The following is a 217,152-nucleotide window of genomic DNA, read 5'->3' on the forward strand; positions in this document are numbered from 1 at the left end:
CCATGCCCAAATCTTGTTTTAGAAGTTGTTGAAATCTGCAAAATTGTCATCTATAATGGGATTTCCAGCTTTGGAAAAAAAAATACCCCACCTTCAGCATTCCTGTCCTGTTCCTACGTCCTCTTCACCTGTTAGCTGTCAGGCCTGCAGTGTCACACCAGTCCTCTCTCCCACCTTTCAGGAGGCAAATGCCATTGGCTTTCACAACAGAAACACCTCCAGAAAATACACCATAAGCATCCAGAATGAAAATGATAAGTCAGTAGAAATGTTTGACGATAAACAGGTAGCATCTCCAGACCAGACGGAAAGAACGCTCTGGACTTTGGCAGCGCTTAGATATCTTAAGCCAGTAAAGTATTATTCAGTGGTACGTAAAATTGTGAGCCTTTCTAAAATACTTCTGTCAACTGTAACTGCTTGGACACACCTCTGTTAATCAATCCTGAAACAGCATTCTGCTTTGACTTTAGAGTCTGTGGTTTCATCTGCATTTCAAGTTGTTCACATTCTTATTTCATTATCTGCTCCTCAGCCATTAGAGTTTCTGGCGAACCGGGGTAGTCTGAAGCTCTGACTGCAGACACTGTCTGACTGCAGGCATTTACTAGACCATAAATGAACGAAAATTCTTGCTCTGGACCATTGGTGGGCATCTTCCTAAGCAAAAAGGGATGCAACCAGGTGTGGATAACAGGGGAGCTAAGCCAGCTATACCCCTTGCATCATGAGGTGCAGGCCCACATTACAGACCCTGGTGTAACTACGTAGCCATGGACCTGCAGCCGCAGTTTTCATGTTCACAGCACGGCTGGGCCCAGCTCTTCAGCAGCAACATGTCCGCAGTGCCTGGGCTCACCAAGGGAGAGGAGGTTGCCTGCTCTGCCCTATTACAAGGCTCATTGTTGCCCCTAGGAGCCATAAAGCTACAGACAAACTCACTGATGACTGTGGGTAGGTACACTTCACTGCGTTGACACCGTAGAAAAGGAGCCTACAAAAAAGAGTGAGTTTCCCTCAGCTCCACTCCAGCCAATAATTCCCATAAGCCAGCTACCCTCTTGTGCTGGGACTGCTCCTTTTCCTGGTAAAACAAGAATAATATTTTTAAATATACCAAAGCGCTATTTTAAAAAAATGAATTAAGGTTGTGAAACACTATGACTCACCAAAGATGCAAGGGACAAGAGGGAGAAATCTAAGACACATGGCTCTGGTGGGGTGGGAAAGGGAGTGGTCCTGACTTCTGCTGGATCAGGCTGAATTCGGACTGATAGCACATCTGGGATCAGACCCCGCGTACCTTCAGCTTCGCTTCCCTTCTCCCAAATTTTCTTAAGACGAAAGGGCAGAAAAGGAACCTGCCCCATCATTCAGGCAGTCAGTCACGTGATGGTCTTCACAGGGGAAAACCTTGGTCTCATTACCCGTGCCAGGATAATACCCATAAGCGCATTTTAGGATAAGCACAAGTGGCAAAGCCACTGAGAAAATACACCATGTCAGCCACAACTACCAACAAACCACTGCTTATGACAAAGCAAGGTGCTCTTTGGTCTGTAGGACTAAACCCTAAGACTTTCAAAACTCATTTTGGGTAGGAAAAAAACCCCAAACCCATCAACGTTGTGTATGAGAAGCACAGCAAGTACAGAGAAAGCAAACAGCAACTGAAGTGGTCCTGGACCAGCCCTGTGGGTCTCAACCATCTGAAACCTTTGCCTGTGTCCATGATTAGTGTTTACTAAATTCTTATGCCCTGGCACCAATAAGAGACTTCAGCGCAAGCAGACTGCAGAGCCACTAGGATTTTTAATGACCAATAAATTATCTGCTGCTTTGGAAAAGCCAGTTATCGTATTTAATTTGACAGCCCCATGCAGGGTGAATTCCATAGACACAAAACAAATGTCAGGCCTCGAGACTAACACACATTTCCCCAGATGCAAAATAGACACTCACCAGTTGCTTTCTTAGGAGGATGGAAAAAGCTAATCCTTCTAAATTATGTAAACCAAACAGAGAGTGAAGGCTTAAAGCCTCAGCATTTACTTTTAACAAGTAAAGCATAAACCACACTACTGCTTTCACATCTGCCTTCTAATTTTTTTTTGCCTTTGAATGATATGTAGTACAACTATTTTAAGACCTGCTCCTGAGTGCCTGCAGCTGGCACAGCTTGGAGGGAATAGTAGGTGCTCATTTGTCCTCAGGACTGCCACGTTGCCCCCTAAACACTTATCGTGCTCTTGTAGAAAGACTTGGATCATGGAAGATCTTTTCCAATCCAACTTTTACTTAATTTTGCTTCGAGAAAGACAGTGAGGGGACAGCTTTTTCTTTTACTCGTCTTGTATCTCATTCAGATCTGGGTTGGAACAGAAACAGAGGAGGAATGTCCACTGAATTCTAAGTGCTTTCCAGCTCTGGTTCACATCTGTTACTAATGTATCTTCACATTAGTGGATAGTTTAATAAACAAGGAAATAAGAGTTGTCCTGTGAATTTGGTCCTATCATTTCAGAACTTGATCCCTGGCTCTGACACTAGCCTCTTGGAGGGACTGATGTAGTTACACGGTTCGTTTTCCCCATTTGCAAATTGAAAAAACAATGCTTTCCTTTGCCATAAGCCATGTTGGGTTGTAGGCAGGAAGAGCGCCGTGGAAAAAGTCGGTGCTACTGGAAAGCGGTCTGATGAGGCAGCAACCTTACTGTCGCTTTGCCGTTGTGCTTGTCAGGACAGGGAGAGGCCATCTGGCCCTGTACAGAGTTATACAGGGCGGTACTGGTGAGCAGCACTAAGCAAATAAGAGGGAGGGAAAGAGACTACTTGAGATGTTAAATTAAACTGCGGAGCAGACTTGGCCGGGCCCGCTAGCAAGCACTTAGTCAAAATTTATGCATGTGAACAACAGCCATTGTCCCACATAATTAAAGGCTGCGTTACCGTCAAACACGCCGAATTACAGGGCTGCGCTCGCTCCTCTCGGAGACCACGCCGGGCACCGGGTTACGCTTGCAGGACCCTACAGCGAGGGGACGGCGCCACCTCGCCCACCCGCCGGAGCCAGCGGAGCGCAGCGGGACCGCGCCCGGCATCCCCCGCACCGCCGCGCCGCGCCGCGCCGCGCCGGAGCGGGCGTGCTGCGCCCGGCGGCCCGCAGGGGGCGCCGCAGCGCCGCGCGGCGGCGGCGGCGGCGGCGGCGGCGGGCGCTGCGGGAGCCGCCGCCGGGCGGGCGGCCTCTCCGCATTGTGCGGCCGCGCCGCTGCCGCCGGCGGGAGCGCGGGCGCGCCCGGGGCCGGGCCGGGCCGGGCCGCGCCTCCCTCGCTGAGCGCCGCGGCGCAGCCCGGGCACCGCCGAGCGCGGCCCCTCCGCGCTGCTCGCCGCGCGCAAGGAGGTGAGCGCCGGGCGGGCGGTGCGGCGCGGTGCGCGCCCGCGGGGCTTCTCCGCGGGCGCGGGGAAAAGGGAGGAGCGGGGGTGGGGGTGGGGGGGCGTGGGGAGGAGCGTGAGTGGGAAGATGCGGCGCGGGGGGCACGGTGCCCGCTGCGCGCGGGGCCGCGGGCGCGGAGCCGGGTGTGCCGGGGAGCAGCGGTGCCGCAGCCGCGGGAGCCGCCGTGCGCCGGACGGGCGGCACCTGCCGGGACCCGGCCGGGGAGCAGAGCCCACCCGAAGTTACGGGGCAGGCGGTGATGAATCAATATCTACATAGAAATGTAAAATATAGCTGCCGGCGAGCGGCGGGCGGGCGGGGGTGCGGAGCGCCCGGCGGCGGGGAGCGGTGCCGGCGCGGGGCAGCGCGGTCGTGCCGCAGGCGGCGGCAAGGGCTCGCCGCTGACCGGGCGCGCAGCCCCAGCGGCACTGGGTTAGGTACCGGCAGGCGACCGGGAGCTTTCGTGGGAGGGGAATACCGGTGTCCCCCTCCCACCCACCTCGCTAGGTGATACAGCTCCTGAAGCACTTTGCGTTTCTAACTGTTCGTGCAAAGCGAGCGTGGTCTGGTATTTGCTCTTAGGCAAAATGAATCAGGAGCATAAGGACGTCAGAGATGAATTGGGACCCTTCTCTATGTGAGGTGTCTTTACTCTTTCTTTTTACAAGCTTTTTTTATAGGCAAAAGCCTCAGGCTTTTATTGCAAGAAACATGTTTGAAATGCATTTTGCTGTAGAGCGGGTAATATTAACATAGAGAGCTTCCTACGTCACTGTTAGAATTTATGGCTAAAGTGGACACTTCAGCACAACAGCAAACCTTCATAACAGGTTGTGTTCACAAATAAAGTTCTCCCCTGTTTTAAAGGGAGACTGAATTTTTGATATTTTAGTCAGGGCTGAGGATCATCGTCATCGTCACAGTTGCCATTTTTTCGCCCAAGATCTTAAAGCATTCTACAATGACAGGTACTGTTATATTTTTTACTGTCCAGGTTAGAGAAATCAAGGAGATGAAGTGTCAGGTGACTTGCTCAAGGTCATGCAGCAAAGCTGTGAATATAGATAATTCCCATGTGGCCTGTTAAAAGTGTATTACCAGAAATTCTGGCATCCTTGTTCTAACCCCATGCTTTGCCGAATGTTTATGTATGAGCTGAGGAAGCTTAAACAAGGAGCACTAGAGAACAACTGGGTATAGATTTGTTTAGCAGAATGGGCAAGGTACAAGTGCTTAGAGGTTTTTAGGCAACTGCAGCTGGGTAATTGAAACCTTTCTGGAACTGGAGGGCTTGAGGAAAGATCAGCTATCTGCAGGCACTATTGGTGAGTGCTCATGGCTTTTAAAATACATTCTACAAAAACTAATTCATTGGAGTTGAGGCAAATACAGTAAATACAAGCAATTGGCAGCTGAAAGAGAAAGAAAGAATAAGGAACCCTGTGAGACAGGTACTTTGGGTTGTTAAGTACGTTTTGCAACATTACAGTGCCAGCGTGAAACAAACAGCGAGAGCTAGAAAGCTGAAGGTAGATTTTGCACAAACAATGCCAAATGTGTCAGTGGTGTTACTGCAATGTTTAAAGCGGGCATGTAGCATCAATTATCATGACTATTTAAAAAAGAAGAAAGGGGGGGTTGAGGGAGAGTCTGGCTCCTTACAGCTCCATCCTCGTGGTGTTCTTCCCCAGGCTCTGCACTGACGTCACAATGACACGGTGAAGCCAAAGACAGGAGCTGGGAACGGTTCTTCTGCTTCACTTTTGATAATCGAGTGAATTTGTCGCCACTCTGTTCCTTCCAGCATGGCTAAGAGCACAGAAGTGAAGCTGGCGATCTTTGGTCGAGCTGGCGTGGGCAAGTCAGGTATGTTTGTTGTCTGATTTTTTTATTCTGCTTGTCATCAGGTAACTTTTTGTTCCCTCTGTGCAGACAAACTTTGTACAAAAAGACAGCTGTGACCTTATTCTTGTCAGGGGGGTCAGGATCAGGCCAGGAGTTCTCTCTTCCTTGCTTTCCACACTGTTTTCTCCAGGTTCTCCAGAATAAAAGTACTTTTATCACTTTAAAAAAAAAACAACAAAACAACCAACAACAAAACAAACTTCTCACCCCAACTTAATCCCACTTCTCATGAAGTGAGTGGCAAGATTCCTCTTTTCCGTTGGAACAGAATTAGTAATGTTTAATTTGTCTCTTCATAGCTTGTGCTAGATGAAGGTATTTATAGTATGCTCCCTATCCCCTAAGATGAGATCCTCTGTTAAATATTGGATGACTTCTGTGATAGCTGTAATTCTGGTTGATTTCAGTGGGAAATTTTAGACTCAGCAACTCAAATAATTTTTATTCTCAGTGCTCTCTTGGATTTACATATTTAGCAGGAAACCAAGAAAATATGATGTGTAAAGTTTGCATTTGGAGAGCTCTTTTGAGAAATAAACATAGTCTAGTGAGTTCATATGGTAGAAACACAAGGGGGAGGCATAAATGTTAAAAATCCATTTCTACAGACAGCCTTTCCTTCGGTGAGACAAGGAGCGTAACACGAGGGTTGCAAGCTCTCTCGGGTAGTTCGGTGGTGTTGCATTAACTTGACAGCTCCAGGACCACTCTAAGATGTCCTTGCACCACAGGGATGAGGAAATAAGGAGAGTGAGTCTAATCATGCTCCTGTGACAGTTTGGGAATTGTAAGATACTGTTTATTTTAGAGAAATCTGCACAAGAGAAGCCAGGAGGTAGGACGTACTAGTAAGAGCATTAGGCTAGACTCTCAGCTGCTGTCAACCAGCTCCAGTTCCCCAAAGTAACTTTTGTATTAGAAGTGCCAAGGTTCTGGCCCGTAAATGTATTATAGTTTCATTAACTTCAGAACGGGTTGTTTATAAAAGCACATTTACCCAGAAGGTATTTTACCAGAACACTGTCAGTGAAGTAGCTCTGTCAGCCTTCAGGAAAAAAGGCGTATGTGAGGCAGAGGTTGTTAGAGATTATACCACTTACACAAAGACAATGCAGATTAAATTCTACCTTTTTGAATAAAATACCTGAGGGAATGCTGATAATATACTGGGATAAGTTTAAACTGTTCCTTCTCCCCTGCTGCGCTCACCCCACCCCTCTTTTGTATTTGTATTTCACTGTCCTGTCCAAGTTTTGCGAGTAACTTCAGTGGTTCTCCTTCTGGTTTGTCTTACATTCAGTTGATAGTTTCTGTGGTTGCCCAGTCTTTTGGCTGGGTTCAAAATAACGCAAGAGGATGTTGAAGTATTTGCAGGAAAACACAAACACTAAGAGACTCCCCTCGCCCTGATATTCCTAATCATTTGAGAGCTTATATTTAAAAAATACAAAACTACCAGTTAAGTGCCGAGTTAAAATGCCTCACTAGCATAGGATCAACAAGAGCCTTTTTTACCTTTTTGTAGACTTCACTATACTAGGATTTTATGGTAAAAATGTTTTCCTGTAGTCCTGGAACTGGGTGGGAGATCATTTTTAATGAAAAGCCAATAAAAACATCCTAGTCCTTCAGAGTCCTCCTCCTCTCTCTTCTTTTTTTTGCCTTTGAGATGCAAGGAAATATTACATAAAATATGACTAAGGTCCCCTCTTTTTGACTGTGACCACATATGTGAATCTGTGTGGAAGCAAACGCGCAAATAAGTGGGCAGCACAACAGGGTGAATTTAAGGGGATGGAGAGACTGCAGAGTGCTATCAGCTACCTCGAGAGAGCAGCAACTGTGCCTCCCAGAATCTCCAGCTTGCTTATGAAAACCCCTCTTGTACGTTCCCATAAAAGGATCCAGTTTCAACAGCTTGGCCAACTCCAGAGAAATAAGTGTGTGTATGTGTGTGTGGGGGGGTGTCTGAAAATACCTACTTGCCTGTAGCCAACAGTAGCAACAGTGGGAGCTGTGGACGTGCTGTTACACCTTTGCTAAAAGCAGAGCTGGACACAAACTAGTTTCCAGATAGCTGGGGTTGGCGGATAAGTACGCTGCTAGATTAGTGTTGATATTGTCTTTTTTTAGTATAGCCATGTAATTCCCTATCCCTGTGACCAGTTTGTAATACGTTGTTGAGACAGGGTCCTGTGGCCATAGGTTACTAGAGTAGGCTTGGCCAGACAGCTGAAAGATAAGCCAGACTCTAGAAGCAAGAATGCAAGGCAAAATGCTGGAGCACACTAGATATGTGCAAAGAAAAGGAGACGCTGGGTGATAAATAAGGCCACTGTAATTGCCAGAAAGTCATGCCAAAATATGGTTGCTGGCTTGCTTTCTTGGCTCATCTTCATTTGCAGAGGAAGAGCCAGGCATTAGGTTCTTAATCTGTAAGTGGCTTCACCACCTGACAGCATCTGTGAAGTTACAGACACATATTGTAATATCCTGGAGAGACTCCTCTTCCAGTTCCTCACCAGGACTTTGGATCAGTGAGTCAAAGCAGCTTTGAAGAAAGAAGTGTTGTGCTTCAGGACACGTGGAGAATTAAAGGTGTCCCTCATGCACCGTGAAAGTCAATAGAACTGTTACCATTACTGAGAGCTGAGGAACATCCTAATCTCGTCATTAATGCTAGACATCTGTTTAATGGGGTGCAAGATTGCTTGTTCTACTAAGCAGTCCCTTCCAACTAATCCAAGACTCTCCCAAACATGAGGTGGGAAACCAGAACATTGTTCACAAGTCAGAATAGTGGTAGCATCTCAAAAAAGAGTTAAAGCCAGGGAAAACAAAACTTTTCTCCACTTTCTTGCTCCTTATCAAGTTTCCATTGTTCAAAGGTTTAAAAACCAGAGGGGAATAGCAAGTCCGAGTGTCAGCTTTTTACTGTTCTCCTTCCTTGCCTTGTCTCCTCCTGCCTGCTGGAGAAGGCCAGCAGAATTGCTAATCAACTCGCCTGTCCTGTTTTGGTTTTTACTTAATGTAAACCTAAATCTTTCGAATAGAAAAGAAGGAGCAAACCACTCAGAAAGGGGCACGTAAGAGTGCTCTAGTAAGGCACTTATTTCAGAATTACACTGTGTAGTAAATCACTGGTCAGCTCATCTGGGCAAGCTCATCAGGAACGAGCATCCCAACCTGCTCTTGTACAGTGGACTGGATGCTCCTCCATTCACCCAGTTCTTATTGTATAAAAGTTGCATAAACATTGCTTTAAACTAGCTGAAAAAAACCAGATGAGGAGCTCAGCGTGAGCCAAGGAGCACTTTGCTGCTGCTTCACTCGGGAAGAAGAGGAGACGCTCTGTGGGTGGGAAGGGACATTGCTAAGCCCTGCTATAGATAACAGGGCTGCACCTCCTAATTTGGGCTAGAGTCAAGCGGCACTGAGGGGGAGAGAAGGCTTTTAAACTCTTTTTATGTCCAAGAGGAGCTTGGAGGGAGCGGAGAATTGAAGTTGAAGTGAATTACTTAAACATTGCTGTTTAAATTTTAATTCTGCCGAATCCTACAGCTTCATTCCTATGGTAACAAAAGTTAGAATTTCCTAAATAATTCCTTTTAAAAATACAGTAGTAACAATTAATAAAGACTTAAAGGCCTTGTTCTTCCATGTCATCACAAGGTACAGTATGTGCCCAGAAAGCTAAAGAAGAGTGAAAATGTATGAACCAGGAGGAGAAAAGAAGGGCATGTACTGGATAGGACTGCATGGCTGATGCTTTTCCAACTCATAATTCAGTTGACTATGAATGCTCAAAATACCTCTGCTTAGGAGCCTTTATATTTTGGCCAAAAAAGAGAGAATGTCCAGCTGCAGCATGTGCTATCCAACTTGCCTTTTTGCTGTGTATGTGCCAGGCTGAATACTCCAAGTTTCTGTGTTAGCGTGTATGGTGCGCCCAGCCACGGGCAGATGCAGTTCTCGCCTGTCTGGTTGGGCCGTGCGGCTGCAGCTGTAGTATGTGACATGGAACCGTGTGTGGTTTCTACTGGTGCTTAAGCGACAGGAAGATACTAAAGCTCCCACAGGCTCCCCCCAGTAAATATGCGTCTGCTTCTAAGCAGCTATGCAAATCATTTTCTTATACAATCAGGTACATGAGACACAGGGCTGTTACCACCTTTTGATCCAGCAATAGCTCAGATGCTTGTGTTCGGGCAAAAGGGTGATCGATAGTGGCATCAGTAAATATCATCCTGCAAAGAGCATGTCCCATCTCAGAAATGAAGATGTCACCAACTTCAGTCATTTTAGTGTCACAGTTGGGAAAGTCCTGAGTAGATGTAGAATTGTATCTGTTGGCTTACGCTATTTTCCCTGTCTAACCCAGGATGGGGGAACATACTTGGGAGAAAGATATCTGGATTTGAAAGTTCCTACAGAACAAATTCAAGCAACAGCCAAGCCAGAGAGGCCTACAACAAATCTGTGTTTTGTTTTCATTATTCGGGGATATGTCTGAAATACACTACCAGGGATCACTTCCCAATTGCAAGGTCTGGGCATGTGGGGAATAGAACTGAATTCAGCGCCACCCACCCCCCTCCCTCCCCTTCAAAAAAACATACGGGTTACTGGGAAGGAAGCCCATTTCAAAGTGATTTTCTACTTCACAAATCCCTGCTCATATGCTTTCCCCCACTAGTTTCATTTCAGGGACTTTTGGGGAGGAAACATGAGTTATTAAGGAGTGATTCGTCATCAAGCTCACAGGTCTGCTAGTAAGGCAGGGAAAGCTACCACAAAAGCTTCAAAGTCCATGCTATACCAACTGATGTATCTAGGGAGGATTACTGTAATAAGGTGCCTCTGAAATCCAGAAATGTGGGTGGAAGGATACTGTGGATTTTCTGTTGGTTTTTTTGTTGTTGTTGTTTGGTTGGTTTTTTTACACTCGTGGAGTAGATCAATTGCCTTTTTTTTTTCCTTTGTTCTTAAAAATGGCAATGACAACCAGATGCTTAAGCGATTATTCAGTGATCAAGTTTAACACCCACTATATTAATTGTCCCCTAATATTTCGCTGGTAAAGTACTCATTAAACAATCCCACTTTTTACATCCCCTGGTTTTACACTTTTCAACCAGGTACAGGTTCACTGAAGGTACTGTGCATGTATGTGTATATGTACTAGTAGAAATGTAACAGTAATTAGGTCACTCGGTTAGGTTTTGTGATGATTTCTGCCCCAGCAAGCATGCAAATATGTCCCCCTGGAGCAGGTAACATTGCAAGCAACCAGTTGCATTAACATGACCTTTCCACACTCCTGTCCAGTGGATGATGCTGATGCCTATACAGAGGGTGAGCCCTGGGTTCATGGATCCATGATATAAGTCGCTGTCACCCATGAATATGTGGCCCTGAGAGTCCTTGCCATGGCGGCAAGGAGAGGGGCTGCTGTTGCAGTGGCCTCAACATGTGCAGTTTTGGGTCCAGGCAGGGTGTACATTAACCAAGTGCAGGGCCCTACTGAGATCAGCACCCTCAGCGTGCTGCTTGGAAAAGCCCCACTGGCCTTACCACACAGATACAAGCTTTAGTCAGCAGCTGTGTGACAACCAGTCTTCCTTGGACTTTCTCAAAACTGCATTTGTTGATTCTTGTTATGCTAAAACTGAAGAGAGGGAACACCAAGAACTTGGGCTAGACACACAAGCGTTTACTCTTTGTGGCAAGATGGTCTACTTGTATCTGTTGTTACCTCCTCCCTTTCCTCTGCTTATTTGCTTGTCCATGGTTCACTATTGCCTTGCCCTTGGTGTAGAAAGTATTCATGCTCTGCTCAACATTTGATCTTCCTTCTGGCTAACCATGAAATAATAAAACGCAGAATTTCTCTAACCAAACGCCAACATTGTTCATTCAAGCATAGCTGCCTTCCCTGTTCCATCTCATTTAACTACATCTGACATCGTCTCTACCTGCATCCCCTCTGAGCAGCTGGTGGCAGCTGTTAGAGCTAAGACTAGTCCTGCTGTTCTTTGTTTCTGTTTAGGTTGTGCTAAATATAGCCTGCTGTTTGATTACCAGGGAAGGAATGTCAAGTTTCAAGATTTATGTGTGCAGCACAGATTTTTCTCTAGGCCTGCGCCCAGTCACCCCCTGCAGCTCATGCCTCGATAAGATAGCCATCCTGCCCACTTCTGTCTCCTGTAGTCATTGCAAAAGACAACCGAAAAGCTTCCTGGTGGAGTTCCAGGAATCCTTCGCCAGCTTACCACGAAGCCTTGCAGTGTTTTGGTCAGTCTGCTGTTCCCCACCAGGTCACTGAATGCACTGGTATCTCTCAGGCTGCTGACCCTAATGGGTCCTTTCAGAAATGCCGAGATTTTTATTCTTCCACAAAATTCTTCTTTACCTCCCTGGTATCTGGAGTCCCTGCCTACCCCTTGCCTTGCATATACTTTTTTGCTTCGTTTCTTCTCAGCTGTCACCCTTCCCTTTCCCCTTGCCAGTTTAGTACATGTTTCCTAAAGTCTGCCTATGGTGGAATCACTTCTGCTTTGTACTTTACATGAAAACTTTGTATTTACAGTTGCCTTCTCAGCCTCGTCACTTAGTGCTTCCTCCCATCTCTGTTTCTCATCTCCAGCTCCTTTTTTACTCTTTGCCCACACTGTCAGCGCATCATTAAAGGCTCAGTGCACAAGTTCCAGATGAGCTGACCTGGCGGCAGTGATGTGATGTGCCAAAGAACAGCCACTCTGAAGTGGTTCCTACTGTCCCGGAAACCATTCCCTGGCTTGGACTTTGAGGATGCTCCAAGCATTGACTGCTCCAGACAGTCATTGTGTGAAGCCAGCTTCGCACAGGTTAAAAAGGGAAGCAGTGTATATCTTTGCATAGCTAGCCTTGGTCATAGAAGTGGGTAAATTCACCTATTTTGGCTTTGTAGCAGAGCAGGAGAAACAAGTTATGCCTGTATTTCCCAAGCAAACTTACTTTTTCTGCATTTATCTTTGTGCCACCCTTACGCCTTTTACATTTACAGCACCCAAAAATAAATATGTAAGTATATGAAAAACTAACACCGCCTTAAAGTAGGAGGATCAACGAAATGCTTTAGGCTTCAGCTGAGCTGTGGTTACAGGGCTGTCATTAGCTGCTGTTGACTGAAGGTGTTTGTAGCCTCTCACCTCACACCTGGCAGGCACTCCCAACACTGTGGTGAGCAGGAGAGTGGAAGAATTGCTATAAGATAGCAGTGGGCAAGGAAACTACGGCATCCTCATCCATTGCTGCTTTTATTCCAAGTCTGTGTTTGCTCAGCATTACTGACAGTCTTTTATTATACCCGCTGCTGCAGAGGCAGAGTTACAACTTTGGGAGAAGGCACCCCTCGACTTTCCTTCCCTTTCCACACATAGTTTGCGGGGCACTGCCGGGAGCTCTCCCCATTGCCACTGTACTGGTTATGGGATTCCCACCTCACCAGCTCTCGACCTGGCCTGCTGTTTGAACTAGTATTTCTTTCCGTTCACTTCAGATTAAACCAGCTCCCTCGATTTCATTGACTCCTACCTCTTCCTGGAGTCAGAAAAATAACAGAAGGGAGGTGCATCTGTTTCTATTGCCTTTTCATAATTCTGAATGGGAAAAGTACTTTTTATGATTGTTTCCCACCAGGTAGAGCATTCACGCTGCTGGAGTTAGTCTGCAGCTGTTACAGTTTCTAATGGATTTGCCATGTAGGTGTTGGGAAACGCCATATATTATGGTAGTGACGCCGTAGATAACTCATATTCTGTGCATACAGTATGAAAAGATGAATGGCAAGAGAAGCATGAAGCCCTGGGGAAGGAAGTAGTAGATATATTAAACATATGTGCAGCTTTAAAATGCCATAGAAATTGGCTGGACTCTCCAGCTGCCTTTCCAGAAATGTTAGACAGTAGTCTGCGCACAGGAAAAATGAGAAAATATGTTGAAAACATCAAGCCTGGTTTTGAAAGCACATGAAGCTCCTGACATTCACAGGTTGTTTTGCTGCTGCTGCTCAGGGGTCAGCAGAAAGGAAGCTGCAGACAAGCAAAAGCAGAGGCCTGGGGCAGCGATGCATTACCGTGTGGGAACTGTTTAGATAAGTGGCTTGAAAAGTTTTCAAGCTGGAAGGATGCAACTGGAGAGTGTACAGGATATACTCTCCCAGGGAGGGAATTTCTTTAGCACTTGAACAGCACTCAAGCTTTCCAAAGAGCTGTGGGAACAAGGGCCACCACCATGACCCTCCTGCAAGGCACGCCACTATGACTATCCTCAAGTGGCCAATATGGAAATTGAGGTGAAGGAAGGAGGAGCCTGATAGTCTCAAGTCACCAAGGGAACTGTGGCTTGGGCATTGCCAAAGCTTCTTTCCATGATTTCTCCTCAGGGCCAGGGCTGCCAAGATCCAGCCTGCAGATGGCTCCCAGGCAGGCAGTAGTTACCCAGCGTCTGAGCCCCAACCCCTATAGGCACTGCGGGATCCTTATGACCCTTTATGACTCATCCACTGCCATTAATTATTGACAGCAAAATAAAGCATTGAAATAACATTTATTTTCATTAAAAACATATTTGGCAATCCTATCTTTCACTACTTACCCAGTAGGACTTAATTTCATTTTGACTCACAGGACCACAAGCATAAAAGGAGCTTGTCTTTACCTTCTTTCTCCCTTTCAGGTGGCTATATTTGCCATCCAACTCTTAGTATAACCATAATATAATCTATCATAGATTTGCACAACCCTACTCTAGAGGGCTGCTTTTGTCAGTGCCTTATCTCTGTGCCTGCCATGGGAAACAAAAATCCCACTCCCCACAGCGGCGGAAGCCAGTTATACAGAGCTGTTGACCATGATCTTTTCCTGACCTACCCAGCAATTGACCTGTGCCCTTGAGGAGCTTTACAAGTGAGAACTTCAACTCTGACATTCAGATCAGGAAAGTGCAAGAAAGAATGTAGAAGCCAAAAAATCAGAGTGGGCTATTTATTTCTTCACTGAAATAGGGCTGCAGAATAAATAGAAATGTATTGGAGAGTCACCACAGAAGAATGCAGTATTAGACCCATGGGGAGCAGAAAAAAAACACAAACAAAAAAACCCCCAAACCCCACACTCTGCAAAACGTGGGGCATGGGAGTATGAGTGCCAAAACAAACACCTTGTGTTAACCAACTTCAGTGGCAGAATCTGTGACGCCAAGCACTACTGCTTAACCCAACTGGATGCTTGTGGTTACATATGCTGGAGCTGGTTCTGCTCCAGGCTGAATTCCAACATGAAATAATTTAATAGTGATCCACAGCATGAGTTTGTCCCACAAGTCCATGTCTGTTAGATCTATTGCCAGGCACAGTTTCAGGAAATTTATCTCCAATTAAGAAAACTTGACCTTTATCTACAGGGAGCACAGTAAGGTCATGAGATTACCAAAGAGTAGAGAGGAATATCAGTGTCCTTATTTATGTATGTATTTAGAAAGGTCTCCTGCAGTAACATGTGGTCTTGTACCTGTTCTGGCAGTGGGTGCCTGCTTACCCTAGCTGAGGATCTGGCCAAACAAGCTTCTTTACAAAGCCAGGAGTGTGAAGTGGGCTGCCCACCTCCCACCGCTGTGCTGTGCACACAATCACCTTTCCTCTTACTGCAAGAGGGAGCTGAGAAATTTGCCTTGTTTCCTGACAACAGTCAGCAAACTCACTAAAGCAGGAGGACTGAGAGCTCTTGTAATTCACATCCTAGCAAGTGCAACTGCAAATGTGGCCCTTATATCCACTCCTTCCGTTTATTTATGTTTACCTTGCTGATCAAATGACAAGAACAGGGAGCACAGCAATTTTCCCATAAAGATGTACAATCCTGAAAGAACACAACCTGCCTCTGAAGAGCAGCAGGCAGAAAGGTTGAAGGCAGCAAGAGACAACTTTATCCAGGGGACAGCTTAGTGTATTTTAATTATCAAATATTCATATACTGTGTCCTACTGATGACTTTGTGACTAAAGAAATAGGCTTGGGCATAGGGCTGTGAATAACCCAGCTAGAGGCTAGTGAACATAGGCTGGCCATAGATGGAACACAATCCAAACTGAGCAGAAAGAAACCCATGCTTTTGAGATTTGATAAGTGAAAAATTTAAATCAAAATTCTCCCCATTAAGTGTCAATGGAGGAAGGATTCATTAATGAGCTGTATTGGTAAGACATGAAAAGTAAATAACGCAAAAGTAAGTGACCAAAAAGCAATCCAGGCTCATTTTTTGCTTGAAAGGAAGTGACTGACCAGACTGGATGGTTCAGACCCATTGGAAGGGAGAGGCAGACCTGTCCTGGAAGCACCAGCTGACCACCCTTCTCCTTGTATAACAGATACTGTCTCAATGAAATAAAAGCAAGCACTGGCTGAGGCAAGAAATCAAGATCTTGCCTTTAATTAATCTTCAGTGCCCCATGGTAATATCAAATAAGTACATCTCATGCAAGAATACTCTTTCATTAGTGTTCAGTGTAATTAAACCAGTCTATTTCTCACCACCCCCCACCATGCATCCTCAATATCACTTTGGTAATTTCTTGGGGATTTTTGTTTGCAGTTTCTGACCTGGCATCTGAAACAACCAAGCCTGTCCCATGAAAAAAAACTACCTGTATTTTAAACATACTCGGTATGACTGTTTTCTTCATTAATTTTCTATTTAGGATCTAGCGTGAAAGAGGCACCTGAGCTTTGACTCAGCACCACTATGGTAGAAACCAGTAGAAATTCACGTAGTGCTTAGTGTATGTTGTGAGGAGTTTGGCAGCCTGTACTATAAGAAATACTTGTATAGTTTGGACAAGTCTTATGTATAGCTCTGCAGACTTCTAGGGCTCCAAGGAAAAGATCATGCACTATTTCCATTCTTTCCTGCTTGAAAAGGCAGACACATTGAATTCTAAGCTAAGAAAGGAGCTTTGCCTGTTCTGTTTTCCTAGTCCCCCTCTGCAGAATAAACCACCAAATTATATAGAAATTTCATTCTCCTGTTTTATTTTCATGCCAAAACCTCAGTAAAGTTGCCTATTTCCTAAGCAGTTATAGCACCTATGATGTATATTGATCTGTAAAATCATGGGCAGTTACTGATCTGCATGGTACAATAAGCATCAGCTCTGGCACAGGCTAGCTTGGCATCCCTTTGAAGATGAGGCAAGAGACAGATGTTGGAAAATGCAGAATGACCCTAGAGCAACTTAAGTTTTAGCGCCTTAGAGGTATGAAAAGTATCATAATTTGCCTGCAGGAGATCTCTAGACCCAGCTGAACAAAGCTTCAGTATCATTAGGACTAATTTCATGTTCAGTATCATACATCTCACCTCACATTAGGTCTGTACCTAAAAGACTTTTTAATCACCTAAAATAATTTTGCCTGGCTCATTTTGTAGCATTTCTTCAATTGCCAAACATTTACTGAACGATACTTTCTAGTAAGCTGTGAAAATTTTAATACCGTCAAGTCTGAGGAACTTTGTTGCACATCAGAGTGCTGCAAGTATTACTTTTTGTTCCCAGTGCTGCAGCGTGGACAGGGACTGGCTGCAAATAGAAGCAGGGAACTCAACAGAAAAGAATGACCTTCACAGCCAAGTTAAAACAGTACATTGCCACCTTAGATCCTACCTCTGATTTCTGTACAGGAGGCAGCTGACATTCATGTTCAAAAAGGCAGGGAAAATACAGTGATCAACAGCAGGAGTTGGAACACGGCTTAGGGAAACATGTTCATGGTTAAAACACCTTGAAGCTTGATTGTGCACTGTCATTTTCTGTTCATTCCCATTAATATCGTTGCTCTTGGTGAAGGTTAAAATGTTTCTGTGTTTTGTGGATAACAAGACATAGCGGATGGAAAAAAGTCTTTAATTTCAGGCGTGGGCAGACTGACATCATGTGTTAAAAGTACTAAATCATTGTGCAATTCCAGGACTTCTCTGTTCACTTTAATAGGTGACTCTTAAGAAGTCAGGGCTCTAAACTCCTGTGACATTCTAAAGATGTATTTCATATGACATTTCAGAACACTTTGAACCTGCTGATTGCAAAAGTGCTCTCAGATCCCAAACTATTCTGCTCAGGAAAAAAGTTTCCAGGGCAGTCACGAACATAGGATGCTCGGTGTGCCTCCCAGAGTACTAAACCAGTGGGAGTAGTTTTGCACATGGGTCTTTTTTGTAAGGCATAATCCAGTTACACCTCTACAGTTTCTGAAGAGTCTTAGGGATGGTCTTAATAATGTTGCTCTTGTATTTGGAGAACAAAATGAATGTTTAGTTTTTGGCTTTTTAGTCTGAATATTGCCCTCTAGAAAAACTTATCTGCCTGAAGCTTAGAGCACAGAGTGACAATCTCTAGTTCCCTGTTGGATTGCAGGCTTTCTGAGGAACAAGGCCAGTATCCCAGTAAAAGTGGTGGCACAAGACCCAATAGATCCAAGTTTGATTCCTGGAAGCAAAGTGCCTGGGCTGCTGGCTTTCAGCTATTCTAAAAAAAAACAAAACAAACCCCAGACCCCACACTCAAAAAATCCCCCACGAAAACGGGCTAGAAGTGCATGAATGCATGGAGCCACTAGGTCACTATGGGAATGAGGACTGTCTCGTGTATAATGCCTAATGACTGTTCTGTCTTCAGTGTATCCCTGTACCCCTCACATGAGGGATAGCCATTACTGAAAAAGCCTTATGGGTTGGAACACCTTTTAGCACAGCACAGTAGTGTGCCGTGAAGGCAATGATACTAATGTGTGAGCTCCTCATATCACTCAAGGACTTTGGTGAAGTACTGGGATGCGTTCACAGAATTTTGTTACCTCAGCACATCATAGCCACTGCTTCCAAAAAAAATCGTACTATCCTGAAGCTTTCTGGTGCACAGATGAAGTAAACCAAGTGTTATTTACCACCTTACTGTAGGAGGACTTATGCCATCTATATCTCCAGAAGCCAAGTCACAGCAGCTCCCTCAACTCACACATTTGAAAGAGAACATTGTTGCCTAAATATCGTCACACAGGTAGTGCATTTGCCACCATACTTCAATATTAAATGATCCTGGAGAAACTGAATGGCAGTAACGTGAGATATATGTGTGGACTATCTCTACTCTTAGGGAGTCAGTGCAGGGTTCTCTAGCAGTAGTCTCAGCAGTGCAGACCTTGTCCAATTTTAGTAACTCATGAACCTCCTAGGATTTTATTACTCAGTAAATAATTTCCCCAGTGACAAGCATTTTATGTCCTTCACTGCAAGGGGGTCAGAGTAGATGACTGCGGTGACCCTTCCTGACTTGAAAAATATGATCTTGTTGACCATGAGTATATTAAATTAAGAATTTTTCCCTGGTGCTTAGTAGCCTTTTTTTTTTTTTTCCCTTGAGCTAAATCACTTCTATAGTCATGATCCTCTCTTCTCGGCCACTTGAACTTTCCTTTCTCTTAGTAGAGTTTGCATTCTATATATCTGATTATTCCTACATGCTGTCTAACCACATGGAGCCCCATCTTCATTTTATAAGACAAATTATTTTCATAATACAGTTATGAAATCTCTTTATAGTATTTAAGAAAAAAACAAATTTATGTAACTTTCTGTTAAATAAAAGAAATACATATAACTTTATGGCACTAAATTGAAAGCATTAGCTAAGTCAATGTTTGGACTGTGCTACAGGGGTGTTAATGAGAACTTGCAAATTTCATGCATTTGAACTCATTAAAATGAACAGCACAGTTTGTGCAGCAGTGGCTTATTTGCAAGACTAGGGATTAACAGGAGCATGTGGAATAGCAGAATACAGATGCAATTTCTTCTGTAAATTCACATGAAGATCAGAACAAAAATACAGAGCTTTCTGCTGACTCTTGCTAACATGAATATTTTTACTTCTGACCAGGGTGTAAGATTTGAAAACACACTGGCAAAGAAACTAAGAGCTTGCACAGAGGAGATCCTGCACATCTCAGGGGGGAAATCTAGAAGCAGACAGTTTTAGAAAGAAAATCTAAGTTAACACTCTTGGAAGATGAAAAAGCAAAGTCACAGAAAGGTGAGCTTTAGTTACAACTCTTCAAAACTAGATGGAAATTTCACTGGATTATTTGCAAAGCTGAAGAACATTAGTTATGGGAAATTAAAGATTATTAGTTAAATTAATTCAAGACTCCACCAAATGCTAGACTAAATAACCTCATACAGTGCCCTGAACAAATGCTGTGGCCCTCACAGACGGAAGGAGGTTGATATATAGGTAATATTTGATTTCAAACAATCTGAATTGCAGCTTGTTGATGCCACTACTTCTGCACTGTTTTCTTGTCCTTAGAGGTGATAATCTGCTAGAGAGGTCTCAGTTTAAAGGAGGTTCTCCTTATTCAGAGACAGCTCTGGGAGATTTGAAAAGTGGACGTTTCAAAACACTCACTGAGGGAAGGGTGAGAAAGTAGATGTTTTGGGATTTTTTTTTTAATCTCTCGATCAAGAGCAGGTTTCCTCAGCCTTAGCCCCTCCAGGGACTTGAACAGAACTGATCAAGGAGAATCTGCAGTGATTTACAGTGAGACTTTTCTTTCCCCCCTCCAGAAAAATACTGGTTTCGGTCTCTTTTGAATTGCCATCATTACTTAGTTTCCATAGCAATATTTCCACAATTAAGAAGTATTGACAGACATCTGGAGATCAATCCAAAGACTGTGGAAATCAATAGAAAAGCATGTGTTTACTCCTGTGGGCTTTGGAGCAGGTCTGTGGAGAGCAGGGTCCGTCATTCCATGGACCGTGCCCACTGTCCCCCTGTGGCACTTCCCAGGGAGGAAAGCAGGAGTCTGGGGTGTCCCCACACCCAGTGCTAGCAGACTCTCTCAGAAAGTAGTATAATGAATTGAAAGACAAAGTACCATTTAAAAGCAAGCATTGTAAGGGCAAAACTATAGACCCCAGGAGAAGTGTGGTGTGCTATTTCCTCAATCATAGGTGCTGCATTGTTTTGCATTCAGAATTTGGAGCACTTCCTACAAATTCTCTAAAAGCTCGTCATCTGAAAAAGTTATAGTTCAGACTTCTTTTCCATCCCTGCCTTGCAACAGCAATAGACTGCAAGTAGCGCAACACTAACGTACCCTTGCAGTAGCACATATTTCACATACTAAGGACAGGCACTGGGCAAAGACATGAAGTAACTGATACCAAGGTGGTAGCTGTGCCTGGAGTCCAACCCAGACCTCTCCAGTTCAGTCTAGACCCTGACTTCTTGGACCAAGGACTCTCTTCCTGCTGTTTGCGTGGTTTAAACTGCCACTATCAGCATGTTAGATTTTTCAGTCGCACAAATACAGACTTACCACAACCTGCTGGCTTCATCTCCTAGATACAAGCACCTAGCAGAGTGCTTCTTATCACAGGACAGCAAGGACATGCCCACAGTTGCAGTATTTTTCTGTTCAACGCGATGTGGTACTTCTAGATGAGCCTGGCCCAGACTGCTCAGAGCAGTGAGAAAAGAGGTGGTTTGTTGAGAGCTTTGGCACTTAAAATAATGGGGAGACAATGCTAGTTACTAGCGCACAAAGCATCAGGGTCACAGGTTCAATAAGAGGAACTATTTAGCTGTGCTGCCTCAAAATGCTGAGTTGTGTAAGTGAAGTCAGCGCGGCTCCTGCATTTCTTTCTCTGACAAGGGTGAGCGTCATCTGTCAGGCTAAACCTCAGTTTTCAGTCTGACAGGTGGAGCTGGAAGCAACACTATTTAACATAGCCTTAAATAGTAGTAGGGTAGTACCAGGGCCCCTCTAAGTTTCTTAGGATATTGCTTAGATTTAACTATTCAGGCTGGATATTTCCATGCCTGGAGTCTGCTTTGGGCTGCTTTTTTTCTGGAATATGTCTGCAGAAGTAATACAGTCATTTCTAAGAACAAGGTCAGGAAAAAAAATAGGTTGTGTCTGTGTTAAAAAATATTCTTGCAGCCACTTTATATAGGTATTCTAGTATCATCAGTCCCCAAAGCAGGAACTCAAAATATGACAGAAGGGGGTTAGCATGTCAGCAAGGGTATGCTTTTGCTATGCTTGTGAAAGTATACTTACATTTGGTAGTGAGCCAATGCCTCTGAAAGTCCTGAGTTGTGTTTCATGTGTTGGAGCTGGGAGTTAAATTTTCGTCACGAGTTTATCCTTATGGAAAACATTCCAGCTCTGGATACAGGACTATCTTTCTTTTCAAGGAGCCGTGTAAGGAAAAAAGTGGGCACGCTGGCATTATTGCATTTTCCTTTTTGCTGGCACAGAGGCACTCTGAAAAAGTAGTGAAGCACATGGGAGACAAAAGTCCCAAGAAACAAAAAGCAAACAGCAATTTAGGATTAAGATTGCCTTTCCATATCTGAAACAGATTTGTCTCAGGAAGCAGTTCTGGAAGCTAAAAATGTAGCTCCCAGCCTCAGAGATCAGTGGCAAAATTTCAGTTGCTTTACCTCATCTGGCATCCAAGTGTCTGCATGTCAGTGTGAGCCTTTCTCTCTTCCATGCTTGGGCTTCAATGGAGCTTTTTACACTCTATCTTTTTTACATCCAGTGCAACTAGAAATAAAGAATGAATCAGCCTCACCCACTTAAAGATGCTTCCCTACTGGGCAGGGTCACAAGACGTCACCAAGGGAGATCTCCGTCCTGCTACTCCCTGTGTCGTAGTTACGCTATGGATAAGTGGAGGTCTCCTGTCTCAAGGGCCATCAGGCCAGCCAGCACCTCTCACCAGCACAAAAAATAAACGAAAGCACAGGGCTGAGGTTTACCTCACTGGTTCAGGAGGAAATTTAAGTTAAATACAATAAGTATAAACACATAGGGAGATGGATATACATGCACGCACACAAATATATATCTCTCCAAGTATCTTTTGGCAGCTGGGCTTTGTGGCCTCATATTCACTGTCTTTCAAATAGCCCAGGCAGAGCCTAAAATCCTGCAAAACAAGTTCCAGTTTTCAAACAGCACAAGGGCTATACGGGCTATTTATGAATTTAAGAAACTGAAGCGCTACTAAAAGAAAATCCTGCCTTCACAAGACCTCTTCTCAAACATAGGCCACTAAGGGGACATCAGGATGTAATTTATTTTTCTATTTTGTCTAATGTCCTAGATACAAGCCATTCCAGAACAGTTATTTTTTTCATCCATTTCAATTGAGAGATCAGTTCCTTGTGGCCTCTGAGTGGTTTGTTTTTTGTTTTTTTTTGGGGGGGGGGAAAGAGACTTTTTAGTGCAGGGCTGGAATGCAATGTTCAAGTGAGGCAAGCGAGCAGCTTGGGAGGCAGTTTTAATACCCTGAGTACATACCATGCAGCAGCAGGCCCAGACACCGTTGTCGGTGCATTAAATTAATTCTAGGTGTTCATCTTACTTCTAGGTGTTTGTCTTAGCTAAATGCCTGTAAGACCCTTAAAAATGACAGTAATCCAAATGCGTTCTCCAAGATTTAGCACTCGCACAGTGGCGAGGAAGCTTTTGTTTAGCCTGAGATTCCAGTTTAGGCTGCCTCAAGTGATGAGTGCAGGGCACTTCGTGCATTGGCATTTACATCAGCTCAGCAGCACACTGATATTTAGCTTTGGTGGAATTTTATAGCCTGCTTCACTGCAGCAAGAGCGGCAGTGTGATGAATCTTTTAAATAAATCTCATCTGATGGATTTGCTTGCACCTTATTTAGACTAGGGGTGAAAAATATCCCACCCTTAAAGCTCAACACATTTACCACCAACATAGACACCATTTAACACCATTAGTGCAGTTTTGACTAGGAAATTTCTATTAAAAAATACATGTACTGTGTGGGGACACATCACAGATGAGCATTAAGTGCATGCAGTGAACAACTCAACACTGAAATGAGCTTATATTCAGTATTAACTAGCTTAAGTCAGAGCCTTACTACACAACTAGATAGATCATCTCTTCTGCTGCGTGTTTTCACCCAAATGCAACAAGTGAATGAAATGAGTGTTCTGGGGTTCATCTGCTGCTGAAACAAACTGTGCGGAAAGTAATTCATTTAAGGGCAACTTCAATTTCATGTTCACCCAGAAAGTGAGTTTAACCCAATTTCTTTTTAAAGCAACTTCCTCTCCCCTTCCCCCAGCTCCCCCCACTCTCTGCTTTGGTGCTGCAATACCAAAGGAAGCTGTTTGAATGGTATTTTTCGCCTTGTCTGAAATTACCATGAAGAAAATCTGTTGTCCCAGTGAGAATAAGGCCAATTTTGCAGACTCTTGAAAATTAAATAATTTTTGGACAAAAACGTAAAATTCTGGGAGTTTATCCAGATTTAGACTTTTGTTTGTGCATTACTCAGGGAAAACCAGAAAAAAGGCATGGGTTGGTATGTAGCTCTTGATCCCATATGCCATATCATCTTAATTAAACTGTACCTTTGTTTGCTTAAGCCCTTAAGTATGTGGAACTGAAAACTTAGCTAAGATCTATTTATAGGGTAGCGTCACTGGTCTATTCAAGTGTTAAGTTAATCGTTCTGACTGCTGCCTAGTATATCTGCTAGGTGAAACAAAACTCCCCTCCAGCATTTGTCCCTGTATGTAGGAGCTTAAGGGTCTGAAATTCCCTGTTTCTTGCCTAGGCTTTCTACACATTGTTACAAAGGAGGTTTTTGATGGATTTCCACTGCCTCCTCCTTACCACCTCTTTTGTTTCTGTTCCTTCCAAGATGTCTCTTGCTGAAGGACAGCTGAAAGGGAGTCTTACAGCTCTGCTGCCTTTCTTGGGGACACGTACTTCCAGACTGGATGCCTTTGTGTCAGCCTTTTCCTGCTCAAAACTTTGCTTTGCGCAAAGCTTTCTGAAAGCTGTATTGATTCAGTGTTTCCACCGTGGCTTGCAGGGGCACGAAACCAGTATTTATATTAACCTGAGGCATATTAATTTTGCATCTATAATGAGTGATAAAAGTCTGATCTTTAGCAAAGATACAGGAGCTGTCTGCAGATCCAGAATGTCACATTATTTCTCTATTTCTTTGTGGAAGTTTTCCCTCAACATATTTCTGTATTTTTGTATAAGAAAAGATACAGGTGATTTTGAGAAGAGCTTGAACCTTTTTGAGCAGTGGGCTTAAAATCTATTTAGAAAGGAAAAAAGTTAATTGCTTTACTAGTTTGATACAGAGTATTTAGTAATTTTCTTCCTATGACATAGGAAGAGAGCATCTCCTTGCCTTTTTGCACCTCCTAGAGAATCATAATCTGACTTGCAGTGTCATTCATACAAGTTCGCATGAATGTTCAAAGGCACTCTCAGTGAATTTTAACTGCTAAAGAGAACAGTTTTAATATGAATACCAGTACAAGGATCATGTTTACGTACACATAGCAAATGAATGACAGTTCTAAAGTCCAAGTGTGTCTACAGCAATAGTTAATTAGCAGCCAGAAAAAATACATACGTTTCAATATTTAACCTTGAAGTCAGATTTGTGTAAAGTTCTGAAGTAATGTCACATTAAAGTGTTATCCAGAAATTGTGTCTTGAAATGAACCACAGTGAGCTGTGGTTGACAGCAAGAGACTTTGGTCGTAGTTTTCTAGCGTCTGTTCTTAATTCTGCTGCTATTTATTGTATAACCTTGAGAAAACTTCCATCATTTTGGGGTTCCTTGCTCACCATCCTATGCTGAGATACAAGGAGAAGACTTTATTAATCTCAAAGAAATGCTTAAAGCCCTTGAATAGAAGAAGCTATGCAAGTGCAAAATGTGGATGATAAAGAGAAAATTCCCTGGGGATAGAGTAAGAGAAGGGGAAGGTGGAGGGAAGTTCCTGCACTCCTGTGAGGCATAGTTCTGCAAGTGCTTCTGCAGGATAGGTAGCTCTCAGAAGTCTGGCTAGAGTCAGAGAGATGCTCATTTGTGACTGTATTTGCTTTGCAGCTTTGCAGTCAAGACGGTTAAGAGAGAATGAGAAATTAAGGGAATGTAACAGCAGCTTTACAGTGAGACACTGGAAAAAATGGGACTCCCCAATTAGAAAGAAAAAGGTAGAGGGAAGATAAGATCAAGGTTTACACATCATTAAAATGGTGGGCAAAATGAACACAGAGTTCATAGAATACTACAGTCTGAGGCCACTTGATGAAACTAGTATAAGACTGGCTTAAAACAGATACAAGCAAGTATTTCTTTACAGAATGGGCAGCGAAATTCTGAAACTATGTGCTAGAGTTGTTTTAAAACACAGGCAGCATCAGCAAGTCCAAAAAGGATTACACAAGTTCATGGATAACAGATCTACAAATGGATTTTGAAAGCAGAGGGCATGGATGTGCCCCGTAACATCCTTAATACAACAATTCTCAAGGAGGCGAGCGGACCACAGAAAGCAGCTGGGCTTGCATGCTCTCCCAAAACAGTATCTCCTGTTGCCACTGCCGGAGGCTAAGCACTTGGCTAAGATGGGCTGCTGGTCTGACCCAGGAGGGCATTTCGTATGCTCCTGTGCTACAGGGAGCGAATCACACAGACAGTGCAGTAACTTTACGTGCTGCTGTTTTTCCTATAAGATAACCTTTCCTTATTAGCTCCAGACTTCTAAATATCATCAAATCAGGACTAACCACTTCCCTGAACATATGCTACTATTGCCCACCCCAAAAAAGAAGGTTTCATTTTTTTAAATTCACATTTTCAACTAGCTGCTATTAAGATTCTTTTTATTTGCTTTCTGGTGTGAGGTTTCAGAACACACCTGCTTAACATTTTCAAACTTCTCTGCATAATCAGGGTGAATGAACACACATCTCCATGGGCTTTCAAACAAAGCTGAGATTCTCAGAGTGTCTGCTGCCATCAGTCAGGGCTGCAGTAAAGGTAGCAAATGTCAAAAAAATTACAGTAAAGTCATGAGAGATGGCAATACTTTTGTGACTAAACAAGACTGCAGCTGCCTGTCAGCAATCTAGATTATTTATATGCATTCAGCTTCCACAAATCAAAAAGACTTCTGGAATTCATCTATTTCAAAGGTCTGCATCAAAGAAAAACAACCATTACAAGTGGCACTTGAAGTCCCAGCACAGGTATTAAACAAAATGAATAATGGCACTAAAAGTCTGTTTTCCTGGCAGAGGACCCCTTTCACCACAGTCACAGCAGTATGGGGTGGTTTTTCTTGAGGCTGAACAGATGAATTGTGTCTTAAAGTCTGTCATCTAGAAACTTCTGCAACAGGGGTTCACCACACAAACTGATGTTGGTGAAACAGAGAACAAAACCTGGCCAGTTGCATTTCAGTTTAATGTGATTCTTAAGTTGTTGGCTTGTTTTGTTCTGCTTCTGCCTGGCTCCTTTCTTTTGCAAGAGCACTTTATCTGGAAGGCACAGTTCTGTGCTTGCTGGGCCATATGGTAGTTAGCCATCCATAGGGCTTTCTTTTCACTTGGCAACCTTGGAAGCAGGAATAGACAGCCCTTATAAGAGAGATGATAAACTCACACATGCGTATTCGGAAGTCTAACAAAATTTCAAGCTAGAGCTATTCAAAGTGTTGGAGGTTTTTTGGTTCATTGGGGTCTTTTTTGTGTTGGGGTTTTTTTGTTTGTTTTTTTTAAACAGTCAGCAGATTCCTGGGAGTAATTTCTAAAGCATAAAAACCCTAATCTGACTGTAGCCAAGCAGAGGAAAAGTTAGACCTGTCTCACTAAACAAATACTTTAGCTATACTGCTGCACTTTAAAACTTCCTTATCAAAACCCCTGTAGGACCAGAGCGTTCTTCAGAAGAGCTCTGCCAACGTGAACACGCAGCCTTGATATCATAAGTCCCTCAGTTAAGAGGTCTACATGTTAAGTCACTGAAGTAAGAAGGTGTGCAGCCTACTTGTGCCCAAGCACAGGGTGGCTTATTTTGAGGAGTTGAGCTGTAAGATAAGTTCTTTGCCTATGTCCCTGGGTGCCATAAGGAGCACAGGTAGCCAGGAGGTTATCTGGACGTCCAGTGGGTGCATTGATGCAGTTTCCAAGTTTTATGATGCTTTATGTAGAGCAATCCTAGTTTTAATGTGAGAAGTCCCATATCTACTAATGAGAGCTGCAGACTAGGAAATAAAAGCCTGAGGGCTATCAATAATAGTTCACTGCTTGTGTGGTCTTGGCAAGTCACTTAATCGTTTGCTACCTCACCTTCTCCCAGCCCCTGAAGAATATGGTACCTTTTTATTTCCTGCTTCCTCTTTTGTTATGGTAAGAACCAGCAAGCCCCAGCAGAGATTAGAGGACTCTCTACTGTTTGCTATAAGGCAAACAAAAAAGATGTGCAAATATCAGCTGATGTTTGTGTACTGACGAGTGCCTTGTTTGCAGTGCACCATATGGATGCAAAGTTTTCGTCTGGCATATTCCTACAAGCAGATGCCTGAAGGAGCAACTGCTCATCCGAAGTTTTTACTAGAGGAACCTCCCATTTCATTTACGCCACAACCTCCTCCTCTTTCTCCTCCTTCTCTAACATATGGAAATTAAATGTAGTTATGACTCAGGGGAATGTTTGTCCTTAAAATTAAAGAGCTTTCCCTGAATGCACTTTCTGTGAGGAGTTTTCTTTGTTGCCTTTCTTACAAACCATTTGTATAGTTCGCGTGCTTCTATACATTGTATTTTATATGTCAGCAGAAAGCCATTTGCTTGTACTAATGTTATGGGCCACTGATTTTGGAGACAGGTTTGCTATTTCATTTGGCTTCAAGACCAAATGAAGGCTTAGATATCAGCCCAGCTGAATGGTTTGGTTCTCCCACTTTGTATCTGCAAGGAACTTTGCTTTGCAGGTGCAACACAATGCTCAGTGAGGGTTACACGAATAACTAATCATGGGGCAGGCATTAATTTCACAGCATAGTTTATTAGCTGCTTTGTGGCAACAGCCACATGTTTGCATGTTCTTACCCCGTGGAAGATGCAAGGTAGCCTTAACGGGAGGTGAACTTCCTTCTTTATTTGGGAAAGACTATGCACACAGCAGCTAGTGCAAGGAAAATGGGATGATGTAGTGCCTATACGAATTTGCCTGGCCCTAATTTGTTTGGGTTCCCCATGTCTTATGATGTAGTTGTCATTAAAGAATAGATGTCTTACTCTGAAAGCTAGTGATTTAAATTCAAGTTTCTCATCTGTCACAGATTTCTTGTACAACCTTAGGTCAGTCCCTTCAGCTCTAATGTGATTATTAGAATATATCTTTATTTCAACAAAGCCTGGGGAGGATAAATGCTTTCAGACATTTAAGTAGTTGAATATCACAGCAGTGGGAGGCTCCACATGTGAGCATGTCAGCTTGGGTTATAGTTGTGTAAAAATGGTTTGGAGGAAATAGAAGATATATCAGCATGTACCATATAGAACAGAGGGTATTTAGGGTTGCTGAGGAAATTCATTTACTAGGGAAAAAAGTAGATGAGATTTCTTTTACTGCTATCTACCTCCTTGGCCTCCAGATTAGTTTTTCCTCAATATATTTTAATGTCAAAATAGTTTTCTTGTATTAAAAAAAGAATCTTTCTGCAGTGCTCCCCAAAGAGTTACACTTAGCTTTAAATGCCTCCCCCCTCACCTCATTCTATTTGCCATACACACAGAGCACCTTTGTTTTCACTTTAATTTTTTTTCCTCTATTTTTTTGCCAATTGTTTTGTTGACCACTTCCAGATATCACACAAACCACCAGCAATTCAGAAACCACAGGCTGAGAAACATCATTCTAGAGGCTACTGCAATATCAGAGAAATGTTTGGAGGGAAGAATATGAGAAAAGCTCCTGTTTCCCAGGGGAGACAAAGCCAGCAATCAGAATATTTTTAGCTAAGGAGGTTGTTTCTTCACCTGTACCTTCACCATCTTGTCCAAACATCTCTGGCAGTATCCTCAAAGTCAAGTTTCCTGTCCATTCACCAGGCATCCCATGGGCACCCAACAGAGGTGTTCTCCGTGATGAATCTTGAAGACACTAGGATTCAAGGAGCCTTCAACTCTGGGTGCTCTGCTTGGGGCAACCAGAGTCCACTACTCAGATGCCTTCACTGTGTCCTACAAAACATACCCCAGTGCTCCTGCATTTCCTCCCACCTCACTGTTGAGGCATTTTTTTTTTCCTGAAAACTCACTAGGCACACAAGCCCGTATGTGGCTAGAACATGTTGGTCTGAAGTACCTTCACTGCAGCACATTCAAAGAACATCTAGTCAAACATCACAAGCACAACCAGAAAAAAAATTACTGGGACTTATGCTGCTAGGAAGTCTGTGCAGTTCAGAGCATGGGACTGTGGTGCTTTCAAAGACAACTGTTTCTAGAAGAGAAAGTGCTGTCACTAGGGCCCTGGATGAATAATTCTCACACAGAGTATTTTTGTAGCCTCAGCTGGATATGGCATATCTGTGTTCCCAATTTAAGCATGTTTGTGTTAAAGAGCAGATCAGCATCCATGGATCCCTGTGCAAACAGTCTGGATACTATACAGCCTACTATAGTACAAGTTTTGGTCACTGCTAAATCAGTAATTTGCACTGGGGTTTAGCAAGACAAAACGCCAATAATGGCAGTAACGCCAGTTGATACTGCCTTGGAGCAGAGGGTTGACACGTTTGGTACCCGACCCAGGAATACACCAGGACCCTTCTGAAAAGTGTGAAGCATATTGGCTTCTAACAGAAGTAGAAGAACATTCTGCTCTTTATGTGGCGAGGGGCAGGCTCACACGCTTGCTTTAAAAAGACTGGAGGTTAGAAAATGTTTCATAACGGAATGTAGGAGACTCAGCAAGTTGGTTTAAAGAAAATGTTTTTCCTCTCAGTCCCTTTTAAACTCTCTGCCTATGTTTTTCCCATTGGCACTGAAGCACTCATCTGAAATAGCTCTCCCCTGTAGAAGCTTCTGTCCCAGAGAATGATGTGGTTGAGAGAACATCTTCATGGAATATCCCAGTGGTACTTATTAGCCCTTAGATGTATACCTGATGCCCTTTTCCTATGGCAACCAAGTGGGTTGAGACATTAAGTCTGCCTGTGAGCATCAGGGTGCACTGAGAAATGAGAATGCCTCCTTTCAAGAACCAAGGTTATAGACAGAAATCTAGTCAGAAGTCATTACAGAGCAAGGAGTTAGGCAAAAAGCATCCTTGTTTTTACTGTAAGTGTGAAGATTTACTAGTAACAAATACTATATACACACCCTGCTCCACATAGTTATTTAGTCAGGACAGCTTAAGCCAGATGACATAATTAACTCTGCTGTGCAGGCCAAAGGACCTTCCCCCGGTATTACTGCCTGCATACATAGTGGCTTTGCAGCTATAGGTATGTCAGGGAAGATGTGCAGAATTTGTTCTCCTAATGGACAAAGATGAGCAAGCAAAACTTGGCACAACAAGGCTTCAATGCCTTACACAATTTTTCTTACAGGTTCTGCATCAAGATTTGCAGGGGTGGTTCAAGATAATGAGGCGAAGTTTTCTTTAGCTAGAGCTCAGGACTATGGAATTACACTTCATTATCTCTTCAGGTAATGTCACCAAGACTGTCAAGATTGGCACTAAAATGTGTAGAGACTGAACTCAGTAAGAGAGCCAGTTTCTTAGCTGAACCTGGTGAGAGATAGTACTGTATCAGAAGCAAGGCAAAGCGACACTAATCTTTCAGACCTTCTGACACCAACTTGCATCTTGTACTATTCTTCAGGTCTTCCCTTCTCTAGCATATGTCTGATTGAACCTATATACAGCATACCATGTGTCTTATTGAGACAGGCTTTGTGTCTTTAGGGAATTCATGTGCTGCTAAACTCAAAAGGTTGCCCATATTTTCTGGACAGCACGTGGTGTTTATATGCATGGGTTTTTGGTGGCTGCTGGATCAAAATATAGTACCAGCAGCTAACAGTTACTAGATCACATAGTAGGATACACTGGCATGCAAGGGAAGTAGGATTATCAGATCCTGAAAAAACTTTCCGATTTGTTGTGTATCCCATAGAAACAGCATAACATTTTTCTTGGAGAAGGGCCACTCACAAATGAGTCAAGCCAAAAGTCTTAGAAAAACAACAGAAACCCCACTGACTAGTTCAGGCCCAAATACTAAACCTTCAGTACAGAACATTTTCTACCTAGGAAGGTTTCTCAGTGCTTTCCATTGACTGCAGCCAGGCACCACCTCTGTTTTCATGGCATCAAATCATTCAAATCCCTTTAAAAAGCAGTTTTTCCTAGGATCTGCATGTTGCTTGGGTCAGACAAGCAAAGAAGGCCAGTCTGTAGTAAGCAGGGGCTGCATCTCTTCACCTGGGAGTCCCCTTGCATACTTTCCTTCACTGTCATTGCTCTTCTCAGCCTCCTCTCCAGTTCCTATCTTCAGTCCTTTCCCCAGCTCCCCTATTCCTGGAGTTACCACTGACACCGTAATGAAAGTCACATCAAGCTAGGCACAGGCAATGCAAAGACAGGTAGGACGTGACTGTGTACCTACTGCTGCATATTTCACTTTCTGCTCATCATTTTCTGGTCTCCCTGTTCTCTGCCCTGGTTGGAAACCCCTCTTCTTCCACCCTCACCTCCCGCTTTCTAAGATGGCATTGCTCTGCCTGGCATTTCCCTGCACTGTGTCTAACACACAGAGGAACAGATGGCACAGCCTAGTTAGCCCCAGAGAGGGGGACAGAAAAGCATTGCCTTGGTATGTTAGTGCTGCATCTCAGTTGCCTGGTGAAGTGTAGGCCAAAAGCCTATTTCTTTGCATTGTGGGTCCTAGGAGGAAGCTGCTTATTTAAGTGTGTTTTGCCACACAGCTTTGGCCACATGATGATTTCTGGACAAGTCCTTTCTCAAAGCAAGGAGCCCTATAGGGGAAACACTGTCACAAAGCACTTTGAGTCTGCAGCGGATCCATAGCACATGGAGGCACACCTAATCTCCAGGCTAGGAAATAAAGTGGACTCAAATAGTCTATCCACTGTGCTCTGGAGATGTCCAGAGTTTGCACCCAAGAGCGGACTGGCATCTAAACAGCATGGGCAGGCAGCAAGCTTGCCAGGCCAATGCTCCATCAATAGTGCAGGCACAGCATGGGATGGAACAGCAGAGCACCTGAAATCACGGGCAATGATGCTGATTTGTGGGGCAGAAGCTTAGCTGAACTCCAGTCTTTTCAGGGCTGGGGACTGGATGAAAGTTGTGAGAACCTTTTCAGGCTGGGGTGTTGAGCAAAGAAGTGTTCAAACTTTCTGCTCTGGAGGTGCCCGTTTGACAGGCTTGATGGTATTCAGTGCTGCCCATGGCAGCAGCTTGAGACCCACATGGCTCACATGCTGCCAAGGGTAGGACTGAGGAGGGGAAGGAAGATGTTGCAGGACAAAAGACAACCCCTCCCTGATCTTCCTACCACTGTAGCTCCCATCATGGTAATGTGCTGTGCTCTCCCTGCAAGCAGGGGGTGGTCCTGCACTCAGCCCTTGACAGACCTTATAGGACCCACCTGTAGGAAGGATCAGGCCTATTTCCTATCAGCTGGGCCAAACTAAGTTTAAAAAAAAATCAAGGCAATACAAAAAAAAGAGAAGCTGCTGAGGGCACATGTGCTCATAAACACACACCACAATGAATTAGGATCATTTAGGAAGAATCTCCTAGATCATCCCAAGGGTTATTTGACTACAGTATGCAGAAGTCAGCTCTTACTTGCATTAAACTAAGTTGTATGGCTGGAGCTGAATACAAGTTGTAAATTAGATTCAGGGTTTTCGCATTAAGCAGTGAGGGTGCACCTTGACATAGATTGGATTCTCAGCTTGTGCTCCAAAGCATGTAGAAAACACATTGGGAAACAACTGATAAAGGAGGATATTTGGAGCTTTGGGTATGGATAAAATAAGTTAGGAGCAAAGCTAGATAAATAAGAGAAAATGTCTGGTTTACATGGTGGGAGGAGCCTTTGAAGTGGGATCGCAAAAAGTCTGAATGTCTGAGCCCATGCTGTTCAAACAGGCATTCACATCAGGCTTGTCTACCTTAATATAGAAGGAAGGGTAGAAGTGCTTCCCATCAGGGATCAGATGGGGGGGGGGAGGAGGAGGTCTGGCTGCCAGCCTCAATACATGGCCTCACAGGGCACTTGTACCTGTGAGTTGCTCTTCTTCCATCACCAGGGAAAAAGGCATCTGCTGAATCTAACATTTTTGACTGAATATAGGTACAGTTTGCATATGAGGAAGTAGTCTGTGTATAGTCCTATTACAAAAATGACACTGTCTTCGTAAAAGATATTTTTCAAGAGCAGTTTTTCATTAAATTGAGTTGAAATGGATTCCTTTGCTTCAGTTAGACTAACTCCAGAAGAAGAAACGCTTTTAGCTCAGGAGTTGATCATGAATGTCTAAATTAACAAAGAGCACTTTATTCTCTAGAAGTGTTTCATGTTCACATATTTTGTTCTTAAGGACAAGCAAATCTTTTAACATTTATTGCAAGTTTAAAAACCAAAACATTCAACCCCTGCAACACCACCCACTCCAGCTCCACACCAGAAAAAAAGCCCTCCGAGAAGTCAAAGTCATTGTACTAATAAAAGGAAAACCACAGCAGCTAAAGCACCTGAACTTGCTTAGTCATGTTCTTAAGCAGAGACCACTAATTAAAAACAAGATTGATGATATGGTACTTTTATATCTTATCACATCAGAAAGATAAATGCATACACAACTGTTCACAGAAATGGGCTTGGAGCCTCACCAGCCACAGTTTAGGATTTATTAAAGTCACACTCCTACAAGATAAGACGGGGGATGCAAGTAATCCGGTGTTAGTATTTGAAAGGGATAGACGTGAATTAAAGCTTTAGACTAGATTTTCCATACATAAAGCATCTTATCCCAAGGCTTGTATACCACAGCTTTATGAAAAGCATTAGCAAGAAACTACATTTCTAAGCCTGGAACTACACAAGTAATCCAAAGTCCTCTTAAACCCATCAATAACAGCAGTACCTTGGTTCCTCAAATGGGCAACCAGTGGACATTCACAGCCCTGCCCACTCCCATTTCAAGCTCCTGCACCAAGGAAACAACCCCCTAGCAGAAACCAACAGCAGCAGATTTTGGAGCTCCACAAAAGATCTGTTATTTTCAGCGCACCCTGTTTCCAACTGCACGCAATTACAGAAGTTGACCATAAAGTGATTTTCTTATTTAAATAAGTCATGGTTCGTTTTTGCCTGTGTTTAAAATCTTATGCAAGATGAAGTATTGAAACTGACAAGCTTGAAATGAAATATCAGAACATTCCTTGACCTTGTCATCGCCATTCACTTTTTACTTTTTTGTGCAATGAAAATATTTTTTTTAAAAAATCAGTATATTCCCATGAAACTTGTTGATTTCCATGAATTGGCATTTTCTAGGAGAAAAAAAAATGTTAGCTGGAAATTTTTCAAGCCGCTCTCTACACAAGAAATGCAAGGCAGAAAAATTGCCCCAGCCAGTCTTTGAAATCCCCAAAGGCTTCTCCTTTGCTCCTTTAACTCTGGCCAGAAGATAGAGCCTTCCCTGAGTTCCCTCCTACAGGATTATATAATGGAAAATAGTTCTCACTGCTTCTTTGGTTGCTTTACACTATCATAACTGTATATATGTATTACATTAATGGAATTGATGTAAATAAGGGGAAGACATGAAAATGCCTGTTGTATATCCAGGCATGAAATCATTATTTGCTTCAGGAGAGACACTGTAAAATAATTTTTGTTGCTACAGCAACAGGCACTGCACATAGCAAGATTATATTTTTTTATACATGTATGCAGATAAATATACATATAAAAAAGTCATACTAACACATTTAAAAAGGAAATGGCAAATAAATGAGGTGGTTACAGCAAGCACAGTGTTTGGGAGTATGATAGATGAATACCCAGACAGCAAGGAGTTTGAGTTCCCACAAAACATTGTTGTATTTACTAGCCACATCCTTCTAGTGTAAAAACTCAGACTCTTGGATTTGGCTTTTTTTTATAGTACCACACCCCCAAACAGTTCCCCAAACAGTTCCCAGTTTCTGTGCAGGGCTCTTACATTTGTAGCATGACTCCTTCCCAGGTTTCTGAACCTGCATCCCCATAGTGGTAGTTGCAATGTATATCCATTTCCAGCCAAAGCAGAAGTCCACCCTTTTAGGGGTGAATCAGGCCCCAGACAAGTGCTACAAGGCAGGTTTCCTACCACTTTAGCAGAGCTCCACAGTCCTTACCCTGCCTTGGGCAGGTAGCTTCTTCAGCTAGAGGCACACAACCAGACACTTCATTCCTTGTTCTTACAAACCTTTTTTGTCCCTCATTGAGGAAGCAAAGTGGCCGTAGGATTTATTTAGCTCTCCCAGGGGAAGTTAGAGAAGTGAAAGTTCTAGACAGGGGCCGCAGCACCTCAGCAACCTTGTAGTCCTCTAGGCTCTTTCATCATGCTTCCTACCTCATCTCCAGATATTGAATTACTTTAAGTTTCTTCCTAGGACCTGCACCAAGCTAATTTCTGAGCAGTTTTTCCACTTGCCAGAGAATATACCCTCCAAACTTAGACTAACCTAAGCAGCCCAGGGCTTGCAATTTAAAGGGAGTGCTGCAATCAGCTGACCTCAGTCACCTGGTCCCCTGTTTCCCCTCAGCCACAGACTGCATTTCCCATCAGGACTTTGTCCGGGGCTACTCCCAGCCATCCCTGGTGGAGAGAGTGATGGAGAAACAGCTGCCCTAGGGCCAGCTAGTGCAAGTGACAGGGCTGATGATACAGTGGCAAAGCTTTCAGCACGGGCTCTGCAAGCTCCTTGGCAAGTCTCTCTACTTGGCAGGTTACTCTGGAGTGAAGCTGATGGAGAGAGAAGACACCATGCTATAAGCATGCATCACACTTCACGATCCAAGCCCACTGAAACAGATAGGAAGTAAATACCAGCAAAACTGAGTAGGGAACAATTTGGGAGAGCCTGTTAGCAGTACAGATAGTTTTGATGTGCAACGGTGGACTGTCCAGTTCCAGCTACTGAAAATGAGAATATACCTGAGTGGTCAGCCAGAGCCTGGAGTACATTCCTACATCCTGTGAAAAACAGCATGCCGAGTAGTTACTATGGTGCTGAAATACAGTTTTAAAGCTGGGATTTAATTTCTCACTCTTGATGAGGAAAATTATTTATCTAAACATATATTTTCAAAATTACAAGCGATGATCTATGAGTAAAAGCTGAATTTTCATGATTTACAGCTACATTTGATACTGACCTTGCTAATGACGTGATGTTTTTGTCTGTGTAACCTATGAGTTATCCAGCAAAAACACAATCTTTCAGCCGCTAATAGCTGAAGAAGAATTTATCAGGGAGAATTCATCAAATGGAGCCCTTCAACAGAATGAAGAGGAGTCCTTTCTGCTTGTGCAGAAACTCCATGCAAGTTATCTCAGGACGTGGGCACTATCAGCCTGTTACGCAGTATTTCCAATGGGCTGCAGATTTGAGAAGTAGGTTATATATTGAAAACTTGCCAGTATTCTGCTTCAGTTTTTCATAGATCTTCGTGGTTTCATCTGCCCTATTTTTCATTTTTGCAGATAGACTTAATTGGCTTGCGGCATATAGGTTAGATGATACTACTGCAGCACACATGAAGACAGACCTGCTTGAGAGAGTCTATGCAGAGATGTCATATACCATATGGGCCATGGGTTTAAAAAAAAAAAAAGGAGATCAAGGAAGGAGAAAGAAAAAGAGAAATGGTGGAACATTTCCAAGATGGAGATGAAGTAGTCTTCCCATCACTACTTTGCCTTTGTTTTATTAGATTTGATATTGGGCATACAGCCTTGTACAAAGGGTCAACAAATGGCCTCTGCAATGTTTACATCCTATATCATTACACTAGGAATTGTGGTGAACTGAGGCCTTAAAATGCTCCACTGCATATAAGCAAATTTCACCTTTTGAAATGCCAAGGAAAGAGATGGCTTATAAACATCAGAGAGAGACTTTCTTCGAAACTAAAGAAATAAAACTATTCTCTTGTATCAGAGATTTTACTGTTAAAAAAGAAGTATCTCAAACTGTTTCATATAACTTGGTCAGAAAGGAAGACAAAAAATCTGTTTCAAATGTATTTATCCAAAGTTTCAGAACATCCTAAAAGAGCTTGGAAGCCTTGCAAGAATACACTTTCTGATGAGATTTCTGGGGCTCTTTGCTTCTGCTTAAACTGGAGCATAAAGGGGGAAAAAAAAAAAGCACAACAAAGTTTAAGCAGGGTTTACTGAGCCTGAAATAGGTTTGGCTTGAGATGGGAATATGGTTTTGTTTCATCTGTATCATCATGTTAATTTATACAGTTTATGAGCAACGTTTGTCCCTGCTATATGTCCATTGCGCAGAATACCAGTTAGGTGTATCATGGGTACATTTCCCTGTGTATTTTGTTATTGTATTTTATTGGAGGGTATTTTGTAAACGTTAGCACATTTGACATAGCTTTACATGATTCCTTTATCACTGAGGAAGAAATAAACAATGTTTAGCAAAGCAGATGGTGCAGTCAGGTCTATATTCCTTTAAGAATAAATCACAGTGTACCACAATACATTTCCTGCTACTAGTATTCAGAAGTGAGCTAGGAAAAGAGCCTAGAAACTTATCATCTTTAGCCACTTAGAATAACTTAGAGATTTTTTTTACATAAATGTCATATCTTAGTATAAAGAGGTCATTGCTTCTCCATTATCTATTGAATACCTGTTTAAACAAACACTGTTATCCTTTAAAGCTTGTTTCAGCAGGGCTAGGGACTGGAACCACCAAGCTAGCTTAAAAGTGTAAATCTGATTTAAAACTCTGGAAACATCAAAGCAAAATATATTGTGTTTGAGAAGAGTTCAAATATCTCTTGCTAATTGTCATCTGAAGTTGGAAAGTAAATAATGACTGATACTGGTATAGAAGCTTCGATTCATAGAAATCACTGAACATACGAAACCCATTTCATCAGTTCCATACCTGTAGTTGAGTAAACACAAATCCAGCTGAAGCTGCAGGAAGAATAGAAAATAATAGCAAAACTAAACTTGATCAGAACAACATGGCTAACAACTCTTTTCTCATGAAAAACAAGTATGTTTGTATCAATATTATGTGATCTTGTTAAAAGAGCGATCAAGAACTTTTGTCATTTCCCAGCTTTAAAAAAAAAGTGGTTTTTAGACAGCTGATGGATTTGGCTCAGAAAATGTGTGCTAAAGAGATGAGAGGATTCTGGACGTTAAAAATTCTAAGTTTAATGAAGGAACGAAACCTTAGTTACATGCTCAAATTCCTTTACTAGCAGCAGGAAACTGTGTTGAAGAATGATATTTGGAAGTAACTAGCAAGTCTCAGAGAATCTGTGCATGGAGTAGCCCTGGGCAAAAAGCATATTCCTGTGGGAACAAAGATACAGTAGAAGTCTCTGATTCTAGCCAATTTACTGCGTTCTGTGAGGAGGAAGGGACCAGAGAAATGCATAATTTCAGACAGTGATTTGAATTCCACGGGTTGTTGAATGAATCTTTCCTAAGTAGGGATGCATTAATACTAGAGATGGTGCTAAATGAGTGGACTTGGGTTGCTTAGAATGGTAATTTGTGGATTTATGTGGAATTTGGAATTGCTGTTGCTCAAAAAAAAGGGAAAGAGGATGGTACACAATTAAAAAATCATAGAACTTATCTAGTAGAATCATAGTGTAGAAGATTTTTTTCTGGATGTGCAAGGGCATTGCAATATGATGATTATTATTGAGACAGTATCTTAAATGTGCTTTGTGTTTACTCTTCTAATCTCAGATTAATTTACTGTAGTCCAGTATTTTATACAGTGTAATTCTATCTCTAAGAATTTGGGAGGTGTGACTTTAATTGCCTAAGAAACACAAGTCTAATTGGTATGGGAAAAACAATAAGGGGAGGTACTTCTGGAAAAGTGTGAACTATCAGAAGAAAAGATGTGGAATGAGAAAATATCATGTGAATCCAAATGTCCCATTTTACTGTTGTCTTTGTGATCCTAGTTTCCTAAGGAAACTGCTTTTTTTTTCCTGTCATGCTATCTTGCTCTGTTTTGCCATCTGTCTTTTATTTTAATTATTTGCTGACCAAACTCCATCCAAATTTGACAAATAGATAGTTATCTGAAGCATATTATGTTCCAATAATGCATGTAAAGCCCCAGCTGAAGAAATGGTTCATTGTAAACTCTCCTCTTTAGACATCTGAGCTTAATCTTGGGATCCACATCTGAAAAAAACCCTGGGCTCCATGAGTGTCCCTCCTCCCAGATTTAGTCGCTTCCATAGTTGTAACAGTTCAGTTCTCAGCACACCAGACTGGATTGTGTTAGGTGCTATGCAAACACAGACCAAGAAGAGCACGAGAACAAAGATTATCATGAGAGGACTCACAGAGCAGAAGAATGCCTAGAAAATAGTTCTAGAGTAAAATACATATATCTAGACATACAAACATGGAAAACAAAGCACTGGCCTGGAAAAAAGATAGCTCTGACAGCATCCTGGACTGGACACCCACAAGCCTGTTGTATTTGGGTCCCATGACATTCATTGGGTCCCTGCGTGGTTAATCTTCTGTTAATCCGAGTTGTCTTGTTCCTTCTTCCACACAGCTCAGTCTGTTGACTGTAGGAGAAATGGCACATTGAAGATCTTTACCCATGGCCTCATGGACCAGTTCTGTCCCATCCCTGTCAGATCGCCCACTGTTTTGGCATACGCCTTCCTGGCGCTCCAACCTGGCTCTGCACTCACTCTCCATTTTCATTTGGCATTCATGATGATCACATATACTCTAAGGTTTTGATGTCATGTTACTGTGGATTTGTGTGGTGTAGCTATTCTACTGGCTTTACACAAAATGGCTGCAGATGGACAGGCAGAAGGTTTCACTTTTCCCTAGCGTACAACTAAACGGCTCAAAACCAGCCAGTTTCTCCTTCATCATCATGCCATTCAGTGGGCATTAAAGACCACATCAAAGAGAACTAGAAAGCTACAAATGGGAAGGCAGAAGGAAATACTTATGAATAAGAACGTTTCTGAGCTAAACAAACTTATCAGCCACAAGAATTAGTAGGGCAAGAGGAGCTATTGCTTGCTATTCCCACATTAATTCATTTTGGTAATACAAGGAGTGATGAAGAACTGCACTTAGAGTCCTGCCATAAAAGAGGACTCTAAGTGCAGTTCTTCGTCACTTCTTATATTCCCAAAATGAACCAAAGGGAGAATTAGAAGACTTCATTTGAAATTATTTTCAAGTGCTGAATTCAGCTGCAGCTCAAAAACTGAATTCATGTGCCAAAGCGGATGCCTCTGTTGCAGATGACTGTAGTTAATTATTCATAGTCCACGAACTGCAATGAAAACAGACCTGGAGATGTAAAAGTCATTTTATGCTTGTAAGTCAAATTCACCAGCACTGAGTTAGCAGGTGCAGCCCCACTAATTTGAGAGAAAGAAGTTCTGCCAGGCCACCAGCAAAATTAGATCATTGTTTAGCGTGCAGATGGCAGGAGATTTTGGAAGAAATGGATGTGGTTGGTTTGCTTTTCATAGCAGTTCTAATGTAGTGTGCAGCTATATGCCATGTATTTACTACAACTTTTACTTTACTACAGCTGTTCTTCTATCTGGAAATGAATGCTTCCAGGCCATGGTAACAGATGATATACAGACAGCATGTTTCACTGATTCCCAAAACGCTATAAATGGTAACAGCCTAGGATGCTGAAGTTCTCTGTACCCTGCAAGATGAATGCCATTGCGCAATATCAAGCTCCTGTGAAAACACTATAGTCCTTTCTGCAGGATAAATGAAATATTTAGTCTCTAAATCCCTGTAGGGCACAGCTGGAGTGCAACAGGGATGTGGAGCTCTGCACTCAGTGTGGTTCTGTGTTGGCTCCTGGCATTGGTGCTGCTCACATCCCCAAGGGCCAACGGACCAGGAAGAAACTACTTTTTGTGGCTCGCACTAGCCAGACTAGCCACCATTTTTTAACATGCCCCCTCCATTAAGGACATTGAAGCTGGGGGGAGAGGGACAGGGGATTGTTTGCTCGCTGCTAGCGCAGTTAGGGATGTTATTATTTTGCCAGGAAAATGTTTCCCTTTTGGCACGTTTGCCACTCGTTTCGCTTACTCCTGAAATGCAGCCTTCTTAGGGGAAAAGTGGGGATTCTTTTTCATAGCACAAAGTAGCTATGACTTTTCTGGACAGAAAATGAAGGGCTCCTATAGCCATCCCAGCTTCCAGAGTGGAGGCTGGCAGAATGGAGGTGCCTGAGTGTGCCAGAAATAACACGGCTCCTCTCTCCTGCAAGGGTGGCCATCTGTCCTGCTCTCCCCACGCTGCCTTGGAACCGCACTGTGATCTTTGGCAACCTCCCGCTTTCAGCCTTCTCATTTGCAAAATGGGGGCTTGCAATGTTTCCTCCACCTCCAAGGCCTGCTACAAAGCTCTAAGATGGAAGATGCTAGAGAGGTCTAAAAATACCATGGCTATTAGAATTTGGAGAGTATTTGCATCGGAAAAGCCAGTGAGAAGCATCTGGGATATATCCAAGATCTAACAAGGCGCATTCATTTCCAATTAGACTTTGTCATCTGGGTGGCAATGAATCAATGAGAGGAGACCTTCTATTTCACATGTGCTCTAGAAAGACACTGCATTATCATTTGTAATAAAAGTAAGTGTTGAATAATACTCCAAATAGGAGTCCTTTGTACTTTGGTGCCTCTGGCAATGGTGTTAAGTGCATAAATATTGCAGTTCTGCATTGAAAGGTGATTCTGCTTAATAGAGAATTTAGATGGTTCAAAATTTGTTATTATTCTGACAAGAGACATATTTTAAAATTCTCTATAAAAAGAAAAAGCCATGGGACTAGGACTCTGGAGCAGACATCTTGGCTCTCTTCCCCACAGGCAGTGCAATGCCAAGAGCCCTAAGAAACCCAGCCTTTGTGCTGACTGATCCCAAAGCTTCCTGGGTTGTGAAGGAAAACTGTCAAAAGCAAACCATCTCTTCAAAATGTTTCAATTTTGACAAATAAGCAAATGCTAGTGGAAAAAGAGAAAAAACCCCAACCCTGCTGGAATTTTTCTCAGCAGTGCTAGTAAACATTACAGTGCAATGGCTCCAGCTAAGCAAACAGGAAAGCATACCCCGCTGTCTAACTGTGCAATCTGGCAGTGGCAAAAGAAAGACTAGATTAAAGGTATGTTGGACCACAGCAACCAAGAGAGTTCTGGATCTCTGAGTAACATCATGTAATGAAACACAGAAAGATAGTGCCTCTTTATGAGCTTAACCCTATTTTGCCATGCAGGTAATCAAGGCTGATTTTGTGATGAAGCCGTCCAGAAGAGCATACTGGAACCTGCTCTTGGCCAAAATAAATAAATAATGACTTCAGGAAAAATACACATCTGTTCTCTCTGTTTGATTGGCAAAAACATCACTGGTATTCCAGTGCCTCCCTAATTTACAAAATTAGCCCTTAGGATAATTATGGTTGTCGTCTTTGTAAAGGGCTTTGAGTTTTGCGCAGGTACCGCTCTATACATAAAGTACAAAATAGTATTATTTCAGCACGGTTGCTGGGATACCGTTATATTGCGCATTATGGGAGTACTCATGTTAGTGATATTGCTAGGAGGAGGTGTGAGGGAAACCAGAAATATCTTCCCCACCCACCCTTCTTATTCAGTGCGATGGTAATTACTGTTCCCGCTTTCTAAACTTTTAAACATCCCAGCTGGCTGTGAAGAGGGCAGCTTTCCTGCGGTAGCTGCACAGCCTCCCTCCCTGCAGGACTGTGAACACGAGCTGCGGCCCCTCCGCCATTCTGGAGCCCGTCAGTACAGCTCCTCACATGCTCAGTATTCAGCATGTCCCAAGTCACTTGCTGAATTGGGCCCCGTATGAAGTTAAGCAATGATTTACCTCTCTCTGTGGCTAAAACACCCACGTGTGGCATCCCATCCCGTTCCCTGGGCATTTGGCAAACAGATTGCCGTCTAGGTCCACAGTGATTAAAAGCATTAAGTTTGCTCTGGCCGCCTAACCTGTATTTCTCTGCCTTCCATTTTGTTCTTTGCTTTGGGATTCACGTTTGAAGAGCTATGACTCACCCTACTCAGGCTCCTGCTGCTTGAAATTAAAATAAGAAAGCTCCTCCCTCTGCCCCCCCCCCCCCCCCCCCATTTCCTAATATGTTGCTTTCTGAAGCCATACAACACCTTATAAATGTTTCACCAGAAGGGAGCTGCCAGAGCATTCCCATCTGTCACATTAACACAGCCAGATTGGAAGTATTTTTAAAATGTAAGATATTGTATGGAGGGAGGGAATGAATAAGGAACTGCATAAATGACTGGGAGAAGCAGAGTTAGTGGGAAACTATGAAGTACTGCCACTTTGGGTTTGAGAACCCGGGCCCACCTTGAAACATGCTTCAGCAGCCTTTATAGATGACGAGCAGCCACCACTCTGCCTGCACTGCTGGTGCTTAGCACAGCTGTGAGTTCGGCCCTTGCCATCTGTGGTGGGTTGACTCTGGCTGGACGCCAGGTGCCCACCACAGCCTCTCTGTCACTCCCCTCCTAAGCTGGATGGGGGAGAGAAAATATAACGACAGGCTCACGGATCGAGGTAAGGACAGGGAGATCACTCAGCAGTTACCGTCACGGGCAAAACAGACTTGACTTGGGGAAAAAAAATTCATTTAATTTATTACCAGTCGAATCAGAGTAGGATAATGAGAAATAAAACCGAATCTTAAAAACACCTTCCCTCCACCCCTCCCTTCTTCCCAGGCTTAACTTCACTCCCGATTCCTCTACCTCCTCCCCAACAGCGGCACAGGGGGATGGGGAATGGGGGTTGTGGTCAGTTCATCACACGTTGTCTCTGCCGCTCCTTCCTCCTCAGGGGGGGGACTCCTCACACTTTTCCCCTGCTCCAGTGTGGGTCCCTTCCACGGGGTGCAGTCCTTCAGGAACAGACTGCTCCAGCGTGGGTCCCCCACAGGGTCACAAGTCCTGCCAGCAAACCTGCTCCAGCGTGGGCTCCTCTCTCCACAGGTCCACAGGTCCTGCCAGGAGCCTGCTCTGGCATGGGCTTCCCACAGGGTCACAGCCTCCTTTGGGCATCCACCTGCTCCATTGTGGGGTCCTCCATGGGCTGCAGGTGGATATCTGCTCCACCGTTAACCTCCATGGGCTGCAGGGGGACAGCCTGCCTCACCATGGTCTTCACCATGGGCTGCAGGGGAATCTCTGCTCCGGCACCTGGAGCACCTCCTCCCCCTCCTTCTTCACTGACCTTGGTGTCTGCGGAGTTGTTCCTCTCACATCTTCTCACTCCTCTCTCTCCAGCTGCAACTGCTGCTGCGCAGTAATTTTTTTTCCCTTTCTTAAATATGTTATCCCAGAGGCGCTACCACTCTCGTTGATGGGCTCGGCCTTGGCCAGCAGCGGATCCGACTTGGAGCCAGCTGGCATTGGCTTTATTGGACATAGGGGAAGCTTCTAACAGCTTCTCACAGAAGCAACCCCTGTACGCCCCCCCGCTACCAAACCTTGCCACGCAAACCCTATACACCATCTTGCTCTGGTCCCTTATAAATTGAACTGCCTTTACTAGAAGCGAAAAATACAGCACCTTACAATTGCCAGAGCTTAAATAGGAATGCTTGAAAATTATCTCTGCCTACGTTTTCAAAGAGGGGAAGGATTCTGTGATATCTTAACAATAAGTTTTGTCTCCTATGTCTTACCAAGTATTTGTAACGGGTAACAAATTGTACAGTTTTTCCTTTGAGCCAAACTCCTGCCCCACCAAAATCACTGAGTCTTACCATTGTTTTGGGCATGGCTATGGTGGGATTTCAGCCTTGGGCATGGCTACTCCATGTGAAACAGTAAGTTCAGATCTCACCGAATGAGCACTGAATGTGATCACTCAGGAAAGAGAAGCAGAACAACCAGCTGGGTTGTATGCATGCTCAGCATAATTAACCTTGTCTGTTGGCAAGGCTGGTTGTTTTGGGCTTTGTGGCTATGCCTGTACTGCTACACAAAATAGACCTAAAGACCAGTTCTTAGCCCTGAGACCTGGTGGCACCAAAGAGCTCAGGACTAACTCCATTTGAAGCAGATTTGTCTCAGAGGGAGCTAGTTAGCGCGGTCCAAAACAAAGCCAGGGCAACTGGATGAGTGAGCAGTGTGAATGACTGGGGCTATTGCCAAATCTGGCTTTCTGCCCCTGTGTCATTCAGCATTATAGGCTTGTGCTGTGTACACTTACCAGTTCACTCAGTCCTGCAGGCTTCTTCCACTCTGGGGCTGTCCTGAGCAGGAGCCCTTGGTGGCTGGCATGCACCTTATGGGCTCACGGAGTTGCAATGGGTGAATCTACATCATGGTACAAGGTATTCAAGCTGTAACCAGGGTCAGTAAAAGGTTGTAATTAGTGCAGAAAAAAACCCTTTTTTTTTCCTAGGATTGCTTTGATTCTGAGATGCAAGCACAGATAGTACGTCTTTGTTTTTCTCACTCCTCTCAGTAGGAGGAGGGCAGAAAAAGTGTTATATTGCAGCTTTCCAGGAACTTGCTTAATTCTGTCTCATTCCCTATGTCGCATACAGCAGCTCTGTCATCATGCAGGATGCTTTTCAGCTTGCGTTTTAGCCAGTGCCCACCTCACACACTGCTGACATGCAGTTCTTACTGGAGCTGAACACATATGCTGTTATAAACCAACCATACTGCAGGCCAGTTTGCAAGAACATATGTGGACAGAAATGGATGGCTTGAAAGCCTGAATCCTGATTTCATTTCCACCTGTTATGCAAATGCTCTGTTGCACTGGGGTCTCACTCTATCTGTCAGTTTGTCTTCTGCAAAGTAGTGATAACCTTACAATAGCAATCCAGATTTTCAAAAGAGCTCAGCCTCCCACTCTGACAGCCAGACTTTACAAGGAAATCACCTCCGATTTAGGCACCAAAATGTAATATGTAGAAAAGAAGTTTAGCACACTGGATCCTCAGGTTCTTGCACAATCTGGGCAGCAGGCACTGCTGCGAGGGTTGTTGGGAACTTTGGAAAATTTGCTCCTTCTTTAAGAACCTAAATGAGAACCCAGCTTTTCTGAAAATCTGGCTCCAATTTAGGTGTTGAGCACTCAAAAATTCGAGTCTGAGCTCTCTGGAAAATCTGGCATCTAACGAAGGAGTGCTGTGAGGATAAATTAATGTGAGATCCTGGGGTAACAGTGATGACAGGACTAGTAAACTTTGTAAAGCAGTGAGGAATAGCTTCATGTGTTGAAATTTCAGGGAAAATACCTAGTAGGGAAAAAATGATGACCTACTGTGGGTCTGCCACAACACAAGGAGAACCACAGTAAGTTCTCCCATAGCTGAATTCTGCCACTGGTAGAATGGGTACTGTTGCCAGTGACAGATGTGATACTATTGGCACACAACTTTAGAAGTTTTAAAATATTAAAGTATAGGCTTTTAGTGAAGTGGAGAAACACATAGTAAATCTTTAATCCTGACTTCTTAACCAAGAATCACAAAGAGTATTTGAAAGCTGTTGCTGTGTTGCTGTTAGTTTCACCAGAATATTTGTTGTCAGGTGGACTTAGATTTTCCAGATGACACTAATATCCCTGCAGGAAATGGGAGGGAGATGAAGCAATGTCTTTGAAACTGCTGAGAGACTAGTTTTGTAAAAGAATTATGCAAATATGATAGTTGTGTGTTTTTCTTTTTAACAGTTACTCTATATAAAAGAAGAGAAGTGCATCTAGAGATGCCTGTTGCTTGTTCTGCATGTTCACTGGTGTAACACCTGCTTAGTGAAAAGTGTTTGTGGCTGTGAAGGGTCTTCACTCATCCTCTCAGACACAGGCATATAATCCTGTTTTGGGGGAGGTTTTTCTAATGAGAAATAGGAAGGGTCTTACTTCTAATGTAGTTCTTTCATACCCTGATATTTTCTCAAACACAGCTGAAGAATAAGGCTAGATCTGGCACATCCTCACTGTGTGGAGTAGTCCCATCTTCAGCAGAAGCTGAGAGTGCTGTGGCTGTGGGCTAGCAATATTTATGTCATAGCTTTATGTTCCAAGGACCATCTATCTCTTTATTTTGTAGTTAGCTAAGCAGCCACAATCTAACAAATACATAATTCTAATGAGTTCAGCAGAGCTACTCTATTTCATATCAGCAGAGAGACCGGTCAACTAAATAATCTTTTTGCAGATACACTAGTTATTTGTACACACATATATACATGGACAGCATAGCACTCCAAGGGCAGTGGAAACCAGCAGATTTGGCATTTTGCTTTTTCTTAGCTATCTTGCCTCTTTTCTCAACATTTCTTTTATAAGCTTAAGCTTTCTCTTTTGTCCTTGTGATACTTAACTCTCGTGCCTGCTTCTGCTAATTAAAAAAAAAAAAAAAAAAAGAAAAAAAGAAGTACTGGGAAAATGAAATGATTTCTGGAATGTGTCAGCAACAAGTAGAATCTCTTGGGATCGCCTTTGACATACAGGAACAAAAAGTTTGAGAGAGGAAATTGGTTTCCCCACGGCTGATGGTTTTCCTGGATTGGCTTACCCCACTCCCACAGTGTTGAAGCTATTGAACGCTCAATTAGTATTCCCCAAAGCGTCAAAACAAATTGAACCAACTCCAGAAATTCTTCACTGCAGTTCATGTATCATTTTTCAGGCTTTGGGAAAAGGACCTACTGTTTCACTGTGTGCAGCAGACAAATTCTCCCCTTCTCAACCTTGTGTCATTTTGCTTTTTTTCCTTGGTTCAAGGGCACCTGCAAAAATAAACAGGAATGGCAAGTTAGTGCCTCCAGAATATGTGGAGTACCTCAGCTAACTAGTTTATAAATAGCTACACAGATGGATATAATGACTATAGTATCTTGAAGTATTTTGGGTTGGTTTTGTTTTGCTTTGGACAGTTGCTATATTACACTGTGTGATTCTGACAAAGGTAATGGATTCCCAAAGTTCAGATGGCAGGCTCCATTTTGAGCTACAGGCCAAAAATCATGCTGCCAAGCCCAAGGACTCAAAAATCATGAGCTAGATTTTACCCCAAATAATGGGATTTCTTCACAAGTCGGTGGAACTGGGTTTGTAAATTAAAAAAAAAAAAAGGGTTGCTTGTATTTCATATTTATATTTTTGAGTCTTTGTAATGTGTTTGGCTACATTTTTATCTCATCTTTGTAACCAAGAGTCATAAATTTCTTGCTTAGTAATAAAAATGGAGACTATAGTGTGACTCCAAGAGTCAAAGCTCCAAGAAAAATGCTGATTTTCACTAGAAATTACAAAATGGCAGAAGTTAGAAATTAACTTTTTGGGCGCAAGAGGTTTCCAAGGACGATCCATTCTGGTTCATCCCAGTGCAAATTCCGAGAAAGTTGCATCTCAGCTTGAATCACTCACTAAGGTACTCAAGTGTAATAGTCTCTCCAAGTCTTCTTTGCATTAACTTCATTAGATTTGCTTACTAATGATTCTTGACCCAGTCTTTGCTAGTGGTGATGTCTTCCTTTGTGTTGGCCAGGCATATGTTTGTGGTCAGAAGCAGCAGACAGAAATAAAAATAAGACATAGCTAAGCTGGGTGCTGGACAAGACTGAGTGCATCACTCACCAAGGTGCTCAGAAGAATGAAAAAGCAGAAGTTATTTGCACTTTAAGCCTCAAATCACAGTTGAATTTAAATCTGAAGTAGCAAAGAAATTTCTAACAGCTTGCTATTTTATTCTGAAACAAGTAAGCTTTAGTACTTTGGTGCTTTGCAGTGAGATCAAGGACTGTTTTTCAACGATTGAGACACTTAGCCTTGAGTAAGTCATAAAGAGCAGCTCTTCCCAGTTCAGTCAGAAACTAGTTGTAAGAAAACTGCATGCACAGGGAAGTCTCAAAGAGGACCTGCCTGGAAAATGATTCAGGAAAAGAACTGAACACAGGAGAGGCAGTGGCAGAGACAATGGGTCAATTTGCAGATATCCTTTGTTAGCCCCTCACCTCTGACAGGCACACTGCAGTTTATTAATTGATAATTTTGATGATGGCATGGAGAATATGCTTATGATACTAAGCTGGGATGGACAAGAAGTGTGTCAGAGAACAGAATAAGAATTCAAAATGATGCTGGTGAGTTGGAGAAGTGGTGTAAGATGACCATTCTTTCAAGAAAAAGACCGCTTCTATTTAGAAAAAGGTTCTGGTACGACATAGAGAAGTGGAAAGCATGACACAGAGGCTGAAGAAATTAATGACATGAACACAGCCTGAGGGATGTCTGGCTGGGTATCACTCTATCCAGCAAGGATTTGAGGGTTATAATGAATCAGAAGCTATGACCATGAGTCAACCAGACTGAGGCAAATAGGGAAAATATTATACCGGTATGTTTAAACCAGAGTATCATCTGTAATAATCACTCCAGTCTACTTGGAGCTGCTTAAGACCAAGAGAACAACGAGTAGCATTCTCCAATATTTAAAAAGTAGTTGTGGGTACAACAAAAGCAATGGCCTTAAATTTGCAGTAAGGAGGGTTCAGTTAGACTTTAAGGACAAACATCTAACAGCAAGGATAATGGACCCCTGGAACAGATTGCTGTGGGAGGGTTGAAGAATCACAGAAGGCTTTTACCCACAAGATAAACATCCATCAAGAATAGACATAGTGGAACTTTCAAAGGGCGAATTCGGTGACCTCAGGGCCCTTATTTTCAATGATTTGTTAATAAAGCCTCTATAAAAGAGGAAGAGCTCAATACAATACCATCACCATTTCTTTGACACTCTGGGCAAAAATGAGCAACCAGAGACAGTGCCTCCCTTTTGGTACTTACTGATTCTGATGCTGGCAACAGCAGCCGTTCAGTGCATAAGGCAGATTGCAGCAGAAGCAGTACAAGGGCAGGTGGAAAAGTTAGATGAGGCTGTTGACCCAGGCTGTACGATGTGTTGCAGCTTCAGAGCCACTTGCCATCACAGGGTGTGCAGTAAAGAGGTAATGGTAGCGTCACTGCCCACCACTCACTTGCTCCCAGCATGGATGACAGTGCAGCTTGGGCCATATAAGGCCACATAAACAGAAGGATTCAGAACTCAATTTCTTCGGGCTTTACAGCACACACAAGGATGCAGCTGTCTGGCCCAGCGAATTTATGAAAGCCCCTTCATGCCTCACCTTCCCTTTATTTATCCCTGGATGGCATAGAGGGCTGCTACAGGAAAGTACCTTGTCCATAACATAAGAATTCTAGCAGAATTCTTATTTGACATCTGTGAGAGAAATCTAATGTCCTACCTGCCTCACTTCCTCCTGGAGCCTGTTCTAGAAGCTAAAATGGCTACCTAGAGCTTCAGTCCTTACATACTGCAGACCTTATTCTAACTTGGCTCCTTATAAAATGTTATGCATGGAAGAAAATACTTTAAAAATACACTTGAGCAAGCCAAGAGAAAGAGATAATGAGAGTCAAAAATAGATCACTTTCAGGCACGGAGGGTGTACAACCCCTGAAACTCTATTTTCACTTTAGTTTCCAGCTTTCTGCCTAAGAGTGCGAGAAAGTTCTGGGAGAGTGGGAGAGTGAGTGCTTTGACATGCACACAAAGACTTGTTCGTTGGCAGAAAAAATATTACTGGGTTTGCTACTGTATCAAGAGCTTTACTACCTTGACCTCAGCACATACACAGTGTTTCCCGAAGTAATTCCTGTCTTCTGAAATTTCCCCATCTCTTATTTCCATTTTGAAACTATGTAGTCAATAAATGATAGGCTCCTAAACAGAAAGAGGCATCAAATCAAAGAGGAGGAATGGATGAATTAAGTGGTGGCAAAAAAGGGAAGATTGGGATTAAGGGTTCATAGAAACTTCTTCTATTTGAAATAATGTTCATAGCATTTTCTCAGCATCAAGCTAAGAAACCCAGGACAGACAGATTGGTTGGTCGCCTGTACTGCCTCTTGTGTTTTCATTGCCTTCCTATGGGCTTATTTTCCTGGCATAAAATCTGTTTATTCAGCTAGCAGAGACATAGGTCTAGCAAGCAGAAGACAAAAGAAACTCTGACCATTTGCACAAGGCACGGAAGGAGAGAGTATCTCTATATACCTGTATTTAGGATGTTATTTAGAAGGAGCCCTCCATAGAGCTGTGCCATGGACAAAGGTTGGTTCTTCCTGGCATAGCGGTCTCAGTCCAGCTGCGGGCTGAGCTTGCTAGTCCAGGCCAGGGACATGTTTCAGTATGTACCAAACTGGACATACGTGAACAGCGTCTCTGAAGTCACCTTAATGTAAGCAATAAGGCTGCTTTCTGGAGGGCCAAGTGGCAAGTCTGGGAACAGATGCTCAGTCAAGGGCTGCTCTGTTGGATGGGGAGGTGAAACTCGCCTGTGAAGACAGGCCAGAGCCAGTTTTCGTTTACCCAAAGCTGGATACCACAACCTAGACTCCCAACCAGCTAGACTGTGGGTACTCAAGTTTGTCACTATGTACAGTAATCACACTTCCAACGTATATCCCCTCCATCACAGCTCCCTCCAGATAACCTCCGTTCAGTTTAGCTAAGCAACTAGAAAAAAGGTCATGTAAACCAGAGCATCTGAAATAATCGAGTATGCAGCAGATTATTTGTAATCTCACAGCAATGAAATTAAGTTTCCATAAATGAGTCCCTAACAAGCCTGTATTATTTTATTAAGGCATGACAACAATCTAACTAAATATAAATTAAGTGCAAATTTGGGGACTTTATTTGAAGGGATTACCCAAAATATTCATCATCATTGAATCGCCATCAATTACCATCTCTGTTTTCTCCTAACAGCTGCACTATCATCTGTGCAGAGTTTAAACAATATGCCATTAAGGGTACTGGAACACATGCTTACCTTCAAACCTCTCAGTAGATCCACCACTTCAACCTTAGTGTTGTATGTGTGCTCAAAGATGTTGCTGACTCGCAGCCACAATCCTGAGTAGGCATCCAACACTTCCAGTTGCCATCAACAGCATGAGTTTTCACGTGTGCGTCAGAAGAGAAAACAGCACCAGATTTTTCTCTCCAAGATGCATTTAGCACTGGTGACAGCTGCTGAGCATGCGATGTGCTACCCAGAGCGTACATCCAGCGTGAACGCTTTTGCAGCCAGCTGCCATGTGCAGCCACAGCTAACACGTGTCAGCGAAGGGAGGTCCCTCTTCACAGCTTATTCCCTGCCCTGGAAACCCTGGCCTGCCTCCCACGCCTGGTGTTTTATGCTCACCACAGGGGGTTTTGTCAGTGGCCTGGGTGGAAGAAGTGTGCTGGAGAGGCGGCAAGGGTGGCTGGCTGAGTCAGAGCCTGGGGCTGCAAGAGATTGCTACGGAGGACGGCAGCTAAACTCATCCCGAGGGGGAGGGTTGGAGTGGGATTTCAGCTTGCGCATTGATTGCTGTTGGTTTTGCGGCCAGCTCATGCTGGCGAAGCGTACAAGTTGCCACGGGTCCCTGTGGGCTGTTTTGGCAGCTATGAACCCACGGTACCTGGAGGTGTGTTGCCTGTGCCCTTTTCCTTCTACATCATAGACCATTTGCTGGGGAACTTTCTGGAGCTGTTTAGGTTGAACTCGGGCCTGAGCAGCCTAGACTATAGCTAGCCTAAAAGGGGAAAAAACTTGAAATGCAGATACAAGGAGATTCCAGCCTGTTTCTAATGTCTCCCTGGAACTTACTCTGCAGAAGCCACCAAGAAGCAGCCAGGCAGTGGAGACTCATGTTTTCCACACAGTGTGGAGCTACAGGGATTTAACCTTCTGGTGAAAAGTTTTGTGTCCCATTACCAGTGCCTCAGCTTTTGTACGCTGATGACAGAAGGACTACCTGGTGTTGAGGAATTGCATTCCCACACAAAATTTTGAACCTGAAATCTTAATTTAATTTTATTTTTCCTTTAGGACTTCTTTATTGTTGCAGGACTTTTGGTGTAATTTATGCCCTGTTATTTGACTTTATTACACAAGATGCCAAGATTTATGTTAATAGAGGAAAATGCATTTAAAATGTCTCCTAATATATTTCCCTTGAAATACACGAAGATTACAGCTGCTGCAATAAACTCATAATCTCTGAATGCTAGAATGGAAATGTTTGACATTAACAGGCTGCTTTTAGAAATGAAATATCTGTAGCGAGGACATGGAGAACTTACAACCAACATCTAATTGTGACTGCATTTAACTTTGCCTGCTATTTGAGATTCCGGGGGGGGAAAGTTAACTTTTTACACATACCTCAACACTTCTTGATGTCAACCAGAAACAGAGGCAGCAGAATTCCACAGGAGAGACTGCTCCCATGGCAATTTGGAGTTGACAGGAACCAAGGAGCATGTGAAATCTTGTGAGAAAGTCTGATCCCTCCTATTTTCCAGTCTGAATGATTTCCATGGAAATTGAATGCTAGGGAATGCATACAGAGATTTATATCTCAACTGCAGCACAAACTTTAAAAATCTGGAGTGGTGTGGGACAACTTTGGGAATAGTTGGTTTTGAATTAGCACTGTGTTCCTGACATACCCTGGTTAAATATGTGACTGGGAGACCTTGAAAGTGGACAACCATCCTGCAGCCCTTCCTGCCTATGATTTCATTACTTTCAGAGCATGGAGGCAGGCTTTTCATGTTACTGCGAAGCAGCAAATGAAGAGATGAAAAGAGGTGGTCTCTGACCAGATTCCCTACTCTGCCACAGCAGTTTTGTGCCACTAGGATTTTACTAGTTTATCTCACTGTAAATCTGATGTAGTAGAGCAGAGATTAAATCTGGGTTTAGAAAAGCTGGGCAAGTTTGAAATTAAAGTATTACAGTAGAGCTGTAGTTCATACTACCGTTAGCAATCCTTAGTGCTTAAATAAGACAAAAACCGTTTTTGTACACATGAAACTCCCACTGAACTCTGCTGGCATTGACAGGGCAATGACTAATTGCTCAAAATAAAATATGATTGCCTGTTCTGAATTCCTTTTTCTAAGAATCTAGTTCCTTTTGATATACATAGTGTTATTTAAATCCTCCTTTGAAAAATGAACGTAGGAGTGTGGGTCTAAGCATGACGAAGACCTTAGACCTCCACTTTTGAGTTGGGGAAGCCTTGTCATAACAGTCATTCATCTGCTGGGAAGGTTTTTGTTTATATTCTAGGCATTAATTGCACAATGTATTGCAGAAAAAAATGGTACCTTTCCCTTGTCCTGGAATACCCCACCAGAAGGAAATCAAGCTCAAAGTGGTTATACAACCTGAAGGAGGACCACTGTTTTCCTACTTTTCGAAGGATCACACACAAATACAACGCTGTCTGTGTCAAGAGAAACAAACAACAACAACAACAAAAACCCAAAACCTAATCTACTTTAATAATATCAATAATTTGCTTTTTTTTATATAAAGGAGTCATTTTAGTGTTTAGTTTATGAATATATTCCGTCCCTGCTACACAGATATCAAAATTGAAACATGCCACAGACCAACCCAGTTAAAAGAAAATCATACGTTCTTATCACCTCTTCACTTTTCCATATATTTAGAATAATGACAATAGGCCAACTTCTATTTGAGGCAAGGTCAAAGTAATTTCAAAGAAATCAATAAAATTCATCTGCAGTTATCTATGTAACTGAAAGCAGAATTTGATCCAATAAGTGCTAAATGAGCACTCTTAAAATAGGAAGTAACAGATTCTAGGCACATGTATCATCCGTTCAAATTAGATTTTACCTCTTGAAGCATCTCAGCACAATGAAGAAACAGGCGTGGAAAGTAATTGCTCAGTCAGTGAGGAGTAGAGCATCTCTTCTACTGTTTATATTGTCTTTCCTGTAAGTTTACTTTTGTTCATCAGTAATAAAGTTTTTAGGTTTTTTAATGCAAATTCCTTTTTCTGTTTGCTTTGGGCATTTTGTGTGCCTTATTCTATAAAATCTAGAATGATTCTTTCTATTAAATCTCCCTTTCTAGTCATTATGCATTGTTACCATTATTTTGTTTATGTTATAAAAGACTCAGAACTGGTTCGTTGCTGTATGAAAATATGAAAGAAACCACAGTCCCATCTGTAAAAAGCTTAGGAGAAAAATACTAATATGTTTGAGTTCATCCTATGTCAGGAAACTAAATTTAGCCTTTAATATCTTTTAAAGAGAAACCACAATGTTATGGGAAAAAATTATTTATTTGAGACAAAAAAAGTACTCAATAGAATCTTAGAAGGGGACTTTAGCTGACTTGGTAGGACTTCTGAAAATGTCATGTTTTGCACTTTGAAGGGATAAACTGAAAGACATTTTGCTATTCCAGTAATGCTGGGAATTATAATTCTCTGCTCATGAGCCTAAAAAAGCCCACAGAGTAAAGCATCTATTAGCACAATTTAGCCGGTACAGCTTGAAAGCACAGATCACAATGTTAATCAGCTCAACAAAGCTGCTACGTTATTAACAGTCACCAAAGCCCTTTGTCATAATAGTAATACTAAACAATGAAGATGCAAATAACAAGATACTTGGATGAGTTTTACAATTACACTCTCTTCTTGGGGGCTGTGTTTTATTTTGTTTTTCTTAAAGAAACATGAGATCTGTATATTGAAGTGTTTCATTTGGAAGGTCATTAGATTAAGTGGAATAGAGTCAAAATTAAAAAACCATTATGTTCATACTTGTTCATGTCCTAGTCTTGACTGCAGTGGGAGTTGAGAGCTAATTCTGTTAGGTGAAGCACAGCATGCTGAAAAACTGAAGTTTTACTGTATAATTTTCTTTCATTATATGAACTTGGTTTTATAGAGGAATATTTCATTAAAATTATGGTTAATCAAAAGTCAATTTATAGGTGAAGAATGGTTTTGATGACAAATTTATGACCAGCTAGAGTCCAGAACCATAATGAATTCTTAGGTGGGAAGTAAAGACCTTTCTTTTACTAAACATATTCACTACTGTAGCATCAAATATGTTAAGGCCGTTTTTCTCAGGTGGAGCTTTACAGAATCAGATCCAAAACTTAATTGCACAGTGTCCACCTTCTCCAATCAATGAGGCAGATCTCCAATATATAGAAACTTCATTCATTATCAAGGCTCTGCCTTCCACCCTCCATCCAGTAGATCAAATGTACCAGAGGTCTTGAAAAAATAATACATGATCATGTACCTAAAGGTTGTATAATAGACACAAAGTAATTAAATTAAGATATTGTGGACAACCTGAATGCTAAATACTTGAAGCTTGATTTTTTACAAACTTAGCAAGCATATTAATAACAACAACAAAAAAAATTAGGTGTCTATGATGGCTAGTATTGAAAAATGGATGTCCCATTAATTTTATGCACATAGCATACTTAAAAAATCAGATTATATTTCATGTAAATAAAGCTGTTATATGTAAATGGTGGAGTGGAGATACAGGCACATAGAATTGGAAGAGAGCTTGGTTGGTCAGAGTCTAATCCTTCATGTAATGAGTCCCCTATCAGGTATTTGCTTTCTACATGAATAGTGTATTAAAACAAATTGCCTCGCTCATAAGTTGTTTTCTATTTTATAGGTTAACAAATAAGTATGGTATTTGAAGAAGACATTACACTATAGAAATCAATAGCAGATTGCTTTGATGGAGTGACAATAAAAGAGATTAGGAACATGAAAAACATCAGGAAGTGCCAAAGATGCTTCTTCAGTCAAAGATTATTCCCTGATTTAAGTTAAAAAAGAGGAAGAAGATTGCCTCAACTCTTCCCATGTGTCTGTCATAGCGCTTTTACGGTGTAATAGTGTTAATTAAATCAAGCCTAAGTTTTTTTAGGAGTATTGTCATACCTTGGATACCTGTGTGTTGTCTGATGAACACTGAATCAAGCTGCCTTTGCAGATAAATATTCTCTCTTTGACTCAGTCTTATTGAATACGCAGCAATGTGCTTGTGGATTTTAAGGGGTGCTTTGCTTGGAAAAGAATTGAGGAAAACATGTGAGGATATGGCCGTCATGCATATGTCAGGTATTCACAAAGTGAAGTTAACATAACACATTTTTCTTCACGAGTTTGACAAGTAGATCATCTAAATGTGCTGTGACATTCATCTGTAACTGAATGACTAAAATACCCACTCTAACCTCAATTTACTTTAATTGATTAGCTCTTCTATCTATAATTCAAGAAAATGGCTCTGCTTCCAGAAATGACAACTGAAAACCAGGAGAATGATACCCATGCACCTGACTTTTAGATTGTCTAAGCTGCTCTTCTGATGACCTGTGAGGCAAAGTCATGAACCTGGTATTTCACGGTGGTGCTGGATGATGTGAACTGCAATTAATGCTGTCAGAGGAAGCAGACGGTTCTGTTCATAGACTGCCACTTAGTCATGTAGCTTTTGCAGCTGCACAGTAAATAGCTCTAAAGCACACTTTTGGAGGTTAATTGTCCATCATGATAATTATTCAGACATTACATTATGTATGCAGTCCTTGATGCACCTAAGTATCTGCTTCATGCATACTATCAGCTCTGCACATACGTATTCACACACAGCACCCACAGCCCAGATTCAGATAGGCCAATTTAGTTATAGCTGGAAAACACTCTCCATCCAAAATGCAGTAGTTTGGGAGGGATTTGCAATTGTACCTTTTTTTTTTTCCCCAGATAAAATTGCCGTCCCTGACCTTGATATATTAAACTTCTAGATTCCAGTTTCCAGTTCAGTCTGCTAAATCCTAGCAGAAAGCATAGGTTTAAAAAGGAAAGCATATGTAAAAATGAGGTATTGCTGGCAGTTAATGACAAACTACACTGAACCAAAGTGTTTTAAGTAATTCGATAACAATGTTCCCACTCCTTTACCAAGCTAATACTACATAATGGGATATATCTGTTTCATTTCATGCAGGTAACGATATAAACATATGTATGTGGTTCAGTAAGATGGTTATGAAAATGCAGCACTTCGCCCCAGTGATTGCTGTTGTCTGGCATTTCATTGCTGTGTAGTTTTATTTGTAACATGAGTGCTTCAGGAGATGACCATGGCACTTTGCAGATCCCTTCAGTTAGGAGTGACAGGAGGGCATGCCGATGCAGTGGGAACAGGATGTAGCAGGAAGAGAGTCTGAATGCCTTTAGGGGCTCGAGAGCTCAGACGTGGGTCACAGTACCCTCCCTCCACCAGAAATGGAGGTAGGGTGGCCAAGTTGAAAGAAAGAGTGCAGTAGGGACTTTTTGTTCAATTGAGAATGAAACATCGCATTTCTTTTCTTCAGATTAGTAAAGCCTTATGTTTACACTTTTTACAGAATGACATCAAATCAGCAGTGGAAAAGCTGTTTCCAAAGCAAAATCACTTCGGTTTTTCTGAAACAATTTTCTCCTTTCTTTCGGACCAGACCGCTGGCTGATTTGATAAATGGTTTCGGTCTCCCTAAAGCTGCATTTTCCTTTTGTTATTATTTTGTTTACAGACCTCCTTCCTTTTCTACCTCCTCTCCTGTCCCTGGACTGATATGTAGCATTCTGCTTCCATCCCCTCCATCCCTATCCAGCTGTGGGAAGCTGCTCAGCTCCACTTACTCCCCGTATTCTGCTGAAAACAAAAACTAGCTGAGTGGTTACCAGAGGTGAGAAGAGGCTTCCTGTCCTTCCCCCTCCAACCTGTACACATGTAAATCCTAAGTAGAAATATTTCTTTCCCCTCTGATTAAGGGAGGTTTTTTTCAATACCTGCTGGGTTCCCAGGATGACCAGCAGTCAGATATAGCGCAGCGATACAGCCTGTAGTAACTGCCCCTCAGCTAGAAGCTGCTTCCCTTCAGCGGAGCTGCAAAAGTCTCAGCACATGATACTCCCAGTACATTGCAAACGTGGCTGGCTTACAGCACGAAAAGCAGCAGCTAACCAGCCTGTCTTCACATTTGCAATCATCTGGAGACACATGCACAGTTGATTACCGTGTTCTGACCGACGGGAAAAATACACTAACACAATGGTTTTCAACTGTAGGCCTGCACAGAGCATGAAGATGCATGCCGACTTCTGATGTTCTTCTGAGCCAGGTAGTCAGATGATTTGAGAGGAATGTTAGGGTGGATCTCCAGACACTTCTGGCTGTGCTGAGGGCACATCCATCACGGTCTCATCCTGGCTGCTTACCTCTTGTAAAGAGAAGAGGCGGGCAGAGGGAGTGATAAAGGCGAACAGCCCTGCTGCTAATGGCAGCAGCCACGTCCCAGGACATTCCTCGCCTCAGGCCCCTCTGTAAGGCAAAATGTAATAGCAACATATTAGAAAACTCAATTTTCTGAATCTGTGGGTTCCAACTAAAGTGACGAGGGGAGAAAAGAGAAAGAGTGAAACAAAATATTTGCAGCTGTTTGAATGGGAAATTTCTGTGTCATTCAGACCTCAAAATCAGATTGTGTTCAGGCATCAGCACATGTTGCTACACTGGTTCTTATAAGACACCAGATGTTGATCTGAATTGCTTCACAGAAGCCATTAGCAATCCAGGAGATTTAGGAGGCTGCTGATAAGAGAAGATACAGCAGCTCTGTAAATTGTCTCATTATGCATTGATAAAGGTTGAAGTGGGAGCTTTCATCTACATTTGATCTCTTCCCAAATATGTAGAGTGGTTGAACGTGCCCATTTTTCTGAATAATAAAACTATTGCATTAAACCTTGCAGAAATTAGTAGATTAATTCACCATCCTTCACTGAAGAGGCAGTTGTAGAGATTTTTTTATAAAACTGCATATTTTTTTTTACATCAAAGCTTTGGAGGCTAGTGCTGACATTTGCGTATTGTGGTTTTAATTAAGTATTATTTACAATGCACCTGAAGCTGTTGTCAAAAGTTTTTTTTGTGTATGCTGTATCAGCAAACCTAAGTAATAATTCCATCTGAAGTTGATAAAGTTTAAATGTTAAAGGTATAAATTTAAGTTTAGAGAGTAGTTATAGTTAAGTGTAAATATTTTCCATTTGATTTTTTAATTGCTATGTCCTGTTTAACAGATCCTTTCTAAGTCATGCTGGAGCCTCCCTTGGGAAGCAGTCCCCTTGATGGAACTGCTCTTGGCTCCCTTTGAATGGAAGCAGCATCATGGCAAAATACTTACCATAAGTTAGAACAGAAAGTGATCGGCACGTTTGCATGCCGGGATCTCCGCATTTACAGTTTCACTGAACCTGTCTGAAGCCATTTGAAGGCACTCACTCACTTGTGTAAGGAGCAGAGCTGGAGAACACTGCCAGAATCCTGATACTGTAATGGGGTGGACTGCATGAGCAGCTCCAGCTGTAGCACTGTGCCAACCCCAGCTTAGAGCAGCAGCTGGAGGCGAAGAGGGAAAGAAGGGAAGAAGAAAGCATAGGCAGGGATCGCACAGTGCAGCTGGGGTGCCTGCTTCAGGATTCCCACTGTGTTCCCAGGGTTCCTATTCAGAGTCAAGTCCTCTGCAGTGAGCTTGCCATCACTTAGTAAGAACAACAGAATTTGGATCAGAATATTCTCAAAAGAAGGCTAAAGTATTAAAATCAAGAATAGCCTTTTTCAAGGAAATTACAATTAGCGGACTTACATTTCCTGCCCCTGTGATCAAAGTTTGTAGTCTGCTGAAGTTTTGGGGGTGGAGAGGTGGTGGTGGTGGTTTGTGTTTTTTAAAATTGTGGTGGGTTTAGATATTAGCCAACAGGCTTTTCTAAGTAAGTTTGTTAGCTTGACGGCAGAGGCTAACATTTGCAGCTTGTAATAGCTGAAATGTTCCAGTATGCTCAAGTGATTTAAGTGCTTTGGGGATTTCTACCCTAATTCCTTGAGAGCAAAACTTTAAATGTCACTTATAACAGAAGAAATTACAGCAAATACGCATATGAATAACATCATGTACAGTTAAAGGATAACTAAACTTTGCTAGAGATGGATATAAACCAGAACAATTGGATCTAAACATAAGCAGCCTTTCAGACAAACTGAGATCTGGTTACAATCTTTATAGCTGAAGCATCTCTCTAAATAACCCTGAAAGGAATGTATAACAACTTGCACTGTAATATCTGAGTCACCTTTCAGCCAAGGGGGTAGAGGTGGTGAAGACAGCACTGAAAATTTGGATATTAGGGGTGCCTTAGGAGCTGTGAAATAAATAGCCAGTGTTGGGATAAGTAAGGGAAAAAGTCAATAAAAAGCTCTCTTAAACTTCATGTGTTTGATTCTGAAGATACAAAGCTGTTGAATTGTGGACAAATAAAATGAAGTATTTACATAATGTAAATGGGAAAAGAAAGGGAGCCAAACAGATGAGAATACACACTCATATTTGTATACATAAGGTCAGACTCAAGCTGCAAAGAAATCTGTTCAGAGGACATCCACGCTGTCAAATAACTTATCTGCATGCTTTGCTCCCAGATCTGGTCCTTTGGTCATCTGCACGGGATGGAGGAAAACAACTGTATTCCTCCACACCCCTCCAAGTGTGATTCTGGGAGTAGTTTGCTCTGTGGACTGTTCCTATAGCAGTAGGGATGAAGACCAAAGCATGTTCTCCAGCACCTCCCCAGCACTGTCAAAGACCCCTAAGCACTCTCCTGTTACTCTCCCATGGCACACAATGCTCCTGGGCTATAGAAACACCACTCCCTTTCAAGCTGCCGTATAGCCTACGCGAGATCTCAGGCACCTCTAAGTGAAAAACTGCAGGAAAGAAAACAACTGTCTCTTAGAGCCATGGGGTCTATAGGGGATCAGGGCCAAGTGCTGGGCGGTGTGAAGGCAGCTGGTTGATTCTAAGTGGGGTTAAGCCTGTATGGTGGGAGTGTGACCCACTTAAAAACACTGCTCTGGGCAGTTCCCTGGGCAGATGCTGTTAGCAGGGTACACAGTACCCTCCTTCTGAGAGATGCACCCAAACTGGCTTATGTAAAACTGCTGTTAAAATAAGCAGCTCTTTATATAGGACTAATTGATATCGTGGACCGAGAAGTCCAGAAAGTATCAGTCAGAGTGCTCAAACAAGGAGGTTACAACAGAATTTTATTGAATCAGTTATTTCTACTGATAAACTGCAAGAAGTATGTGGACTTAGTTTCTACGTACTAAAAGGCTTGTTGGGCAGATTGGAAAAAGCTTATGATTACAGATACCAAAGAAGAGGTGGCACGCTGGCTTTTGGACATGGACAGTCAGACTTGTCTAGATTAGAGATTAGATAATTATGTTTACCTATTTTAGTAAGCTATTTCTTATCATGCATAAATGTATGCTGATCAGTAATTAAAATGGCTGTAGTATGAATCTCTGCAGTTTTTCTTTAAACAGGCTTAACTATATTTTGCTGCCCATTCCTTTCGGTCTCTTTTCACAACACTATGCCAAATATAATAAAATGAACTTTTTGGGAGACCAAGTGTGAATATATTCACATCCAGTGATAAACCATTGATTCGGTGGTTACAGCTCACTAGGTGTCATTTCAGAAGCCTTCTGTCTCCATCACTGGTACAGACGTTGGAGAGACAAGCTGCACCTTGTGGCTGTGCACAGAGCAAAGACCACACAGGGGTCTCAAAGATAAGACAATTAATCTGTAATGACAATGTTTATTAACAACAGTAAAATGTGTGATGATCTCACATCAGGGGAAGAAAAGACTCTTAACTGCAATTTTATCCTAATTTGGCTGAGTGTAAGAGAATAAATCAATGTGTAAGAGAATAAATTAATGGGATTTTAGAACAGGCTGATATGCTTTATGTGAGTGTTAGTATGAAAAGAATTGAGAATAACACTGCCAAAAGCAGTAGTTTATCCTGTTGAAATTAGGAAGATTCCAAGACATCTTAGAGGGTATTATTAACAGAGCGTGTTTAAGAAAATAATAATTGGGGCTTGGGAGAAGTCTCAGAAAATACATGACTGTTCATATTTTTAATTCTTTTGCTGGTTTGTTTTTATTTTATGGTGGTTAGTATTGGAAAATGAAAATATTTTACTTCATAATGGAAAATGAATATGCTCCTATTAGGTAAAAGTTCGGACTATTCTGCAAAGTAATTAAAATTGTCAGTGAAAGAAAAGCAACTAAAAACCAACAGGCCTGCATTTTTCATCTGTGCTGTGCAGAAACAAAACAAAAATGTTCCCCAACATTTTGCAAATAAAGGAAAACAATTCTGTGGAAAATTAAATTTTATTTAAAAAAATCTTTTTTAAACTGAAAAGTTATTCTAAAGATCATGCATAGTTGTATGGCGTGTCTGATTTATAGCCCACGCAGGACACCATAAGAAAGCAGGGCCAAATCCAGAGCAAACATGAATCAGTTGTTAGCTTAAATAAAGCATTGGACTAGCTGAGAAACTCATCCTTATTCTGCTATGTTGGTAGTAAAAGCAGCACATCTCATTTCTTTCTGAATTAGCTCTCACTCTTGTAAAGGTTCTACACAACTTCCAAGTCCATTATTATTCTTCGATGAAAGGCTTGTAATAATATATGGCATTAAAAGATAGGGGAGAAACCAATTCTGTAGGTCAGAGTCTGTCATGGCTTGAAAAAAGCACGAAGTCCATCTTCCCTGAATTTGCATGATTTTCCTTAAGAAACGAAGCCAGGGAAGATAGACGAGCCACTGGCTGAAAGGAAGAGTTATTATATAATAATAAATATTGTAGGAGACAGAGAGTCACCTTTTCACTGAACATTTTGTAAGTTTCAAGACATATCACCCCTGCCATGACATTTAGCTGGGGCAGAAGAACCCACTCCCACTCAGTTATCTGGGAAACCTCATTAAGCCAAATTCTGCTCCTTGACAGACTTCCAGCAGCTGTTTAAAGACCATATGGAGCCCTGCATGCATCTCAGAAGGCCGAAAGTTCTGCAAGTGCTTTACCACTAAGTAATAAAGATCTCACAACATCTTGCACTTTGCAAATGGGGAAATGGAGACACAGACAGAGACACTGTGGTCCCCTCCCACGGTGTGGCAGAGGCAAAGATAAAATGTGCCTTAGGTCAGAGGCCACTCTTCCATCTTTAGACTGTGCTACTGCTATTCATAAATGTTTATTCATTTCATATTCCAAATATGGGTGATAGTGAAGGCAGTAGTAACATTAATATAAATATGTTTTTCATTTGCATTTTACTACATACTAGTGATGAAAACTAGGGAAATGCTGTCTTCAATTTAATGGGTGACCTCTCCTGTCTGATATGGAGTCTAAGCAAGTTAACAGAAAAATTTGGTACTACACATACTTTTGCACTGTGGAAGCATCTTCAAGAGTAATGATCACCCTAATGCGGAGAAACCATCTAAGACCTGTGTATCACTGTGAGGACAGAGTATGTTTTAACCTGTACATGCTGTTTGAGTGCTCCCTTCTACACTGGGATTAATTCCTCTGTACAGAACACATTCCTCAGATACAAATTATATCATAATCTGACACAAAATAGAGCTGAAAAATGAATTAACTTGGCTGAAATGAATTAAAAATTGTGATGGATGTTTTCTGAACACTAGTGAACACTGTAGGCCAGATTCTGTCCTCATTCTGTGTAACAAATGTTTGGTAATGGAGCAAAATAAAAGTGAAACGTATCTTCATGCTTACAGGATTTTAAGTAAGAATGAGGTCCACTAAAAAAAAAGTACTTTAATGGGAAACCAGGATGAGGGAAAACACATTATCAAAGTTGGGATACACTAGTGTAAAATTGGAGGAACCTAATGATAAAACAGCTCCATGAAAACAGAAAATACTTTTTTATTGAAATGCATCTCCACTGTATATTTCATTGTGCCCTTGGGAGTAGCTTATGTATATCATCTGCGTAGAAAACAGTGACATTCATCTTTGGAGTATTTTGCTGCTAGCTGGGAAATCAACAAAATGTTTGTAAAGAGGAGCTACTAAATGCATTTCTGATTCCTGGGGGGAAGCATTTCTAGTGGCAGCAGGCATGACTAGCTCTATTTTCTACCTTGTCAGACTTTCAGCTAAAAGTGAACTGAAAAGTTTGTGCTGGGAGCTAACGACTGGTATGTGGGAAAGCAGCAACAAGATTATGCTGCTTTTCATCCTTGGTTCAGATCTATTCCACATGGCTGTTGGTCAAAAGTCTTTTCCCATCCAAATGCATCTGGAGATAAGCCAGGATACTGGAGACTCATTACAGCTTGTAGAGATAGGTTGCTGCCTACATCACATCCATCTAACTGGAATTTGTGCTGTTGATTTGAGCACAGGGAGTGATATGTTCTCTCTGCTTTGCTTGATGCAATCAGGATATTTAAGCAAATGTACCTCAAGTGAGAGCAGCCACACAGAGCAATGGGACTAGGAGTGAGACCATGCCCAGCAGAGCTGTCACCGTGTCCCGGCTTCATCCCTAGGTCCATCATCTGCAGGATAAAGCTTCAGCCCAACGGCAAGCCATTTTCTTCCAGCTTGAAGCCTCACTTGAGTTCTTGAAAAGCTTATGTGGGTGGCGATCCGGCCACCACTCTGATTGTGCTTAAGCCTGGTGTGAAGATAAGAGCATGGTCGTGGCTCTGCAGTGTAGCAGCAACGTGCTGCAAGTTGGGCTGTGTGTGGCACTGCTGTCCCTGGCGTGTCAGGTCCGTGGGAAAACAGATCTACCAGCACCTTCAAGCAGGGAAAAGTCTCTTACTGGTTTGTGAGAGTCAGAAGGGGATGCAGTACACAGTGGTTTTAAATTGTTTGTGTTCACTGTATTATAACAAACTCTGAGGCAATAATTACTTCCCTGAGGTAATATCAACTGCACTAACAGCATGAGAAATTTGATCTGCCCATTTCCTGGTTTTGGCCACAGCTCATGAAATCACAACTATCAAACACAGAGCCTGGATGAAAGGGCCATTCTCCTCTATCTACACAGCTATTTTTGGTTCTTCATGGCTTATAAATAAAATAATCTTTGAGACTGGAATTGCTTAGAAGTTTTTTTTTCAACCAAATGGCAAGTGCCTTTAGAGCACTTGGGGAAATGGTGGAAGTCAAAATGATTTTTGAGTCACAACCGTGTTTTCTGAAGTGTTCAAAAATGAAAATACGTTCCTGAAAAAACAGGTACACATATACTCCGACTTTGATCCTCTCCCTGGAGAAGCATTCATAGCTTCAGTGATTTCCATGGAGTTATGTCAAATTACATGAGCTGGATATTTGCTTCAGGCCATATTGCAATCACAAAGAGCAGCAACATGATAAAGATCTCAACATATTTCTGAAAGGAAGGCAAGTATCACGGATACACTGGTTGCAAAAATGTCATTCATTAATAAAAAGGTCACAAGTGACTGAGAGGGATACAAATGAAATATTTTACCTGTTTGGAGCTTCATTTTGCGGTCCCTTTAATTGTATTTATCAACCACATTTTCCTAATCTTTTCAAAGGTCTGTCTTCCTGCAATTTAAGGTCTGTGTTTGGGAACGTTGGGTTAAAAAGAGCCCTCCCTTTCAGTCTAAGCCTGGGTACACACTGGAAAGGCGAGGACTACTGTTGCAAGATAAGAGGGAACCTGAGATTTGAAAGATGGCTCAAACCAAAGACACTGACTGAAACAGCAGGCTATGTAAAATGCACATATAAGTACAGGTAGCGGCACTGGCGTTATATGAAGTAGCAAGCACTGGTTAGGTAATTACAGATGGCATTTTGAAGCCACGCACACTTACTGTGTGAGCATGTAAAGACTAAAAGCATGAAGTGTGACCTAATCCAGAACACAGTAGCATCCTTGGAAAGAAGCTCCAAAGAAAATTAAGGCAAAAGAGATGTAATCTCATAGCATCAAGCATGAAATGACTGAATATTTGACTTCCTCAATCACTCCTACCTTAGGCAATGAAAACAAGATTATACTCCAGGGTGAAAAGGAAAATTTATGAGAATTATGGAAATCAATCATAGTGTTTTATTTGTCCACAGCGTGCAGGAATTTCTCAGAATCCAGAATAGTCGTGGGTTGGATTTTTTTTTTGTTCCAAACATGAACGAGGAATGTGTACTGAATTAGAGTGGAAACTTTAAGTCTGGTTTTCCAAGATAAAGAGCTGTAGCATAAGCAAGAACACAGTCCTACTTTTAGGGGTCACAAAAACTGTCTAATCCTCTGATTTGTGCAGCAATAGAGGTGAAGATCTCCAATTCTTGCACAACACATAATCCAAAATGGAATTCAATTCTAAATCAATTACAAAACACCGAAGCTTTTATACTGTGTAGCTTTATCCCCTCTTCCACCAAACTGATGTTAGTGAGCAAGTATGAATGGATAGTGCTAGAATCAACTAATGGTAGGGATAACCCCAAAGTATTTGTACAGTTGTTCCTGTTCCCTGTCTGACCTGCTCTGCTTTATGTCAGTGTCTACTTTAAGGGGTAGGAATTGTCTTTCTGTACTGTGGTTTATGTAGTGTCACAAACGTTGATATTGATCTCTTGCAGCAAAGGTTTCTGTTTGATCTCACCAGCATAAGAGCATGTATGTTATTTTCATCAGGGCCTTTCCAGTCACTTGATTCATTAGTTTTGCACAAAGCAGGATTGTAACTGGGCAGTGAGGAGGGGGAAGTTGTATGTGCAGAATAATATTTAGCAATTCCTATATTTCCTGTAAGACAGAGGCTATTTTGAGGTTAGCTTGTTATGTTTGGTCTTCCTTTAAAAAAAAAAAAAAAAAATCTCCCCAAAGCAGAGGGCCATGGCATCTAATTTTCCCTTCCACTGTTTGTAAAATCTTTATTAAATAAACTTAACTTTTACCTTCTCCCTCTTAATGTCTCCACTAATTCTGTGACATGGTAACCTTGTTCTGACTGTAAGTGTCCTTTCTCTCCCAGTCAGAGATAACAAATGTCCTTGACAAAATAGTACATCTTCATTTTTAACAACAGAGTTGCTATCCCACTGGTTGCTTAAAAAGCAAAATTAATGTTTTGTCTGTGGGAGCAATTCAAACCGAGATAAACTGGGTATTAGCCTCTCAGAGATCGTACCAAGCTGACGTTATAACCTTGTTCAGTTGATACATCTGGTGGTATATGAGATTTCCCATAGCAGTATCCAGAGAAATGGTTTAGTTTTGGATCATGCAGTAGGATTATGAATCTGTAACACTACCACTGTTATAGGTGGGTATTCTCCTAAGTGGGCTCTGACTCACTTGTCATTTGCATTCTTGTAAGAAGGAAAATCCTTAGAGATGTAAATCAAAGGTATTAGTAGGAAGCAACTCATATTCATCTGCAGGAAGGAGGAAAAAAATAAAAATCCCAGTGGTCTTGCATTACATCATCTCCCTCATAGGATCAGTTGAGCGTTATTGGGCCATAGTTACTCCCAGGCTGTTCAACATCCTGTGGATGTTAATTTAGGTGTCAAGTCCCATAGAAAATCTCCTGTGGAGGAGATGTTGAGAGAGACTAAGGGTAGAGTTCAGTTTCAGAAACCGAAGTTCAACATGCTTGTGTGTTCATGTTTACGTGGGAATGAAGGGTCTGCACTCTTCATGTCCAGCCAGGGCTCTATGAAGTTGCCTAAACAGAGTCACCTAGTGTGACCTGAGAGAGCCGCAGGAGGCTGGCTGGTGTGAGACAGGACCTCTCAAAGACCCATGCTTTTCTAAATGGCTGCTAGAGCCACATAAGGTACTACAGGGAATTTCTAATGCCACTTCATACCTGCATTCAGCCAACTGAATTGAGCCCTAAGTGTCTCTACTGCTCCTTATTCAGACAGCCAAGCAGCAAGCACAGCTCAGAAAGTAAATGGCACTGCTCACCAAAGAACTGAGCAAACAGCACTGGTTCTCTTAATCAAAACATTTTCCAAGGCATAAATTTCTCTGACAGAAATTAATTGCCTCCCTGCAATTGCCCCAAAGTAGAGCAGAAACAGTGCATCTCTGTGCCCTTCTCTTTTCCTGTCTTCTTACACTTTTAGATCTTCTCTGACACAGACGAGTAACATTTGAAGTTCTTTGTGGGGAGAGTGAGTCCAGCTCAAGGTCTAGAAAACAATTCAATATCCTGGGATGTTGAGCTGTGACAACTAGCCAACTTATTTGCCTCTCAATTCCTGTCCTTGGTTCTCTTTGCCTTTCTCAGATATTCTTTTACAATACATCAGAGGCTGTATTTAAGTAGCAAAGACATTTTTGACATTACTCAGGAGGAACAGCATCATTATTCTAGTGCTTTATAGCTCACAAGTGCTTCAGAACCTACGGGTGTGGTTGTTTACTGTGCAACAGGTCCCTAGTGTCTAATTTCCCAAGTAAATACATGACTCATTCATCCTACAACAGTGTGGGACCATAAATATCAGACGTTTAATCGCTCAACAGAAGGCCATGTTCATGTGTGGAGGATGAATGCAAGTCTCTAGATAGTAAACACTCAGGCCCAAAACAACCCAAGCCTGCAACCAAGAATAAAAAGCTTTGCTGTTTTGTAGAATTTCATGTTACAAGGTAGACCTTGTAGTCAGTAGATCAAGAGTAGTCCCTGCTGAGAATTATGCTATCTAACTTTAATAACTAAGTTTTGTTTTTGTTCCTGTCTTAGTATCCTTTTAAGGCCAAAAATATGTTCATTGTGTCATGAACTGTTTCCAGTCAAAATATGCTTGACAGATTCTAATTAATACATTTAAAGGGACAGTTTTAGTACAGTTTCCCACAGACACTTCTATAGCAATTGTGTTTCAAGGGGGCAATAAAACCACAGGGAGGTTCTGCACTATAATAACACTTGGCTGTTTATCGGGGCTCAAGGTTACTTGGGTGTTACATACTCTTTCCTGGTGGAGGAGAATGAATTTAAGAAGGAAAATACCAAGCATCTTTCAGGTAGGGGGCTGCATCATCCTAGAGAATTTTTAGCAAAACTAATTCAGTGGTCTTAGCCCTAGCAGAGCTAGAAAGAGCTCAAGAACACATAAATGCTCCTTTGCATTCATGTAATTTCCACTTAAACTGTTTGTTGCTGTGGTGCAAGTCAAATACAGCATAGGGATACCATTACAGAAGTACCACTAGGGACTCCAACATTACAGGTACGTTGACAACTGCACTTAAAGCAACATTAAAATCCTGCTAGTTCATGAATTAATGGTAACTTTGGAAACCAAATTCTAACACAATAGCTCTTCAGGGGACAATCTGGAGGAGGAAAAGCATTTTCATTTGGCTTTGACAATCTTACTTGTTTTCTTGGCCCCTTTTTTGCTAACAGCCACTTCAAACCTAGCACTTGCAGAGTACGCTCCCACTCTAGTACAAGTCTCAGGATACATGGCACATTTCAAACTTAATAATCACAGCCACTGATCATTGTTCTTCATAATGTAATTTAGTTCTGCAAACAAGACAATTAAAATGTCAAGCTTCATCAGTTGCATTGATTTTCGAGAGCAGCCTCACACTTGGCTACAGCCTTGACTGGGATGTCTCCCTACAGGCTCTGCTCTTTCCCTGCCCTATTCAGATCCCAGGACCAATCTTCAGAGGAAGAAACTCTCAGACTGAAAGACTTTATTAGTTGCATGTGATCCCTGGTGACATCCAGAGGGTGCAATAGAAATAGGAGTAACTTTCCAGCAAACCCTCAAGCTCTACTGCTCAAGAAAATACAGTTCTCTACTGTAGGAGCTGCCAGTCCTCCACTCCCACTAGTAGCAGCAAGGCAGCTTCTCCCTGTGATGAATTTCCTGCAGTGCAACAACTTTTCAAGCTTCAGTTTCTAACTAGAGTATATAGTTTAATGAGAGCTAAAGCCCATAGCAGCAGAAGTAACAAGCAAGATGGGCAGAGAGTTCATCCTCTTCAAACCTTCCTACATTTGAAGAGAAATTGCCACTTGTGCCTTAGTACTTTGGTTCCAGAGTAAACGTTCAATGGGTACATTAGACAGGTCTAGGGTCTAACATAAAAACTACCATAATAAAATTATACTGCATAATAACTCATGCTCATCATAATTCCTAACTACTGAACTCTAGACTGCTTCAGCTGTACCTTAACCAAAAATTGAGCATTAAAAAATTCAGAGGAGGGCACTACAGAAAATTAGAGTTCACACCAGAATCTACACAGTGTGGGATAAAAATTAAATACAGATGAGAAGTAAGAGAGAACATGTAATTATGAAGGGAAAGGTGAAATCTAGTAACTTCTTCTTGTTTATCTAATGTTACAATGTGAGAACATCACCCTCTGGAAAGATTAATAGCTGGTACATATAGTTTAGAGCAAAATAAGAGGAAATAATACTCCAGACAGCAGCTGTTTAACCTGTGCATTGCACATCCAGAGAAGACCATTGCATCATTTTCATTGTCAAAATGTTGAAACAGTTTATGGTCTTCAATAAATATCTCTAATTATAGGTGGTAGGATGTTGGAGGACTTTGTCAGAGAGTCATGATTTAGACCTTTAGAGGAGCACTGCCAGGCCTGAGGTCTATTTTATCATGGATATAAATGCTGGGCTCACACTACCAGGAATGTCTAATCCATGACTAACCAGAAGGATCTGAGTCCACAGCATAAAAATTAACCCTGAGGTATACATTGGTGAGTAGTCAGGAATGTTAAGCACTAGAAGGCAGTAATCAAGCATGCCAGAATTTACAACATCAAATAAGGTTTACAAGATCAAGACAAGATTTACTCCTAACTTGACTCCTAAAATGATTGGATAGTATATGCATCCTAATCTGGAAAGGTCTTTGAACATACTTCATCTAGAAATAAAAGTGGGCATCTTATGGCAGCACACTTGCATAGAAGAGTAACTGTCTCCGAGTTGAGATGACAGCCACCTTGAACCTAACCAGTTCTTGTATCTCCACCCTCCACTCCCCCCAAATTCTTGTTTGGTTGAAAAATATAAACAGTAGGAGATCTTCATTTTTGGCAACACTTTCTTTTTACGTTCAAGTCAAGCCAATGCTGCTGGACCAAATCTTCAGCTCGTGTAAATCAGCATGATTCCCTTGGTTTCACTGAACTGCAAATGAAGCTCAAACTTATCTCTTAGCTTCGGTCACCCTGTTCTGGTCTGCACAGAGGGTTTGCACTACTGCTTATTGTAGTTCATGCAGGTCACAGTTCACTGACCATTTTCCCTCTACTTAGAGCCAGTGAGACCTCTGACCTGCTGTCCTTAGGGCTTTCACAACCCAGGAAGGAAGTAGCCAGAATGGTCACTCACTCCTTGCCACCTCTTTGTAGACAACTGCAGCATGGAGTGGCGCCCAGAGTGCTCTCGAATTGTGTCACTGTGCTTCTGGGACTCATTACTGAGAGAGAGTTTGGAAGAAAACTACTCCAGTTACCTTTGAATATCTGGTATGATTCTACACTTGAGTTTTTCAGATCCTACACATTATTAAGATGCTCATGTCAGCAATGAGGAATGAGCCAGAGAACCCAACTTCTCAGCATGGGAACCCTCTTGTTGTCTGAGCTCTTTCAGCTCTGTTGCATAAATCTCTAGCAAGATCTTCAGCTTTCCCGTGTAGTCCAGCCACCTGGACTGCAATCATATTAAATGCGTATTTTCTCTGGCATCTTAGAGCGGTGTCCTTTGCAACTCATAGCTTAAAGAACCAAGAGTCAGTTTGGGACTTCATGACCATTTAATTGTATGTGCTCCCTATTCTATGTTATCCATATGGACAAATATGAACAATGCATGTGACTCCAATTTTGCTAAAAAATATATAACTAAATGTATATCAGAAAGATATATGTCAGTAAATTTTAAGGTAAGGTAAAAATATAGAAAAAGATACTTGCAACTTCTAGATAGATCATTGCAGGCACAGAATTATGAACCTACGATTTTTCCCCCAACTGCCCTCTGAATTTTTGGCGTACCCTTGCTGTCATACACCTTGCATTGTTTGTTGCTTTAAGTGAATGCTAATGCTAAAAGAGAGTAATATGATGGCAAATTGAAGGAACATTTAATCTAATCAATGCTTGCTTTGAACTTCTGCAATGCTACGAAAGCTTGTCAAATTACTCTGTTTACATAGTGCAGCTGCTATTCACGAGCCTGCGCATTGTACATTATTTAGTGCTGCATGTAGGTGCCAGCAGAGCTCAGGACTGTGGTTGCACGTGCAGAAACATCTTGATGCTTTGTTGCGACCTATCTCTGCTTGCACAAGTGATATCAGAATCTTAAGAGAACCTTCTGCAAGCAAAGTTCAGTATTTTTCTCCCAGTCTCATTCAAAACCGACAAGAACAGAAGCACATGAAAAAGTGATGGAAAAAGGTAATTGAACTATTTCAAACGTCAAAAGTGCTGAGCAATTTCAGTTTACAGAGAAGCTTCAAGTAACAGAAACAAATAAACAGATTAATTTGGATGAAATCAAGATGATATTCAAAGTAAATCTGAGCGCTGTTTTTCCTCATAGAATACTTAGTGAATGTAATATACTTTATATTTTATGAAAAAAATATAGGCAATAAAGTCTTAACTTTACAGAAAAATTTCAGCCTACACAGGAAAACGTCACATAGTAGCGTTACCTGATGGAGTCCAGAACTGGAGATTTCTTTCTATGTCAACACCGCAGGGTGGATCTCAGCAAGTTATGCTGTATCCATGTACCTTGTGTTTATCATAAAGTGGTAAAATATGTTCTTCTAGTGAATAAGCCATCTTGCAGAACTGTGGGTGAAAACAGAATTATGTAAGAGCTAATACCACATATTTACATTAACTTGCTTATATAGCTGAAAACATCACATGGATAGAAGCTACATGCAAGTGTGTAATTGTGAAGCATTAACTGGAAAACAGAAAACATCAATTGCTTATCAGCGATAAATTGGCAGGACTGGCAAAATATTTTGAAGGCTGTTAGATACATACGCAGGATTTAGGAACCCAAAGTTTAGCTCATATAAAGTCAAGGTAATAGCTGAAGGAAGGTAATACAGGCACTAGGTGAGAAATGTGGAAAAGAGTAATGCCAAAAGTGATCTGGAAGCCGCACTGAATTACAAACAAATCAAAAGTTGTAACGTTATATGATTGTAAAGAACAGCAGCATATGCTTGGGTTTTGTGAATGAAAGTTCCTATCAATGTAGAAAGAATGTAACAAAATCTTAAGTATAAAAGCTGCTTCAGTAACTGAAACATAAATACATCTATGCTAGGCTTTCCTTTGTTAACTTTATGGCATGCTTTAGGCAAAATGGGTATAGTGGAGGAAATGGGAGAATAAGCAACAAAAAAGGACAGAGGCTCAGTGGGTGAATATGTAACCAAAAAAACTTAAGGATATGAATAATCAGGAAGGCAGCAATACTGTGAAAACCTAAAGCTACTCCCTAAGTCATATTCTTGTAAAAATATATTTTTATAAAAAGGACACACCAATAATTTTTATTATTTTTTTTTAGAAGATTCTACAACACCCCTACGTTGTTTGTGGAAACCAAGTAAAAGAATGCAAAGCAAATATGCAAGTAAACTAATAACCAGTGTTTATTCAATTACTGTTTTGTACAAACAAGCAGAGTGTTTTAATATTAGTTTGTAAACATCTCCTTACCCAAACTGCATGTTCAGTTGAACATCATCTACATGCAAGTCAGTTGAAAATAAGCACATACAAAAAACAGGCTAAAATTCCAATGAAAAAGCCCCTAAAAGTGCAATAAGAGGGGGTGGAAAAGTATTAAGAAAAGCAAGGGAAAAATAAAAGTAGTTGTTCAAACTTTTTACTTGATAAACAACATTAGAAAACTGTCAACCACAGAACAACAAAAAAATATCTACTCATCTCGTATAAACTCACTTGTGGATTAGCAAATGGAAGATTTTAAACAAGGCTGTCTGCCAAGAAGAGGAGAAGTGGAAGTCCCAGCTGTAATTGAATAGATTGACTCCTCTTCCTCTGGAAGCAGCAGAGCAAGAGCTCCTCTTTCATGTCTCTCAAAACTTCCCCCTTTGCAGTGAAGACCACCTGGCTCAAGGGAGGCTGAATTAGGAACAGTGGGGGGAACTGGACATTTTTAGGACTTATAGCCTTTTCATTCAGGTGTTTGCATGAGGAGGAAAAGAACCTGTTTGGGGAAAGAAGGAGTGCCCCAGCTGAGGATCTCCCTTCCTTCCTGGCAGGGAACTCAGGGAGGGGAAAAGGGCAGCAATTGCCCTCAGCTGCCTCCCCTCCTCTGCCAAGAGAGAAGTGCTTACAATGCACATTGCTGGGCTCTCTCCTATGAAGGAGGTTAAAACAGAAGAGAATTTGCTCTGCAAATACAGAGGTTATTAGCTTTGATGAATAAACCATACAAACTGTAGATCCTAGTTAGGCTTCCCTCTCAGCAGATCTGCTCCCTTCCTCACTGGGATGATTAGATCATGCATAAAACTGAGGACATGCATCCTTTACTGAAACATCTTCTTCTTCTCAAGCCAGTTTTCAGATTTCTGAGTTTTTCTACCTCAACAGATATTGCTTGAGCAACCATTCAGCTTTCCTGTTAGGATAAGCCAAGGATGAAGAATTTCTAGGATATGATGCAGTCCCTTACATGAGGGCAAATCAGCTGAGTAGTGACTTGTTTTTACAGCTTCCTTTCAGATCCACTTTTCCTTTGCTCTGTCCTCTCTCCTGAAGTGCACACACCCAGAAGCTAGTACAACCCTGCACCATGCCAGCTGCTCAAAACCCGAGGGGAAGGTGCCCTTGAAGGTGCCCTTAACCGTCTGGCTGTGCCCTTGCTGGCTGGGCTGGCCAGCTGCTCTGCTGGGGGATGCTGCAGGGGTGGTTGGTTTGTCCCACAGCTCAATAGGCAGCATCTCATGGGAGGAATCCAGGCTCTTCTTTCCAATCTACCTTGTTTTGGAAATCTTCTGAATGTTATTAGATTCTGTAAGACCTGACCTTTAAAAGTCAGGGGTGCAATTAACCAATATCTGGCCAGCTCCACATCAGCAGCTCACGCTAGCCTAGGAGAGGCAGGAACCAGACAGTTCACTTCTGACTAATGTTATTAAAGAGGAACAGGAGGTGGACCCAGACGCTCTAATTAAACTGCAGCAGGTCTGCTCAGCAGGCTGTTATGATTGAGTGCAAAGCAGAGATATCGTGCAAAGCATGCTAGAATCCCTGGGCTTCATCTAATTACGTGGCATAGCCATTTTTGTGTTGATTTGCTGGCAGTAGCCTGTCATCCAGCTGGTGAAAGAAAGGAAAGGTACCCACAGAAATGGGGATCCTCCACTGCTGATGCTCTGGTCCAGAGGCCTCTATACTAACTCACTTTATCAAAACGAGTGCATAAAAGCATGGCTAGAATGGAAGGAAAGGCAGTGTGGCCAGGAGATTGCCTTCATTATCTGTGCAAGTGACTCTCTGCTCTGCTTTCATTTGTATGTCAGAAATAGCCCTGCATGTAAGAGTGCCCCTGAAGATCAGAGTCATTTGCTCGAGGCTGACTCAGTGTTTCTTTGGTGTAGGTGGAGACCTGGGCTCTAGAGACTCTGGCCAGTGCTAAATAGTCACTCCTCTCTCTCCCTGTCCCATCTACTTTAGATATGGACTTAAATGGCGAAACAGAAATTATGCAGAAAGCTGAATCTTGCGGTTCTGTTGGGCTTTTTTGCTTTTTTCTGGTATGTCATTTGACTTGAATTGTGGGCTGCATTTGTCTGTGTCAGTGTTTGCTGTCCTTTCCACTGGGGATCTACTGACATTTCTTGCTTCTTTCTCTCCCTTCATTCAGCTCACAGTGAATTGCCTCTGGTTCTGTGCAACCCTTTTCTGTTAACACACAGAAAACCTCAGACTTAAGATAAACTACTTTTTATTTGGATCAAATGGGTCAAGCCTGAATTCAGCTTTTATTTAGGCTACCCACTCTGCAGTACAAACACAAGTCAAACCTGGTCAGTTGGTGCTGATTGTTTTGGCCCCTTGTTTCTCTCATCTCTTACTCAGAGAAGCAGGCGAGTTTTCCTAACAGTTCACTGTGGAAGAACCACAGGCTCTCCGTTTACTCACAGAGAGCCTTGGGCTGTCCCCAACCTTCCTACAGTATGCCAAAATGACCCTGCATACTCAAGGAACCCAAATATCCTTAACATTATTGAAAGTTGAATGTATGTGATGGGAAAAAACAGGGAGGATATTCTTAAATGTAAGCATTAGCTTCCTGCAACTCTACCCAAGGGATGGAGACAGGCTCCTCCAGATTGTAATCCAATGCAGGAGCCTAATCTATCAACTAGAAAAAAATCTTGGAGAAATTAGTCTTGTGAGGCTAAAGCCAGCTGTTGCAAATAGATCTCTAACACATCTTAGATCTTAGCCTAAGCCTCCAAGTTTTCTTGTGTTTAGCTGATTGTGCAACTGAGCAACTATACATTTCATGACTGTTAAGTAAGATGGGTGCAAGAGCTTGGGCACCGATTTGTTTAGGCTTAAGAACCTAATCCAAAATCATTTGAAGTTTCCTAATGATTTCTCAGCTAAGCCTCTGAATTGCCCCTTTTACTTTTCTTTCTCTATTTGAGTACTGCTGGTAGAATTTGCAGCTGAAAAATACACTTTGACTTGCAGAAAAACATTGTTAGCGTGATTACCTCTGAGGAAAGAAAAAACTCTAACACTTTTGCACTTGCTCTTGATTTATGTCTGTGGTGTTTCACCTCTACTTTGCTGTCCCGTATACCGTAGTATTGTTCATCCAGTTCCATATTAATGCACAAAGCTTCCAATTATTTTAAAATAGAAGCTATAGGAATAATTAGATATATTGCTGATATAATCTATAACAAAAGTCTAAACTGGCATAGGTGCATTAGTACTTGCAAAGCTAGTAGGGATTGTACCTCTTGGAAATAATGAAAATGACAGAAATTGCAAGTTATAAACAGGGACTGAGGGCCAAAATTTTTAACATAAGTATGTCCCTAGAGCTGCAAATAAGTGCCAGGAAACTTGGTGCTTCTGGAAAATCTGATTAGGTCCCTATTTGCATCTTAAGAGCTTAAATATACTTATGCTTATGGTAAATGAGAACTTTCAACAGAGGATGATGTTGGATCTGGGCCTTTGAAAAACATCTAACCTCACTGAAGTGATTGGGAAATCTTTCAAATGCCTTTTAAAGATTTCCCAATCTTTTAAATTGGGGTCATCCAAAATTTTGACAACCATAGACCAAATGATATTATAGGAATTTGCTCAGATTGGGCTTTTGGAGACAACTATACTTTATGATCTTACAGAGCAGTGGAAAAATCATTTTGCCAGGACTAGGTGGAAAAGACCCGTCGGCCATCAGCTGTGCAGCCATGCACCAAGCTTATGGAGTGACTAGTTACTCATTAACCCCCTTTTTATGATACTTGCTATTTTCCTGATCAAAGGAGGAAAAAATGTATACTTGCTGCAATTCAAGTCCTATTGGAGAGAAGCATAAGAAAGTTTATCTACTACATAATCTTTTCAAATGGAATTAAAGTGAATTTAATTTGGCTTAAATCATAGACTTGTCCTGTGCATGGGTGGATCACAACTTACTTGCCTATATTTGAGAATCAAGACTCATGCAGATACTGAAATCTAAAGACTGGTGAGAAATGTGACTGATGCTATTTGGATGAGTAAGGGGAAAGACAGGGTATGGGAATGTTATTACTAAGAACTAGTTCAAACCATAGTTCGCAGAAAAGTTACCACATTTTTTTGTCTTAAGATCCTTCTAGCGAAAAAATAAAATAAAATTCCTTCCTAAAAGGGCAGGAAAAGAAAGATAGAGTGATCAAGCAGAAGAATGGGGAAACCTGCCATGAAATTTTACCTAAATTTGAAGTATTTCAGGTTTTCTTTCAGAAAATGGGAGGGGGGCATTGGAGAGCCAATAGCCTGAAATAGCAACATTTTCATCAAAAAAGTTCCAGTCAAATCTCTTCCGACAAGGGCAATGATAGTCGTAACGATACTCTTTTTTCTGTACATACTTCCTCTACTTCCCTTATGTAAATTTAACTGCCCTGTCCCTCCCTGCCTTAGGCCTACAATTGTACCAAACCAGCGTTTTTACCATGACCCCTTTGGCACACAACCCTGCGATACCTCTTTGGATTCATTAGTCGCCTGTTGTGGTTTACAGCGCGTCCATCTGCCAGTCGTTAGGCACTCTGGTCACGGCTAGCAGGAAGCTAGCTCAAGTCTGGTGGAGCAAGACCGTAATGAAGCAACAGCTGAGTCTAATCCTAGCTAGCAGTTATTGTCCATGTTTCATTAGCTGTGTGTTTATGGACATTTGTGGGATATTGTTTTCCTCCTCTGTTAGGCTACGTGCTTTCTTTAGTAATTAGTGTAGCTTGAAGAAGGATCTGCTGGAATAAATAGATGAGGCCTTTGGCTTAGTGAGAAGGGCATGAAGAGACAGGTAAGCACTTGGAGTGATGCCTTCGACCAAAATTGGATGCTTGTAAAGTACACACTTCCAAGGGACTAACCCTGCCAACACACTCCACAGCAAGTGCCTAAACCCCCCCAGCAGCTACTGGTGAGCGGCTGCAGTGCTCCCCACTGGCACCATCTAGACAGTTGTGGAAGGCCCAGGCAAGCAGGTGAGCAATTAAAGAATAGGGAGAAAAAGTAGCCAGCCAGTTTTTGAGAAGTTCTCTGCCCAAACAGTCAGAATTTGGCCTAACAATCCTTTTCCCAATGATTTTTGAAGTAGATTTAGTTTAACCAAGTTTCGTAAGAGAAAGACCGGGAGTAAGCCTATCCACATAAGAGCTGTTGAGACATAGCAGTTGTACTTTAGTTTACATGCAAGATGATTTTCCAGGCACAGGCAAGCTTTTCAGAGCCATGAATAGCAAAGGAAACACTTGAAAAACTAGTGAAATGTTTGCAAGAACCCTCACACAGAAAACACTGGAGAGATGAGAAGCTCTCTCTTTAGGAGACTGCTCTACGATGCAGGAATTTAGTCTAAGCCTCCTTGTTTCCGGCTATTGCAGGCACAGGGATTTCAGTCTTAACTTCTTTCTTGTAGGGGTGGGGCTGCTGCTGGTATCAATTTGAGAACTTTACTTATCACACCTAAACAACTCCCTGGGGGCATGAGCTTCAACCTACAGAAAGAAAGGCAAAGCTGTTGATGACTTCAGTGGGTTGTGCCTCAGGCTCCATTCGAGGAAGGAAGAATACAGTACAAAAGTCATCCCAGAAATATATATCTACGTTGAGCAATGGCAGGGCACTTCCCAGCTGTTGAACAATTTAACAGCCCAATCGAAAATAGCCTCCTGATGCATGTTCCTCTAGGAATAACTTCAGTGGCATGTGAGTTTTCTGCCCTTTCATTGTCAGCTTTATTTCCAGGAATGTTTTTCTTTTTTCCAGCCAATGCTTTCTCTCACAGTGGCTTATCTGACAATAGGTTGCAATGAGCCTGCTGCTTCTCTGCTTTCCCAAACACACAGTCCTGGCCTTCTTATCTCCTGTATCAGTGAGTGACATACCTTTAAATGTTGTACTTTATCTAATTAAAATGAGAGTATATCGTATGCCCCTTTTCTAACCAGACCATGCTCATTCCTTTAGAGTAGTGAATTATTCATCTCTTCTTGCCACTCCTTCTGGGGTTTTTTGGGCAAAACCCTGAAGAATGGGAGGGGAGGGAATTTGGAGAACGGGGAGGAATAACAAAGTTCCTTCTCCAGCTCTGACCTCAATAATAGTGGGGAGAGCAGGAATCGCTGCCTGGACTGCTCATCCTGCAGGACAACAGGTAGAGCAGATACAGTAGCTAAGCCTGCCTGGAGCAGGAGCATGACAGAGCAATGCTGCTGGGGGGCAGGAGCTGGATCACTGTGGCTTTTATTGTCCCCCTGGGGCTCCATGTCCCTGGGGCTCCATCACATCTGCCCCAGGTGGACGAGCAGGAGGTGCCACAGCCCTCCCAGGTGCTCTGCCATCTAAACAGCAAGCCCACAGGGCAGGACAATATCTGTAAGTGGAGCTTCAAGACCGTATCTTTTCTTCTATATGAAACCAAAACAATAAAGAGCGGATCAGACTACTTTAAAAATAACCCTTGCTCCTGTAAGAAAGGCAAGCAAAGCTCTCAGCTTTGGCTGAACTCAGCTGGAGCTGAAGAGCTCATCCCACCCTGCAGCAGAGTCATTTGTGAGACCACAAGACTCATCTTTATCTCCTGGGGAGGCTATGTCAGGGTGCATCAGGAAAGTTAAAAATGCCAGCTAAATTTGCCTCCTTTTTTAAAAGCAGTAAGGAACTGATGGTTATAGACTATTCTTGCTGTCTGTAAGCAGCTCATTGAAAATGTAGCTTCTAACAAACAATAAAATAAAATGAATGCTTTCCTTAAAGGTACATCTGTGAAAGCATTGTTTCAGCATCCAAGTAAAAAGTACTGTTTATATTTCCAAAACACTTCTGCTTTGTCAGCGTCAGCTTATCTGCAGTGATAATCCATTTATCCCAGCAGCAATACCATTACACCCAGGTTCCAGATGAAACTGAGGACAGTGCAGAGAAACTAAAGACTAAATTTTTCAAAAGCTGCTTGGGGGCTGAAAGAGGAAGAAATGTCACAAAAGAAATTTCTAGAAATGCCCTAGTGTAAGTGAAATCACCAAATGTAGGGTGTGTGTTCTCCAGCAGCAAAGCCAATTTAAGCATTCCTCACCTTTCCCGCAAGACCACGTTCTGCTCTCAGTTTGGCCACTTCAGCTGTTGGAGGCACCATGCCTTTCTCAGGATTGGTGGAATGATCAGGGTTAACCAAGAAAAAAGAGTCTTGGGGAAAGAGCATCTTTTGAATCAGGATAATTTCATTAATTTCACGTAGAACTCATCCCCACAAACACGTGAATCAGCATGGCTGGGTGGGTGGACTTGGAGAGCTACAGACTGGGCAGTGACAACAAGGGACTTGGTGGGGAGAGGCAGATGGGAGAACATTGGGGAAGGGCATCCTTAGAGACCAACACCATTTAAATGCTATTGGGCATCATGCTGGCTACGGCATCTCTGCCCTGCCAGGCACACTAATAGCTTTGAAAATGTAATCACCCGTTATTCTGGGCAAAGCCAAACAAAAAGCGTGGTGAAGCAAGGAATGTAAACCACGTCTCGGACTGGCTCCCTAGCCACTGCATCAGCCTTCATTATGAGCAATTGGAGGTTTTCTTACTTGTCAAATTGTAGATTCCCAGGGCTGTGTTTCCTCATGGTTCATATGATGTCATTGTGAACGGCTAAGCAAACGCAGATTGCTGCAGTCAGTATATGGCACTCGGCAGGGCAGTAACACGAAAAATAAATTACATTGTTTTATTCAAATGCTGGCAGAGAAAGTGGAATTGTTTATATTCTCTCTGCTCACTCTAAAAAGATCACGGGGTGAAACTGAGGAAGTGTTCTTAAAAAAAGCATTAAAAGAAAAACTCAGTGATGAGAGGTTTATCACACTGGCCTGAGAAAATAATAGAAGCTAATATCATCATAATTGCAAACTTTCTTAGTCCTGAAGGATCTCTGAGCCCCTGACACTGTTATCCACTGCAGTGGCATGTACCTACAAACCCTCAGGATGGAGGAGAGGATCCTAGCAGGGAAAGATGACAGAATACACTTGGAAAACTGTCGTGGGATCTTTAATGTCCCCCTAGAACAAACAGGAACTTGGTGTTTGCAGCATCATGTAAAAGGAATGAAGAAAATCCCATCACTAAGGTCACTTCAAACTGAATAAACCACTGAATGAGATAATGACTGGAAGAGTCCTGAATATATGACTTGTTATCTTTGCTATCTGTGTAATTTCTATGGACAAGAGAATCTCACACAGATAGCACCTCAGATTTTGGGGGTATAACTCATTATTCAGCATGAATAAATGTAGCAGAGCTTCCTCTTAATATAGACTTTTAACTAAGTAGAGCTAATTAGCTGGCTGAGACCAGAAGAACACTCCCTGTAGCTGTTGCACTCTGGGGAGGCAGGGCCAGGTCTCCTGGCGGCTGTGATGAACATCATAAACTAAGTTACGTTAATCCTCCAAGTTTCAGACTTGAGGTAAGTCAGAGGTTTTATACAACATCCATTATCTACTACTGTGTCTTTTATTTTGTTTGAAGACATATGATGTTTATTATCTGAATACCCTTAAGCATTGAAAATGAAAGCAGAAATTTACCATTTAAATTTAGATCATGCTTTCCCCCTGCCACACACATGCATAATTTTAAAGTTTACTCTGAACAGTTCCCAGGATTGTGCGTCCAGATTCCAAGCAGAAGGCTAATAATAACCCCTACATTATTAAAGGCACCAAATGAGTGCTCATAAAACTGTAGTTGCAGCCAGAGATAGGAGATGATAGTTGTTTATCAAGACAATGACTTAGTTTAAATTCATTTAATGCTGTCACTAGTACTGGGAACCAGGCACACCACACTGTAGTATACTGGCTGGACCACTTAGCAGCGTTTATCTTTGCCCATTGTAACATGCTCTGATAGGAAATCATTACTTCCAGGTTCTGGGATGAATTAATCTTCCTACTGACAGCAGTTGTATGGGATGAGCAGTGATGTGAGATCAGGCAGATCACCAGTTAGGCTTCAGATGAAATGAAAAGTTGCTCTCCACCCACACCTGCTCTTCCAGCCTGCTCCACAAAAGAAAAGAGGTGATGCTGCAGGTGATGCTGTTAGATACCATTAGGTGGCTACCAGTCCCATCTCCCTTAGGGTTGCTTTTTCGCCTCTAGAAATGAGCATCTCTACAGCATGTTAGAAAACCTTTATTCAGACTGAGCTTTCTTCTTCAGCAAATCATTTCTCCACTTTGCAACATACTTCTTTGTACTGTGAGAAAGCATGTAGTCCATAACATTTAACTTATGTTTTACTTCAATTGTTGATCACAGCCTTTCTATCATTCATTTTTCTTGTTTTTTAGTATCACAAACCCTACTCTGGAAATGATACCTTTGTCTCTTAGAGAGCTTCTTTGCTCCTGCTGCTGTGTCTCTTAATTCTCCATGTGTAATGGCAAAGCTGTTTACTGTAAAAAAAATTGCTGGTACAAACAAAAGTTCAAGATTCCAGGTGGCAAGCAAGTAACAGGAGCAGATGTCTTAACAACACAGAGAAAAGGAGGAGGGTGGAAAAAAAAAAAAAAAAAACCATAGATAAAACATGAGAGCAGCTGTCAGGACATTTGCCACCACTTTCCATGAGATGCTAGAGGCAGTTGGAAGATTATATGCTATGTTGCTAGTAACTAGTCACACAAGCCTGAAAACCATTGTGGTTTATGTCACTGTCTGATATATCTGTTCTCACGTGCCTTTCTCCATTCATTCTTCTGGGAACTTCTCCAGGTGTCTGGTTCAGGTACTTGGCAATGAGCCCATCAGAAAGAAAACAATTCCTTATCTTCTGCCTTTAAAATTCCAGGTAGCCAAGGAGCTGCAATGCAAAATCAACTAATAGCACAATTTGAAAAGAATGGGTTCCCATAAATATTGTAGTGTGCACTGTATTAAAAAGATGTAACATTTATCAATGCTTATGTCATCAGGCTTATAAAAAAGAGGATCATGAAAAATCCATGAGTCAGTTTTCAATGTATTTTGTTGTTCTAATTCTTCATTTCCCTGTGACAGAGGCACCTTACAGGCATGCATCTATTGACTGATTTGTGTCTCATCAATCAATAGGGCTGATACGAACTTCTAGTGTTCACCTAAGCTCCTTTGTCAAAGAAAGCTGGAAATTGCACAGGATGTATGATCTTTCAAGATTTTCCCATTTATCCTACTCCAGCTGGATTGTAATCTCAATGTAAAGTTTTTCCAGGTTATCTGACATTTCCATGGAGCCAAACCCAGAAAGCCAGGGTGTACATCTAAAAGAAATGAAGTATATCACAGAAAAAGCCAAGGAACAGCTTGTTTTTCATTTGATGCGAGCTGTAGTCTCATCTGATAAAGCATACACGAACTTAAAATAAGACGAGAAAATATTGCAGTCAGGCTGACGACAAGAGAGTGATAGATTGTTCAGACTGACCACACAGAAACAGCCAGTGCTGTGTACCAAAATGAAATAGGGAGCTCTGCGTCCCTTTACATCACTGGGTTTCTGAGGCAAATGAGAGAAGAAGGTACTCGTTATGTCATTTCTAGTTCCCATTTGTGCTCATCTAGACAGACTTAGTGAAACAGTAGCACAGCTAGGCACTTTCACAAAGGTACTTTTTGCCATCATGAAGGTTACAAATACAGGCAGTGATCCAGCATTAATGCCAGTGGCCTTGCTCACAGTATGCTAACTGCCCTCTCATTCAGGCTGACTCACCAGGGCCTGATAAAACCCTATTTTTAAGCATTTAGAGTTACACGAAATCTTCAGCCTAGCAGCAAAAGAGTGTGTTGAGCCTTTCCAGAATGGGTTTCTCAGACCAGGACATATCACGTGAAACAAAATGTCTTTTGCTCCTGGCAAGAACACCAGCTAGCCCCCAAAACTATCAAGCATGAGGCAAATTGGTTCGCTGAGCTCCTTACCAGCAGCCTCCCCCTTAGGCAGGGGTAAGGATTTATGGCCAGGTTGCTGCTGGCAGCCAGGATGCTCTCACAGAACAGCTGGGCCTTGGAGACCAGACCCTACCCTGACCAAGGATTCACACAAAACTGGCTTTTCACTTTGTTGGAAAATTTTTTTCATCTCCTTTGGGCATGAGTCCGCACTCCCTCCCTACTCCTTGGGAAAGGGGTCCATGGCTTTCCCAGGACATGTGGACCTCTAATAAGCAACTTCACTTCTCTCCCCTTTCTTCCAGTTCCTTCTATTCATCTCGCCTTCTGAGCATGGGAAGGGAGAGAGAGCAGGGATCAGAGCAAGAGCTGAAGGAGAGCCTTAAAAAAAAAAGAAAAACACACAAACCAAAACCAGCAACCAAAACAAAACAAAAAAACCCACAACAAAACAAATGCAAAAAAAAAAAAAGCCCAGAATAGCAACAAAAATCCCCACTCCTGCACTGGCCATGGCTTCCTTCTGTGCTCATGCACGTTCCTCCCTTTGCACTAGCAGAGGATGAGGCAGCAGCTCCACACTGTCCTAGGAGCAGCTCAAGGCATCTCCAAAACGGCCGGCCAGCCCTTCCTTTCAGGAGTGCCACTCAAGTAGCTCACATTGCCTGCACCTTGAGCCAGGTTCAGCATCGGCAGAGCAAAATCAACTTTGAACCCTTTCAGTACATACAGATCAGCTGAAACTGAGTAGCTGGTGAATGCTACAGCCAAGAAAATGCATCTTTGCCATCTCCCTGTAACAGTGACGTCTGGTTAAAAAAACACAATTTAATCCCTCACATGTCTCCAGTGCAATACAAAATAACACTGCAGTGAATAAAAGAACAAAATGGAGGCTAGTGAGGTTGGGTTGGTTTGTTTGTTTTAAATCTGCATTTCCTAAATTACGGGTTCTTTGAAAACAAATGGTGAAGTGTTCAGGCATTTCCTTTGAAAGAGAAATCGAAAAAACTAGCTTCCTTCCAAAAAATGGCCTCTCTGTTCAAAATGCATCTTCCAACAAAAATTCATTCATACAAAAACACTTTGACAATGACCAGAAGATCATCCTGCCATCTAAAGTATTATAGAATTCCCTGCTTTATTTCCTTTCTTTCTTTCTCCCTTTTAAAGATGACAAACGAGTTTGACCAAAAGAAGAGAGTAGGATGTTTTCTAAAGTCAACACCGGGAGAAATGTAAGGAAAAAAGAATACAAAAAATTGACAGCCCCCTGAAAATTTTGTCGACTTGCCATTTTCTTAATGAAGTACTGCATTTTTAAAGAAAAAAGTTTTCCACCCCTTCTTTCTTCTGAAAATATTTTCTTTCTTTTTTCAATTTTTTCTCAAATAAATCAACCTTTTTTTATTCTTCACCTTGAGATGAGGGGGTGGGGTTTAAATCAAAGTTTTATACTGAGAATCCTATTCTACTTTACTTTGCCCAGTGTCTTTCAAAACAGCATGCAAATTCAAACCTTACCTGTGTCAGTCATCTAGAAAAGGAACAATTTTTTTGTGTGATTTCATCCGTAAGACTTGCTCTACAGCCCAATCACAAATATACTCTGTCTCAGACACACAAACATCTGGAGGTGTTACCATTAACTATGTTTTGGAAAACCATATGTGTTAGTAATAGCACACCAGAAAGTTTAGTCTTCACAAAGGGGCGACATAACAAGATATACAATGAAGTCAAGAGAGGAGGAATGGTAGAAGTACGGATATTACACACTGCATTCCTAAAATGATCAAAACCATTAGACACACCAGTCTGATCATTCATCTTTTATATGAGAGGAGACCTGTGAAATAAACAACCTTATATTGGAACAATATATTATGGAATGGGATAACGTAATATAAATTAAGCCTCCTGCTTGTATTCCATATGCAGCAACCATTCTAAAAAAATGCCTCCAGCACTGAAGGCAATGGGTGGAACATTACTACAAAAATCCTCCCGTTCAGTGACAATGGGATGAATGACTACTATACTGTGTATTTTGTGAAATTCACAGTAGACTGTTCCAGATGAATATACAGAGAGGTTCTTTTATTGTGAAATTACCACACCAGAAGCAAGACAAGAAACATTTCCTGCTGTTAACATTAGGATGTGGTTATAATCAAAGATTTTGACAAATGACTCCTGTATTTTCCGTATTCAGTACTGAATAAGGAGAGTGGCCTTCGTTCCACTAACACGCCTGTGCCAAGATTGCTTTCTCCCCAGTCTCTGAGTAGTGGCAAATTTTGTCTGTAACCTGGGGGCCAGACATCTCTGCCAGTGAAGGGAGATACTGACAATTCCCTAACATCAGACTCAATTTGTGCGAAAGCTGCAAGCCTACGAAAGCAGGACCAGGCATAGCTAGATGTTGCAGAAGAGCTGGAGCATCCACAAGACCCCATCCATGCCTGGGCATAAGCAGACAGGTAGTACCCCTGAGCCTGGGCAGCCCACACATGGTCTGGTTGGTGAGAAATAGAGCAGAAACGTGCAGGGAGCAGAGCACTGGGTAAACTCATTGATCTCATTTTGCTCCGTTAAATTTACCTTCTAGTTTTCTACAAGCACATTAGGTCTCAACATCAGAAGTGACCACAGCAAACAAACCAAGAGAGGAGAGAAGGCAGACAAATCCTCCTGTTGATGTCTCACCACTCATATCCCCACATCACTGAATTGCCAGAGATACTGTCAAAACTGAGTCAAACCCAAGCCCACAGACGCAAAGCTAGAAGTAATGCCTGCATGTTTACATCCATGATGTACCAGGATCGAAAAGGACTCCGCATTCTAAGTTCATACTTTCCCAAACACACACAGACACCCCCAAAATACCTGCACTTTCAGAAGCAAAGTAAATTCTCATGGTAGTGCGTTTAAAACAAACCATTACTTCATTATTTCCCAAAGCTGGACACAGAGCTGTTTAAGGAGGCAGCACATCACATGCCAGAATCCTGTGGCACCGCCATCCTGCAGGCTGGAGCTTGCCACATGCTCCAAGGGGACTGAAATTCCAATACACGAGGGGCCTCCGAGAGGGTGAATGGGGGATGAACTCTCTAACAAAAATATACATTTTAAAAAAATTAAATACTTCATTTGTGAAAGTGCCTTTTGATCATTATAACTTCTGATTTTAACCATTCTGGTGTCTCCTGCCAAGTATGGTTTACTGATGACACATCATCATGGCACCAGAAATGGACTTGTTGATAAGTTAATTAATGGGACTACTTTCAGGCCATTTTTATAGCTGAAAATTCTCATGGCATAAAAGAGTCATCATACAGTTATTTCACTGTGGAGAACTGTTATTTTTCTTAGGATAACTTTGAACTCTGTAGCTTTTGGGGAAGGGGGATGTTTTTCAAATAAAACCCTGCTTCCATTCTTCCCCCAAAAGCTCAGCTTGAATTAGCTGAAAAGATAACAAATTCATGAAGATACGTATTCAGGCAGATTTTAAATTTAGCCAGAGCATTTATACGTTACTAAATCCAAACAAAGACCTAAAACAAGACGCAAAACACCACAAAAAAAATGTTCCAAAAGAAATGGACTGAGATTTTTAAAGCTGAGTAAGAGACTCAGCCATACAAGTCCCAAAGAAATTGATTATGTGGTTGATACTCTCAGTTTATATGCCAAGTTAATTCCTGATATAACTTCATTGTCTTCAGTGGAGTTACACTGCAAATATATTTGACAGATAGTCATGTTTCTTCTCCAAGAATAACTTCTAAGGCAGAAGGTTTAAACATGAGTGAATGAAAGTCCTGGGCCAAGTTCTACCCTAATTTAAACCCTGTACAAAACAGCTGACTTGGAAATGAGGGTGTAAGGAAAGGCAGAAAGAGACATGAGTCTATTCTTCCTTTGCTGGGACATTACATCAATTCCCTTAGGTAATGGTCATGTCTCCAAAAAACACAGCAGGAATCCAAATTGCAGTTTGTTGGAGATTCTTTCGTTCTAAGCCTGCAAGTTCTTGTATTTCACAAGCAGTAAGTGTTCAGGGAAGAGCCTGGACTAGTCGGTGGAGGACCATGAAATTCACTCCTATTAGGCACTACAGCGATCTCAATCTTGTGTGCTTCAAAATGCATTTTGTCTTCCTTGACGATAAGCACTGGAAATGGTCATTTTAATATGAACATTGGAATTAGTCACCTAATTTAATCAGAAAATAATGTGTTTTAGACATCCTCAACCTCAATGTTATTTTAAATCAAAACCCAGCATTTGGATTTTTGTGTGTGTGTGTGTCTTGGGTTATTTTTGGCTCATTATTAGTATTAGAGTTAAGCATGTCTAAATAAGGCTGACGGGTCAAACAGGGTGCACACACCTTTGCTAAGGCGAGAAAGAAGTAATGCCCATCTCAACTCTTTCTATGCAGCATTGCTAAGGACACGGGGAAGTTTTATTGCTTTGCCTGAAGTGTCATTTATGCCAGCAGCAGAAATCTGAGCGCTACAGCTCTTAAGTGTAGTGAATTCCTAATGTTCTCACTTCTGATTCTTCTACTGGCAGAAGTTATTTTACTAAAAAGTGATGTAATCTGGCAGTAAGTGAGCTCAACATAAACAAAATGGCTCCGCAGTAATACCCCTGCTCTCGGCTGATCGTTGCTAGGGCACGTGGCACAAGCCAGCGAGCTGGTCTCCGGACTGAGAGCCCAAGCACTTGGATGCCCTACCCAGCTCTCCTCTCATTGACTGTTTTCAGTCAAATCAGACAGCAAAGTCACATACATTGTTTTAATACTCAACTGGATGTCAGGGGCCCATCTGCTAAGCATCCGTAATGAGGCAAAATTGAAGACATTCCCATCCAACACAGTTTGCAATAGTTACAAACAGGACAGACACTGGATCAAGAGCATCTCACTTTCCCCATCTGTGAAATGCAGCTGCTAATCTTCAGCCTTGTAAAAACGTGTGGAAGTGAAAAGCTCCATGGGATGGGCTGTGACCATTGCCATGAAGGAGAGCAGGGGTATTTTGAGGGAATCAGCCAGGCCAGAAGCAGGGAGGCTGAGCAGAGCCAGCCCCGCAGGAACAGCAGCTCTGCACGGCCCCGAGTGTGCATGCCCCCAAAACTGGCACAGAGCACATGGCTCTGAAGCTGACACCTCCCCACTCACCTGGGCTTGTGCTGAGGTGGCATTTTCTTCCCTTCACCGGGCCCAAGCAAGCCTTAAGCAAGTACTTTATTACCGACAGTGCTGAGCGAGCAACTCGCTGGGCTTGCTGTGCTCCCCGCTGAGACCTGCCAGCAAGGGAGACTAATTGCCATCTGGCCCTATGCATGGCAGCCGCCTCCCACCCTTCCTTTCTTTTCTTCAGCTCCCTCCTGCATATGTGATTATTTGTTATTTCTGCATACAGGCCTCCCTGCTGGAGGTGAATACAACCTACTTTTGCCCTCCTCACCAGAGCTCACATCTGTGATCTCTAATTCTTCACTTCTGTAGCACTCAAGGCCTGTACCATTTCATCCCGTGTACATAGCTGTACCTCTCTTCTCCCAGGATCGTCTCAGCTGCTGCGGTCCAGTTCTACCCTTCCTTCTTATTGCTTGTCACCTTCTCACCTCCTTTTTTTGGGCTACCTCCAAAATCAGCTCTTCTCCCTCTTTTCCGTTAGAGCTGCTGCTCTCTCTCACCTGTCTCAGACATTAGTGCTTGACAGAGTTTCTTCCAGTTCGCTTCACCACTTTGACCCTCCTCTCCAGCAATTTCCATCTACAAGTACAAGGTTATCATAACTAAGTGGACCATGTTTTAATACGAAAATAGCTGGACAGGTTCCCCTCCTCTCTTCTGCCTTTTCTCTCTCTTCATTAGCTACTCCAGGTCCAGGCACAGGCTCAGGGCAAGGCACTGCAACACAGACAGTACATCACTGCTTCTCCTTCAGAGAGTGGCTGTGAAAGAAGAGAGCATTTTTTAAATCTGTTCTTGAAAAAGAAGATGGTAAGGAGTCTTCTGAAAGCATGTCAGGAGAACTTTTACCCTGCATCACTTCCCCTGTCAAAATGGAAAAAGAAAAAAAAAAGAGCATGCTGTGTATTTTATTAGCAATTAGAGAACCTATTACTAGCAATTGAGAAGAGTCATGACCAAACTTTTGAAAGATCAAGATGCTTAAACTATTCCAGCTGAGGTAAAATATGGGGAATTTAGTTTGGCTTTATAAATCTTAGAGAATCAGTCTAGCTTTGTCACGTAAATAAACCACATAATAGGTTTTCTAGAAGTAGGTAACACAAGTGGACAAATCGTAGAATCATAGAATGGTTTGGGTTGGAAGGGACCATTAATGGTCATCAAATCATCTTAAGCTTGATGACTTGTATCCTAGAAATGCCCCTCTGTCTTTCCACTAACTATAGAGGGAGACTAGATATTTAGCTAAAACTTCCTCATATGGCTAAAATTAGGTTAAATGAATCCTATGTGACTGAAATAAAAAGGATAAATTGGTGGATGAAAAGCTGGATGTGAGCCAGCAATGTGCACTCACAGCCCAGAAAGCCAACCATATCCTGAGCTGCATCAAAAGAAGTGTGGCCAGCAGGTCGAGGGAGGTGATTCTGCCCCTCTACTCTGCTCTGGTGAGACCCCACCTGGAGTACTGTGTCCAGCTCTGGAGTCCTCAGCACAGAAAAGACATGGACCTGTTGGAGCAGGTCCAGAGGAGGGCCACAAAAATGATCAGGGGGATGGAACACCTCTCCTGTGAGGAAAGGCTGAAAGAGTTGAGGTTGTTCAGCCTGGAGGAGAGAAGGCTCCAGGGAGACCTTATTGCAGCCTTTCAATACTTAAAGGGGGCTCATAAGAAAGATGGAGACAGACTTTTTAGTAGGACCTGTTGCGATAGGACAAGGGGTAATGGTTTTAAACTAAAAGAGGGTAGATTTAGGCTAGACATAAGGAAGAAATTTTTTACAATGAGGGTGGTGAAACACTGGAACAGGTTGCCCAGAGAGGTAGTAAATGTCCCATCCCTGGAAACATTCAAGGTCAGGCTGGACGGGGCTCTGAGCAACCTGATCTAGTTGAAGATGTCCCTGCTTATTGCAGGTGAGGTTGGACTAGATGACCTTTAAAGGTCCCTTCCAACCCAAACTATTCTATGATTCTATGAAAAACGTCCTGGTGCAGACATCATCATGGATGGAAAATAAGCTACACAGAGATCTTCTTGTAGTATAATGACATCCACATTAGGACTACGACTTGAAAAATTACTTTGGCTAAGAATTGCCACATTCACTCTGAGGGCCAAGGAGAGCATTTCTGCAAAGGCTAAAAAAAAATTTTAAAAAGGTAGGATTTCCTAAGGAAAATAAAAACTTAAAATAACATCAATTTAAAATTGCTTCTTGTGCAGTGATCTCATTTCCTTAGGCTCAGCTTCTTATTACCCCTCCAAGTGTAAGGCATAGTTAAATCTTCCTGAAAACTAATGTTCTGCTTGTATTTAAAAAATAGGTTCAGATTAAGCAAAGCTTAATTAATTATATTTATATTCTGTAGAGTGTTGCCTTGTCCTACTCTTGGGCACAGAAATCTGGGATGTGGGGCATTCTCATGGCTTTAATTTAGAAAAGGATCAGAACCAGGTTTAGCTGTCACCTTTTACTGTCTGTCTGCAACTGAAAGAAGAACAGAACAGTCCTGTAGGGCTGACAACAAGGAAAACTTTTCCTATAGCTGGAATCACTGCAATCATAGCTAGTGCAGTAATATCTCTAGGTCCATTTTGGAAATGCAGAAAGGATTTTGAGTAGTTGGCAGTGGTGAACGCTTCGTTTACACCACTAGAAATTCAAGGCACTGCTTAGTTTTAAATTAGAACATAGTCAATATCCTGACAAAGCCTTTACAGGTTGTTTTTAAAGGGGGTGGAGGGATAGAAAAAATTAAATATAAGAACATAAGTAGCAAGATCTTAGCCCATAAACTGCAACTGAGAACTAGTTATCCAGTGCTCTAAAATCTAAAGCTTTATATCTACTTCTGCAAATTCATTAATAGCATTTGTTGACCATTGCTTTAAAATATTATAGCTGATTGCTTCAAGTGACAAGGAGGCAAAACATGGACGATAAATTGTTGCAAGGAAGGCATGCCAAAATACAGAAGGAAGCTATTGTGCCAATTATATGTTTACCTTCCAAGGTTTAAAATCTGAAGGGAAAGTTTTCAAGAATTAAATTATTTTGAACACCCCTAGTTTTGAAGCTTCAAAGCATTCTGGTTCGAAAACTGCCAACCCTTTTTCCACTGGTTATGGGAAATCTAAAGCATCCAAAATAGTGTTTTTTCCAAGGGTCATCTGCTCATAGCACTGTAAATGGGGTTGTTGTGGCTTTTTAATGGTAGAAGCTATTGCGGCAAAAAAATAAGTGGGAAAAAAGTTAGAGACTACCGTTGAAAATCTCTTGGTATTCTTTGTCGTGCATTGTTGCATGGGTAAATGATTAATGCTGTAAACAGTTTTTGTTTTCATTTTGTTTCCCCCCTCCAAAAGTGTAAAGTGGGCCACAAACAGTGAAAAGGTCTTGACTGCCCCAATAAGCAAAGCTGAATTCTGCTCTCAGTTCAGGGGAGCTGCTACATGCCCATTCACACAGAAAAGTTTGCTGGGAAAGCTTTAAAAACCAGATGAGTTGGTGGCTTGTGCATCTCACCTGGCCTCTTTTTGTTCCTCCAGCTCTTGTTGTACGCTTCCTGACCAAACGGTTCATCTGGGAGTATGACCCGACACTAGGTAGGTTGCATTTTATTCTATACAGGTGGTATGCTGTATATAATAGCACAGCTGAAGTAATGGAAAGTCATAGAGTTAAAATTCCAAGCCTCAGTCAACCTTTAAATTTGCTGTAAAAAGCTTCTCTATGGTCATTTAAAGATGGAACAAATTATTACCTAAGATGGCAGAATAGAGAAGCAGTAATGCACTCAAATGAAAGCAGAATTAATATATGAGGCACATTTCTGCCCACACAGAAGTCAGTGGGAATTTTGCTATTGAAAGCAAATGCATTAGTATTTCACTCTGAAAATTACTTAGTGTGTGATCAGTTTTCTGCTTTTAGATAACCCAGACATCAGCTGCTAGAGAATAAGATAGCTGCGATACAGATCTCAAAAATTCAAGGGAAAAATAAAGTTGTAGGTGCTTACAGTCAGTCTACCTACCCTTAGGTAGGTTTTTTGTCCTCGCTGTCAAACATACATTGCGTCTTACTTTTTGGATGACCAGATAGGGACACCAGTCATCAAAAGGGCATCCACATGTCTCCTCCACCGCTCCCACTTAGCTGTGTTGGGTCTGGCACTTTTGAGAAGCTGGCACAGATATCTCAAAAAAACCTGTCAAACAGTTGCTCTGAATTAGAAGCCTTGCTTGAAAATTTGGGCCAAGGTCCAATTTCTTAGTATTTCCTAAGTTCGCATATATTTGAATGCTCTGCACCAGGGAAAATCCAGGCCAAGAAGTCTGAGATGAGGCATTCACATCTTAGAAGGTACCTTCAATACCTCAGGACTAAGTGATTTGCACATGAAGTAAGGGGCTGGGAAATTTCTTTTTCTCCTACAATCTGTTGCCATCTTCTTCCTAACCTTTCTTCGCAGGCTCAAATACAGATCGTGCAGTTAAATACCTATTTCTTTGTTAGGGTTCTTTCTCTAAGAGGTCACACTAAAGAAACAGAGAATGCCATAAACTTGCGCAGCAGAAACAAAGATGAAAGTTTAATACACTTCATTGCAAAACGCAGGCAGCCCTTTCAACAAAGCAAAGTATCCAGTATCATACTAAGTATTTTCATCAGGTAAGATGAAGAAATGATAGATATCAGAAATCTTATCTTGGGAAAATAATTCTCAGAACAACCTGAACTCAAATACATTCTTTTATCTGCTAATATCAATATATTCATCAGTGAATTATAAGTCACCTGCCTTGTACTGCACAGTGGGATGTTCAGTATAATGTTTTATTAGTATTATTAGTATTAGTACTTCACATCTCTATCACTAATATATCATTTTAAGAACTTGACAATAGAAGAAGTATATAAAGTGTTTTGTATCAGTATAGTCCAAGTTCATTAATGTCTTACAGGGACAGTGCATGCAAAAGTATCCTTGTTGCCTTGTTTAAGCATACAAACTAAGTTATTAGCAAGCTGCAAGGTTTATCATTTTTTGCCCCATTATGAAGGCCCTATGTCCTTTCTGGTGTACAAGACTTGACATCTGTTTCTGTTTTACAAACGAATACAACTGCAAATTAACCATGCCCTTCAGGAATCTAATCGTCTTCTGTTTGCAACACGGAAAGCTTTCATGCAGACAACAGTCCTATCTCAATAAAACAAAAATTAAATCTTTTCTGAGTTACTGAATTCTACGTTCTCATTCAGTTTAGAGGATAACAGCTTAAATCATGTGTTACAGTTATTGCGAAGCTAAGTGCTTTAAGTTGCTCAGAGGAAAAGGTTTGAGAAATGCAAAAACTAATAAACTATTATCAATGTTATTTCTTAATCACAGTCATCTCTGGTGAAAGCTGCCCACCAGAGACTGGTTTTTAAACTACTGTTTTTTTCAAACTATGGATCACAACAGGATTCAAAGGAGGCTCTGAAATGTTAGGAAAAAAAAAAAAAAATCTCCTGAAATTCTAACCACTATTCAAACCTTCAGAGATCAATCAGAAAGGCACTGTACCTTCAAAAGCTTTGAGAAACAGTGCTTTAAAAAAACTATTTCTGTCTTTATCATGATCATCTTGCAGTGATTTAGTGGCCAATTACCTGTAAACATCACTGAGCTGAATTTATTGAGAAGTTTTAGCTGGATAGATTAATTTCTTCTTAGCAGTCACGGACTGGCAGTTGGGTAGGAAGAGGAATATCTATATATTCCACCAATATAAAAAGTTTAAGTTGTGTCAGTGAGACCCATTTGCCCTACAGGGAGAATAAGTAGCTTTGTCAAGTAATTTTGAAAGGGCAGGAGTAAAACAGATGCAAACTGTCTCGCTACTAAGCAACAGGAGGTTTTGCCAAAAATCACTGGGGCTGTGACAAAAAAGTCATATTTATAGTTTATTTCTTATGACAAGTTTTCAACCACCCATTAGCCCTCTGATGCAGGGAATCCCCAGATAATTCCTATTTTTAGGAAAGCTTTCACCAAGTTGTACAAGGCCTGATGGAAATACAACTTTATCCTCAACTAAGCATCAGGGTAAAAAACCTTGTCCTCTTTTAGTTCAAGGGTGGCACATTTTAACTGGAAAGGAAAAAACACACCTTATAAATATTCTTTACTACTCTAACCTGCCAGAAGAAAATGAAGGACCATATTTTTAGCAGCATCTGGATATACTGTTGTATCTCCAGAAGCCAAATTACAAACCACAAAATAACATTTTCTGGCAGGAGGAGCATCACTGAATCTTGCAAGCTTTGGCACATGGAGCTGCTGCTGAAGTCAGGGCTTTGCAGCTCTGCCACTTTTGTGCATAATGTTAGATCTGTGCAAGCATCAGTAGGACAGCTGCATCTTTGCAAAAGTACATATCACTGTGCTTTTTATTTTACTGTTCTCAGCCAAGGGATAACAACTGCAGCAAAGGTCATTTCTGGGGAGTGTTAACCATCAGCCTTGACTTCTCCATCATTTCTGTTTAACTCGCGAGTCACTGTCACCATCTTGGCATGGTTTTTTTGTTTGTTTGTTTTTTAAAAAGGTGCCTAATCTCTCAGGCTAAGTAAGTGGCTACCTGGCATTATCAAGGTGAATGAGTTTCCACTGTCAATCTTTATTTATAATAAATCACACAACTCTCATGTGTGCAACCGAATTAGAAGGTCCAATGAAATAGCTCTATGTAGAAATGGGCTGGAACTGCACATTTTAAAAAAATACACACAGTTGTTTTCTAAAATATTAAATATATGAATTCAGCATTAAAATTAGTCTTCTTTAGCTCATTAAATGTGTACTGAGAAAGGGGATTGGGTTACCGCTAGATTTCACCAAAATTCATTAATGTTTATATGTTTTTAAATAGAACACAACTGGCAAATTAATAAGCAAGTTCAGTGTGATGTTAGAAGGCCTAAAAACAGTTGGCCTGGTTAGGGCACCACTTACGCCACAGCCTAAAAACGCTTCACAAACGTAAGCAACACATCCGTGGTGGATTTAATACAGAACTGGAAATTTGTGCTATATTTCATTTTGGCTCTATTAAGAGATTCATAGAAGAAGCATGAAAACAAGCATTCCTATGTGCCATTTCAGCAGTGCTTGCCAGGAACGGGGTGGCAGCAGGCTGACAATTTGCCCGCCACCGAGGCGGCTTGGCTCAGGGAGAGTTTGCAGCCTGCAAGCAGCCGTCCTCACAGCAGCGCCGCTGCAGGTAGTCCTCTCGGGGCTCGACCACTTCGCTGCTGCCACAAACCCAGAAGTATATAAATGAGTAACACCTGCCAGCCAGCATAGTCTCAGGGATGGACATACTCTGTGGGGATGAGTTTCACGGTGGAGGTGCAAAGACCTTTATTTGGCCGCCTGCCCTCTGTGGGTAAACTCTTAGTCTGAATGCAGGACCTCCATGGACCTCAGTGACCCAGGCCTTCACACCATGATTTTCAGGGCTGCTGTGAAAAGCTGTTCTCCTCAGTGGCAGTAAATAGGAGTAACAGTCTGGATCTCAGCAATTTCCCCCATGAGCTAGCAGCAGTGCCCAGAATTTAGGCTGCCTTCATCTGACCTCAAAGATGGAGGGATATTGTGGTTTGCTGTCAAACAAGTGATATTTAATTGATTAATTAAAATTGGAGATGCTGAATCAGAGTAAGTCATCAAGAGAACTGGTAAATTTATTTTTTCCTGGGGGGGAAAAAAGGAGGAGGAAGCCCGAATTGCCATCACAGCAGTAGACAGACAGCACTGATGGCCTGCAGAATACTTCATGGGCAACAGCAAATTACCTGCCTCCATAAGCCATGACATGCAGGGAGAATCTCCTGGATCAGATGATGAAAGAAGAATATTCATCATAGCTATAGCTAAGTGAGTGCTTTTTAAAATATGTTTTTCAGTATTTCTCTGAGAACACATTTGTTGTTCTACTATAATCAGGACAACTTGCTTAACTAGAAACAGAGCTGGGATATCCAAGATTTCAAAAAAGGGGATTATGAACAGGGTTGTGTCATTTGTTCTCAATTAGCATTTTTATGTACAGTTGGGAGAATCAGGTACTTTCCAAGGCACAGGGACTTAAAACATCCGTTTTTGCCGTATAGGGAAAAAAACCCCAAACAAATAAAACCCCAAGGAAGTGCAGGAGACAGGTTCCTCAGTCCTTTTCTTGATTCTGTCACTGATTTGTTGCCCACAGTCTCTCTGCCTCTGCTTCTCACCTATAAAATCCTTCATCTCATAGAAGGGTTGTAAATCCTTTAAGTAACTGGTACTCATAGAGTTAAGACTCACATATCAAAGGTGCACCGAAACACCAAGCATTTCTCTAAAGACTGAATTTTAAACAAAAGTCTACTTATAAAATAACAGCAACCAAGGAGATAATATTTTTGTTGACCTTTCTAAAGGTCCCTTGGCTTTCTTGCACTATCCCTAGATGTCTTTCTCTAGCTGTTCACGTATTTCAAACAACTTTTTGCTAATCCTCTGAAAGGAAAACTGTCTATGAGCAGATAGTCAGCAGAACAGTGCATGACAGACTGGCCCGTCTATGAAGGCAAAGAGAGACAGAAAGCATAGGAGTTTATTTAATTTGAATGGGATAGAGAAAAGACTATTCATTACTTTGAAGGAGCAGATGTAACCATAAAGAAACGTGATTCTTAAGAAAAACTATAATTTTGCTAGGACTACTAGATTAATAGTGACATTTTTAAAGAGTATTTCTTCCACCTGTGTCACAATTTCTTTAAGTCACTCACGTTTTTGTTCACTCTTTTTCTACTGGGAGGGGAAAAAACCCGAGTTGGTGTTTCTATAAAGTCCTATCTAATGCAACATACAGACAGCCCATAATACACCATCGAACATGAGTAAAATGTGTAGGTATCAGTAAAGCAGCAAAGACAGGAGATAAGGTGGTACAAATTGCTGTCCCACTAGCTTGATTATGAAAGGCCCATGATAGCACAGTTCTTCTCCAGCATAGCATGAAACAGCCAAAGGACTGCAGAAAGGTACACTAGGTAAACAAGTGCTTGAGGAAGGGAGACAGACACCTCTGTTAGTGCCCTAAATTATCTCACAGCAGAGAACTTCATCTCCTATAGGCCAGCTCAAGACTTACAAATTTTACCGCTGGGGCAAGAACAGCAGAAATCACTTTGCGAAGATGTTGTTTACATTGGCAAGAAGGCTTTTCCCATTGGGAAGCTTGTTGCAAGGAAGATTATTTTTACATTAGAAGGGTAGTTTTGCCTATATAACCACATCTGTAGCTGGGGGTTCTGTTGGCAAAATGGTATCATTCAGGGACCACAAGGGAAGTTTGCAGATACCATACATAATGTAGTTAACTTTACAACACTAGCAAATATTGCTAGCCTGAGTTTCTTTTCTGCACCTGATATATACAGATCTGTACAAAAAACATAAACAACAGAGCAGAGTGGGAATATATCCAAACTAGCTTCCATCAAAATGGTTGATAACCAGAAACAGAAAGCCTAGCAGTGGAAGCCAAGACCTCACTAAGAATAATTTTCTCTAGCAAGAGAAGATACAAGAACTATCTTTCTGGGCTAATTTTGTGCCAATGCAGCCATGAAAAAGAGCTCAGGTCCTCAGGTCCAAATACAGATCTCAAGGACTGTCTTTGCTCTCTGGTTTATTCAGCTAACACATTGTCTGGACAGCTGGAATACCGTCTGAATACAAACTCTTCGTCCCCAGGATTGCTTTCCCTACTGCAGATCACAAGTTTAAGAAACACATGTCTTTGTATATTGTAGATTTCTAGTTTTCTTGACTTGTGGCTCACTCACCAAGTTTGTCGTAACACTCCTGAAACTTTACTGCCTGCCATTACCATAAAAATACTGACTCCCAGCAGCACAGCCGAGAGAGAAACTTCCCAGACAGCAAACAGAACTTTTAAAAAAGGGGACCATACTAAAATAAGTGTTAATAAATCATTAACTGATCGTCACTTCAGCCCTAGGGTGTAAAGGTTGACAGACCAGCAGCCCCAGGAGGAAGGCAGCCTGGGGAAGCCTTCCCTCCCAGCCCTCTCTTCCTCCTGCTGCACAACAGGATACTGTAGTCTACACAGTGCTATAGACCAGATCATTGGCATGCTCGCAATTAAAAATAACCATTTTCCATAGCAAGCAAAAGAGGAGAGAGTTCTGCCACCATCTTGCAGAACTTTGCCTTCTGCATATTTCATCTGAACACTCATGTTGACAACTACAGCTTATCCAAGCACAAGCTAGGAATAACATATGTGGTCCAGTATGGGCTTTCAGCCAAAGTGAGATGTAATGGTAACACACCATTTGGGGCTAGGAGGAATGGCTGCCAACCTGTGTTTCAGGGAGTACCATGACAAATGTGTAGACGCTTAATAAATTGCTGGAAAACAGCCTTATTTTCAAGCCAGACTCTAGCTATTAGTATCCTCAATTTTTATTAACAAAATTACTCATTTCTTCTACCTCAGTGCTTAAGGGATTCAGTCCTCAATAGTCCAGATTGTGCCTTCCTAGGTGTCTTCCTGGGCTTCTATTTTTCCCACTTCAAAACAGTAGAAACATTACTTAACTTGATATACATTTAATACGTTATATCATTTTTACTGTACTCCTCAGCAGTAGGAATTTATACTGAATGTATTAGGGCAATGAGCTGTGAAACTATATCTGATTTCTCTGATGTGTTTGTAGGGAAATGGACTGGTATGGCCTAGAGCACCTTAAACCCCCAACACTGGCTTCTAAAATGCTCAACAAAGACTTGAAATGATGAAATTGTAATTGAGAGCAGCAGAGAAAGATGCTTAAAATAACATGGAAAGCAGTTATCTGAAAATGTGGTTTGTTTTCTTACATATGAGTCTCAAGATGAAGATACTCCTGATGTCAGTAATAAAAATATTGCCTTTTTACGGTAGCTTGATGGACAGCAAAAATCAGAAATGGCAGCAGCTCTTCTTGCTGTAGCTACAGCTGCAAAATATTTTGCCCCTACTTTTCTTGCTCACCATATTCTGAAATGTTCTCCAGATGAGCAGAAGTTTCCAGTGCTTGCTTTTGCACCTTCAGGAGAGCAGGCTTTTGTTTTGCTTGTTTTAGGTGTGAGAAAAGTCTCACTGGTTAGTTTTCATTTATATTGGCAGAAATAAGGTGAAACTCACAGCTTCGCTAACAAAGACTTCTTGACACAATCAAACAAAAAAGTGTAGCAGAATATGGTTTATTTAGACTTAAACTTGTCATGGACATAATTCCTACCAGGAAGTAATACCTCTGCTTATTGTTGGTGGGAAAGTTAAATCAGAAAATTAAAAAAAAACCAGTTAAAACCTTAAAGCTTACTCCCTACTAGTTAGCACTGCTCTGGCTTTGTTGGTTTTGTTTTAGCAATTGTTTTAGCATGACTTAACGAATCCCATTCCCAGGTATCTGTACATGTTTTCTCTGCCTATCTCAGTAAGAGCTGGATGAGGACAGAACCTATAGGAAAGGAAATGTAACACCACTCCCTTCCTCCTCAAAAGAAACGCAGTCTATGCACACAGGAGAAAAATCATATGCAGCAGAAGCCAACAAATAGACATATTTCCCATTATTTTTAGAGGTATCTTCAAGAAAACTGTATTCTAGGATTTCTATTCAGAGGCCAAAATGTTATTTATTGAAAATATCAATGCATCAAGAAAAAAATGCTCTTCTGTAGACTAGTTTTGTATCTCCCACGTGTTCTACCTAAAAAGCAAATTCTGGGGATGCAACATATCCTTTCATACCAGGATGAGAACTTTATAGTCCAGTGGGGCTATGCATGCATTAGCCATCTATTACCTTCCCACTTTATTAAAAATAGGAAAATGTGATAAAAACCAAACTGCTCACTAAGCAGCAGACCTAATGAAGCCTCAGTTCTTCTGAGTTTGTCCTCCATATTTCATACTGCAGTAGCTGTTTCCTTTGCATGTGTCCCTGTGCTCCACGGAGCATCCTTTGTCCCCCGTGAGTCCCCACAGCACCTGAAGCTTCTTCTAAGGTCACCTACTAATAGTCTGTGCCCGTCTGCATGGGCCAGGGACAGCCTCACATCCTGGCTTGTGCAGAGGCACATGCCTGCTGACTGCCCAGAGTACACACTGGCTATTCTGCCCTGTGCCTCCTTAGGGGCATTAATAGGGTCTCTACCCTCCACCCAACCTGGATCTATACAGGACAGAAATATTTGAGAGCTTCGCCTTGGACTGAAAACGACAACTAAAAGCAGCTCAGCAAGCTAAGACACACCCGCTGCCTGCAGTGCCTCCCACATGACTTTTTTGTTCTCAGCTTTAATCTGACTAGTTTGGGAATACCTGCTGTACTGCAGTCACAGCTCTGATTACAGCAAATGTAGCCTTGTAGAAGGCAACCAAAAGAGCCAAAAACAAAGTTAAAAAAGAAACTCCTTTGCACATCACCATATCAATTCCAAAAGCACCATTCACAACGGCAGACTGCATGTGAAGCAGGCTAGAGTCCCTAGAGATGAATTAAATGTCACTGTGAACAAATACCTTCTTCTTTCATACACATTTTGATTTAAATTTTGTAGCTTGATATGAATGTTCGTGTAGTGTGATAGTCGTACATATAAAGCACATCAAAGGTACTGTACAACCTCCTGGATCTTTTCCTTCTGTATTTCCTGACTCTCGGGGTTACACATGCAGAAACACTTACAACATTGAAGAGTCCAAGTCCAGTTATCAGAGTCACAGAGCTGTCAGAGTCACAGAGTTTCCTTTCAGTAACTTTCTCTTTACTACTTTTTCTTCTTTTACACCTGATAATAATGATTGGAATAACAATGCATGGCATATCATTTGATGGTATTATTGATAAATAACCCAGCTATGCTTACTTTTGGGTCTGTAGTATCAGTTAATAGAGAGACATGTGGGGATACACTGCATTAGCATTAGAAATACATTCTAAATGCACAAGGGCAGTACTGTGCTTACTGTAAAACCACTGATGGTTGCAAAATAAAAACCTTCCTGTAAGGTAGATAATGGATGGAGTGAGAAACAGCCAAATGCAAGCAAGAAAAATACATTCAGCTGAGTTTTGAGAAGAGCTGGGGTGGGGGAAGGAAGAAGGCAGGAGAGACTTTCTGAGTCAGGAAGGTACATTCAACTTACAGGGACTTTCTAAAAGGTGAAAAGTTCCTGAACCAGCAAGGAAATGCAGAGAGGGACAGATTTCACAAAGGCAGGCTCTGGAGAACATATCAAACAGCACCACGGTTAGTGATGGAGGTAATTTTTTTTCCCCAATGGGCTGTCAAGGTCACTGTTCTCCAATGTGACAGACAGGTCCCATCCTGATGGATGTCAAAGACTGCAGGAGTCTAAATGAGCAGGGAGTTTATTTAAAAAAAACAAACAAACAACAGGAACCTTTATTATGTAATCAGAAATAATTATGGGAAATCTTAGTCTTTTAAGCATACTGCTGCATTGCCATCTAACAAGACTTTGACCGTAACTTAGAAGTTCATGCCTATATAGCTGAAGCTTTTTGATCTGGAAACTCAGCTGTAATTATTACACAAAAGCTCTTTCTCTAGGTCTCTTGCAGTTCAGATCCAACTGGCTGAAAGCCACCATGAGACCAAAGTTTCTTAGAGCATTTTTATATGTCCTTGTTTTATTAACCTTTCTTGATAAAAATGAACTAAAATTCGGAATGGAAACAGAGTTTGTGTCCCTCTGTACTTAAAAGCAAACAGAAGAGATCAAGCTGTTCCTTAAATTTACATGTAAAATGGTGTATGTCATTGCTCCATCTCAGCTGATTTACCTACTCCTACTACAAGTGTTTTCCTAAAAGCAATAAACCCTTCCGATGCAAATATTTCCTTCCAGAGCTCTGACATACCCCTGATATATATTGCCTGTTCAAAATAAACAAGTAGAGAAAACAGCTTTTTATAGCACTACAGCTTTTTACATCACTGCAAATATAAACCAAGAACTAGCAATTACTTCTCAGATAATAGTTTTTCTCTAGAAAATACAACCTTCTGGAACAGATATATTCAATAGATCGGGATAGTCCTGGACAAATAGGTTTGATTGATAAATGACCAGCTAGGTGTTATAGGCCAAAACTCTATTAAATACGTCACAATGGGCATAGCACAAGGATGTGATGTGGTCAAGCTGTGACTGAATATCATATGCATGGACAGTCTATGGATCATGGGCTTCCAAGTTTTCTCTACATAAGTTTAGTAGGTTTTTTCCCTGCATTTTTAAGAATCATATTGCTTAGAAGAACAGGGAGTTTTGTAACACGCTTATCAACACAGAGAGCCCCAGGGGAGTTTAGTTTATTTTTTCCCCCGAAATCATTATTTCCATAATTATTCAGCAGCTGTGGTAATTTGAAAATTTTATCCAGTTCCTATTAATGAATTATTGTGGCAATATATTATAGACTTAAACCAACTACTACCACTTTCCAACATGTTTCTCAGGCCTTTTGACAGCTGTAAATGTTTCTGGAAGAAACGTAAATTTTTCAAACGATAGGACTGTGAGAACTAGGAGTGCTTTGCACAGCCAGAATGCTGGGAGATTGCAGCTTTATAAGCAAGTGGGACCCTGAAATCTGGCATTGGCTTTCAAAGCCACACTCATCAGCATCTTTGATCTTGTTATTGGGAATATGACTATAAGCATAGCATACTCCCAAACCAACAAGAATGGGTCAGATTTACTTACTTATATTGAAGCAGAGCAAACCACCAAATATGACTATTTCCACAGTGCTAGCAGTGTCAGGCACACCACGGCTCAGTCAGCAGCAGCAGCTCCCTAACTCTGCTTTGAGGCTAGCAGTTTTGACACTGAGTTTATGAAGAGCAAAATACAGCTCTCAGGTTTCTTTTCTATCTATGAGGTTATAGCCATATAGCTATAGATATAATACAAAGGCATCACCTGGTGTAAATGACAATCTGAAGCTCAGAAAGTTGCCTATAGTCATCTTGGGAGCCACAGGTACAGTGTTACACTTTGCTTTTTCTACTTGACCATGATGATGCAAGCATAAGACATTTACAGCCTGGATTCATCTGACCAGTTTTAGACTTCTAAGTGCTTTTGAGGCGTGATTTATCCCAGGAGAGAGATCAGACAAGCTATATTCAGGACCTATTTTACTTCATCAACTCTAACAGGAGTCAAGGTTGCTTAGCTAAGACACAGACACCTCCATTGTCAATGGTTTCAGTTAGGGATCCAGCAGGTATCTCAAGTCATCTAATTTCTCTCTAGCTGCATGTCTCAAGAAAAAGTGTGCCACAGGGAAAATGATGTTAATAAATCCCAAAGCGAGGCAGTGCATTTGTGAAGTACCATGGGATCAATGTGAACAGACTGGAAATCACAACTTCAGGGCTCGTAACTTACAAGACAACCAGATTCTTCAGATGTTTCTGTTCCCCTGAAGGAGAAGCCACGTCTGTGATTACGCCAAAAAATGCTTTAAAGGTCCAGCTGTTTTACACTCCTCGTTAAAATTCACCCAGCTACCACACATTCCAAAGCACAGGAACAGACACACATTTACTAAGATATATTTACACTAATCTGACCCAAATCAGTGCTACTCGTCCAGGATCAAATTCCATCCCAACATGAGCAGCCAAAGTGAGTTAAATTTGCAACATAAAGTGCCGCCAGAGTCCTATTTCGACAACTCAAGTACCATTTAAGAATCACGCTGCTTTTCTGCGGCGAGCACAAGTCTACTCCTTGAGATTTATTCTCCCATTTCACGGGGAAGAGCTGTATGGCCTACTGCACTCTGCCTCCTAAGAAGGACATTTCACAGATATGCTGCAAACACGGTTGGATGAGCACTTTCTCAAGTTGTGTGGACTAATTCTCAACAGCTACTTGTCAAGCAGGGCCAGATGGTTGAAGACATTTAAGTATTGCAAGGCCTAAACAAGTAAGGAGCTAATATCACATTACTCACTCAGAGAGCCAGCTCTTCTTCACAGCACTCTCCCCCAAAGAAACAAAGCATAAGTTCCTAAATGACCTTGGACGTGGAGTGCTGCACAGGGAGTCCCAACCTAGCACTGAACATTTTAGCCACTGAAATAACTTGTTGAAGGTGCATCACTGCAGCTTCCACACCAAACTAGCGCTCCTGCCTTTTCTGCATTCCCCTGGGGGGATTGCTGCAGCTAGGAGGGTGTACAGAAGGGGCAGATAAGACATACCACTGAAATACTTGGATATATCTTTCTCTGCTGTGTAGATATAGCCGCAGGATCACAAAGGTAGGACTCCAGCTCCTTCAACAGCCTTGTAATACTAAACAGAAGGGCTATTTACAGCCTTTAAAAAAACCTAGTCTTCATTGCCTGAAACCCTACAGCAAGATTGCTTGCCATCTGCCTAATTAAATTGACCATTTGTCCCTAGTCGAGGCAGCTGTGCTACTTAAAGCAATTAAGGTGGCACAGGAGGGAAGTGACATTTTTGGTTTGGGAAGAGAGTGTTTGCAGCACTGACAGCATTGAAACATTCATGATTATGAAGAGGTGACATTCTTAAGTACGTAACAAAAAAAGGCATTCACCAAACATGACCCCTTTCAGAAGTTCAAATCAAAGAAATGTGTTTCCTTAAAGATATCCTTCGTTCCTATTGAGGAGATTTACACCAAATAAAAGAATTGTGTCTCTGACAATGCAAAGCATTCATAGTCACTGGCCACATTTTTACAGCATACGCATTTGCCTTTTGATATACGTCATCTGTGAGCTAGCAACAGTAATAAATCTGAATGTTAGCACAGATAATTTTCCAAGTTTTAGGTCAAATGCTATCAAATTTAACTTATCAGCTCATTAAGATAAAACAAGCCCTTTTCTCATTAGCTTTCTGATTAGTTGCCTGGTTCCAGAACCTGGGACACAGTAAATAGGTTTGTTTTTTTCCTGTAGCATAGTGTGAATGCTTAATGCCCACAGGTTATCCTTATAAATCATACACAGGGAAATCACTGCTTGAGCCCTTGCTAAAAGAGGGGAATGTGATGATTTCAGCATGTTTCAAAGAGACATTCCTAAAATAGCTAACTTCTGTAATTTTATCACGGTATAAGGCCTGAGCTTAGTCGTTAGGTTCCCTGATCTGCAACCATACTGGTTTTGATCTTGTGAGACTTCAAGCTACACAGTGACAGGCTGTTGAGCTGGATACTTTGAGAGTAGCAGTATTTGTGTTTCATAGGTGGCAGCCTTCCCTATGAGCAAACATGAAAAGTGGGCTGCAGCCTTGCAGAGCTCTTTGCCGCAGGAAACTCTGTCCTTTTGTTGGGCACAGAGTGCAGCGTCCACAGGCACAGACCTTTGCAGGTATAAGACATGGGAAAGAAAGGGTTGTGCCGTGTGGAGAGAGGTAAAAGACTCACCGTTGTAGAAAGAACTTGAGTGTGCTCCAGAATGGCTGGAAGAGCTCCAACAAATAAAATTTAATGAAGCTGTATGTCACATCTCAGGTCTTGTGCTGGGGTAGCTGTAAGGAAGATACAAAAAAAATATTACCTTCTTTTAATAAGTTTCACAAAATGTGTTCTTATTTTAGAGTCTACGTATCGTCACCAAGCTACCATTGATGATGAAGTGGTTTCCATGGAGATACTAGATACAGCTGGTCAGGTGCGTGGGTACATGTACTATTATCCAATACCTTGGCTTGGATAGACAGCAGGGAAGGGGAGTGCGGTGGTGGCAGCAGTGTGGTGGGTGGCAGGTGTGCTCCACTTCTGGGGACAGAGATTTGCTTCTGAGCAGAGCCCCCCTCCTCCACCACCATCGGCTTGCTGCTGGACGCAGCATGCTGGATCTAGACCCTTCTGCAAGGGACCCTGCTTACAGTTTTTGAACACTGGAAGAACAAACAAGTCAGGGTTTACTCTGGGATTAAAATGATTTTGTTCTCATTCCTTGATTCAAGGCCAACCCAACAACACATTATTATGCACAAAGTCACATTCTATTTCTACAGTCAAATGATGAGGCTTGACAGCCTCAGTCAATGATTCTCACCAAAGTGAAGAGCAGTTTTGTCATAGTCAGGTCTCCCTTCCTTTCAAAACATGGCAGGTGCTCGCGCTGCACAGTCCTATGCGGTTTGTGTGCTGGGTATCATTCAACAGAGACCCTCTTCCAATTGTCTGCTACCAGCCTTTCCACAGGCAGCCCGTGGCACCTTGGTAGAGTAGGTCTCCTATGCTACATGATAGAAAAGGTGATGTGCATAAAGTATAAACTAGAGGAGATGTACATGGCTTTGCAGGCTTTGGAGGACCAACATCTATCTAAAGGCCTGGTTCCTTCTTCATAAATCAAATTCCTAAGGCTGGTATCTGTCTTTCCAAAACAGGAGGATGCTATTCAGAAAGAAGGACATGTGCGATGGGGTGAAGGCTTCGTGCTGGTTTATGACATCACGGACAGAGGCAGCTTTGAGGAAGTGCTGCCACTTAAGAACTTGTTGGATGAAGTTAAAAAACCCAAAAATGTCACCCTGATCCTGGTGGGCAACAAAGCAGACTTGGATCACTCCAGGCAGGTCAGCACAGAGGAAGGTGAAAAGCTGGCCACAGAACTAGCATGTGCTTTTTATGAGTGCTCTGCTTGCACAGGAGAGGGCAACATTATGGAGGCCTTCTATGAGCTCTGTCGTGAGGTACGGCGTCGAAAGATGGTCCAGGGCAAGACTCGGAGACGAAGCTCCACCACCCACGTCAAGCAGGCAATTAATAAGATGCTTACCAAAATCAGCAGCTAAAAAGAGCTGTACTAAGCCAGGGGAGCATTTTAGAGCATATTAGCTTGGAGTAGGGATGAGGCAGGCAGAGCACATTTAATTAAAAATGGTCAAAGCTTTGCAATTAAAAAAAATGTAAAAGACAAACCACACCACTTTTTTGAGTAACATGAGGTCAGACTTTTTTGCTGTTTCCAAATGTATTTAGCCACACTGCTTCTGGCTAACGTGGGGGGGGGGGGGGGGGGAAGGGAAAAAAAGCAAATTCCAAAGGACTAGATGATTGTGGGGATTAGCACTGACAGAGCATCTTCTGCTTCTACAAGGCTGGCTCCAATCCCCTGCAAGTCAGTAGTGCCTAAACATAATTTCCAGCCAGCCAACTGCTCAGTAGCCATTGGAGAGTAAGATTCAGCTCTCAGTCCATCGACAACCACCACAACCAGTGTTCTCAAGGACTGAATACACATAGAGGCTGCTGTCTTGTACCAGAAAGTTCATCTGATACCTTTCACCAGCTCTAAATTGGTGCATTGTGTGCTTTTACTCCAAACTGTCCTTCCTTGTCATTTTTGTCAAATCTATGAATGCTGATGTTCTTAGCAAGGTATGCAAAAAATATAGGAAAGGTCTTTTTCATGGAGTGTTTAGCCAGCAAGACACACATTTCAACAGAGCTGAAATTCAGCTGCTTTTCCAGATCCTCTGAAACTGCAGAATTCATCAAGAAATAATCAGCTAGTCCAGTGGCATTTCAGCATTTCCCCCTCAAAGTGCAGTACTGTACTTGGGGAAATGGGAGTGTATGTATTGGGAAATCAAACTAAAAAAATAACCATATTAGAATTGATTTAGTTATGGGTAGTTTTTAGCTTTTGTTTACATTTTTGTTTTGGTCTTATTTTAATTCAAGTAGTTCCTCTTACTCTATCTTACACCGAAGAAGAACTGAATCCATGGGAAGGCAAGTATTTAAAGTCTAAACCCAAATGTAAATCAGATGTGAATGGTCTCTACCATATCAAAAGGCCATAATTTCCAGCTGTTTAAACTGCCAGATGTTGCTTGAAGCACTCCGCGGTTTAAACCAGCACAGTTTTTTTGACTCTTATCTGGCACATTGAAGTGAAAGTGCATTTCATCAGATTTTTGTGCCCAGGATAAAATGTGTCCAGTTTTTTCTCCTCCCTCCTCCTCCCTCATGCATCTCATTTAAGCCAGCTGTCAAATTTTGCCTCCTGTCTGCCTGGTTTGTTAACTGTATGCTAAGAGATGCAAGAACCAAGACTGAAGATTTTCATTCAGATTGTGCTGGTCTCCCACCAGTTGTGTTGCACACCTTTAGGCAGCGTGGTGTGCAGCTCAGACTGGCATCACGTAGAACCACAGCCAAAGGTTGGGATGACAAATGGGAATATTAGCAGTATTTTCCTTTGAGGAACAGCCCCCTTGTAGCAACTACTTACAACTTTATTCTCCACTGCTTCTTAACTTCATATGGTTATTTGCCTCTGTGAGGAAGTAACACCAAAAGGCTGTCAAATGCAAATTACCACAGATGTAGGAGAGTGAGGATATCTGGTTGGATAGCACTTTGTACAGTTATAGGTAGCCATATAAGTGGTGGAGTAGGCTGGAGAACCAAGTCTGTATATCCCTGTCAACAGAGAAAAGTCCCAAGTCAGGACTTTTTTCAAAAGGATTGGCTTAAAGATACTTTACCAAAGTAAATTTTTTTTAAACATTCTGTTTTACCCAACCAGCGTCAAAGAACATCACATTCAGATGTATATTTTATTTGTGCTGTTGTTTATTTTCTCTATTTCCACTATTCTAGATAGTGAAAACTCATTTCCCTCTTCTGGAATTAATGTCTATATTTTGGTCCTCATATTCAGGTATGTTGCTGTCCATCAGCTAGACACACTGCAATGGAAACTTCACAATGTGCTTCTGGGCAGGGGGTTCTTGCAACAGGTGATATCACTATCTCTGTGACACATCTGTTCCCAAACTATTCGTCATATCTCTAACTTTTGTAAAAAAAAAAGAAAAAGAGAGGTTTTGCCATTTTTAGTCCTATTAGTAATGCAGAATCAATAGGAGTGTAAAAGAAAGAGCTAGTGCCTGTTCACGCACCAGTAGTCATTAGCTGAAGGTCTGAAATTGCAAAGGTGTATGTTAAAACATTAGGAGCCAGAGTGAGCATTTGCAAGTTGAGGCACCAAGTCATTCTGTTATCTTTCAAATCAGTGCTGTTGCACGAATCTGAAGTAAACAAAATCCTTACCTGCAATCCCATGGCAACATAGCTGAGAGGAAAGTCTTTATATCGGTATGCTAAGCAATTGATTTATCCCTCTCTAAGACAACTTCAACAGTTCTTTTCTCTGAAAACCTTTCTTGGGGTTCAGAGTTGAGCTGCATTTAAAATACAAAAAGGTAATATATGAATGACAAGAGAAAATAAATTAATCATATTCATATTAGGAGAGTTGAAAGGAAGGAGAGGCTAAGTTATGGCCCTAATACTTTCCAAAAGAATCCCAGCAAATTATATCTTTTTTTATGATGTCTGTATGGAGAAATCATAAAATCCTGGTGAAAGAAAATGTTCCACTGTGCAAACATGACTTGTTACATAAAGAACCTCTAATAAAAATAGTAACATTCCTTTGCAAAGACTGAATTTGGAAACTGCTGAACATGATAAACACTTGGTCAAAAAGGAGGCTGCTATTTTGTGACCTTTTCTCCCACACAAATACAAATTTCTTTACTTAATTGCTCATTGATTTTTTTTCCTCGGTGTAATGGGCTGCTTGTCAAGCCAGTTATAATATAGTATATTATAATCTGTTGATACATATTACATAGTATTAAATGCAATCTGATTTACTGTTGCTCACAATGTTGCAACATATTATTGGCTATGCTATAAATGTGTCATATTTCTACAATGTGCAAATTGAGCCAAAAAGTGCCCAAGCATTGAAAAGGCCAAATGCAACATGAACCCACATTCGGTAGCCTTTCCGCAGCAGACATCAACAGTTTAAATTCTGTTTCTACTGCTGCTATTTAAATGTACATATATGACACTAACATTAAATTCCTCTCCTCTGCCCGTTATCATTTCTGTGGAGAGAGGATGGGAAGGACAATAAACAAAAAGGGGGAGGAAAGGTGAAATGGATACTTGTTAGCTACAACAAGTTGATTGTCATTTTTGAAGTTTTTAAATACTTATCTTCAATTGATGAAGAGTTAGTCATGCCCACGCTGCAAGACCTGGATCAGGAACCAAGACTTCCCTAGAACTTTGAGAATCTTCATATCTGGAGGTTCGGTGCAACCATGGATGGAAGTGAGGATCAGCCACTGGGTTTGCACCTGGATCCAGACAAGTTGTCCCCAAACCTGGGGATAGTTGCATCTGGCAGTTTGCTACAAGGCTAGTTGATTTTTATATATATAATGATCTGTATGCATTTTTACATTAAAAATATGAAAGCTTGTGCTTGTAGATAATATATAAGAAAAAAATAAAAATAAAAATTAAAAAATAGTGCTCTCTGTACTGAACTCTTACGCATTGATCTTCCGTTAGTCGTCTCCGAAGCGTTGTCTTCCAGCTTTTAAGGGGCCAGTTCCAGAAGTCCTGATTCAGTTTTTATTTAATCTTTATCAAAGGAAAACAAACAGTGAATTTTGCCTGAATAAGCACTTCAGCATTTGGATCAGTTTATTTGAACTTATTTGGCTGCTAGGCCTGGAATCGAGAGGTCAGGCAGCATCTACAGTGAAGCACAGATTTGAAAGTCCTTGCTAACTATTTCAAGGCTGATCAAAAAAGCTACGGTCCCAGGGTTATTAAATGACCTCAGTGAAACCCACCACCCTCTCTGTCCTGCCAACTAAATAACATGGATCTTGATCCCAAGCTTCTCAGGTAAAATCCTGGGCTAAGCGGTTTCGGAGATTTATGCCAGTGATTTGGGCAGAGACAACTTTTTACCTGCTGCCAGCTATGCATATTTTCCAAGGATAATGCGCTGTTGTTCTGAAGAGAAAGTACATTACATGTACCTTATGTAACGTACAGTATATCAACAGTAAACAATCATACATAGTGTGGGTATTAAGCTATAGCAGAGGAAGCTTCATTGCAGAAGAAGGGAACCAGCTATAGTCCACACTTGTTTTCCTCCAAACCTGGACCAACCAAGTAACCCAAAGCATGATCATAAACAGCTGAATGGCAGTGGGGGTATAAGAATGCCACCTCTGGCAGAGCACTGAATGAAATCTGGGTGCAGGATCTATGCTGTGAGGTGAAACCTCCCAAAACTAGGTAAGGCATCCTTCCAGTCACTGTCTGCCTCTGTAGCACTGCAAAGCAGCCTTGAGTTATGTCAAGCTGCACTATAACTTGCTCCAGTCTAAATAATGTCTCCTGCAAAATAAGTAGCTGCAGTCATAAAGGCTATGTATAAACAATGTTTGGGGTTCCTTTTATCTTTCTTTTTAATGGCTCAATCCATTTGCATATCTTAAGAAGAAAAGAAAAAAGATAGAGGCTTTAATTAAAAAAGGCTCCTTAGCATTTTGGTCAATCTGCCTTTATGTTCTTTGAAAAATTAAACATATAATAAAAACAGTGTCATGTTAGAAACTCTAATGTTATGTACTTTATTTCCATTACAGATGCCAGGCACTAGTTACTGCAGGGTTATGAAAATACAGAGCAGCAGCTTGTCGTCCTGTGCTTTGCAAGGTTACTAGGAGGCGATAATGATGGCTTGTGTGAGGCCAGTTCAGTCTGGTTTCTGTAAACACAGTTCTACATGAGGAAAGCTATTACTGCAGCTTGCAGCAGAAAGAGACAGGCTAAGTTCCCAGGGCAGGACTCCACTGACTCCAGCGGGGTTATGCATGGGACGGGTCAAGCCCCTGGTTTACAGCCTTGGTATCCAACACGTGGCGAAAACACTCCAATAGCCAACCTCTCTCATCCACTTGAAGGATCTCTCCTCCATTTTTAGTTTGAAGTAGACTGGTAGGAAACTGGGAGGTAAGTTTACACTACTGTAATCTAATAAATCAGAGAATTTGATTGAGTTTGGTCTTCTGCCTTTTTGGACTGGTCTCTTTCACCTCCACTTGATTGCCCAAAGCAGCATTTGTCTTTTCCCACTGCTATTGTTTTAAAAGAAGTTGGTTGGTTTGGTTTTTTTTTTAATGGCAATTGTCAATATACTCTGATATCCAGGGAAGTTTTATGGGCCAAGAGGCTGTATCACTTCTCGGGGGTCCCTCTTACAGGAATGCAGTATTTACAAATGCCTCTGGATGTAAATTCTTAACACTGAGCACAGCTGCTCTGAAGAGTTGGAAAACATTTTTTTTTAATAAGGGATCATCTCATAATTATAGTACAGACCCCTTTGTCAAGTACCATAGTCCTAAACCAGACTGATACATTCTGTATCACTAGGAGCAGCTACGTCCTACCATGAAATATTAACATGCAGAATAATAAAAATATGAAAACAATTTGTAGACAGACCTCAAATTATACCTCACAGACCAAACCTACACATTTTTTTCATTTTTAGTTTTATTTATGTAGTATCAGGAATTTACAGAACCTCATTTCAAAATCCAGCAAGTTCTAGTTACAAGAATACATCAGTAAAGTAAAAATTAATGGTTTATTATCAAACTACTTTGTCAGTACACATGGTTTAACTCCATCCTGCTTCCTCTAGCCTAGTCAAAGCCGTCATTGCTACCAGGAACACCAAGGAGACACAGAAGGAACTTTTGACAGCAAAAAATTCAAATAAAAGAAACAATAAATAACCCCAAAGGGACATAACCCAAATAAAGGTGGAATTCCCATTTTCCTGAAAAGCAGTTGCAAGATTTAATACATTACCACTGGTACACAGGTGATCTGACCAAAATAAGTAATCGGAGAAAGTTGAATATTTTGAGGTTTTGACTTGGGTTTGTTTCTTCTTGCAAATCTAACTGAAAAGAAATAAAATTATTATTGTGCAACAGACATTAGGGCTGGAATTCGTAATTAATGCCAGGTTTCTGATATCCAGCGTTTAATAAAGTTCCTGGATTGTTCGGTATTTCAGGGTTAGTTTTTAAGTTATGGAAAACAAATATCTCTCAATAACTTTCCTCGGTGTTATCCCAGCTATACTATTCATGATTCATTTTAAACAGAATTAGCTGCACATAAAGGAATATGACATTTTTCTCAGGAATTCAAAAGCATAATTTCCCCTGAAATCTTAACAACTGAAACATGATAAAAGAGTATATCAAGTAATGCCAGCAACATATTGGAGCAAAAAGCTCCCAGACTCTGTGCAAGTCTTCACAGATCAGTGCCACTACAATATTTCCCCAAAAACTTTCAAGTGAGTATGAGATCTCAGGATAGTCACGTCCAAAAGCATGTACCTTTAAAACTTGAACTAAATAAGTAAAGTTTTCTGATGGCAGTAAGAAGTTCATCTCATGGAGAGGGTTCATTGCTGTAGGGAGACATGATCTCTCCCACACACACAGATCTAGCATGCTATATCAACATTTGCAGGCAGATTTCATTTCATTCTCTTGGGGTTGAGCTCCTCATAACTTTTGCAAGTGAAAAGGGCATAATTTTGAACCAAATCTGAAGTCCAAGAAAATCAGTTTTCTACCTAGAAATCTCTTACAGTAGCCATTCCTCAACTACAAAGAGCAGCAGTATAGCAATGAGCAAGGTCTCACAACAACCAGAGAAAACATCAAAATCATCTACCCCAACCTCTTTTTTTCTTTTCAATAAAGGAGGAGACTGGGCATAGAAAAAGTAAATCAGTTGTCTAAAGTCATCACAGTGGCTCGTGAAATGCCAGCAATAGAACACATCCTCTGAGTCACTGATTTCTGCTTTCAAAAATCCAGAAAATTCATTTGAAACTTTCAGTTCTGTTCAGCTTCTGCTTAAAAGAAAAAGAAAAAGAAAAAGGAGAAAAACCTAGTTTAAAAAAAAAAATCCAAACAAGTTTCTTTTTGTTCCTAGAGTTTCTCTGTGCAGAGCTTTCTGTAGTTCTGCAGTTCCTCACAAAAGCCTTTGCTAGAACACTGAACATTGACACTTGGTATCTCCTAAGGACAGATATAATCTCAACCACATTCATGTAAATGTTCAACTCAGTTCAGTACAAATCTGGAATAGAAGTTTATATCTACTTCAATCCAAATTATTTCACTTCTGCACTCTGAAAGCAGGGCATATTTCCCCTCTTTAGAATAGAATTCAATGCCAAAGCCGTGAGTGTTATTAGCAATATTAAATACACATAGTTTTATTATGCCAAAATATATTTAACGGAAATCCATAAACAAAAGAATGATATGTCTCCATGAACTGAAAAGAGCAAAAGAATGTTGGATAAGTTCTATAAATATTAAATTTCTTTTAATAGACCCATGAGTTGCCTTTTGCTTCTTTTCTCTGTTTTTCAGTATTTGAAATAACCGCAATAAATGCAAAAAGTCTGCAACTTCCTTCAGGGGCTTTCTCTGAAGGACAGTATTTCTCTGGTGTGGAGTTAAAACATTCAAAGTTTATAACTCAATAGCAAACATATCAGGAATTACATTAGAAATGACAAGAAGTTATTTTAGAGAGCAAGAAAGGTAGGGAAGAGAGAGATCTTCAGACTTCCTAGAAAAGAAGCTAATTAAAGCTCTCCAAAGGACTCTGACATTTAGACATAGTGATGAGCTGTTATCTGAGGTTTAATCTCAGATTCTTTTGAAATAATTATTACTGCAGGGAGGAAAGAAGAGATGGATGAGATGGTATGTTTTGGTAGCAGGCCACCAGGTCTTCACTTCTGGGCTAGGTTTGTCATCATTCTGAAGCAAAGCGTTAGTTACCAGCCTGGTTTCAGACAATTTTCCCAATGAAATCTAGCACCACTCCGGTTTTTGCAAACTGATGTCAGTAGAAAAAAGAGCTGGAGACTGAAAGGTCACGGTGTTTAATTTACCTTTGTAGCTCTTGAGCATTTCTTGGGATTTTAGAGATGGCTGCAGACAGAAATCCAGAAGATACTGAACACATCCATAACACGATAGGCATGATGTTCTGCCACACTTCGCCCATGTGTTGGCCCAAAGTTTTCGCCACCAACTTCTGGGCTGTTTTAATGTCTTGGTCCTCTTCAACAAAAAACCTGAAAATTGTTGATGCAAAAAGTTAGTGATTTTGGGGTGGGTTTGTTTTTGTTTTTAAATTGAAACAGTTAGAAAACATTTACAAAAAACAATCCCCACCACACTTTAATGTAGATATTACTGTGATGAGCTCAATGAAATTATCTAGATAGCTGCTTAAGACAGCTATTTCTCACAAATAAGTTAAAAAGAAAATATCTCTGGGACAGCCATTCCCACCTTTTTTGTGAGCTCATACACAATTTGGTATACTCTGTAGTTCTCTAGTGTTAACTTCTGATCAGTAGGCCTCTTATTCTCAGACATTCTCGTGGACTCCCATAAACTTTTATTAAAACAAGTTGCTTTAAGATAGTTGCACAGAGCATGTCATGATCTCGCAGATCATGTGAGTAGTCTGAGCTTACTAACCACTGGTCTAGTCAATTTTCCATATTCAAGTATGAGTAAAGGGAACAATAATTATCATGTCAAGGAAAAAAATTAATTTTTTTTTTATATTTATTTTCTGTTTTAAGAGTCTGAGGATTAAGATATTTGTTGTTGAGTTTGGGGTTTTTTTCTTAGTATACTGAAATGACTCCTTTAAGGTAAAGGAGCCTGTGGAGATTTGTTGAATGAGATTCAACTTAACTTGTAGGAAGGCTAAACAAAATACAGAGGTCAGAGCCAACATAATGGACTGACAGCTCATAGTATTCTCTCAGTGACCAGGAGGAAAAAGCAATGTGTAGTTCAGTACCCACGTTCCCAAAACAGTCGCTATATTTCAGATGGAAATGCGTCACGTGCTTTGGGTTCCATCAGTTGTTCCTTCTGCCTGTCTAGCCCAGGTCTCAAGTCAGAAAATAGTGTCTGTATTGTCCAGAGCTCATTTACATCCATTCACACATTTGAATGTCTGTTTCCCATTTAGATGATGGGAGATCCTTAAGGCTCTGTCCCACTCTACACTTACTTGGGGATCCAGCAGGGAAAGTTAGTTGCTGACCTCTCAGTTACCCTCCTCAGATTACATGATCTCACCTTGTGTTAACATGGCTGAGACTGGGCACCCCACGTCACTAGTCACTGAGGAAGGGGTGAAAAAGCACCCTGAGGCTCCCTGAGCCTCCAGAAAGAGATTTCAGACAAATACTCACTGTATATCAAAGAAAAGTCTCTAATGCAAATGCTTTCTGAGAAGCAACACACCACCTCGGTGGGGTTTGCAAGCCTCAGATCTGTATCATCACGGGGCTTTCATGTGGCTTGATGAGACGTGTTCTTGGCCACACCACTCGGCTGACCAACAACTCCAGCTGCAGATGATGTCTCTTAATCTATCATCTGCGCTTCATTTACAGCCACAGTATGCGCTTCAGCTTAGAGGCACAAAGGCTATGCACTTTTCACGCATGATTCTGCATGGATTTAATCCAGTTGCTTCTGTGACCCAGTCTGAACTTTGAACACAAAAAGCACAAAAAGCATGGTGTTTTCAACATGCAATTATTGTAGCTATCAAGTACCAGGAAGGAAATAAGCTGCTTCTAATTACATGAAGTGAATGTGTACCAATGGCAGGCTTCGGTAGTAGTCAGGGAAAGTTTTCAGAAACTCCCAAAGACTGGGGAATGTTTCAGTAAGACTGTTGAGAGGCACTTTCTGAATTGATTTTTCTTTTCAAATACAAAAATATACAGCAGGACAGGACTAGAATACATAGCAATTCACTGCTTAAAGATCTGCACCAAGACTAAGTTCAGTTTTCAGATTGCCTCAGACTTCCCTCTTTTGATCCTGAGCAAACTAGTTAAGACCTGTTTCATAGTTTACTGAAGTTAATAAAAATCATTCCTGGTATGTTTTCAGGAACTTTGGGATCTGAATCTTTACCCTTACACTTCTCACTTCTGTTCCTTTAACTGGATGCAAGGGATAACAATTTATTGACCCCCAATCCCTTTTCATATTGCTATGGTGTATCATGTTAAATATTGATACAACTCTTGGCGTACTGGGAGCCCAAACTCTACATCTTGGAGACAGCCGGCAGTAAGATTAAAAATGAACAGTGATCATCTCGTCTAAAAGCCACAGTGAATCCATATCAGACCAGACATGACCAAGCCTATCTAATTGTCCAACTGTCTTAAAAGAATTGCTGACTTTATTCTATTAGTGAATAAGCACTGATTTGTAAAAGCTGTCACTACAGTTCTTGTGAAACCAGCTTCCTATCAGTCCCATAACAGAGGCATTTCCTTGAGGTCTCGTGTCCTGGATCAAAAAAATACTTAAAAATGAACCTTTTATTGTCACAGGTTTTAACTCTTGTGACCACAGAGGGAGAGAGAAAAAGATGACATAAATATGCATGAAATCACACAATAAAATTGCCAAGGTGATTATTGAGAGTACCTCAAGACTTTTTTAAAGCTTATGTTAGACTGCTGTGTGGATATGGCGATGACTAACATTTACAGGGCACACTAAAATGTGGACATTCAGTTCAGGAAGAGATCTTGTTTCACATCTTGAAAATAAGTCTTAACTTCTGTATGTCATCACTACTTACCAAGCAAAGTGATGGTATCACATAACTTAGGCACACAAGAACTAGCTGATAAAAGCATTTTTAACTAATTTCTTTCTTTTACATGGATAATGTATTCTTTAAAAAAAGTGTAGCATGTTGTAGAACAAGAGAGGAAAAGGAACACCCTTTTCTGGAACATGATGTTAGCTCACTGTCCTCTGAGGGCGGAGTAGATTAGATAACATCCATAAAGTCCCTTCCAACCTAGGCTATCTTGTAATTCTATGAAGAAGTTTAAATATTCGCCTATATAACCCCTCTCACCCAGAGATCCTGCCATGGAAAAGAGGGTGGTAGCCATCTGAAGACACTCTGATGACACCTGGGATTAAAAAAAGGAAATAAAAATCAAGAAAAAGCTTTTATCAAAAAAACAAAGCTCCCTTCCTCTGGACTAAATAAATTGAAAGAGATGAGGGTATTGTTCTTACCAGAATGATTAACCTACATCAAGATGCTTATTCAAAAGCAACTACTATTTTTCTCTGATTTTGTTGATTAAAAAAATTCATGAACATCAACAATACTACAGTTAGATATTGGGGGGTTTTTGACTGGTTTTGGATGCATTAAGTCATCAAAAGCTTTTTGTTACAAATCTTCTCCTAGCTGTTCCTCCCTGTTCAAACACCTGAAGACAGATCCACACTGTAGTCATCTCCATTTTTCACTCTAAACCCCATAGCGGTGTACTCTTTCTGCCTACTTCCATACTCAGTAAAGCATGAACTAAAAAATTACATGCTCAGTCATTCCTTCAGACCAATCACATCCCTTTTAAAAATTCATTTATAAGCTTTCTAATAGGGATAACAACACAAATTGCCAGTACTGACTTCAAAGGCCTTGGCAACTCACACTGAGCTGCTTTTCCCCAAAGTCTGCCGCCATCTTGGGTCCATTAACCTGTCTTGCACTCTTCTAACTAAACTAGTAACACCATTTAAGGCCTGTGTATTTTCTTTCTCTTCCCTTTTGTGTAGGCATCTTCTCCCTTCCAATTCAGTCAAAAAATCACCTTCTTGCCAAGTCAACAACTATTCTTTCCAAGATACTTACCAGAAGAGTTCAAAGTATGTTACTTAAATCAAGTTCTTTGGCACTGAGAGATTTACTTTCTCTTCCATATATTCCGTCCAGTGTTGAGCAAATAGCTAACACCAGACAGGATTAGAGCAGTAATTCTTGGCACACCTCAAATTTTGGCCTCTATGCAGAAAAAAAGTCTAAAAGAAAATCTCCGTGTTGCTTGTTACTTCCCATTTCATCTGGAGAATTTTCCTATGTTGGCAGCATGCACAAATTTGCATCACTGCATTAGGGAAGGGTATTTCCTTATTCTCACTCACAATAACGAGAATTTATCTTAGAAAGGGCTGCAGAAAAGGATAGCTCCATAATTAGCATCTTCTTAGCACTATATGTTGAAAGGAAAAGGATTGACTAGACAGAGAAAACAAATTATATTCTTACTTCTAATGTCAGCTGTTTCTGGTAAATAGGAAAGCCAAAAGCACATAAATGCTGTTGTCTCCAGTCACTAGCTTTGCTGCTTCTCCTCTGACAATTGTTCCTTGTCCATAGGAAGTCAGTTAACCATCCTGAAAAGATCACCCTCTATAATGCTTAACACGATTTCATATTCAAACAAAATTCTTTCGTATTTTGGAAAAAAATACTTAACTGGTGATTAGAGGAGGGCAAGCCAAGTGAATTTTTAAATATAGCATATTGAAACTAAGCTTTGTAGCTTTCTCACTGAGATCACAGTTGCTCCAATGTTCTTTTCCTGTCCTCGGTGGATGTTTGCCCTAAGAAAAATCTTCTCCCAGACACGACGCTGCGCATAGAGAACAGAAGATATACCCAAGAGCTGCTGTCATTTCTCTGTCCTAGTTTGCAGTGCTGGAAGTCATATTGAATTGGATCCACAGGTTTATCAGTCTGAGAAATCATAATAGCGAGAATAGTGGTGGCTTCCCCCGCCATAAGGAATGACTGATGTTTCTTTTTTCAGTTTACATACCTAAAATGATCTAGTACATGAACTACTCCAGTGATAGTTTACAGGGACAGTTTCTCAGAAGAAGGGAATGGATCTCTTTTCAAGTTCATCTAAACCCACTAAGAAATATTAAGAAATGTATCTTAATTGGATTTGAAATGTATCTTAAGGAATTGAAAGACCAGAAGTCTGCTTTGGGCTCCGCTACAAAACTTCTGTCTATGTTGGCATCAGGCTCTGATTGCTCATTTGAAGAGACAGTAATGCTTATCGACCTCATCAGGATTCCTGAGCCTTAATTTATTAGTGGAGTTGACTTGCTTGGTTCAAGTACACCTCAGTCACATCCTCTGACATCTTCTACTATTTATTGGAAATGTACTCTCTACATTGTGGTAAAATCCAGGGAACTTCACCCTAGAAGGCTGAGACTGCATGGTTATCACACACTGAAAAGAGACTGCTCACGTAGGGTCCAGATTATTGGGATGAGGAGACCATAATAGGAGACATTATGGTCTGCTGCTGTGCTTCTCAACCACAGAGCCAGGTCACCAGAGGTGAGGGTAAACGGTAAATGTGTCTGTGTTGTAGTTACCTTGGCAGCTCTTTTTGGTACACAAGGCCTTGAAAATTTTACTAGACAATAAAAGAAAGATAAACAGTCCCCTCCTCTTACTCTTAAAGGTCAACTATTGCTTTCATAACCCCTTGAATCCCACATAAAACTGTATCATGGACATTGTTTCCACCACCCCCATGTATTTAATGTATTATAAATGTGAAAATATAGTGAAATGTTTATATTGCTAATAAAGGGTAACTAACCTTTGGGAAAAAAAATAAGACAAAACCCAATACATTGTGGTGTACAGATTCTGGACGCTCTCCAGGCAGAGCCCTAGAGTCTTTTTCTTCTGTGTGACTTTGGCGAAATCACTTCAGCTCTATGAGCCTGGTTTTTATTTGTAAATGGGGCAAATGACATACGCCCTTATTTGAGATACATATGTGAAATGTGTTTGATGACAGGTTAGAGGTATTGATCAGAGCCACTCAGCAAAGATAAGAACTAGGTCAAAGAGAAATGGTGGATTATAACTGGAAGAGTGACAAATGTTTAGAATTTCAAACTTTGCTCTTAGCTATGAGAAGTCTTGTTTGCCAGATATATTTCCAGACAATTTTAGTTTTATAATACCATTAGAAGAACAACAAAAAAAGAAAAGTAGAATATTCTGAATTTAACATACTCACCCAAAAGGATCTTTAGGAACTTGGAAGTTTTTTTCCAGAACTTTTCTCATAGAGAATTTTACTATGGTTGCATCTTTTAAAATAGCAGAATAGCATGGTCAATGCTTTGATGTATGGTGAAGTAGAATTTACAAGCATTCCTGTCATCTTGAATATTTTCTAAAGGAAGCAGCAGGAAGAATTATGGCTTAAAAAAGAGGCTCACATAATCAACTTTCTCTCTCTTTTGAATTTCAAAACAACAACGAACAGACTCTCTGGGACCAGCATTCTCCTTGGTGTAAGTCCAGTGAGGCCCAGAGTGCTGAACACGCAGAATTTGGCCAGAAACATGTTAATGGTCAATGCATGTTTTGGTGGATTGGTGCAAGTTTCAGCTTTCTACCAATGCAAGGGTTATGTACCAAGCGTGCTCATGTCTATCTGGTAGCAAGGTAGCTAAAGAAACAGTTGATGATGTTTCTGTTCTAATGTCCCTTTGCTGGAATTTTATTATTGTCAGAGAAGGGTTCAAAACTGTGGAAAGTAATTGGAATATAAACAAAGTTTCAAATGTTACAGCTGGAACGTGTATCTCCCATAAGCTGATCCAAAACACTAGGTCTGAACGTCCCTCAAATTTGGATCCTTTTCAGATCTAAATTCTGTAGCAAGATCCAGGTCGAGCAATACTGATATCTGGATTCACATGCCAGCAAACATGTAAGCTAAGCAGAGTTCCAAGTCCAGGTCAGAAAATTTCCATACTCCTAACTTAACCAACCCCTTTCTCCACTAGCTGTTTGAGCAACTCTGAAGATTATTTTGCACCGCTGAAGTAGCACAAAATAGCTCGGAGAGATAAAACGATCATGATGGAGGGACTAGGGTCAACAGGTCAGTTCCCAATTTTAAGGAAAATTCTTTAGAAGGAGAGCAGAAAAGGCAAGCCCTGAAGAAAATAATTGGTCAAGAAAAAGCATTTTTGCTAGATTGTGGGAACAACCTAAAATGGTTTTCCCTTTGGGACCTCAGTTACAGTGGCATTGCTGGCTGCCCTAAAGGACTCCTTTACTGTCTTTGGGTCATGGAGCTGCCTTCTGGGAAACAACTGCTGGAACCAGAGGGGAGAATGAACCACAGGGAGGAAGAAGGCGGCTAAACAGCTTGCTTGCAACCTTTGCAGAGGAAGACAATGCAGTGGAGCTCAGCAGACCATATAAATTCAAATCCTGCTACCTTCAGAGAATAGGATATCAGAGTAGATTAAGAAAACAAATTTCACTGTATATATTATTAGTAAAAAGAGATAATGGAGCACTGCATGGGTGGACTGAATGCAGACAGGATGGAGGAGGGAACAGTCAAGCTTTCTTTGCAGTGCCTAGAAAGGGGAAAAGAAAACTGACACTTCTTGATAAACAGTCTCAGGCCTGAAGATGCCTTTGTTTTTTGACAAAAACTGTTAAACAAAGTAGAGTGGTCTTTTCCCCCTGCAAGATTAATTTTTAAAAAATGCAGAAAAACCCATGCGCATTCCCACATGCCCTTTTGCTGACTGCTTTCAGAGCTGATTCTCAGCAAATAATACATTGGAATAATCTATCTCTGGTATGCACCCAAAGAAGTCAATAAAGCAACCCGAAAGAAGAGAATCTTTCCATTTTATGTAATCTGAAATATGTGAAATAGCCTATTGGAGAAAATGGAAGGAGAGGAAAGATCACCCTTCACTTTAGATAGTTCATTTAGATTCCCTAAACAAATATTTGAATATTTGCCAGTGTAGCTCCTGGATATATTAATAACTTAGAGCAAGTCATAAAATAAAATTAAGGGACACAATAATATTCTGTATAATTTGTTTCTTAAATTATGTTACTTGAGAAAACAAACTTACAGATATATCCACCTACATTTGACTAGTTATGCATTTTGAAGATTCAGAATATTACTTCCAAATTTCGTAGGGTTTTCAAAATGTAAAGTGAAAAAATATATCCACATCTTCCTGAGGCACAGTAAATTGCTGGTGTATTAAAAAGAGTACACTCAGTTTGAAAAAGTTATAAGACGCAAATTTAAAATTGTGATGCAAAGTTTATGGACTCCCAAGCAGACCTTTAAGTGGTCAACTACCTCCAGGAGTTCTTTAACGGACATTGGCAATGCTAATGTGAATTTTGATCCCCTTACCACCCTACCAAGAGAAATACAGTTTCAGAGCCCTCTGTTACTCTCCATGAAACTTGCACTCCTTTCTAATAGGCATACAACTTCAGCAGTAGGGACTTAGATGGGGGAATTCACAGGCCAAGCCACACAAAGGGATCCGCAGGGAACGAGCCCAAACTGCAAACGAATGAGAGATAAATGGCACCCTACTGATCCACACCACAACTAAGACTGGATGCATGAGTGAGGCAACACACTGCAAGGGACTGTTACCAGTTGGACATCTTCCCCAGCGGATGGGAAAGAAACTGGATAATCTACTGCCAGGAGTACTTACATGTGGAGCAAATAAATGCTTAGTATTTAATTCCATTTACCTTTTGTTGCCATTCCTACTATCTTTCCTAAGACCCAACTTTATGACTGTAAACCCTTTCCCCTGGATAGGTTTTCTTGTTTGTAACATAGCTCCTCACACACCTGGGAGTGGAGAATTTCTGCAAGCTAGAGATCTTCAGTGAGATGACATATAGTCAGTCTGAGCATGGTGGCATGCCAGATTAGTTGTTTTCAAAGGCACTATAGACACGTTCAACACAGTTATTTGGTTGGATTTAACCAGCTCACAGAAGGTTGACAATCTGCATCATAATACATATTAATAATAAGAGCAAGGCACCAATATTTCTAGGAATACAGTAAATGTCACAGAACCAGTCACTGTATGATGAGATAGATAAGAGCCCCTATGCACATTTCAAAGGGCAATCAAGAGGATATGGGGGTCACAAAGATAATTTGCTCCACAGCTGGGAACAAGAGCCAGTTATCTCAAGTTGCAACCAACTCTACAAATCAGATTAACTAAGGGCAGCAGAAAAAGTAAGCTGAGATAATTCCAGCTAAGCAGTAGGCCACAACCTAAGCTTGTCATGTCCTCTTGCTTTTTAAAAGAAGAATATGCAAACAGAAGATAAAGCAAATCAAATCAAGGTACAAAATACATCTCTGAAGAACTGCGCTGGTTTAACTGCATTGAAAACTGAGCTGGACTTTATGTACTTAGAGGGCATCAGAAGGAGAAACATTTGCCCTGGCTACAGAGGCAGAAATGGAGAAATGAGAAAAGTGTCCACATCAGACTTGCTTTGCATCAGATTGACTTTGTGAGAGGAATGGGAAGGATTTAATGACAGCAAAAGGCCACTGTGGGTTGTCATCTCACCAGTTTCCAAATGGCAACTGAGGTCAGTGTGTGAATAAGAAAAGCTGGTGAAGAAAGTGGATGAAGCTTCTGTCACTGATGCTCTACTACTTGAGGCAGCGCTCACCTCGTTGAGGGGGAGTTGTAGAGGCTGTTTCCTGGTCTGATCCCAAAAGCGGATGGCTAGTAATTGAGATGAGGAGTGTAGATAACTGGTCGAACTCCAGCCTGTCTTTTTCTCTTGGCAGCCTCAAAAAGGGTAGCTGCCTTGACAGGCTTTTCCTTTTCACATACACAATTCATGCTGCACCTCTGCAATCTACTATATCTCACTCTTTCAACAGGCACATTTTACTCCATGGTTTCTACAGTATGAAGAGCCCAGAAAGCAGTTCTACTAAGAAGACAATCTAATGAGACAGTCAGCAAAGTTCTCTGGAGAGCTGAGAAACAGTGACAAACCCAGTGAAATGAAGGGTTGCCACACATCTACAAAATAAGAAGTCAGGCTCATCAATCTTTTGCTATCAAAACACTCTCTCGTACATACAAATCTCTTCACTTGCTTTTTTGAAGCTGTTTCAGTGAAGCATGATAAATGCTAGAGTGTAGATGAGGATAACAGCAGGGACTAGGTGGTGAATTTAGATGGTGCAAACCACATATATAATTCACAGAGACCCAATGGAACTATCTGATCGGAATTTGGCTGGAGTACAGGCTGCAAATAACTACCCTGAGAGATCAATATTGTGGATATAGCTATGTAACTGCTGTAGCTTTGCTTTCCCCATTCTGCCTTCTTAATATTCAGGGAGGACCTGAATGCCTTGCCATTTTGTAGGCAGTATGGATACAGCCTCTTACAAAATACATATTTCTATTTGTTTTGCTTTGGCTATGGCTTGCCTTCAGCTAACCAAAAACTGTTTCAGCTGGAAGCACATAGTCAGCTGTCGATGTCAGAAAAAAACTCAGTTTAATGTTTATTAAGAAACAGCATCTCTAGCACATTGAGCTGCAGTAACTCTCAGTGTAGAAAGACACACGTTAAACCATCAGCACCACTTTCTTCAGCACCTGGGTGTTCCTTGGAGGTTTTACCATCCAGCTGTGGATTGGACCAGCCCACTTTTACCTTTTAAGCTGTGATGAATTCCCCTGAAATGAGGTCTGGCTTCTGGCCAGTAATGACCTGCAGTTCTACAATTTAACTGCACTCCTCCAGTGTTTGGGGACTAAATTACAAATTTATTATAAAAAGAGATTAAAAAAGAGATAACTACAGGTAAGTCAACTAAGTGGATCCCAGTGCACTCCCATTCAGAAGGCAGACTGTGGGGTTAAAATGTTACAGAACTTAATAACTGAAATACAGAGAAACAAGAGAGCATTGCTGAGTAATAGTGACATTCAAGTGCTTTACATAATGGTTTTACATACATATAAATTTTATACATTCATATATATGAATATATATATACAATTATGAACTTATACACACAGACAGACACACTTAAATAGTTAGAGAGAGAACATCAGGAAAATTTTCCACTCCTCCCCAACAAAAGAAAGGCTAGTCTAATTCAAGCAGATTTTTCACATAGGTCATTTTCATGAAGATTAGAATACCATTGTGTTTGCAGTATCTTTGAATAGTTTTGGAAAAAGGAATTGCTGGGGAGTCAGGTATGCTCTGGCTTGAAAAAAAACCCCCACCAGCATTTTATAAAAGCTCTCCAATGCTGTGTCTATAACTGTATCAAAGAAGAGTTTCACAGCAATTTAAGCCCTTTATTTATTTATTTATAACCTGTGGCTGTTACAACAGATGGAAGAATCATGCAGAGCTAGAAGTAAATGATTGCTATATGTAGCTATGCACAAAGCCAAACTTTGTTAATTTAGTACTAACCTTGCAGCCCAGAGGATATAGAATAACTTCTGTCCCTCTGCGTCCTGACACTGGGTCATTCTCAAGTTGTTAAACTCTATGAGCAAAACACAGAGCCAAATGTTTTCTAGCAGTTCTCTCATGCCTCAACAGCTCAAGTCAAGCTAAAGAAGGAAAATCCTCTGTGGTTTTATGCTTGTGAGGCAAGTACACCTCACACCATCCCCAGGGTGATGCAAAAGGATCCATCTGAGCAGGGATGAGAGAGAACCAGTAGCCACTGCACAGAAGGAGAAAGACTCTGCACGCAGGCAGTAGTCATCCTCGGCCAGAAAGAGCAGAATCCTCTACTCCTCCCCTCAATTCTGCTCCACTGTTCATGTAAGGCAGGTTAAGGGATATGGGGGCAGAGAAATGGGCAAGTGCCCAATTAGAGATCCTGCCTTTGGCACCATATGTCTTCCATGACCTTCAGAACACCTAAATAAATTTTAATGTGAAACAGACATTTAAAGTCATCTTTATTCCCCATGTAACCCTCTGGGCTTTTCTGAAATAACATCTTTAGGAGGAAGAGATAGAAGCTATATAAAACCTACAATTATGTCTTTTTAAGCATAACCTAATGAAATATTGTTGAGCAAATCAACCATGCCTGACTCACCTCCATAGACAGACACCAATTTCCTGCCTCCACAAAACAGGCAGCAGCACTCTCTGTCATTAAATCATTCAAGCAAGAAGCATTTCCACAATTTCTGTTTGGAATCTGTTTCTTGACAGTTACTCTCAATTTTCGTTTTCCTCTGCTTCATCCCATCATGTGAAGGCCCATCTTTCAGGCCACCTCAGTCTCCTCTTCATTGTTGTTCTCAGATATTTTTGTCTTAGTCACTACCTCTGCCAGATGGTTGAGAAGAACAGCACTGATCATAGAGAGCTCCCACTCTCTTTCCCAAACACTGTGGAGAAGACAAGTTTCCTTTTCTAACAAAAGTCCTCTATAATTTCAGCCTGAATATGAGCAGATTTACTTCTCTGCTCCTACAACTGAGGACTCCCTGGAAGGACAAATGCAATCTTTTCTTTCCAAGTCAACATGTAATTACATACAGTCCAGACACAGTCTGTAGCATCTTCACAGTTATTTTTGTCCCAGAAAAGGATTAGGCTGGGTGCAGCACCATAGAATATATTCTAACACAGAGTAGGGTCAGAGCCAAAAAGGACTGAAATAGAAGCCTCTGACTACTCTCAGCCTTAACTCTAGCCCAGAGTCCATGGTACTTTTGCCGCTCCCATGCTTCAGCTGCGTGGGTACCCTAAACTATTGTGCATTACTTTGGTGCTTCCCTGTGAGACAGGAACTACTAACATCTCTCTTTTGGAAATGAGCAACCAAGGCATAGAAAGAGCAAGATCTCTCCATGAAATTGAATGTTAATTCCTTTACCCTTAATGAGCCATAACTAGAGTTAAAGTCCAAGTGCTTCCACCACTGCACTGGAACTAGATACCTAAATAGTTAAGTCTTGTGTTTTCACGGGTACTGCATTCATAAAAATAAAACAAACCAGCCACTCCCCTCTCCCCTCACACTGAAATGATTAACCAAAGAGGAGAACGCTTGTATACAAAGCAAAGTACATTTTGTGCTCTTCTTTGATTTGAGTACAGATTTGAAGCAGTTCAAACTGGGAATAGGGTCTCAAAAGGAAATCCAAAGATTAAGATAAACCCGTAACAAGAGATGGTTAAAAGCAAATTAATAAGTGAGGAACAATACATATGGATTGCTTGAAGTATGGGAACTTCTGTATTTCCTATATTCTCTTTTGCTTAGAAACTTTCCCATCTCCCACTCCTTCAGCTTTTGCAGTATATTTTCAATTTAATCAGTCCTGAAATGTTACATCCTCCCATGTCTTCTAAAATAAGTTTTCAGTTCTTAATATAACTATCGATTTCAAAAACTGGAGCTGGGTTCTGGTACCAAGAACACTAAATCAACCCACTACCAGTCCGGTGTTTACAGCTGGCATGACTGGAAAATCATTGAGTGTGTTTTTAAGTTACACCTTCATTTAAAATGACAGCACTGCAAACTTAAAGTAAACCATGTTTCTTCTACAAAATGGCTGGGGATCTGAACAAAGTTACTGGGGACATTCAGCTGTCGGGAAGATGTCTGCAGATCTGGCAGCAGGAACAAATAACCCAGTCCTGGCAAAGATGGTAAGACCAATAAATGTATGTTATTGGTCATAATTCATGGCTATCTGGTCAAGCAGCAGTTTCACAAAGAAATGACCATATGCTAACCTGGTTGTCAACCATGGGTGGAGGAAGTGCTTCATATCTTATTACTGATGCCAGGCTTTCATTGCTCAGAAACTGCCCAGGTGAAGACAGACCTCTCCACTCATCAGGAGATCTAACTGCACATAGGGTCCTTTGCACACAGAGCTACCAGTTTCAGAAAGATCATGCCTCAGCCTGTACTTCTGCAAGATGCTGCCTTCCCCTTTACACCCCTCACCTTCTGGCTTCTCTTCTCCCTCCCACCCTCTTCCTGCCTCCTGTCCTCCTCACACCCTGACCTCCTCCTCAGGTATCACAGCACTGTTCAAGACAGCAGTTTATTTTGCTGACCAACTTGCTTTCTCAGTTTATCACTTCCTCTGGAGCTGCAGCTCCAAGACTCTCTTTCTCCAGTGGACAGAAAGTGGTCTGTTAGACCGAAGCTTGTTTTTGCAAAAGCAGTATAACTGGTATGTTTATCTCACCAGGGGAAATGCCTCCAAAGTCTGATCTCCATAAAACTTTCAACAGGAATCCTGTGTTACCCTCCTCAACTGAAGCAGCTCTGTGATACCATCAACGGCAGAAATCATCCAAGCAAAATTAAATAGGAGCTGTTTGAGTATACTTTTTCTTATGCAGTAGCATTCAGGCATATAGTCAACAGAAGATGATAAACCTGTAAACTGACAGGCCTGATCGCATCCTAAATAATAAGCTATCTTTACTCCTGGCTCACAGTAGCAGCACTTTCAGAAAAAGATTGTGTGCGGGAGTTTAGAATTTGTTTCATATCAAGTTTGAATTAAAACTCCAGACCCAAGTGTCCTTAGACATTTTGTCCACAGCTTCTTGTTAGTAAGAGCAATAGAGCGAAAGGAGCGTCCTTTCTAATCTGAATATTTGTGCAAAAACCAAGGATGAACTGAAAAGCCACAACAGAGCGTGGTGGTTGGTGGCTTCTGTCACTGCAGAATCCATAAAGTATTCAAGGAATTAAAACCCTTTCAAGCTCTCTTTGCTGCTGCTTGTTGCCACTTAGCAGCAAGAGCTCTGAACTGAGAGTAGGAAAGGTCCAGAGCAGCTTTACAACGTCGTCGATGAAGCACTAGTTTCCCCACACAACAAGCAGCTATTCAGCCTAAGATGTGCTTGGAAATGCGGTTTGAATTCCATAAAATTTGCTTCTATGAGGAGATAACCCATGTAAACTGGACAAAAAATAGGCTGCCTGGTGTGGATCCTGGGAATCCATTCAAATACAAAAGCTGCTGTTGCAGTGGAGGGTCAGTACTTCACCAAGGGTTTTATGCTGATCACTTACCCAAACTTTTCAATAAACGTAGAACATACTAAAACAAAAACCTTGTGCTATCCCATTTATTAGCATTTAATTCTGATTTTCATTTGCTCACATTGCTAGACCCACCATAGCCAAACCTGCCACACCGTTTTAGTTTCTCCAGCATTTTCTGCATAATATATAATGCGAGCCTTCTCACACTCAAAAGTAGTTATTAGCGAGGCCAGGCTGAAGAGGTAAAGTACTCGATCTTGTGCAGAAAAACAAATGCGGTCAGGGGCTTCCAAGAGTTTGTTCTGAGACTTGCCACAATTTTCAATACTATCAGCATAACTACCAGAGAATTGTTCTTTGGATGAGAGATATTGTTACCATTTTTAAAACAAGGCCAAGATCTATCATTTTTTCTTAGAATTTCAAACCAGATGTTTGGCTTATGTCCTTTAATTAAATTAAATGTACAATATAGCCAAGACTACTGTTTCAGTCTATGCAAAACAGGCTGCACAATCAGAAATATAAGAGAGATCACATCTATTGTATTGTCACTGCAGCCTTCAGGGTAGCCCCCCCCAGCTCCTCCAGATAAGAAAGGGATGAGGATCAACACACCTGTCAGTAAGTGCACCTCTGGAATAAAGCTCCCAATCCAAAAGTTCTCTGACTTCAACACTAGTTAAGAAATTTGCAGTTTGACTACCTCTGTAGCATCAGGTCGAGAGCAGTCTAACATACTGAGCTAGCACCAGGGAATCTCTGATTATTGTCCGAGTTACCTGTAATATGATTTGTCACAGAAGGAGCCACCTCTAGGTAGACTAGGATGTGTGAAGCTACTGAATAGAATTAACATCTGAGTCAAAGTGATCTGGAAAAGATTGATTCAAAGTTCACTGAAATCAATGCAGAGAGCCTGAGAAACATAAGCATTCACAGGCTGGTCCTGTTCAAGGCGGAGGAACCTTATGCTCTGAATTTCAGTTATTCTTAATTTCTTAAGCACCTATGGAGCACATGTATTCAAAATGCTTTAGAAACATGAACTTCCAGAAACATTGCCATGAAGGATCAGGCCATTGCTGTCACCCTGCATTAACAATAGTGCATCCTGCAGTTCTAATGGCTGGTCTTGACTTTGTTGGAAGTGAGAAAATGTCAGTTTGCTTTGAACTACATTTTGAAGGTCAGTGGAATATCTATGGCTTCATCTATACACTAATTACCACAAATCACCATGTGTCATCTTAATTCTAAGAACACCTTCAAGGCACATGCTACAAAGATGCAATCCTAATTATTTACTCTGCATGCTTTCTGAAGGGAGTTTATGAGGAGAAAAATGCAATTCAAAAAGCTGGTTGATAAAGAAAGTCATTCCTTCCAATTGCTTGCAAAGAAACAATTATCCTTTGGGTATAGCAGGTGCTAACCAGGGACAGGAATTTGTTTCTCCTATATACACACATACCATCTGCCCAGAGCACAGTGGAACATTTCCATTAATTTCCCCGTAGGATCTTTACTACTATACTGACATTGAAGTCACAGAAAGAATTTTTAATGCATTTCATGCAGAAGTGCTGGAAATAAGGTGTATATTTTCATAGCTTGTCTAACTGAAGCAATATAAAAGGTCACAGCAAGCAGCCAAAGCAATGGCGTTCTGGATGGAGGAAAAAGGAGGAGTTGTGTTAATATGAGATGGAAAGATCATTGCCAGTCTTTGTAAGACTGACCAATTACATAATCAGAGGTGGAAAAACTGTAAAATAGCACTCTATGCAAAATGAACAATCTCTGGCCTAACAAATTGAATTGGCATTTAGAAAAAGTGATTGTTGCTGAGCCACCTCGGTGACATGTAAGTCAGCATCAGCTGTCCCCAGGCTAATCCAAAAATGAAGTTGTGTTTTACCACATCACTACGTAAAAGCCTACAGTTTGTCTGTAAATCTCCATTATGGTTAAGAGATAATGGTATACTTCTTTGTTCTTCATGTGATATGCCACTCACATTTAATTTCAGATTCAGCAACTAAATATGTCAGTGGCTTACAACAGTAGTAACTAAGGTTTTATATACGGTTCATTCTGTGGGTTTCTCCTTTTCCTTCAGAAGCATTGTTTCCTCCACTGCAGCTGCTACCAGGACCCAGCCTAAGCCCTGCAACCAACAATATCGCTTCCGGAACCGGCTCATTTTCCACCAACAGAATAAAAAACCTCAAACAAACAACCACCACCCCACCAAGAATACAGAAGAAATAAATTAATTTTCCAATTCAATTCTGACTCATGCCACACATTTCTCCATGGCAGAAATAAAATACCTGAGCAGTCTGACAATACAAACTACCAAACAGGCTGCAGCTGCCAGACTGAAGTTACAGAGGAGACCAGTTTTTAATATTAGAGGCTTCCGTCATCAAGGAGACAACAGGAGAAATCCAAAGGGTGGAAAGCAAAAAAAGAATACTGGCTCTGGATAGGAGATGCTAAATAAAAACAGTTACCTATTTGGATTCTTTGCATTTACTAGCATCTCTCTAAAATGTACAGATGCTAGCTAGGATACATCAGTCATGATCTGGAGGAAGGGCATGTCTCTGTGGTTCTTGCCTGGCATTGCATGGTTTGTTGCAGTGCACATGCACCAAACTGGATGACATTAATGAAGAATCTGTGCTCTGTCCATCCTTCTCCCTGGTCATCTTCACTAACTTTGTACCTACGTTTACTTCAGTTGCAAGGCAGTAAGGTTGGATACAAGACTAAGCGAAAAATTATCATAGGTTAAAAAAATAACTTAAATTGTGAACGCTAACAGGCAGCAGATAGTTGAGTTTGTATTGGTGGGTATGTGGGTGAATGTCCAAAACTGAACTTTTGAACTCTCCAGCAGAAGCCTGATACTTCCTAGCTGCAACAAGTGCAGGCTGTTGTAAATTTTGAAAATACCTGGACTAAACAAAAGTGGCACATCCCAAATCCTTCAATCAAGAAAGACACATGAGACAGAACCACCAATCAGGAGGCTGACCACACATTGTGCTTCTTCACACACAATATTTAGATTGGGATAATCAGGGATTTATGGTTTCAGGATGAAGAGGAGTCCAAAAAGAAGAGTTCCCAGAGAAACAGTGGTCTTGGAGAGAAGAAGAGGGCCTGGAAAGAGGAAGGTGAAGATCCTGGCTGGAGGAAGATCCTAGAAGTGGTGGAAGATCCGGGAGATCAATGAGCTGTGTGGAGACGAATGCTGGGGGAGGCCCAGGGGAGTTGGCCAGTAGCACCTAAGACTGGCGACTGGAAGCAGCAGCACAGCATGAAGCACCATGACTTTTTGCCCAACCTTCCCGGATCGACAGCAACCTCCCTGTGGGGAAAGGAAGTTGAGACCCAGTGAATGTAACACTGATGTGGGAAGCATGTCAGTGAGCGAGATAATCAAGGAGGGTAAAAGCTTGTTTTTTAAACAAGTTTGTGTTGGGTTGTGGGTTGTTTGGGTTTTTTTAAGTTTTTAAAAGGTAGAAGTTTATTTAAGAACCTTGACAGTTCTTAAATAAACCCCAGTAAAACTCCACTACAGGCTGTCGTTAACTCTCTGTCACCCATGACAGCGATGTTCAATGTTCGCTGTAACGTAAAAGAGATTCATCCATCGCAATGGCTCATTCTGGACACACAGGTCATACCATAGGGCTGCTGGACACAACATCAGCAGCACCCACAGCACTAGAGAGACCTTAACCTCATTTTCTTTCCCTAAGGCTGCTCTGCCATTCTCCAGGAATCTCAGGTTTCCAAAAGCTTTCCTCTCACATCAACTGATCAACTGACATACCACCCCCTGAAGTGGCACTGACCAGAGGAAGGTGAGGGCAGGAAACTGCAGCTATGATATGAGACGAGGTTGCTGCTCCCTCCCCTGGCACTAGAGATTTCCAGGACAGCATATGAGTAGGGGAGAGCTGGAGCTACAGAGCGAGTTTGCCAATGGGGTGAGAATCCAAAATCCTATGCATAACCCCATCTTCTCTGGGGTGAGGAGTAGGAGAAAGCATATCTCTAGCTGGAATTGTGCATGTTGCTAACAGTATGGCAGAGGAATGTTAAGCAGAAAATTTAACCCCTTTTTATCCTTCCCTCCTATTCCTCCGTGAATCTGTAGACAGTAATGATCATTGTCACTGTAATCATAGGGCAAGATGACATGTCAAATGAGTGTGCCACATCTACAAGAGGACAGTAGCAGAAACATGAACAGCTCTAGGGAGGTGGAATTCCTGATCCCCTGCTCCAGTGCTAAGCCACACACTTGGGAAGAGCAGACACGATCCAGAATCTCTCAGATGTGAGTAATTCTTAGACTGCTACAATAAACCCTCTCTCAGCTCAGCCGGAAAAAAAAAAATAGACAAACACCCAAACTACCAAGGCATTTGCAGTGAATCATCTGGTTACTAGTCACTTTTGTATGACATAATTTGCATGGTATTCATATACTGCTTTTTGTTCTCTGATGTTACAAGCCAGCAAACTTCCAACAAGCAAAGCCTTCTGATTTCCACAGAAACCCTGCAGGGAGAAGGCTTGCAGGGCTGTGCTTCAGTTTACTGGTTAGGATGCACAAGCTGGGCCGCAGCTATGCACGCATGAAGGTTACTAGAGTGGAGCATACCAATATCCAGTGCACCAGCACAAGGAGCTTGTGGAATCCCCCATATCCCAAGGAAGGAGCTTCCAAGATCCCTCACTCCATGAGGGACTGTATTAGGCAGTGAGTGAGAAGGTCCTGTTTGCTGGATCAAAATATCACTGTCCACTTTCCCAATCTCAGTGTCTCAACCTCCATGCAGCGTCCATCTACTGTAGGTTGGCCCTTGGCCATAGCTCACAGTCCACAGTTTGACTAGCATCCAAGGCTCATGATCCACAATTTGGCTAGCATCTGAGCCTGCCTAAACTTGCTTTTCAACCTGAAAAAATGTTTTATGCCAAAAATATAAGCATATTGCATTGCCTGACATTCTAATGAAACTTAGCTGCTGCACACACACTATATTTGCTTTGCGTAAGTTAACACGGTGACAACAATAAAGTTGAGTAATAAGAAAGGATGTACCTTGCTGGGAAGCAGATCAGCAAAAAAAACACTTCAAAGCAAATTTCTTTGTGACTGCCAGGTGCTTACTTTCCTATATACCTATTTAAAGAAAATAGCATTTGAATATTGAAAGATTGTGGGTTAATGCGACCTTAGGATTATAGGCAATATACTAAGCTCACAAAATACAAAGTTTTACAGATTCATTATAGTTTCCTTCACTGAAAAGCTATTTAAAAAACACTCTGAGAAATAGGGTTAGATTTTAAATTTAGCACTGTTCTACAACTCTGGCTGCTTGTAAACTGAATTTGAGTATCATAACTAGTTATTTAAGTCCTTAGTCAAAAAGCAAAAAAGTAATTGGGTCAGATGAGTTTCTTAATAATTCAGGACACATTTTTGATATGGATGCCACAAGATCAATTAGTTCATAGTTTTACAGGAGGCGTCGCCAACCAGCATGCTTATAGACAGTCTTATGTTAATGGAGAGAGAACTGTCTTTTTATCGTTTTGTATGCAAGTTTCTTTAGGAAGTTTGCAACAGAGCTAACTGGAACAGTCCAAACCAGAGCCAGGAAGAGAGTCAGTAATCAAGGAGCACTGGGAATCAGAGGGCTGGGGCAAGAACTCTCTGTCTTCTATTTAACAGCATACACATACCCATATCCTAGGACTCTCGTGCTGATGCTTAGGCAGAGAGCACTGAAAATAGGTTGCTTGCCTGTATTTCACTGACCGTTCTTGTGCTAGCAATACCGTAAATAATGTCAATAAAAGTTTCTTTCAATATATGCCCAGGTTGCACTAACAAAAATTTCTGGAAGACAGTAGCTGCCGCTCAGCAGAATGATGAAGCAATATATTAAACTGTCCAGGGCATCTACATCATGTGGGCTGAGGATATTAACAGAATAACCAATTTTGCAGAATGCCTTCAAGTGACAAGCTGCAATTTGACCACCGTTGCAAATAAGACAATTGGCGCTAGGACTTTAACCCCTTCTTCATAGCAGGGAAGGGGAGCGCAGCTACAGCATCCCTCCCACTGGATTAAGAATCTTTCACACTAGGAGTTAAATGTTATGAAACAATACTTGAGTCATTTTACAAGAAAATCTTAAAACCTCTTAAAACCCTGAAGACTTAAAACCAAAACCCAACAACAAAAAAAACCAACAAAAAGGCAAGTTCATGCCAATTTTTCCTTTCCAATAACCGAACCATGACAAACGACTAACCCTGCGCATAATTCCACTTTATGGTGCAGGCACTTATTTGTACTCTTACATGTGATGAGGAAGAAAGAAAGAAAGGACTTTTTCTGCAAAGCAGTCACTTCAGAGCTGCTAGCTTTGCACCATCAGGGTGATAATGGTATTGTTCTGTCCACCTGCAGATATGGGAGATGCTTACTGATTCCCCCCAGTGATTTCTTTAACTCAGCAGCCAAAAACATTAGGGTTCACTCAAGCTTCAAATATAGTCAATGGCAAGAATGCCACTGACTCTCTGGGGAACAAACGAACCATTAAAAAGATATCTATTACAGGTGACATAAATACTATGTTCCTGCTACGTGGAGTTCCTTGGAGATCATCACAAATTAAAGCACCCTTGGAAATGCAGGGCTGTTCAACTGCAATCAACCTAGAATCCATTAAACAAGAAAGGGATTCACCTGCTGGAAAGGTGTAGAAAACCGCTCCTGTGAGCTGTTTACAAGCAGAATCTCTGAACAAGAGATCAACAAATATGCTGATTTACCTGAACTGTGGCACTGATGCTCTTTGATGTCTCTTTCCTCTGAGTATATGAAAGCTCTAGTCTTTTTGTGAAGGTGAAAATAGATGCTTTTGAGACAATTATCTGTAACATATTGGACACAAAATGCTTTCTCACTTTCTGTCCTAAACTGGACTGTTGCCAGCTTATGCATTATTTTCATGTTTTCCTTAAAGAACTGCTGCAGCGGTTTGAGTTAGGAGGATCTCAGCTTTTAATTTTTCTTCATTTTTAACCAAGTACATGTAATTTAGCATTTGTTGTTCTGGAACAAAGGGGAAAATGTGTCATCTATTCAGGCTCAAAAACTAGCTAGAAAAATGTATTCTTCTCCTAAATTAAAATAAAAATAAATCCTGAGTTTTAACCTAGCTTCTGGTGATCACTGAATACTTGGAGGTAATCCTACTGAGTCTATAGCATTTGTTACTGCACTAGCTACTGTTTATCACACTGTGGGTGAGAGAGCATGCAGGAGAAGTTGCATGCAAATACCTATGCCTTTAGTACTTCTTGCCCTCCAAAAGTTTAGGGTATATAGTCATTTTTGGGAGAGAGCCAAGCAGGTAGGAGGTACATATGCTTCATATCTTTAAGTATTAATAAATAGATAGATAGATAGATAAGAAGCTGGGTAGAGGAACAGCGTTTCTGCTATGGCTTATAGCATGTGTTCATTCCCCATCGGAGTATCACAGAGGCACTCTCCTCCTGAAAGGCACCTCTGTGAAACAGACCTTCCTAGATCCAGGCTCTCAAAAATCTTGTTTGATTTATAAATGCAGCACTCAGCTTATTTATAAAACAATCAGTTGCCTACCTATAGCCAAGTATATTTCAAAGTTTGGAAGTCAAAAAAAAAAAAAAAAGTAGTTGAATCTATTCCCCCCTAACACATGCTGTCTGTGCTGTCCTCCCAACTTCCAGATGGTAAGCCATTTCCAAAAACGTATCATTCTTTCTGGATGTCTTTCTAAAATATAACCGAACCAGAAGCTACAAGTTTGATGCAGCTATTAGTGGCTGGATTCTTTGGCTTGAGTTATGCAGAAGATCTGATTAAATTATTATAATGGCCACTTTTGGCCTTAAAACAAAAACAATACAAAACAACACAACATATAACATCTAATTCCCCTTTTCCACTTCCAAAGACCACAAATAGCTTGGGACTAACTTTCTTCTACAGAAAGAAACCTAACAGTATATGCTGTGGGTACACCAACCCATGCCAGTGAAGTAATCTTATTTATTTCATCCCCATAGTGATTGCATAGTATTTCTGGGAAGTGGAGCTCTTGGCTTACAAATCAGGACCCACAAATGTTATTCTTACTGTTACATGAAGCCCTGTGCAACATGTGGTGCTCAGAGCGTGCAGGACTTGATGCTTGCAGACTGGTTTACCTGCTGTACCTGCACCTTCCCTTCTACAGGAGGACGTGAGCCAGTTTGGGCTGCTTTCGGATCTAATACCAAGCGTGACGCAGCTGGGTATTTTGGGATTAGCCCAAGAATACAGAGTCTAAAACTTTGGAAGGGGACACTTGTTGGGAGATGGGCACCTATTTTCTCTTGACAACCCACCTGAGATGAATTATAAAAGGCTGCTAGCTTCACCTGGTTTCCTCCCCATATTTTCTTGGTTTAGGTTTCATTAAGTCTGTTCATAGATTCAGAAAGTCACTCTGCCTGGCGTTATTTAGCATCAACAGCATCATTCATGTGGCAGTTGTGCTATCTAGGGATTAAAATAGAATATAGTGTCTTAATGCACACTATGTGCACGTTGCATCCCAGACAGAAGCATTTTGAGAAACTCTGGAGAGAGAACCAAATATTGCAAAATGTTGTTAAAACCAGCAAGCCAAACTTTACAGAGCAAGTCAAAATTTAGCCCTTGTGTAGTGCAACCAGATTTCTTGACTCAAATGGCCAGATTTCGATTGGGCAGAAATAAATTAAACCCCACTTTCTGGCCCAAAGCTTCCTAAAAACAAAATCTCATCAAGGCATTTGCCTCTTGATAGGACTGAAAAATGCATCCTAGCAATTGTAAAGCTGGGAGAATACCAAACAAACCTCCTGCTCCCTCTGAGTCCAGCTCCACACTTACTCCAGACGCTGCAGTTACTAATCACTGTCAGTTTGATTTCACACTAATATCCCAGTTAATCTTCACGATTTCAGTTGCTGCAGACTCTCGTTACAAATCTCTAGTGTGCGTACAGTGGCTGCAGAGGCATAAGATTAATAAGAGTATAGGATAAAGACATAGGTGGCCATTTATTATAATTTGTTTTGCCATGTGCATAATAAAACACTTCTTGCCAAAAGTAAATGTGCATTGCAGTATGTTTTCTATATCTTGCATCTGATTTTGGTTTTGCTAAATGTTATGATCAAAACCACCCTGCAAGGGCAAATTTATTACTAAAATTTATACCACAGGGTGAATTTCCTTCTTTAAACTGGCTGCTGACTGAAGGAGGTGCAGGGGAAAGTTAGGAGTGGAAATGTTACTTTTTGTAGCACCTTCAGATCCAGCACAATCATTTGACTGACAAACACAGACAATTCTTAGTTCACTTTGGTCCCTGACGCTGAGAAAAAATAAGCTTTGCATAAGTTGTCAGGTTTATTTAGTCAGGAGAATAGATGTACCTTACAAATGTTTATAAAGGAAAAGCTTTTCTTGCCATTCTTCCCTCAGTTTTCTATGCCAGCCCTTTCCTGTTAACTGGATTTCTGAAGTCAAACAAAACTGAGGGAGTATACGCATGCCTTTTACATGCAAAGGTGCTGGTGGATGCTGTGCCTGATGACACCAAAGATGATCAACCCACAACCTTAGGGAGGGGAACGAAGACTTTGTTCTTTGAATCATAGTGAGAGATACCAAGGGACATTCCTTTCTCTCAGAGAAAGAGACAGTCTTGCCCAAGTAGAGTATACAGACCAATGGGAAAATTAAGTGGACAGCAGGTGAGCTTTGTAAAATGAGAAAATGGAATAAAAAAAGGGAGACGTTAACACCATTCATTATATTAGCCAGTCAGTTGCAAAGAAAGGAAAAATTAAAACTTAGATATAATGTCCTTCAAGGTGTCTACATGTTAGCAGTAGCAGATCAAGCTGGCAATTTACATCAAGCAGAGCTGGTTTGCTCAGCTCTGATGTATAGCATTAGTTGTATGTCAGAACATGAAATCATTAAGCCCTCTTTCATCTGAAGTTTCCTAGTTAATTTTAAGTACATACATTAGATTAAGTCTCTGCCTGCAGATAATCTTGTCGGTACAGATCTCTTTGTTGGTTGGATGACCTCTATGAAATATGTTGATAATTTGTTTACTCGACCAGCCCCCTTCCAAATAGTGTTAATATACTCAGACCATCCTAATCCCAAGTATCTGCTTATAATATGTATTATGTTTACTGATGCAGTTGACAACATGGCAACTAGAAAGAGAAGCCATCTACTGTCAAAGAGAGTATAAAAAGTTTAACATTTAGCAAGCTTATTGGTGAGAAATGAGCACATCTCTCTGGTGCTGAGCCTGTTGATGTTAGCAAAGTCCTAGGAATAGCTGAACCTAAGCAGATAAATTCAGGACTGGTCAATCCTTTTTCTCATCTCTTTTATGAAATCCAAGATTAAATGTTTTTAAGGTTTGGTAAGAGGGACTTTGTTATTCTTCCACACACCCCTTTTATTTTCACATGCTTCTCTTATTTCTTGGCTCTGGCTGGGACCAGGAGCAAGGGCAGGATGCTCTCATCTTTCCAGCCTGACTAGAAAAGGGAAATATTAGAAATCTAATGAAAAGCATGTCCCCTGGAGATTTCCAGCCCAGTTTTGCAGATGCAGCTGTAGTTCAGATAATCGACAAGACTTCTCGGTGCTTACTTGAATGGAATTATTTGGTTGCTCTGCAACACTAATTAAAGCATACAAGGGATAAGGATGTTGGTGTGGACTAATGGAACCTCACTACCTACAACCTGTATTTTCAGCTCAGTTTTATGAGGTGCTAGTACTCAACACACTGATGTCCTCAACTCTCACCAGCACCACTCATTTTCTAAATGATCTGACCCCTAGAGAGCAGCACTCAAGTAAGTTTGTTTTGCTTAAAAAGACCCACCATTGAGAGAAATTGCGCTCTCATTTACAATCACAGAAAAGCTGTTCAGCAGGCATTTAGCCTATGCCATCCAGCTTGTGCTTTGCTACAGCTTCCCATTTTCCTGTCCCTTTTACCACCGCCAGCTTGAGCAGCTCGTTGCCTGGCTAGATTGTACAAGATAGGCCAACATACTGGCTGTCTCTGGGAAACGAGGCACTTACCCCTTTGTAGAAGTCTCCAGCTCAAGCAGCTCAGTATCGATTGCACAGTCTATGGCTGCATCGTACAGAGGGCTTCCACTGATGTCAGGACATGCACTAAACACAGCACCAAACGGAGTGGAGAATTTTGCCCTTATTTAGTGAAAAGAGCTTGGACACATGTTGAATTGATGAGCTCAACTGGGTGTATAGCAAATAGCCACATTCATTTGCCAAGCTTTATTTAACACTCTTAAATAGGTTTATTTTGTTAAAGCTAAGCCATTCTAAAGCCTTTTGACTTGGGATCCTGTGTGCAAATGAGCTCTAAGTAGAGGAATGTGTGAAGGGGAAATCCACACAGAGTGTCTGTAAATAGATACTGGTGATTACAGTGTGGTCTGTGATTATTTAAATGGATTCTCTAACACATTCTTGGTGACATAATTAACTATACTTGTTATTCTGTTACACTACAGTAGCTAGCCGTATGGTAGATCACCCATTTTTGGAATTTTTTTTTTAATTATTATTATTTTTAATTTTTTAAATTTTTAAATCTAGTACAGAACATACATTCCATGATAAATTACCCATATATTACCTTAATAAACTGATATTTAGATCGAGCCAACACACAGTAATTTTACTAATTAAATGTCAATATATGCCCAAGAGTGCAGCTCTTCAACATTGTAAATGTCACAAATTAGCAAATAGGCAGAATCATCTACAACTATATTTCTCCAGATTACAAGCCAATTCTGCCATGCATCTCCCGTGACACAACGGGAGAAGAGAGGAGAGTGGAGAGGAGGCAGAGTGGAGAGAGAAAGCAGGTGGTGGGACCCGTCAGCGGAGAGGCAGCAGCTAGGGGAGCCTGTTCCTGCAGCACTCCACGTACACTTTTTTCTCCCCTGTTATTCCCTGTTGGTCATTTGTGTTGCCAACTGCAGCATACAGAGAGGGGAGCCAAAAATTTAAACATGAGTATGCTGTTAGAGGATGTCACCTTTGAGCTCAGCGTAATCAGCCAGTGAGATTGCCTAGCGTTAAAGGTCTCACATAGTGGTCCCTAAATATAGCCACCAATCTTAGTTTTAGTGGGTTTGAATTAATTCTTTTGTCTTGTTGTTTTGAGTGGTTTTGACAGAGCAAGGTCTGTAGCAAAGAGAAAAGCCTTCTCTGTCAGTCCCTCCCTCCCCTGAGGAAGGGTAAGGACTTTCCTAACAGGGTTCGGTAACCTTGTACGCTGGAACCCACCAAAGATTTTGCAAGTAAAACCTGCTATTTCTGTTACACGCTTTGTTGCAGCAGTTCTAGTTCCTCATCTTCTAGAGACGATCTGGACTCCATTCCCTTAGGGCAATTCAGCTACAACAGTTTCTCCAACTTCTCTTTGTACCTCTTAGTCTTAAGCCGCCTGAATCCACTGATGTTAAAGCCCAGCATTTTAACACCCGTTCAAGATGATATATCAGCCCCACAGAAATGAATACATAAAGATGCATTCAGTTGACAACTCTAATCAAGTAAATTGATATAGGGACTTATTGCTTACTCTGTGGTGATATTGGTCAGATTTTCCACTGCCATTACTGCTGAATTTCTGCTGGTTTTTTCTGTCTTCAACATACCTGTAAAACACTGCCTATTGCAATTTTTAAAAAAATAGACTTGCATAAGAATAATTTCAAGAAAATGTAACTTCATACTGTACCTGTAGGCAATTTTCAAGTTTTCCAGTTCTCAGCACTGATTCTGAGGAAAACCTAGCATCTGAAGAGTCATCCAGAAATCACAAACTCCTCTAGGAAAAATTTGCCCTTCAACCATTACAAAGGGCTGTATTTGCAAAACTACTCTGCACTGCCATCTTGTGACACAAAAGTGCTCATCGGGAGTCTGGCTTTGCGGGCTCAAATCCATCACGATAGCAATTGTGAAAAACGACACAGAGGTATTCACTGCGAACACCTGAGATTAAACACTTGTTTGCATATTTTGACGAGACAAGTCTTAAAGCACTGCAAGGAAAGGCTCCATTTCTCAGTGCAGTATCATCTTTAAAAGGTGTCAGTAGTTACAGAAGGGCATGTGGAGTTATCCTGGCTCCTCTTTCTGACATTGCTATTAGCTATTATTAGTTTGCAAAATGAACCTTGGGAAAGTCACCTTTTGATTGTGTCTGTCCCCCAAAAACGTAACTACTCCAATATACATCTCTACAGAAACTTTCCTCAGCTGTTGCCTAATCCTGTAGAAACAGTTCTCCAACCTCAGAGCTTCTGCGCTCTTCCAAAAGCACTTCAGCTGCCTGCTCTGTATCCATCGCATGTCCAAGACACATCAGTATCTATAAAATAGGTTTTCTTCTCCTCATACTCCAGGATCCTGCTGGTCTTTGCAGAGCACACAAAACAGTGAGCTCTGCTCCAGATAGTTTTGAGGAAGAGTCAGAAGTTAATGTTGTCCCTCTTGCCCCATGCACATAGGGAGAATTCATTACCTTCTGTTTAAACTCTTCTCCTTAGCACAATTTATTTGTTATTTGCTGACATAAAGAAGGAGAGAGTGAACATGACTTTTACCCAGTGTTTAGAGAACTTACTTGATACATAGGAGGGTTGTGCTGTAGTTTCACTGAATAATTAACCCAAAATAGTGACACCAGAAGTCTAAGAGAACCACTCCCGCAAGGCAGGAGCTCAATCATTTTTCTCAGATCTAATTCAAGATATAAAAGAGAAATTCACTTCTCTAGCCCTCATGTAGAACCAATTTAACTTCATTCTTTCAAAGAAAGCTATCCAAATCCACCAGAGTGCCCAAAACTAAAAAAACCACAAGTGGCGGAAAAAAAGCACCTAACTTTCCCAAATATCTAGTAACATAACACAGCAACCCCTATCTAGTTCCTTTTATTAAATAGCTAGTGTTCTACTGTTAGAATTTATTCATGTTTTTGTAGGAAGCTAAAACATCTAGTTCTGATTTGTGGGAAGCTTCACACCTAATTCTGGACTACAGATTCTGCTAGACAGCCAGATGACTAAGCAGTGACCATCTCAACGCTTCATCATTTTTGTGACGTTTGCTAACTCCCCCAGCTGTAGAAATGACCTACTAATATTCTCAAACCACATAGGAGTATAATGAAACTCATGTCTTTGCTCTGTCAATAAACAGGCTTTGAAGACTTCAATGAAAGATACTGTTTAAATGCAAGTCACTCTGCAGTGTATGAAATCAAAATTAGATTTTATTAGGAATGATCTTTGGGGGAAAAAATTTTATGAGAGAAATGCTTTTGTGCTTGTCTGAAATAAAATGACTGGAAAATAATTAAGGTTTGGCCTTTGGAAGGCCTTCCTTGGTAGAATCAAACTACAACAATGAGATTTAACATTAAATACATTCTCGGATAAATACTCATTTCCTCGTTATGATCTCTGTAGTTACAGGAAATAAAACTATTATTGATTAAACAGACTCAAATAGTTTAATAGCTTCTCTTCTCAAGAATAAAAATCATCTAACTCTTCCTTTGTCATAATTCTTTGAATGAACGTTAGCCATCTGTGCTCTGGAGAGACAGACATTCATGCCTGTGATTAAAACACCCTTAAAATAAAGTAAAATAAGAACTGCAGGCCTGACACTATAGTTGCTGGAAGTAGAACAATTCTACTGAAAACCTTATACCACATCAAGGCCACTTACTGCAACTCATCAATGCAAACTATTTCTGGTCCAGCCTGACAAACAAGTAGCCAGCTACCTGTTCTCTCACACAGAGAGCCAGAAACTAAAAGTGTAGTTTTTCCAGACAAAACCCCTTAGATTTAAGGCACATAGTTTTCAAGGCACCATGCTTAATATTGCTTTATTACTTAGCTCTACAAATATGCATAACAGAGTACACAATTCAAATGTGTTAAGTGCTTTTGGGGCTACATCGTCCCTTATGTACAACTTACCCTTAAATGTCTGCAGTAGCTTCCCACAGAATTAAATTTCAACTACTTTTGGTACTATTAACAGAAAAAAAAAAAAACAAACAGACCACCCCTTCCTTAATTCCTACAAAATCTCAAGGGGAATCACCCCCCAAAAAAAGTGTTTAGCATTTGATTTTTTGGATGTAAGGGAGAATACTACTCAAAAATTCATCTAAACAGAACTGTTTCTCTTAGCAGAAGCATTTCTTCTTTAGCAGGTGAAAATGTAAAATTTGTGTGTCCTGCTCTGCCAGTTTTATATTTAGATACCTTGAACATAAAACATTACTCAGTCCCTAGATTTATGTTCATCTATGAAGGCCCTGACATTTCTGGCATCTTAAGTTCAACTCATCACGTAAGTTTGATAGTCTTAAGCAAGCAAAACCTCACGTAACAGTGCAGTTGGATAAAGTAACCACAATTTGTGATGTTTCACTGTATGTATGTCAGAACTCTTGAGGGTGGCCAAAACCAGCTTGCCGAGCAGTAAAATATAAATAACCTTTAAATTCTCTTTACTTGTAACAAGAGGGCAAAGACAAAACTATGCAAAATTTATTTGAATTCTTACCATTTTATAACAAAAGAACACTCATCTCACACTCTAGGCAGTGTTGACAATCTTAAAGCTACATGTATAAACAAACAGAGCCACTAACTAGCTTAAGTTCGACTCAATCCAGTAGCAACACCATAAATACAAGAAAACCGATTACGAGTCTTGCAGCCCTGTACTGCCACTTCAACTCAGTTTGCAGCTCTGTGGAATTTCCCTTCCCCTATGGACTTGGAAGAAAATCCAGATTCCTACAGCTGGGTGCTAAAAGGGACCATGCATCTACACAGGAATATAAAGCTGGTCCATCCTTCATCTGAGCCTGTGGAGGCTCACCTGAGTCTCCCGTTATAGAGAAATGATCTCTGACAGATCTGTAGAGATCTCTAACAGATCTTCTGCCAGCTGCTATGACTAATTCCAAAGAAACAGGATTTTTTTTTTTTTTTTTTTTAAATATGAATCTCAGGTGTTCCTGTTGGCTTCTAGTGAGTTTCCCAGCATTCCCTCCTGCTGTATGATACAAAATATTTAAATTAGAAAATGACCATGGATATTTGGTATATTTTGCAACCAACATTTTGCAGAGGTTTAAAAAGAAGCTTCTACCTCTTGACAGTCTAAATAAAACAGGAAAATTTAGGAAAGTTTAAGAATAGTTCCAGTTTGCCAAAGGCTTTCCCATGTCCCTGACATCCTTACTGTCTCGACTGGGTTTGGAAGCATGGTTTTCATCACAGAAGGCCTATGAGTTTGGCTTTTGCTCAGCTTCTCTATTCCATATTAATTTTATGGTCAGATGTTTCCTTTTCCAACAGCCTACGTTGTATTTTCAACTCAGATTTATTTTCAGGACTTGATAATATGCCATCAGAAGTCCTAATTCATCCTTGCTTTCTGCTGGTATTTGTCATCGTCAGAAGACTGCCTTCAGAGCTTTAAAAATGCAAATGCAGAAACAAGTGTAGAGACAGGCCATATCCTGGTGCCATCATCTAAGAGAAAAATGTGTCCTCCAATAACACTGGAATTATAGTAGAAATTCAAAGCAGGTCTTTCTATTTTTATATTTTTCTGAGGAACGTTAAAATACCACATGATGTAGGGAAAAACACTGCACACAACGTAAGTCTGAACGTTAACCAGGTAATTTACTATGCACAATTATTTTTGAGGGTTTTTTAATCAAATACTGCTTTCACTTTTTTTAGGCCTTTGGGATATTTTTGAATTCTGTCTCTTTAAAAGAATTGCAACCATGCCATTCACCTCAGTATGCCTTGGAGCAAATCCTGGTACAGATGGGCTTGTGTCAAACATTAAGCTCAGGAGAACCTGGGACGCAGAACTGAACTTTTGCAGCTAAAGCCCATTTTACAAACTGCGTAAAAGCTTCCAAGCTGATGTCCATCACACTCACAGTAAGGCAAACCCTCTTCCAAAACTCTTAGGGAGAAAAATCATTTGCCTATTGGTTTGGACCAAGTGAAAGGACTTTTTCCTCCTTTTCATTTAAGAAAAATAATAATTAATTACAATGTACAGCCTACTGCTGTGTTCCTTTAAGAACGTTTTGGTTAACTAACCCCTATTGGAAATAATTCTTTCTGTCTATATTCCCTAATGTTTTAATATGAGAAATTTCCCATTATGTGCTTCAATTTATTTTTTTTTTAAACTAATATGTAGCTTCAAGAATTATTCCCTGTTCAGAAGCTTTTCTCCCTGGTGTATCAAAATGTGTATAGATTTTTCAAAGAAATGAGATAGTGAAATAAATTAGATACTTAAATGCTAGTTTCCTGAGTCACAGACATGACCCATGTGTATATACTTCCGGTATGTGCCACTACCTGTTCCAAAAGCTGCCAGGTGCACAGTGCTTGCACATCACCCACAATTTTAAATGTCAGAAAAGTGCAGTATTTCTTAGAAATGATTAGCTAACTGGATACAAAAAAAAAAAGCGTTTGTCCGTGCTTTTTGGTCAGGCTTTCTTGTAACGTACAGGGGTCCTTATTACATCGTGAAAGAGTCCTGTGCTGTACTCAGGGCCTCAGCAAGTACGATGAAGGTGTTGCACAGAGGGCAACATAAGACCCCTCCAGAAGAGTCCAGGGCACCCAGACGGTGAAGGTCTAAGCCTTTAGAGGCAGAAGACAGCCCAAATTCCAGAGCCTGCTTCCTTAAGAGCAAGACCACAGCCAAATGATTTACAGGAGAGTGGGGGTCACAGACCATATATCCCAGCTAGCAGGCATAGAGCTCACCTTTGCCAATGTAACAAACACTGATTTTAGGATCCTGATTTTGATGTTGATTTGGGGTATTTGATTACAGAAAGCTATATCTCACCATTTCAGGTCTGTATCAAGCATCTCTGGCACCTTTAACCTTCAGACGGAGCCAATTTTCTCTCCTCCCACTTTCAAAGAAAACCTGAAGTACTTTCCTTAGGCAAGGGGCAGCATATGTTCAGGCTGCTGATCACACAGCTCCAGCTGTTGACACTTAATATGCAAAGTAATTCTCACAGTAACTACTCATGAGAAACTCTTTCCTGGCACAAAGCTCCTTAGCAAAAGATTGGCACCACGCTGACCTGGTTACGCTTATTATCCTGATGCTAAATGAGAGTGCTTGATAACAAAGTTAAATAGAATAATTGTGTCTCTTACGCACAGCAGCAAGAAGTTATGGATAAAATAACGGGCTCTACAAAATATGTGTTTGCAAGAAAGACTGAATTTCAATATGCCTGCACAAGTTTCCTCTTTAAAGCCAATGTGAATGGGATTAAGATACGAAAGATAAAAGATAGGAAAAGATAACCGTCTAGGCACTCTGTAGCTCTCTCCTTTTAATATGTTAGTTTTAGAAGACTTAAGTTATCACTTTGACATTACTGAAAATTTTAGAGTAAATCCAATACAAACAAATGGCAGTCTACATCGCTCCTATTAAAAATTTGATTCAGTACATTTAAAACAGGCTATTTCTGACAAGATTTCACTAGAAAATGAAAAACAATTGGGAAAAAAAATACTTTTTTTTTCAGAAGCAGAAAATAGGCTTGTTTATCTATACCCACAATTTAGTCTTCTAGAAAACCATGTAAAACTGTAGAAAATGCACACCTTGTCATAATTTTAGCAAACAAAAAAGAAGTGAATCTTCTTTGCAGGCTTTTGTTATCTTTGGTTTTAAACAAAGAAATGGGAATTACAAAAATGAGCAAAGTTTTCATTAGATATCACCAGGCTTAAATTTGAACAATTTTTTAATCAGTTCCCAAATCAGAGACTTACAATTAGCAGTCTCTTATAGGAAACACCCTAGAGATTTCCAACTCAAGATTAAAATAGCAAAAATCAATAAAGATACTATCCATCAGAACACAGTACTCCTAAAAAAATTTTAGCAGGGACCAATAGAAATCCAGCGAGATACATTTATTAACACATCCAAGTAGGCCCATTCTGCTAGATACCTTCAAGAAAAATTGCAAAGATTATTTTCCCCCACACTTTCCAGCCCTGTTCCTCCTCTTCACACTAGAACCAGTCACAATTTTTCAAAATAATTCAAGATCTTGTGTGTTGGGATTCCTTCCCATATTTCATTACCACGTGATTAAAAAACTGGGAGATGCTCTTTCTGGTGTCAGCTTTCTGCCTGAATGCAGAGCAACTTCATTTTACAACAGATAAAATGACAATAATCATCCACCTCCATTCAATAAAGAGTTGAAGGATAAAGAGAGAGTGGGATGCAAACCAAGGTATGCTGATGTAAGACCCTGTCATCCCTACCCTGGCACCCAAATGCTTGGCACTTCCTACTCATAAATGCCTGGAGGGCTGCACATTTTATCCAAAATTTAAGTGGATTGACTTAGAAGTAGGTCTTGGCTACAATAGCTTACTTGAACGAAAACACATTAGAAGGGACTCTCATGAGTCACTTCACTAGCAGCAGGTGATGGGCAGCTGGGGTTGTGACTTCTTCCACAAGCACAGCCAGGTCCTGGAAGAGGCTGTTTGTCCACAGCTGAAGCCCTGAGACAAACAGATGTTGGGCTAGTCTGCAGAAAGCATGTAGGGTCACAAAAGCCATTGGCTTTCTCCTGTGCCACGCTGTTAGACAGTCCACGATGGGCCCCAGCCATACACTGATGAACAAGTCCACAAAGCTGCATGATGCTTATGTTAAATAGCAGCAGAGGGGAACTAGTACTGGATGCTCAGCATGAGTTTAAAAGGTTCTAATAACTATGAGCACAAAATGATGTGCTGCAACAGTGATTTGCCCAAGGTCTGCAGTAAGCCTTCCTGCACACGCTGGCAACTCACAGAAGTGTTGCAGGGACCCCAAATGCAAGGCAACGCAGTGGCATTCTTAGCTTTAGCTGTTAAGGGAGACAGGTCAGATTCAGAGACTGCTCCAGAGAGATCTCCACCTTCCCCTACTCACCTCTGGGTTTCTGATGAGCCCAGCAGACAACAGGACGACGTGCTGAGGCTGTGCCAGACGCCAGGGACGCACACCCGCCTGCAGGTACGCACTGGCTCTCAGCCCCAGGGGAAGGAGCAGGATGCCCTTATGGGCACAACAGGTCTGCTGGCACACAGATAAATTACATTATTAAGCCCACCCCAGGCGCTGCTGTTTTCCCCCCTTTCCTAGCTTTTGAAACATACGGTAGTAGAAGTGATCTGGAGACTGACAGTGCTGTAAGCAATGCAAAACAGGGGTAGAAGATGAGGTGCAAGGTGCAACAGAGTGGGGTAACAGCAGCAGCCAAATGAGCCATGCAAACATGGCCCCCCTGCACTGCAGTCAAGGTAAGGTGGAGTCTAAAAGAACAGAGTCCAACATTAATGTCTTTCAATTGTTTATTCCTCAAATAGTTCTCTGAGTTTCAATGGATTTTGATGCTGCCTAGAAGGCAGCCCAATTCACCTTTTTTCTCTTCAGATTTGGACACTCAAGCTTAAAAATACATGAAGTGTACTTTCAAAAGTGACAATACATGAAGGTATATAATTTTTGCCAAATCCCTAATCATCACTCACTCAACATTCAGATGGCCTCATTTCATGGGAGATTGAAGGAGTGGAGCAAGTGATGTTGGTTTCAAATATGAGTACATCTGGCATGGCTTTTGATCCTAGCATACAGTAGTAGCTTGTGGTTCAATTAAAGAGAAGATAGAGGACAATCATGCTGTATTAGTACTTTATTATTTCAGAAGGTGTGAACTATACAGCATTGTAGAATCAGTTGCCTTCCTTGTTCTCTCATCTCCTGAAAAGCAGTAAGTTTTGTATCCCTGTAAGATGCAATCAATTAGAATACTGTCCCTGAGAGTTCATGAATTAAAGAAAGGCAAAAGACAAGCAACTCTCTCTCAGGATGCACAGGCTTTAAAGTAGCATTATCTCCATTGGCACATGAGACATTGCAGACAAAAGAATTTATAGAGGCTGATGCTGTGCAATCTGAAGAATCACAAGTGGGTTAGAAATGTATTTTAAATAAAAGAGTGCTTGTGAATCCTTTAGGACACTGGCCACCAAAGATCAAATATATATCATTTGTTTGCAACTTCTTGTGTACTTTTATTGTAAAAGCAACACAAACACTGACATTTCACATACCCATCTGTTATAAATGGTGCATGACCCTGACTAAGGTTATGGAAATTTGCTGATCTAGCCCACTACTGAAAGTCTGGGCCAGAGAGAGAAGCCTCGATTCTCAGCTTTCAGAAAGATTTTCTAAAAACATTTTCTGAATCTGCAGGATTCGGTTTTGGCTCATTACAAAACCAGAAGCCTACTGAAGTTAGCAGGTCTATTTGGAGGCCTTACTTCTGTAGGTTTTGCATTCTTTCAATTCACTTAAACTTAACTTTGATACACATGATTTTTAATTTTTATTAAACATGAAGAATTTGCTTGTAAGGTTTTCCATTTCATTTGCAATGTCAGAAAGGACATCTGCATAAACTATTTACTAATGCCACAAGAACTCTGAAAGTCACCAAGGATAAGAGGAGAGACTACAGAGGAAAACGAAAAGGAAGGAAAGAGCTTTGTAGCCATCAGGGAAGCCTAAACAACAAGATAGTACCAAGCCTGTATTAGCTAAAACTTGTTATTTCTATCTCTAAAAACAGATTGAAAATATGGAACCACATGATTCAATGACAGTCAGGTTCTGGATGGTTGAATCACACCAGCCTCAACAGAGGTACAAGTCCTTTGTGCAAAAGCTGACATTAAAACTGATCTTGTAATTTCCCATCTCCCACTCTTACAAATCTATGAATGCTTTCCCTTCCTTCAAAATAATAACGATGACAAAAAGTCTTTCCAAGCTCAGCAACATGCAGAGTATCATAATTCCCATCTAAAATAACACCAGATGAGCAGTGAACCTGGGAGATTCACCTCGGGCTGGGAAACAGCAGAGGTACTTGTGCAATCACATCTATTTCAGTCAAAATTCTGTGGGACAGAGATTTACAGCAGCACCCCCCTGACTGGGCTGTAAGAGATTAGCTTTCTCTGGAAGGAGATGCTCTTTTGCCAATGACCAAGACCGCAAGAATGACGTTACTGGCAGTGCACTGTTTTCTGCATCAGTGTGCCAGCCTTCCTTGTTTACAGACGTGTGAAAGCTTTGTGTTAGCAGAGCCTATCTGCTGGGCTCTGCCTCAAGCCCTGCCATGCTTGTGCCTGCTGGCACAGGCTTTGCTAACGTTTTGTTTCTCTTCACTTTCCTCAAAGTGAGACCTTAAGCATTTTACCTGTTTATTTCTGCTTCTGCCTATGCTAGAAACAGTTCTAGTTTCTAGAACAACAAATCACTATGGGTTCTCATTTTGAAAGCCATTCAATGAAGAACAGCCTTATTTTGCTTTAATGCCTTTTTAAAAGCTTTGCACTTTTAGAGAAGGTTCCGCCCCGACTTAAAATGCATGCAAGCCCATTTCATTTGGGAGGTCTGTTTGAAACATAAGAGAAACTTCTGAGTGCAGATCCTTACTCTCTGTAAAGCGGTGTGAATATTAACACTAGCAGAGTGATACAGATAGATGCAAACTGGTCGGTGGTATTGAACAGAAAGCAAGGAGAATATTTTAATCAGCTTGTCATCTCCAAGTCAAATTTGACATTTCAGCTGTAGACATCACCCAGAAAACACAGTGCCTTGTTATACAGCACCGGGTGCTGGGTTCAGCACTTACTTGGGAAGCAATGGAAGTGGAGGAGATGAAAGTGAAAACAGGAGAAAAAGCAATTGTTTGGAGGTGGTAGTTGGTTTGTTTTATGGGCTTCAATAAAGGAAAGAATTAATATTTACTGTTGATTTTTTTTCGGCTGTGCAAATCATCACTTAAAATACTACATGAAATGTTTTATACAAAGAGTATTTTTCCCTTTTAATTTTGGCCCAGACCCCTTGGTAGCATCCTGTTTAAGCACAGAAAGGGTTTTGTTTTGAGAGTTCAGAGCTCAGTGACATTTTTGAGGTCTGTGTTCCTTCTCAAGTTATGCTCCAAAGAATGCCTAGGTTTTGGTGGTGGGATTATGAAGTTTGAAAATATGAACAATCAGCTGAGGAGAAAAAGAAAAGAGAGAGGATTAGCTGTAGGAGTGACTCTGCAAACTGAGACCCTCCTTCATTCCAGCATCAGGGGAATGAAAATTAGAGTGAAAAAGGGAGTTCTAAGAGAGCTAAATAACAACCTAGGGAAACATTTTTGTTTATTGAAATAAAAACTGGGATGGATAAGAGGTAGAAACTCCTCTGCAGAGAAATTAAAAATACACAAGCTTGCTCCAAGTTAGAAGGAAGTAAAATGCAGGAGCTGTGAATTCCAGAGAAAACAGTATTTCTGTATTACTTTAGCTGCAAGCTGGGTCTCTTTTTTCAGGGCACCAAAGTCTTTGCGCTATTAAAGCCTCACTCCTACTGCATCTCTGCTCTCAGGTGTTTTTCACTAGTGCCACAAATCTTTGAGTTAACGAGAGAAATCAGGGAGGAGAGAATGGCATCAGTTTTGCAAAGTACCATTATAATTCCCTGATTCACTCCTTTTAGAGCACTAAAATGCCATCATCATTATCCACTGAGGCATTTCAGACCTAGTAACTAGTGAGCCCACATCCAGGTCTAATCAGAGGCCCATTGAGAGAGGACTGAATGAGTCACCAGGTAGGACACCACTACCTCCTCACAGTAGAGCAAGCCAGCAGTTACCCCAAGATAAAGGATAATCAGGTCCCAGTTTCCCCTCCCCTTCCCCATCTATCAGATCTGCAAAGTTAGTGTCATTTCCTTCAATATGTATTTGGCAAAAAAAAAAAAAGATCATTGTAGTAATCTCTCCTGACCTCTTGGTTAAGAAAGAGCATGGACTTTTTGCCCTGTTTCCCGCATCAGGGCTTTAACAGCTTTTGGGACAGGATCTAAAAACACACAATTCGACACATCTTCCATAACTGAAAAGCTCAAAGCCCTGAAGATGCTGACTTCTAAAAGAAGAATAACACAGCTGATTGGGGTTTTATTTACATCATCAGAAAAACTGTACAAAATTCACACACTCCTTTGATACTGGTGAGGTTTCAGAGGCACACAGCAGCCAAGCCTATAAAGTGTTTTCTATGAGTAGCCAGGAACTTTCATATCTATTCCAAAACTCACTTCTCCAAATTACAGAAAACCTTGCCAAGCTTGGAATCACTTTGGCTCCAAATGTTAAGCTTATTAACTGTGGTACTAAACAACATAGAAAATGTGTGCAATGAGATTTACCACACAACTCTTCAAATCACGAGAACTTCTCGAAAGAGAAAAACCCCTCTCAAAATTATTTCCTTTTACAGTTCAGCTCAAAAAAGCTAGCATTTTCCTCAATCTTTGAATACCAAAAAGTCAATACCAAAATATTTCCTAAATACAAACGTATGCGATTTATGCTTGGATATAAAAATATATGTCTTTCATAAGGCTCTCCCAGAAAACAATCAAAGACAATCTTACTGAAATAAAGACAACAACAACAGGACTGTCTAGACAAGATGCTATCTGTTCCCTCTGTTGCAGTCATCATTCCAAATGTAATCACTACGTTCTTTCCTGACAATCCTTGATAAATAATTATGAATGTAAGGAAAAAATGCCACCTTACTTCTCCATCTACATCTCTTATAGGAGAAACACAATGTTAAAAAAGAGGGAATGTGGTAAATTTTATAGGATTTTGAATAAAGAGGAAATAAAGTATTAAATAAATAAAAAATTATTCATTTTCCTTACATTTGGATCATCTTCCAAGCCAAGGAAGAGGCTCTAACTGCTAAAACCTAACTGCTAATTGTGGTGAAATTTCAGTGACCTGAAATTTAGAAACTGTACCCAAATATTGAGCCTGTTTCTGTTCAAGGAATAACACAAGCCAACAGTGATAAAGAGACTAGCACCTTTTTGTTTTGTTTGTTTTGCTTACTTACCTTATTAGGGATTCTGGACACTTGTTCTGCTAAGGTTTGGTACTTATTTACTGTTGGAAATGGAATTTACTTTGATGAGCAGAAGCCCTTCATACCACATTGTGGCTTGAAAACAGCCACATTCACACTGAAAGATTAAAGTACAATCACTGTATTAAAAACAAACAAACAAACAAAAAAAACCCAACAACAAACCAACCAACCAACACCAACAAAAACCACAAAAATTCTTGGTTGCCCACAACCAAGAATACGTGTTTTAGGATGCACCATCACTAGAGTCTCCCACATGACCAGCATGAAAACTTGATCCTTCCAACTCCTTAGCAATGTGCAGCCTTTCCCCAGAAGAGTAAATACTAGCAGATGAAGACTAGTAGACTTGCACTACCCGTTACACACATGGCACAACTTACAGTCCTCAGCAGCAGCCTTTCCACAACCCTCCAGACACACTGGTGTTTTCCCTCTTCTTTTCCCAAAATTTTTTCCAGCTCAAGTTTGTAAATTTTGTACCGCTAGATTTCCTTCAGGCTTACAATAGTGTCTCATCAGCACCAGGCAGGAGAAAAGTCATCCCACACCTCTCTATTTGGCCTTTCAGATTCAGAGGAAGCACTGCCCTTCCCTTTCTGTATCAGCTGGGGCAAAGGCGGCGTTTCATCCCTTGACCTGTTTGCAACATGCCTTGATAACTGGAGAGGAAATGAAAGTGTCAGGAAGTTTTGCAGGAGCTTGAAAACAGAAAGGAAAAGAAGTCATAGAAAACAGAGAGAATCCAATGCACAGCCACAGTGCAATCAAAAAAAAGAAAAAATCCAACTCACTGAACTGCTGCATCCTTTAAAAAAAGTAATTTTTTCCAAGTTCAGATAAACTGAAGTAAATTAAGTACAAAGCTTGTGATTTTGGATATGAAATTCACTTCAGCAACTAGACCACTGAGCCAAAAATCAGCATTGCCAGTAGCAGTATCCGATATGTACTTTGGATACAAAATTATGAAAATATTACTGGACAGCCAACAGAAACACTTGTCTGCTGTGCTGAATTTCATGAAATTAATTTAATTTTCTTGCAACTGAAAAAATAGAAGTTGGAAGTTCAGGATATCTAGAGCTAGTCTTAAAAAAAAAGAAAAAAAATCCAGTGCATGGTTGATTTTTTATTTGAAAACATTCTAATGCATGTGTGCACATCAAGACTGCAGAGCCCTCATGGAGTTAAAAGTGGCAAGGATACAAGCAATGCCTCTTTAGACTTCTTACACATCCTTCATCTTAGCACCTAAGGGCATTCTGGTTTAGAAATTACCAAATTATCATCAATCCACACTATCCTGAACTCCCCCTTTAGCAAGTAATCACTGGATAATCCACTGAAGTCAATGGAAATTAATATTCTGATTGTTCAAATTTCAGCTTACGGCTTTGACTTCAGTAGCCAGCCCTGTCCTTGTATCTTAAAGAAAATTGGCTCCAAAATGTATGCTTTTTAAGCTGGGTCTTTACATGCAGTTATCAATTTGCGATTCATATAATTTTTTTCTGTTGGAAATAACATTTCCAATAGCAAGTTGGAAAATATCCACCTTAAGAAGTTTGGTTATGGTCAGAAGATTGACATTGTAGAAATCTTGATTCCATATCTGTTCTGGGGGGAGCTTCGATTCTGAGTTGCACAGGGTGAAACAACCATTTATTTCTGTTTCCATTGCTGGGCCTTGGCTGGAATAGAAGACGTAGCTGACACTAGGAATCATTATTAAGGCTGTTAGCAAAAGTCAGGCTGAATAATCCTTATTACAGAGTGATACAAGAAGCAGAAGGGGTATCTTTGGCATTTCAAACACTGGAATAAGATTTTAAGCTGCTAGATAGTGAGCTACATATCCCTGTTTGCAAGTTAAGAGGCTGTTTCATACAAATAAGAGTGAAGGAGAACAAATAGCGAGTATCCCACCGCCATTTTCACAGGGATATTTTCTAACTATAATTCCACTTCGCAGTTTAAGACTAGCAGAAGTTTTAACTGACCCCTGTTCAGGGAGATTTCTCACATTGACATACAGCATATAGCTGCTTGAGATACTAACGAGGTTGGTCTTTTGGAGAAGAAATCCAAATTGCTGATTGTTCAGCACAGACTTACAAAGGTAAATAGGAAGGCTCTTTACTTTACAAAAGGCACAAAGAAATTAAAATGATAGCTGCAGGTAACAACAATTTGATACAGCTTCAAATATAAATCTGCTTTTTTTCGAGACATAAAATTTTTGTAACTGGTTGATCTTGCATGGTAATTATTTTGCTATTTGTTTCGCATGAAGCAAGGTCAGATCCTAGTTGGTCTTTCTTCACAAAGAATGTGACTCAATGATTAGGGCAGGGGACTGGAAGTCAGAAGCTCTGGCTGTGAGTTTTGCCAGACTCCCAAAACTACCTATCTTGATTTCATTGACAACTACAAAGAGAGATTTATGCAAGATATGTTGCCTTTCTGGAATGATGCAAAGTGATAGGTATGGCAGCGGCTTGTGAATGCTTACAAATATTTAGTTAGAAGTTTACGGGGCACATAAAACAGTCCTGCATATTTCTTTAGACTGGTTTTCATTGTTTCAGTGTGATATTAAGAAATCCTGTTCTGTAGCTTAGTAACAGCTTTGTTTCAACTGGTAAAAGAAAAACGAAAAAATGAACAATAACAAAAAGAACCATGTTAGATGTCCCCATCAGCACAGGTTCAAAGTGATCCAAGTCCAGAATAAGCCAGAATCAAGCCAGCTAAAAAAGGGCGGAAATTTTGATCCAAACATAGACTTGAATCATAGACTATAATTTGGCCTGAATTAGGATTTCAATGCATAAATCTTACTACTTCAAACTCTGTTCAAAGCCAAGTGTGTTTCCAAAATAGATCTGAAGTGGAGCATTAACCAGCCATGTCTAGACTACAAAACAGTTTTGTTAACATTATGCAAATAACATCGCAACACCCAGGTACTTGGGTACTTGGTACCATGCTTGGAATTGCAGACAGCCATGCATTCAATTGGTATTTGAATTTGGTGAATCCTTCTGTCACCAACCGAGACTGTCACAGCCTAGCCATCACAGCTATGGGCAGGCAGGAATACACTGAAGGTGTGCACCTTCACTGATGTTTGTGCCCCTTCCCAGCTTCCAGCACTGGTCACTGATATACTTGACTACATACATATCCTGATTACTCAATTGTACTACTCCCAGACTCTTGTATAATTCAAATATTTGTATGGAATAATTTGAAAAGAAGAACAGTTCAACAGAAGTCAGATAAAAGTTATAAAAGCAGGGTGTCTAGCTAGTTGAGGTCAAAATATTTTAAAGAAATTAGCATGAAAGTAACTTTTTGACAGAGCTTACGATCTACATTTAATAATTTTTTTGTCATTATTGTCACAATTTAATGAGCTTATCCAAAGGTCACTGAAGTCAGTGGGAGTCTTTCCGTTTACATCAACAGGCTTTGGATTTGGCCAGCAGTTTGAGAAGTACTCTGGGACCCTTTTGAATGAAAGCACCTGCATAAATGAAAGCTTAAATATCTCTAGTAAAGCACTATGGATTTCGAATTGCAAAGAGTCCTCAGACAAAGGATGAAGAAATCTCGTTATATATCTGTGGAGGTGTAGCCACTTTCGTATTTTTCAAAAAATGTTGTCAGGAAATATAATCATTATTTTGCTGAAGCAGCATTATCTCAAACAGGAAACTGCATCCACAGATTCAGACAGAAAGAGAGAGGAGTTAACTGACAGATACCAGCACTGATGGACTTTGTTAAGCTCACATTCCCAAGCAGAGCTATGCTTACGCAAATTAATATCCAGTAGCTTCAAGTATTGTTGTGCCCCATTGACAAAGGACAAAACTGATTCATAAATCTAAGAATGTTCACATGTCACCTTATTAAAAAGATTTGGTGAGATTTGGCTGAATCTCTAAGACCCACAGAATTCAGTAGAGCAACACCATCAACACTTTTCATTGCTACTTACAGTGACAAAGTGAACTTCCAAATGGAACAAGGAGATAACTAGATAAAAAAGTCATGGTTTATATAAAATATTTTTAATTGGGTTTCCTTTGGCGTTCATCCTTTCCCACAATTAAGCAGATCAGCTGACTAGAGGTTCACATGTAGGAAGGTGCCACAGAGATATTTACTTTCAATGTTCTTTATCTGTCAACAGAATCTGTCTCCTCGATGCCAAATCAAACATATCCATGTGTGTTGTCCCCACAGTAAACTTTAGAAAATACGATGAATTTCAAGTTGAGTAGAGCTGAATTACACAACGTGATCCTAGGTTACAATTACATTAGTGCATTGGAAGTGGATTAGGAGATCAAAGCAGCCAGTGTCAAGAACTATACATGTGTACTGTATGCATCTCAGAAGCTTTACTTCAGAGTAGCTCTCGTGTGGTCTCTGAACCATACTGTACATGTAGTTCAAAGGATAATTACGCTCCAAACCTTTGTTTTCTTGGATATGAGCCCCTTCATGGATCAGTCTAGGAAGCGCCATTCAGTCTTTTTTCTGCCTCGTACAGAGAATGCAGCACACTGCTCTGCCCCTGACACTGTCACCTATCTAAGGCCTCACAAACATATGCAGATCTCATTTCTGTTCCTGATTTTGCTGCTGTTCTATTTCTTTCCCTCTCTGTACAAAAAAAAATTACTACTAATAATAACAATAATTATAAAAAGAATGCTCAAAAGCAGAATCCTCAGTATATGCATTGAGAATCCTACTATATCAATATGACTAAAAACACATCTGAAAAATTAGTAGGACTTTTAGTCTAATAAGAGACTTTATTAGACTAAAAAAAGTAGCCTTTTAGGGCATACAGAACAGATTCCATGGATTCCCTGTACATTTGGAGATACTTAATAAACTGCCAAGAAGAAAATGAGAAGGTATCAGCACTGGGCAAAAATCTCAGGTCCAGAGAAATTCAGATCAGAGATCTGAGGAATCCCACAGAAATTCACTTTATATTTGATGACAAAAAGAATGATATATCCCACAGAAATTCACTCTAAATTTGATGACAAAAAGAATTATTGAAGTCAGGTAGAGACTTAACACTCCCAGTTAAGTAGGCACTCTCACCTCTTCCTGAGGTGAGATCCAGAAGATCCTAAAAGATCCAGAATTAAGACACTTTTGGGCCAAAGAAGAAAAAGAAAGATCCACTTCAAGGTCTTTGGTTTAGCTTTATTTTGCCCCAGAAAGAAGAGGTAATTTATTTTGGCCTGCTTATTCTGGAGAAGAACTTCTTAACACTTCTTTGAACATCCTCTTCATCCTAAGGACTCCTACCATCACTCTGCTCAGCTGGAGCAGCAAGTCATTACCTAGCCCTAACTTGTTAGAAGTTCCATCACATTTAAGTTGTTTCAAAGGAAAGCTGAATGTACAATGAAATAAGGCTACTAACTCACATTTGGCAGAGATGTTACCTAGATTAAGGATTTTTGTAGACTTGTTTCCCATCTACCTCAGCAATTTTATTCATGGTTTACCAGCTGTTAATCTTTGTAGTGAAAAATTATGTGGAAGGAACTGATTTTTCCAGCTGATGACTAGGTGGTAATTTGTCAAAACACCCACATGCTTGACAGGAGAAGATGGGGAGGGAGATCCAGGTAGCGTTTGCTGGCCAATAAAAATCTGTAATATATTAGTGCTAGGGAGTGGGGGAGAAAGAAATATTAAATGGCAAGAGGATGGAGACATCTTCAGTCATTCTATCTCCTTCAGAGATTATACAGAAAGACTGAATGCCTAGAATCAGGGAAAATTGGCTCCCTCTTTGTAGCTAACTGCCTGAGCATTATACCCCTGAGCACACTTCAGTACCTCCCCTTCCAGATGCAGCCTTGGGAAGCTGCACCACTCAGACTGATATTTGTATCATCACAGCTCCCCAGATGTTTCTCCCCATGTTACTCACTTCACCGTCTTCTGCTGCACTCTCAATACTCTCTCACTTTCCCACCTGCCCCTACGCTGAAGTTTCCTTGCACAACCACACACAGCAGTAGCCCCTTTTAGTCAGTGTCTTGGGTGCCAAGAAACTTCCCCATTTTTCTCCTCCCACCACGGCTGAGGAACGGTTTGGACCCCTGCCAGGAGCTGCCAGTGAGCCTGTTTCCTCAGCCATTTCCTCACAGAACGCTCCCATGCATGTGCAAGGGTGGACCAGCCAAGCCAGCCACCCTCCTGGTGTGCAGCAGGGGCAGAGGCAAGGTCACCTCAAGCAGCACTAGCCTTCGCTGCCCCACCAGCGGCATGCTCAGCTGAGACACAGGTGCGCACACCATGCCAACAGGACACTCCGTAACACCCAACAGTGCCACAGAGCTGGTAATCTCTCCCACGCTTATCCCTGCTCCACCACACTGACGCACTCTCACTCTTCTGTGGATTTATTTCACCCACAGCGGTCGTTGTGCTGATATATTTACCTTTATTCTTTACAAAGCCTTCCTTGCTGAGGGCGACCCGCCACCCACACTGGGGCTCGGCACCGCTCGCTGTGGTCCACGCTGGGAGGAGGCTGATGGGAAGCGCTGACAGCAGAGCGGGTGGGCAGCGGAGGCTGTCAGTGGCCCTGCTCCCGGCCGGCCAGGGAGGGAGCCAATTCCCACAGCCTGCAAGTGCTGGCGAGGGCCAGACTGCCCTATAAACACACATCAGGGAAATCAGGATGAAGCACCGCTACGAGGAATTCACTGAATTTCAGACCCGTCAGAGGAAGTGAACTCGAGCGTAGAAAACACAGATCTTAATAAACCCTAGCAATTCATCTGAAGAGACTCAAGGGAATTTACAGACAATGTATGGCAACAAATCTTGTTTTAATGCTAAGAGCACAGCTTAACTATTCCTTCCTAGCATTTTGTCCCCTAGAGCATAACCATGTATTAGTATAGATACTGATGCAAGTTAATCCAAAGGAGTCTGGAAAAACAAATGAATAAATAAAAGGATAAGAGTAGTGTTTGTTGACTGCTCCTTTTAACATCCTTTTTGCAGATTCTTTTTCCTGTCAGTGCTTATGAACTGTGTTATCTATGAAGAGGTTTTTATATAGATGAACTCAAATTCAATAGGAGAGCAGAAGGGAACACTGCACTGAGGAACTGGATATTACCAAATAGCTTTCAATAAATCAGGTCATCATCATTTTATAAAAGATATTCTTACCCTCAATGTTTTGAATTTAGATCTGCTTACTTTGATTATTGAAAACTGCCCTCTGATCAAATGAATTTTAAAAGCAATTTTTCTCCTTTTTTCTTTAAATAAGCAGCAAGATCTAGAGGTGTAACCAAGGTCAGCTGCAGGCATAGAGAAGGTAGGTAATGCAAAGGGCTGTAACCTGTTACGGACAGGAAGATGGACATGGCTCTGGTGCCCATTTTGCCTCTTGCAGAAGGTGAACTTGCTCTGGCTGCCGCTGATGCAGAGGCCAGGACCGGTAAGCTGCTGGCTATTCCCAGGAGGAGTAGCTTCACCCAACAGCACCCACTACCTGCACCATCCCTGCGTTAGCAAAAGGGCAGCAAGTCCAACTCTCCAGTGTTTTGTCCTTCCCTGTGATGGAAGCAGCCACACTTTAAGCGCTGATGCTTGGCACTGAGAAGAGGTGACTAACAAAAACACCATGTTACCTGATACCAGAGGAAAGGCAGAACACAAGAGCAAAGATAAAAGAAAGATGAGACCTTGCCTCAGCATGGACCACCTCTCCTCAAGCCTTGCTTATACTTCCTCGTAACCAGCCATGCCTTTGGGGTTAAACCTCAGTCTTCACTGAAATCCATCATCCCCATGCCATCATCTGAAGATTTGCTTTTTGTTGCTAGTGCTGAGGGCTCATCCCCTTCTGACTAATAAGCTCACCACAGTGGTTATGCAACGATGATACTGTCCTGCAGCACGCAGGCAGAAGAACCTTCTGCTTTGCTTTGTCCACAAAACTAAATATAGTCAAACATGTCCACATTGTGCCTATCTTTGAGGTCAGACAAATTCAGGATTTTGGGCATGCTGGCTTTGCTTACAGGAACTACCTGCAAAAAACACCTCCAAAGTCCCAGATGTCTTTCTGCTGGTCGGCTGGCTAGGTGGGACAACTTTCCCCACCTAGCCACTCCCTCACCCCGCACACCATTCCTGGCTCTCCCCTCTGGCTGAGCAACCCACGCTTCTGATCAGACCACAGCATTTGATGGAGTATGGGGCACCTTCAGTACCCACCTGGGAATATAAAGAAGTTGTGAATAGAAATATAGTTTCCCAGTACAGTATTTTAATACTTATAACACAGTTATAAGCCCAGAATGATTGTGTGTGCGATTTTTGGAAGTGTAAGATACAAATCCAGAGTTTATATGCAGATAGGTAAAACAGACATTTTAAAGCTGGGGCTAGCAAACCAAGAAGAGAGTAAGAAGAGATTCACACTGGAATTTAACTGTACACTGCTTCATGTGAACAGCCTTGTCTTAAAATTTCTCTCAAAAAATAAAAATAAAAGGATGGTTCTATATAAAAATTAGGATGATATAAAGTTTTTATGCTGAGAAGCACAGTGAATTATCAGCTTGGAAACTGGCAGTCACTTCTTTGATGCCATTTCAGTCTCTCAACCTCCGTATTTCAGAGTTTTGACTTTGAAAGCACACTTTCACAAGAAAATAGTTCTACAACCTCAATTTGTTAGATTGTATTTTAGCTGGACAAACACAAAAAATTGTCATGAATGGTAGTAGATCTTCATCTTATACAGCATTAGATCCTAATAAAACCAGCATAAATTCAGGCAGGCTTTTTGCAATCACTGACCATTTGAAGCCTTTTTTGGAACTCAAGTCTATGTTATTTATTCATATTCTCCACGCATAGCAAGAAATTACTGCAGGTATCTCAAAGCACAGAAATCCAACAGCATAAGGAACAGGAGTGTTTCAAGGCCATACTTTTAACTGCAGCTGAAAAAGAAAAAGCAACAAACCAACCCAACACCAAAATATAATACTGTATGTTGACATATGTTGACATGCACTGAAGAAGTTTCTATTCTTTAGGGTGTTATGAGTAAAGCACTCTCCTTTCTTTTTTAAGCAAGACTCTTTTTGTTTCCAAAACCAATTGTTACCATAGTTGTATAATAAAACTAGAGAATACAGTTACCCTTGCCTTTCTCCATTTACAAATTATTTTTTATGTTCAGCCCTGCTCCTAGCCAAGGACGATAACACACCTTAAGATGACAAATAAGGTAGCTTAATCAGGGAACGTAACATTTATGCCTACTTTACAAGAAAAGGGAAAGTCAAGGCAGAGACATACAGTGACTCTCCTGCTGTCATCCAGCCGTCAGATTTTCCACGTGGAAGGCAGCACACTCCATTCCCGTCCTTTGTTTCGAAGTTTGCCCAGAATCCAACCCTCTGCCCTGGTTTCCATACCACAGGTTCAAGCACAAGTGAAGCTGATGTAGTGGCAGTCTGAGGCAACGCAGCTCAGGTCAGTGAGAAAGCAGAGAGACGATGGAGAGAGCTCTGTGGGCTGTTTCAGGTGATTGATGGTGAAAGATAATAGAAATCCTAAGTCTGAGTAGACACACGGGTGTTAACAGCAGGCAAACAGGGAAATATCTTTCATGACGCATTTTCTGTCTGCGTTACTGGCAAAGCTCTATTGTGTTTTCAAAGACGCAAAGCATCTTCACAGATCTGAGGGAGTGTATAAAGGGAAAAATCCATAGATAAAAGATTATTTGTTTTTAAAGTCTTAAAAATATCAGAATGCCAAGATTTATCTTCTTTGTTATACTGGGAAATCTAGTGAGAAGACAAGGAATTGAGGACAGGGACCATGTACTTCTTAGCTGGTGAAAGAAGTAAAAAACCATTTTTTTTAAATGTTTCCTCCCTCTTATGCCAATGCAAGGCTCACACTGATAATCCTGTGCTTGAAAAATTTCTTTCATTCTCAACTCCTCAGTTTATAGTCCAAATCTAAATCAAGACCAGGCAAGGATTTCAAGAAGTCCAAACTATATCTTTTTCTTTTTTTTTTTTGAAAAGGATCAGAAAACCTAATTATTTTTCTATTACCATGCAGATAAAACTGTTGGAGGGAGCAAATGAGGGAACGAGGGAAGAGGAAGAGACAAAGTGAACATAAGCACATTCCCAATACCACTTGGAAAGCTGACTGTGCCCTTAGAAGTTAGGATACTGCACATGAATGCCAGAAGATTGTTGGGATTAGGCTTGACCACAAGACTTCCAGAAACAGCCCTTCAGCAAAGTGTGCATCTGCCTACAGATTGCAAAGCAGTGGTAGGTCAAGATGTCAAAGCAGATCATAGCATTCATCTGGGTTGAGGTATTCAAGTAAGAAGCCAAGCTAACTGCAGCCTCCGATTACTCTGCACTGTGCTATTGAGACTTAACCCAATATTTTTGCTTAAATTTGACTCCCTGTGTCACATTTTCTTAGTACTCAATCACTGTACTTCATTCACATCAACAACTATCTGCATCACAATATTTGCTCTGTATTTTGGTGACTAAGTGCCATTTATTTTGAACGGTCTCTCAAATCCAAGCATTTCATGGAGAAGTCTGTTTCTGCAAATTTCCCGTGGAACATTTTCAAAGTCAAAAGCTCTCCTGTCACACAACCATCATACAAACTCCTCTACTGGATGTTTCAATGCCGTTCTGTTTTGTAAAACTGTATCACAGGTTTGGTTCTAAAGCAAAATAAGCATGTTGAAACCATTCAAATTCCTGCAAAACATCCAGTCCCCAGGTGGTCAGTCCTGAGGCCACGACAGCACCAACAGGCAGTGGGTAACTGGAATGACTTCTACTGAAGTGTTAATACAGAGTGCAGCAACACCGTTGCTGGCTGACACCCAGAAGTTCAGATCATTATCTCCCTTACCGAAGCCTAAGCTTCATCTGAAGTTAACAACCTGCTTCAATGTTATATTCTGCTGCAAAGATAGATTCTGGGCAGATACTGCTGAAAAACAAGATTAAGAAGCAGAAGGTCAAATAGCAGAATAAACAACAGCATCCTACACCCTAGAAACTGAACAGCAGCACAAGAATACTAAAGCAGCATTCTGTGCTAGCATCTGCAAAAAGCAAATCCTAGCCTGGTCTAAATCAGGCTGCCAGAGAGGTTTAACATGGGGATCTAGCAGAACTGAAATACAAATGATTAAGGTGATGATTTGGATAAGACAAAGAACAAATATCAATCTTTATTCAGAATTTCTCTATTTATGGCACATATGGTGCCTGATATATCGTGAGAATAACAGAGCAAAGTGACCCAGGGAGTAGCTTGCCTAGCAGCATAATTTTTTTCTCACATGCACCTCCCAGTCCCCCAGGGTATAATAGCAACTTTTTCTCTAGAAGTTTAGAGCTTTCTTTGCAGCTGCAAAGATGAGGAGGACAAATATTTCACACCCTTTTCACAAGAGAGAACAATTTTCTCTGTATTTAAAAAAAAAGACAAGCATCCCCCTACACATTGTCAATTACATGTGTACTAAATAAGGAAACTGTTCAAATGGTTCTTGTTATGAAAGCCAAATATAACAACCCTTTTAATTATAAATTTAAAATGCTGAAAGCCTCTGTAGTTAGAGGAGCTAAAATGCATTGTAAACCATTGAGACAACAATGAGAGAGTCACAATATTTTGTAGAAAATGCCACTTAGAAACAGCTCTCTCCCCATCTTATATCAGTAATCTACCAGGAATGTAAAAAATGCAAGAAAATGAGAATTTAAAAAAAGAAAAAAACCATGGAAGTCCTGATAAAACAGCATGCTACCAAGATGAGTGGATGGATTAGCAGGCGGAAATCCTAAATATTGGAAAAATAAATAATTTTTTTTTTCCTTACAAATAACTCCTCACATGACATTTCACTTGTCCATCTGATAAACTGATTCGCAGCAGTCCCTCATTCATCTGGAGTCTGCTGGAGTCCACTGTATGGCCTCTATACAGAGTAATACTCACTAATTTGAAGTTTATCCTCCCACGTCACAAAGAGCAGACACCAAAGGAGTGGTGCTGAGTAATTTCCCAGATAAATGGCTTTGCATGACTTGCAGGTAATGATAATCTGTCACAACTCAGGCAACTTTGAATAATATGAAGTAGCTGTAGCAGGGCAGGAATACAGACTATTAGTCTAATCCTACTTAACCTTAAAACTAGCACTGCACAATTTACCTGCTTTTGACCCCCCATCTCCTCGCTTCCATCAGTGGCTCGAAACCTGCAGATATTTGTCATCCAAAGGGCTCCTTGGGTGTGTGTCTAATCACGGGCAGAAGTCTTTGCCTGCGTTTTACAGAAACAAAATTATCTATGAAGTTTCATGGGAAAAAATGGGAGGCTGCTTGAAGAGACTGTGGACTTGTAGTTGGAGCAAAGAGGGACTATTTCATAACCAAGTCATTTTGTTTGGGCTCAAACTTGTAACTGAAACACCAGAGGGATAGTTACTTGTGCTAGCTAAGCAAAAAGGCTGAGTTTAAGTAGTAAGTTTGGTCAAAACCAGAGGCAGGATGATATTTGTAGGTTAAAGTAATAACTTCTATTGAACAAACCATGTGATTGGAAAAATTAGACAAGTTTTCAGGTGTGTAAGCCTGAAATAGAAGCAGCAGCTTTCAAAGCTAAATGCAAGCTGAGAAATGCATTGCTCAGAGTTTAGCTAGAAGGATAACTGTAAGATCATTTTTTGAGAGCAAAGGTAGTTAGCATCCCTGTGGAATAAAGTGAGGTGATGAGTGTGAGGAAGAAAGAAAACTGATACGGTAATTTCTCCCTCGGGAGAACAAAGGCTGGTCATAAAGACAAGTAATGTATCTCCTGTGGACCACATAGATTTTAATGTGCCATAAACCACTCAATAGAGTCCATATTTCTGGAACCTAGTAGCATCATGAATTTTAGCTTTTAGGCTCATCTTCGGGTATTTTTGTAGTAAGGGACCTACAAGTCTGAGGACTAGGACAGTGAGAGTGATTGCTTTGTACAGAATATTTACTCATTGTCAGTACAGGGGGTTTTGCCCTTTATAGATTGCCAGTGAGAGTTCATTCTGCTGCAGAATGGTTGCTTAGCTTCACACCTACTGCAAGAGCACTTTGGGTACATTCCTGGAAGGGCAGATGCAGAATCTGGGGATGCCAATAGTGTTTCTCTAAGGGGGATTTGCTGTTGCAGAATAGCAGAGATGAACAGGCAAGTTCTGTATGTTTTTTCTCAGGCATGTTTTAGGTGTATTATGAAGGATACAGAGCTTTACTTGTGCTCAGGTTAATGCAAATGGGGATTTATATCAAGTCCAGCACAGATGGTCCTGGGAAGGTTTCTTTCAATACATGGGATTCTCTAGTACAGTTGTGAATGCTTAATGAATTTGCATGCTTTTTCTCCACCTGAGAAGGAAGGTATATGACAACCAGAGGTATAAGACTAGAAGAGCTTCGTTTGTACTGAAGTAGTTCCTTGTAACATTCAAGCAGTTCTCTCAAAAGCATCCATCCTCTTCTAGGGGAGCATTCCTTGTGGGTAAAAATCCCCTTCAGATTACATCTTGATGGCTCTCCTTAGAGCAGAGGCAGGGGTATCTGAGCCTCAGCTATGACTTGGTAACCTATCATTAACGTTGTTGAATTTAATAGCGGCAGCTGTGTTAGCTGTCAATCTTCTTCATAGGTGGTTATCTATACTTTTATGTGGTTGACTGTATCAAGGGAAGGACATGGACATAGAATCAACTTTCTATCAGAGATTCAGCAGTAAGGAAGCTCCAGTGTCTTTTCCTACAATAACACTATCTTCCTATGATGTTAGATACATCACAGGCTCAGATACGTGTGGGCTTGGTCATACAGTTGTTAAGAAATGTTCTTCCAAGCTAGCCCATGACAAAATTGATAGTGTGGTGCCAGTGGAGACACAACTAGTTACTATAGTGTAGGAAGGAAGATTTAAATTTTTATTTTTTTTTTTTAAAGTTGCCACAGGTGAAGATGAAGTGGATAAGATCAACAATAGCTTTAACCCAGTAATCTGAATGCTGTCTCTCTTGTAAGCATGCAGACAATTTGTGTTAGCATGGTCCAAGGTGTTAGCACAGGGGCTAATGGGACTAGACATACAGAAGAGTAAAACTGTCAAGGTAAGCGTACAACAGTAAAACTGTCAAGACAAGTATACATGAAGTCCAACCTAAACACGGTGACTTTTCTTACTCTTGACAAAATCCACATTCTTCAGCACAGAGATAAGACTGGAGAAATGCTCCTGTCGTCTTCTTCAGACTGAGGAAGAGGTTCCAGGGCATTGCAGCATGTTAGCCCTGCAGTTGCCCCTCCAATTTTAGAAGGGGTCTAAAATCAAGGTGCCAATGAGAGGCACATCCATGTGAAGGCAGAGAGAGAGGATTTAAATAGAACCTGCTAAATGTTAAAGCACTGCTTAGTTCAGTAACATGCAAGTCTAAGTCTTGCGTTCACTCCTGCAGAGTTCCAGGGGAAAATAGCCTAAGTATTTTCAAGAAGCTATAGTTTAGGGGTTTAATGCTATTGGTTTCTGATCTCAATGACTCACTGGCATAGGCATCATGCTGAGCTGCAAGCCTTGGTGCCTAAGTAGAAATAGTTACCAGAAGACAGATTTGAATCCGTTGTTTGAGTATAGGAACATTTTCAATAACAGCATTCAATCTCAAAACATATTAACATCTGAGCTAGGAGTAGTTTTTGTTTCATGATTAAAGTGCATGAAGTATTATACCCAATTGCCTCTTATGGAAGCCATGCCAGAGCTAGACTTGACTGTCTGTGCCACTGCTCCAGCAATCACTTCTCTATATTTTAAATTCGAATTGCAAATCAAGAGGAACATTTGACTAACATTACCACTCATGTTATATGAGCCCCTTTAGGAGCTGTCTGTGACTGCAGCTTCATTTACAACAGCAATATCTCTGTCTAAGTGTACTATTTGGCATCGGAACCAGTCTGAATTGGAGTTTAATAGAGTTATCCTGAGAGGACGAAGCAAGGCTTGAGTTTCATCTGTTAGGAACTTACTTCAGGCTTCTTTTCCTTGCTCTGTACAGCTGCATAATTTGCACACAGCTACCAGAAGGAATGAGTTAGTCTATAACTCAAGTTGCAAGCACTATATGTCACATATGCCAACAGCTCAGTGCCTTCCCAGGACCTGATCACTTTCTCTTGACTTTGCATTAGGATACTGCCAGAGAAGTCTTAAAAGGAATAGGCAATGGAGGGGCCAAGGAGATCTCCGCCATGCATCCTGATCAAGAAGAGCTTGAATTCCAGATACTAGACCAAGACACCACAAACAATTGAGACAATATCCGCTAAGAAATGGGAAGTCATTCTGCTTCTAAATCTAGATTATTTTATTTCAAAGTTGGCGTCCCACAACTGCATGCCATCTCTCAGGTAGCAATTGTTACACAGAAAGTGGATCCCAAGATGACTCTTCAAGCAGAGGTTGAACAGGGCTTAATGAAGATGTGGATCCTATTAGCAAAGGATCTGTGTTTGCAAATTTAGGAACTCTGCTCCAGAGGAGAGGAAGTGCTCTGATGCAGATATTAAGAGTCCAAGCTAGAACTTGGAGATAGCAGAGCTTACCTGACACTCAGCAAACTACACAGCAGCAGCATCCACAATTACACTGTTGATACTTGTCAGTTATTAGTTTCGATTCTTGTATAGCTCTTCCCCCCATGCTCACAAGTGCTACAGAAACATTAAACTTTCATTGCTGCAACAAGAGACCTATGTTCCTCTTGCCTTTTGGGAGACTTCTGTAACATTTCTGCCATCTTTGACTCAACTTATCTTGGTCATCTTCCAATTTCTGATTGCCTGCTTTGAAGCTGTGAGGCAAGGTGTCAATATGCAAGAGCTAATTTAGTCTCTACCACTTGATTCTATTATTAAGCTGCTTTCCACTTCTCCCCATATCTGTGGGCTCCCAAAATGAGGCTCAGCATACTAAGTTGTTAGGCTCTACTATTTTGATCAAGGTCCCATCACACTTCCTAGAAGCGTTGCAGTAACGATCTTTTTCCTGAAAGATAAGTTGTAGGAGAGAGGGGAGCATTGTCTCACTTACAGGTGCAAGCTAATTTTTAATTTTGACCACCAAACTCTGGCACTATGGAAGAAACTAGGAATTCAGAACCAAGGTAAAAATACCGTGAAAGGGAGCTTGATGCTCCAGCTGGCACATCTGATGAATAAGATACACTCTTGTATGTACTGTTCAGCCCCTCTCACCTGGACTAGAAAATACTCATAAGCACACTAACAAATGAAAAGGAAACAAGGTACAGGAACTAACCCTTCTGCTTTTGTGCTTGTGCACCAGATCCTTCATCTCAGATTGCAGAAGCTTAGCTGAGAAAACCGAAAAAAATGTCATTCGTTGGTTCAGAGAGAGGGGTCAAACATGAAGAAAAAAAGTTATTTGTACAGCATTATCTGTCTATCATTATCCAAATATTTTGCTGAAGACAGATTTATAGCATATCCAGGATCACTTCACTTCAGTCTTATGATAGTAATTGCCTTTCACAGTCAAGCCAGTTTCCCTCTCACACACTCTTTTGTATCGATGTGACTACTTGAAATCACACATGATCATCACTCTTTACTACCCTTCTGCCTATCACTACTGCAACAAATGAGATGATAATATTATACTTCCCTCCATTAAGACATCCCTCTGTCAAACTGAAAATGTTACAGAACCAGCCCACCTTATGGATGCATACAGGTTGAGGGAAGCCAAAGGAACAAAGAGTTTGAACTTAAGGAGTGCCAACATTACCTATGATGGTAGACAGGTAAGCCAAAAGCTACCATATTACATACTTGCCTAAATCTTCATCTTTTTTAACTAGATAACAGCAATCTACCAGCTTTTCATATTTGTCTAGCACTGTTCCCTTTCCACCTATGACTACTGTTCTTGACTCTACAATCACACTCATGCTGTCAGTGATCAGTTTGGTGATCTTCACACTAACCTGCACAGCCTTTTCTCTTGTATCTAACATCATCTTCCCCAGAATCTATCATTTTACGGCATGGAAAAAGCAACCAGCAGCGAGGTCCCAGCACAGTGACTGAGAGCACCAGTTACATTCCCCAAACAAGGAGCTTCATTGCACTTAGCCTATAGACTTTAAATAGCCTCTCACCTCGCAACACAGAGGGAATGGTTTTTCTCCGCCAGAGTGATAGGAGCTTTTTCCTCAGACATCAGACAACAAACACTAAAAGCCAGGCCAGTCAGTATACAAGCTAGTATAGTATCATAGTCACTACCAGAAAGCATGATTTAAGAGACAACTTTTCCATTTACAGTATTTGACTTGCATCATTGCTGTCAACACAACTTGAAGGAAATTACCTTATCAGGCCTTTGCTGAAGAACTGGCAGATTCTCCTGTTTGCTTAATGAAAGCTAAACTGTACTCGATCTCCATAGTTACAATAGCAAACAAACATGCTCAGAAAGGGGTGGACAAACTACTAACATGGGAACCGGGTTCAGTTTATATCTACATTGTAGACACATTTTAGTGCTAACCAAGTCACAGCTGGGCAATAGCAGCTATAAATCTATATCCTTGTATTGTACACTGCCATTCTCCCAACTTTCCATCTTTCTTCTTGGAGCTTAACATCTGTTCAGGAGAGCTTCCATGAATTATTAGAACATATCTCTGCATCTCAGCTGGACATTTTCACCTGGCTTCCAAGTAGGCTACCTAATCAAAGCCATAATCAGGCCTTGGCCATTCTCCTCCAGCTACACTACTTACTATGAAAAGTATCATCAGCCATGTCTGCCCAAATAGTTTTCTTACCTGAGACAGGCTGCTGCCTCCCCACCCCGCTCTTGACACTGCAAATCTGAGAAGGATCCCATCAGATCTCCTACTAAGTGGTACCTAGAGGTTGCCCAGAAATCTTCTTAATATCTTATCTATCAGTACCAGTATAGGGGTTTTTTGTGTTAGCAGTAGCTAAGCCTTCTGTCATCAGACAGCAGACACAGACCGTGTCTGAACTTAGAATCCTCACTGAGAGACCATCCTAAACTGTTTCTAGGGATATCACCTTTCAAGTCATATTGCTCCTTCTCTGAAAGAAATGGCATCGTTAGCCCTACCAGCTGGCTAGGGCAAGTCAGACAACACGCAGTAGCCAATAAGGTATGGAGATCCCTTAACAGTTCTCAAAGACATTGACAACAGGCCACGAAACCATTACACAAAGCCATGCTGCTTTCAGCAATCATTGTTGCGGATATTTCCTCATTCTGAAGAGCAATAAGGTGCCAGAATAAGCATTGCAGCTGGCAAACTGAAATTGCACACACCTTTAGAAGAGTCTCTGCACAGTATGCTCACTCTGCAGATCCAACCTATTTGGAACTGGTGGTGGAGAGCCTTTCTCTGCTGCATCACAGGAGGACTTTACAAACAGACTCTTCAGAGATGTGTAGGTAGTAGCAGCCATACTATAAACTGTGTTTACTAAAGGTAATATGTTCTATACTCTAGCCAGTCTAACAAAAACAAGGACAGCCAACAACTTTCAAAACAACAGTGCAGACCTGGGTGCAAAGCATGGTTTTTAAGGGCAGTTATTTCTTTGGATATTTTACATACTCCATGGCCTGTAAGACTGGTGAGACTAGAAACTCAACAGCTCCTTGCAGAATTATTGTAAGACAGGTTCGAGACATTAATTTAACTACCTATAAAAAGCAAAATATAGCAGTGTTTTCCTGTGTAGAGCGGGGCATATCGTCAACAAGATGAGTACTGGCCAGTCTGTACACGTAGTAAGAGGTATGCAAGCAACAGCACTTACCTAATGCATCTCTCCCCCATTCTCAGATGAAGCTCTGTGCATTTCTTTTACAGTAGAGTTCATCTGAAAAAGAAGCTGAAATTACACACTGCAGCCTTGCCTGTAGGGGCCCGGGACCACTCAGTCAGGGCACAAGCCCTGCAACCTCTTTTCAGCATATGCACATTTAGAGAAGTTATTTTTAAGGAAGCAAAGCCACCTTCATCATTTTTAGCCTGCAGTACTGTCCTCCAAGTGGTGCGCTCTTACCTCCCCCTTTTATTTCCACTACTGCCATTAAAACATCTTTTCACAAGTTCAAGATAAATAAAGAAGCCAAGTCACATAGAGAAGATAACATTTTTTTAAAAAACACCCACACTCACCTACATTCAGCTAAAAGCCAAGCTCTTTCCCCAACCAAAGGGAAACAAATTTAGAAAAGACCAGCTTCCAAGGACTACCAAGCATTGTCCTAGCTGCAGCTTTTCAGCGTCGCAACTACATCAGCTATTCACATACTGAAATGCTACACAGACCGCTGAACCAAAACTTTATGAAAACACAACTTAAAAATACAAACTACTCCTATAACTTAAATGAAACTAACTCCAAACTCTTCATGCATTGGTCAGATGTTTTTGTTTTGTTTCTAACTACTGGCTCAGAGTTTACATAGCCCTGCTGATGACTGACATTAGATTGAGAGTTCTGTTAGGCAATAAAAATAGGGCATCTCCTGTCCTAAGCAATAAGAGAAAGTAATTGGGATCTCTTTGTAGACTTCATGGCTTAGAGATAAGCACTTCACCGTGTCTGATTCTAATTAATACCTCTGATTCTTTGATTAGCAGCAGCATGTCATTCAGGTGACTTCACTTGAAAATCAACATTTTGGTAGTTAACACTTGTGTACAAAGGGCTTCTAAATCCAAGTGGTTATCCTTGATCCTTCATTAAGGTAAAAGGTGGGGAACTTAAAAGAGGGATGGGGAAGACATGAAAAAAAAAAACCAAACAAACAAAACAATACAAAATCTCTGGAACAAGTTTTAGGTCTAACTTGAGTATTTTTCCAGGAAAAAACAAGGTAATCGGTGATAAGTCTGTCCTGTTTACTCGCAAATGGGCCATATCACAATTTTGTACACCCTGGGAAAATCCTGCTGCCCTATTTTTCCATGCTCCGCTAACAAAATGAGTATAATAGTACTACCTTGACTCATGAGCTTAGAGTAAAGATAAATCTACTTCTAAATGTAGACAGGCTCTGAAGTTTTGATCACAGACTTTAAGACAAAATGCTAAAGCTTTTGTTTGGAGTCAAGAGAACTAGAAGCAGGGTGGTAAAAAAAAAAAAAACCCACAACACAAAACTTAAACTCTGGCATCTCAAATGGCTCACAACAGGCCCTCTGTACAGCCAACTGCACAGATAATCTCCTTGGACTTGGTTCCCTCTAAAAATGATACAGAACCACCAGTGAGAAGAGGCAGATTATGACAGGCTCACAATAAACATGTCTGAATTCCAGGCATGTGATGATGTCAATGTTAGAACAAATTTAAAAATACATTTAGAATAAAATGCAAGTGGGAAAAATAAACCCTGCACAGAGCATAGCTGCAACAGTCACATCTGCCATCTGCCTCTGCCCACAGCCTGCAGCAATACATGGCACAGCAGGCAACCCTCCGCAGAAGCAAGGTGTACTGCAGCCCGAGGACACAGCATTTCCAACCCACCACCAGCTGCCTGTGGGCTGGCCACCCTACAAAGTGAGAGAAAACCCATGTTCCTTTCCACAAAGGCTAAAAAAAACTTGGAAAAGTTTAAGGTGGCCTTGCCACCACAGAGGAACAAAATGCAATACTGTGTTGGCACGGGCTACTCTGCCCTTCCAAGGTGATTTTATTCAACATATTTATTATCTAGATTGTCCAGGTCTTTAAGCAATCAAATAAATTTCAGTGATCGAAATCTGTTACAAATTTTTCAGAAGTACAAAATCTTCAGTGAAAGCTCAGAACTTCATCAGGAGCTGAAGGGGGAATTTGTTCTTAATTTGAGTTGCACAATACTTCCCATAGGTAGCAGCTTCTTTACCCCAGTTTTCTCACACATAAACTCATTTGCAGCCAGAACTAGCTTACCACCAGTGACAGACATATCAGTCATGGCCTTTGCTCCTTCCTTTACCCGAACAAACATAGATTTGATGTCTGAGCACTTCTTTTTGCTGGCAGTATATTTATAGGAAACAAAGTGACAGACAGCTGATGGAGGGCAAACCATTCACTCCCTTCAAGATGTCCAGGTAGGCAAAGCAAAAGAAACTCACATTAGACTGTTGCACCTGGGAAAAGGAAAGTATGACACAGAGTGACATTATCCTAGGCTATTAGGATTGTAGGCCCTCACAGATAAGTGAGCTAGTATACATTAGCTGATGCCTGCTTCCCACTGGGTGGGAAGTAAAATTAAGTAGTCATCTTTCTTTCATTTGGGACTCATTTCAGAAGCAGCATCGCAAATCTTCTGTTTCTAACTTGAATGTTAATTAGGATATGCTGGTGCAAACCAGAGTGCTGGGGCTGAGCCTCATCCCCTCCTGGATGGGGCCATTTGTTTCTCCTCTCCCCTCATACTCTGTGGAAGACATGTTTGGGTCTGTCTTCTAACTTAGAAGACAGGGAGCAGTCATTCATAATTAAAAGTACAAAGGGAAATACAGAGCAAAGTTAGATTAGCCTTTTAATGAGATTAGGTAAAAGAAAGAATACACATTTCACAGTGAATTACAGCATAAAGTGACTTCTGTGGAGCCAGATCCTGATCTTACTTTCGACAGCAAAAATAGAGTAACTTTAAACATCTGACAACCTCCTTCTCCCCCTCTGAAAGCGAGAGAACATTTTTTTATTATTATTGTTATTTTGAAATGAAGCAGCAAAGATGAGGAGGAGGTGAGCAGACAGGAGAGAGGTCTCACCTCTGACACTCAGAGCATTCTTAATACTCTTTGTAAGTGACATCCTCCCATCGTCCCTATCGATTCAAATGATTATGCATGATGAAATGGCACAGAAGAAAGCAGGGTTCGAGAAGGGACTGTACACCAGCAGGTGGGTTTTTTTCCAATTCAACAATCCAGGTACCTGGAGAACAAATATGAATTAATCAGCCCAGTTAAGTCTCCTTAAAAGCATTATAGCCCCCGACCCGCTGCACACAGACACTTCCACATGCATCTGGCTGCCCAAGATTAAAGTACAAAACTAAATGAGCACAAAAGCGTCTCTGCCATTTCATAATCCAGAGCCTGCCATCCTGCAAGGGCACACTAGGAGCTGGATGCCATCCAGCACAGACAGCGAGTGCTGAGCATGCAAACCCAAGCCAAGGAGCTTCGATACAGAGGGAGCACCAGGGAAGCTGATCTGCTGTAATGTCACTGTTGCATGCCCAGCAATTTACTCCCACCAAAACGGAGGTGAAAGGCCAAAGAGGGGAATATTTAAGTACCTAATTTGCATCCTGAATCTCACTTGTGTTCCTGGCCTCTGAGATACCATTATTTTCCACATTTTTCCCATATCTCTCTAATGGAAAAGACAACAGACCCATGAAAGTTTTAACATGCACCTCTACCTGTCTCCACTTTGACACTATTTGAGCTGGAGCACAGAAACCTACCTCTTTGAGGCCAAACCCAATACTCAGTCACATCACCAGCCCGCATGCACCCCTTCTTATGAAAAGGACCATAATTTGTGGCAGCCTTCCTGCTTGGGCTGGGTCAGTGCCTGACTCACCCTGAATACACAAATCCTCCCCCCTCCGCTGATCCCCCAGCTGGTACTTATGCTCAGCAGACGTTAATGCAGCAAGACATTCACTTGAAAGGTGTTGCCCGTATCCCCACAGCCACCCACCCCCCCCAGGCTGGGTTTCGGTGGCACTCTCCACCCCCATGCTCTTCATGCAGGGTGAGGCACCCGATCCAGCTCCTGCAGTGGTTACTGCCCTCCCTGTTCCCACCTCCAGTAGCCCCAAAACTCCACCATGGTTCACCACAGCCAGCGGGCATGGGCAGTGGGTAGGAGCCCTGTCAAGGGGGCTCAGGACAGGGAATGCACCTGCTGGTGCCCTCCAAGGCCCTGACATGGGTAGCACAAGTGCTGCATCAGAAGCAAGGGCATCGTGCAAAAAGGGGGGCACAGGGACAGGGGTGTCAAACATCCAGGGAGAATGCTGGGAAATGAAACGTAAAGAAATTAACTGACTTTTAACCAAAATCACACAGGGCACCTGCAACAGAACTGGAGGCAACACCTGAATCCCACAGCCCAGCTGTAACACCCTGCCTCCTTCGGAGGGAGCAACCAGCACCTGCTGTGGCAGGTTAGGGACGGTCACTCGAAGGGGAGAGATGGCAGCCTTTCTGGTCTGCAGGTCATCAACTTACTCTGTTGGCAATCATCTTGACCTGCAGAGCCACTGTGTGTTAATGATTAGTGAGTTGTACAGCAAAATATCCTCGGAGACATTTTGGCACAAACAGAGCACCTTTTATATGGGTCTTTCAAAACTTGGCATCAAACATAACAAAAAGCAGTTGTTGTGTTGTTACATGGAACCTTATGTATATGTTCAAGAGGCATATAATGTTACATAGAGAGATTTTGGGGGGGTACTTTAATGCTTCTCAATCATTTTTTTACTGTCAGTTTAGAAAAGTTATCATTTACCTTCAAAACAAATAAATATATGCTTCTGGTCCTTATTTGAATTGACAATATAGCTTGGAATTTGAGTGGTTCTGGGCAAATGAATCAACACATCTATGAAAAAAATCAGCCTAAGTCTGAAGTCCTGTTTCCTATCTCATGTCTGATTCACTAGCAAATTACTTCAGAGAACAGGAGCTTAATTTCCGCTCACACGAAGTCATACCTATTCCTGAAGGAATGCCTTTATTCCTGTTGCCCGTTTGAAAAGTCAGAATGTACTGCACTGCATAAAAATGATCTATACTTGAAGCTTAAGAAAACAGTTTTTGAAATAGATCTAAATTAGGTTTAACCATTCCTCACACATCCCAGCCTGAAGGAGCACCCTAGCAACAACCTTTAGCATTTTGCAAACATTTGCTACTAATTATGGGTTCTTAGAACAATAATACACGGCTCCATGCTTTACGGAAAGAGGCCAAAAGCAGCCTCAAAAGTAAGCCTTAGCCTTTAATTTAAACCAGTGCCATACAAATTCTCAAATATACATTGCAAAAGCTTCCCAAAACACTGCTCTGATTAATGGCTCTGAAAACTTGTAAAAGCTCAGCTGTCAAGCATTAAAATGTAGGCTGAGAAAAAGCTCATGTAGAGCAGCTAAATAAAAATTCTTTGAAACAGCTTTTCCCTGTACCTTAAGCAACAGCAGCACAATACAGCAGCACAAAACAAAACTCCCAAAAGCCATAGGGCTCACTTCATACCGGTTCAAGGGCTCCCATACCTACTTCCAGCAAGTTACTCAGGCCCCATGACAGGCCACTCTGCCCCAGCAAGCTTTTCCTCACCTCTGATAAATCAGCCAGCCTTCCATAATTCGTCCGCTCGTATTCCCGTACACACAGCTGTCCTCTCTAGCCTAAAAGCTCCCCTATTACTGCTTGAGCTACTTTTAGCCTTCAGGTGGTCTTGCATTTCCCTCGACCCTAAGGCAGGAGGCAGAATGAAGCAGGCACAGAAGAAACACTGTCCTTTCCAGATTCCTGTTGTTTTCATTCTCAGATCTTCTCACCTTAACAAGCAGCCAAGCCGTCCTCCAGCCCATCTGCTCTAGGTGACACTGTTTGAGCAGGGAGGTTGGACAAGACAACCTCCAGAGGTCCCTTCCAACCTCAGCCATTTTGTGATTAGCTGTGCTTACAATAGAAATTTAGAATGGATAGCCCTTTCCTGGGAAGCAGGGCTAGGTACCCTCAGCCATAGGCCCCATGAAGATGTATTGACTGGAACCCTTCTAGGAAGAGACTCTGGAAGGTGCAACATCTGTCCAAGATGAACTTTGGTCTTAAGGCAGAACACCAGCCGATAGGGATGTCCCTAGCTGAGAAAATGAGAGGGTCGGTTTTGATTGGTTTGGTTTTGGTTTTTTTTATTATTTCCTGCTCTTCTCACTCGGTACTATTTAACATTTCCTAGATAATTTTTAGTGATTCCAATCTGTGGCCACAACATCTGTGATACCTTTTCAATTTCCTTCATGAAGGGGTAAGGAAGGTGTTATGAAACTATTTTATTTGTCTTTCTTTAATGCAAGAATTGCATTGGCTTAGAAACTTCAAAACTAATAGGAAAGCAGAATGACAGAAATGAGTAAAGACACTAGATTGCTGGCACTGACTCTTAAACATTTCAATTATTTAAATGATGGCAGAATTTCTTTTACTCACAGAAAGTGAGAATACGAGAAACATCAAGGAAGTAAAAAAACTCTATTGTTTGCTGAGGCTGGACTCTCCTTCCATGGGCTTAACTGTGGATTTCAGCATCACAGGCTTTCTAGTTCTCTGTGTGTTTAAAAGCAAAAAAGAAAAAGAAAATAGTGGGATTTTTTAGCATGTAATGCGTTGGGAAAGGAATGTTCTCTTTGGGGGACCAGCTGACTATGTCCCCTGCCATGAGACAGAAGCCGGTTCATACTACTGCAACACTGTTACTATAATAGACAAAACTACCCCTGAGTTTCCCTGGGCCTGATGGCTGATTTACTGCTGAATATCCAGCATGTCTCGTGCGATTTCCATCAGTCAATGCTGACCTGTCAAACCACAGTGTTTCTAATATCCTATGGAAAGGAGGGATTAAGTCCTTTATCTCCCAGACCAAAGTACCATGTGGGGCAGCACTTCCCCAGCTACTTTAAAAAGCTTATCGAAAATCCAGTATCTGTGTAAAGGGCAGATGGGTGGAGGAGAAGAAAGGAGGACCTAGAGGCCTCCTGGAGACCCAGATTTTGATATTCATACAAAAAAAAAGACCAGGGTTTGGTTCATTGTTTCAGCAAAGTACTGAACCTGCAACTGCTTGATGATTGTACTACTGTGTCTTGTCATTTTATCTGGAGGATTCAGTTAGCTATAGATGTGAAGCAAAAAAAACCCCTGCTGTATCTGAGCTTCCCCCAGGCAAAAAAAACCTTGGATCTGAGTCTTCTGGAGCTTTGGGAAAATCTGAACTCCAAGCGCTGCACTTCTGGCCAGCTCTTACCTAAATCTAGCATTAACCTTGGATCCTCTGAGGTCTGTGTTATCATGAGATCACATAGATATTGAATTAAAAACTGTAGTGTCTGAACAATTTCATAGTGATGGTGAAATTATGAATTTTTCCTTATGCTGCAGAAAAAAAATTACATTCTGAAGAAAGCAAGCTTCTACCTAAAGGCATCTCAAGATTCCATTAAATTATGGGCTTTGTTTTATGAAACAGTGTGTTTTTAAATGGCAAATATTTTTGCTTCTCCAGTATATCACAAAACTGGCACGTTATACAACAAAAGTTTCTTGCTGAAGTGTTTGGAAGTGATTGGGTTGCCTAACCTTCTGAAAAATGATGGTGATAAACTCGTTCAGTCATGACCTTTGTGACAGACAGAGAACTGGCCTTTTTAAGGCAAATTTTAATAAATGTCAGCAATAAGTGTACTGTGTAGACACATTAGATGAAGGCTGAGATGACACAGCTGTTACAAGGCTGAACTATCCAACTAGAAATATGAAAAGGGACAAAGTTTGCCATCAGATCTGAAATTAATGGTAATCGGATTGTTTGCCACTGCATTATTTAAAACATACCTGATGGCACTAATTCTTGGAGATAGGCTAGTAATTCTTTTAGTTTTTGGCTTTTTCGGGCTAAAGCAAAAGCAGAGCTTCTGTTACCCTGTCTGCTCTATTGTTTATGCATACGGCAACTTCCAATTTACAAAGAACAGGTTTCTCCTCTGACATTCTCGATCCTCTGTGTTTAAGAAAATAGTACTTCCAAACAGTTCTGGTCAATATTCAAGCTGTGAGGCTTCCTGTTATTTGTAGCTCTTCGTAAGTCTCTTCTAGTGTTTCCAGGGACTTTTCTTAATTAACCCAGTTCCGAGCCTCAATCAGCAGTAAGCACCAGCATATGTTCTCCTGGTATGATTCATGTGTGATTGGTTTTACAGATGACATTAAGACTGGAAATACAGACACACATAAGGCTGAAGCCAACTGCAAAGCAGGCAGGTGCCATTAAAGTAGTGGGAGCAGGAGTCAATAAAGAGAGATGGAGTACTAATGGCTGCAACATCCCCCTAGGAGGGAATAAAAATAAACAGCTTACAATAAGTAGGAGATAAAAACAAGTAAATGCACTGAATGATTTAAAGGGAATTGATTTCTATCTCATCTCTTTCTTACTATCCTAAGTTTTGGAGTAGTTTGTTTGCTCCCAGAGGTAATGGAGTCCTGTTACTGTAATGCTGAAGGTAAAGGGAGAGAGGAGAGGTTCTTCTGTTCGAAACAATTAACTGCTCTTTTCTCTTGCAGCCAGCAAGACAGGGCTTAGGGTACAAGTCAGGACTCATATGTGTTTTCTGGGACAAGTACCAGTTTTAAGTCTCATTCATGTTATAGAAAAGATTACATTTCACCCCCTTGTACAAATGAAATTGTATTGTGTTAAGGAGGTATATTGCTATAAGCATGAGAACAGCATGAAACAGCAGCATCTGCTACCTATTGCTGGGTCTAATTAACATCCATTACCAGGTTCTTTTTGTTTGCTTTTACAAAATGTTTATACCCTAAGAAGGAGCAGCAGGGTCAGCAGATGACTCACATAAATGCTCTGCAGTAAGGCGTATGGCATGTCTTGAAGCCTTTAAATGTCAAAAGCTCTACTGTTTTATTTATAAAGCAGTTTTAATAAGTATTTTAGAACTCTGTGGAAGCACAGCCCCAAAGCAAGATCATCTCTCCTAGTTTTGATATCCACACAGTACGCACGTTCCATAAGCCCCGAAGGATTAAATGGCATTCATGTCTGCATCAGTGTGATCCATCCAAGGCATCATAACGTTTTGTGATTCAATCTGCATAGCTGGCTCTGTGAGTCATCTATAATGTATTTTGAAAAGGAAATAGGCTGAGGAAGTGGTGAAACAAAACATGTGAATCCCACAGAAGTTCAACACTAGCAGTCAACAACTAAGTAAGGAAGAAAAACTAAGCAAAACACTTGGACTTATGTAAGAATGCGTGGAGGAACACGTTTTCTCCACTTCCTTTATACTGTGCATGCTATTCTATGTTTTAGACTGGTTTTACATTACTGGTAATACCTACCTGGCTTAACCAGTGGTTGAAGCCTGCAGGTAGATGAAGATCCTAAGATACTGTGAGCCAAGCCTCCCAGTGATTATAAGAATAAATGCATCAAACTTACACTTTTTTTTTTTTACTGCAAGAAAGTTAGCTGTAAATAAACATATGTTAGTCAGAATTTTCCCTTTGGGAACATACATTTGTTCAGAGTGAAACATTTCACAAAAATATATTTCCACACTATTTTTTTTCCCAGGGGTGGGGAGAGAAATATTTTTTTCAGCATCCTTAAAAGGGAATGAAATGATCTGGTTATGAAGTTTTCTGAAGCAAATGTTTTAGTCTTACTAGTTGGAGTATGGGGTGGGTTTTTTTTCATTTTGAAACTTATTTTACATAACAATATTGACAGGATGAAAGGAAACACCTCAATATTATTAATTTATCTGAAGTTATTGTAGAATCTTGTCTTCTGAAGTATGTTAATGTTTTGGTTAAGTTTAAAATGGAAAAAAAAAAACAAACTTGAATTTTTTTCTGCCTGTTGGAAAATCTAAGCTATCAGTACTTTGGGTGGCTTATAAAGTGATCTCGCCAAGGCACAGTGCTGCATTCCAAGTGAATTATTATGACTTTCAAGTGTTGTGATATTTGACTTCTGTCTATGTTAATTAATCGATATGTTTAAATGAAAAAGGACAAATATTGTAATTTCCAGAAATCTACTCCATTTCAAAGCTAGACTGAGTTCAATGGCAACAGGATGAGGACTTGACTGTAATGCACATCTCGGAAAAAAAAGAGTTGAAAGCTGTATATAGCAAAGTATACACATTCACTCTTTGAAGGCCTCCTGTAATAACATTTCAGCTATGACACACACTTGTCTACACCAGCAGAGCAACATGTTTTCACAAGATCAGTTATTATCTTAAATTTTATGAAGTCTTTGTTGTTGGTAACTCAGAAGGCCGCACAGTTTATCTCTGTGTCTTCAGTAATTCCTGCATAGGCAATGCCCATGAGAGTCCATCACCCCCCTTGGCCCCCCGCACACCAGAACCCAACACAAGGTCTCCACAGTGGAGACGTGTGTCACTGCAGGGTTTCCAGGTTCCAGAGGCAGCCTGGGACCTACCGATCCAATGGCCACTACAATTTTACAATTTAGAGCCCTTAGTCAAAAGGCAGAGTGAATGAGGTTTATAAATCCTTAGTTATACTCATTTTGATTTTTGGATCCCTCACCTGCTTCCATCTTTTTGTGATGGTATTTACTATATATTTCCCCCTACGGAGTTCCTCAACTCATTTAAAACATGCTTTTCTTCATACATCACAAATATTTAAACAATTTGCCATATCAGATTCCTTAATAAATAATCTATCACCAGTGCTTAGTGTCCCTTTGATATGTGAATTTCAAATAAATTACAATATGAAAACTTACAGGTAAAATTAATCTTTTGTAGTCTACCCTTCAGTTCCAGCTGCAGCTATAAAGCTGTATCTGTTCTCCTGTGAGGTACTGCATCAAATAATAAATCTGCAACACTCCCAGGTTGATCACGGGGAAACAGAAGCAGTTTGTTGACATGAGTAAGAGGCTTCCATTAGCTTCAATTCCATGACTCAGAGATGCCATCTTCAAGGAGATATACCTCTGACAACCTTTTCTGAGCTGTAGCAAGACATAAAGGAAAGCTGAATATAGAAGTAAAAGGTTTCCAAATATAAGTGAGGTAAATATGCTTGAGTACTTTTTCAAAACAGCAGGACAGGTAAACACAAAAAATAACCTTTTCAGTGTGTCCGTGTCATGGTTTAACCCCATCCAGCAACTAAGCACCACGCAGCTGCTTGCTCACTCCTCCCCCCTCCCAGTGGGATGGGGAGGAGAATCGAAAAAAGTAAAACTCGTGGGTTGAGATAAGAACAGTTTAATAACTAAAGTAAAATAAAATAAAATACTAATGCTAAAACTACTACTAATATTTTTTTAATGAAAAGGGATATAACAAAAAAAGAGAGAGAAATAAAACCCAAGAAAAGACAAGTGATGCACAATGCAATTGCTCACCACTCGCTGACCAATGCCCGAGCAGCGATCTGCCCCTTTCAGCCAACTCCCCCCAGTTTATATACTGGGCATGATGTTCCATGGTATGGAATATCCCTTTGGCTAGTTCGGGTCAGCTGTCCTGGCTGTGCTCCCTCCCAGCTTCTTGCACACCTGCTTGCTGGCAGAGCATGGGAAACTGAAAAATCCTTAACTTAGGATCAGCGCTACTTAGCAACAACTAAAACATCAGTGTGTTATCAACATTATTCTCACACTAAATCCAAAACACAGCACTGTACCAGCTACTAAGAAGAAAATTAACTCTATCCCAGCCGAAACCAGGACAGTCCCCTATGGATGCCACATTTTTCTTCTCTGCGTTTTCCTTGTACATTATAGTTAGACTTGCAGAATGAGGCAAGATGGATTTTATAAGATCTTTTTGGTGTTAACTCCTCATGCCTTTTTGTCTTAGCCTCTGTCACACAGAGCACTGGCTCAATCGGTTGCAGCAGTGACCAAATACTGCTTGTGATACTATGTTTCTTTAAAGTCATGAGGCTCATGCGGGTGCCAGCTGGAAAACCAGAAACTACAAAAATTCCTAGGTGCTGGATAACCCCCAAAATAATACGTATTAAAGCAGTGCAACAAAAATACAGCTTTATTTAAAAGGCCTGAAGAAATAACATCTTTACAGAATGGCAATCGGTCACCCACTTGTACTTTCCTCAAGTCTTGATTAGCAGGCCTGAGCAAAGCCTGTCATGTAGAAAGACAATTTTTTTAAAAAACGGGTGAAAGCTTCCCGCAGCTAATTCCTCCAAGAGTTCATGCTTCCAGCACTCTTCAACCCACATGCTGGACCTTACCTTCTTAAAGAGGAGTTGCTAATTCTGCTGGTAGGTGCGTCACCTCTTCCAGGGGGGGCACCAGGAACAAGAACTCATGCAGCTCAGGCATCTCCAGCATGCAAGATGATCCCAGAGGAAACAGAACACCAGGAGGAGATTACATAGTGATCAATCTGAGAAAATTTACCTAAAAGACAAAGGGATGATGAAACATGCAAGCTAGCACATACATTATATGAATTTGCAATGTAAGACAGCAAAAATATCAATGTAGTTTCAGAGTGTTTGCTGCTTGGGCAACGAGGCATAGAGCGAGGGAGCAGCGGAGGTCATTTCTCATGTAGGTTCCCATTCTCCAGTGAGCTCCAGACAAATGGACTGCTCTGTGGGGAATCTTACTGAATCAGTAGGACTATAGGCACATGCAAAGGTCTACCCCACAGATCTCATTGTAAGAGAGAGGCCTTGGAGAGACAATTTTGTTATAGCCACGCTTGGTGCAAAGCGTTTAATTCCAAGAGCCTCAATTCCCAGGCAGAAATAACCCAGCTGAAGAGATTTCAGATAAAATAACAGTAACCATGTATTTATACTTGAAGTCTGTAACGGCAAAAATAAAAACAAGTAAAATCTAGGAACAGATTGTCAGAGGTGTACATTGCCACATCTTCACAGAAGCAAGAGAGCTAAGAGAAGTCATGCAAGATAAATATCTCTCCTGATAGAATAGTAAAGTAGTTCAAAGCAGATCTGGCAAAATACAGGGTAGGTATAAAAAGAGCTGAAAAATAAAAGAAAGGTTCAAAATGGAACAAAAGTATGAAATTAAAAAAGGGGAGAATGTGATGAACAACAATGTTACCCTGGAAATAAGTGCTAAATGTCAAATCTAGGTCTTTAAAATTAGAGTGGATGAAGAATAATCTCACAAGCCCAGTACCACAGACTGGATGAAAAATAAGGTCCCTTCTTTGTAATTTCTCTGAACCTCTCAGAATCCCTCTGGGTTTGGGAAATAAAGTTGTTCTGTGACAGGTATGAAAAGAGAAAGTCACAGAACAATCTTCCTCATGGTCACAACAAACGAGCCACTGGACAGGAGGACCTGTTACACAGCATGGTCTCTAATGAGTGGAAGGAGCTGTTAGTAGTTTTAAAGAAAAAAATAAATCACTTTAATGGCCAAAGGGAAGTAAGCAAATAAAATTTAGATAAGGTTAAATTCAAGGAATTGGGATCGATAGATTCCAGAAAAATAAAACTGATGCAATCATCCTGTGAAAAAACGAAAAAATGTTTAATGGCTTTATAGACTTGAGCATAGTAGAAACGTACTGAGTTATGCTTCTCTTGAACCAGTACTTCCCCTCCCTCGCCTCTTGTGCACCAACGGCAAAATGTTTAAAACAGCAGTAAACTGAGACACTTGAGCAGAGTGTTGTCATTCCTGTAAAATGCAATAATAAATTTGCATTCTCTTTAAACAAGTCATAACAGAGCTACTAACACAGAGTACAAATCATAAAATGGGCGAAGATAAAAACATCTGCAAATGTCTTTCTGTGCCACAATGCCTTTTCAAGAAGTGTCCAGGCTAGGTTGAAGAGCAATGTGATAACATTCATTTAGAGACGTGTCAAACTGCTCAGTGCATATCCGAGCCCAAACTTGCCCAGAATCTGAGTGAAGGCAGTTCTAAGGTCAGGTGCTGGCCCATCGTTATGTTTCATTCTGGCTCACATAAACATCAGGCACTTAAGTAACTACTTTCCCACACATTTAATCCCCATGTAAAATAATGAAGATAACTGTGCAGCAGCTAGAAACAACTACTTTAACCAGCCACAGGCAGCTGAAAGTTTGAATTATGGGAAACATACAACTGGAACTGGTTGATGCCAACAAAACTCTTTACAGTTGGAAAGGTCTCTGGTGTTAATTTCAGGATTTCAGAAACAATGTGCCTAAAAGCCATGTGATGGTTGGACCAGATATAATGATATTTACATGATCAACAGGTGCATATGCAGAACAGCTTGGCTAAAAGTCATAGACTCCTGAATACCAGATAAAGATATTTGTGGGAGTATCAAACTGAAATCTCACCTTGTTTGTCTACTGCTTTTTCCAAGGGGGGAAAAAGAAATAAAACTGTAACTACTCTAGTATTATTTTTTCTCCTTTAGTATGCATCTTCATCATGCACGCACTTTTTTTTCCCCTATGTTTCCTCTGGGTCTTGAGTAAAGCATCTGAAATGCTTTTATAAATCTGGCTCTAGTCAGTGATATTTACTTGTGGAGTTCATTGTTTAGGAGTAAGATAACCATCAAAATCCGTCAGAAATAAGCACCCTCCAAAAACCATATGAGATTGAGTTAAAATTGTGCTAACTTCCTGGGAACCTTCTAGAAATATCTATTCTTATCTCCTTTCCTTGGAGTGGCATTCACAGAAACCAGACTATTTCAAAGTCTACAACAGTCTTCTCTCAGTACCACGCTGCAGGTTTTGACTCTGATATTGTGCTTTTCCTCATCTCCCACATCCCACTGAGATTGTGAGCAGCCACAGGCTGTAATCAGGAAAGGACTCAGTCCTGGCATCAAGAATATCCATCAATTGGGACAAAAGAAGAGCTTTGCCATTGGATTACCAAGCAATTTTTTATTTGTTTCTGTCTGTACATCTAATTTATCCTTTTGCTTAGACGAGTCAAAAAAGTCCAGATGTCTTTCTTGGGGTTATAAATATATTCCCCAAAATAAAACATATTTCAGAGCACCAAAGATGCTTTCCTGTGACATCCAGCAGCGTGAAGGGTCGGGATACTGAGCACTAGGTTGGAGATGAGAACTCCAAGACCTCCATCTTCTGCTAGTTTGGCTACCTCATTTCTATTTTTCTTCTTCATTTTTCTCAGTCGTAAGATGGGAAACCACAGTCCCAGCCTCAGGGTTGAAGTGATTAGGAATGTTAACAGGGTTCAGCCTAAATACAACGATAGAGCCTGACTTTGTATTGCATGCTGAGGATGCTAGGCATCAGTTTTACGTTCAGCAGAAACTTATACATATCTGCAACCACTAAGTCTATCCTGAGCCATTTGCCCAGCCATCAGCAGGACATGCTGCACACATTGACACTCCTCATATCAGATTGTGCATGCGAAATACTATGTATTTTTGTAATACTGATATAAAACAATACATTACTGATTACATACCTTAGGATCTATGTTATATAAAATATCAATACACATATGAAATACTTGATAACGGTTAATATGATATATGCCATATTACACTGATGGCATAATTGTAATTTTTATTATTGTAGCTGCATGTTTGGGTTTTTTTTTTCAGATCATGATAACATTTCAGGAGTTTGTAATTATAAAAAACAAGTAGAATATAATCTGTCCATGCACTAGGCAGCCCTTACAAGATTATTCTCCTTAAGAGGAGATGTTTGAAATTTGTCATGAAAATATGCACAGTACAAAGTAATTAATAAATGCCTGGACAAACAGAGCTATAGGAATATTTCACAGATTGATTTCATTACACACCTAACATGCTTCCGAAGCAGAGGTAAACAGTAATCCATAACTGGAAAATATATGGTGGGTTTGTGGTAGTGGTGGGGGTTTGGAGGGGAAGTTGTTTGGCTTTTTTCAGAGGAGATACATTATTAAATTAGAATCCTTAGCAATACACGAGATATAGTTCAATACACTGGGCAGATTTATAAACCAGTTTACTGCACTTGAAACTTAATCTTCACATCTGCTTTGTTCTAAACTCTAGCTGTGAGATAAAGCATTGGAATAGTGATTACAGAGAGTTTATGCCAAAAGCAGGTTATACTGCTTTTAGGTATCATAAAACTACATACCATGCCTGGTACTTTAATTCTGGTAAGCGCATCTTGCATTCTGTGATGCAGTTTCCAGATGTCATTACTGTCAGTTCGTTTGTTATTCCCTCAGTTCCTCCACCCTGGCCCTGTCTGAATGGCTCTTTTTTTAAGATAGTCAAAGGATTTCTACCACTTCAAAAGTATGCACACCACATAGGCTCCCTGTAGCTGCTGGTGTATAACAACAGTTGTTCCCAGAGATGTACAATAGCAGGATCAGCAGATATATAAACACATGCATCTCCATTCTGTACAGCACTGGCCTGTTACCCTGACCAGCAAAGCGAGCCAGATCATTTCACTCAATAATGTCAATTCAGCCTAATTCACAACCACTTTCCTCTTCAGCAGTGGGCAGGACGGGGAGGCAAGCTGAGGCATTGCAACACAGAAGCCCACTGCATTTCACTGAGGAAACAGCCAACTTCCAGTCTCGCAAGGTGCTTGTGTGAACAATGGAAAAGTTAAAACAAAATCCCATTTGGGAACGAGCATGCCACTTTGAAAGCTCAGTGAAAATGTATGCTTTTGAGTATAATTTGGTGTCACCATCCACAAGCAGGGTCAGCCACAGAGCTACAGCAATTGACACGCATATGTGGAGCTCACAGCATTATCAAATGGTGACATTCAATCTCTGTTCCCACTTCTTTTAATTGGCAATGCCCACCATCGGAAGGGCACAGCACTGGCATATGCCCATAGCCACAAAGTCGCTTCAGGTCCTAAGATTTCATTGAAAAGTCAAGTTTCTAGTGTCCATATTTACCAGAATAACTTTCTAAACACAGATCATATCCAAACCAAAGAAGGCTGTTGCCTTATTTACCTCACCACTGTGGAATTCAGAAGTCTACCAAGATTATTTATAGATGAATATTCATTTTTTTTATTATTCAGCATTTTTGCAATCCAAACTTTCTCTGGTAGTATCCCAGCTTCCAAAATCCTAAATGCCATACTCACAACTACACTTCTTGACAAACACAACCATGTAGTTATGCGCTGGCAGTTATTCCAAAGTATTTTAAGTACCAGGAAATGTGGGAACAACATAAAATAAATAGCATAATACAAAAGAATAATAATTTGAATCACAGAGCACATTTTTTATGTTAGCTATGTGAAAATGCTCCAGTTTTAAGTTTAGCTGAAGCTGTTGCAATATCTTCGTTTTAACTGATCTGGAGTGCCATCAAGAATAATATGTCCTGTTACAGACCATAAGTCAAGGTGAGACAAATGATGTAAAGTCTTAGATGTTATTCCCGTCTGCAATTCTTCATTTCTGCTTTTCATCTCCTACCCTTTTGGATAGAAGGGGTTTATTCTGGCCAAGCAGAAGTTGTCTTTTCCCACAGCCTGCAGTACTTGGGTGGAGACTACAGTGTCCTTTCCAAGTGGCCTGAACTCTACAGATTTGCTCCAAGTGCACCAAAGTTTTCCAAGAGGACATCACCTCACCATGGAGCAGTTTCCAGAATCCTGTAGCAGCGTGAGATAAAAGGGTCTCAGACAACTGCTTCTTCAGCTTCTAAATATGGTTCGAAAAAAGCTGATTTTGTTTCAGAAGCCAAACCATCTGAATTTAGAAAATTCTCAGTAATTATACTTTTAGTCACTTCTTTTAAGCTTGTTAGAAAACTGAACAACTTTTAAAATATCAGTAACTATAGTTGGAGTTGGTGGATGAACAAATACTTTAGAAAAAGAGGAAATTGTCCTAGCAGTTGCTTAAAGAACCTTTGGTTTCGTACCATGGCTGGAAATATGACACAGAACTGTAATTGTTAATGATGGAGGAAGCTTAAAACCTTGCAAGATGCTTTTCCACACTCTCGATCATGTGAAACTCCTGTTCTAAGACTCACCTGCTTCCTTTCTTAATGCAGAGCATACAGAGAGATTGATGTCCTCCCCTTCATTTTCACAGTTTCCTCCACCCTTCCTCAAATATTCTGTAGACCAAAAACCAAACTCCGATTCCTGCCAGCCCTGACAGGCATAATCTTTTGAGTGTTTTGAAAATCAGAATACCTATGAAAGACAGCTTAGGGAGATTTGGATCATGAGGCAAAGACGTGAAAGCAATCTTCAGCTAATTCACCTCATCAGCATGTCTGATACCAACCATAAAATATTTTAAGTTATGCTCAAAAAAAAGGCAGGGAGACTTGAAATCATCATAGACTTTAAAAAAATATACCCTGGAACTTTTAGTTAGATATTCAGCCTTAATGTTAACTTTGTTCATGTTCTCAGTCTCCATTACTATGAGGATTTGGCTTTCTTTCAATTAATTACTTGCAACTAGACACTACAAACTGAAGAAAAACATCAGATATCAGAAGACTGAAACAAAATAACAGGAATTGTCTATTTTATTCTCTTTTCCTCTGGCTGCTGTGACAATGTGTTATTAGTAATATTTTACCAGTGGAGAAATTAAAATGAAGAGCTTGTGGCAGGGTCTCAGCTGTAGAAGAAAGGGAGAGCAACGTTAGCCAAAGTAAGTGGTGGCTTCTGCATGTTTCAAACTGCTCAGCGAGACCCAGAAGGAGCGGAGGAGCTTCCTCTGACACAAAGGAACATAATTCACGCTGGAGGACTTATAACTGGTCCTATTCCTCCCACCAGTGAGAGGGGAGCTGATGAATGGAGGTGAAGCTCAGCAGTACCCAGGATTTATTTCCTAGCATCATGATATGTCAGAAGAAAAAGACAGACAGGCTTTTGTGCATATTACGGTGCCAAATGCCACAGACAAGCTGAGTAAACAGGGACAGGTTAAGGATTTCTGGAGATAAAGACTTCTCTCCCTCGACTTGTAGCATAAGAGTAGAGTTGATCCCGAGCTGCTCTGGCTGCCTTAGGACTGCAAAACCTCCCACATCGGCTATTCAGCCAGATGTATTAATGTATCTAACAGGGCGCTTCGCAAAATTCCCATCACAAGAGGAACTACGATAAAATCACACTCCTCAGTAAAACACAAACAAACAAAATAACCGAGTCATCACAGAAGTTGTGACATCTCTGCAACTTTCCTGCCTCTGGTATTAGGATAACTACTTATTTTCTCTATATTCTTTACTTTTCCCTGAATGAAACAGAGAGACTCAGGCAAACACTGACTGTCCTTTGAATTGGGGGGGGGGGGGGTGGGTGAGATAAATTTTTAAAAAAGTATTAAAAAATTTACAAAGGTACTTTATTTGCCCTTTGAGGTTCCACAGGACATTTGTACAACAAGCTAAAAAGACAAGAAAGCAAGCTAAATTTTCTTAGATGTTTCTTCTAATTAGTGAACATAGTGGGATAAATAGCACATCACAAAAACACCTGAACATGTCTTAAAATGGCAAATCTAAAACATACAGTAAAAATATCTTTTTTAACTGTTGATTTTTTAATTTTACCTGATTTGATGGGTCTATTTCCAACATGAACATCTCTGAGTTATTTATGCAAGGCAGTTATACATTATTAAAGTATCCCTTGTTATGCTTTTTACTGTTTACTGTTTTTACGGCAATACTGTGGTTTGTCAAACATAAAGCACATGAATCTTCATGCTTCAGGTGAGATCTGCATTTTTACTTTCCACAGCTGGGCATTGTCTCATCGGCACATATTTCTCCAGAACCCAAAGAAGAATCTGGTAATACCTGCAACTCTGCGCATAGGACATGCAGTGCAGATCAAAACACAAAAGGGCACAGATGGAGTTGCTTCTCTGTGTATACATGGTGCTAACCAAATGCAAACCTTAAGCAGCTTATTTTGTTTGTTCAGTGCCCTTGAAATAAAAAGCAGCTCTCGATTCAGATTTCACGTTACAGGCAAGCATTCAAGGATGGCCAGACTGTGGATTAAGTTTAACTCTTTTGCAGGGAAGGTAAGATGGGAAATAGAGTTACTTGAAAGAGAGGAAATGAGAGCACATTGAATGCTGAATTAAATATCTAAGTTGGGGAGAGCAAGAAAGCAATCTTAAACATTAGCATCACGATGGAGTGCTAGTCTGAATTACATATGCCTAGAGAGTACCTGAAATGCTGCACAATGTCAGGGACAATGGGAAAGAAGTATACCAAAGAGCTGCGTGGACAACCCCTGCTGCAATCTGAGCATGGAGGAACTGAAAAACAGACTCCCAGAAAGGTGAGAAATCATTTTGAACCAAACAAATAACATAAGTACTCCAAAGTAGTTACTGCAGGTAACTTTCTGATAAAAATGCAATATCCCATTGCACTTTTTGAAGGATTTATCCCTTTGCTAAGTGAGATGCACGCAGATGCAGGAAGGGAATTCAGATCATCAAACTACAGCCGTGTAGACTTTTTTGACTTGATCCCACTTGAAGGTCAGAAAGGAACCAGCTTGCACAGGGTTTTATCTGCAGGACAGGGCTCAGCCATCTACCCTAAGGTGAGATGAATCACTGTGGGGGAGTACTCATGGTTCCTTTGCCTGCTGGAGGAGTCTGTATGAGCGGGTGAGATGCATGACGTAGATGTCTCAAAGTGAAGAGGAGGACTTGCACCATTGTGTCCCATTAATCTGTGCAGTAATTGAGTGGCATCAGCAGCATTAGAAACCAGTGTATGCAGGACCTTTTGTTTTCCTTTTCAGGGCCAGCAGCCAGCTCCCACCCCAGCCAGTAAGTGTAGCTGTCAACTGCAGAAACTCAGAATTACAGCTGGCTTAAAATAACACCCCTCCTCTCAGGAGCTGGTGCAACATCATTCCCCACTCAAAGGCTGTTCACTAACTTTGGGAAAAGAGCAAAGATTATTTGCATGAACTTTCAGAATGCGGTTTAATTTATTTAATGCTTTGCCAGCCTTTTTGAGAGAAAGGGCAGCAGAGTTGTGGAAGTTCTGGAAGTGTTTTGCGATATGCTTCAGGTTGGGGGTAAGCATAAGGAAAAGCTCCTCTTTCAAGATGCCTCTCCTTCCCTTCTGCTATGATAACCATGTCAGCTGAAATCAAATTAGGAATGTATGATATAGCTCCCACAGCTGGGGATGTTCAGATCTGAGATGTTGATTGGCATTTGCAGAGCTGAAGTACACTTACAAAACAAGGAATGAGGTTCATGCAGCAGCATCTATCACTTAGGGTTATTCTGATCCAGACTGCTGTCTGGGGATATCTTTAATCTATAATTCTCAAGGAAAAAAAGAAACAAAAAGAGACAAGGCAATCTTCCCCCAAAGAAACGTCTCAGCCCATTGCTTCAATCCTTTCTTCGCAACTTACTGCAAGTCTGAACTTCTTTTGGGTTTAAAAAAGAAAGTATAAGAGAAAGAATCAGTATGTTTCAATATATCTGCCTTTTGCTCCTGCCTCCATTCTGTGCTCCACTGAAAGGCCTGGAAGATGTGCCAAAATAACACAAAATGACTGTTCTTCCTCCCATGCTCCCAGCAAGACAGGAAACACTGTGGCCTCACAAGAATATTTTTTAAAAAACAACTGTGGCTGATCCTGCGCTGAGCTCCATGGAAACATCAATGGAACTCATTGCTGGACCATAGCCTAATGCTGGGGTTTAGCTCAGTTATTTTGAGTTTGTTCTCATTTTGTCCAAAACAGTCTATGCATCTCTGGTACAGCTCTGCTGGCCTGTCAGGAGCTAAACTGAGCTCTCCAACTTCTTTTAAAACAAGATACCAAGCAGCCATGAAATGGTAATGACTTTCAGTATTTGACCCAGTAACCTACAGGAGGAATGCAGGTAAAACTTTGTTGACTAATGCTGCATTATGTAAAGCCAGGATCAGATAAGCGCTGGTATTTTTTCTATGCTTGCCATGATGAATAAAAGCACACAAAGCTTTATTTCACAATATAAATGAGGTTGGGCTGAACAATTCCTGTAGCTCTTTTAAAAATTACACAGTTCAAAAAGAATTGTCAATCAATTTTATAGGGAACAATGGATGCTAAACCTCATTCAAGACTGTTTCTGTACTGGTCTTATTTTCTTAGCATAGAGTGCATTATTGTGATCCATATATCAGATGGTATCTGTATGCCCCGTTCTTTGAATGATTTCATCTTTCGTGCATAAAGCCACAAGAGAATCCTGAAAAACCTTTTCAATTTGTTGATCTGGAAGAGTGTTTGAAAACTGGAGAAGCCTAGTTATTTTATATCCTTGACTTCACTATTTTTACAAAGTACAGCTACATGTGTTCCATTTTAACCAATAAGTAGGCCCCTGAAAAGTATAAATATGCCACTCAGTATGCAGGGCTTTTTTTCCCTGTCTGCAACAAGATGTTCTGCCAACTAATTCACATTTGCATGACATTGTAATATTTCCATTAGCATGGCTGATAAAAGTTTTGAGAGTCTGAACATGTTGGCAACCTTCAACATTTTTTAAGAAACTTTTACCCTACCTCTTCTTGAGTAGGGAAGAAAGAAAACAACAGAAGGGTCAGACTAAAGGACCGACGCAAATAATCATGACTTAGAAAAATGTGAATTTTAGTTTAATTAACTTCTTACATTTGTTTAAGGTAGGAGAGCAAATCCATTTTTTAATATTCTGCTGTTTTGAATGTTTTGAGGAAATCAACATTATAAGCAAAAGTAACATCCTGTAAAAGTTGGGCATAAAGCCAGAAGAATAGGCTACATTCGTGAGTGAACGTAGTCCAGAACTCTATTATCCACTAAGACAAGATAGGAGTCAAACACTGAAAGCAGCCAAAGGCCAGAAGGACAAGATAAAGAATAGGAAGGAGACAACCCTGAGCAGTTCCTACTTTATAAATACTAAGAGTAGCTGGCACACCTTGTCCAGAGAAATACTACCTTGGATGGGCAAATGGGGTCCACCAAAACAAGTCTCCTCCCTCAAATGACAAGAGGCCAAAGAGCCAGAAATCCATGTCATATGGGAGACAAATAGGGAAATAGATGCCTCAGACTGAAAGTAAGCAGGTAGTCAGGATGCTAAAGCCTCTGCTACTCTCAGAAATAGGGGTCAAAGAAATCACACAGGGTCACAGGTACCAAAGGGAGAAACACTATTCTATTTGTATCCTTAGAGACCCATGTGAAATTCAAGCCTCTCTCGTCTCACCTGAGAGAAGGTCACAAATCCTGGAATAGGGAAGTTACCTTTATTTTTTCTTCCTTACATAAAAAAAGCAAACTGAAATACAAAGGTTGAATGATAAGTATGGCAAAAATAATAAATTTAGATCAAGAATAATGGACAAGAACCCAGGCAGAGAACACCAAAGCCCCCTTTCTCCTCACTCACAGCTCCAGACCCTGCTGCTGGGAGCAAGGGGGAAAGAATACACCCCCTAACCCTCCAATAGGTTTCTTCTTGTTGTCAGGCAACACTCCTACATGCTTTAATGCACTGATTAACCACTGATTAAGGAACTCACAACTTAACCTTTAATTAGCTCATCAACATCTTGCAATCAGCAATGATGTGCAGCATACACAATTCTAATCCTGCTCCACTCAAAGCTAACTTGACTGTGCAGAGTATTTTCCACATCACTATTCATAAGTGCGGGCTGTTTTCAAAACTGATAATATAAGTCTTACTATGTGGTAGAGCTGGAGGGTTTTTTCTTCTAGAGGGTCACACTGAAATAACATTTGTGGCTTCTAGAAATGTTATACAGATGAGGAATTCAGCCTATCCTGTCTCATAACAGTATTTTTTTTAACATGATAAAGAATACACATTCATAAAGTCCTTTATTACAAGTCCAAGTGTGCAGTGCTGCAGGACATTGTTTACCTGCAAATTCTTGTGCCGATGTACTGCTCCATGTAACACAGCAGAAATCTCATACAAGAACATCTGAACTTACCGCACAATTGGGTCCTATGTAAGGCAATCTGAGCCTGAAGCCATGTTTCAACTTAAGTAAGAATTTCAATGGTCTGCAAAGGTCCCTAGCCAGTGGAAGAAAGCTTTATTTGCTTCTTTTCCACTTGCTCTCCAAGGGCAGACCTGGCACCCACTGTAACTCTGCAGATGTCACTGGGGTCATCCCAGAGATGAATTTGCTGCTGCTGCTGCATTAAATCCTTTCTTAAAGGGGTAGGAATAAATGTGTTGCCTTCCTTTGGCTAAAAATACCACTGACAGAACAAGCAAGCTCGAACAGATCTCTAATTTGTAGTCATGCAAAAGCTCTGGTAGGAAGCAGTTCAGAGGGGGCGCATTCTTCTCCTCACTGTAGGGCAGTACGATGCCCCTGTTAATTTAAGCCACCTTAACCTTTGGGTTTACAGTTCCTTATGATCTTGCCACTAATTTGTTCACACTGTTCTTATGAATTGAAAACAAGCCTTTGAGGGACCATTTCAAAAGTCTTTACATTTCCACACCATTAATTCAGAGCAAGAATAGTTTCAATCTAACTAAGTGCAGTCTTTAAAATCTGTAACAGCAAGCGGGTGAGAAAGAGCTACACCTAATGAGCCTCAGCCCACTAGAACATATGGTTGTCAGTACTGCAGACTAAAAGTGCCACAATTTATTATGTAAATTATTGTACAACCATTTCTCGAGTCTCCAATACTAATGACTTGGTGTGAAAGCAGAGCATATGCAGAAAAGAAAATCAAGAAAGAAACCACGTTACTCATATCTGACTTTTTATTTCTGCCATCTACCATCCATTCTCCAACATCAGCCAGACTGTTTCTTGAGATAAATCTTTTAATGCAGTAGTGACTGCCAATGAGTTTCTGTGTTTGTGTCTGCAAAGGGGTCTAATAATAGTAGAGACATTTTGGTGCACACTGAGAACCAGAAAGGGAAATAAAAGAACCTCTGACCCAAAAGATCATCTTACTTCGTACCTTTTAGATTCCATAGGAAAGTATGTTTACACAGTTCATGAAAGATCCCAACTAATATTTTTTTACAGGTAATAGGTAAATCCATTCAGCAACCCACCTGGGACTCTGTTTGTGACATGGCCTGATGTTTCAATGACTGCTGTTCAGAAATCTCCTCTTTAAAGGTACAAATTCTGCAGTCTCTTGTCATGATTTGCCAGAAATAAATGGCTAAAAATATATACCCACAGCAGCACCCTTTCCACAGGTGTGTAACACCTGGCAGGGAAACAAAGGCAGGCAACATGAACAATCATGGAAAGAACACCGTATAGTGCTACAGCTCCTTGGTGTGGAGCCCATCCTTTCCAAAGCACCGTAGTCATAATTCCACATCAGTGAGCACCTGCAACCAAAACCACCCTTTTTTTATTGTTTTAGTTTTGTAATGCAGGGCTGAGTATCTGCTGTAAGAAGAGTCTCAGTTGCCTTTTCCTTAGTTTAAAGAAAAAAAAAAAATTCATTCTGACCTCTGTCAGAAAGAAACATTTTTCAAGTTAACAAGTTACCTTTCAAAAACGTCTACTTTGCAATCTTAAAAGTGATTGACAGATAGGTAGTCCCCAGCTCCCTCTTAACTAATTTTAGGCACTTAACTAGAGTTACCCTGAGTATCCTAGGAGATAACGAGGCACCTACTGACAGCAATTGAGATCTTAGTGGTACAAGCAGCTTCTCTCTACTCTACAGGGGAGACTTAGGACAATTATGTTCCTAACTGAAGTGCATCAATTACGTACCTAAAGTTAGGCAAGATGAATGCAGACCTACAGAGCCTAACGTTTACAGAGGATCAGTGCACCTAAGGTGCTTCTGTAGACAGGTCATTCTTTTAAAAGGCTTTTAAAGCCCCATGTTATGTTTTTAGGTACCCAATTCCTATTGAATTCACTGGGAGTTGGTGAATAACTACTTTTAAAAGACTTTTCCTCAAAGCACGTTTGAAAATATTACCTCTGTTTTTCACCTGTTTTGGTTGGCTGTGCATAGCAACAGAGCAACTGAATGCCTAAGGAGAACAGCTAGCAAGTTATGGGAGGAAGTACAGTCGGGGAAGAGAGAAAATTGCATTACCTTGTCAGTATTTCCAACACTTCAGGCAGGAGAATCCTGCTGGCTTTATGGGATTGATGTGATTTATGAAGGTCAAGGAGCCGTGAGCAGCAGCCCTAGGTAGATGCCACAGCTGACAGCGTTCCTCTTCAGTGGGAACACAGAGGGGCACGAGGCAGTGACAGCATGCAGAGCCTATTTCTGTGATATGCACCACTTTAACCCTTTATAAAAGCATGTTTGGTAAAAGGTTTGTGTATTTATTTGCAAGATAAAAATATCCTTATTTTGACAAAAAGAATCTGTTACAGTCCAAACAAAACCTTTGTTAAATGGAGGCTCAAAGGAGAAAAGCAGCACACACACACAAAATTGGTTGGTTTTATTTAGCATGTAAAAAATCCAAAGAGAGTTGAGGATTTACCAGAGCAGATCTGATAATATCCCATATGCAATTAGAGAAAAGAAAACAAATACATCATAATGTATCTAGCAGATCTCCATTGGTGTATGCTACGGGAAGAAGTACAATTCTTTCTTTTCTCTCTCCTGAGATGGACCATTTAAACCTGAGATATGTCAGTTGGGTTTTAATATATATTTTCACAATAATAAGAGGCATAATACAAAAAAATGAGAAATATAGGCAGATAAAATTAGTAAGGAACATCCAGCTCCACCCTTCCCACTGCTTCCATCATGAAAAGAAGAAAACATCTGCAGCACCAACCCTGGTGCCTTTCTGACTTAGAAAAAAAAATATTACCCCATCGGTGTGAATTTCCAATACATCTCCATGTAATGTGCCCATTAGCTCTAAAATAGCCAGTTTCCAAATGCCAGACTCTTCACTTCAGACACGGCTGACAAAATGGAAGGTTTTGCATTAGTACAGTCCTCTTGCACATAATATTACCTGATGCAAACCACAGGCCTTTCCTATGCTAAGTCATCCACTTGGTAGATATTTATGCAGCTAGCGAAATGGCAAAGTTAAAGCAGTTCCTCTTCCCAATAGTAAGACAACATTGTTCTGCTTAGAGAAGGGTCTTTCCACCTCAAAGGAGTAGGTGAAAGAGTCAGCAATAATAGCAGCGGTGAGGGTGGACAACATAATGCAAGTACGCTGACAGTCAACAGTTTCCTTCTCTGTCTACTAGTTAACCATCTTACTATCAGGAACCATTATTTTACCATTGGTACTCCTGTCATTGTCTCCTTTTGGTATTTCCTACCACATCGTGCCCTCTGTGATGCACAAGTACCTCCCAAATCAACTCTTCAACCTGGCTTTGTCATCTTAGTTGCAGACCAGGGATTTGTACATTCCAAATGTCCCATCAGAAATGTCAAACATCATGGAGAACGAGAGTGAGTGAGAATGAGAAAAATAAATGATCACTGGTAACATCTAAAACATGTATTACTGACTCAGATCAGCACTATTACTCACTTTTAAATAAAATCTGTGCCCACCTCACAAGGTGTTGATCTGTTGATCATACCTCAGCCAGACGTGTCTCCTGTATGTGATACCAATATGGGACTTTACTGAGTAATGTGTCCTAGGATACACTGCAAAGCAATGTGCAAGGCAACGTGAAAGGCTGACTTGACAACCTCGGGCAGCCGCTGCCAATATTTATTGGAGAAAGTAATAGATAGAGACTTTCTATGGAGAAAAGCCAACTTTTTATGAAACAATTTGTCACAAAGTTGAATATAATCCATTTCCTCTTATGCAGGATACAGCAAAATATGTTGCATTGGGCACACTCCTAAATGGGGCGAGGGGTGGAACAGATATCTCCTTCCAGTTAGGTTTTATTTAATTATGCTTTTTATTCTGGCTGAGCCAAATTCCTGCATGCAACCACGGAAAATGCTATAGGAGGCTTCCTGATCCTACAGCTGCAGTGTTACAGGTGAATGTGGTTTATAAGTTGTTCAGGGAGTATTGGGAAAGTGGTGTCAGCAGCCAGCTCTAGAAAAGAGAGCACTTCAGTGCAAGGCTGTTCACCGTATTAAATAAAGACTGAATTTTAAGAGAGTTGTGGTCCATTTTCTTCATTATAACATATGTGATATCTGAGCCTAGTGAATAAAAATGCTATAAAGAATCTCTGGCCCAGAGCAGGTTATGCCTTTAAAGCAAGAATTAATAACATACCTAATAATCTGTGCAAGTCTCTTAACCTCTCTGGACCTAATATTTCCCCTCCACAAAACAGAGATAATGTGTATTACCCTCACAAAAATCACTATGATGATGAAAAGTATTACTTATACCCAATCCCTCTTCCCAGTGAATATTTGATGTAAGCTCAGCAACATTTTCTTTCATTACAGAAGACATGAAACATATGCTCATATGGGGGACAGGTTACGGCCTTACTTCTGGTTTCTCTTTGTAAATTTGCACTATAGTAGAAATTAGAGGCTTTTTAGTTCTTTATTGAGGTTTGTGGTGGCCTCTAGTGGTGGCTGTGTGAATGGGACGTTTCCCTCTTTCCCAGCTGTCGGGTGAACTCGATGGCTATGAACAAAAAATTCATGTTGTGAGTTGTGGCTCCCACTCTCTCACACAGGAAAGGTGCGAAAGAGCTAATCAGCAAAGCTCTTGTAGAGCTGACACTTTGGGATGACAAATATAGGCTCTTTGAATGAGAAGAAATAACTTCATTTTCTCTCCAATTCTTTACAACAAGCTAATCTAAGTCCTTACCTAATATTTCTTAATGTTTCATCCTGGTGACCAAAAATAGCTCCTCTTTCCTAAAGTTTCCCTCAAAGCCTTCAGTGTCTATGGGTTTTAAGGTGTGCCCAACCTCACTCTCGGTCCAGTGGAAAAGAAATCTGAGAATGGTCCTTCCTAATGGAGAAACACAGATTAACTTTCAATGCTCTTGGAACACAGTCCAACCGTGCTGTAATAACGAGCAGCCATAAAGATGGTTTTAGGGTCTGGTTTTCTCACAGAAGAAATGTTTTTGAACTTCATTCCTTAAGCTGTCTTCTAAATATTCCTCAGGTTCACTTCAAAAGCATGACACTATCCTCTGGTGAGGGAAGTATATGCACTTTTCCTCACACGTAAGGAAGAACTTCTGCCTATACTGTCAGGCCTTAATGGCTTCTTTGCCAGATGCCATTCATCATTTCTCTCTTACCTACCTTGAAATCATTGTCATAAAAAGACTTCATCATGCAAAATAGGAGTCTCTCTGCTACACCACTGCAAAAATCTTTTAATGGTTTCCCTCTTTCTTCCTCCTCCTCCCTTCCTCCCCACTTCAGACCCAAAGACCAGGCCTCAGTACCATGAGAGGCTCTAAAACCAGCAAAGCACTGACATGACTGTGTAGCAGTCATGGCAGCGCTCACTTTAGACACCATATTATCTGTGTTTAATGGATCTGAGATAATCCATTCCCAACACACTTGCTAGCAGAAATCAAGCTTTACAGAGTGCTTGTCAGAGATGTTTGAACTAGACGTGCTCAGGAAGGGCCCAATGAAAGGTGAATGTATTTCAAACACAAAGAGGTTTTTTTTTCCTTCTCATTTCTTCAAGGGCTTGTACAGAACTCTCACTCTATTCAGCTTTTAGTTTCATCTAAAATACGAAACATTTAATAGTCAATTAAAATAATGACATCCTCTCATTCAGCTTTTCAGCTGAGTTCCCAAAAGGGGCTATAAGCCTCAATGGAGAAGCCCACAGAACAGCTTTAAAGTGAGCACTTACATGGGCTGGGAAACTGAGGCACAGATAGAAGATCACACAGATAGGACATGACAAGGTCAGAAATAAAACCCAGTTTTCCTAATTCCTAGGACCCCGTCCTAATCCCTGAACACATTCCTTTCCTTGCAAGGGGTATTTCAAAATGAACCATTAAATCCCATCACCGTTCTCATCTTTCTCTGGCCAGATGATATGACATGTTGCTTTCATTATTGGTTTGTGCTATCCGTTGGCTCTCCTGCTCCACTCCAGCTCTCTTGGCTTGGCCCGCAATCTCTTCAAAAGCACAGTGCAAGTATTATTTCTGTTTCATGCAAAGCTTGCCTAAATTTGTGGTAGGGAAAAGGCTGCAGAAGAACTGTATCGTGTGACTCCCGAATGAAACCAGCTGCCTATTATTTCCACGTCTGTAACTTTAGACCAAATTATGTGAGCTGGAAAGCTAATCTTTGGTACCCATTCACAGAGAGAGTTCTTTATAATTATTTTTATTTACATTTTGTGCTGTTAGCATAGAAATTTGATCATAAATGTGACCTTGTTGTTATCTCCTCTTGCTCAGCCAATTTTGCTGCTAAACTAATTACAATAGCGATGTGGGATATTTGCCTTAATGTGTCTTTAAACTGTAGCTGCCAAATCTACTAATAAGAGGCCAACAATCAGTGACATCAATTTCCATAGGTCATCGAGGTCCAGGTGCTTGTGGCAATTGATAGCAACTGCTAAGCTCTCCTGCAGTCTTTACCCTGCTTCCTGACAGGGTGTAAAGACTTCACACCAAACTCCATACTACTATAAATTGTCCACATCTGGTAACCATAATACCTAATCTAGAGCTAATTTGGGAATACCTATAGGGGCCAGCGTACGTATAACATTAGACTAGAGAAGGATATTGGCATCATGGGCTCACCAAGAGTAGCTGGGAGTCACTGATGCTACAAGCTTATCTGTGAGATGAAGATAGCACGCCTTTCAAAAATCAGTTATCATCTCACTCTGAAACAGTGAGTCAGTGCAGAAACTGTCCCATGAAACACTATGGCCAGCACTGTGTAAGGTGTAAAGTAGGTGATCATAATTGTCCCTGTGGTTATTAAAACATATGATTTTCTCTTGAGCCTATAGCTTAATGAGTGCTCATCTTGCCTTGACTTATTTCACCTCAAATATTTCAGAAGTGAAGTGCTTCCTCCATGCTTCTTTATTCTTGGGGCAGGGTGTGGTGGGCAGAGATGTGGAGAAACTGATACTTTTCTCATGTTCTTCCTGCCTTAATTCCTACATTTTATTCTTAGTCATTCTGCCTGTTTGGGGTCTTGCAAGTGACTACACCTGACAGTTAAGGGACATCATTGCTAAGTGTATTTCCCAAAGTTGGGCTCTAATGAGTGTGAAGGCGAGTGCATGAAAGTAGTCATAACATTGAAATACCTAGTGGCTTTAACCAAAATTAAAAATTCAGTGCATTAGGAGCTGCATAGTGTCTCTTCCTTGAGTACCAACTAAAAAACAAGCTACCATTCATCTTTTACCACCTGTACTCTTAAGTGCAAATGGGTTGTGCCTATGGCTCATCGACATTACCTGATCTGCATGTGAATTCTGTTTTTTGAACTTTTTCTCCCCTCAACATTTCAAAAGCCAAAGTTCAAAGGCCCACATAGTCAACCCTCAAAAATGTAAAATGGCTTATGCAAGCTATCGAGAAATAGATAATTGTTTTCCTGAATAAAGTAGCAGATTTCACAGAGCTGTAGATAAAAGTAATACATGGCATGACATATCTTCTTTCTTTGGAGGACCTGATGCTGCTGCTTTATTGGAATATTGTGCAGTAAAATATTTACCACTGATATTATGGAAAATCTGAAGATCCAAAAAGAGAAGGTGGCAGAAGCAGGATGCCTCAGTGCCAGGTCTGAATTGTTATGGTCTATTCACAGCCAGCATCTTGAGGCTCAGAACAAATCCTGCAATATACTTTCTTCTAAAAAGAATTTATGGTCAGGAAGAAAGCTGACTAGTGGTATGAACTCACTGTAAAACAAACACATGCACAAATCCTGGTACTCTTCAAAGGCTAATAGATTCAAATCTACTTCCATCCAATTATTTCTTCATTTTCAGAGGGCACAGAGGAATGAAAGTATTCAAGCTTTATCTTAACTCTGCCAGATCCGCATAACAGAAACTGGCTTATAGCTTAAGGCAAAAACATACTTATTTCTAGAACCTTTGGCTTCCTGGCTGCACATCGCATGGGCTGTGAGCATCCCACATCCTCGGCCTGCTTAAGTCTCCACTTCAGCAGGTCTTCAGTGTAAAACATCAGTGAAAGTGAAAAACCATTAATTAACCAGCAAGCTAGGTATGCAACAAGCTCACTGTCTCCTTTGACAACCTGGAAGTGCAGATGTCCTTGGCCTTCCCAAAATCCTTTTTATTTTTTAGTTTCCAGAAAGATGTTTTTATTTCTGAATTTAATTTAAGTTCAGAACAATAGCAACAAAACCCAGATGTGAAAATCCTAGATCCTATGCAACACTAGTCTCACCATGTCCACAGCCTTTGTCTTACAGAGATAACTCAGAAGAAAGGTCCCAGCTCCTCATGATTCTACAGATTTCAATTTCCTGTATAGTTTTGCAGTAGAATTTGATTGTCAGCATGTGACTCTCTTGGCTATTCTAGATAATGAAAGTCCCTCTTGTAGTTCTAAATGAATGTATGTATACTTGCACGTGTTTCTGTGTGTACATATATTTACCTAAGTGCCAACATAAGCTGATAAATATGTAAACAAATCCTGGGGAGTGTAAATTATAGCATGCATCTGGCAGAGTCTGTTGTAGTTGGGTTTGCCTACTGATTTTCATTTTAACTCCTTGCTCTTACATACTCATTACTTCTAAAAGACTTGGTTTTATTATTATTGTTACTGATTGGTATTATAGTAGCACTCACAGACTCAAGCCTTTTCTGTTAGGTATTGTATGTAACACACAGAAATGTTCTGTGATTAGTTTTGAACGTATCTCTTAGCTCTTGACATGACCCACAATCTGACTGAGCCACGTGGGTTCAGCAAAGCCCCAGACAACCCTTCCTACTGACTGTGTGGACCATGCAAGGGACAGAAGCATGCTGAGGTGTTGGCAGGATTTTGGCAGTTTATAGTACCTAGAATATACATGCTACTGCAGGGTCCACAGATTATTTTTAAGGCAATTTCCCAAATGCCTCTATTCTGATTTCTTCCAAGTACCATTTCTTCAATAATTTAAGCTTGCTTAGACCTTCTAAAATTAATTTTCTTCATACTACTTTTTTTAGCCTTGAAAAAAAATTGTAATGAGTCCTTTAGTTAAACAATATAACACTAAAGTGGCTGAAGCAGAAGTATTTTTCACGGAAAGTTTCTAATGATGAAACACTTTGAAAACACAGGATTTGATTTACAAGGTCTAACCAGGTTAAGATACTTGATTTCTGCATGGAAGTGAGAGAACTCTTTCCTCAGGCTGGAACAATATAGTGGGCACAGATTTAGTAGGAAGCTCAAAGGTAGGATACCCAGCATCTTGATGGGACCAAGCTTTTTCCCCTTCTCCTTTAGTGTTGGGCCACTCTCAGTACTACCTTTGATGGTGTATTAGACAACCAGAAGCTCCCCATACATCCATTCTTCTATGTAGAGCATGCAGAGAGGAAATGAGACACTGCTTGTCACCTTCTGCACATGCTGTATCCGGATGGCCAAGACACACACATCTTGGGTTTGATGCACATTATATGCAGGAACCTACACAATCTCTCACACTAGACTCAAACACATACTATGGAGACCATGTGCCCATATTTCAAAAGTTCCCAGGCCAAAAGAAATGGCAATTTGTTCAGTGGTATATGATGCATCCATGTGGTTTCAAAGCCTGCCTTTCTCTCTCCCCCCCCTTCCCTTCCCACATCTCACCTGAGACTGTATTTTCTCCTGTGTACTCACCTCCTCACCCTAGTGGACACGTCAGATCAGCTCCAAAACAGGTCAGGGAGTCTTTTACGAAGATGAGAAAGGGAAATAGAGGCAGGCACAGAAAACATAATTGCTGGGGCAATCCAAAAGACAGTACTTCAGGAATAAAACTTAGCCTGAATTGATTTTTGGGTCTTCTGCTTTCACATTAAGCTTTAAGAGCATAGTTAAACCCTAAGTGGTAAAGCTAGACTTGTACCTGCTTTGGGATGTACAAGTCCGAAGCTCCAGCTGGCTTGGACAGGGTTTACAGCTGAGAATTACCACCTGACAGAAGTGTAACATGAACAACTAGCAAATACACTGAGTTGAAACTTCATTGCATTTGAAGGCCTGAAACCTCAAGGACTTCCCAGAGCATTGTGGCTTCCCATCACCACAGCAGACTCAATCCAACCTTTTCTTGGTTGACACAGCCATTATAGTAGTGTTCCTAGCAGTGTTATGATATTTCATAGAGAAGAAATGATTCACAACAGAACTGAATACTTCACTCATCTGTCTGTCTAATCCTAGACAGCACCGTTGAATTCACTTGAAAACATCTTGCTTCTCAAAGCCTGCAATTACGTGTTTTCAGTCCTTTTTTTGGCCCAGATTATTCCCATTTTATCCTTTTACTAAAGCTAATAGAAATGTAAAGTTTAATAGTACAGTAAAATGTTCCTTCACAGCTTCAGTTAGTGTCTGTCTTAAGCCAACCTCAATATATAAACTTACTATAACCCATGCAAGGTGAATGTCAGTTTTTATTCTTTCAGTGTGCCCATTTGAACAGCAGAAATTTTGAACCCAGTAAGACTCATTAGAAAGTTCTGGAGTTTTTCTGTCTTGGAACAAACACAAATGTTGACTCCGTTGTTTTCAGAGTCATTAAGACATGGCTCAACCCTTCTACCTTGGTTCTGTTGGTATTGTAGCATCTCAAAGTTCTGCTTTTTCATCACCATCATCTGTAAAGACAAATTATACAAGTAGCCAGGAGCCTTTTGGCCCAGACTCCTAGCTGATACAACTCAGCATACTACTGTCACATCAGAGAGGAGACTTTTCTTCAACATATTTACAAAAAAAAACCTTACAAGCAAAGTACAATATTAACTATTCTATGAGTTCTCAGTTGAGAAGAGAGAAATAACTTTCAGGCTACTTTTTACAAGACTACTGAAGCAAGCTGAAAATTTTCAACAGATACTGGCAGTGTTTTCAGAAAGTTTTGAGAGTGACTTTGTAATACACTTGCATGGCCATGACTATTTAGACTGCCACAGAGACTTACTTAGGCTAAAGTTACTCTAAACAGCAGTAATTTATAATCCCTGCTTTTGTACACAACCTGTAAATAGATTTGAATCATCAAGTTACTCTAATTAGTTTAGAGATTCAAGATATTGAAAAGAATAGGGAGCAAAACTATCTCTGTAATTCCAGTGCTATATGTATACCAGGGTTATTAATTTCATGCAATGACAACAAATTATAAAGGTCATGAATCCTTGCTTCATTGTGATATTTTTGGTCTGTCAGGTTGCAGGAACTGATCCACGTAATAAGATAAGTTTGCTCAGTTAATAGGCTTGATTTCTAAGCCTTAACTTGCCTTTGATGCATAGCAGATTAAGTGTTAGCAAGTGCCAAGCCATTCTGGTGCTGTGCTTTGCTGTTGCTCACAGCAGAGGCACTTATTTTAACTTTCATAACAATCTGACTTTGATGATTATGGGAGGAAGCTTCTTAATATATGAATTACAGGCTGATGATCCAGACGAACTCTCTCTACCTGCAGTCAAGCCCTCTACCTCAACATGAAAAGAAATCAAGTCTAACTTGTACTACATAGGGGAGAAACAGCTCTCCTTTGGTCCTGCTGTACAACGGAGCTTCAGAGAGCCCATACGCCAAATTGCATCATACATAGTTGGAAAGGATAGGAGTACTGGGTCTGCCTACTGCTAGCTTCAAAGACAATCTCATTGCAAGAACTTAGAGGCAGCATTTGACGACAATATTACTTAACCTGAAACCTCTGGCCTTGCACTTAGCGTCCCAGCCACAATAATACTTTAGAAGAGACAAACTTTCAGTTTGCTGGCTTCACCTAGTAGTGAGATGGAAGTAATTTCCTGCAAATCATTTATCATTCTTAAGCTTCAGTGAGGCTGAGAGTACGCAAAGTTTTAAACATATTATTCTCCTGCATCACTCCACATAGAAAGATGGATACTTTAACTTGCTAATTTTTTCAGGTTCCTTCAGGAGAGAAGGAAGCCTTCTCATTTTCAAATATGCTATGACTTTCTTACATCTACTCCTCATCAAGTCCTCAGGCTTCTTGGCCTCATGTACCCACACGGCACTACATAGCAGTGCTGTTCAGAGCATCTCAGCAGAACCACAGAGCCAGAGACTTTGACAACCCAGGTTACCTAAAGGGTTTTGTGGCTGCACCCGTTTAATCCAGTCTTTGCAGTAAGATGCCTTGGTGTTGCTCACAGCAGAGGTGGTTTATTGTTTTTTGTTTCTTTTTTAAACTTTAGTAACAATCAAACTTTGGTAGGTATGAGAGAGCGCTTCTCAGTACGTGACTTACAGACTGCATTGGGTGATTACATGAACCTTGTGAGATCTTTTTTCCATCTGGAGAAAAGAGAAGTACCTTACTATTTTAGGCCAGAGATTAATTGGTGACGGTGGCTATACAGAAATCTTAGCACCATTGCTGCATACAAAGGTGGTGTGGCAGTTTCTAATAACTCTACTACCCAAGAGTGGGTAGATGTGGAAACAAGATGCGGAAAGAGAATCTGGGACTGCCAGGACTCGATAAGGAATTTGAATATATTTTTCAGTTTGGTGTGACACAATACCATAGCCTCAGCACAACTCCACATCAGCAAGATCTAGGATAGCCTGCACAGCAATATTTACTGTAAAGAGAGCACAATACAGGATTACAGCTTATATTGTGGTTGACAGAAAGGGAGTCAAAGTGTATTTCCTGAAGATTTGTAACTTAAGGACAGAGAGGAAAATAAAAAAATCATTTAGTGAACTTAGCTGAAGGATTTTCAGAGAGCAGCCAGTGTCTATTGTTTCTTGCTGTGTCTATGACTACTAAAACAGCTTGGGACTCCATGTTGGTCATGACCAAAAAGACTCATTTACGCTGAAAATTAAGATATTTATTGATTGTATGCCACCTCTAAAATTATAAATAAGATGGACAAAGTAAGTCCCTTTTACAGCTATTATGTCTAAGTGAAATAAGCTGGAAAAAGGATGAGGCTTTGTGTGAAACTCCAAGTCACCTGAAGGATTCCACTGACCTAATAAGGCCAAATATTTCCTCATTTCCAATTTCTTTTCTTAGTCTTTTTTTCTACTTCCCTTTGAGCACACAAAACTAATAAATGTGTTTTTATCACAGAGAAATAAGGTAGCACTGCTGAAATCTGCAAGAGCATGTGGGCATGGAAATGCCTTTCTTTTTTAAAAAAAGTTTTAATAAAGATGTATGTACAAGCCTTGCAGCTCTTCAATAAGAGCCTGAGCCTGCATGTTACTTATAGACCTCAACTTCCCCTGAAGTCAGTGAACTATTTTACAAGAAACAATCTTGTGCTGGCCTCAAGGCAGTGAACAATATTATCTAATATATCTTTTCTATCTTGAACCTCCGTGATTAGTTTTTTAATTATATCAGTTGGAGAATACCTATGAACACAGGAGAGCAGACACGCGGATCTCAGCTATTTGCTCTCCTGGTGCAAGAGGGGGTACACGCTCCCTCCCAGCCTTGCACAGCGAGTACAGGAGGGAGAGAGAGCTCCCAGGGTCCCCAGCCACGGCCCCGGAGCCAGCCTGAGCCCATGCACCGCAACAATGCTTCTATTGCTGGCTCCATTATAGGAATATGGCAGACAAGGCCTTGATGACCAACAGGCCTGACTGCTACCAATAGTGCTAGGACCCAGAAGTCATAGAATCATCAAATCATTTAGGTTGGAAAAGACCTTTAAGATCATCGAGTCTACCACTAAACCATGTCCCTAAGCGCCACAAGTCTTTTAAATACCTCCAGGGATGGTGACTCAAGCACTTCCCTGGGCAGCCTGTTCCAGTACTTGATAACCCTTTCAGTGAAGAAATTTTTCCTAATATCCAATCTAAACCTCCCCTGGTGCAACTTGAGGCCATTTCCTCTCGTCCTATCACTTGTTACCTAGGAAAAGAGACTGACACTCACCTCGCTACAACCTCCTTCCAGGTCATTGTAGAGAGCGATAAGGTCTCCCCTCAGCCTCCTTTTCTCCAGACACCACCAAGTCCAACCCATGATAGCTGGCAAGTTTTTTCATCAAAAATCACAGCCTACAGGAGGTGACACTGCTTGACACTTTTACTTGCAGTAAACAATGAGGACATTCTAGGAAGAACATCGCAAAAATAATTTTGGAGCCAGTAATTCAAAATTTTTCAAAGTAAAAGATAAATAAAATGGATTAATACTGGTAACAAGAGTTTTCTGTTTTGAAAGAGGAGATTTGATAAATTGGAAGTACCAGTTAATAAAATGAACTAGGCTAGTCAACTAGACAAAGAAACCTTGGGATCTGAATGCCTGCTTGCAATTTCTGCAAGTTCATAAAAGGTGCATAAACTCATAAATTCAGAGCAAGTTCATAAAAGGCTTTATAAAACATGGTGCCTGCGAGAGCAAGAAAGTCAGCTGCTGTGTGATCCCAGCAGACTTACCCTTCTCCCATTCCCCAAACCATCCTTCATGATCCAGCCTCTTGAATTGCATTCTCAGACCTCCTTCGTGTCCGACCACAAGCCCAAGCAGCTTGAGCACAGGTATCCCCAGTATGAGGAGCAATGCAGGCTTCAGGCCAGAGGAAAAGTTGGTCCCCTGTTCATGACTTCCACACATGCTCTGCTCAAAATGGAACACTAGAAAATTCAACTTACCTTAGGGGTGTTTTTGAAGCATCTTATTAGTGTTTGTACTCAAAAATGTGCTCAGAGTTGATTTACCCTGTAATAAAGAAATATCATTCCTTTGGCAAGTATTACAAGTACTTAGATATTCCAGTGAGAGTATTGCTTTAATGAAAGCAACAATAGTAAGAAAAACAGACAAACAAATAATTTTCTCTGCCTGTTGAGCTGTAACAACTGCTTTGCCTCCTATCTACCTTCATTAACAGTGTAAATAGTTTTCCCCAACAAGTATTTGTAATAAAAGCTGTAGGCGGTTCCAAGTTTGTGGAGATCAGCACTTTGAATTTAATTGCAGATGCTTTCAGATGCCTTTTAATAAAAAAAATTTTAAAAAGTTGAGTGCTGCAGGATGCATTCAATTAAAGAATAGACCAGACCAGCTATTTACCAGGAGAAGGGCTGATTCCGTTTTAAGGCTAAGTCACACTTAACACCAGTATAAGTAGTGCATCACGCAGACTTACAGATCTAGGA

General features: G+C 41.0%; 1 protein-coding gene across 2 annotated transcripts; it reads left to right on the forward strand.

Moving 5' to 3' along the window:
- Positions 1-3,338: 3,338 nt before the first annotated feature.
- Positions 3,339-110,646, forward strand: RERG (RAS like estrogen regulated growth inhibitor). 2 transcript variants are annotated; one of them, XM_050915457.1, is made up of 5 exons: positions 3,339-3,400; positions 5,125-5,299; positions 95,045-95,101; positions 109,241-109,314; positions 110,042-110,646. In XM_050915457.1, the coding sequence occupies exons 2-5, from the start codon at positions 5,239-5,241 to the stop codon at positions 110,447-110,449; spliced, it is 600 nt and encodes a 199-aa protein (XP_050771414.1). In that variant the 5' UTR covers positions 3,339-3,400; positions 5,125-5,238; the 3' UTR covers positions 110,450-110,646. The 2 variants fall into 2 exon arrangements, with proteins under 2 accessions (XP_050771414.1, XP_050771415.1); XM_050915458.1 differs by having other exon boundaries at positions 3,356-3,400; positions 5,238-5,299.
- The last annotated feature ends 106,506 nt before the right edge of the window (positions 110,647-217,152 follow it).

The sequence above is a fragment of the Gymnogyps californianus genome, chromosome 1, assembly GCF_018139145.2.
Source record: "Gymnogyps californianus isolate 813 chromosome 1, ASM1813914v2, whole genome shotgun sequence".
NCBI lineage: Eukaryota > Metazoa > Chordata > Aves > Accipitriformes > Cathartidae > Gymnogyps > Gymnogyps californianus.

Coding starts and splice junctions, on each gene's coding strand:
- RERG (XM_050915457.1), top strand. CDS start 5,239: ATGGCTAAGAGCACAGAAGTGAAGCTGGCGATCTTTGGTCGAGCTGGC. Junction 5,300..95,044: donor AGCTGGCGTGGGCAAGTCAG/GTATGTTTGTTG, acceptor TTGTTCCTCCAG/CTCTTGTTGTACGCTTCCTG. Junction 95,102..109,240: donor GGAGTATGACCCGACACTAG/GTAGGTTGCATT, acceptor TTCTTATTTTAG/AGTCTACGTATCGTCACCAA.